A 288,358-nucleotide genomic window follows, 5' to 3' on the forward strand; every position below is an offset into this window, starting at 1 on the left:
GTCACAATGAAAGTGTGCTCCTGTGGGTCTTTCATCACCAAGAGAAGTTGGGAACCTTTTCAAAACGTGTGCTTCAGAGCTTCATGGCGACTGATTGTGAAAAGTATCTGACATAAAGTACACTGCATCGGGCTGAATGTCAATTTTGTTACATATGGAGAATAATTTCTCCTCAGAAAATCTACTTGGGGTAACCAACCTGGGCTCCATCACAGCTGGCCTCAAATCATGCATAGGTCCCTGTCTACTTTGACTACTACCACTGGCGCTTTGCATGTTTGGTGTTACTTTCACTTAATGCTCTAAAAACTAGCTTCTGGTTTAAATTGCTGAAACCTTTGACTGGACACAACAAGACAGTAATTCTATTAATTGTGGTGAACACCAATCTCCCCCAACTATTAACCCACTATGTCACAATGACAAATCTAGTCAAGCACAATCAATAGACAACTGTTGGCTCCTAATGCTTTGTGTCAGGAGAAATTCAAAATTTGCACCCAAGGAAGTTTCCTTGCAGACCGGATACTTTTGTTGCCTTCACATGGTGAAGATTTTTACCTTAGGATTGTTGTATAACCATTTTAGTGATGTCTCTGGGCATGTTAGTTTAGCAACTCGGCCTGCTGCTTGTGCCTTTTAGTCTAGCAACATTTTATTCTGCTTCATTCAATTATTTTAGAATCGGCCACATTTGTGGTGGTGTTTTATTTTCTTTATCTAGTTGTTCTTTCGCATAGGAAAGCATTATGGACCTCATTATGACCCTGGCGGTCGGTGTTAAAGCAGCAGTAAGACCGTGGCAGTAACCGCCAACACAGACAGCCACTTTAACACACAGACCGCCAGGGTGGTAATGGCCGCTGGGCTGGAGACTTCGGTCTCCAGGCCAGTGGCCGTCACAATCCCACCCTCGGGATTACGACCCGGCCTACTGCCATGTTTTTTGTGCCAATCTTACCGCTACCAAAACCATGGCAGTAGGCACTATCAGTGCAAGGGAATCCTGGCACTGATAGGGATCTCCTCCACCCTTTCCCCCTCCCCACAGTCATCAATCACCCACCCCCTCCCTCTCCTTCCCTTGCACATTTACACACCCACACGCGCACCCATATACACACATGCACACACGCATACCCACATCCACCCACGCATGCACACATACATCCCCACACACCTCAACACACACCTATATACTTTTTTGCACACACCCACTCACAACACACAACATACACGGACAATCACATTCAGTCATTCAAGCACTCATTCAATGCGACTCACACCTGCATGCACGTATACCAAACCATACACGCACACATACACCCCACCCAACACCCCCACACATGCACACAACACCCCGCTCCCCCTATCCTGTTGGAGAACCCGACTTACCTGTTGCAAGGGATCCCCCGGCTGGAGACAGGACGCAACGCTGCTGTCAGCAGAAGCATCTGCCAGCAAAACACCGCCATGCCGTATCATTGCTCATTATACAGTCGGCGATGTTTTGCTGGCGTGGCGGTGCTGCTGTCAGCAGCTCCACCTTACCACCATCCGCCGCCATGACCGTCGGCGGTATTCTGCCAGCCTTCTGGCAGAATATTGTCGACGGTCATACACAGAACCTGTACTGTTTTGGAAAGGATGCCCTGAGGTGCCACATACATGCCTGCACCTAGCCTCTGGTAGGGGATGACTCCTGCCCCCTTCTTGGCCGATAGGGAAAAAGTTCGAAGAGGTAACCCCTACCTACATTTGAAACAGTTCCTGTGTGTCCTAATGCCTAAAACTGTAATGGCAGAGCCTTTCTTCCTTTGTGCAGAGCTCCTGTGCCTATCCTAGTGGTATGTCCAAGGAAATGAGCATCCCTCCTCTGTGGTAACTCAAAACTGGTTCTGGGAGAAGCTCCTCTCCCACAAGAGGGCAAGAGAGTGGCAGGCCCAGGTATAAGTTGCTTCTGCCTGTGTTAGGGCAGGGACCTATGAAGGTCATTGGGAGCTAGTTCACATCAAGATTATATTTCTGGGTGAAAGTAAGAGGTCCTTGCAAGTTAGCTTTAGACGTTGAAAAAAGATGACTTTAAAAATAACTTTTTGTAAAATATTTAGCACAAATCCAACTTTAGCAACAGATTAGACTTTTGTATTATTTTAAAATGTCCAAGAATAAACATTTACCTGGCTCCTAGGTAGCGATACACTTATTTATTTTTAATATTAACTCCCAGTGCTTTCCTATACAACAGATAACTCTGTCATAGTGAAAATAGCTTCTGAGGCCTTTTCACTGTAAGGACATTTTTAACATTACATTTTTACATGTCCTTTTAAATATAAAGCACCCTACCATATGGTGCATTTAAAACCAACTCAGATTAGACTTGTTAATATTTAATGAAGGGTTTAGGCCTGTCAAATAGTTTATTATGACAGGTCCAGTTTGCAGTTTAAACCTGCACAGCCAGGCTATTGACGTGAGGCCGGCAGTCAAAGAATAGTTCTGGTATATCTTCTTTTGAGGGTGTTTTACTGATAATGTTCTCATCATGGGTCCAGGTAAGATCACATATTTTTTTCACCTTTTGAACTTGTATACTTACAATGTACAATCTACTATGTGTTGTGATAATATTAAGATAACATTTTTGTATGTAGATTAATATGTAAGTGGAGACAGCATTCAGAGCAAATTATATTAAAAAAGCCACAGCAACTATCAACATCTTGACAGCGGATTCTTCACATTCCTGATCAGTAAACAGAGGAATTTCATATGGGGATATGATCAATAAATATCTCATAATTGTAGAGAGGAACAGAAGATTTCCGATGGAAATCAACATTTGAGGAATAGATTAGGGCAATTAAGTTAAAGGGATACCCTTTTAAATCAAGCAAAGATGAGACTATGCCAAGTAGACAGAATTACCACTTTAACACAATGCCCCAAAAGGTCTTGTAGAAAGAGTGTGGCATTTGAGATTATTTACAATGTTGCACACAGTGCCCTCTATGAAATGTTCATGAAACACTGGCCACTGTTATTTGGGGTACCTGGACTTGAGAAGGTAGTTTTGGAAAGCCATGGGATTACTTACAAGAAGGGTTACACTATCAGGGACAAGGTTACCAAATATTATTTGCCTACTTTTAAAGTAAAAGAAAATTGGTTATTGGATTCCTTTGTTGCCCTCTCGCCATGGTTGATCCATTTGATTTAGATCAATGATGGATGGCCCTAGATTTGTATAAGTTGTAGATTGGATTGTGTTACTTTGTTTAATTTATAGTAGAGTCTTTGTTATAATGTACAAATAGTTTTACAGTAAGATGAGAATAATTGTAATATGTTTTATTTATACATAACACAATCTTTATCCCAAGATTGTGGATCTCTTTGGATCTTTTTTCCCTCAACCAATTCTTTAGAATCTGACCAGTAATGCATGAACTTGAATCAGTATAAGCAAACCCAAGTGCAAGATTGACACATTTCTGACAGTTAGAACAGTGAACATGGAGAAGCAGTTGCAAAGCAATGGTAAGCTATTATTTGTGATTGGATATGAGTTACTATTTGTGACTCATTTTAATTGTTGGTGGTAGTAGAAACCATGGTAACGGTGTGGTCTAGGAATATATATTGTATCAGGTGGGTATCTATTAGCAATCGAATAAGGAACAAGCTTTGACTTGCTGTTGAATATGTGTCACTATTTGCGGCTTCGTACAATGAATAAAAGTAGTAGCCCTGGTAATTATGTGGTTTATGAATAACTGATGTATTATGTGGATGTGCTCTAAGAAGAGATAGGTACTGTCTATTGTGATTGGTGTGCTAATAACTGACTGAAATTTGTTAGCCTTGTCCTCTGGTTGGGTCCCTTTTAGGAGAGGCCGGGGATAATAACCTCATGGGCAAATAAGCGCTCCACGCCATTGAGAATTAGGTGGGATGTGACACTCAAGATAATAGTCATGTTGGGTGTGTAACAGACCTGTCTTACATAATGTAACATATGTAATCGAACATAAGGGATGCCTCATTAGCAGCTTTTATCCTTTAGGATGTTAGATTTATTAAATGGATTCACAATTAATTTATATGACGTTGTGTCAGTTTTATCAAAGTAGTGAGTTAGATATTATGGAGGGGTGTGAGGATTGAAGAAGATGATGAGTGTTGATCAGGTGACTGCACCATTTTGTTCCATAATTTTTTAATTCATTTTAAATAATAAGCCATGGGCCTGCCTGTGCTTTGCAGCAAAGCACCACAAGAGAGTCATAAATTATGCACTATTGTGCTAACATGCGTCATGCAATGGTGACGTTAAGGGGGCGCAGGGTAACACAAGAACAGTGGCGCACCAGAGCTGATGTGCCACTTTCTTGTAAATATGCCCCAAAATCTCTTACAATCCTGTTTCAGGAGAAGAGTGTTTACACTGTACTACACTTAAAAGAAAACTGTATTGCTGGCATCATACTTCTGAATTTATTGTACTTGATGTAGGTAAAACTCTCTGTGTTATATGATCTTATTGACTATTTAAATGGGTTGACATTGACTATGATGAATTATCCTTGGGTGCTCGACTTTAATTAATACTATTTGTATGTACAATATGGGTATTTTCTTATTTAAGAATACTTGCCCATGGTGGTTGAATGCACATTGAACATCAGATTGTATTGTAATATGTATATTTATAATGTTTGGGGAGAAAATTGAGTAAAGATTTGAACAGTCCTTACTGCTGTTTTTTAATACCGTGTTGCTTATATAAGGTTTTTTCTATAGTGTATTTATTCATAAATACATTTTATGTGTCCTTTTTGCAGCCCTGATGAAGTCCTTGCTGCGCATTGGCTGGGCTTAGAATGTGCTAATGTGATGTTGCTCATGAAGAATGAAGACTAAAATCTGATTTTACAATGAACTGATCATCCGCGATATATTAGTAGACTGAATGTGGAACCTTTTGTGGCAATCTTGACTTATTAGACAGTAGATTAATATATACTGATGGAGGGCCAGAACGGATTCTTGAATGAAATGATTCTTTGAGTACTCCCCTCCTATTTTTGTTGATTATACTTGTGTCGGTTGTGGTGTTTTAGATAGGAGAACCTTGGGTGGTAAGCAACAATTTTCAATTTGTGCTGAAACAGGCCTGTGCCTTAGCTACAACTGTTACTATCTTTCTTTAGTGTTCAACCTGCAGTCATGTTTTGCCTGTCACTTTAGTGGTGGCACAATATGTGCTGCAGTCCAGTAGTGACATTTAACCTACAAGCCCTGGGCGCGATTTGTCCCACATATTATGGACTGCATTACCCTTTACCAAGCCATCCAGTGCTTTTATTGAGACATCCACAAAATTTGCAAATGTTTTTGTGACTCGTTTTGTGTGTGTGGAATCTCTTCTTACATTCTTCCGATGTGAGATTGAACTTCTGCGCTAATTCATCTTTTATGTGGGTGTATTCATCAGCTACCCCCTCTTCTAGGATCAGGTTTGTGTCTGTAGGGAAATGTCTCTTTTTGCATGATCAACCCTAAAGTACTGGATTGCTGCTGCTAGCTTTTCAACTCTAGGGGTGCTCTGAGATCTGCTATGCGGACCTCAGTGCCAGTGCTCTGACCTTTGAAAGTGTATGTTTAATAAGCTTGTACCCAATTGACATAAGTTAAAATACTTGTAAGTCCATAGTACATGGTACCAGGGTACCCAGGTCTTAGAAATGAAAGCCTCCCTCATGAACTGCAGCACATATTGTACAACTATGAGTGTGATAAAGTAAACATGTCTTCAAAACTGCCACTGCAGACCAGTAGAGATGTTTTAAAAATGCTAACTCAACTTTGCCTTTTAAACTAATGACAAAGTTCAAGCTTCATTTTTTTAATATATATATGTCAGCCCTTAAGTAGGCCTGCCGAGCCCTAAGGCAGGATTATGTATGTTAAAAGCAAGGAAAATGTTTTATATGTCCTAACAGTAAAACTGGGGGTGGGTGGTAAACTCCCCACTGGAGGAGTTTGCAGAGTTGTGCCCACACTAGTCTCTGCTTGGAGTGCAGATTTCGGCATGAACTCTGCCAGTGTCTGCAAGGCATAGTTTACCACCTACCCCGACACTCAAGATTCTCAAGTTTCTCAGGGAATAAACATTTTCTGGGGCAAGATTCACCCAGCAAAATCGTAGCATCTTCCTTCTGGTTCTTTGTTTACACCAACAGTGTTTACCTGACATAGTAGCCTCAGTCATCTCAGTTGAGCTCATATACAGCAGTGGCAAGCTATGGTTTTCTCAAAATGTAACTGTCAGCTTTGTGAGCTTAGGGATGAGTGTGATGTAGCCTTCTACTTCTTGTGAGAAGGTTGAAACCATTCTGCCATGGTTATTCAACAACACGCATGCCTCTTGATCTAATGTAAAGGGTCTGATTGTGAATGAACATCTAGTCATATTATTGCTGTTAGATCAACCTTAAATTTTAATAGTTTATTACTATAATAAACTGTGATCCTCACATCACTGTATTATTGTGGTATGATAGGGGTGCAACCAGACCTGAACTTTCGGGTGAGTTGGCAACTCAAAAAAAAATTGAGGCCGTGCTAACACTTCAAAGCAATTTGGTGTGTGAAGCAGTCCTCAGAGCCAGTATGAGCAAAGGGCATAACATTGTGTATTTTAAATACCCATATTTGACAAACTAAATAGAATTAGAACAAAAACATCATGTGGATTTGATACTTTTACAGATTTCAAATGATGTTTGAAAATAAGGATTTGATGGTGGCACTTGGACACAGCTATGGGTGGTCTAGTGTGTTGGAGGATTTGGACATGTGGTGCAGAAAGAAACTAATGGAACACCTCATGAGACTGACTCATTTCCAGCCAAGCCAGCCTCTTGTGAAATCAGAGTGCAGCGTAACCTCCCCCTGTATTGAGGTGTATTTTAAAATGCGCATACCAGATTGCAACATAACATGTACAGACTGCTGAGCTATAGTAAGGATTTGAGAGGTGCGTTCCCCAGCCATTGCATTTAAATTCATGCCAGGTCCAGGAATCTAGTTCTCGCAGTGTTAGCGAACCTTATCGTGCCACTTGGCTGTGAAGGATCATGTGTTTGATGCCTGTCCTTTGTATTTGCTAACAGACGGATGTGTCAGCTGTGGAGATTCTGCTAACCACTGTACTGATTCCTCTGTATATGTCTGAATGCAAAGAAGCAAGGAGGACAGAAGCTGCAGTTTATTACAGTACCATGTTGCCCACACTACAAATGCTATGTGTGCTCCCTGTCTTGGCCAAGCTTCCCTTCTAGCTTGTCTGTGACACAATCAAAGAGGAGGGACAGCCTGGTACAGCAGCAGTGGTCCCAACCTTGTGCAGAAAACGGCAGATGGGCGAAACATTGGCATCTTCCTGAACTTCCTACTTAAGCAAATACACCACAAGCTTCCCCTCTCTGGCACCGTCGAGTACGGAGAACGGGGCTTCCTGGCATCTGAATAGTAGATTTATTCTTTTTCTCATAGCGCATGTGTGTTTGGCCGGCTGTCTTGGGCCGGCCAAACACACATGCGCACAGGGCTCTCTCCAGCCCAGCAACATGGCTCCCAGTCTGTCTGGCCGAGCCAATCCTGACGCTGCTCTGAGCGGCGTCAGGATTGGTGCAGGGCAGGTCAGAGCCTGTGCCTGCAGCAGTAATGGGAGAGGAGCATGGCACAGGAGCAAAGCAGGTAAGCTTTTTAAAAATTATTAATGAATTATTTTTTTCCCGTGCTCTCCGATCCCTCCCCACCTCCGCCACGCCCAGCCCCAGCGACGCAAGCAGCTCCTGATTACCTCTTTCCACAAAGGGTGTGAGCCAAATGGCAAGCTTCAAAGGGAAAGCTGCCTTTGGAGGCAAATGGTGGACACATGTGAGAGAGGCTGCTCTTTTGTCATGGTAGACAGGTTGGCGTTGGGGACGTACAGGGGAAAACAGCTGCCAACTCAGTTTTCCTATGGGTTGTGTAGCCCTCAGGGAGCCACAACTCTAGGGTGGGCTACCAAGCACCATATACCAAGAGAAGAGTCCTGCCATCTTCAGAGTGGGCGGAACATAGCATTGTGGGGTATCTAAATGCCACATATTGCAGAAATTCATCATCAGGGAGGAGGGGACCTGGTAGGCATTTGGCTAGTAGTCACTGTATCCTCTGAGGGCAAATTGTGAGCATAAAAGTGGTGCCCAGACCTCAGATTACGCCTGCACTGGAGAAAGGACCAAATAAATAATGTTCAGCTGTTATCTTGACCTGGCAAAGAGAGGCTGCTCCAAAGACTGCACTGTACCTGCTGCTCCTGGGATAGCAAGAAGAGGACTGTGGTGGTGGTCTGTTCAAGAAAAATTCATCCCCTAGCTTCAGACAGAGGAGGTGAATTCTAAGAGTTAGTTGGGTGACTTCCCTCTACAGCTCCAGGGCTACAAAGGATGAAAAAGCAGCCTTGGCAAAATTGGTAGTCAGAGGTATTGCTCCAAAATTGGAGCAATACCACTGACCTGGTCAGTGAACTGCTCTGCCTCCTGTGGGTCCACATACTGAGTAGAACCCTCGTCCCTTGTTCCTCTGAACTCCTGACCCCTGTCAGGAGTTTGAGGCCCTCCTCCACCCGCAGGCTTCTGCCTGCGCCTTATCTCTGGTGTCTAGTGGGAGAGCTCTGCTTTCCTACTAGGTTGCATCTCTCCTCCTTTTTCTCTGCTTCTCTCTCTGTGTGCTCTCTCTCCCATGTCTGCCCCCTGTGTCCCTTCTGCAGTTCGCTCTCCTCAATGCCCTTTTTTGCTTTACTTTTGCTTTACTTTTGCTTTACTTTTGCTTAAATTCTGAATTACTTTTGCTACTTTTGATTTTCCCTCCACTCTCTCCCTCACTCTCGCCCTCCCGCCTCTCTCTCTCCCCTGCCGCTGCTGACCCTGTGGCCCACCCCCTCTGCTCCCTTGCGCTGCTCTCCCTCCGCTGCTGCCCCCACCCCCTTTTTTCGTGCCGTTTTCACCCCTGCTCCAGCCTCCCAGCTGTCCTCTTGACCTCCTCCCTACTTAATGGGAGCCGCTGCGTGGTAGGTTGAGCAATACCACTGACTTGGTCAGTGAACTGCTCTGCCTCCCATGGCTCCACCTGCTAACTAGAGCCCTTGTCCCTTGTTCCTCTGAACTCCTGACCCCTGTCAGGAGTTCGAGGCCCTCCTCCACCCGCAGGCTTCTGCCTGCGCTTCATCCGTGTTGTCTAGTGGGAGAGCTCTGCTTTACTACCAGGCTGCCTCTCTCCTCCTTTTTCTCTGCTTCTCTCTTCGTGTGCTCTCTCTTCCATGTCTGCCCGCCTGTGCCCCTTCTGCCGTTCACTCTCCTCTGTGCCCTTTTGACTTTGCTTTACTTTTGTTTTACTTTTGCTATACTTCAGCTTTACTTTTGCTATTTTTGCTTTCCTTTTAATTTTCCATCCACTCTCTCTCTACTACTCTCACCCTCCCGCGTCTCTCTCTACCCTGCCGCTGCTGCCACTGCGGCCCGTCCACCCCTCACGCTGCTCTCCCACCGCTGCTGCCCTACAGCCCGTCCCTTTTTTTCCACCATTTTCGCCTCCGCTCCCACCTCTCAGCTGTTCTTTTCTCCCCCCTCCCGACTCAATGGGGGCCACGAGCAACGGGTGCACCAAATGCAAGCCCATATGTGCCTGTCCACGCCTGGATCGCACCCAGCGCCGGAACCCCTGGCTCTCGCCCTCCCTCCACCGCCGCCATGCACTTCTTCATTACGACAACGCCACCCTCTGCGCCCTCCACACTGGCAGCTCCCCTGCCTGCCTTCAAGCCTCCCCCAGACCACCTGCGGACCCTTCTCCTGCCGGAACTGCACCTTCACCAGCCTCCACCCCAATGACCCACCCACCAAGGCAGGACGCAACCATTTCAGATGCATCCTTCTCAGCACCCGCTCCATCCACAAACACGCCGTCCAACTACGGAATCTACTCAACTCAGCTTCCCCAGACGTTGCCTTGCTGACCGAGACCTGGATGAACCTCTCCTCAGCGCCTGACATTGCCATAGCCATCCCAGACGGCTACAAGATCACCCGCAGGGACAGCTCCAACAAAAAAGGAGGAGGCATCGCCATCGTCCACAAGAACACCCTAAGGATCACGAACAGCACCGAAGACAGCTTCAGCACGCCAAACACCTGTACTTCCAGATCCACACCGACCCAAACACCACTCTCTGAAGGACCCTCGTCTAGAGACCCTCAGCCCCGACAGCAGTTCAGGAACTCCATCACCGACGTCATCAGCATGCTAGCTCTTGCATCCACTGACTACATACACCTTAGGGACTTAAACTTCCACCTCGAGAACACAATCGACTACAACACCACAACCCTGCTCAACAACTTCTCCAACCTCTGCCTCAAACAACTCGTCATGACACCCACCCACTCCGAAGGACACACACTCAACGCAATTTTCTCTGCAAGCAAACACATCTCCTTTAGCCACACCACCAAACTCCAGTGGACAGACCACCGCTGCATCCACTTCTCCTGCGAGAAACCCACAACACACCATCAATCGCAACAGATTCCACACCGCAGATGGAACAAGGTCACCGAAGACCAACTAATCACTACCCTCTCCCAAGACCCACCCATCGACACCACTGACACAGCTGCCGGCAACTTCAGGCAATGGATCCACAACTGTGCCAACACTCTCGTCCCAATCGATAATCCCTCCAACACACACACCGACAGAAAGGCCTTCTGGTTCACTGCCGACCTCCAAGAATCTAAGCAGACATGCCGAAGACTCGAAAAGAAGTGGCATCATAATCAGACACTGGAAAACCACACAGCCTTCAAAAACGCCATCCACAGACACCACCAACTCACCGAGCAGCCAAGGAGCTCTTCAATGTCCTGAAGGAACACTCCAACCCCAGCTCCAACGCCAACGACATCCCGCCATCACAAGACCTATGCGATTCCTTAGCCACCTACTTCCACGGCAAGATCACAGACATCCATGACAACTTCAGAACTCAGACCCCCCGCAACCACCAATGCCACAGACTCACCACCCACCAGCCTCCTGCTCTCCTGGACCCATGCCAATGACAACAAAACCATCAAAATCATGAACCCATCCACTCCGGCTCACCATCCGACCCCTGCCTTGACAACATCCTCAACAAAGCAAGCTCCGTCATCGCACCCCAACTCCGGAAGATCATCAACAGCTCCTTCGAGTCCGCCACCTTCCCATAGAGCTATAAACAAGCCGAGATCAACGCTCTCCTCAAAAAACCTAAAGCATAGCCAAAGGGCCTCACGATCTTCCCGGCCATCTCCCTGCTCCCCTTCCCGGCAAAAGTCAACGAGAAGGCTGTCAATAGATACCTGACCTGCTTCCTTGAGGCGAACAGCACTCAGGACCCTTCCCAATCTGGATTCCGCAGCAACCACAGCACCGAAACTGCTCTCATAGCAGCCACTGATGACATCAGAACCATACTGGACAACAGCGAAACCGCGGCCCTCATCCACCTGGACCACTCAGCCATGTTAAACACCGTCTGCCACCACACCCTACGCACACGTCTCAGCAATGCAGGAATCCACGACAGAGCCCTGGACTGGATCACCTACTTTCTCACTGACAGAACTACTCAGAGAGTCCGCCTCCCTCCCTTCCGCTATGAAGCCACCAAAATAATCTGCGGCGTACCCTAGGGCTCGCCCCTCAGCCCGACCCTCTTCAACATCTACATGGCTGCACTCGCTAACATCGCCTGAACTCACAACCTCAACATCATCTCATCTGCCGATGACACCCAGCTGATCCTCCCCCTTACCAAGGACAGTGCCAAAACCAACCTCCATGAAGGAATGAAGGCCATTGCCGAATGGATGAAGAACAGCTGCCTTAAACTGAATTCCGACAAGACTGAGGTCCTCATCTTTGGCTCTACCCCCTCCGCATGCTATGATTCCGTGTGGCCTGCCACACTGGGGACCACTCCGACACCCACCGACCACGCACGCAACCTAGAATTCATCCTGGACACCTCACTATCCATGACCCAGAAAGTCAACACCATCTCCTCCTCCTGCTTCAACACTCTCTGCATGCTCCGAAAGATCTACAAATGGATCCACACGGAAACCAGAAGAACAATCACCCAAGCCCTTATAAGCAGCAAACTGGACTATGGCATTCCCTCTAAGCAGGAACCATGACCAAAATCCAGAAAAGGCTGCAACACATCCAGAACGCCTCTGCATGCCTCATCCTGGACATCCCCCACTACTGCCACTTCACAGGCCACTTGAGAGACCTGCATTGGCTCCCCGTCAACAAGAGTATCACCTTCGAAATCCTCACCCACGCTCACAAGACACTGCACAGCACCGGACCAAAGTACCTCAACAGACGGCTCTCCTTCTACACCCTGACCCGGCAGCTTCACTCTGCTGACCTCACCCTCGCCACCCTCCCACGCATCCGCAGAACTACCAACAGCGGCAGATCATTCTCGCACCTTGAGCCAAGATGTGGAACACTTTTCCCATTCACCTGCAAACTCCTTACCTTCAGGAGACTTCTTAAGACTTGGCTGTTAAAGCAGAAGCAGCGCCCCCCCTCAGCGCCCAGAGACCCTCACGGGTGAGTAGTGCGCTTTACAAATTCCCTGGTTGATTGATTGATTGATAGATAATTGCTTGGACACCGCTGACTGCTGAAGGTCAGCCCATGAGACTGATCCCTGACACTCAAAAGTTGCACCCAAGTCTGTGTAACCCTAGAGAGTCATCAAAGTACAGTTTAGTCACCCAAGACAGACACTATCCTTTGGGAAAGGGAACCACTGACTTCATTGTGACCAGAGTGGTACCAGGTTTTTGGCTTGATTCCACCTGGACTTCAAGGGACATCACCCTCTGTGGACAAAGTCACCCCACCATGCTTGTTGGCCATGGGAGGCCACAGAAAGTGCCTCATTGACCCAATCAGCATCCTCAGCATCTTCACCGTTGGACTTTTTTGTTTATGCAGGGTCATCCCCAATCTTTTTGCCTCCTGCCTCCTATTTTTTCTGACTTGTTGCTGTTGGCTTTTGAACTCTGAACACTTTCCCACTGCTAACCAGTGCTAAAGTGCATATGCTTTCTGTGTAAATTGCATTGTTGATTGGTTTATCTATGATTGGCATATTTTATTTACTTGTAAGTCCCTAGTAGAGTCCACTAAAGGTGCCAGGGCCTGTAAATCAAATGCTACTAGTGGGCCTGCAGCACTGGTTGTGCCACCCACATGAGTAGCTCTGTTATCATGTCTCAGACCTGCCACTGCAGTCTGTGTGTGTGCAGTTTTAACTGTAAATTCGACTTGGCAAGTGTACCCCCTTGCCAAACCAAAACCTTCCCTTTTCTTATATGTAAGGCACCCCTAAGGTAGGCCCTAAGTAGCCCCAAGGGCAAAGTGTAGTGTATGGTTATGGTAGGACATATATTAATGTATTTTATATGTCCTGACAGTGAAAGACTGCTAACTTCATTTTTCACTGTTGCAAGGCCTGTCCCTCTCATAGGTTAATATGAGGGCTACCTTTAAATATGATTAAAGTGTAGATTTCCTTTGGGAGCGGATGGACATGTGGAGTTTGGAGTCTCTAAGCTCACAATCTAAAAAAACATCTTTTAGTAAAGTTGATTTTAAGATTGTGTGTTTGAAAATGCCACTTTTAGAAAGTGAGCATTTTCTTGCTTATACCATTTCTGTGACTCTGCCTGTTTGTGGATTCCCTGTCTGGGTCAGTTTGACAGTTGGGCTGGTTGCACCTCACACTAGACAGTGACACAAAGGGAGCTGGGGTGTAGTCTGCATTAGCTGATGGGCCATTTGTGCTAGGAGGGAGGGGAGGAGTGGTCACTCACACCTGAAATGGCTGTGCCTGCCCTCACACAATGCAGTCTCCGACCCCCTGGTGAGTGTCTGGGGCCTGGCCTGGGCAAGGCAAGATTTCACATTCAAAAGAGACTTTACTTTGAAGTAGACCTACTTCAAGGGAGAAATTGGGTATGAGAAGGGCTCCCCAAAACCACAGACTTTAGAAGATTTCTGGAAACAAGAAAAACCTCTGCCTGGAGAAGAGCTGAAGAGCTGAGGAAGAAGAGCTGCCCTACCAGTGACTGCGCTTTGTGGAGCTATTCTGCAGTTGCTACTTCTGCCAGAGTACTAGGGCAAAGACTGGACTTTGTGTGCCTTCCATCTTAAGAAGAACTCTCCAAGGGCTTGATTTAGAGCTTGTCTCCTGTTGTTTGAAGTCTCAGGGACAGCAAAGACTTCTCTCTGCCAGCGCTGCGTGGTTTTTGAATCATCATGCGGCTGGATTTCTGACACAAGTCCCGCCGGGCGTGTAAAAATAAAGCAAGGTCTGACCGGACCCGAGGGTGCTGACTGGATCAACACATCGCTCTCCTGCGGAGAGAAGAAACAACGCGCCCGACGAAAGGAGAAACGACGCAAGGTCCCGCTTGTAAGTGGAATCGACACATCACAAGCCCTTTTTGACACACACTCGCTTGTGCGGGGTTATTTTTGACACACCCAAGGTACATTTTCATGCTAACAGTGTTAGTGTGTGTTTAAAACTACTTAAAGACTCTTTTGGATTTTTAATTGATAACTTGACTTGTGTATTGTGGATTTTTGTCATTTTGGTCTTGTTTTGTTTAGATAAATATTTCCTATCTTTCTAAACCCGGGTTGTGTCATTTTGTAGTGTTTCTATTAAGTTACTATCTGTGTTGGCACAAATACTTTACACCTAGCACTCTGAAGTTAAGCCTAATGCTCTGCCAAGCTACCAAGGGGGTAAGCAGGGGTTAGCTGGGGTGATTCTCTTTTACCCTGACTAGAGTGAGAGTCCTTGCTTGAACAGGGGGTAACCTGACAGTCAACCAAAGACCCCATTTCTAACATTCACCATTTAGTATACCTTGCATCAAGGCAACTTCATTGATGTCTATGGGTGTTTGCCCATAGAGTCTTGAACTGGAGACTACTCTCACTACAAGGAAACTGTCCTGCTAAGCCTTATAGGTTCTGTAACTTGCTCCCTGCCAGAGTTGGTCTGCCAAAGTAGGCAGGAAAACCCAAACACAACTTTAGTTTTCAAACTAACCGCTGTAGTTGCCAATGCTTGTTTGAATTTTTGAGTGAAAAACAGTAATTTACAATTTGTTATATAATTTATATCTCCATAACCCTCTGGTGGATATTGTTAATTTGTATGTCTATTTTTATATCTATTTTTAATAAACTGATGTCAGATTTTCTTTGTGTTGTGTTTTGTTCTTATTAAATGTTGTGGTAATTAGAATTGGTTTCCACTTGCTCCTTTGTTAAAGACTGTCTGCTCAAAGCCACAGCTACAGAGAATCAAGCAAAACTTTCACAAACAAGCCTGAGTGGGCCCAAGACGGGCTTGTGAGTTTATAACAGAGCAAGGTTGAAAAACCACACCATACAATAAACCACATTTCCTCACAGTATTCCTTCCCCCTAACTCCCACAATAGGGCTCCCCGGTGCCTCTGGTCCACCCTGCACATTCCTAATGATATTTAATAAAAGGCAAATAATTTGTTAATGTTACCCACTCACTACAAACCTAGGTAGGTGAAAGGTGTGTGGCTGCCCTGTAGACTCCTCACCATTGCTGCATCCACTTTCCTGGACAGTAGGGCCTATATGGCCTTCTTCTTTTTTAAGGTCAATTTCTTCTCCTACAGTGCAATCTCCTTCTCCTGTAGGGCTAGGGCAGCCAACCTGGCTTAAAGGTCACTCTCTGCCCATGTGTCCTGTAACTCCCTGTAGTGGACTGCCAGTTGTGAGAGCCTCAGCATGTGTGCAACTTCATTAACCACCCTGGAAAGTGCACATGACAAACTTTTTTGAGATTGAACAACATCTGGCTCAACCGTTACTGGGGCTTCATCGGCCTCTTCAACATTCTTCTATAAGGTGACCTGCAGCTGTTGGACTTGGTCCCAGACCCTGAGGTTTTTCACAAAGTTTGTCCTCGTGGTATTCAGGCTCACTTTCAATTGTCTGTCTCTGCAGAGGGTTCTCAATTCCAAAACTGTGAGAGTTTCTAGGATAGCCAGATCCACTGCCATATACTGTTAGTCTCCAAAAAGGTGCAAAAACTTCAATCCAAAGTAATTTGGAAAAATGAAAAATGTATCAATGTATCAATCAAAGATCTGATGACAATTAAGTATCAGACAAAATCCTTGCTTTTTGTTCAATTTCAGTATTTCTCATTTCTAATAGCTGAGTGGTACTTCCAAACGCACATTTGTGATCCTATGGCTGCTGAACCAGTGTGAGAAACTGGATTATTAGTTGGGTAGATGGGAGTCCACCACAAGTAATAATGTCACTGTTCCTGTTAGATATAATAAAGGTTTCAATAATTTAAAGCTAAACTCAAACCAAGGCAGCTATGGCACAGAGCAAACAGGTTTAATTTAAGATTATAGCTAATGCATTAAAAAATATAAATACAGTTACAAAGTTAAAAAGCACAATAAACCCCCATCAAATTTGAAAAATAGAGAACATTTTCCTGACCAAAATGGCACCAAAATGATGAAACTACAATAAGGAGGATAGGAAACATGAATTTGCAAAGTTTGAAATAGAGATAGCACCAAAAAGTGTTAAACACCAACTGCGAGTATTTGGACTAGCACTTGACTAGCACCTTGGGATGAGTTAAGGTTGACCATGATCCAGCACAGTCCTGATACAGAGACCCAGTTCATCACAGTTGGAAGTCTCGGGGGGGGTAAGGCAACAGGCTGTGGCCAAGATGAGTTCCACAAGACTAGATAGCCATTAGTTGAAGTCCCAGCTTAGCTCTCGCATTTGGTCGCAAAACTAAAAGCAGGAAAAATCAAAAATTCTGCCTGATCTTCCATGTATCAGCACCTTTGGCCCAAACCCAGTTCACCAATAATTAAGGTTGGATGAAATTGGAGTCTTGACTAAAACTTGCTTTATCTTTGCATGCTTGTTGGGTGAGACTATTCTTGACTTTGCAGCCACCATTTGTAGATGAGGAGGCAAAACATTCCACAATAGTTATAAGTTACTTTGCGACTGTGACTGAAGGCAAACCCATCATGTATTTCATGTATTTTTGTTACATTCACAGGCTAATTTGATGAGGTACTTACAAGGAAGTTGTCGCATGTTTTCGGTGACGAAGATGGTAGGCTTCAGTTTGTGGTCAACGTAGCAGTTTTTTTTGTCTTGGACTAAAAGAATAAAAGAAAGCAAGTTCAGTCTTCATTTTATTAAAGTCACTTCATTTTTAAAAGTGTTGTTTGACCATAATCACAGCTGTAACCCACTCTCCGGAGACTTAACAATGTCAGGGATACTAGGGTTATATGGCATGATGGGCCAAATTACGAGATAGGGTTATTCAAAATTGGTGACAAAAAATTATACATTATTTGGCACATTCTCTGTCAGTAATATTTGTATCGATTTGAGATAACAACATTTTGCTGATTTCTTTTTTTCTTCTAGCTAATTGTTTTTGCTTAGTCCAGCACTGTGTTCTCAAACAACACATTCTTGATCACTCTGTGCTTCAGTCAAGGCAACAGTCTGGTACATTGCCGGTAAACGTGGTAGAAGTTTAGTCTCCAACATTCGTAGAAAATACACATCCTTACGTAGGGAGATTTTCATAGAACATCTGCTGTGTTAGTTATAAAAACACTTTCTAGTCCTAGTACACGTCAAGAGGGAGATTCCAGCCAAGGAACCACAACTGTATGCTGAATGGTCCATTGCAAATGCAGATTACAGGCCTTTGCTCAGGTATGAGGGTTGACGTCCACCCAGGGAACCTGAAAGGCAGGATTAGAGCTTAACATGCTGTGCTCGCAATATGATTTAGATAGGGGATAGTCCATTGAACCTTTAGGCACTATGATAGCATTATTCTTATGCTTCACTCTCATCGTCACTATTTTAATATTGATGTGTTGTGCAGTTCTGGTTATTGCAGCTCACACTTTGCTATCCAAAATGCAGTCATTTTATTAAACCAATCTTTAAAACTTCTACTGCTTCTATTGTCATTTATATATGAGACCGCACTGTGAATGAGAGAACCGGTTGTGACCTGAGTGACCACGACATCCCTGAGTAGTACCCATATGTCATGTGCTCGGCTGCCCAATCATCTTTACCGTTTGGGAGAGATGAGGCACTGCTAGTTAGCCGGAGCAAAGCCCGGATTTGGAGTTACAAGTGTCACCCACCGTGGGTCAGACTCAGTCTCCCACACTGTGGACGATCTTGCTGCTCGAAATCCAGTAGTTTCATTAGAATAATGAGAGCCTACTCGACCAGTACAAGGGAAATATTTTCTTCCTTTAATCTAACGCGGCAACAACAACTAATGGCTAAAAAGGAAGTGACTTATGTCATGTTTAACATCGAGAAACTAGAAAGGTTGCCTTTTACTGTGGCCGAAATACCATTGGCAGAGTGGTTAATAGACGGGGTTATTAATCTGCCTATTTCATCACTACAATTCACCTCCTGTTTGAAACACATTCCGGTAGGCAGATATGAAAAGCTGGGAGATAGTTACATCCATGAGGTGTGGGAGCTTCCCTTCTCGTACAAATATTTCAATGGCAAGAAAGAGGTCTTTCTTAGTGTTAGTGAATATGAGACTTCTGTCAGCCATTCGATGATTTGTAAACAGCTGTCCTTGCATGGGGCGTGTAACGCCTCGGCTGCAAACTTGGCCTGTTATGTTAAGGGAGTTTCAGTCCCCTTGATTAGGCCTACGTTCCAGGTGCTTTCAAATGGCAGCTACGTCCTTCTCAATAGTGAAGACTGTTGTGGCATGCGAGCCGGAATAGTTTACGCTGTTTCAGTCTCTAAGGTCGTTACATGCTGCGGGAACGTACTGTTTCCCCCCACTAAAATGAAGGAGGTAGCCAATATCTGGCCTCACATTGCTACTTGAAGCGTGAATTTTGACAAGTTAAGTAGACTCAAGGCTTTATTGTTTCAAAAGCACGTGGCCCTTACATCTGCACGCGAGACCTATGCACTTCAAGTGGCAAGGTCATCAGCAGAAATACGGTCCCTGTTAAATACGAACTTTCCGAGACACTTTGGTGAACTCGTGGGACAAATATTTAATGCGTCCAGCGTGGCTGGATTAGCAATTTTTTTTCAAAGCTGTTGGTTCTGGTTTTGTTCACACCTTCTCCTCCATATTCGTTTTGACACCTTCAGCTATCCACTCAATTTTCAGTAGTATTTTTGGGGGATTTCCGATAACTTTGGATTTATTAGCCGGCATCTTGCTATTGCTGTTGTTTATGCCCAATGGCTGTTCCGCCGCAACAAGGACTAATGACGGTGCTCCCATCAGCGCAGCTGTGTCGTGAACGTATGATGCAGCATTTTGGAGCAACATTCCTGGAACATTTGGAGTGTGACTGGTCCTTGTCATTCAGACCGGTTTTGTATTGTGTGCAGCCCTTGTTCTGGTGCCTCTGGTGCTCTTTTGAACATGCACTGGAAGTTTGTATTTCACTGCAGCACCCCCCAGCAATAGATGCTGATCTGTTGATGTTCCCGCTGAGGGTTCATCAACAGACATGCGCACTGCGGCTGCGTTTGCTACGTGAAGCTAATTATGAGTTACCCTTCCTGGAGGAAATTGCCATCAACTCATCAATGGGAACTGCACAGGATGCTGCCTTGGTAGATACTGGGGCTATGGAACACACCTGCTCCTCAATCATTTTTGGCGCGGACTTTCTGGTTTTGTCATTTGCCGAAGTGGAGGATCTCCTGCTTTCCATGACTCGTGCTTGATTTGGAACTTTTCTAAATTGAAATTTTAATTGAATTCGGTTCTAAGCCACATGCTCATGTTTTAAATTACCAAGTAGTGTGCTTGTTTGTCCTTTTAACTTGTGCAAATTGAGTAGGGTTTTATATATATCTTAGGTTGAGAAATTTTAGTTTTGGCTTGAACCACTTTCTACCGACAAGGGGAGGGTGTTGTGTAGCCATTTTAGTTATAGCTCCATGCACATTAGTTTAATACATTAGGCCACTGTGCACCTTGACCTAGATATATTTTATTCAGCTTTGCATTGTTATTTTTACAATAACCAGTTTTACGGTCTTGTTTTATTTTCTTCTATCTAACTGTTTTTGCTTAGTCCAGCACTGTGTTCTCAAACAACACATTCTTGATCACTGTGTGCTCCAGTCAAGGCTACAGTCTTGTACATTGCTGGTAAACGTAGTAGAAGTTTAGTCCCCAACATTCGTAGAAAATACACATCCTTACGTAGGGACATTTTCTTAGAGCATCAGTTGTGTTAATTATAAAAACACTTTCTAGTCCCATTACGCGTCAAGAGGGAGATTCCAGCCAGGGAACCACAACTGTATGCTGAATGCTGCACTACAGATGCTGACGCAGATTACAGGCCTTTGCTCAGGTATGAGGGTTGATGTCCTCCCAGGGGAACCTGAAAGGCAGGATTAGAGCTTAACATGCTGTGCTCGAAATATGATTAGATAGAAAATAGTCCATTGATTCAAGTGGCAGTATGATAGCATTATTCTTATGCTTCACTCTCATCGTCACCATTTTAATATTGTTGTGTTGGGTCGTTCTGGTTATTGCAGCTCATGCTTTGCTATCTAAAATGCAGACGTTTTATTAAACCAATCTTTAAAACTTATACTGCTCTTCTTGTCATATATATAAATGAGAACGAATTGTGAATGAGAGAACCGGATGCGACCTGAGTGGCCATGACTTCCCTGAGAAGTACGACATGTCATGCGCTCGGCTGCCCAATCATCTCTACCTTTTGGGAGAGATGAGGCACTGCTAGTTAGCCGGGACAAAGCCCGGATTTGGAGCAACAGGTGTTACCCACCGTGGGTCAGACTCAGTCTCTCACACTGTGGACGATCTTGCTGCTCAAAATCCAGTGGTCTCATTAGAATAATGAGAGCCTACGCGACACTAGATCTTTCTGGGCTGCCATTGGAAACATCAAACCAGTGGGAGTAAAACTGAATAATGATTTTACTACTATTAATCAGGAAGCTTGGGTTGAACACATTAAAAAAGCTTACAGTAATGCGGTTATGGAAGAGGATGTGCAATTTCCGCAATCTGTGGAATCTCTCTTGATGACATTATAGAGGGAAATCATGAAAGCCCTATTTGAAGGTCCCTGGTCCAGATAGGGTGCCAATGAACCTAAATGAATCTTCCCGGGCTTCTGTAACTGTTTTATTTCCCTCTGCAAAACAGGCCTTCGTCAATCTTGGTGCTCAGCCATAATCTTCCCTGTTTTTAAAAATGGAAACCCTCAGTCCCCAGAATGTTACCACACGATATCACTACTGGACTCTGCTGTCAAGTTGGTGGGCAGAATGGTACTCTTAAATTGGATAGAGGATACCAGCATCTTGTCAGGGGCGCAGTACAGATTCCGTGAAGGACTCAACACAATGGAGCAATGTATAAATTTACACCTGCTTATTAGTAAATACACCATCACTAAGCAGGGCTCCGAATGCCTGGCCTTCATGGATCTATCCTGTACACAGTGTGGTGAGGTCCAAACTATGGGAGATATGGGGGTTGATGGTGACCTGGTCCAGTTTTTGAGAGTTCTCCTCTTTGACCTCACAGCGTCGGTCCAGTTTGGCCCCTCAGGAGAGAGGACAGTTAGTTTTAAGATAGGGCATGGGCTACACTAGCGGTGAGTTTTAGCCCCCCATCTGTTCCTGCTGTACATAAATGACCTAGGTACTTCTCTCTCTGCCCTCTCTATTGGCAGCAACAAGGTTCCTTTGTTATCACACGCGAACAATGCCTTTTTGCTGTCTAGAACTCCTAATGGTTTGAAAATACTATTTCAAGAATTTGTTACCTTTATGCACTCACTGAGGTTAGCCACTAGTTGTTCCAAGACCTTTATAATGATGTACAATCTAAAGAAGACCTAGATTTTGGGTATCAAGTTGCAAGGTCACCCTGTGGTTTTTATCCAATAATTTCCCTATTTAGGAGTAGTTTTTGACACTAAGGGGAATTGGGGACTTTGTATCTCTGTTATCCATCAAAAACTTTCTAGCTCATCTAATATGTTTTCAACCAGGCCAGATGCCCCCTTATTGGAAGTAGATAGGCGAAAGTGCCTCCATGTTTAATGTATGCTGCTGGAATATGGGGGTACAGTAAACCCAAGCCACTTCAGGGCATGCACAACAGGGCATTGAGGAGACTTTTGGTTGTCCCGTCCACCTACTACACTTTTATCTCAAGTAGGAATTACAACGTATTAAATGTAATAAGGAATCCTCAATGTTATCCTATGAGAGTGGTAGGCCTCACAGTATTGGAAAACGAATGTGAGAGTTTTTCACTTACAGGATATATAAAACTAAAACGTGTATGTCCTGTCTTTTATTCACACAGCACCCTGCCCTATGGGCTACCTACAGCCTACCGTAGGCGAGCCATATGTAATAAAAGCGGAGTTTAAGGTTTGACAAGGGTTTTTAAATACCAACTCAAGATGGCAGTGGGGCACTGCATTCCGGCTACAATGGCTAGCCTGGGACATGTTTTATAGTGCTACTTAGGTGGGTAGCACATTAAATGCTGCTGGCCCACTGATACCATTTAATTTACAAGTCCTGGGTGCATGGAATACAACTCTACAACGGAATTAAAAGTACATTAAATATGGCAATTGGGTATAACCCTATTTGACTATGTTTTGGGGAGAGAGCAGAAGCACTTTAGCACTGGTTAGCAAGAGCCCTAAGGCTAACAAAAATGAATTCAGCAAAAAGAGGAGAGAAAAGGAATAGGGTCTGAGGTGGCTCTGCGGATAGGATCATTTCCAGCACATTGTGTTTCCTTTAATTATTAAATTGTTTATAAAACAATGGATGTTGGTGAAGACCAAAGGATGTATTCGATTTGTGACTACCTTGATACCTTCAAAATTATGTATTAAGAGATTTGCCACATTATTTGAGTAATTTGAAGATTTCACAAAAAAGTTGCACAAACGGATACAAAATAATACTACCAGAGAATGTGTGACAAAATTTGCGAGTGAAACTATCCTTTTCTAAATGGATTTGTGAGAGGAAATGCCTGCACATAATATTTCAGAAAAACGTCGCATGACTGACATTTTGTGAATTTACAATTAATTTTCCCATCAACGTGTTTAGAAAATCAAAGCTTTTACTCTCTACTCTGAAGGAGAAATGACAGACTGTCCTAACGCATCCGGATCTGCCACCGTACCCGGAAGCTGTATTTGTCTGCAGAAAGAAGTCACGTATTGTCTATGTGTCTTTCAGAACATTAAATTCCTGATAGAAAGAATTAATTCTCAAAAGACAAGCATTTCTGCAACAGAAGAAACAGCGTGCCTACTATACCTTATTCTAGTGTTGGTTATTTTATTCGTCATTGAATGGCTCATAAAACAACGTCTCAGACACATATATTTTGTTTTTTTTTAAATGTAGTGACGTTCTTTTAAATTTAACAGCTAAAACGTATCCTGCCACCTTTCTCCCTGTTTGCTATTCGTTGACACATTTCAAAAAGAAGAGGAAAAGAAATGTGCAGGAAGCTGAAGATGTTCATTGAAGAGCGTGAGAGGACATGGCGGATATACCCCACTAGAAAAAGAAGACACCAAAAAACGTGTTACAGACCGCTACGGAAACAGCGAAATCAGTTTAGAGCTGTTACTGAGATTAGTGTAGTCTCTAAACTTGGTGAGGGTGGAAGGGCTGAGCTTGTTAAGTACAGCAGATAGTTCTAAATATACCAACAAATCTCTTAGCTTAGTCTATAAATACACACCTGCCGGCCAGAACAGCCGTTCCGTTCGGCTTCAAAGCCAGCTTGATGCTGATTGAGTACGTCTCTGAACTCTAAGGCGCACATTTATACTTTTTTAGAGTCGCATTGCGCAAACTTACAAAATACAATTATATTTTGAAAGTTTGCACCGCTTTTGCGTCAAAAAATGACGCAAATGCGGCGCTAAAAAAGTATAAATATGGGCCTAAGAGTTTGAACAGCCAAATGCTGCACATGACTTTTCAGACCGTCCAGGTGTGGCTGGAACAGAGAGATAGGCCAGTAATTTAGAGCAGTACAGACATTTAGAAGTAGCCCATGCAAAGAACAAGAGATTATCACTCTTTTCTGTGGCTGATGGACGGTTTCTGAATACAAAAAGGGATTACGAGTATCGAAGAGTATTTGCGCAGAAAAGTACCGCAGTAAAAGGAAGCCTCTAAAAATGGAAATGGGGCAGGGAATGTGAAGAGTACCTCTTTGGATAAAACATTTATGTAGCTAAAACATTAGTGTCTAGGATTTATATGACTTGTCTGAAAAGAAACGCCCTTTTCAGAGGTCAATCAGATAGGAGAGTAGTTTTTCCACATGGAGAGAGGGAGAGAAATCACTCTCTGTTGGTGAGAATGGTGAATCTTAGAAACCTAGGGCTTCAAAAAATTCTCCAGAGATTGCAGTGATCTTAAGTTCATCAAGAGGTGGGCTATGGTAAGGACAGCCAATAGAAATAGTGAACTGAATTAGTAAGTGGTTTGTCAAGACCGACAGGAACTGGTGGTATCGGTCAGATTGGAAGAGCAAATGAGATCAACTGTTTGGTCAGCTGAATGAGTAGCCATAAAAAATGTGTTGAGAGCATCTGTACATTTCAACTTTTCAAGTTAAATTAAGTGATGGGTGAGAGTAATTAATCCTCTGTCCAAGTACCGAACGCAAAAACAGCCAAGGTAAGAGAAGTGATGAGGACAACTTGATTGATTAGGTCAAGATGTTTTCTTCAGGGCAGAAAGGTTGAACATATGTGAATACCAAGAAGAAAATAAAGGTGAGGCAGGGAGACAGAATAGTAGAAGAATGAAGTTCTAGAAACACAGCACCCTTGCCATTGTCATATACCAGCATGTAGTGTTCAGAGCAGTCAGGAGGTAGGAAGCCAGTACAAAGAAATGTACACTTAAACTTGGGTAAGTGACAGGCCAAAAGTGAAATCCGAGAAATTTAAGGGAGTGGCTAGCAACAGTCCTGTAGGAGACTTAGGTGCGATATCCACCTTCTGTGGGACTTTGTAAGCAAACTTTATGTTTCCTTTGTGTCTCAACAGTCCCAAGATGATAGGTAAGCCGGGCATAACTTAAGTGGCACTTATCTTCATTGTATATCCTTGGTACAGGGGGGTGCTGATGGCCTTGCTTTTCATGCAACATTGGCAAGGAAGTGCCTGTCTGCTAGCAAATATGCCAAACATAAGTGACATCAAGTATCTCAATATGCTAATTAGTGGGTCAAGTCTCATTAGGGCTAGGGGAACATAAACTAACGCTACTAGAGTCCTTAAGCAGGGACAAGTGTAGATATCTTCACTAACGGCTGTCTCTGAGGTCTGACAGCTGAAGGGGTGGGATTTTCCCCCCTTTTGATCAGATTGGGGTTTTGTTTTTAGGACTAGCTGTTTTTTGCACGATGTGGCTACTTCATTTTGGTTTCATTTGTGGGTGGGATTTCGGGGATGATGGGGGAGCGGGTTAAAATGAATTGGTATGATCTCATGTTTACACTTTATGATAAGATCAGTCTGGTGACTGAATTTTGTTGGAATGTGCTGCAGAGGAACTTTGATGATGGAAAACCCTTACTCTGTTTTAAATAAAGCTAATGTGTTAGAATGTTGCTGACCTCAACCGCCCTTGAAAACTCAGCTTGGTTAAAAAGGAAGTATCTGTTTATAAACTACAGAGTCTCTGTTTAACAGAGACCCACCTGGCATACAAAGATTGGGCATTATTAAGGCAGTTTGGTATGAAACTGCTGTTAGCACCAGCCAATGGATGTCTATGTCGCTATACTTTGTTGCCAACAATTCAAATATAAAGTTCTGACAACTGCTTCCTACTCAAAGGGCAGGTCGGTGATTGTGCAGATAATGTGCAGAAAGTATACCATATGCAACATTTATGCCCCAAATACTGATGACCCAGGCCTCTTTGATTTTGTTGAACTCAGAGCTTTTGGATTGGTCAGTAGACCTAATAATCATGGGTGATTTTAACTGCATTAAGAATTAGAAAATTAATACAACCAACCGAGCCGCCCTCCCTTGTATGGTCAGAACTAGAAAATCCATTTCAAGGTTGCACTGGTGTATGGTCTAGTTGATGTCTTGTGGACTTTGAACCCAAAGAGTCCTGGCTATACCTTCTTTTCCACATGGCATAGACATTATTCAAGAACTGATATGGTCGTCATTGTATATAGATCGATTCAACATTTAAACTTAGCGATTTGTCTTAAGACTACCTCAGAGCTTCACCCTTTAATGGTATTATTTAAGCTCCCCAACATTAGTAGGAAGAGGCATTGTTTTACCTTTCCAAGATCAGGTCTATAAAATTCTGACTATTGAGCCCAAATGTCTAGCTTATTGAGGGATTGTATAAAATTGAATTCTGGTTCCACACCACCACATGTGGTTTGGGACACATAAAAGGCTTATGTACGGAGCGCCACTATGCAGTATATCCTAGAAATGAATAAATATGAGAAAGACTGGATGCACAGCTTGCATTTAGAATTGCAGGAGCTGGAGCAACAACATGCCCAAGACGTCCTAGCTAAAAGTTCAGATAAGCCACTGATTTATCTAGATTTTTTGAAACATCACAATGTATCGGAACAAATGTATAGAGAAACAGTTGCAGCTACAATTAAGGTTATGGGGGAGCTTCAATATAAATATGAGGAGAGTAATGGGGGAGTATTAGCACATCAGATATCTGAAAGGAGAAATTCAATTAAATGTATTATGGTTAAGGGGGGCACCTGTCATCATGGTACACAAAGCTAAACTGAAACAATTCATTGATTTCTATAAAGATACTTACAGCCATCTGTTATTATTTAGGCAGATTGAGACAGATGATTAATTACAGAGAGTGAACTTATCTCTTCTGGGCCTGTCTCATGGCCGAGCCCTGGAGGGTGATATCACTATGCAGGGAGTTCAGAGAAGCAATCAGTTCCCTGCCGGAGGTAAAGGCAGCTGGGAAGTATACTCTTCCACTGGAATGCTATAAATTCTGAATGGAGGCACTTTTCCATGTATTATCTTGATCTGGTTGCTGGCATTGATGATCGCAGAGAAATCCTCACTTCATGGAATGACACTAATATAATTATTCTTTAAAAGAAAGAGAAGCTACTGGAGAAAAGAGAGCCTATTTCTCTGATAAATTCTGTAGTTAAAATGTTTGCCAAAGTATTAGTCTAAACGCATCAGTATGAATTTGCCCCATGCAGAGACACTACTAGTGATCCTTTTTATGGGTAGCAGTGTTAGAATGATTTTACTTGATGATGATAAGGCCTTTGATCAGGTTTCATGGATCTTTCACTGGTCGCATATGTTCGGCATGGGTATTCTTGGTAGATTTCTACATAGAATTTTGAGCCTCCAAAGAAACCCAATGGCTAGGTTGGTCTTGAAGAAGTACAGTTCCTCGTTATTTAGCATATTCAGTGGTACCGTAAAGGGATGTCTATCACCCCTACTGTTTGCTCTTGCCATCACCCAATCCTTAAGTGAGGCTGAGCAGTTTGGAGCTGCCTCTGGATATAAGTTGAACCTATCTAAAACACATATAGGGGGTTATTACAACTTTGGAGGAGGTGTTAATCCGTCCCAAAAGTGACGGTAAAGTGACGGCTATACTACCAGCCGTATTACGAGTCCATTATATCCTATGGAACTCGTAATACAGCTGGTGGTATATCCGTCACTTTACCGTCACTTTTGGGACGGATTAACACCTCCTCCAAAGTTGTAATAACCCTCATAATATTTAATTTTCAAACAGAAAATGTAATTCCCAGAACAGTCTCAGCTGCTACATATTTATGGGTCAAGATCTGTGCCATGATGGACCACAATTCTGCAATTGAATTATGAGATACTTTTATAGTTATCCATACCCAAGTTGTGGTCTTGAAATTGTCTCTCAAAAAGCATTTTAGTATGATGCAATACAATTAAAATGAATATTTGCTCCAGATTTCTTTATCTTTTCTGTGCAATCCCTTTATTGGTTCTTTTAAGGGATTAGAGGGGGCTATTGGTACCTTTGTCTATGAATATGGGAGAGCTAGACTGGCCATACAATTCATGAAACCTTTCAGCGGGGCATATTCCTACTTTCTACTTCTAGATTTTAAGATTTATGTCTCTGGAGCATTTGGTACTTGTATTAGAAATTTCCTAAATAATTATAATCTGTATTCTTATGCCCTGGAATATAAAATGGCTATGGGGGCCGACATAAAGCTTCTTCTTAGTAGACCTTCAGACCCAAACTATTTTAAATGGGTGCGTTTTAAGATCATCAAGAATAAGTTTTGAGTATGGGGTGCTCTGGGCTTTTACTGGCCGGTAAAAGCCAGCAGCGCCAACATTCCAATCTTCTTTGTTCACAGCAGCAGCTGTGAACAAAGCCTCGTGGAGCCTGAGGGGATTTTAATCCCCTCGGACTCTGTGAGGACTTTGTTTTATTTAGGAGAACATTCTGCCGTCTAATGGCAGAATGTTCTAATAGCCTTAGAACCCGCCGTAGCGGGCTCTACCGGCTATTAAGGGCCCTCTTCCTTCCTTCCTTCGGCTCGGCCGTTTAACACGGGAGCGGGCCTTTAATAGCCGGTAGAGCCCGCTATGGCGGGTTCTAAGGCTACTTTAAGTACTCTGTTCCTACAACCCATTTGTTTATACCACTATGGGGTAATCCTAACTTTCCCTCTGTTTTCCATGACTCAGTGACTAAGCCATGGTGTGATCCTAGTTTGAAAACCATTGGGCAGAAATAAGATAATAATGGGCTACATACTTTTTCTGCATTACAAACACCATATGATCTTCTGCAACAGTCCTTTTTAAATATCTTCAAAATTGTGACTTCTTACATAATCCCACATAGAATGTGGCTGGTAATGATCCATAAATATTGATGTATCTTTACACTACTGCAAAGAATCTAATTATTAGGGAAATATATAAGATTATGTGAGATCACAAAGATGATGATCTGGTCACTCTCACAACTAAAAGGACTCGTAGGCTGAAGCAGACCATCCAACCGGAAGACATCTCTGATGTCCTAGATATAATCAATTTTTCATTTTGTTTTTCATTCAGTCTTAAATTTAAGCAGTATAAAACTATTTGTATGTTATACCATATGCCGGAAAATGTCTGTAAGTAGGCTACAGATAACACCAATTATGAGTCCTGATGCCCGAAGTGTGGTCTGCAAGCTGCAGGTATTTGCATATGTTTGATGGATGCCCATTTCTGAATGCCAGTTGGTCTAGTGTACTTCAGCTTCTTTCTTTGCATCTGGGATTTTAGCTTAAGGTATTATATTGGCATATAAACTTGACATTAGCCCCAAGTTATCCACAATTGTTTCTATTGCACTCCTCTATCAGATATTTGAACTTGAGGCAACTATTCTTAGACTAAAAGTCAATTAGGGAGAGAAAAACCTTAAATATATCTGGGACACAATTTTTGATTGCCGATTTTAGACAGAGTATCTAGTTGGTCATCTGTGTTTTATTTTTTTATTCTGTTATGCACAAATATCTTGCTGTTCTTGCATCACCTCTAATTTATTGTTATTTGAGTATCTCAAACTAAATGTCTTCACAACGTATTATGAAATAACTCTAATATCTTTGTGTCATCATACTCAATTTAATTGAAAATAAAAAATGAGCTGGGGGACACCAGGTGAACTCAATATTCCAGTCTGGAGGTTGAAAGGACAGAACTGCAGTGGCAAAGAGAGTGGACTAAAGCAAAGGGAAGTGTGACATCAGGCAGTGTTTAATATGACGAACAGAGTACAGGACTAAATGCAAACAGGAACTGTTGGACCTGGCCCTTTTTACAGGATTACCCCAAACATTTTGCCTTCCTTGTCCTATTTGTCTGACCTTCTTTTTGTTGGCTTTAGGAGTCTGGACACATTACTACTGCTATCCAGTGCTAAAGTGCATGAGCTCTCTTCTTTAAACATTATAACATTAGTTCACTCATGTTTGGCATATTTAAGTCCCTTCTAAAGTGGTATACCCTATACCTAAGGTCTGTAAGTTAAATGCTAACAGGAGGGCTGCAGCATTGATTGTGCCAACCACAGAAGTAGCCCTTCAAATCTGTCTCAGGCCTGCCACTGCAGTGCCAGTGTGTGCAGTTTACTGCCACTTTAACCTGGCATTTAAAACTACTTGCCAAGCCTTAAATTCCATAGGGCAGAGTGTCATGTAAACAAAAGGCAGGACATGTACCTAAAGTTTTACATGACCTGGTGATGAAAATCGCTCAAAGTAGTTTTTCACACCGTGATGCCTGCTCCTCTCACAGGCAAGCATTGGGAACTTTTTAATATAGTTTTAAGCTACAATTCCTGATCAAAAACAAGTAGCTGAATCATGTTTCATATCATTGGAATGGTCATGGTAAATTCTCTGAACTAGTTATGTTGGATTTATTATTACTATTGTAGAATTTGGCATTTCTCTGCTTTCACTGATCTGTATGCCTGACAGCCTGTTTCCAATGCATGTCTGGTCTGGGCTGGGTGCTTTCTCTACAGACAGGTACAATACAGGCCTCTCAACTGCACCTGCATTCACCTGCATACTGATGGGTCTTCCTGAGCAGGGAGGATGGGAAGGGCTCATGCTTACACTTCCAAGTGTGGTGTCCTGAGCCCCATACAGAGGGCTGATTACCCCCACCTGATAGTCTGGAGCCAGAGATGGGGATAGAAGGAGGTCCTGTGCACTTCAGAGAGATTCTTTTAAGTCATCGTCCACATTAAAGGCACTTTTTGGTATTAATTCTTGGGCTCTGATCCTCTGAAATCAGACCACTACTGGACTTTGGAAGAACTCTGTTGAAGTAAAGACTGCTGTGCTGTAAGGATTGCCACTCTGCCTGGACTGACTGTTCCAAGGAACTTCTACTCTGCATTGCTGAGCTGCCCTGCTGCCTGCTGCCTGCTGATTTCTGCCCGGCTGAGGGCAAGGACTAGACTCATCCTGCTGAAACTGAGGGCCAGATTTACTAAAAAGTGGGGCAGGGTGGTGCTGTGCCAAAATGTGCAGGACAGCGCTTCATCACATTAGAAATGCAAGGATGTGCCGTATTTACTAAACTACAGCACACCCCTGTGTTTTCATCGACACCAACGCTAAATTTAGCTGCCAACATAGGTATCCTTGCACCATGGTGCAAGGGTGTCTGCATTGAGGAGATTGATTGTTTATTAACAATCTACAACAATGTTTTGGCACTTCTATGTGTCTGCACCATGCAGCACACATAGAAGTACCCAATCATGATTTTTGAATGATTGTTTATGTGCAGGAAGGGCCACCCGAAAAAAGCAAAAATGAGGAGGAATAAAAGTATTCCTTCTTGTTGCACAATGCTCATGCCACGCTCTGGAGCAATGTTAGGTTTTGGCTCTGCTACAGATTTACGTCTTCTTGTAAATTGCATGCCCCTCTGACGCAGAAAACTGCATTGGAGAAGCCCATATTTACAAGGTGGCTTTAAGCAGCAAAAGGTGGCTTAGTGCCACCTTGTAAATGTGGTGCACTGCACAGTGCCACAAAAAGTGATGATCCTGTGTTGCTAGGGCCTTGTAAATCTGACCCAGAGTGTATCCAAAGGCGTGCTGGCTTGCCCCCTGTTCTTCTGCAAAGACTGCTTTCAATTCTCCTGGTGCTGCTGGACTGTGCCATCTGTGAGTCTTGCTGTTGCCTGAGGTGCCCCTCTCCAGCCTTGCAGCTGATTCCTGTAAAAAGCGACACACCACCTCAAGTGTACTGGTAATCCCTGAGTATTTAAAAGAAGATAGGGTAATTCCAAATCCCTGTAGTTAATTGTGGTCCTAGTCTGCATGAAGCTAGATGAACAGCAGTGGAATAAGGGATTGAAATCAAGCAGTATTGAGGCATCCCATCCCCATCCTTTATTTACACCCTTTAAAAATGCATGGACCTGCTTTCATAAACCTTCTTTATACAGTGTATTTGAATTTATAATTTTTAGGATTTCTGCTTGACACCATGATTTAAAGCTGAACTGTATTTGTTATGTTTGTTGCAGACTCCATAAACCTCTGACCACAAATGAAATTCAGTGGAAAGAGTAGAAGCATTAGCTCAGCAAATCAGGTACATTATTAGTCTTTCTACCATTTTTATGGTTCCGAACTCATTAAGAATTATGATGATTACTTTCCTTTTATGTGTGCATCTATCATTTTGATATGTTGAGAACAAGAATTACATTTTTTGAATTGTTGAATAGGTGAATTGGCTATTTTGTTATTGAAATATATTGGCTAGTAATGCTCATTTCGTGTTAGTCTGCTTTGAATTTTCATAGTGTCATTGTATTTAGTACCAAGGGTGGTGGGTGCACTTTAGCGTGGCTGGAATGCATTAGTAGGATTGTGCAATTAGTAAGAGTTTAGCTAATCCTGGCATTCCACATATCCCTCCTTTTTGCCCACCATGTTTCATGGGCCTGCCACTGCCCCCTATCTACTCAGTGCTCTATTGAGCTGTCACTGCCCCTCCCACCTGCCTAGCTTCTTTAGCTGGTTGCACCTGTCCCTGCCGCCTCCACTCTTCCTGTCTGAGTTCAATGCCCCATTCCCTCCCTCCTGCCCTCCATGGCCCATTGTCAACTTCCCTCTGTTTTCAATATGCTGCCCACTATTCCCTCCCTCATGCCTTGTCTGATCAGTTATTGTGCCCCTGTCCTCTCCTTCCTACCCTTCATGGTCCGTTATGCTGCAACTGTCTCTCCTGTCTGTCGGGTGTGGTCACCTTGCTGCAATTGCCTCTTTCTCCTCTGCTCTCTGTTGTACATGTGCATTGCCCTACCTCCTCCCTATTGCTTTCCATGGTCCATTGTACTGCACTGCCGATCTGCTTCTCCTGTGTGGTGTATTGTGCTGTTGTAACCCCTGACACGTGCCCTGTATGGTCAGTTTAGTTCCCTTGCCCATCTCCTCCTGCCCTCTCTTATCCGAGCCCATGCCCCACCCTGCCCTGCCCTCCATGATCTAACGTACCATAGTTGCTAACATTTTTAACTAGGTAAGAGGGAAATTTTGAATACAAATCTGGAGAATTGATTTTCCCCACAGACTTACATTAAAAAAGAGTAGATTGTAGGCATGAGACTTAACAAAAAGCCCTTTTGGGTTTAAAAAATTGGGAGTCTCCTGCCTGAATCAGGTCTTGTGGCCCTTCTACTCTCAATGGTCTGTTTCCTCTTCCTCTCTTGCCTGTCATCCATGGTTGGTTTGTTGACCCTGACCCACTTTTCCCTGCTCAACATGGTTCATTGTGGTGCCACTCTCCCTCTCGCCTAGTCAGCGTGGTCAACCTTTTGCCTCTTTACCCTCCTCCCTCCCCTCAGTTATCTGAGCTTGTGGCCCTGACTACTGCCTTCCCACAGTATTCTAATGAACATCAAGATAACTAACATTCTATATTTATTACAAAAATGTGGCACATCTGACATCATCTTGATGTAATCAATCAATCAGTCAAATAAACTTTGATAGGTCTCATGAGTGACAATAAAGGCACAACATTCAAGACAAATAAAATCAATACATCTGGGTCATAAAACATTAAGTAGGAAATACAGCATTAAATTCACCAAACTCCCTTATAGCTCATGGAACATATTTCGCCCTCCATAAAAACACAACATTTACGCCCTCATTATGACATTGGCGGTAAGTGCCGCTTACCGCCATGCTACGCGTATTATGACACAAACATAGTAACCTGCCACTATACAGACACACACACAAGTCCACCAGCCCAAAGGTCAGTGATAAACTGGTGGTACCGAAACCCACACAGTTACACCAACAGAAATACGCCCACAGCATTATGACCCACGAATCACAGCAGCGGACATTCATCTGCGGAAAACCATTGGCGGTACATACCGCTGCCCTCAAAATACATGCAAACATGCAACACAACACCGCATTGGACAATTCAAAATACACACACCTGATACACATACACACACCACACCCACACACACAAACCACTATAAAACACCCACCCACATTACCCACAACCCTTTACCACTACAAACAATTTACAACTGAGAGAGACACGCCAGGAGCAACCAAGATAACCAGAACCACAGAACACCATCGCCCATACACCATCCATGCACCTCACAGCACACACCTTAACACATCACCCCACACACCCTCAAACACACCACTCACACTACATCCATGGCACCACAAAGACACCCTAGGTTCTCAGAGGAGGAGCTAAGGGTCATGGTGGAGGAAATCATCTAGGTAGAGCCACAGCTATTTGGATCACAGGTGCAGCAGACGTCCATTGCTAGGAAGATGGAACTATGGCGGAGAGTCGTAGACAGGGTCAACGCCGTGGGACAGCACCCCAGAACAAGGGATGACATCAGGAAGAGGTGGAACAACCTACGGGGGAAGGTACGTTCCGTGGTTGCAAGACCCCAGATAGCTGTACGGAGGACTGTAGGTGGACCCTCACCTCCTCCCCCACAACTAACAACATGGGAGGAACAAGTCTTGGCAATCATGCATCCTGAGGGCCTGGCAGGAGTAACAGGAGAACTGGAGGCTGGTAAGTCAAATCTTCAATACTTTCACCCCCCTACCTGCATGCCATCACATACCCTCACCCTACCCTCACCCCCATCACCCCACCACCTCACATATACCCCACCATCACAACCCACCCATCCCAGTAACCAGCACTGCATGCACCACCAATGCATGGACACCACTCACAGCCCTGCATTGACACCCATCACCACAGCATGCACACTAGTGACAATCACTTAGCCAACCAAATCACAACTCACACAAGCCAAAGCTGACTTGGTCATAACAACCATAGGGTGAAACATACCCGCGCACAAAATGTCACATGTAGTAACAATAACACTGCTTCCACATACCTATAGGACCCCCACACAACGTCACCGGAGAGGAGGTGCCAGCAACATCCAGTCCCCCCGAAGAGGCCCACATTGATAACAGCAGCTCTGCACGCCTGGATCTGCATGACTGTCAGACTTTCGAGCTGACGTAGTCATATACCTAGGCGCGGTATCGATCTAGCCTCTCCTAAAAACCCTTCTCGATTAGCCCGCTCCTGTCACGCACTTTGTTGCACCAAATCGCACTTTTCTCGTTATCCATGCGGTAAAATACATATTTCTAGCAGCAGTGCTCAATGGTGGCTTAATTGTACATATCCCCGCTGTTCTCTGATGTTGGGACTACAATTCCCAGCAATCTTCAGGAGAAGCCATGATTAAGGGTGTGGCTCCTCTATAAAATCCAACAACACCCAGGTTCCAGTGCTTACTATTTTGGAACCTTGCCTGGGTTTGGATCGTGGTTGGATTTCCTGTTGGGGATCTTGGCTTTCTAGTCGACCGTCCTTTGATTGAAGCCCTCCGGAGTCCTTCTTTGAGTGAGTGGCCGGACTCGCTGGGGTGAGACTTTTACGTCAGGATTTTTCTCCACTGATATTTATTTAGAATCAAAGAAATCCTTTGCTACTTTGTTGCCACTCCAGTGATCCTCGGAGCTTAGGAAATTATTTTGTTGCCATAGTTACCAGTTCGTTCTCAAGCTGGTTTTCTCTTTGAAGATTTCCTTGTTTATAAAACGAACTTTGTCAATATCGTATGACTACAAAGATGTTTATATTTTAAAAACGAAGACATTTACACGCGCGCGCATAATATTGAAAAGTGCATTTCTTACATTTGGTGTGTGGTTTTAAAAACGTTTGGATACTTGAAAAATTGTTGATGTTGATAACAAATTATTTTAGGATCATTTATAAATGAATGATACTTAGTATTTTGTTTTTTACAATAAAACAGCAGAAGATAAAGTTAGCTACTTTAATATTAATCATTAGTCAATGTCAAAGCTTTATTTTTCTTGAAGACTATTTTTTTCTAGGAATTTATATAATATTATATAAATAATGGAATATCATTGCTTGTAGTTTCTTAGTAGATATTTAAGGAGTGTTGGTATATTTTTGTATGTTTATCCCACATATTTACCCCATATGATTATTTCTACATAATTACAATAAATAATTGATTAGTGTTTAATGTCTTTATAGTTGTTCTCTTTGTATTTAACATCTTCCTTTTCCGATTGCCTTCCACGCTGTTCTTCTTTTACTTCTTTTTCCCCCATGCCTGGCCTCTCTAACCTTTAGTGATAATACGACATCTGAATTGGTATTGTCTGGAGGTGGGTAATTAACGAGCAGCACACAGATCCCAAGGAATTGGACTTTGACAGAATAGTAAGCCCACAAAATTTACTTTCCTCTCGGTCTGTGCTAGAGTTGCTAAAATGGCCACATTGGATACTGTAATGCAAGCCTTGACTCAGTTACAAAAAGAATTACAAGACTCAAAAAACGCCACAGCGGCTCTTGTCACAAAGGTGACACAACTACAAGCCAAGATGGATGGTACAACAACCATGCAACAAGGATCCACTTCCCAGTCACATGTTCCTCCTCTTCCTAGTAATATCTCAGTGCATGTTCCCACTCAAATTCCCCTTGCTGCTCCCGAAAGATTCTCAGGAGATTCCTCTAAGGTACAAATCTTCCTTACTCAAGTGGAGCTACATTTCACATGTCGTCCGGCTGCTTTCCCAGACCCACAGTCTAGAATAGCCTTCCTTATTTCGTATTTAACTGGTGATGCTGCTACATGGGCAGTTCGATTAGTACGCCAGGACAGTTGGTATTATATAACTGGCGTCTGTTCATAAACAAGTTTGAAAAAGTGTTTGACCGACGGTCTGTTACCTTGTCAGCCGACAAAGAACTTTTGGAGCTACGACAAGGCAATAAAGATCTCATCTCCTATCTCTCGTATTTTAATCGCTTGGTTGTGGAAACATCTTGGCCTGAGGAGAAAAGAGCCGCACTCTTCTAACAGGGGCTTATAGAAGAATTAAAAGAAATTTTAGCACAAATTGATCCTCAACCAAAGACTTGCAATGATTTGATAGATCTCACTTTGAGATTAGACCATAGGCTTACTGAAAGAAGAGGAGACAAAAAACGCCCTGAACGGGGCTATTGGCTTTCTGAGCGATATCGAAACACATTATCCTCCACATCCTCATCAGAAAATACCGGCGAACCCATGGAAATAGGAACTCTTCGCCAACCCCTAACCAAGGAAGAAAAGGAACTTCATCGCCGTAAGGGACAATGTCTATATTGTGGAAAAAAGGGACACTTTGTAAGGGACTGTCTATCTAAGCCAAAAAACAAATCGGATTCAAATACCAACCCAAAGAAACAAGTGGCCATGCTTGAAAATTCTGAGGAAAACTAGAAGGCCCAAGGAACAATGAAGGGGACCTCTTGGGTACTGTAATGATCCCTTCCGTACATTCCAAAACTAGTCATCATATTAAACATTTTCGGCTTTCCATACAAATCATGGTTCAAGGAAAATGGCAGATAGTCCAGGCTTTGATTGATTCAGGTGCACCTGGGAATTTCGTAGACTCTCAAACTGTTAAATCATTAAGACTCACGTGTGTAAGAAAACAAATACCCGAGATTGTGCAAGCTGTGAATGGAAGTGAATTATCCGGAGGCCCTGTTACCATGCGCACATTACCTATTAACACGACTTGTAAAAATGTCGACGGTCAAGAACACCAAGAGAGTCTCTCTTTTGATATTATCCAGGCACCTCAGTATGGTTTCATATTTGGAATGCCATGGCTAATACTTTATAATCCGACCATCAATTGGAAAAAACAAACTGTTAACTTTATCTCAGAATTTTGCCTAAAGAATTGTTTGCACACTGATCAAGAAGACTTTTCACAAGGTATAGCTACTGCAGCAGAAAAGGATATTACCTTACCTCATATATATATAATGAATATGTTGATGTCTTCAGCGAACAAGCCACAAGTACTCTACCACCACATAGGCCGTACTACTGTCAAATAGATCTCCTACCTGGTTCTGTAATACCTAACTGTAGAATTTATGCTTTATCTGAAAAGGAGAATCTTGTTTTACGCAAATACCTTGATCAGTGTTTAGAGAACAACTTGATTCGTCCCTCATGTTCTCCAGCTGCCTCTCCATTATTCTTTGTACTTAAGGCAAACGGTGAGTTAAGACCGTGCATAGACTACAGAGCCATGAACAAGATCACGGTGAAGAATAAATATCCATTGCCATTCATCCCAGTACTGTTAGACCAGGTTAAGAACGCAATAATTAATACTAAGCTTGATCTACGTGGTGCCTATCATTTAGTTCGCATACGTGAAGGTGACGAATGGAAAACAGCTTTTAAAACTCGTTATGGCCTGTTTGAGTACCAGGTAATGCCTTTCGGGTTGTGTAATGCTCCTGCTGCTTTTCAATACTTTCTCAATGATGTATTAAGAGAATATCTTGATATTTGTGTGATTGTCTATATCGATGATATCCTGATTTATTCCACCTCAGAGACATTACATAAATAACATGTAAAGAAAGTGTTGCATACACTATGGATTCATCATTTATTTTGTAAACTCAATAATTGTGAGTTTCATGTAACCACAGTGGAATTCTTGGGAGTTATTTTAACCCCTAAAGGAATGCAGATGACCGAACGAAAGATCCAAGCAGTAATTGAATGGCCTACGCCCAAATCTGTACGAGATGTGCAATGTTTCCTGAGCTTTGCAAATTTTTAGCGACGGTTCATAGATCATTTCTCCCACAAGGTGGCTCCTATCACTAGGCTATTACGTAAAAACATTCCCTTTTGTTGGTCTGAAGAAGCTAATGCAGCATTCATCATGTTAAAACAGGCATTCACAACTGCTCCTGTTCTAGCCCACCCAAGAGTTACATACCCTTTTATTGTAGAAGCCGATGCCTCAGATGTGGCAATAGGGGACATTTTATCACAACGTCATCCATACACCGGACAACTTCATCCAGTTGCTTTCATGTCCAGAAAATTAAATGTCGCTGAACAAAATTATACTATTGCAGAGAAAGTACTCTTAGCAATCAAAGACGCTTTCAAAGAATGGAGACACTATCTATCAGGATCAAAGCACAAGATCACAGTATATTCTGATCATCGAAATCTCAGGTTCATGAGCTCAGCTCGGATATTGACTCCTAGACAATTAAAGTGGATATTATTTTTCACAGAATTCGATTTTATTGTAACCTTCCGGCCAGGCACAGAAAATAGAAAAGCAGATGCTCTCACAAGACAAGACTCTTCTCTCTCCCATGAAGAAGAAAGACCACAATCTATTATCGATCCTACAAAGGTGCTCTGTTTAATAGCCACCAATGACTTCCTAGATCTTATTCGCTCTCATTTTAATATCACAGAATGGCAGAATTGGTTACAACAAAGTACTAAACATACCATTCAACACGGTTTACCATTATATGACTCTCGAGTCTACTTACAAACTAAAGATTTAAGACAAACAGCCTTCCAATGGTTACACACCCACCCTGTGGCAGGTCACCCAGGACCTCTAAAAACTATGGAGCTTTTGAAAAGATATTTCTGGTGGCCAACATTCTCTAAAGATGTCAAAAAATGTATACAATCCAGTGAAGTTTGTGCTCGCTGCAAGAGTACACATAGCAAACCAAAAGGATTACTAATTCCCCTGCCGACTCCAAACTATCCTTGGGAACACATCACAAAGAACTTCATCACTGGGCTCCCAGAAGTAAATCATACAAACACAATTCTGGTAGTCATTGACAGTCTTATAAAATACGCTCATTTCATAGCGTGCAAAGGACTCCCAACGTCTAGCACCTTAGCCAACCTTATACTTCAAAATATTGTCCGTCTTCATGGACTCCCTAATGCAATCCTTTCAGATAGAGGCACACAATTCTCAGCTCGCTTTTGGCAGGCTTGGTGTCGAGTTTTACAGATAGATTCCGCTCTATCCACCAGCTACCATCCACAAACTGATGGTCAAACCGAGAGATTGAATCAGACACTGAAGCAGTATTTACGTTGTTATGCCTCTGACACTCCTACGGTATGGCCAGATCTACTATGGCTTGCTGAGCTAGCATATAACAATTCTTATCACTCATCCATAAAAGAAACCCCTTTTTATTGTCTGTATGGTTGACACCCACAAGTACTGCCTGTCACTTTACCAGTTGCATCCCAAACTATGCCTGTGGTTCAAGATGTTCTATTCCGAATGCAAAAAGTGCATACACGATTACAAGCTAATCTACGCCAAGCTAAATACAATTATGAACTACAATACGACAAAAAAAATCTACTTGGTCCCACTTACAAATTAAGGGGGTGATTACAACCCTGGCGGCTGGCGGTTTTACCTAGGTTACCCCCATGGTCATCCGCCGGTTTTCTGTCCCGCCCGCCAGGGTGGAAACGACTGCCGGGCTGGAGACCTGGGTCTCCAGCCGGGCGGCCGTCAGTATACCGCCGGCGGTATTTGGACCCGGCTTACCGCCGTGGATTTCCAGCAGTTTGAACCACCATGAAATCCATGGCGGTAAGCAATATCAGTGCCAGGGAATTCCTTCCCTGGTACTGATAGGGGTCTCCCCCACCTCCCACCCCAACTCCCTCCCCTACACCCCCACCACCCCTGCCACCCCCCAAAGTTGGCAGGGCCCCCTCCCCACCCGACCCCCAACATAACATTACTGACACACACCCGACACTCATGCAGGCACCACCAACACAAACACGCACACACCCCGACATACATGCCCACAGCCACACACACTGTCAGGCACGCACACCCACATTCAAACATACACGCACACATCCATGCAGACATATCTACAGACATACATGCACTCATTCCCATACACACAACACCCCCACAAGCATACACGCACTCACAGACCCCCTCTACATACACACACGCACACCCCCATGCACGCACACAACACACAACACCCCCCACCTCCCTCCCCTAATGGACGATCGACTTACCTGTTCTGTCGATCCTCCGGGAGGGGACAGGAGACATGGGGGCAGCTCCGCCGACACCGCCATGCCAACAGAACACCGCCACAGCGAATCACAGGACGTGATCCGCTGGGCGGTGTTCTGTTGGCGTGGCGGTGGAGGTGGAGCAACCTCCACTTCCCCGCCGCCCGCAAGTATGGCTGTTGGCGGCTCTCCGTCAGAATAACGACGGAGAGCAGCCAACAGTCATAGGGGGTCATTACAACATTGGCGGTATAAGGCGCTTACCGCCGTGCATAAGACCACCAATACACCGCCGCGGCCGCGGTAGACCGCCACAGCTATTATGACACACATCACGGAATCCGCCCAAATTCAGACGGATGCCACACCAAAGGTCAGGGATAAACTGGCGGAAACACATCCTCCACCTCCACGCCAACAGAAACACGCCATGCCATTACGAACCACGAATCCATGTGGAGGTCTTTCAACCGCGGTATTCCATTGGCGGTACACACTGCTGCGCTCAAAATACACACACATCTACAAAACACAGCCACATTGGACAATTCAAAATACACACACCTGATACACATACAAACACCACTCCCACACACCCAATACTATATAAAACACACACCCATATCACCCACAAACCCCTACAACCACAATTCACGAACGAAGGCCAGAGAGATAGCACAGAACAGACAACCCCATCACACAGAGGCACACAACACCATCACCCACGCAACATCCAAGCACAAAACACCACATACCACTACACTCACCACACTCATCAACACATACACCACCCCACACATCACACACACCACCCCATGTCACGCCAAAGACACCCCCACTTCTCCGAGGAGGAGCTCATGGTCATGGTGGAGGAAATCATCCGGGTAGAGCCACAGCTATTTGGCGCACAGGTACAGCACACATCCATAGCCAGGAAGATGGCAAAGAATAGTGGACAGGGTCAACGCTGTGGGACAGCACCTAAGAAATAGGGAGGACATCAGGAAGAGGTGGAACGACCTACGGGGAAAGGTGCGTTCCATGGTATCCAGGCACCACATCGCGGTACAGCGGACTGGCGGCGGACCCCCACCTCCTCCCCCTCAACTAATAACATGGGAGGAGCAAGTCTTGTCCATCTTGCATTCTGAGGGCCTCGGAGGAGTCGTTCGGAGGAACGGACACTGGTAAGTCTAATCTTAACCATCATAACCTCCACCCTACCTGCATGATATCACACACCCCCACCATCACACCCTCCCCTATCACCCCAAATCCTCACCTATCTACCCATGACACCAACCACCCATCCCAACCCCAAGACCTGCATGACATAACTAAGCATGGACACCCATCACCAAAGCATGCCTACTGCACAGACCCACAACACCCCCCAACCATCAGGACACAAGCCCCCACACAGGAATGCCTGGACTGGGGTTCACGAACACCCAACCATTGCACACCATGAAACACACACATGCAATAATCATGTACTTATACCCCCGCAGGAACCCGAAGGAACGTCACCACACCAGAGGGTCCAGACAACACCACTCCATCCCCAGAAGCGGCCCACAGTGACGACAGCAGCTCTGCCCCACTGGATCTTGATGACCAGCCCGGACCATCATGGGCCTCAGGACAGTCGGTTCCCCTTGCCCAGCCACAGCCCAACACTGAGCTTACACCCTCTGGTAACACCAGCACAGCACCCACCCAGTGGGCCCAAACCTCCCTACCCAGGACAGGTCAATCAGCGGTGTGTCCACCACTACAGGGCACCCAGGCTAACCCACCACCCCAACAACAACAAGGACCTGGGGGCAGTGGTAGTGGGCACACGGTCCAGGGGACGGAGGCACAGGAACACAGGGGAACTGGGAGGGCTGCTGTGTGACAGAGGGAGGACAGGCCAAGGGAACCAACTCTCAACTAGGCCCTATCCTCCATCATGGGAGCATACCACCACTCCCAGGAGACGATGGCCACGGTCCTGGACAAGTTGCAGGAGACCCTGCGTCTGCAGGAGGAACAATATTTGGGGTTCAGGGAGGATCTCAGGACCATCAGCTCCGCCCTGGGCACCATCGTAGGGGTGCTGACGGACATTCAAAAGACCTTGAGGGACACCGTGGCACTCCAAGGGCCCCCTGACACTAGCCAGGACGATGAAATGCCCACCACCTCCGCCGGCACTAGTGGACAGGATGCCCCGCCACAGGACCAACACACCAGCACCCCATCCCCTGCAGACGGACAACCACCACGCAAGCGGGCCCTGAGATCCAGGAACAGGACAGAGCAAGATGGCAAGACCCCCGCCAGGAAATAAGACCACCCTGTTTGTCCCCCCACTGTCCCACTTTGTTACCCTGCCCAAATCGGAACTGACCTAGCTCCACTTCCAATGCCCAGATGTGCAATGTACCTGTGAGACTAATAGACTGGACTCTGCCATGGACATTCCTCCACCAACACCCATCACCATTTTGCAACCCCCCTTCATTTTTTTACACTTAAATAAACACCCTTGAAACACTAAACACAAATGGAGTCAGTCTATGATTTGTAAATCTGTATTATCAATTACAGTTTCATAATGGGTTACCCATTGGAAGGCTAACATACCTATGTCACACATCACAAGCCCTTCAAGGATGCAAACAGTTGACACGTAGGTTACCACATTTGTGAAACTGAAATGGAAGGGGACAACTCAGTTAACAAATAGTGAGTGAAATGGAGGTACAGGAGAGAGGTAGATGTGTGAAAGTTAATGTAATGGTAAAAATGAAAATGTTCTCACCTGTGTCTCACTGGAAATATTGCTGTATGACTGACTCCCTGTTGTCGTTTTCGTCTTCCTCAGCTTCATCCTCATCACTGTCCACAGGCTCCACAGCTGCTACAATACCGTCATCTGGATCATCCTTCTGCAGAAAAGGCACCTGGCGTCGCAATGCCAAGTTATCGAGCATGGAGCAGGCGATGATGATGTCGCACACCTTTTTCGGTGAGTAGAATAGGGATCCACCTGTCAAATGGAGGCACCGGAACCTGGCCTTCAGGAGGCCGAAGGTGCGCTCGATAACCCTCCTAGTCCGCCCATGGGCCTCATTATGGCGTTCCTCTGCCCTGGTCCTGGGATTCCTCACTGGGTTCAATAGCCAGGAAAGGTTGGGGTAAACAGAGTCCCCCAATAGCCATACACAGTGCCTCTGGAGTTCACCCATCATATCAGGGATGCTGCTATTCCGCAGGATGTAGGCGTCATGCACAGAGCCAGGGAACATTGCATTTACCTGCGAGATGTACTGGTCTGCCAAACAGACCATCTGGACATTCATTGAATGATAACTCTTCCTGTTCCTGTACACCTGTTCACTCCTGCGGGGGGGGGACCAGAGCTACATGGGTCCCATCAATGGCACCTATGACGTTGGGGATATGTTCAAGGGCATAGAAGTCACCTTTCACTGTAGGCAAATCCTCCACCTCAGGGAAAATGATGTATCTCCTTACGTGTTTCAGCAGGGCAGACAACACTCTGGACAACACGTTGGAAAACATAGACTGGGACATCCCTGATGCCATAGCCACTGTTGTTTGAAAAGGCCCACTTGCAAGGAAATGGAGCACTGACAGCACCTGCACGTCAGGGGGGATTCCATTCGGATAGCGGATTGGTGACATCAGCTCTGGCTCCAACTGGGTACATAGTTCCTGGTTTGTAGCACAGTCAAACCGGTAGGTCACGATTAAATGTCTCTCTTCCATTGTCAACAGGTCCACTAGCTGTCGGTACACCGGAGGATTGCGCCATCTTCTCATATGTCCCAGCTGACGGTGCCTGCGAAAGACAACAACGAAGAAACAGTCACTATTCCTGCAGGTATGTACCCACAGTTACACACAAGACTACACCAGACACAAAACCCTTCCTGTATGTGTGTTGAGTGTAGGCCTCAGTATGTGTGACGCAGTTGAAAATGAATCCATGTGGGCCCCTGAAATGGCGGCTGCCTGACCTCTAAACTGGGACAATGGGATTGTGGGGTAACAGCGCTGGCGTTGCACACCGTCGCGGTAGGCGGTCGTAGAGCGCGGTGCAATGCTGCATTGGTTAACATTGGACCCTATGGGTCCCAGGAGCCAATGAACAGGTACGCCGGCGGTGATGATGCGCCCCGCCGCGGACGTCACCGCCGCGGACATCACCACCATTTTCTATCTGTTCAATCACTAGATACCTGACCTTCGACAGGAGAGGACCTACACTGCTACTGCTGCTGTGACCTCGGTCTGGAAGCAACGATGGCTGCTGCGTCTGGGGAAAGGGCCCCTGCCTTCACTGCACAGGAGTTGGAGAAACTTGTGGATGGGGTCCTCCCCCAGTACATGCTACTCTACGGTCCTCCAGACCAACAGGTTAGTACACAGGGAGCACGTTGTAGGGGCTAGGCCTTGGTGGACAGGGCTGGGTGGAAGAGGGAAGGGGGCAGAAGTCATACTGCAGTAAAGCATGGGAATAAATGGGCCACATGGTCAGAGTATGGAGGGGGACACACACGTTGATGGTGTAATTGGTAATGACTGTTCCTCTTCCCTTGTGCATGTCATGTAGGTCAGCGCCCACCATAAGAGGGACATTTGGCGTGCCAACGCCAGGGAGGTCCGGACCCTGGGGGCCCACCAGAGACGGGGCACCCACTGCCGTAAGAGATGGGAGGACATTCGCCGCTGCAGCAAGAAGACGGCGGAGGCTCAGCTGGGGATGGCCTCCCAACGTGGGAGGGGTGCCCGTCATACCATGACCCCCCTGATGATCCGGATCCTAGCGGTGGCCTACCCGGAGTTGGATGGGCGCTTAAGGACATCACAGCAGACACAAGGGGGTGAGTACAACCTCATTCTGCGGACTTTGCGTGCAGTGGAGGTTTCTGGGTGGGGGAGGTGGGCTGTGGGTGTCCCTAGGTCAGGGTGAGTTAGGTAGGCAAGGCCCCTCCGTAATGTAGGCCATGTGGCACTCTACCCCACCTCAGTAAATTAGCAAGTTGAGGTATAGTTGCCCCTGTGGCATCCATGTGCGCAGATTTCCACCATTGCCGTGTAGGCCATATCCCAGAAATTGCATGTGCAAAGGGCAGGAGCGCGGCGTTGTGCATGGGGCTGCTGCGTCTGTCTTGTCCGCCGACGATAGCGGTATGCCATGCACTAAAACTCTCATTGTTCTGTCTCCGCCCCTTTTCCTGCTCTCCCTGTCATTTTGTACATCAGCATCAACAGGCGGAGGTACAGTGGCACCGGAGCACGAGGGAGCTGCATCCCACATGGCCATGGAGGGCCACACCACAGACTCTGAATACACCAGTGGGACGGAGGGCGAGGGGAGCTTCACGTCGGCCACCGGATCACCAACCAGCGACACAGACTCATCCGCAGATGTGAGCTCCCCTGTGGTGGTGGCACCATCTGTGCGCCTCACTTCTACAGGTACAGCCGCCACCACCCCTACCAGCACCGCCCTCCCAGCAGCCCCTCAGCATTCGCCCCGTGCCCGCTCACCCAGGAGGGTGGGCATCACCTTCGCCCCAGGCACCTCAGGCCCTGCCCCAGTCACCCCTGCTGCCCTCAGTGAGGAGGCTATTGACCTCCTCAGGTCACTCACTGTTGGGCAGTCTACCATTGTGAATGCCATCCAGGGTGTAGAAAGGGCGTTGCAACACGGTAATGCATTCCTGGGGGGCATTCATTCTGGTCAGGCTGTCCTTCAGCGAACCCAGCAATCTCTGGCCTCAGCACTGATGGTAGCAATTGTCCCTGTGTCCAGCCTCCCCCCTCCAACTTCCTACACCCAGACCCAATCCCCTGTACCCCAGCCTATCCCAAGCACACCTTCAGACCAGCATGCACCCAAATCAACACACAGAAGTGGCTCAGGCAAACACAAGCACCATCCAGATGCAGACACATCAACATCCACTGCTTCCACTGTGTCCCCCTCCTCCTCATCGTCCACCTCCCTCCCAGTAGCGTCTCCACTCACACCTGCATGCACTACATCCTCTCCCACTACCTCTATCACCATCACACCTATCACTACACACCCTTCACTGGCAGTCACCACCCCTACATCCATGCACACGTCCCCTGTGTCCTCTCCCACTGTGTCTGTGCCCCCTCCTCCCAAAGTACACAAACGCAAGCACAAAGACACCCAACACCCATACACCTCACAACAGCATCCAGCCCATGCACCTGCACCCAAACACAGCAGACAAACACCTGCGTCAACCACTCCCTCTTCCTCCACCTCCAAACCTTCACCCTCTTCCAGCCCCAGTGTCCCTAAAAGGCTTTTCCACTCCACCCTTGACCTATTCCCTGCCGCTCCCCCCATCCTTCATTTCAGGCCAGGGAGGGCAGAACCAAGGCAAGCACCTCAGCCACCCATTTCACGGCCACTGCAGTTTCTGCAGCTACTGCAGGTGTGAGAGGCTCCAAGGAGACACCTGTAAGCACTGCCAGTGTGCCTGCACCAGCTGCCAAGGGCAAGAAGGGTCCACCAGCTAGCAAGGGCAAGGAGGCACCACCAGCTACAAAGGGCAAGGAGGCACCACCAGCTAGCAAGGGCAAGGAGGCACCACCAGCTAGCAAGGGCAAGGAGGTACCACCAGCTAGCAAGGGGAAAAAGAAAGGGACTCCCCACGACCAAGCAGTGGCCAGACCACCCACTAGAGAGACTGTGGCTTTGCACTCCCCAGGACAAAGCAGTGGGCAGACCATCCACTTGAGAGACTGTGGCTTTGCACTCCCCAGGACCAAGCAGTGGACAGACCACCCACTAGAGAGACTGTGGCTTTGCGCCCTCCAGGACCAAGCAGTGGGCAAACCACCCACTTGACAGACTGTGGCTTTGCACTCCCCAGGACCAAGCAGTGGGCAAACCACCCACTAGAAAGACTGTGGCTTTGCACTTCCCAGGACCAAGCAGTGGGCAGACCACCCACTTGAGAGACTGGCTTTGCACTCCCCAGGACCAAGCAGTGGGCAAACCACCCACTAGAGAGACTGTGGTTTTGCACTTCCAGGACATTGCAGAGGGCATGTAGCCCCCTGCAGGATCAGTGGCTTTTTACCATCTTCTGGCTGAGGTGCCCCCGCTTCCCCTTCCCCCTGAGGTGCCTGTGTATCTTCGACCTGATGCCCCAGCAGTGTTCTCTCCGTATTGAGGCAGGAGTCAAGTGTGGCCTTTGCCTATGTGTTATGGCCCTGTGGGCCACAGACATTTTTGACTGGGCATTGTCCTCCCATTTGTACATATTGTAGATACTGTTTTGTGCTTTAAGGACATAGTTCTCGAAATGTATAATATTACACTGGCTTTATTCACACCCTTTTGTCCTTGTGTTACTCCTGAGGGTTACGGGGTGGATATGTGATGTTGTTGCATCTGTTTGTGTGTATGGTGTTGGGGTGAGGTTGGGGGTGTTGTGTGTTGCGTGTGTGTGTTTTACTCTCTTTTTCCTCCCCCCTCCCTTGTGTGCTAGGGGTGGTACTCACCGTGGTCGTCTTCGCCGGTGTTTGTGTTCCTGGTGTAGGAGGAGGTATACCAACATGTAGAAGATCTGCAGTTCGGGCTCCATTGCGTTGTGGTTCTTCCTTGAGTGCCGAGAGGTGATTTGTTTCCCTTCTGTGTACAGTTTCCATCGTGCTTTTGATGGTGTTGGTACCGCCCCGGAAAAGCTGGCGGATTGACATGTTGTAATACTGTGGACGGTACATTGTCTTCTGTCTGGCTGTTGGCGGTTACCACCGCAGTGCTTATTGCTACCGCCCTGGCGGTCGGTGTGTTAAAGTGGCTGTCTGTGTTGGCGGTTTCCACCGTGGTCGAAATTCCATTTATTTGCCACCGGCCTGTTGGCGGTATTACCGCCGCTTTATCACCGACCGCCAGGGTTGTAATGAGGGACTTAGGCCCTCATTCTGACCTTGGCGGTCTTTTCGCGAGACCGCCGAGTTACCGCCGCGGTGAAGACCGCCGACCGCAGCGGTATGCCGCTGTGCGCATTCCGACCGCTGGGAGCGTTCCGCTGGGAAACCGCCAGCAGCCACACTGGCGGTCGGCGGAAAAGTGGAGACTGGTCAACCTCCACCGCCACGCCAGCAGAACACCGCCCACAGAATTAAGACCCACATATCTGTGTGGCGGTCTTCTGTTGGCGGTGTTCTGTTGGCGGTCACCTCCCCATGGCTCACGTCGCCTCCCGGAGGACCAACGCACAAGGTAAGTTGACCGTCCGTGAGGGGAGGGGGAGGGGGGGTGTTGTGTGATGTGGGCGTGTATGGGGGTGTGCGTGTGAGTGTGTAGAGGGGGTGTGTGAGTGCGTGTATGCGGGCGGGGGGTGCTGCTGTGTCTATGGGTAATGTGTGCTGTTCGGCAGGTGCGCATGTCTGCATGTATGTGTGCGGGTATGTGTCCCCGTTGTGTATGTGTGTGTAGGGGGTGTGTATATGTGCATGTTGGGGGTGTGTGCATGTCGGGGTGCATGTATGTGCATGTCGGGGTGGGGGTGGGGAGGGGGTTCGTACCACCTCTGGGGGGAGGCAGGGGGGTGGAGGGTGTGGGGGGAGGACTCGGGTGGGTAGTGGGGGGTGGGGGAGACCCCTATCAGTGCCAGGGAAGGAATTCCCTGGCCCCGATAGTGCTTACCGCCATGGTTCGCATGGCGGTTCCCGACTGCCAGAAACCGCGGCGGTAGGCAGGGTCATGATACCGTTGGCGGTCTTGGGACGACCGCCGGTCCGGAGTGCGCAAACTCCAGCCCGGCGGTCATGACCGCCATGGCTGTCGGAGTGGGGAAGTGGCGGTCGATCGCGGCGGTGACCGCCGCGGTCAGAATGCCATTTTTCCGACCGCCGGTCTGTTCGCGGTCCGACCGCCGCCTCTCCGCCGACCGCCAAGGTCAGAATGAGGGCCTATGTCCCTTATAGAATGTGTTGCAAACTTGTGACCTACTGGTTGTAGTGGGTTGCTATGGAGAGTGTGCTAAAAGTGTATTGGGGAAGGGTGTTAAAGAAAGAGTTGTCTGCTTTTAAAACTTGGGTGTTAAGACTCATTCCTGTTTAAAAAAGGATTTAATTTCTTAGTGAGGGTTTTCCAAAAAAAGGGTACTGTACTCTTAATTCATAAGACTATCAAGCTACATATGTTTTTGGACACCTGTTTTTTTGTAAATTTATTTTGACAACCACGATTAAGACGAAAATATGTACAAAAAGTTCACCATATTGGGCTTCTTTATAAAAGTGCATGAAAGGGTTAACACATACTAAACATTCAGAAGTGGATTTACAAAACTAAAATATGAAATGTATGCTTTTATTAGCTACCTTCCACAGTGTCCGACATTGGAAGTTGAAAATGTTGCCATTTATTGTTGCTTTGCATGAGAGTGGTGTGTCATTCTTATGCTTAGTTTCCACAATTGCTGAGAGCATTCAATCTAATAATAGCAAAAAAACTATTGAACTTACATTTAATTCTAAGAAAAAAGGTTAAAAATGCATATGTCTATGTGACTTTTTAAAAGACAGTATCAAATATATAGAAAAGTAAAAGTATTGAAAGTAACTGGGAGAATCTTTGGATAGTAGTGTCAGTTATTTTATATATTTATTAATAGATGACTAAGATACAGTTTGTCTGAGCTGCAGACAAGGTGTGAAAAGTTGGTTCACAAACTGTTGCCAAGAAAGTGAATATTGTACACATGCTGCTTTACTGCATGTTCTAATTGCTAGCAAAGAAACCTGCGTGCCAAGGTTTGAACCTATACTCAACAATGTATCAGGAGATGTGAAAGTGTTACATGTCTATATATAATGTGCTTCTCACGAAGAATGTTTTTCTTTGTATTCTAGGGCTTGTAGTCCTACTTATTTAATTTTCAAAGTGTATCTTAAGATGCAGAATTGAAAGGAAAACATGATTAGTAGGTGTGTATGATGCACAAACCTATGAAAGTTGACAGTTATGTACTAGGTACCCTTCAGGATAGGTGCTGGTAAATTATAAGGCAGGTTTCTATGTGATTCGATGGTGAGGTACGTTGTTTAAAGTATTACTGAGTCAGATGTGTAGGACAGGACTAATAGGCATAGTAAAAAATGCAGAGCTTAAACATGGGCCAGGTCTACTAGTGCAGACTGTGGGGGTCATTACAACCCTGGCGGACGGCGGTGAAGCAGCGGTAAGACCGCCAACAGGCTGGCGGTCTAAAAAATGAGATTTTGACCATGGCGGTTACCGCCATGGCCAACCGCCGCTTCACCGTTCCGCCCGCCAGGGCGGAGACGACTGCCGGTCTGGAGACTTGGGTCTCCAGCCCGGCGGTCGTCACTATACCGCCGGCGGGATCACAACCCGCCTGACCCGGCTTACCGCCATGGATTTCATGCAGTTTGGGACCGCCATGAAATCCATGGTGGTAAGCTCTATCAGTGCCAGGGAATCCCTTCCCTGGCACTGAGAGGGGTCAACCCCACCCGACTCCCTTCCCTACCCCCCCACCACCCCTGCCACCCCCCAAAGGTGGCAGGACCCCCCCTCCCCACCCCGATCCCCAACATTTCTATACACATACATGCACTCATTCCCATACACACAACACCCCCGCATTCATGCACACACTCATTCCCATACACAAAACACCCCCGCATTCATGCACACACTCATTCCCATACACACAACACCCCTGCATTCATGCACACACTCATTCCCATACACACAACACCCCCACATTCATGCACACACTCACACGCCCCCTCAACATACACACACGCACACCCCCATGCATGCACACAACACACAGCACACCCCACCCCCTTCCCTAACGGACGATCACCTTACCTGTTCCGGTGATCCTCCAGGAGGGAACGGGACCCATGGGGGCAGCTCCGCCGACACCGCCACGTCAACAGAACACCGCCACAGCGAATCACAGGACGTGATTCGCAGGGCGGTGTTCTGTTGGCGTGGCGGTGGAGGTGGCGCTACCTCCACTTTCCCGCCTGCCGCCAGTATGGCTGTTGGCGGCTCTCCGTCCGTAAAAGGACGGAGCGCTGCCAACGGTCATAATGGCCCGTGCGGAAGACCGCCAGCACTGGCTGTCTTCCGTACGGCGGTCCCTCAGCAGTCTTCGGAAAAGACCGCCGAGGTCGTAATGACCACCTGTGTCTGTACACTCATACTGCCAGCTTCTCATACCACGAAAACATTTTTTTCTCAAGTGTCAAACAGGTTTCAGTAGACATTTCTCATCTCTGAGAAATGCTGTAGGTTTTCTAATGTACAGTGCTGTGTGCTTAAAACATGAGAGATGTCCTTTTCAATTGAATACCCATGCACTTGCAAACCCCTAAGCCCATCACTACATAGAGTATATCATTCATAAAGGAACTGACATACATGCTTCCAAAGCATACAACCCGTGTCTCACTCACTCACATAATGACACAGAGACTTTTACATTCACTCACATACTCAGAAAGTACTTGTGTATGCAGCAATATCAAATGCAATTGGAGACACAAGCAACATGCTCCTGTTTTCTCCAACACAGGCAGTGAAGTATTCATTCAGCTACTTACATCCTCATTTCAAAAGCCACAGAGGAACTAAAACAGAGAGCCACATATGGGCACATTTAATGAAACATCTCATGCCACTTCTATAGCTAGACTCCGACATTCAGTGAGAAATATAGACAACTAGTGACATAATCTTGCTACTTATTGCATACAAAAACTGCTTTAATCATGGTTGAGGCCCAGTTATGCAGAGCCTGTGTATGCACTTTCAGTGTCGACTCAAATTAGTCTCTAAAATCCCTTTGTCAAATCTTAAATCCACATTCAAGTAGGAATAACTCACCTCTGAGATATGCTGTAGGTGTGGCATCAAGCATGGTGCTTCGCGGTTAAGTGACTGAGAGATGTCCTTTTCAGTTTTAGAAACTTACTTGAGCAGTTGCAGACCCCTATGCCAAGCATTTCATAGAGTATACCACTCATAAAGAAACAGACATACAAGTTTCCAAAGCATTTATCCTCTGTGTCACCAAGTCGTAGATTAACATAGATACTTCAGCACATACTCACATGCTCAGAAAGTACCAATAAATGCAGCAATATCAAATGAAGTTGAAGACACAGCCACAAACTCCTGCAGTCTCTAACACAGGCAGTCAGGTATACATTCAGTTACGTACATACCCATTTAGAAAGCCATGAAGGTACTAAAACAGAGAGTCACATACGGGCACATTTACTGAAACATCTCATGTCACTTCTATAGCTGGACTATAGCTGGATAGTAGTGACATAGGGCCTAATTCTGACCTCAGCAGTCTTTTTACAAGACTGCTGAGGTACCGCTGTGCTGAAGACCGCCAGTGCAGGCGGTTTTCCGCACAGCGTATTATGATGCTGGCAGCCCTGTGCCCTTTTCCAGACAGAGAGCAGCCAGCAGCCATACTGGCAGTCGGCAGTGAAGTGAAGGCTGCTCCACCTCCACCGCCATGTCATCAGAACACTGTCCACTGAATCACGTCCCATGATTCGGTGTGGCGGTGTTCTGGTGATGGGTAGCTGATGGCGGTGCAGCCCCCATTGATCCCGTTCCCTCCCGGAGGATCATTGGACCAGGTAAGGTGATCGTCCGTTAGGGGAGGGGGGTGGGGGTTGTTGTGCGTTGTGTGTGTGCATGGGGGTGTGTGTGTAGAGGGGGTGTGTGAGTGCGTGTATGCATGCAGGGGGTCTGTTGTGTGTATGGAAAATGTCTGTGTGTATGTCTGTGTGTATGTGTGCGTGTATGTGTAGTTGTGTGGGTGTGCGTGTGGGAGGGTGTCAATGTTACGGGGGTGTGGGGAGGGGGTCTTGCCACCTTTGAGGGGGGTTGTGGGTTTGGGGGAAGGACTCTGGGGAGGGGTAGGGGGAGAGAAGACTCCTGTCAGTGCCAGGGAACGTATTCTCTGGCAGCGATAGTGCCTACCGCCATGGATTTTGTGTTGGTACAGAACCCCACGAAATCCAAGGCGGTATGCGGGGTCGTAATACCGCTGGCGGTGTAGTGACAGCCAATGGGCCGGAGACCAAAGTCTCCAGCCCAACGGTCTTTATCACCCTGGCGGTCGGAGTTGGGAAGTGGCGGTTTTGCATGCCGGTCATTGCCATGCTTGTAATTTTTTTTTTTTTACTGCCGGCCTGTTTGCGGTATTACCACCACTTTTCCACCGACCACCAGGGTTGTAATGAGGGCCTTAATCTTCTTATGTATCCAGACAAATACTGCTTTAATCATGGGTGAGATCTAGTAATGCAGAGCCTGTGTGTGCACTCTCACTGCCCAATAAAGTTGGTCTCAAAATCCCTTTCTAAAATGTTAAATCCACATTTTAGAAGTAATAACTCACCACTGAGATATGCTGTAGGTATTTCACCAATCACAGTTGTTCCTGGTTAAGTGATTGAGAGATGTATTCTTCAGTTTTAAAAACGTACTCATGCAGTTGCAGACCCCTGAGGAAGCACTACATAAACTATACCACTCATAAAGAAACAGACTATGAGGAAACTGGGCTGATTGCAGAAGCCCCATAACGTTTTGTTCCCATTTTCACTTTTTTCTGGTGTCTTCCTGACCCAGATGGTGCCCTGGGTACTGCTAACCAGTCCTGGGGCCTGTGCTCTGATTAGAATGAGTATGCAAATTAGACTAACTACAATTGGCAGTATCAACCTACCTATAAATCCCTAGTATATGGTAGGGCATCTAGATTTAGGGATTCCAGCATAGGTAGCACCCCAATAGGTGAACTTCTAAGGTGCCCAGGGTCATTTTAAAGGCAGGCCTGCCTTGCTGGCTGCTTTTAAATTACAGTTACATGCACATTTGACTTTGGAATTCAAAGTACTTCCAAAGTCTTAAACTACCTTATTTTTAGATATTAGTCACCCCTAAGGTGTGCCCTAGGTGCCCCCAGGGTTGGGTGCAGTGTAACTATAAGCAGGGACCATATAAAATATGTTTTCTAAGCCCTGGTGAGGAAAAATAGCCAAATTCGTTTTTCCCTCATTGTAGTGAATAAGCTCCATAAGCTACAATTTGAAGACTTTAATTTAGTTAATAAAATATCCAAAGGAGCTAGACCTGTCAAGAATGGTATCAAACCTAATGTTATAATAAATATACCAATTTGTCACTGTTAAATTTAATATAACTTTCATCTAGAAAGAGTTTTAGAGCTCTTCCCAAAAGTTATTAGTTTCATCTCTGTAGTGCCCTTCTTTCATTCGCCAGCCTCTGGCAGCCTGGCCAGGCTGCCTTGATGAGATGTGAAGTGTCCTGGGTTGAACACAAAGGAAGTAGTGCCTGGTTGAGGAGATCTGCCTCTTTTGATGGTGAAACATGATGAGACAGAGTAGCAAAACTGGTCTTCAAATGAGGGAAAGACATTTGGAGCAGCTCAGGACTTCTCCCATTTCCTGCAAACCCAGACAACCAGGTGTCCTCTTAATTAGGTTAGGAGAGGGCTCAGCCAGACCTAACCTCCAAAATTCAGTTTCTGCCATTTCTGATTTTTAAAGAATGTTACTCCCTGGGATTGATTTTTGCTAGACTTCTGAGGAAATGTTCATCCAAGAGGGTAGTGGGGTGCCTGTGATTGGACAGTTGCCCCCCCCCCTCTTTTCACCCAAGGAGCTAGGATAAAGTTGGCAGAGCTGCACACACACCTCAGATCCCTATAAGGAACAACAACAGAAGAAGGACTGGCCTGCTGGACCCCTGACTTGCACCTGGAGACTGTACTTTAAAGGACTGTACCTGCTGCACACTTGGCCTTGACCACTAAAAGGACTTTGCCTGTCTTAAGCTAGTTCAAGAAGGGACTCCCTGCTTGCTACAGGTAAAAAATAGCTAACCAGAGTCACCTGCATCAAAACCTGAAGGAACTGACCAGCTGACCATTGGCTAGTGGTCATTTTTGAATTTGAACCAGGTGCAGTCTGGGATTTGGAGTCGTAACCCTCAAGGAGCAACTCAGATCTTCTGGAACCTTGGGGTGAGCTGTGAACTCCTAAAGGACATTTGAAGACCTTCTGGAAAAAGATCGAAAAGTTTGGAGAAGTTTGAGAAGTTTTGGAAAAAGTCTCCAAATAGGGACTGACCCGCCGGTATGAGTCAAGCCGGCTTAACCCAACCACGACCTGGCCTCACTTGCAGATTAATCCGACAATACAGAAGTCCGCATCTTCGGCTCCACATGAGATGACTCCTGTTGGTCTGCCACTCTCGGAGCTGCTCCGACTCCACCGACCACACACGCAACCTAGGATTCATCTTGGATTCCTCATTAACCATGACCCAGCAAGTCAATGCCATCTCCTCCTCCTGCTTCAACACCTTCCACATGCTCCGAAAGATCTACAAATGGATCCCCACCGAAACCAGAAGAAAAGTCACCCAAGCCCTTGTAAGCAGCAAACAGGATGACAGCAATGCCCTCTACGCAGGAACCACGGCCAAACTCCAGAAGAGGCTGTAATGCATCCAGAACGCCTCTGCACGCCTCATCCTGGACATCCCCCACCACTGCCACATCACAGGCCATCTCAGATACCTGCACTGGCTCCCAGTCAACAAGACTTCAAACTCAAACTCCTCACCCACACTCACAAAGCAATGCACAACACTGGACTAGAATACCTCAACAGACGGCTCTCCTTTTACACCCTGACCCGGCATCTCCACCCCGCCGACCTCCGCAGAACTACAACCGGGTGCAGATCATTCTCGCACCCTGCCGCCAAGATGTGGAACACTCTTCCGAACCCACCTTTGTCAGACCAAAGACCTTCTTACCTTCAGGAAACTTCTCAAGACCTGGCTGTTCGAGCTGTAGCAGCACCTCCCAACCCACCTGAGCACCTTGAGACCCTCACAGGTGAGTAGTGCACTTTACAAATTCCTGATTGGTTGATTGATTGATTGCTAAAAGGCTCCAGAGCCCCAGACTTTTAGGATTTCACTGGGGGTTCCTGGAAAGACTACTGCTCTGGAGGGTCATCCGACTTTTGAGAGAAAAAGCTCCAAAAAAGTGACAAAGTCTGAACGTAAAATGTTTAGCAGACTTCCCTCACAGCATATCCGAGAAAGGCTCCAGAGATGTTGGATCAAGATTAAGCTTTGGCCCAGATGAAGATTTTCGATGTGAGAAACCATCCAAGTCCAAAGGTAGAATTCCTCACCGAGGTCTCCTGTGATGCGTTTTCCGAAGAGGGCTCCAGGGAGGTCAGATCGAATTGGTGGCTTCATCCCACTGAGGAATATATTTGAGAAAAAGACTAAGTCCGAAGGTAAACTTTTGACCTCAGCCACCTCCTTGCTATAGCCGAGGAGGGCTCTATCACAGTCTGCCACAAACTTTGATTTTGCCCCTTGTACTGCGACCATATGATCAGATTAGTGCTTTTAGTTTCTATGAACAAGAAAACATTAATCCTTTAAAAATTCATATCTCTGGTTCTCCTTATCCGATTTTAATTGTTTTGGTTAAAATGTCATTTTAAACATAAAAAAATTACCTTTTTTCTTAAATTAGTGCTGGATTTTTATTTTGTTTTGTGTTTTACTTATTTACTGTTTGGTGATTTTTAAATGCTTTACACACGTGTCTCCTAAATTACGCCTTGTTGCTCATTGCCAAGCTACCAGAGGTTAAGCAGGGATTAATTTTTTGAGACCTGACTTAACCTAGTGGGGGTTAGTCGCCTATTGCTAAATATAAGTACTTACCTGCCCTTACCAGTAATCCACTTTCCAACACAGACATACATGTTTACAAATGATAGATTCTCATCTACGTTCACTCACATACTCAGAAAGTACTTGTATGTGCAGCAGTATCAAATGCAATTGTGGACAACAACATACCACTCTATTCTCTAACACAGGCACTGAGTGTATTTGTTCAGCCACTTACACATTTAGAGAGCCATAGATGTAGTAAAATAGACAGTCACATACCTGCACTTTTACTAAAATATCTCATGGCACTACTATAGGTAGATTCTCACATTCACTCACATATATATAGGCAAGTAGTGACACAATTATGTCACGTATGAGAAACAATACTACTTTAATCATGGGTAAGGCCTACTATTGCAAAGCCTGAGTGAACTCTCACTGACCATTCAAGTAGACATCTAAAAACCCTCTGTGAAGTCTTAAACCCCCATTTTAGTTGAATAATTAACCTCTAAGATATGCTGTAGGTATGCCATTAAGCATGGCGGTTCATGGTTAAGTGATTACGAGAGATCATTTTCAGTTTTAGAAACATAAGTAAGCAGTTGCAGACCCCCAAGCCAAGCCCTACATAGAGGATACCACCCATAAAGAAACAGACACACATGTTTCCCAAGCATAGATCCTCTGTGCCACCCAGGCCCAGATTGGCACAGAGATGTCTACACACTCACATACTCAGAAAGTACTTGATTATGCAGCAGTATCAAACTAAATTGGAGACACAGCTCACATTCTCATGTATTCTCTAACACAGGCACTGAGGTATGTGTTCATTCACTTACATACCCATTTAAAAAGCTAAAGATGTGCTAAAAAAGAGAGTCACATACAGGTGCATTTACTGTACCATGGCATAGCTCTTCTGTAGGTGAATTCATACATTCAGTGAGAAGTAAAGACAAGTAGTGATTTAATGTTAATGTATACAGACAATTACTGCTTTAATCATGGGTGAGGCCTATTAGTGCAGAGCCTGTATGTACACCCTTACTGCCCACTCAAGTTGGCCTCTAAAACTCCCATGTCAATTGTTAAACCCAGTTTTTAATACAAATAAGTCACCTCTGAGGTATGGTGTAGGTATGCCATCAAGCATGGTGACTTTTGCTTAAGTAATAGAGGGTTGTGCTTTTCAGTTTTAGAAACTTACTCATGCAGTTGCAGACCCTTAAGCCAAGTACTACATAGAGTATACCATTCATAAAGGAACAGACATACATCTTTCTAAAGCATAGATCCTCAAGCTCTTCCAGTCACAGAGTGACACAGAGAGTTCAACATTCACACACATACTCAGAAACTATATGTGCAGCAGGTTCAAAGGCAATCACACACACACACCCACATACTCCTATAATCTCTAACAGAGGCACTGAGGTATTCGTTCAGCTACTTACATACCCATTTATAGAGCTATAGAGGTATTAAATAGATAGTCACATACTGGCATATGTACTTAACATCTCATGGAACTATAACTACACTCATACAGTCACTGAGATAAGTTGGAAAGTAGTGAAAAAATTCTATAATGTCTCCACACAAATACTGCTTTAATCATCAGTGATGATTACTAGTGCAGAGCTTGTGTGTGCACTATCACTTCACTGAACGTTATTTCTAAAATGCCTTTGCCATTTCTTCAACCCATGTTTAAGTAGAAATATCTCACCTCTGAGATATGCTGAAGGTATGCTATCAAGCATGCTGCTTGGTCCTTCAGTGATTGAGAGATGTCCTTTTCAGTTTTAGAAACCTAAATGTGCACTTGCAGATCTCTCAGGCAAGCACTACAAAGTGTATATCACTCATAGAGGAAGTAACATATATGTTTCCAAAGCGTAGATCCTGTGTCTCATCCAGTCTGAGAGAGACACACAGACTTCTACAGTCGCTCACATACTCAGTAAGTACTTTTTTATGCAACAGTATGAAAGGCATATGCAGACACACCCCATTATTCTGTAACACAGGCAGTAACGTATTACTTCAGTAACTTACATCAGCATTTAGAGAGTCATATAGTTAATACAACAGACAGTCATATATTGCTAGACTTATTTAAACAGCTGGAAACATAGATTCAGATATGCAGGCAATGTCTGACACACCCTATTTACCCATTCAGAGTAGTAGTCCTTTAAAATGTATAAATATAAATTATATATATATATATATATATATATATATATATATATATATATATATATATGTATATATACACATATGAACACTGATAAATATTGTAGTATAGCAGTGATAGAGTAACGCATATAGTGAAACAGAGAAAAACACAGAAATAGAAATATAAACTTGAAAAGAAATAGAATAATGTTACCAATATTTTAATAAGACAACTGTTTACATTGCTGGTTAACTAATTAAAATTTTAATGTGAAAGCATATAATTAAAACATAAAACTTCCTTTTTCGTTTCTTTTCAACTATAAGCTTTTATTTACCTGTACAGTCTTACAATGCCCTCAGAATCAGAGACAACAATACTATTTCCTCATAAATGAGAAACAAAAGGGGCGAATGCAGAAAAGGTACAGAAGGAGAAATTAGATTCTGGAAAGAGAACAAAAATATTATGTGGTTGAGAGAGTGTAGTTTAAAATATTACCTATTTAGATGTGAAATGTTCATACTACTGACGTTATATTAACAACATATTCATAGAAATCGTAATTAATACAGAAGTAAATGTATGCATAGACTAATGATGACATAAGAATAATTGTTTGAATTACGAATTTAAATGTTAACACATACGAAGCTTCCATTCATTAGAATTCATAAGCCTTAAGTTAGCGTGAGTCGAAAAACTGGCTGTGTAACTCTCATATTAAAGCATATTTTTCTGTTTCTTCAGTGTGCTGATTCGTAAAGGCCATGACCCAGCATTTGTTCCTTCTTCTCCGCTTAATGTATCATTGACTAAAGCATTCCCATTCGCATGTTAGTTGCTTTTGGTTTAAAATCTTAGGCTTGTAACAAGAGTACAGATACTTTCAAGGACGTTGAATCGCGGTAAAGAGAACTCTCGACCCGAAGAACGTGCCAGAAAATGAAGTAACCCCAGATGTGCCACCTACGAAAAACGTCCATTATGAAGACCAATCAAAGTTTAGAAGATTATTGTGAAATGACAAGTGCATTACTTAATGTATAAATTGATAGGTTACAGATAGTGGGGCGAAGTGATCATCCAATAGAATTTTGGGGGTATGGATTATGAAAAAGGGATAAAAACCCATGACACAGAAGACTTGAGAGACCTAGGTAGTGAATGATATCGATTGCATCCAGAAACTCTGTCACTCTGTTTGGTGACTTGAGACTTAGACAAAACCATCCTCACCCATAGTCCGTCCCATTACACTTTCCTCCTTATGAGGGAAGTGTCCCCTGCCCTTACATTAGATAGTCTGACGATGAACTAACTGATGTCCTGAAGACGAAGATTGATCCTGTATGCTGACCTGTCCTGAGGAGGGTAATTATTAGTTGCTATTGAAATGCACTTATTGCTTTTTCTTTCTAGGTACCAACTGCTGTGTAATTCGTCTAGAGATCTTAGTTAGATGTTTTCCAAATTGGTGTTCTAAATTGTTTTTGCATGAAGCCCAACATGCTGATGCTAATTAGTGGGTAGACAAGGTATTCATCTTGACATAACTAACGTGACTGACATTATACTATGCTGAACTAAAAACATATATGAGGGTTTATATATTAGAAATATCTAATCTTCATGTTTTATTCATGTGTATGAGATCTTTGCGTTAATACCATTGTTACTACTATGTTTTTTTTCATTTTGGTTTATGATGAATACGCTTTTATTAGATTGTAATCAATAGGGAATAAAATCACTAAACTTCAATCAAGGTGTGGTTATTTGTGACCGAAGAGGTCATGGTGGCGTCGAAGGCTTAATTAATGTTTAAGGAGAAATACATTGTGGTAATCTACATTGACAGTATTATTGATGTGTTAATTGACTTATTGATCCGCTATCTCGTCTTACGGTGTCTCACCACTGGGTCCAAAGATTCATCGGCCTAAAACGAGTCCTAATGTGTATAAATTAACATAAAGGGACGCGTTAACAGTTCTGGTAGCAGAGCGACGGTTTTGGCCCTTGGGGGCCCTAAGACGGAGGCTTTATTGTTTAATTTGTTTTTCTGTGAAAATGCAATTTAGAGAGATGATGGGTTGCTAAGTTCGCCATGGCTTTCCCGGGATCTCGGAGCCTGCCTATATGAGTTGGGAATGTTCTCGGCGCCATAGTATGTATGGTTAGGGATTTTTGCGCTTGCTTTAACTTATGCATTTTGCAAATGATTGTGGAAATTTGTGTGTACTTAGGTCAAATTAAGTGTTGTTTAGCAGGAGTGGGCGTACTCCATAGTATGAGAGTAGGGAAGTCGGCGTACTTCATGTGAATGTGGCGCTTGTTGCTCAAAATTATCCACGTGGTTGATTATTGCGTATAGACCTATTGAGGTCTGAGACTCCGGAGTATGATGATAAATGTGGTATATGTTGTAATCTGTGCGGTTTAATAGGTCAATCGGGCGTGGTTGACAAGTCGAGTTTGAGTTATAATGCATGTATGAAAACTTCGATGGAGATCTGACAAATTCTAAAGTGCACTAGAAGGAGTCATTGACAAGTCGAGAGTAGAATTTGCGGGTCGAATTCTGCTTGCGCATGCGGGGACTGATAAGAAGAAAGTAGCGGCCGAGGCTTCAAGTGAAATCTCTGTATAGTTCTAAAGCGAGTGTGTTACCCTTCCTGTAGTAAACCGACAGATTTGTATTGTTATTTTAAGATGCTTGCAATAATTTGCATTAGTTTGTGTGAATTGTAAGGATCGGTGAAGAACGGACAAGCCGCAAGACTTTGTCAGCTGCTGTGTGTGTGAGGGTGTGACGTCAGTGGTGCCGCGCTGAGATAGGTCAGATATCGAGAGGGGTCGCGCACGGATTGGCTGCCGTCCGTGAGAAGCAATAGGTTGAGAAAAGGGCAGGTGAAGAGTGTCCTGGGAACTAAGCCATTTCTGATTAAATACGAAATAAGAGAATCGCAAAAAAAAAAAGAATTTTATTAAAGCATTCAAGAGCGCTCTAAAGGGAGATGTATATATTGTAGCAACTGATGGGGAACCTACACCACCTGAGGGTACTCCAGCTTACACAGTAATGGAGGAAAAAGGTGTTGCGCCTTACTTATGGATGAAACAGTGGCGCAAATTGACTGAGAAAGAGGGATGTTTAGCGTTTCCAGAACATGGGACGTTCAATCCAAAAGTACTAGAGAATCTAAGGTGGATGTTAAGTACCCAACAACCACCTCCAAGACCGGCACAATACGAGGCTTTAGCGATTTGGGACCTAATGGCTCTTAAACATAGACAGGAAAGGTTTCAAAGAAGGCTGAAAAGGGCAGAAAAATCTTATGCAGAAGCTAGGTGGGACAATGAGATTAAAATATCGAGAAGGGGAATCGTAGATGGGTTGAAGTTATTCCCAGCAATAACCCAGGGAGAGGAGTCACAGGGAAAGAAAGCTTCTTGCAAAACCAATAAAGACACAGGAAACTCTAAGGAAAATAAAAGGTCCTGGGAAGAAGACGATGATTCAGACGACGAAGAGTTTATGGACAGATTGTTACACGAACGCCCGCCACCATATGCAATGAGCGATAGCACTCCAAGTACGAGTTTGGATCCTGGGAACCAAACACAGGAGAAGGGAGTTACTGATACGGTGCAGACTAGCGATACAGATTTGACACAAAACGGCGTCAGTATACTCACTGCACCTGAGACGCCGATACAGTTGCAGCCTCCTCCACAGATAAAAAGAATCTACCCTGATGTTCCCGTGCTTGAAACTACTACCAACTTGATAGTGCCGCCAGACCCGATATACACAAAGTTGAAGTTAATACAAATTGAATCGACTCCAAAATTAATGTCTCAACCCCCACAATTAATACCAGGGTACAATCCTGTAGCAGGACCACCACTAGAGCCTGTTCCGGGAACGTTGGAGCAGACCTATGGTGTTGCTGCTCCAAGAAGTCTAGGACCAGGTCAAACACCTGCTGCTATATCGTTGCCTATTACTGTTGGTCCCCCAGTGCCGCTGTATGCGCAGGATAAAACACGGATGTGTGATCAGGGGGTTATGACTCAGGAAGCGATAAGAGGAGGGCCTATGAGAATGCCGCAGATAATGGCCCCGGGAGAACAAGTAAACGAACAAACAAGACCCTTGATGGACTTTAGTCCAGTAGGGGCACCTCTTGAAGCGATGCGTCAAGCAGGACTAGGAGTTTTAACTCCTCAAACCATGAGTACAAATACTTCCCTCACCCCAATGACACATGCGGGGAATATCTCACTGCAAGGTTTCACTGTACAGCAGTTAAGTGAATGGTTAGAGAAAACGTATACTTCACCGAAGAGTACAGTGACCACCACAGTTGAACCTGAAAAAGAGAAACAAGATGAATACTTGAATCTTGTACGACTAGGGGCAGAAGCTGCCGAATTAATAGAAGGAACAATGGGAGTAAATAGATTGGAATCATACACAGAAGCAGAATTAAGATACTTATGTCCCAAAATCACTAAAGAGGTAGGCAAAATACATCAGAGATTAGCGAATTTGGCAGACAGATATAATATCGATATCGGAAATACTAAGCATTTGAAAAGAAGTTACAAATTAGATTTTGATTCCAAAGATTTTGAGCACATGAGGTCTGCAGGAATGAAGACACATTTGAAAGAACTGTTGCAGAGTGCAGAGATTTTGGGTGCGTTAGAAAAGTGGGAAGGCCGATGGGCAAAGAAGAGAGATAAAGGAAAGGGAAAGAGTCCAGTGTCTAATGAAATTAATACCTCACCTAATCTGGATTCAGTAAAGATCTTGCCTATGAGGGAAACAGCTGGTGGTGTATTGGTACATGTGCCATGGACTAGAGGAGATATTTTGTCCTTTACAAATGATTATCCTAGGCTAAGAGAGAAGCCGATCGAGTGGTATCAGCAAACGGATAGATTCGTAAAACTTGCATAGTGTCTCTGGGAAGACCTAAATACCTTGTTTGAGATTATTGTTCCGCCGGATTTGTGGCTTGAGTGCAAAAGAGGGGTAGATTGGCCGACAAAAGAGCCGGCAAGAGATAAGGTGACCGGAGCACCTTCAGAAGAGGTGATGAAATATTATCATAAGGTGATTGAGTTTTTGAAACAAAAGGTGTCGCCGAAGGTGACGGACTGGCAGAAAATCGACCGGACCTCGCAGGAGGTTAAAGAATCAATACATGCTTATTATGAGAGATTGTTGAAAGTGTTCAAACATTACAGTGGTACTGAAACTATCGAGCCGAAGGACATGAATCATCTTGTGTTCAGATTTGTTGAAGGGTTGAGACCAGAAGTTAGCCAGATGATTAAGAATCATTTAATTTGTTGGCAAGCTAAACCAATAGATGAAGTGTTGAGGTATGCGAAATAGTGTAGTGACGAGATAGAATTGAAGCAGAAAACGTTGAAGGAGAAGGTGATGGTGATGCAGATAAGGACTGCACAAGCTGGAATGCAGGGAAATGGGGTTCAGCAAATGATACAACAACAACCGCAAATGAATGGTGTGTTTCAGGCACAGCCGAGAGGCAGAGGTCGACGGATTGTGAACTGCGGATTGGATATGAATATTGTTGTCATACAGAATGATGGTCAAGGAGTGAAAAAGATGTCACCATGTCACGTGTGCGGAGGTGTAGGGCATTGGAAACGGGATTGTCCAAATATGGTGCAGGATGGTGCATTTCAGCAGAGCATTAATGTTGGTTCATTACCAAATTCACGAGGTTTAAAAATAAAACATCAGAACCCGAATTTTACAGAATAATTCAGCACAAATGCAAGGGGTACAGCCCGTGCAGCAGATGCAAATGCTGCGGTTTCAGTCAGTACAAATGCAACCAGTACAACAGCAGATTCCTATGGTGCCTAGACTGCAAATGCAATTACCAATGGCTACGATGGGACAGCAACAGGTGATGCTTCCTCAGCAGGTCACAGGCCAGGTAACCAGTCATAATAACACTGTGCAACAATTCCCTTTGCGAGGTGAAAGTGGCATGAATTAGGAATGGTCAGATGATAGTTCAGATAATGATGAGTGCAGGCTTGCAGCATCCTTAGAGGTGGATCAAAGAGGCCCATTAGTTGAGGGTAAAGTAATGGGCTATAAGGTTTCATTTTTGGTTGACACAGGAGCTACACGATCTACAGTTCCAAGTGTAGAAGTCCCGAGATTACCTCTCTCAGGGCGCACTATACGAGTAGTTGGGGTAGCAAACCAGTACCTAACTAATCCAATTACTGATCCGGTACAGGTTGAAATTGGCAACTTCCAAGACCTGCATAGATTCGTTGTAGGCGATTCAAGTCCAGTATCTTTACTAGGAAGGGACTTACTGTGCAAGACAAAATGTTCAATCACCTGTTCCAATGATGGAATAGAAGTACAGACAAACAGTGATGATGAGGGAGATGAGAGTCAATTTGCAGTGGATGAAGCAGAAACAAATGAAGATTACCCTTTAATTACCCTATTCCCAATGCATACTTTGATTGATATACCTATCGATCTACGAGGGACTGTGACAGAGAAAGTGTGGGATTTGACTGGAAAAGGGTTGATAAAAGGAGTGGAACCAGTCAAGGTACAAATAAAGCCAAATGCGGTGTTTCCACAAGTACCGCAGTACCACATGACCCAGGATGTCCTCATTGAGGTGTCACAAATAATTGCAGACTTTCTCAGACTGGGAGTCTTAAAAGAAGTTTTGAGCAGTCCATGCAATTCTCCCATAATGGGTTTAAAGAAACCCTGTGGAAAAGTCCGGATTGTACAAGATTTAAGAAAAATAAATGAAATTGTGATAAAATGTTGCCCAGTAGTGCCTAACCCAGCAGTGATAATGTTCCAAGTTCCTTGCGATGCTGAATGGTTTACTGTGGTAGACCTGTCACAGGCATTCTTTTCGATACCTCTTCATGAAGACAGCCAATTTTTGTTCAGTTTCAAATTCCTGGATAAGGTGTACAGTTGGTGCAGAATTCCCCAAGGGTTTTCTGAGTCACCATCCATCTTTAACCAGATCTTGAAAAAGGATTTGGAACCTCTTGTGCTGCCTTTTAATTCAACTCTTGTGCAGTACATTGATGACTTACTGATCGCATCCAAGACCAGAGACAGTTGTAAGTATGATACCATTGCATTGCTGAATCATCTGGGAAAGAATGGACATAAAGGGCCTGATTCTGATGTTGGCTGGCGGCGGGAGCCGCCCGCCAAGCTACGGCCGCTGAATGACCGCACCGCGGTCAAAAGACCGCGGCGGCCATTTAGACATTTCCTCTGGGCCGGCGGGCGCTCTCCAAAAGAGCGCCCGCCGGCCCAGAGGAAATGCCCCTGCAACGAGGACGCCGGCTCAGAATTGAGCCGGCGGAGTTGCAGGGGTGCGACGGGTGCAGTTTGCACCCGTCGCGTATTTCAGTGTCGGCTTAGCAGACACTGAAATACTTTGCGGGGCCCTCTTACGGGGGCCCCTGCCGTGCCCATGCCGTTGGCATGGGCACGGCAGGGGCCCCCAGGGGCCCCGCGGCACCCCCTACCGCCATCCTGTTCCTGGCGGGCGAACCGCCAGGAACAGGATGGCGGTAGGGGGTGTCAGAATCCCCCATGGCGGCGCAGCAAGCTGCGCCGCCATGGGGGATTCAAAGGGCAGCGGTAAACCGGCGGGAGACCGCCGGTTTGCCTCTTCTGACCGCGGCCGAAGCGCCGCGGTCAGAATGCCCTGCGGGGCACCGCCGGCCTGTCGGCGGTGCTCCCGCCGACCCTGGCCCCGGCGGTCTTAGACCGCCGGGGTCAGAATGACCCCCAAAGTGTCACCCAGAAAATTACAATACTGTCAAAAAGAAGTAAAATACCTAGGACATTTGCTTGAGAAAGGATCCCGGAGAATATCAAAGGAAAGAATAACAGCTGTCTTGCAGATGAACCCTCCCACAACAAAAAGGGACGTTAGGATGTTTTTGGGAATGGTGGGTTACTGTCGACAGTGGATACCCAACTTCTCAATCATCGCAAAGCCCTTAATAAAATTGACAGGAAAGGAAGTAAAAGACGAACCATACACAATAACATTGAAAAAGGATGAGCTTGAATCATTTGTGGAGCTGAAGGAATGTATGTGCAGGGCACCAGCCTTAGGAATGCCTGATTATGAGAAACCTTTTCTGTTGTTTTGTCATGAACGTGATGCTTGTTCTTTGTCTGTTTTGACACAGGTCCACAGAGATGCAAATCGCCCTGTAGCATATTTTTCAGCTACTTTGGACCCTATCGCAGCAGCCTTACCGGGTTGTTTGCGAGTAGTTGCCGCAGTTGGTCAAAGCCTTTCACAATGTGAAGGCATAGTCATGGGATACCCTCTGACAGTAATGGTTCCACATTCAGTCGAGATCCTGTTGACCAGAACTAAGACACAACACATGACAAATGCACGACTCACCAAATATGAAACAATTATACTGGGGTCACCAAATGTCACATTAAAGAGATGTACAGTACTGAACCCGGCAACCTTACTTCCCAATGAAAATGCTGAGATCAAAGATGGGGAAGAATTTGAGCATGACTGTCTTGAGGTGACTGAGCTCTGTACCAAACCTCGTCCAGATATACAGGATACCCAGCTAAAAGAAAATGATGGCATTATGTTCGTTGATGGATCCTGTTTAAGAGATTCAACGGGAACATTGAGAGCTGGTTACGCTGTATGTACTATAACTGGCATTGTCGAAGCCTCCTGGCTCGATAAAGTGTTTTCTGCTCAAGTGGCAGAATTAGTGGCTATTACAAAAGCATACCACACAGCTGTAAATCTGAGAGTTACTATCTATACTGATAGCAGGTACGGATTTGGAATTGTACATGATTTTGGCCAACTATGGTCACAGAGGGGTTTCATGACTTCCTCTGGTTCTCCTGTGAAAAATGGTGGACAAATAAGAGATTTGTTACATGCAATTCAGTTACCTCATGAAATTGCTGTGGTGAAATGCAGTGCACACCCCAGATCACAAGATTTTGTATCAATGGGAAATAGCTATGCTGATCAGGTCGTCAGATTTTGTGCATTGAACTGTATATCATTCAAGGAACAGTGGGAATTGTTACCACAACCTGAAAATGACATGAGTTTAAGTCTAGCATTGCGGGTGGTTGATACCTTAGACGAGCTGAAAACATTACAAGGACGTGCTAGCAAGGAAGAAAAACGCTCCTGGCAGAGAATGCAGTGTGTACAAAGAGCAGATGATATATGGGTTTCTGAAGAAGGGAAACTGGTCTTGCCAAATTGTCTCTTATCCCAATTTGCCCGATCATATCCTGGACAGGCACATCTGGGAAGAGATGCTATGATCAGATCTTTTAAGATTGATTGGTTTAATCCAAAATTCAGACATGGCGCAGAAATTACTTGCCACAGATGCGTCATCTGTCAACAGATGAACGCTGGAAAGGGAACTGTGGTAACTTTGAGCCACATTGGAAGAGCTGGAGGTCCATTCAACAGAATGCAAATGGATTTTATCGAAATGCCTGTGTGTGGAGGTTTGAAGTACGTATTGGTGATTGTGTGTGTTTTCAGTCATTGGATTGAGGCATATCCCACACGTAGAAATGACAGCCTTACAGTTGCGAAATTACTACTCAGGGAACTGATACCAAGATTCGGGTTTCCGGTTTCTATAGAATCAGACTCTGGAAGACACTTCGACAAAGAGGTGATTAAACTTCTGTGTGCCACACTCAACATTGAACAAAAGCTGCATTGTAGCTATCGCCCTGAAGCATCAGGACTAGTTGAACAGATGAATGGTACCTTAAAATCAAGAATAGCAAAGATGTGTGCTGCAACAAACATGAAGTGGCCAGATGCCTTGCCTCTAATACTGATGTCAATGAGAAACACCCCAAATAAGAAAACGGGACTATCGCCCCATGAAATCCTCATGGGCAGAGCAATGAGATTACCAGCAGTACCTGCAAATGCAATAGTGAATATTACAGATGATATGGTGTTGGATTACTGCAAAGGTTTGGCTGACGTGATTCGCTCTTTCTCTCACCAGGTGGAAGCTAACACATTGCCACCGATCGGCGAACCAGGTCACTCTCTGCAAGCTGGAGATTGGGTGGTTGTCAAGAAGCACGTGAGAAAATCGTGTCTTGAGCCACGTTGGAAAGGGCCATATCAAGTAATATTGATGACCACCACTGCTGTGAAGTGTGCCGGGGTTCCCAACTGGATACATGCCAGTCACACGAAAAAGGTAACATGTCCTGTTGAATAGGAACTTGAAGTTTCCGGTACAGCAACTTCAGGAAGAGAAATCACACAGTCAGAGATCAGTCAAAACGAGAGTGAGACTGCTGAAGAGCCCACTGAGAACAGCCTTGTCCCTCAAGCTGTCAATGAATTCGAGAGGGGTGACAGAGTGCCTATCTCAGTTGAAACAACAGGAGAACTAAGTCAAGGAGAAGTTCTCCCAGAAGTAGACGAGTACGGGTTAGAGTCTGAACTTAACATAGGACCAGAAGACGAAAGAGAAGGAGAATCCGTAGATACAAATAAAAGTGTGTTAGAATCTCCCAAACCAGCTGTAGGTCCGTCAAGTGAAAACACCATATCACAAGAGGAGGGTGCTGTCCAACGTCCTGAAGGAAATCGCAAAATAAGATCACATAGAGGCGACAATTGGCCAGACAAGTCACATCTTAAATTGAGAGAAGTATCAAATGACACAATAATAGAAGAAAGCGATACCTCACAGGCTGATCTGAGCGAAGGAGAGCAGCAAGGTGAGCGAAGGTTAAAGAGAAAAAGAATAGCAAACAGAAGATATACAGGTCCTGAATGGGCATATGCTACCACCTCTGAATGGCAACAAGAATTCTTAGCATCCTTCTTTGATCGAGAAGTACCAGGCCAGTATTACGGTACCTGAACAAAAACTTAAAGAAGATTTGGCTAAGTTGAAAATTTGTAAACCAAGGAAGAGACTATAAAACTACCGAAAGTGACGCTAAACTCGGATTTGACTTAAAAGAACCTAATATTGACAAGCTGCTAACCTGAATTGACTAGAAAGGTCCTGGAAGTGATTGAAGACGCTGTCAAATACACAAAAGTAATTTTTTCTCTCCTCTTCTTTTCTCTTTTCTCTCCTTAAGTCGATTGTTAAATCAACTGTTCTGATTCTATACAAACATGGCTTACAGTAGCAAAGGAAGTAAAGTGTGTGGTTGGTTAGGTCTGATAATAGGTGTTGTATGTGCAGTAATGATTGTAGGAGTGATTGTGGGAATGCCATGGAGAGAGAAAGAGACTATTAATACAACTGCAAAACCTGAAACTACCACTACTAATAAATTGTCACCTTGGGAGAAATTTGAGCAGGATGCAAGACATATGCATGAGGGAACTCATGCAAAAGGGGAACTTTCTACTAATGTCTTCTATCGCTTATTAAATGAATATGTGGAAACTATGGATGCAAAAGATTGTTATGTGTGCACTAAAATTCCTTCATCTGTGCAGGAGGGAGTTACTTATCATAGCCCCCCTCTTACTTATGGAATTAGTTGTAGTTTGCTATTAACAAGATTCTATAATCAAGAGCATGTGCAATACTTTTACTCAAATTTAGATGTTGTGTTTTCTTTTGTGCCTGTGATCGAATTCCTGAATAAACTAGCTAAGGTTTTTAATACAAAATAGTTAGAGGATTCTTTGAGCCTACGCTTACATTTGGAACTGCTTATGCATATCGCAATAATCTGACTTGCTTATTATCTCCTGTAGAGAAAAGCTTCTTAGGTCACACAGATGATAGACGCAAAGCACTGAAAGAAAGATTAGAAAAAGGACTAGAGAAGCGCACTTATGAAAATGATTATGCTTACACTGCAATCAAAACACAAGGTAAACTAGCTATAGATGCATTACATGTAGGAAGGCTCTGTATATATAGGCCAAAGTTTGATCAAGACAATTTGTATGTTGGTACGAGTGAATGTAGACATGTGTTTTTGTTTCAGAGTAAATGGACCTTTATGTTAAATGGACAAGACCCAGCGATTCCTGGAATCTATTACATTTGTGGGTTAAATGCATATTACCGTCTCCCTAAGGGATGGTATGGGACATGTTATTTGGAAATAGTATTCCGAAAGATATACCAGATTGATGACTTAAAACAAATACCGAAAATGTCTGAATTGCAACATCCTAGACAAAAACGAGAATCAGTGGCGGCTGTCATTGGTGATATATTTGGAGCTATAATCCCATCAGTAGGGGTTATCTTAAATTCTATGAAAATTCAAAAGTTGTCTACTATAATGGATAACATGTTGACAAATTTTACAGGAGTCATACTCCTAATGGATACTGAACTTGCTGCAGAAAGAGCCATGACTCTTCAAAATCGGCTTGCTTTAGACATTCTTTTAGCAAAGAGTGGAGGTGTCTGCAAAATGCTTAATGAACGCCATTGTTGCTCATTTATACCTGATAATAGTAAGAAGATTAGAAGTATGCTTACTAACCTTACTCGTGATAGTACAGACTTGAAAGATCTGAAAGAACCTGGTGTTTGGGAGAAATTTGGGAAAGGAATTGCCCGAGTGGGAAGCTGGTTCACCAACATTTGGAATGGGGTATTGGCAAAAATAATGATGGGTCTATTAATTGTTTTGATTTGTCTATTAGGATTTTGGGGGGCATGTAAAATTAATGTCAAAGTGAAAAGAAATTGGTCCAAAAGAACCAGAAGAAATGAAGAAAGTGAAAGAGAGAAAATGTTCAATGAAATATGGGAAAGCTCACATAAAGGGCAAGATGTTGAAATGCGCATTATGCGAAAGGTGAAGAATTAAAATAAAATTTGTGTGATGACTTGCGTCATCAGAGGAGGGACTGAGAGAGTGTAGTTTAAAATATTTCCTATTTAGATGTGAAATGTTCATACTACTGACGTTATATTAACAACATATTCATAGAAATCGTAATTAATACAGAAGTAAATGTATGCATAGACTAATGATGACATAAGAATAATTGTTTGAATTACGAATTTAAAATGTTAACACATACGAAGCTTCCATTCATTAGAATTCATAAGCATTAAGTTAGCGTGAGTCGAAAAACTGGCTGTGTAACTCTCATATTAAAGCATATTTTTCTGTTTCTTCAGTGTGCTGATTCGTAAAGGCCATGACCCAGCATTTGTTCCTTCTTCTCCGCTTAATGTATCATTGACTAAAGCATTCCCATTCGCATGTTAGTTGCTTTTGGTTTAAAATCTTAGGCTTGTAACAAGAGTACAGATACTTTCAAGGACATTGAATCGCGGTAAAGAGAACTCTTGACCCAAAGAACGTGTCAGAAAATGAAGTAACCCCGGATGTGACACCTATGAAAAACGTCAATTATGAAGACCAATCAAAGTTTAGAAGATTATCGTGAAATGACAAGTGCATTACTTAATGTATAATTTGATTGGTTACAGATAGTGGGGCGAAGTGATCATCCAATAGAATTTTGGGGGTATGGATTATGAAAAAGGGAGAAAAACCCATGACACAGAAGACTCGAGAGACCTAGGTAGGGAATGATATCGATTGCATCCAGAAACTCTGTCACTCTGTTTGGTGACTTGAGACTTAGACAAAACCATCCTCACCCATAGTCCGTCCCATTACACTTTCCTCCTTATGAGGGAAGTGTCCCCTGCCCTTACATTAGATAGTCTGACGATGAACTAACTGATGTCCTGAAGACGAAGACTGATCCTGTATGCTGACCTGTCCTGAGGAGGGTTTTTATTAGTTGCTATTGAAATGCACTTATTGCTTTTTCTTTCTAGGTACCAACTGCTGTGTAATTCGTCTAGAGACCTTAGTTAGATGTTTTCCAAATTGGTGTTCTAAATTGTTTTCACATGAAGCCCAACATGCTGATGCTAATTAGTGGGTAGACAAGGTATTCATCTTGACTGACATAACTGACGTGACTGACATTATACTATGCTGAACTAAAAACATATATGAGGGTTTATATATTAGAAATATCTAATCTTCATGTTTTATTCATGTGTATGAGATCTTTGCGTTAATACCATTGTTACTACTATGTTTTTTTTCATTTTGGTTTATGATGAATACGCTTTTATTAGATTGTAATCAATAGGGAATAAAATCACTAAACTTCAATCAAGGTGTGGTTATTTGTGACCGAAGAGGTCATGGTTGCGTTGAAGGCTTAATTAATGTTTAAGGAGAAATACATTGTGGTAATCTACATTGACAATATTATTGATGTGTTAATTGACTTATTGATCAGCTAATTCGTCTTATGGTGTCTCACCACTGGGTCCAAAGATTCATCGGCCTAAAACGAGTCCTAATGTGTATAAATTAACATAAAGGGACGCGTTATGATGGTCATCTTGAAAAACAGGAAAATGAAGTAAATAAAAAAGAAAGTTTGAGCTCAACTAAGAAAGGAGTAAAACTATGTGATACGAGAAGTAAAAACATCCTACAATGAAGCAGAGAGGTTAACCAGAAGGTAGTATCAGCTTAAGGAAATCAGAGTTAGAATGTTCTGTAGCAGAGTAATTGAGAATCTAATGAGAACCATGAAGAAGTATAAATAAGGAGGAAACTGTCACACAAAAGGAACATATTGAGAGTGTAGTCAATAAGGCCTTTACTCTGAAAAGGAAGCTACTTATTTTAATTGTAAACAGAATGAAAGCTCTAGATAAATTGGTGTACAGTATGAGATGAAAAGAGTCAATGAAAAAGAGAAATGGAGACATTCTTCGAGTACTATGCATTTCTTTAATAAAGAAAGCTATTAAAGAGAACACATTAGTGCATTCAGTGAATCAATCTGGAAAGTCTTTGAGATGAAAAACTGTTCTCCTATTGAAAAAAAGGTAATGGTACCTAGAAATGTACAGGAAGCCATAGCTGAAGAGGTACAGGAAAGGCGTAGAGAGGCCCCTGTATATAAGTGGAACTGTAGCAGTATTTGTAGTGTTCAACAGCAATCAATTGACATATTGAGACATTTTCTACGTTTATTCTGTGCACAAATCCTAAGCAGAAAATTTAAAATTTGCAAGGATTAGATCCATGCCAAGTAAGGAAATATACAAATCTACAGGGACATTCACTAGCAGGTTTTTAAAAGCAAGTGTGCCAAAACACTTTTCATCATTTTAGAATGTTAGTAGTACACCACTTTCAAATGCAAACGTTAGTGAGGAGGCTCTACCATGCAAAAACTCCAGTGCTATGTTTAGAAGACATGAATAGAGCTCTTTTGCATGGTACAATGGCAGAGGTAGAAAAGGGTTGTGATGATGTACAGTTTTGTTTCTTTGGACCTGAAGAGGAGTGTAGGGAAAATGAAGACTTGGTATTTGCAGGAGTGGCAGAACAGGATGCAGGTATTATTATTGATATCTTTCATGAAGAGATTATAAAGAGTAAAACATTCTGTTCAGACAAATAGGACTGTATTTGTATATGTTGTTGGTGCACTCTTAAAAGTCAAACTTGTTGTGTTATTATGTTTATGAAAACTGAAGAAGACAGTAGAGATACATGGCAAGAACATGAAGTTTATTTATTTGTAGAGGAACACTTTGATTGTTTCACATGTCAAATTATATGTAAGTATTGTTGTAATAAGTTAGATGATAATAACGTGCCAGCCAGAGCATAGCATAACAAGTTAGAACCAGTTTCAATTCCACAGGAACTTCAAGATTTGACTGTTTATAAATTCAAACAAATACAAACATACATCCATTTTAAGCTATAGTCCATATGGAGCCAAAGACTGGAATGTTACCTACAACTGAGCTCCAGAAGGTCTTAAAGGTAGGGTTCTGTACTTGCCATTAGCTTTCAAGCAGAATATTGAAACTGTTGTAATTCTAGTTAGTGGTGTCCCTACCAAGCGCAAAAAGATATGGCAAGAGTTAGTAGATGTCAGTAAGGTAAAAAAAGCAACATGAAATCTGGTACAAAATAATATTTACTATTAAAATGTAGATGATCTTCAAGGTATTATATATACGGATGATGACACATTGCCATCAAGAGGTCAAATTGAAAAGATAGATCGATCTAGATCAGAAGAAAATTATGAATACTACAGTATTCATCCTTTACATTCTAATGAGAATATTGGGTATGCTATTGGTCTCCTTCAGATGAAAGAAGCAAAAGGAGTCTCCTGATGTGTGTTAGAGAGATATCTGTTCCCTACTGGAATAGGTAATGGGTATGATGACTGGCCTGTAGAAATACCAGCAGAGGAGTACAGATCAACTAGAATTTACCTAGAGGTTCCTAGATATTGCCAGTGTATTTCCTATATATTTCATTTACAATTTGAGAGTGACTTGCCTGGCTTATTTTATGCAATAAATCACATTCTCAAAACAGGAGTCAATATGCAGAATCTGTCAGCAAGGGAGTTTGTTGAAATAGTTCATGGAAAAGATGAAAATCATGAATACAACTTGATTTATTTAATGGCATGTGAATGTGGTACCAATGATTATTGGTATTGTCATCATTTTGAGCTGAAATGCATGTTGAGAAACCTAGAAAGACCCACCTGATTTCTGACATGCAGTTATGCTGAGTATGCATGGGATGACCTGCTTGATTTCTGGCTAGAAGCAAATTCAAATATAAACAATATAAATCTGAAGACACAAGGAGGTCTCTACTCATTGGCCCCAGCAAACATTTACACATGTTTTAACCACAGATTTCAAGCAATGATGGCTTTCATCTGTAACAACACTTATGCTCCTCTTGGTGAAGTAACTGATTTATTTTGGTGCAAACAGTGCCCAGCTGGAAGTGCTCCACATACTCACATGATATTAGGGGTAAAAGATGCCCCGAAGTTTGGAACAGACACTAATGACTCTGTCTTGTCTTTCATAGAACAGTATGTAACGTGCGCTATCCAAAGAGAAACTGCTGACAAGGGATTGAGTCTACAAGTTCTACGATTTCAAAATCATACGTGTGGTAAATTCTGTGATCAAAAATATAGATCAAAAGCAACATTTAACACAAGATGTTGTTTTGGATTCCCACCACCTGTGATCTCAGAAGGAAGAGTGAACAACATTTTGTCAGCAGTCAGACACACCCTAACAAAGAAATATACATCCAACCTCAAAAGAACGGAAGCTTTGGATTATATAAATGACTAAAACTCTGTTATTTTGAAGATGTGGAATGCAAATATGGATGTATAATTTGTTGCAGGTAACTCCATGGCTGTTGCTTACTATATGACTTCAAATATGACAAAGTCAGAGACGACAGAGATGAAAAAGGTGTGGGTGGAGATTTCTGTAGAAAGGAGTCTTATCAAGAAAATGTACAGTTTCAGTTTAAAAATTCTTATTTACAGGAAAATTGGATCTCATGAATGCGCGGATAGGTTGAAGAATCATGTGGGTAAGTCTAGGCCTTGCAAACAGTTGGGATAGACTATTAAAGAAATATAGCACCTTGCAGAATTTGTTCCTGAGAGTACAGACATTCTAAAGATTGATATGTTGGATACACATTACCCAAGAAGGAGTCCCCAACTTAAAAAATGTGTGTCTGTATGATGTACTTCAGCATTATACATATAGAAGTAATGAAAACTGGAAACATAGAAAAAGGAAAATTTGCAGTGCTTGGATATGACTGTTGTTTGGTGAGACACAACAAAGAAAATCCAGTTAACCACAGAAAGCTTATTTGTCAAACTCCAGAGAGAAGAGAGTTTTTCTACTTGCTACTTTTGAAACTGTTCAAGCCATGGCGAGCTTAATCAGATATATTTAGACACTATGGGCCTGATTACAACTTTGGCGGAAGGGGTTAATCTGTCCCAAATTTGACGGATATCCCGCCCACCGTCTTGCTAGTTCCATAGGATATAATGGACTCGTAATATGGTGGACGAGATATCATCACATTTGGGACGAATTAACCCCCTCCACAAAAGTTGTAATCAGGCCCTCTGACTGTCATGTGGAATCATTCAACACTATTAAAGACAGTATTCAGTGGTCTGTGTTCCCAACATACTTGCAAATGTTGAAAGATGACATTCAACATAGAGAAACAATCACTGCCGAAATAGCCAGGGAGAGTTGACAAGGCAGCCAAAGTTATGCAGCAGCAAGTCAAGATCCTCTTGGAAAAATAGTAAGGAAGTAGCAATAGCTATGAAAGAGGTGGGGATTGCAACACCACAGACATGAGAGGAAACTGTGGATTTTGAATAATTAGTGGCACAACTGAACAATGAACAGAGGCATTTACAACAAAGCTAAAGATAAAATAGAGCATGGATGTCTCAATCAGAAGAAACAATGTGCATGTTCTTCCATTAAATCAATAATACTGTACATCAGTGGAAAAGCTGGCACTGGAAAACGCCTTCTAATTGAAGTTCTCACTGCTTCTTTACAGAAGGCTACAGATTCACATTTGTCATGTGTAGTAACAGCAAAAACAGGATTAGCTGCACATAACATGAAAAGAATCACTCTATATTGACTACTGTTGAACATGACTATAAATTGGAATATCAGAAACTATCTGTTGTTGCTTGACATGAGGTCTCAGGAGTATTAATAAAAGCTGAAGCTTCTAATCAATGATGAAGTGAAAATGGTATCTCTCATAATGCTTGCCTTCGTACACTAAAGAATGCAGAAGATTTTAAGAACAGACTGTGATGTACTCTTTGGAGGAAAGGATTTAATTGTATTTGATGACCTTCTCCAGCTTACCCATGAAAAGCCTGTTTTTAAAACACTTTTGTATAATGAAACAAGAAATTATCTGGGAAGAATTGGCTGCGTGAATATTTGGTTAAAAATTGAATACAACGAATTAGTGAAAAACATGTGACAAGCATCTGCTACAGAATATGGGGATACACTGAAAGACATTCGAGTGGGAGTGCTCACAAAAGAGGGAAAATGTGCTTTGCAAAGCTGCCTTATCAAGAGTCCATTCCCATCTAACATTACAAGACCAGAACTTATGTTTAATTTCATTGAAGAAGAGAAATCTATAGTTTGCTTAAAGCCAACACTTCAAGAGTGTTCCATCTTTAATGAAAAATTTCTACAACTGGAGAGAGAAAAGATTTTGGAAATTACAGCTCTTGATAAAATGGAAAATCAGGAATGGATCACATATCCCTGTATGTGCAAACATTTATAACTTCATTATATGTATATATCTAGATGTGTGTATTTCTTTATACAAATAGGTCCGTATGTATACGGTATGACCTAACTCTTAATATATTACTCTGTAATCATGTATCTCTATACTTATTACTTTAGTCCTACTCTCTCAAAAGCTTTACTCTGTCTCACCATCATCCTATAACAGGTCTATCTATCCTCTATCTCCATCCTCCAAAATAACCCTTCCTAGACTCTTCCCCCTGTACCCCTCCTAGCTCACCCCAAACCTCAGTTCAGTACTATGATTTCCCAAAAAACCCTACTAAATTCTCCCTCATTTATCTCTCCTCTAACTCATCTTAAACCCCACTATTATAATGTCCCCAATCCCTTTCTACAGAACCTTCTCTTTTCCATCACTCCTTTACCAAACCTTAACTTGCTACTATCATCTCCCAAAGAACACTTCTGGATTGTTCCCTCCTCTATATCTCCATTATTCTGTGCAATCCAGCTAACTGACTCAAGTCCTCCCCTCAAATTAAATCATGCCTCCCTATACTAATACTACACTCATATTACCCTATACTAATCCACAACTAAGCCTTTTGTGTTCTGGAGTAGCGTGCTACTTGCCAAAAAGCACTTTGATGCCTCATCAGGGGTAGTAAGCGATATATAAATACTGATGCATTTACAGTTACAGCTACAGTTACACAGTAATCAATTCTGAACAATATCTCTACTGGAGATTAACATTATCTGAATCTAAAATGGTGCCTTTTGACACATTGTACAGAAATGCTTATCAAAATATGACATGCCCAAACTGCATATCAGATGTTGTGTCTACATTGCTTCTTCTTAGAACTGGAAAATACCTTACAGTGATGCTGCAACGATGCAGAGTAGATTGTTCCGAATTGGGAACTGAGATTACAAATTTCAAAGCTGGACAAATAGCACTTTAAGGAGGAACTTTTACTTCTATGGCTATCATCTTTCACGAAGGAGTTAATACAACCTCTGGACACTACCCTGTATATTTAAGGAGAGAAACTGGATGGACAGAATGCAATGACATCAACCTTAAATACAAACTAAAACTTCCATTCAAACTACCAAACTCATATCTTTTCTTTCTTCAACCAAAGTCCTAAGGAAGAATTCTGGTAAAAAGGTGCTGTACGGTGTTTTCTCTACATAGTTCATCTCTTTTTTAGACATTATTCCACCTATGGAGGGTAATATTTTTAGAAATAACATATTAACTGCTCAATACAATACTATCTAATTAAAGTCCCAAACTGGATGGACATACTCCAATTACAGTAGTCTTAAGTTGAATTAAAAAATGCCCTCAAAACTAAAAAATTGTCTCATTTTGCTTCTCCGACCAAACTTCTATGTCCTAATTGAGGAAAATAACTAATATGGGGGATTTTGTTTACACAGATTACCAACAGTTTAGACATCATTTGTCCTACCAGGGATGCTGTTTTCAAAAGTATCTCTAATATTTAAGACTACCTTACATTTATTTCTGATATTTTACCAGATATAACCATATCAGATATATTTTAAATCTGCTTGTTTAGATGACTATAGTAACTCTAGAAAAAGCCACTAGTCATTGAATTGTAGTGAGAGCAATGCATAGTATCACTTATTTGGGGTGATCTACTGTGCGTTTTTCGACTTTGTTTTAAATGGCATTTATTGATTTTTCCCCACTGTTCTAAGATGATGTTTTATACAAACCATTGTTTACGATGAAGAAGTATAAAAATTGAAAACAGTAAAAAAGTGAATTATATTTTTACTACATTGTAATACAGTCTTACAGTAGAAGCAATGACTCATATTCTCATGTTTGTGTACCTTTGAAGAGTAAACACTAACATCTTTAACTTCTCTTTCTTCTTAAATAGCGACTGCAGTTAAGCGTTGTTACATGTCTCAAAACATTTCTTGAACCTTAGACATATTGCTTAGAGATATCCATTTAGAGAGCATAAAAACAAAAACTGCTCTTGCCATACTTTTCCACTATTTTTTTCTGACTGCTTCCTGCCTAAAGTTTCAGTTTAATGTAACCAATTTTCAAGTAGTCTCACAACAACTTACTGAATCATTTAAGCACTTGTTTATGCAACCTCTCACAGAAACAGTCACTCAGTGATAGAGCCACTAGAACTCACTCAAACATACAGACACTCACAAAAGCACTCACTCACCCATAGAGCCCATCATACATGCACTCCTTCTCTTATACAGGCACTTACACAACCTTTCACTCACTTATACAGCCACTCACACAACCATTGACTCTCCCACACAGGTACTAACACAACCTCTCTCTCCCATACAGCCACTCACTCAACCAAGCAGCTACTCATGCATTTTGTCATTCACTCACATAAACTCTCACTCAGTCACTCACATATACAGCCATTGAAACACCCACTGCCTCACCCATGCAGTTCTCACACAACCTCTCAGTCACTCATACAACCTCTGACACACTCACTAACTCACCCATAGAGCAACTCATAGTAGCACTCACTCACCTATAAAGTCCCTTCACACTGGCACTCAATTTTGCTCACAGCCTCTAACTTAACCAAACAGCCATTCACAGAGGCACTAACTCACCCATACAGCCAATCATGGAACCTACCGCTCACTCATACAAGGACTCACACAGTCACTCACTCAAACAGCCATTTACACATCCATTCACTTACCCAGCAAGTTACTCGCACTAGCACTCACTCACCCATACAGCCACTTACACTAGCAGTCACCCACAGAGCCAGTCAGACACACACTCATTCTCCCATTCAGGTACTTACACAACCATTCACTCAGACATGTAGCCACTCACAAAACGATTCACTCACTTACACAGCCACTTATACAACCACTTATTCTAACATACAGCCCCTCAGACAGCCACTCACTCTCCCTTGCAGCAATTCACACAGCCTCTCACTCAACCAAACAACCACTTACACAGGCACTAACTCACCCATACAGCCAATCATGCAACCGCTCACTGACTCATACAAGGACTCACACAGTCACTCACTCACTCAAACAGTCATTCATTAACCCGCAGAAGAAGGTTGGCTCTCCATATAGTATATGAAAATGATGTGCACTGTGTGGAGAATCTAAAGAACCCCACTTTGGAATCCAGAGGTAAAAAGCAAACCAACTGATGCTGTGTTTTTGTGGTAGTGTTGGCTTGCAGTTGGCTTATCTTGGAAATGTGCTGAGCATTTGTTGTACTCACAGTATCAATAAATGTGGACACGAACTTGAGACCAATTTACAAAAATACTGCAGGCTTCCATAAACTTTTTAAGATTAATATCATCAGAATCCGGAAAGCACTTTTTTAGGTATGATTTTTCAAAGTTTAGAAAATGTTCTGTTTTTGTGCGTAGTTATGCACTTTGGGAATTAATGGGAAAGATTTTAAAAATAGATATAAAATCAGGCAATGCTCTTACAAGTGTGACCTTCTACTTTTAGGTTGAGGTCATTGAGATGTCCTGTGGGCCAGCTGGAGAAGTTCGGGGGATTCCCGGTTCAAGTAGGAGCAGCAGCTGAAAGTCTGGTGCAGAACAGAGAAGGGGACCACCCGGAAATACACTGCACAGATGGACCTAAAGGTAAGCCAGGTGGGTCTTCTTGGAGGCTGGAGGTTGCAAGGGGTTAGGGACCCCTAGACCAGAGCTGGTTTGTCAATGTAGGAACCAGGGAGGCCGGGTGCAGTGCAGATGAGTCAGCCAGGAGTTGTGCGTCTTAGGGTACTTGGAGCCAGAATCAGGTCTATTGGAGGGCGGATTGCAGGTCAGCAGGACCACTCCGGGGAGTGGCTCTTGGGGGACCTAAGGTCCCTTGTCTGGTGCTTGCTTCTGAGACCATGAGTGTCCAGAGTGGACTTTGCTTCTGGGTGTTTGAAGTTGGGGGTCCAGTACCCCAGGCATTAGTATGTCTCAGGCCCTGAAAGTCCCAGTGCCACCACATTTAGCACACTGGTATGGTTTCTCCTTCAGGTCTGTTACGTGGATTTTGGAATGGCTGCTGGGTCCCATTCCTTGGTCAGCTGATGGTCAGTGAACTAGACTTCATTGGTTCCTTGCCTACATGATGCAGGAGAGTGATACCTTCACTCTGAGGGAGTTTCTTGGTGATTTTCAGAGGGCTGGAGGAGCACTGGGGATTTGTAGAGTCCTTCAGGTTTCCAGGTGACCCATCAGAGACAATGGTTGTGTCCTTGGAGCAACAGCCAGGGTTTGGCACAGCAGGACTTCTGATCTTGTGCCTCAGGTTTTCTTTGTTTCTGGTTTTCCTGTGCCCATAAAATCATAAAATCTGAACTTTGGTCTAGGGATGCCTACTAAATACTGCATTTAGGGGGCTTTAGGGGGAATCACCTGGAAGTGGCCAATGGGCCACCTACATTGGGGTGGCTACACCCACTAAGTGACTACTTCCTGTAGGAAGAGGTCACATCCCTAACTCTGATTGGCTATTTTCCTGCCATCCAAGATGGAGGAAAATGAAATGGAGTGGTCAGCTTGCCTGCCATACCTGAGGGGTTGCTCAGGCTGGGGATGGCCACTCCTCTTAGTCTTGCTAGTCTTCCTGCCGATTTTCACACCCAAAGTGGGGGCAAAACCATTGGACAGCCATCTGATGCAAGCAGCAGAGACAGTGGCCAGATTTCAAAGGTGGTAAAGCCTTTGAAGCATACCGCTGGTGCAGGGTGGCTGCCTGGGGGAGGAGGTATAACACCTCAACACAGGAAAGGCTTTGTGCACTGGTTCCTGAGAAAAAAGGGCTCTCATCTCAGGAGTCCAGAATCGTTTCTGGTGGTTAAGACCAGTCAACAACTATGCCAGGGCTGTTAGGTTTTGTAGGGGGCACCCCTAATATGCTCTCTGGGAACATTTTACAATAAAATCTAACACTGACATCAGTGTGGGCTTATTATTCTGGGTTGTTTGATACCAAACAGCCCAGGGTCAGAGAGGCCATCATGTGGCTGGGGAACTCGTAATGACCAGTGTCAAGCACATGCATTTTCTCTGGCTCCTCTGTACACTTACTATGGGCCTGATTACAACTTTGGAGGAGGTGTTAATCCGTCCCGAAAGTGACGGATATACCACCAGCCGTATTACGAGTTCCATAGGATATAATGGACTCGTAATACGGCTGGTGGTATATCCGTCACTTTACTGTCACTTTTGGGATGGATTAACACCTCCTCCAAAGTTGTAATCAGGCCCTATGTCTTAAGGTTTCGCAAAGACACAGTATTGGGCACATTTGCTCATTCACACATACTCCCTCACATGTATATTAGTGCACCCTGCCGTAGGGCTGCAATGTCTGCCAGAGGCCTGACTTATCCATACTGCATGCAGTGCTAGTGGGCATGGTACTTTGGGTGAGTGCCCCATAGAGCCTATCAAACACGTCCTCAGGTTCTTCTACAGGCACTCACACAACCATGCATTCATCTATACAGCCACTCACACAATCATTCACTCACCCACACAGCATCTTACACAACCACTCACTCTCTCTCACATCCATTCACGTACACACTCACTCAACAATGCAGTTCGCACACAACCCCTTACACACTCTCTTACTCGCTGATATGGCAACACACACTAGCACTCACTTGCCCAAACATCCACTCACACTAGCACTCTCGCTGTCATACAGCCTCTCGCAGAACCTCTCACTGAACCAAACAGCCACTCACACAGGCACTATTTCACCCATACAGCCACTCAGGCACTCACTCATACATGCACACACACAGTCACTCACTCAGTGATCCACTCAGTCACCAATACTGTTACTCACACTAGCACTCATTCACCCATAAACCCAGTCAGACATGCACTGACTCTCCTATACAGGCACTTACCCAACCATTCACTCACCCATACAGTCACTCACATAAGCATTCACTTGCCCACACAGCCACTTACGCAACCACTCACTCTCTCATCCAGCCACTCACACACCCACTCACTCAACTGAGCTGTTACTCAAGCATCCTCTCACTCACACACTCACACAGTCAGTTACTCATGCTGCCATTCACACTCCCACTAACTTACCCACTCAGTTTTCATACACCATTTCTCTTCACCCATACAACCCCTTTCACAGTCACTAACTCGCCCATACAGCAACTCACAGTAGCAGTCACTGGGTCATACAGCCACTCACACTAGCACGCACTATCCCATGCAGCCACTCACACAACCATTCACTCAACCAAACAGCCACTCACACGGGCACTAACTCATCCATACAGTCACTCATGCACTCTTACTCATTCAAACAAGCACTCACACAGTCACTCACTCACTCATACAGCCTTTCGCATACCCACTCACTCACCCATACAGTTACTCACACTAGGACGTACTCACTCAGGGAGCCAGTCAGACACACATTCACTCTCCCACACAGGCACATCCACAACCATTCACTCACCCATACAGCCATTCACACAAACATTTACTCATCCACATAGCTACTTTCACAACCACTCACTCTCGCATACAGCCAGTCACACAGCATATCACTCAAAGAAATAGCCACTCACACAGGTACTAACTCTCCCATACAACTACTCATGCAACCTCTCACTCACTCATACAAGCACTCACAGAGTCACGCACTCACTCAAACAGCCAGTCACACACTCAGTCACTCTACAAATACAGGCATTCACACATAGAATAATGCACACACTCATTCATGCATTTACTCACAAATACAGACTGCCACTCACATATACAGACACTTACACATTTAATCAGGCATCCATTCAGCTACTAACACTCTCATTTACACACTTAAACAACAACTAATCTAAAAATATACATAGACATAGAGTTTATCATTTTTAACCATAAAAAACGGTTCTGAGAAGAACCATTTTTTTCTCTGTTTTCTCAAACTGTACTTTGTATTTTTTACATTTTCTATCATTTACAGAGTTAAATAAATAAAATTGCCCTACACCTACTACGATGGCATCAAAGGACTGCTCACCAACTGTAAGTGTAGACTGCAGTCAAGGTAATATGTGCCAACATGCCATAACTACGTTGCAATTTGTGGGTGATGTGATTCCAATTCAGATGGCTCTCCAGGAACAGGTGAGCAGCTCTGGCTATCAATGACCTCTCTCCAGTTCTCCCACTCTGTGCCCTCTTTAAGTTATTCCTGTGGTAGATTTTCAAGTGATACAACATACTATTTGCACCATAGGAATATTTCTTTATTGTTCCTCCTGAGTGGAACTTCTTGCACAAGCTGCGATTCGTGAATTTTGCAACTGCCTTTGATTCTCGGGATGGGATTGTAAACACTTTGCCTCTTTACAGGTGATCCCTCATTCTCAGAATCCTCAAGATTTTCCTCCTGCACCTGCTCCTCTGGGTGCTGTGGCACCTCTTGCTACTCACTGCCTCCTGTTGCCATATTTTCTTGAAACAAATTACCAAAAAAAAAACCTGAACAAAATTCTGTACTACTAGCACAGGACAGATTCAAAGAATAATACAGAAATCAATTGGAAATTTTAAGAAAAATTATTTCCAGGACACATGATATTTTTAACTACCGGTGTCATCGCAATAACAGAAATCATTGAGAAGACAAGAAATTTAAAAGTGCTTCACAATACAAATTATCACAAAAATATGTTTTAGCAGTATATTAGTGAACAGCTGCTGTCAAACATTAAACCCTTCGCTGCCAGACCTTTTCCCCTCAGGTGCCTGGCCTTTTTTTTGGCTATTTATTGAAGTTCGCACTTAGGCCCTCATACGTTTTTGTCCAACTAAGCTACCCATGCCAAATTTGCATCCCTTTTTTCCAACATCGTATGGATTCTAGAGGTACCCAGAGTTTGACCAAGAAATTAGCCAAAATATAGCAAAGCTTTAATTTTTCTAAACAAAATTTAAAAAAGGGGTGCAGACGAATGCTTGTGTTTTTTTCCCTGAAAATGACATCAACAAATGATTCACGGTGCTAAAATTGCCATCTTCCCAGCTTTCAGGAACAGGCAGACTTGAATCAGGAAACCCCATTTTTCAACACAATTTTGGCATTTTACTGCCACATACCCCTTTTTTACTATTTTTTGTGCTTTCATCCTCCTTCCAGTTAGTGACAGAAATGGATGTGAAACAAATGCTGGATCACAGACAGCTAAACATTTCTAAAACTTAGACAGAATTCTGAATTTAGCAAGGGGTCATTTGTGTATATCCTTCAAAGTTTTCCTACAGAAAGTAACAGCTAAAATAAAAAATAAAAAGAATATAGTTGAAAAAGAGTCATTTCTGTCCACGTTTTCGTCTATAACTTTTTCCAGCAATGACAGATTTTTTAAAGCAATATACCGGTACGTCTGCTGGACTCTTCTAGTTGTCGTGATATATAGGGCTTGTAGGTTCACCAAGAACCCTAGGTATCCAGAGCCAACAAAGGAGCTGCACCTTGCAAAGGGTTTTCATTGTGTACTGGGTATACAGCAATTCATTTGGTGAAATATAAAGAGTGAAAAATATGTATCAAGGAAACCTTTGTATTTCCAAAATTGGCACGAGATAAGGTGTTGAGAAGCAGTGGTTATTTGCACATCTCTGAATTCCTGGGTCTCCATATTTGCATGTGAATTACGGACATTTCTCAAATAGACATCTTTTTTACACACTGTCTTACATTTGGAAGGAACAAATGTAGAGAAAGACAAGGAGCACTAACACTTGTTCTTCTATTTTGTGTTCCTCCAAGTCTCCCAATAAAAATGGTACCCCACTTGTGTGGGTAGGCCTAATACCCGCGACAGGAAACGCAACATGGACACATCACATTATTACATAGAAATATGACGTATTTTTTTAAGTGCCTAGCTGTGGATTTTGGCCTTTAGCTCAGCCAGCACCTATGGAAACCTATGCATTTGTGAGAACTCGACACCTAGGGGAGTTCAAAATATGGTGACTCTCCTCGTTCTGTTACCCAGAATCCTTTGCAACCCTAAAAATGTGCAAAAAATACAAATTTTTCCTCATATTTTGGTGATAGAAAGTTCTGGGTTCTGAGAGGAGCCACAAATTTCCTTCCATCCAACATTCCCCCAAGCCTCCCAATAAAAATAGTACCTCAATTGTGTTGCTAGGCCTAGTGCCCAAGACAGAAAACGCCCCAAAACACAACATGGATACATCAAATTTTTACATTGACTACTGATGTGTTTTTTGGAAAGTGCCTCGCTGTGGATTTTGGTCTCTACCTCAGCTGACACCAAGTAAAAGCTACCAAATCTGTCTATTTTTTAAAACTAGACACCTAGGGGAACCTAAGATGGGGTAAATGTGGCACTCTCACCAGGTTCTGTTACCCAGAATCCTATGCAAACCTCAAAATTTGGCCAAAACAAATTTTTCCTCACATTTCGGTGATAGAAAGTTCTGGAATCTGAGAGGAGCCACAAATGTCCTTCCACCCAGCATTCCCCCAAGTCTCCTGATAAAAATGGTGCCTCACTAGTGTGGGTAGGTATAGTTCCCGCGACAGGAAACGCCCCAAAATACAACATGGAGACACCACATTTTCCCAAAGAAAACTGAGCTGTTTTTTGCAAAGTGCCTAGCTGTGGATTATGGCCTCTAGCTCATTTGGCACCTAGGAAAATCTAGCAAACCTGGACATTTCTGAAAACTAGTCACCTAGGGGAGCCCAGGATGGGGTAACTTGTGGTGCTGTCACCAGGGTCTGTTACCCTCAAAGGCCTCAAAAGTTGGCAAAAAACACTTTTTCCTCACATTTTGGTGCTGCAAAGTTCAGGAATCTGAGGGAAGACACAAACTTCCTTCTACACAGTTTTTCCCCACATCTCCTGATAAAATGGTACCTCACTTGTGTGGGTAGGCCTAGTGCCCGTGACAGGAAATGACCCAAAACACTATGTGGACACATCAAAACTATCAAATACAAAACTACCTGTTTTTTCGGGGGGTCAAGCACCCTTTCACTGACAATTACAATGCACCATGTCACCCCTATGGCAGGCCCTCCAGCCCTGGGGGCACGGTGCAAAGTATCTAGCAGAGGTGCCCCTACAACCTCTAGGACCATTTTCCCAGACTTCATGAGTGCGGGGATGCCATTTCATGTATGTACTAGACATAGGTTACTACCTATGTCTTGCTACATAATGGTAACCCCGAACGTAGGCATGTTTGCTATCAAACATGTTGGAATCATACCCCAAGGCTTTTGCAAACATTGGGTGTATGATTCCGTGCACTATGGGGGCTCCTTAGAGGACCCCCAGTATTGCCATTACAGCCTTCTGAGGGTTTCCAGGCAGCCCAAGTTGCTGCCACCTTGCACACAGGTTTCAGCCCTCCTGTTGCATAAAAAGCTTGAGCCCAGGAAGGCAGAACAAAGGATTTCCTTTCGGAGAGGGGTGTTACACCCTCTCCCTTTGGAAATAGGTGTTAGAGGCTTGGGAGGGGTAGCCTCCCCAAGCCACTGGAAATGCTTTAAAGGCCACATTTGGTGCCCTCCTTGCATAATTCAGTCTACACTGGTTCAGGAACCCCCAGTCCCTGCTCTGGTGCGAAACCGAACAAAGGAAAGGTGAGTGGCAACTCCCCTGTCCACCCCCCCCCCAGGGGTGGTGCTCCTCCAGAGGGTCCCTGGGTTCTGTCATCTTGTTTCGAAGGTTGGCAGGGAACTCTGGGAGCATCTGAATGGCCAGTGCCAGGTGGTGACATCAGAGCCCTCTCCTGATGTGTGCTTACCTGGTTAGGTGACCAATCCCTTCACATGGCTATTTAGGATCTTTCCTTTGGGTGATTATTCAGATTTGGATTGCAAGACTCCGACAGAACTCCTCTGCATCCTCCACTTCGACTTCCCACTGAATAAACTGCATCTGGACCCTCCAGGAACTCTACAAGCTACAACAAAGAAGCAAGATGCCTTCTGCATCACTGTATTCCCAGCTCCTGCCAGCAACTGCAACTGTTACCCAGACGTGCATCCTCTGAGGACATCCCGTCTTCAGCCTGCTTCAGAAGAGCAAAGTAATCTCCCTTGGGGTGAAGGTATCATTCCTCCGCTTCTACAGGCACCATCTGCAATGACGGCCAGTGGCTTGGATCCTCTTTACTGCTGAGCTGCGTGGATCCTGCATCACGGGTAGTGGACTGAAGTGGTTCTGACGGTCCTCTCTTCCAGCTGGCCCACTTTGGTAGATGGAAGAGCTTGCCTCCCCACAAAGACAGTGTCCCCGTGTGCCGGGTGTTTTGCAGCTGCCAAACCTTGTTGGCGTTCTTCCATGAAGTTCCTTCATGCATCTTGCAGCTCCGGCCCCCAGCACTCTATCCTGTGACGCACAGCTTCCTGAGTTGTTCCCAGGCGGCATGGGAGCCTTTCACATACTGCTGCGTGGGCCTCCTTTTGCATCTTTTTTGTCCCTGTGCTGTGGGACTCATGTGCCCACTGCCTGGTCTTCTGTGGGCTCTCTGAGTTGCTGAAAGCCCCCTTCAACTCCCCCTCCTGGGTAGAGTCCACCTGGTCCTTCCTGGTCCCGGGCAGCGCCATTTTCCGCTAACCACAAGCTTTGCGTGTGCCAAGGCTTGTTGGCAGATTTCAGCGATGCAAACCAGACTGCAGTCTTCCTTCCAGCATGGGACATCACTTGCACCAACCACAAACCTGACTCCATCTTCTTGGGTGCAATCCTGACTGCTCTTCTTCACTGGTGGTTCTTCTTTTGCAACTTCATCTGGGTCAGCAGGGACTCATGTTCTTCCTGGACTCTTCTGTGCTTCTTGGACTTAGTCCCCTTCTTCCACAGGCCCTCGTGTCCAGGAATCCACTGTTGGTGTCTTGCAGTCTCTTCTGATTCTTGCATAATCCTTATTTTCATTTCTCTGTGTGTTCTGGGAAAGTCCCTGTGTTTTACTCCTGCTTTCCTGGTCACTGGGGTGGGTTCTAGTTCTTACCTTTGGGGTTTTCTAGGACTCTCAGCTCTTCTTTACACACTCTGCTTGCCTAGGTGGGGGACTGACATTCACAGTCCACTTTTTTAGTACATGGTTTGAGCTTCCCCTAGGCCATTTCTAACTATTGTGATTTTCACTAATGGCACTGTTTTCTTACTGTTTTCTTGCCTATTTCTGCATACTAGTGTATATTATTGGTGTATTACTTACCTCCTAAGGGAGTATAGTCTCTAAGGTATTTTTGGTATTTGTGTAACCAAAATATAGCACCTTTATTTTTGTAACATTGAGTATTTATTTCATATGTGTGAGTACTGTGTGACTGTAGTGATATTGCATGAGCTTTACATGTCTCCTAGTTAGGCCTTGGCTGCTCATCCACACTACCCCTAGAGAGCCTGGCCTATAGACCCTGTCAGCATTACACTAATAAGGGGTAACTGGACCTGGTATAAGGTGTAAGTACCATTGGTACCCACCACAAACGAGGCCAGCGGCATACAAGAAGCCATTCTGCTTCCATCCCTCCCCAGGGGAAGGCCCACAGGGGGAGCACTATTGCACCCCCGTGGGATGAGTGCAGGACGTAACGGTTACATCCTCCGCACCCGAGCGGTGCTGCGGAGGGCATAACCATTACATCCACAGCACCCAAGGGGTTAATTATAATATGTGTATATATCTATTTTACACTTTATAAAAACAAGGCTGTCTGCATGACTTTTCCACTAACCTGAAACATAAGTACCACAATTCTTTGCAACGTAGTCACGACAAACTGGCAAGAAATGTGTGACAATAATAAAATTAGAAAAAGAAGAAAATCATATTGAAAGTGGTCTTAACTCTGGACATTTTTGCCACACTTACTTTTCAGAACTTCTGTTTTAAATGCAACTTAGAAACATTTAGAAGGTCAGTACTGGAACCATTGTGATCCTGAAACTAATATCTTATGAATTAAACCTTAACAACAAGTAGTTTCAACTATAAAAAAGAGCAGGTTCCACAGGCAAACCTCTACTTTTGTACAATGGAAGCAATCCTAACTTATTCGGATTGTCAAACATATTTCCTCTAATGTTAAATATTAAAAATATTCTATAATGCTTAATAGAAGTGATTGCATCATAATATATTGTTAGATAATCTGACCGTTGATTAATGTGACGAATCATTTTTTAATGATGTTTCTTGTAAGAGTACAGTGCATCATTCACTCCTTTAAACATAGGACATATGTGAATCCCCAAAAACCATACCACCACTCACACACCCAATAACACACATATAGACCCACTACCACAGGCACCAATAGACCCATTGCAGTACTCATAGAAGGACTCATAGACACACAGAGCGTCTGACAGAAATAGTCACAGAACAAACACAGGCACTCACATGGCCAATCTCAGACCCACTCACACTCATACAACACTTTACACAGTCAGTGAGACACTCACTCTACTGCTCTCAGATAAACACATACACATTCATACACCCAGTAACAGACGCACTCAAATGTTCACATATCTACTGTGAAACTTTACAATTTACTCCTATGAAAAACATTTATAAAAACCTTTGACATTCACTGAAAAAAAAACAAAAGTTACCAGGACGTTATAGTTAGGCCAAGATTACACTTGTACAAAACCAATGAAATTCAATGTTTATAGTTATCTGAGCTAGCAATAACTTATGCCCTATAAAGCACTGCTTATGACCTCACATATTAAATCACGCATGACATGGTCAGTGACATCACTGAAGACATCACTAATCTTTGATGTGCAAAATAGGTACAAACTTTTGTAAAAAATGATGTGAAAATTCTAATCTTGATTCTGGAATGTTAAATCTACTTGATTATATAGGGAACTAAACATTTAAAAAAGGATGGCACATTAACCTGGATTCTCTACGTAAATTATTTGTAGAGTCAGTTTTTTTTGTTTGTGTGTTATACAAACTTAGATGATGAGTAATGGAATTGTTTGTTATGAGTTTACCCATGAACAAGGAAACTTGAAGTTTGAAATGCGATGAGTTTTGTTGCCAGACACAATGAATCTTCACTCTTTGCAAGACGTAAGTTGCCGGGACTATTTTCCTAACGTGTAGAATGTGTTGGAGAAAGGCAGTCCAGCCATTAGAGAATGTTTTTTTGGATTTGAGGGATTACAACCCCGCCTCAGCCTGCCACATTGTATATTGTGAATATATATATTTATATTCACTGAAAAAAAACAAATCCTACAGGGCATTATAGCTAGGTTCTGAATTTACTCGTACACACCCATAGAAATTTAACAGTTATAGTTCTTTTAAGTATCTATAACTCGCACCCTAGAGTTACTTTAACTTGTGCTCTTGCCACAATGACTCCCAGGCCCAATTGGTGGGAAGGGGAATCTCCTTTAAGTGAAATTAAAAAAACATAATTTAAGGTCACCTAGCATGGTCCCAGCTGCTGCAACCACAGTGCTCAGTGATGCCCTATTGGAGTACATGGTACCAAAAACCCATTAAGAATAATACAAAAAAATCTAGTTGTAGAGCAGCCCTGGTGGCCTACTGCCATTGTGCAGGCCATAGGTTGTAGGGGTTGGCTGCCTGCTGTGAATTGGGTGAAAGGCCAACCCAATGTTGTACCCGTCTGAAGGTTGTATACAGTGGAAGGCGTCGGCTGTGGGGGAGTTGGCTGCTCTCGGGAAGTTGGCAACAGGGCCACCCCAAAGGTCATGCACTGCGGGTGTTTTTCACCTGCAGGGGGCTGGGTGCATGGCACAGCCAGGGACCAGGTTCTGCAGAAAACTCCCTGATGTCCATGCCTGAAGACTGCGCAGCAGGGGCAGCTGTCTGTCTGGTGGGGAGTTGTGTGCATAACATGGCTAGAGGACAAGCACTAAAGCCAACCCCCGCCACTGTGCATGGCTGAAGGCTGTGCTCTGCGGTGGGCTGGCCTCCAACGGGGGAACTGTGGAGGACCTGGTCAGAGGTGAAGCCCTCCCTCCGCTCTCTTGCTGCACACATGTAATGGCATAGGCTATATAGACGGGTGTGCAGGGTATGCTAAGTTATTTAATACTGGAGTGGGGGAGGGACAACAACACCATCTCAAGGTTTTGCTTTTCGTGATCTATGACCCCTCCCACACTCAACAATGGTAATGAATACAATATTTCACTCTGCATATGTGCATACATAATATGCATAATGCAGAAACAGTCAGTAAATCCTTTTCTGAGTTTAGCATCTACGTACACACCCATCTGTGATTACTTCTCTGTTCTTTACATAGTGTGTATCCAACAATTGTTTCTGTTCAGCGGGCTGGTGAATCATTTTTACTGGCCCCAACTGTCAGAAAAAGTCAGGGAGTTTGCAGCTCCTGTGTCACTTGCCAGGCCAGTGGCAAGGCAGGGGGCAAATCAACGGCCCCCTTGATACCACTGACAGTGGTTGGGACTCCCTTTGAGAGGGTGGGGATTGACATTGTTGATTCCCTAAACCCACCAACTGCCTCAAGTAACAGGTACATTTTGGTGGTTGTGGACCATGCCCCCAGGTACCCTGAGGCAATACCCCTCAAGGCAGTCACTGCTCCCACAGTGGCTAGCCCCCTACTTGATATGTTCACCAGAGTGGGATTCCCAAAGGAGGTGGTCTCAGACAGGGGCAAAAATCTTATGTCTGCCTATCTGAAAGCAGTGTGGGATGAGTGTAGAGTTACTTATAAGTTCACCACCCCGATCATCCAAAGACCAATGCTCTGGTGGAAAGATTCAATAAGACCCTAAAGGGCATGAATATGGGTTTGTCTGACAAACTCAGGAGGAGATGGGATGTTCTCCTCCCATGCCTGCTGTTTGCCTACAGAGAGGTGCCACAGAAAGGGGTTGGATTCACCCCCTTTAAGGTGCTGTTGGGTACCTTGTAAGAGGCCCATTATGCTTGGTGAGAGAGTCTTTGGAAAAGCCTCTCAAAGAAACCAAGGAGAATGTGCTGGACTATGTGCTGGGCCTGCGTTCCCGCATGGCTGAGTACATGAAGAAGTCAAGCAGCAACCGGGAGGCCAGCCAGGAGCTCATGAAGCTCTGGCATGACCAGAAGGATACCATGCCTGAGTATCAAACAGGTCTGCTGGTGTGGGTTTTGAAGCCTCTGGCTCCTAGGGCACTTCAGGCCAAGTGGATTGGGCCCTATCAAATTGTGGAGATAAAAGGGTGAGGTCACCTACCTGGTGGACCTTGGCACCCCCAGGAATCCTCATAGGATCCTGCATGTCAACAGATTAAAACCCCACTAGGACAGGGTAGACATGACCATGCTGATGGTCACTGATGAAGGGAAGGAGGAGGAGAGTGAACCTGTGCCAGACCTCCTGTCCTCTAATGCACAAGATGGGTCAGTGGAGGGAGTGTTACTCTCCCCCAAGTTGACAAACCAGCAGCAATAGGACAGCAGAAAAGTTGTGGAACAGTTTGCTAGTCTGTTTTCCTAGACCCCGGGACTCACCAATGGTGTGTCCATGATATTGACACTGGTGACAGTTTACCTGTCAAAAACAAGCTGTACAGGCTGTCTGACCAGGTCAGGGCCAACATCAAAGCTGAAGTGGCTAAGATGTTGGAGCTCAATGTAATTGAGCCCTCTGACAGTCTTTGGTCCAGTCCAGTGGTACTGGTACCCAAACCTAATCCCTAGGGTGGGAAGAAGGAATTGAGATTCTGTGTGGACTACAGAGGTCTAAATGCAGTCACTAGGATCGATGCTCACCCCACCCCTAGAGCTGATGAGCTCATTGATAGGATAGGGGCTGCCAAATGCCTGCGCACATTTGATCTGACCTCAGGATACCAGCAGATTGCCTTAAGTCCAGGAGCTAAGGAGAGGTCAGCATTTTCCACACCAGAGGGCCACTTTCAGGTCAAAGTGATGCCCTTTGGCCTGCAAAATGCTCCTGACACCTTCCAAAGGTTGGTGAATAGAGTCCTGTCTGGGTTTCAATCTTTCACTGCAGCTTATCTGGATGATAGAGCTGTATTCAGTTCCGCCTGGGAGGACCACCGGGTCCACCTGAAGGAAGTGCTTCAGGCCCTGCTTGAAGCAGGCCTGAAAACAAGGCAAGCAAGTGCCAGATAAGGCAAAGTTCAGTTGTGTACCTGGGCCACCTTGTTGGCGGAGGCCATGTACAACCTCTTTAGCCCAAGATCCAGACTATCCTGGATTGGGAGGCTCCTAAAACCCAGGCTTAGGTCAGGGCCTTTCTTGGCCTGACTGGTACTACAGGAGGTTTGTTTAGAATTATAGGACCATAGTGGCCCCTCTGAATGAGCTTACCTCAAAGAAACAGCACAAGAAGGTAATTTGGACTCCAGAGTGCCAAAAAGCCTTTGACACACTTTGAAGCAGACTATGGGGGTCATTACAATCCTGGCGGACGGTGTTAAAGCGGCGGTAAGACGTCCAGATGCTTCAGAAGAAGGAATTGGGGCATTTTTAGCACAAGTTAATGAAAAGGGCTGAGATCAGCCAGTTGCCTTCATCAGCAGGCGACTACTCCCCAGAGATAAAAGATAAAGTGCCATTAGAAGGAGGCCTTTGCTATGGTCTGGTCCCTGAAGAAGTTGATGACATATCTATTTGGCACTCACTTCTGTGTACAAACTGACCACAGACACTCAGATGGCTGATGCAAATGAGGGAGGAAGAACCCAAAACTGTTAAGGTGGTCGATTTCCTGGCAGGGGATGGACTTCGTAGTGGAACATAGACCTGGGAGTGCCCATACCAACGCAGATGGCCTTTCCAGGTTTTTCCACTTACCTGATGAGGACTATCAGGGTGTAGGTTAGTACCCATCACCTTTTATCTGGGGGGCAGTGCTGGAAAGTCTTCCTATTTTGCCCTGGTCACCCCGAAACCTTTTGGACAGATACTGGTGGTTACTGGCTCTTGGCTGTCCCCTGAGTACTGCTTACTGGACAAGTGGATATGCAAATTAGGCTAATTAAAATTGGCAATATTACCCTACCTATAAGTCCCTATTATATGGTAGGGTAAGTAAGTTTAGGGACCCCAACATAGGTAGTGCACCCACAGGTGCACTGCTGAGGTGACCAGTGTATTTTTCAAGGCAGGCCTTAATGTTTCCTAGTAGTCTGTAATTGCCTCAAGGTACCGGTCTGCTCGAGTCAGATACACAGGTGTTAGAAATTGAGGGGCATATTTATACTCCGTTTGCGCCAAATTTGCGTCGTTTTTTTCGACGCAAATTAGACGCAAAACTAACTCCATATTTATACTTTGGCGTTAGACGCGTCTAGCGCCAAAGTTCATGGAGTTAGCGTCATTTTTTTGCGTGAACACCTTCCTTGCGTTAATGATATGCAAGGTAGGCGTTCCCGTCTTAAAAAATGACTCCGATGCATATGCGTCGTATTTATACTCCCGGGCAAAAATGACGCCCGGGAATGGGCGGGACTAAAAAACCTGCATTTGCGCCAGATTTTAGCGCCTGGGTCAGGGCAGGCGTTAAGGGGCCTGTGGGCTCAGAATGAGCCCAGAGGTGCCCTCCCCTGCCCCCAGGGACCCCCCTGCCACCCTTGCCCACCCCAGGAGGACACCCAAGGATGGAGGGACCCACCCCAGGGACATTAAGGTAAGTCCAGGTAAGTTTTTTTTACATTTTTTTTGTGGCATAGGGGGGCCTGATTTGTGCCCCCCCTACATGCCACTATGCCCAATGACCATGCCCAGGGGACAGAAGTCCCCTAGGCATGGCCATTGGGCAAGGGGGCATGACTCCTGTCTTTGCTAAGACAGGAGTCATTTCAATGGGGGATGGGCGTCATAAAAAAATGGCGCAAATTGGGTTGTGGCAATTTTTTTGCCTCAGCCTGACTTGCACCATTTCTGGACGCCCATACGCCATTTTCCCCCTACGCCGGCGCTGCCTGGTGTACGTCGTTTTTTTTAACGCACACCAGACAGCGCCGGCGGCTAACGCCGGCTAACGTCATTCAATAAATACGGCGCCCGCATGGTGCTTCAGAATGGCGTTAGCCGGCGCTAATTCTTTTGACGCAAAACTGCGTTGGCGCAGTTTTGCGTCAAAAAGTATAAATATGGGCCTGAGTCTCTACTTGGCAGAAGTATGTATCCTGTCCAAGTAGGGACCACAATCCTAGTCTGGGTAGGTCAGTTACACACCATAAATTAACCTATAGTCATGCTCTGGTAGCTGTGTCAGACAGCATGCAGGCTTACCTTAGGAGGCAATGTGCAAATTATTTGTGCAACATTTAAAATAGTAAAAACAATGAAAACACCACACAAAAATAATCCACATAAGGTTAGAAAAGTAGAGCTTAATTTAATGAAAATGAACAATATAAGACCAAAATGACAACAATCCAATCAGTAGAAGTTACAAAACGAATGTTGAAAGATTATCTTAAAATTAAACTACAAACTGGCGTTATCTGGTCATGCTAGACCGGGGTAAATCCAAAAGTTCAGGTCAACTACAGGGACCAACATTGATCCGCTGTAACAGTACATCGTGTGGAAGGTTACGTCAGCATTGAAGATCCAATGGAGGAGCAGAGGGGGCGATGAGAAGTTGATGTGTCTGTTCTGATCCATATCAAGATGCATTGATGCTGAGCCGTGGAATTGTCGATGTGATATTCTCGAGGAACAGTGCAGCATCAAATCCTTTGTGATGATGGCAATGCATCACTGTTGAACCACGCAGCCGGCGTTCCAGAAGGTGATGCCTCAGGGCTGAGGGCGATGCACTGGTTCTGAGCTATGCAGTTCATTTTGTGATGTCCTTGTCCTCAGCAGCAGTGACAATGCATCTTCGTCAAGGAGAGATGCAGAGGTTGTGAACAGCGAAGTGACAGTGATGCATGGAATTCTGTAGAGAACAGCTGCGTAACCCACTTCCAAAGGGCCGAGGACTGGATTAACACTACTTGGCAGGGTAAGTCTCACAGCTGGTCCAGAAGCTGCAGCAAAGCTGAGTGAAGTCTTTGAAGTCCCTGAGACATCAGAACAGGAGGCAAGCCTTTAGAGTCACTTTGGTTTTGGGGATGTAGAGTTGCAGGTTGTTGGAAAATGGATTATAGGTAAGGGCAGGTATGTACTTACACTTAGCAATAGGCCATTAACCCCCACTAGGTTCAGCTAGGTCTCAGGAAATTAACCCTAGCTCAACCCTTCTTAGCTTGGCAACGAGCAACAAGGCTTAACCTAGGTAAAAGTGTAAAACATTCAAGTTTCAAAAAACAGCAATTAAATAAAACAAAAGTAACAGTTTAAAAATCCAAAACCAACTTAGAAAAATAGAGAATATTTTTATCTTTAAAATGACAAAAACAAATAAAATCGGATAAGGGGACCCAGATATATGAATTTTTAAAGAATTAGTATTTTTTAGCGCCTAGAAACAAAAAGTACCAATCTGGTCATCTGGTCGTAACCTAGACTGGGGCAAAGTCAAAGTTTGAGGCTGACCACGATGGAGCCCTGTTCGGCTACAGCCTGCGGGAGGCCTCGGTCAAATGTTTGCCTTCAGACTTAGTCGTTTTCTTAAAGATTTTTTTCAGCTGGACCAAGCCGCCAGTCCATTCCGACCTCCTGGAACTCTTTCTCAGATACGCGCCATGGTAGCCCATGGTAGAGATTTTTACCTTCGAAGTTAGTCATTTTTTCAGGATGAAAATCCTTCGACCGGGGCAAGCCTGAAGTTGGATCTTACGTTCCTGGAGACCTCTTCGGATACACTGCTCGGGAGGTCTCGTCAACTTCCTACGTTCGGACTCAGTCACTTTTTCTGAGATTTCTTCACCGGGACGAACCTGCAAGTCAGGCACTGTTGCGGTAAAAAAAAAATGGCAAGAGTTGCCACGGTGGATCGGTCCCTTTATGGAGCCTTTTTCAAAAAGTTCTCCAAACTTCTCCAAACTTCTGGATTTTCTTCCAGAAGGTCTTTTAAGGTAATTTTGAAGTCTGCAGCTCATTCCAAGGTTCCAGAAGTTCTAAGTTGCTCCTTGAGGGTGCGGACTACAACACCCAGAATGCACCTTGGGCAAACTCCAAATGTGGCCACTGGACAGTGGTCAGCTGGTCAGTTTCTTCAGGAGTTGGTGCAGGGGATTCTGGTTAGCAGTTTTTCACCTGTAGCAACCAGGGAGTCCCTCCTTGAACCAGTTGAAGCCAGGCAAAGTCCTTCTTGTGGTGGAGCCCAAGTGTGCAGCTGGTGCACTCTTTCTAAGTGCAGGGTCCAGGTGCATCTCAGGTGTCCAGCAGGGCAGTCCTTCTTCTCCTGTAATTTGTCCTTGTATGGATCTGAGATGTGGGTGCAGCTCTCCCAGTTTCATCTTTGCTCCTGGGTGAAAAACAAGGGGGTCCTGGTTGTCCAATCAGAAGCAGGGTTCTTCCCCCTGTGATGACCACTTCCTGAGAAGTGTGGCAAATATCAGTCCTAGGGAGCCCTATTCTCCAAAAATCCATCATGGCTGAAACTGATTTTTGGAGGTTACATCTGGCTGAGCCCACCCACAGGTGTGGCTAAAAATCCTAAACACACCCCTCTCCTGCCCTCTCTTAATCTAAGCAAGGGGGCACCTAATTGCGGAGGATGTGAGGGAGGTGCTGGGGTGCTCCAAATATACTTCCCTGTCTTTGAAGACCAGTTTGGCAGCCCTCCCCATTCCTGCTTCTCCATCTGCTGAGGGAAGTTCTCCTCCCCCAGGCACATCTCTTTGTTTTCAGCCCAGGCTACTTCACACCTCATTAAGGCAGCCTGGCCAGACTGCCATAGGCTGGCCAATCAGAGCAAAGCACTACAGGGCTGAAGTTGCCAACTTTTCAGGTAAAGTTTAAAACTCTCTACCTAAACAAGTTATTTTAAATCCAACAACTGGACGTTGTGGGATTTATTATAACAATCATGTTGATACTAAACACATGTATCTGACATTTAAGGGGCCTTTGTAGATTAAAATAAAGTCTCCCCATTCTAGCCAATGGATGCCACTCACTATAATGAGGGAAAAAATAATTTGGCTGTTTTACCTCACCAGGGCTTATAAAACTAGTTATCAGAGGGGTAGCTGGAAGTAAATTGCCTTGAAGGAGTTCAAAAAAAGAGGGAGAGCAAATGAAAGGGCTTTTAACTTTGTTTTCATTTTGTACCATTTGCTGCATGCTCAAAGATAGAGATCAAATGTCACACAAATACTTCTGAAAAACTGCTGCTGACTTTTAAAATGGAGACGATGTTTATGGGACACAGAAAGAGTCAAAGGAGAGGACAACTGTATAGAAAATGCTTTCTAATAGATGATTAAAATGAAATAATAGTAACTGAATATGACACATATTTTAAAATACATCAACATGAGGCACATTGTTCTTCTTTACTTCTGGAATCAGACATAAACAAAAATTTTCAAAACCAGACTCTGGAGGAGAGCAGATTTAGCAGTAGACACCATATAACAAGCAAAAGCGATGCTCCATTAACACTAGCAAAGCATTAGTGAGAAATAAGAAGGTAGAAATATAAAAAAAATATATAAAAACAACAGTAACTCTGTTGTCCTGCCTCATTTTTAACACAGGAAAACACCAATTCAGATGTTTAATATAAGCAGAAATGGTTTACCTCCAAGTTTAGCACTGAGTTGCAAAAACATATCTTATTAGCCTATTTAAGTGCACAAGTGTATCGTACATGCTCACATGGCAGAATTTCTGAAGATAAAATCACATTCCTGAGTCAAAGAATCAGGATGGTGGAGTTCTACTTTATAAATCGAATTTGCTCACCCTGACATTGCAGCAGTATGGTGGTACTTGTATGTGAGCCGATCCGCTCATGGAAACATTTTGAGCAAACTCAACAGTTGGTGACGCCAATAGGTGGTCAACATCTACAAATACCAACAGTTGAGGCTATTAATGAACTGGCAAATAGACGCAACTTGAGAACCCAAGGTATGAAAAGCTTGTCGTCTTGAAAAGATTGACATTTAATACTGTTGGACCTGGCCCTTTTAAAGGGTCATTCCCCAGACTTTTTCTTTCTGACCTTTGTTGGCTGACGTTTTGACTCTGAGCACTTTTTCACTGCTAACCAGTGCTAAAGTGCCTGTGCTCTCACTTACAAAATTGGTATGATTGGATTATACCTAATTGGCATATTTAATTTACCTATAAGTTCCTTGTAAAGTGGTATCCCTATACCCAGGGCCTGTAAATTAAATGCTACTAGTGGGCCTGCAGCGCTGCTTGCACCACCCACTGAAGTAGCCTGTCAAACCTATCTAAGGCCTGCTAGCGCAGAGCCTGTGTGGCAGTTTCCTGCCACAGGGACCTGGCATCTAAATTTACTTGCCAGGCCCAGAACTCCCCTTTTACTACATGTAAGTCACCCCTAAGGTACGCCCTAGCTAGCCCTTTGGGCAGGGTGCCATGTATGTAGAAGGCAGGGCATGTGCCATGTTGCGTGCCCTGTCCTGGTAGTGACAAACAGCCTAACTTGGTGTCTCACTGCTGTGAGTGTTGCATCCTCATAGGATTGCATTGGAAATGCACTGCCTTATGTGTAAGGGGTATTGTCTGATTTATGAGGGGTAGCGTAGGCATGTGTGGTATGGTTGTGATAGTGGTGAGAAATACTGCTTACTGGTGTAGGTGTATTTTTAATTGATATCACAGAAATACCACTTCTAGAAAGTGCGCAGTTATCTGTGCTTATGACTTTGGTGTTTTGCAGCTTGCCTCCATTCCACGTCTGGGCAGACTGACAGCTGGGGCTTTGTGCACACTTCTCAGACAGCCTGAACACAGGGAGGGTGGAGGTGTCACAGAGGTGCATCCACATATTGTAAAGCCTTCCTGGGCTGAGAGAGGGGAGAGGCGGGGCACACCTGCATTTGTAAAGGCTGTGCCCTGGCCTCACACAATAGGGTCATTTACCCCGCACTGATGTTTGAAGCCTGTGCTGCAGGAGAGAAAGGGCACTCCTAGAACCATTTATAGTTGGTTGGAACCCCCTCTCCTGCCTATTGTAAAACACACTGTAAACCTAGTATGAGTACAGGAGAATTTCCCCCACAATTTAGACATCTTTTGGACATTCTGGGGACTCCAGGAACCTTCTCTGGAGCTGGACCCAGGACGCTGTTGAAATGACTCACCAGGACCACCTCGGACTGCTGCTGCTGTGCTTACGTCTCCTGGTTGTGCTGACCTGTTTCTGGGTTCTCCAGCCCTGCACCCCCTTCTTCATCTGTTGTCTCCAGAGGCAGGGTGTTGTGGCACCTGACCTCTGTAAACTCTCTGCAGCACGAGGAGTATGGTTCTGACTGACTGAAGTGCTGGGGAAGCGCTCCTGTGTGACCTGTTGGCCCTTTCTAAAAGCGCTCCCTGGATGCCATAATCACTGCTGCAACCCGGGGTCACCGTGGGACCCCCTTCGCGGTCTTCAAAAAGCACCCCCTGTGCCCACATCACCGCCGGGGCCGAAACACAAGGCATTTGCGCTTTCGAAAGTGCCCTTTTTAGGTCCCCAAAGTCACCGGTGCAGCCCGGGTGCCTGCTGTGCTCAAAGTGCGAGGATCGCGCTATTTTTGGTGCCCCCGGGGCACAAGAAGAAACAAAGCAGGGGCAAACGTGCTCCTTTCAGCACCCCCGGGGCACGGTCCACTCTTGGGAGTGCCCCTGGGGTACCAGCCGCCTCAGAACTCCCAAGAAATCACTGCGTTGGCCCGGGAACAACTTGCGACACTCGCACACCACGTCGGGTGCGGGCGAGTGCTGTCTCGGGCCCCCAGAGGGGTCGGAGCTCCAAAGCGCTGCATTGCAGGACGCGGGGAAGGCCCAGGGATCGCCCCCTTCCCCGGTCTCTGCGCTAGCAGCAGAACGCTCCTCTTGTTAAAAAGGGGCATTCTTTTGTCGGACTAAAACGGGGAAGGGAGACCTCAACGGAGGCCCCCTTCCTCTCGCCCCCCTATTTGCTTGTTGGGCCTCTTCCGGCTCCCACCCCAAGGCAGGCCCCATCCAAATCGTGGGCCCCCGGAGGGGTCCGTTTTACCCAGAGGAGAGGGTTCTGACCGCCTCTCTCCCCCAGGAGCACCAGGTGGCCCCGTTATGCGCACAGGAGCGCCGGGGGCCCCCTCATGCTCTGCTAGGCACTGGGAATGCTTCTCCATATCAATCAGGTACTGTGGGACACATATTTTGCTCTAGTAGCGTGGTAGGGACCCTAGGGGACTCATAAGTTACCTACCTGCTTGTATGACATAACATATATGTGCTGAAGTTCCTTTTGGCGGCATGTCTAGCAGATATGTACTTTTTATGACTTGTGATATATTTTCTAATGTTCCTTTTATGGTTATTTAGGAGTTATTCATGACAAGTGCATATAATTCTTATTGTAATTCCTGACTACTGCTTATGTTGCAGAATCCTGAGTACTTACGTGTTATAAAGTGACAACTGCGTATTCTTGCAGAGTATTAGTAACTTGTGTAACATTCTGACATCTACTAAGGTAGCAGGGTATTACTTCCGTTTAATGTTGGTCTAATTATGTTTTGTGCAATACAGATTATTTTTACATAGCTCAGTGTTGTGTTTACTTTGTGGTGTACATTTTGCGTCACATGTGTTGTGTGTGTTGTGCAAACGCTTTACACATTGCCTCTGGGATAGGCCTGACTGCTCATGCCAAGCTACCAAGGGGGTGAGCAGGGGTTATCTTAGATGTGTAACTCCCTTGCCCTGACTTGAGTGGGTAGGTTCGGCCTGGGTGAGGTGCATACGCTAGCCAACCAGAAACCCCATTTCTAACAAATACAAACTTCATGAAAGCAAATGTCACAATGATCGAAACGCGCTAAAAATATATAGTGCCTGATTTACAGTTTGAGAGACGGTTTACTCCATCACAAACATGATGGATATCCCATCCATTACATTTTCCATAGGATATAATGAGATAGTAATTGTGGACGGGATATCTGTCACATTTGTGATGGCATAACCCCATCTGCCATACTCTAAAACAGGCCAATAATCTCTTTTTATCCGCTTCAGTTGAAAACTATTGCAGTACTATCAACATTTCAAAGCAGTTGATGTCCACTTGCAAAGTGGAAAATATGCATAAAGGATAAGCTTCGAAATGTGAATGTCAGCTATAGGCATCAGAAAACAGACAGAGGTCCTGGGACTGCTGCATGCTATGTCTGATACCCTTTCATGTTTTGTTTTTTTCAATTCAGCCCCAGTCCCTTAAGTAGAAAGGTGAAGAACAATAGCTGTTTTGCAATACAAACGCCAGGAGGGAGGTATCTTGCAGACCTCGATCCCCGTGTTTTCAGCCATTCATAATGGTTCCAGACATACATTCTAATAAGTTTCAAAAAGTCCTTGGCAATGGCTTTTTGCAAAGGAAAACAAAGTTTTGTTCTCATCATAGACACTGTCCAAAATCAGAATCGTACATTTGCCTTGTTCCTTTGCACATTGCATTCTTACTCCTTTCAAGTGCAGGGATTAGTTTGTGGAAAGAACAATACTAACTTTCTTGGGATGTAGCATCCTGATTGGTTGCTCACAATCTGAACAATACATTGTGGAAGCCAACAGAGGAGTCAGGGGCACAGTCCCTGTGTCCTAAAAATGAATTAAAAATATACAAGGGGTGTAGATGAGGTCTAATGGGAACTCTTTCATTGGTTGGCCACATCATGGACTACATGACAGTCCGAAATCAGGCTGGAGACACCTGATTTTTTAAGCTCAAAGGGCCTTATTTTGGCTGTCCCCTGCCTATAATCTCCTGCACTTCAATGTAAGCCAATGCAAAAAAATAAATGACCCTGGGCCAGATGTATCAAGGAAGCCGTTTGTGAGTCAGAAATAGCGTTTTTCATGAAATCGCTATTTCTGATTTGCAAAATGCAACGTATCACATTTGCGAATCGGTAATAGCGATTTCTTAAAAATCGCAAATGCTATTACCGAATCGCAAATTACGATGCCAGCCCCATTTGCACCAATGGCCTGTACGCCCATATCTGCGAATTCTTTGCATATCCAAAATTGCGATTTCTTAACCAGAAATCGCAATTTTGGAGATGCAAAACCCCTTTCAACATGTAAGGTGCACACATGCCAAAATGGCATGTGTGCTTTACATGTAAATTTAAAAAATGCATCTTAAATGCATTTTTTAAATTTGCACATGGTTCAACCTGGTGGTAAATAGCGATTCTTAAGTGCCCAAATCGCATTGAGGAATTGCTTCTTACATGTGCTTAGAAATCGCAAATAAGGAACCCTTATTTACAATTTCTTATTTAGAGAGTCACAATTTGTGACTCTCTAAACAGGGACGCAATTTTAAGGAATCGCTATTTTAGAGATTCCTTAAAATTGCATTCAGAATGTCTTTCATACATTCTGAAATGGCTTTTTGCATTCGCAAATCGGCATTCGCACCGTTTGCGAATGCAAAAAGCTTTCATATATCTGGTCCCCGTTTTTTTTTTTCAAAATCTTCCTCATTTCTGTCTCATTTTGTTGACACATGTGCAGCTTACAGGACAAGGACAATGGGAGATGGTCCCCAGTGAAATGCACTGTAGTGAGAGACTGTTTTTGAGCTTCACAAAAAGGAACACGTATAAAGGGTGATAAAAGATTCAGTCACAATACAAACCATTTGTTGTATCATACTAATTTGAGGACTTATAGCTATTCAAAGCGGAGTTTACTTAGTGCAAAATACTGATCCTCTGCTAGGATTTGCTAAACCATGACCGAGAGAAAATTAGTTTCTCTCATGATTTTCTTATCAAGGGTATCAATGGTGCTTCTGATGCTAAAATGAGAGCATATTTTCAGTAAATTCACACTGTCTTCCTCAGTCATTTGGGAATAAAGTCTTAACTACTGAATAAAATGAAATGAAGAAATAAAGGAGTTTGATAACAACAAAGCCTCTTCCGATGGCCACCCCAGCAAAAAGAACCCAAGTGCAGCCCAGACATCACAACAACTCCCCCAAATGCAGCTCAAATATAGCCCAATAATAGAGGGGTGCGAAATGCTTTAGTAACTCATGCAACAAGTATTCAAGGGATCAATTGGAAACAAAATGTGAAAATAGGCAATCATTTAAAAGCTTTTTTGTTTCTGTTTGAGGTTTCAGAAAATGTATCCTCATTTTAGCTTTCCAGAGCATACATGCCAACATGTTAGAAGAGGAAAGTGTGAGATTGTAAAACATATTAGTCTAGAGAATGTATTTCTGACTTCATTTGAAGGCAATTGTAGGTGGCAGACAGGCAACATAAACCATTTCTTTCTTGAAAAAACAGGAGTCTCCCATCTGAATCCAGTCTATTGGCTTGTATGCTAGGGCATTTACTATGATTTCCATGAGAAAATTACTTGTTTTGTTCACTTCTAAAGGAAATTATTTGGCTCTTACAGTTTTGATCCCAACAAGTTGATATAAGGTGGGCCACACTTTTATCATGAATACTAAATGTTAAAACTAGTTCTTTTTCAGAATGCTATGGGGATGGAGATTTTTTTTTAAGCCTAGTCCTAGTTGCTTTAAAGTAGAGGGTCACCAACAATATCTCTTTTGCAATACAAGCACGAGGATGGAGGACTAATGTATCGTGAAGACCTGAATCCCAGTGTTTTCTGCCATTCACAATGATTACAGAGATGATCCTGCCTCATGCATACTAATAAGTTTTGGTTTCTACAAGTCTTTGCCATTGGCTTTTTTGCAACTCCAAAAAAAAGATTGGTTTCTTCAAAGACAATGTGCAAAAGCAGAATCTGACATGCACCTTGATCCTTTGCAAATCGTGTTCTCACTCCTGTCAGTTGTAGCAATAGATGTTCTTTCAAAATTTTGGATGGGGAAATAACAATACCAAAGTTCATGGTATGTAGAATCCTGATTGATTGGTCACAACCGGAACAATATATTATGGCAGCCAACAGAGGACTCAAAGGCAGAGTCCCTGTCTCCTTAAAATGAATTACAAATATACAAAGGGTGTGGATGACACACTCTGGCCCCAAATAGCCCAATGGGAACCCCTTGTTTGGCTGGCCATAACACAGATTACGTGACAGCAGACCCAAATCAGGCAGGAGACACATGATTTTTTAGTTTCAAATAAGCCTTATTTTAGCTATCTCCCACTGTCTCCTGCATCTCAATATATGTCAATGTGAAAAATAAATTCCCGTAATTGTTTTTTCAAAATATCCCTCGTTTCTGTTTCTGAATGTTGGCATGTGTGCAACTTACAGGACAAGGACAATGGGGATCAAATGCATTGCCAAGAAAGCGTGAGCTTCACAAAAAGGATCACATATAAAGGGTATGATAATAGATTTTATTCAAAATCTAAATTATTTGCTGATCGCACCATATTAATTTCAGAAATTGTGGACATTCTAAGGCATGGGTACTCGCAAACATTTTCCCAGGGGCCAAAAAGTTTGGTCTGTGATGTGCCTGGGGGCCGCATTGATGCCAGGGCGGTGGCGATCGGGTGAGGTGATCAAGGGGATTAGTGGCAAGGTAGGTGTAGGGGAAGCAAAGGATGTACATCTAGTGGCTGAAATAAACAATGGGAAACCAGAAAACCTGGAATTAATCCCGGCTTACCCAGTTTTCCAAATTTTGTGATCCTAGGCAATTGTTTAGTGTCACTTTCCCTCCTTTTTCTGAATTATTACATTTAAGATGACCTCGAAATACATGATCCATGGTGTGCGCTGCACAAAACCTGCTTCTATGTTTGATTTAATAAACTATAGTGTTGTTTATGTGTGATAAGAACCCAGGCCACCCATAAAGTGCACATACCAAGGGACTTGCCTATTTAATTTACTATTGGTGGTGTTCTCAGGTTAAGGGAAATAATTAATGTTTCCAAATTTATGTTTGAAAACTATCACTTTAAAATGAATACATCTCAATGCGCTGATAAAATAAATTCTACTAAGGCGAAAAGGTTCTGCATGTTAACTAAATACACTTAATTAATTTTGAAGAGACTGTCCTAGTTTTACACTTATGCTGCAAGATGTCTTTAGAAATGAAGGCGTTTCTAAAGTGCAGGAGTCCCTAGTTACTTCCTTTTTTTAACTCCAATTAAGTTTGAAATAAATGATTGTGAATGTATTTAATATTTTTGTTAGTGTGGAGTCGAGCAAACAGCTTCCCAGTGCTCCTGTTGCCCCAGGGGCCGCATGTAAAGGTCAGAGGGGCTGCATGAGGCCCGCGGGCCGTACTTTGAGTATCCCTGTTCTAAGGTGATTTTACTCAGTCCTGGGATTTGTTTAACCATGTCTGAGACAAAACTAGTTTGAAATACTGAATAAAATGAAATAAAGACATGTGGGAGCTTTACAACAAAAAAGTCTCTCAAGGTGGTCACCCCAGCAAAAAGAACCCAAATACAGCACAGACATCACAACAACTCCCCGCTCCAATTCATCCCAAATGTAGCCCAATGGTGTGCAAAATGCTTAAGTAATTTGTACAACAAGTAATCAAGTGACCAATTGGATTAAAAAAACACAAAATAGGCATTAATTTAAAAGCCATTTGTTGTTATTTGAGAACTCAGAGAATGTGTCCTCGTTTTAACTTTCGTTTAGAGCATACGTGACAGCATTTTAGAAGAGGAAAGTGTGAGATTTTAAAAAAATAACCCAGAGAATCTATTTCTCCCATTAGCTTCTATTGAGCAGAGGCAATTTCAGGTGGTAGATGACCAAAATTTAGTCATTGTTTGCCTGAAAAACTGGGAGTCTCCCACCTGAATCAGGTTGATTGGCATGTGTGCTAATTCATTTACTTTGATTTCTATGAGACAAATACTCATTTTGTTCACTTCTAAAGGAAATACTTTGGATTTTATAATTTTGTACCCATCAAGATGACATTAGGTGTGCCACACGTTTGTCATGAATACAGAATTTTAACACTCTAATTGTTCATTATAATACTATGGGGAAGAAGAGGGCAGAAGCAAGGCCTTAGTAGGGCAAAGGCATTAAGCTGGCCATGCCAGGCATGCAGGAGGGGCATTGGCAGCACAATGGACCAAGCAGAGCAGGTAGGAAGGGCAGTGCCAGCAAATCAGACTACAGAGGGGAGTGGAGAGTGGGCAAGGGCATCAAGCCAACCATTCAGGGCAGAAGAGAGTGGCTGTGGAATTTTAACAAACCATTTGAGGCAGAGGGAGGGGCAGTAGCAGCACAATGGACTATAGGGGATGCAGAAGATTTGGGGTAGGGGCACAGACATTGACAGTAGAGGGCAGGAAGGGGCAAACACTTAGGGCAGGTGACACGGTTAAAGGCAGCAAAATAAACTACATAGAGCAGGCTGCACACTGGATCATGGAGGGCATGCTAATTGAGGACAGAGGCTGGGGTCGTAGGGGCAGCAACTGGCCATGTAGGTCAAGTAGAAGGGGCAGTGACAGGACAAAAACACACAGAGAGCAGGAGCAAAGGGGAAGAGACATGCACATAGGCAATGAAACACATGGCAAAAGGAGGCAAGGACAGCAACTTTATAAAATGTGTCCCAGGCAGACTTCACAATGTTTGCTGGTGTCTGGCTTTTAAAGAGCCAGCCAAGGAGTTTCTGCCTGTTTGTGACTCTAATTGTTCATTAAAATACTATGGGGAAGAAGAGGGCAGTGGCAAGGCTCTGAACACTCCTTTGTGTCATCTTTTGATAGAGAGAAGATGTGGGATAATAGCCCGAGCTGCTGAGTTAGCAGCAGGAAAACCAGGTTTGTGTCATGGTTTCTGCTCAACATCCTCTGACACTTTGGGGCATAGTTACACAGAAGTGGTGCTGCTCGACTCTGCGCCAAAATTGGCAGCACCGTGCTGCATCATTTCTGAAATGCAAGGATGCACCATATTTACACAAATACAGAATACCCCTATTTTTCCCCTTGCACTGGTGCTAAATATAGCTGCCAACTCAGGCATCCTTGCACCATTGTGCAAGGGTGTCTGCATTGAAGGAAATTATTGCTTATGTGCAGGAAGGTGTCCCTTTCTACACATAAATAATCTACAATGGTGATTTGGCACTTCTATGTGTGCTGCAAAATGCAGCACACATATAAGTAGAAAATCACCATTACTGAATGATTGTTTATGTGTGGGAAGGAACACCTTCCTGTACATAAACAATCATTCATGGTGTCTTGCTTTTTCTAGGCAGCCCACATAGAAAAAGCAAAAATGAGGAGAAATAAAAGTACTCCTCATTGAGCCATGCTAACACCACCCCTGTTGTGGCGTTCGTTTTTGGCGCTGCCACAGATTTATGAATTCTTGTCAATCTGGGCAACGTCAAAAGCAAAGGGTGCTGCTGTGAAATGCCAACAGCAACACCCATTGCATGCCCCTCTGCCACAAAAACTGCGTCGGAAGGGCCCATATTTACAAGGCAGTGTTAAGTCACAAAAAGTGGCTTAGCGCCTCCTTTTAAGTATGGCCGAGTGCCACCGGAGCGTAACAAAAAGTGAGCCTTCGGTGGCGCTAGGAGCATGTAACTATCCCCCTTAATCTTCCTGTCCCTAAAAACAAAAATGAATGTGTCCTTGTGTAATGTAACTGTGCTCATGACAGCTTTCCAATGCCTTCTGGTCGTGCTTGTGCCACAAAAAAAAAAGGTATTTCATACTTGTAAGAGGGATACCTATTTCCCAGTTTTTGGGTATAACTTTTTTCTGGAAGATTGTGATTCAGGACCATACTCACTGATCATTATTTCTACCAAATAAGCAATGAAGAAGACTATTGACAACAATTATGATGCAAAAGAGTATTTCGACTTATCTAAATTATAGACTAGACCTTGGGTTAATCATAAAACGAAGTTCTATCTGGAACCTTATCACGAAAACTTTACAAAACCCCGTTCTCAGAAATGTAGGACAAGTTAAATGCTCCTCAGTTACTGATGCTGCATGGGCAGGTTTCTTGACAGATCAAAGGTCTTTCTGCAGCTGTTGAAACTGAAAATTCTTTTGACATGACAAATCTTTATACAGTTCTGGAGAGTACGTTTTTACACAGGTATTTTCAAGAACAAAATTTAGGCCAATATCAGACCTTGGAGTATCTATTTCAGAGAGCAGGGAGCAATATTTGTTCTGACCCTTCATGTTTTAGCATAACTTTACAGAGGAATAGGACAAACTAACTAAAGCAAAGCCAACTTCACTCATGAACTATGATGCTTCTAAACTAGGTTTTGTTGTGTGGTTGGTACTGAATAATTAAGACGTGTAAAATAATGTGCTCCTCTACAATCAGAATCTTTATCGCATCTTAAATGGTGAACTCTTGGTAAAATATTTTTAACTGCGTCTAAGACTGCTAACAACTTTGCATTAAGCAATTAGCATTAGGGCATAGTGAATTGTTATCAGTGAATGCCCATCTTTTCGGAAGCCCTAGACTATTTTGGGTAATGTTTGATGTTAATTAGAAGTTTACATTCATAAACATTGACGACCCAGTGTAGATAGTGATACAAACTAAACCCAGATCTCATAGAAGAATAAAAGAGCTCACATCTGACATGCCGACATCTTCAGTCTCCTTTAGTGTGCTTCTTCTCTCTATAAACCGCTTAGCTACCCAATACACCTTGGTTAATCCCAATTTTAAACAAGATTTCCTAAAGCATCCTAATGATGGTATTTTATGAGCATCATTCAACTTTAAACTATCTGGAATTACGTCCCCATTCCGATGAGTTATATGGTTAGACCAAATCAAAACCCATTACCAGATAGGGGTCAGACTAATTCTATCCGGTAAGTACCTAAGTTCTAACTGTTCATGACAACTAATTATTAGATTGAAGTGGACAAAATTGCCATGGACCAGAGGTGAATGGGAGAAAGCACCTATGACAAGCCAGGACTGGTGCTACTGTAAGAGAATATTGAACTTAAGTGCAAAAGAACATACTGCGTTGGACACATTGTTAAAACTCAATGAATAAATCCACTCCAGAGCTTTATTGAAGACATCACAAATTCTTAACCACTACTCAGTGTCTCATGCTAAGAGCAGCCACACAGTATAAAACGCATCCCTATGAAGTTTCCATTGTGCTGTTAATCCTTTTGCCTCAAATGCAAACATGAGTTTACTACCTTACAATGGGCTCAGTTGCTCAAAATATGCAGCAGGAAAGAAAAAAAAAGAAGTCTTTGTCGCTGTTTAATAGCTTGGCATTAACTTGATGAGAACTAGTTAATGCTCAACAATCGTTTGATTACGTTACACATGTATAATTTACCTCCCTGGAGCCTACATCACTGCAGGAGAGTTACAACTGAGCAAACGAATACGCGTTGTTCTTAAATCACCGGTGTCATAGAGTTAGATTATTTCTGTATTGAAAACAGATTTGACTCTCAGTCTAAGACTTGGTCTGGACTAGTGCAATGTGGAGATATTGAGAAGTGTATAAAACATAGCAAAATAGATACTTTCATCTTCTCACAATCAGACTTGTAATTTGATCTATCATCACTTTCTCCTGTTAACATTGGGATTCGGGGAATTAAAATCCCCTTTTCCAAATATCCAGCTATCTGCATACCCTTTATCCCTATCACCACTTATAATAATTATTATTATGTTAGCAATATATATTAACAAAAGTCTGAACAATTAAAAAATATACATATATTTCGGCAAACTTACTTCTCTAACAGAACATTAGTGGTAGTATGTTCACAATTTTCATTAATGTGCTAGTTAACTTGTGAAAGTTTCATAATTTACTCTAAGCTTTCTGCCAACAACTGAACGGTTACTCCTCGGTAATTTAATAATGTGATCTATGGTTCTATGGAATCTGAGGAATAGTTGGAATGTTCCATGTTATCAAGTTTGTTTTGTTCTTCTTCACGTTATAGTCAGAAAATAAGCCAAACTTTAGTGACAATAAATATACTTGTTCCGGTGCTTTGCCAAATACAAAGTATAAAGAACCTTGAAAATGGCTGATATATTTCTTGTATTTTGTATTCTGTGTTTTGCTGGCTTCTATACATATGTATTTGTTAGGTGGATGTAATGTTGCATTGTATTTCTTTCTTGTCTTTAGTTAATTCGTTTTATCGTTTGACATACCATCATTATACTTGGTTTAGTCCAGGCAACTGGTTGCTTTTTATAAATGGAAATATAAAAAAACCTGAAAATTATTTCACCTGATTTCTTCATTCTAGCTAAAATCAAATAAAGGCAACTTTTTTTTTCCCGAATAATGCAGATATTCTCCTTTACCAGGCCCTTTATATATGGGAATCAGAAAAGCAGACCCTATTCTTAAAACAAGCATTTACAATGTGACGGGTCTCGCGTTTGCTCATGTTAGAGCTGATCGCGTTGTAAACTCTTAACCCGACTTTTCACCTATCGGGAAAAAGTGTATTTATGTACACAACCCGAAAAAGTGAATTCAAGTATGTAAAGCGCTCGACTTCTGCCAAGCGAGATTGCGCTCTAAATTAGAGAAAAAAAAAGTCCACGAGCCCGATGGAAAACAGCGAGCCTCGCATGTTTTCTGTACTTGGTTGCTGTGCTGGAGGAGGGCTTGCCACCGGAAAAGGCATGACATATGGGTGCCTTCGACTAATGAAAGCAAGAAGATTTTATTAGGGAAGCCCACGAACCAATAAAAAGCACTGACGTGAAGTTGACAGGGATCCGAGCCCTTTTCTAAATCCAAAAGAATCTCCCTGCGTTACGCATGCGCGAGCGCATGCAACGCAGGCTTGACCCTAAAAAGGGCCATATTTACAAGGCCCGTGGCATAGAGCGGCTCAACAAGTGCCTTGCTGCTCCGCCCTGCACCACCTAAAAGGGCAGAAATGTGCAATATCTACAAGATAGGGAGCATTTCTGTCCTCTTCCCCTGTTCTGGTGCAGAAATTGAAGCCATGCACCAGCACAGGCACCCCTTACACCATCATGCAAGGGTCCCTGCGTAGTGGGGATGATTGTAGGGATGATTATTTTTGGGCAAGAAGGAACACCTTCCTGCAAAAATACAATTAATGGAGGTGTTTCCTCCTCCTATGTGTGCTGCATAATGCACCACACATAGAACGAAAAAAAACCGTTGTCAAAAACTCAGGTTGAAAAAAACAGATGGCAGTTAATGATAATCAACCAGGCTGATCTGAGATAGTTTACCTTTTTAATGGACTGGTCATTTCTACAAGTGTAGCAAAATCTCTTTCAAATCTGATGATTCCTCATATTTATTAAGTACAAATACAAGACCATTTCTTACCAGTCTTCTGCAGTAGGACTGTTGCAATAGTAAGGACTAATGTCATTGTCTTGGCCATGTTGGACTCCTTCATGGTTCCTGATGTACACTTTTATTTAGTACCACACTGGGGCTTTCAGCGTTGGCACATCAATCCATTGCTTACGATGCAACTTTTATGCTAGAAGAAAGCATATGGTCCGCAGAACATGTATCCTGGAGGTGGAGCATTGGACACTCCCACTTCCTGCTGCTGTTTTTTCTGAGCCATGTGATAGCTGGACATCCTTATGGAGAGCTGGATTCTCTGTTCAAAGTCTGGCCCAGGAGTAAGCTGTTCTGGCAAAAAAACGCATAATTATGCAATTGTTTTTTTGTATTTGCTTGGGCAATTGGATAGATCCACAACACAATGCTAAAGAAACAATTGAGTCAGCGTCCAGAAGCGAAAGACCCAGCATATAATTTCTGTATGTCAAGCACGTAGCTGAAACACAGGTGTCTAATTATCTATGATTGGTGAATTCATTCTTTCATTGAACTGGTGACCTCAATGGATGGATAATTCACATCAGAGCACCTCCAAAACAGAAACTGTACAACAAATAAGAACATGGAGTTCGCTGCCAGGTCAGAGCATTGACATCATGCACACCTTTTGCGCCACTAGCAGGGCAGAATATTCCAAGTACTAGTGAATTTTTTGAATCTGCAGAAGTCTACAGTTAAGTTCCAAAAGGAGTTGACACTGGATATGTAGAATTTTGTTCTCTTCCCCAACATGTTCCTTTCTTTAGTTATATCCATTCATTTTTTACATGAATCCAACTGGCCCTTCCACATAGCCATTGCAACTTAAAAACTTCAGATTCTGACGAACAGGGTCTTTTGACTGAAAGGTCCATGGGAATTTACACCTAAAAGCAAGTTTTAGAGGTTTCAGTGAGGGTCAGATTGAGCTACAAAATGTTGTCTTTTGTATTCAAGTAAATTAATGGGCTAGAACCTTAATACAGAACTGATTAATGTTTTCCAGATTATGGTCTAGAAACAGAATTATTTCCTGTACATCTTGTTAGGTCTTGGTGGATCTTCAAGAAGCAAAGAAACATTTGTTGATTTGTTAATGATACTTTGTTTTTTTTGTGTGCGTGCCTCTACCCCTCTGTTCTACAACCTGGCATGGTTATGCTCATGGTGTTCACAAAATAGGTTAGTAAATTTCAGAGGAGACAAGATTTGGAGTAAAAATGATTGTCCTAAATTATCAATGAATTACATCATTGTCTCTGTTAAGCTCCTCTTTCCCTGATTGACTGAGGATGACCTAATTTTGAGCTCTCTGCAAAAAATCAGGCACCTCGAATACATAAATCTAACTTATGATTTTTTTGTTAAAGCAACACATACTGCTAAGAAACACATAACGAACTGTCTGGGAAAACGGCCGAAGATTTGATTACGTCCCACCACAAAGCATACTTCATTGTGGCCGGTGATTTCAATTTGAACCTCAGTTGCAGTGTATGGGGCCGACTGGGGAACAGGGCAGAATGCCCTTTGTGACATTATTGAAAAGAACAGAGAGATATCCCTGATGATTGAGTTATTTGCAGCGCCTGGGCTTTTGTGAACTTTATCTCTGATCTCCACTGAGTTACACCAGTCTGTCAAAGCATCGTAATCCTGTCTCAGATGGTAGTTACTGCGGTCTTTGATTTTGGTATAGTCTCCAGACTAGAAAGTGACTCTTTTTTATGACTTTGTTAAATTGGAGTCCACTGAGTACCAATAGTCTGGAAAGTAGAAAACTAGGAAAAACAAGCATCGGCAAAGCCTCTGTTAGAGCTATTGGTTTCACCTATTTCAGCTGTGTTGTACAGAAGTGTTGTTTTTTCAGTATGCCTAAAATTTTAATAAAAAGTGCTATGATTCCGCGTGTAATGTTGCATCATTTATTAAAGTGGGAGGGAGGGTTTGAGTTAAGAAGTTTCATGGAAAATGGAAGGGAAGAAGTAATATGGACAGTGGCTGTCTGAAAAAATTAGTATGTATAGCCAGCACTGGCTATGTTTTGTTGTCGGATGGTGGTTGGGCAACATAGACAAAGGGTGTAATAGTGGGAGATATAAGCAACCAGGACAATTGGGAGGGTGATAGGAAATGCACCAAGTTCAGTGAAATATGCTGTGTAATTAGAGGAAGATTGGGAGGTAAGAATAAGAATGGAAAGCTATATGGTATTGACAAAAAAGAATCTATCTTGCCAGAATCCAAATTAGAAAATGTCACAGTACCCATCTAAAACATGATCTGAATAAGCCAGTTGCGATGTATTTGATATAGTATAGATCAAGACTAGAACAGATAGCAGAAATTCATGCTTCCCTCACGCACAGAATGGGTGCAACACATCCGTGGCATAACAGTACTTGAGGGGGCTCCCCTGCAAAGTAATGGGGGCCCCTCAAACTCCTGAAGCCAGTCAGAAGCTCTCAGGCCAGGTGTCCACCGCACGTGCACAGTGCTGGCTGTGCCGAGGGAGCACCCTGGAGCTCACCTCCCCCCACACCACAGTAGCTGCAGGGGCTGATGTTACTCCACTTAAACACATGTAGCAAGCTGTCCTCATGTACAGCATAAGAAGCAGTGCAGGTTTCCCTGGCAGAAACAACAGATAAAGTGTAGCTTAGTGCACAAGGTTCCCTCCCACATAAAACTTCACTAGCACAGACAGGTGCAACAACAGATTCCCTCTCACAACAGAACAAGACGAGCACAGGTTGCAGTAGGAAGGCAAGCATCTCTCATACACCTAGATCAAAGCACATTAGCACTGGGAGTAACACTGCAAGCTTTTCTAATACACAAACAGGCAAGCAGAGAATCTATTTAAGCTTAACTTTAATGAGCAATGTGGCAATGGAATGCTGTTGAAAGTGTTAAAATGCATCATATGTCATCATTAGTTCAAACCGAATTCCAAGTCAATTTTAAGTACAATATCCCAAAATGTGAACATTCAGGGCCTCATTACAACTTTGGCGTTTTTTTGGGAAGACCACCATGGTGACTGCCGCCAAAGGTAATCCATCCGCCACATTGAGTCACACTGCGAAGTCAGCCAAAAAACAGCTACATTTCTGAAACCGCCAGGACACTGGAGGACAGAAATGAGGCACCATTAACACTGCCAGCCCAACAAAATTCCACTCACCAAATTATGATCCACAAATTACCACAGCAGTTCTTCCATGGCATAAAGCCATTGGCAGTCCAAAAAGAAGTGGTCACAACTCACATCTGTCAGAACACAACACAAAATTGGATAGTTTGAATACCCACACCTGACAGACATCAACACACCAGACACACCTACTCACAGCACTATATAACACACCGTTACACAACCCACAATCCTTTGCATCCAGAACGCCATACACAAATACCGGGAATCCAACAAGAGTAGAATTTGAACTTGTACACAATAGGCACACATTCATATTTCGCTCAGCACACAACCCACATCAACACAACTATCACAGTACACACATCACTAGCACAGACAATCCGCTATGACCGTCTCCAACTCACATTGCATCACCTACACCTCACCAATTACCTAACACTGCACCCTCACACTCACAACACCCCAGTCTGCACAACCACAACTATGTCCCCAGAAAAACACCCTCATTTCATTCATGATGAGTTTAGGGTCGTGGTGGATGAAATTGTAAGGGTAGAGCCGCACCTGTTCGGAGCATAAGTCTAACAAACATCTATTGACAGGAAAATGGAGTTGTCGGAAAGGATAATTGACAGTGTCAATTCTGTAGGCAGCCATCCACGCACAAGGGAGGACATCGGGAAGAGGTGGAATGACCTATGGGGGAAGGTGTGTTCCATGGCATCCAGGCACCAGCTAGCAGTAGAGAAGAATGGCAGTAGGCCCCCACCTCCTCCCCCTACCTTCACATCATGGGAGGAGAAGGTCTTGGACATACTGAACCCTGGCCTCACAGGCATACTTGGGAGATTGGAGTTAGGTAAGTACCCACAATGTTAATGTCACTCAATTGCGTTGTCCTGCATGCTTCCTGACTAGCCAAACCCACCCTAATGAACTATTTAGCCAATATCACCAAATCACCTAATGCCCCTCTCTGGCATGTCACTTCTCTACTGAGCCCAACTGCCGTCACAGCCCTTGGAAATGTCATGTTACTACAGGCTAATCATATCACTATGACTCCCAGATTGTACTAACCCATCACTGTGAGAACCTGGAATGTGCACAACACATCACATGTAATGCATGTACAACTAAATTATTAGCTACACCATCTAGATTGTTCTAGTGAGGATAAGTACATGGTAATGACAGCAATGCAATGGCACACTCACAATAGAAGCCAAAGCAAAACACAACTACAGCTGATTGACCATTCCTAATGGTCATGGATCAAATATCCCAAGTCAGAAATAGACTGACCTGGGTTGTAAAGTAAGGTGGCTGAGTCGATGTACATGCACAACATCTGGATACCGGACAATTTCCCTTTCATACTCACATACTGTGTTCCCACTAGGACACCATTGTGCAGATCTAATGTGTGATATGTGTGCTATCTAGCAAGCCTGACTATTGAATAGGTAACAGAGGTGAGCAGTAATGTCAACAACCAGACAATATCAGATCCCATCTACAGTGCAATCTGTACCAACCTAGTATAACAACTCTCAACATGGAGTATGGAAATCAAGTCACAGAGTTGTATGTACAAAAAAGGTATGCTGTGCAGCAGCTGTCAATGTCATTGCAGGGATTCATGTTAAGCCACTATCTGCATCTCACACAAATGCAACTAAAAACACATATTATCCTGAACTCTGTGTCTCACCCGCTTCCACAGGTAACCTTGCCATTACCACCATGGAGAAGATACCTGTCAGTTCCCCTCATGATGGAGGCCCCAGTGATTACAACACTTTTTGATGTACAACCTGGTCCATCTAGGACACCTGCTCAGTCAATCACTCTTAGTCTCGCCCATATTAACTCCTACCAACTCTGTTGAATCAACATCACAGGCAACCATTTGCCCCAAAACCAGTGTCCCAGCGACTGTATCATCTACTGTGTGCCCCACAGTACAGGTACCTGAGTCTAACCTTGCCGCCCCTGTCAATGATGGACCTGCAACCACTGGGAATGGGCACACTGTCCAGGGGCACAGGCGTGTGGGGGTAGGGTGCGTGGGAGGGATGCTGTGGGCCAGATGATGGGCCCTCAATGGGGCACAACTGACCAGGAAACCATCTGACAAGTTCTGTGAGCATACCAAAGTTCCCAAGACAGGATGGGCCAAATCATGACAATGTTGGGGGAGAATCAAAGGCTGCAGAGGGACCACCCCCAGGAAGTCTTGCAACAGTGGCAGGCACAAAATGCCCACATGGCTACCATTGCAGGGGTGCTGAGGGGCATCAATACCACCCTGATTACTTTCTCTACACAACATCTGTCCCCTTCCACTAGCACTGTAACATCTGCCCGTTTAACATCTGCAGCTCCTAGCGGAATGGAGGCCTTGTAGGAAAGTACCCTCTTTCTTGGCATGTTTACACCCTTATTCTGCCTGATGTCAGTGTGTTTGAATGTGTTCACTGGGATCCTGATAACCAGGACCCCAGTGAATATGCTTTATCTCCCAAAACTCTGTATTTCTGCACACAATTGGCATACTGTTGCCCCATATAAGCCCCTACCATACAGTACTCAAGTACCCAGGGCATTGGGGTTCCAGGGAATCCCTATGTGCTGAAGCAGTTATTTTGCCACCCATAGCGAGCCCATGCAAAGGGTTCTGCATGCCTGCCATTGCAGTCTGCGTGAACCAGGTACATGCACCTATTTTCACTACAGGTCACTGTAAGTCACCCCTATGGTAGGCCCTCTCAGCCCAGAGGTCAGGGTGCAGGAACCTGTTTGTGAGGGCACCCCTGCACTAGCAGAGGTGCCTCCACGAATGACAACCACACTTTCCTGTACTTTGTACAGTGAGGGGACGCCATTTTACATGTATGCTGGACATAGGTCACTACCTATCTCCAGCTAAATTATGGTAACTACGAACCTAGGCATGTTTGGTATCAAACATGTTGGAATCATACACAAATACTTTAGCAAGTATTGGATGTATGACTCCATGCACTCTGGGGGCTCCTTAGAGGACCCCCGCATTGCTCCTACAGCCTTCTGAGGTTTTCCAGGCACTACAAGCTGCTGCCACCTCACAGACAGGATTCTAACCTCCTGTTGCTTGAGCAGCTCAAGCCCAAGAAGGCAGAACAAAGGATTACCTTTGGCAGAAGGGTGTTACACCCTCTCCCTTTGGAAATAGGTGTTACATGAATTGGGAGGGGTAGCTTCTTCAAGCCACTGGTATGCTTTGAAGGGCACATTTGGTGCCCTCCATGCATAAAACAGTCTACACTGGTTCTGCTCTGGTGCACTGGTGCACTGGTTCTGCTCTGATGTGAAACTGGACAATGGAAAGGGGAGTGACTACTCCCCTGTACATCACCACCTCAGGGGTGGTGCCCAGAGCTCCTCCAGAGGGTCCCTGGGTTTTGACATCTTGAATACAAGGTTGGCAGGGAACTCTGGGAGCATCTGAGTGGCCAGGTCTGGCAGGTGATGTCAGAGCCCCCTCCTTATAGATGGTCACCCAGTTAAGTGACCAATCCCCTTTCAGGGCTATTTAGGGTCTCTCTTTTGGGTGGTTCCTCAGATTTGGCTTGCAGGATTCCAGCAGGATTGCTCTGCAACCACCACTTTGACTTCTGACCGAAGAAACTGCATCTGGACTCTCCAGGACACTACATTCTGCAACAAAGATGAAGACTTCACCTGCAACATTGTTTCCACAGTTCCTTTCAGCTTCTGCAACATTTTCCCAGCCGTGCATCCTCTGAGGACAGCCCGTCTTCAGTCTACACAGGAAAGAAGAAGGAATCTTCTTTGGGGTGAAGGAGTCACTCCCCTGCATCTGCAGGCATCAACAGCAACGACGACCGGCTGAGTGAACCTCCTCTCCTGCTGAGCTTCGTGGATCCTGCAACAAGGGTGATAGTCGGAAGTGTTCCTGTTAGTCCTTTCTACTAGCTTTCCAACTTGTGTGGAGGTAAGCCCTTGGCTTCCCAAGCAGGACAATACCCCCATGCACTGCATGCTTTGCAGCTGCCAAGGCTTGCTGGCACTTCTTCCAAGGTCATCAGGCATCGTGTAGCTTCAGCCCCCAGCACTCCTTCCTGCGATGCACAGCTCCCTAAGTGACTGTCCTGCAGTGTGGGACTCCTTTTCATAGTACTACGTGGGCTCCTTTTGCAAATTCTGTGTCCCCGTCCTGTGGGACTCCTGTGCTTCTGTGAGCTCTCTGCAAAGAAGAGGGCCGCCTCTGACTCCCTATCGTGGGTTGAGCCCTCCTGTACCTTGCTGGTCCTCAGCAGCACCATTTTCCACCAACCATGGGTTTTTGCATGTGCCAAGGCTTGTTGGTGGAATCTGAACATGTACACCCAATTGCAATCTTCCTTCCGTCGTAGGACATCACCTGCATCCTACAGGAACTCGACTCCTTCTCCAGGGCTGCAGTGCTGACTCTTCTTTCTCACCGTCGACCAGCTCCTGCTATCCTCAGCTTGGTGGGTAGGGGCTCCTACCCCCACTGGACTCTGCTGTGTCTTCCAGACTTGGTCCCCACTTTCCGCAGGTCTTCCTTTCCAGGAAACCACCATTGGTTTCTTGCAGTCACCTCTGGGTTTTGCAATTCTCTTCTTTTCTTTTCAGTGGGTGTTCTGGGGAAATCCTGGTGTTTTACTCCTCCTTTCCTGGTCACTGGGAGGTGTTGTGGTACTTACCTTTGTGCTTTCCTGGTACCCTCAGCGCTCCGCTACACACTCCACTTAACTAGGTGGGGGTGACACTCTCGTATTCATTTTTTTTAGTATATGGTTTGTGCTCCCCCTAGGTCCATTATTCTCTATTGTGTTTTAAACTATTTGCACTGTTTTCTAACTATTCTTATGCCTATTTCTGACAACTAGTATATATCTCTTGTTTATTACATACCTCCTAAGGGAGTATTGCCTCTATAGTATTTTTGGTGCTGTGCTACCATAATAAAGTACCTTTATTTTTGTATCACTGAGGGCCATATTTATACTGTTTGACGCAAAACTGCGCAAACGCAGTTTTGCGTCAAAAAGATTAACGCCAGCTCATGCCATTTCTTTGTGCCACCTGGGCGTCAAATTTATACTTTGACGCTCCGTGGCGCAAACCACAGGTTAGAGTCATTTTTTTTTACTCTAACCATTGATCCCCATCGAAAAGAAAAATGACGTTGAAGTGGCAAAAACGACTTTAATCCAGTTTACGACGTCGCCAACCGGATACGCCTCATTTTCCCCCGCAATAGCGTCAAAATGCGGTGCAAACACAGCAACATGTGCAAAGGAGCCCCAAAATGAATCCCAGAAGCCATGAGAGACCCCAGGAAGACTCTAACCAACCAAGAACCAGCCAGGAGGACCCAGACAAGACCCCGGGGAGGGAGGAGAAGTAAAGTAAGAGTCAGTTCAGTGCAGAGGAGCAGGAAATACTGGTGAAAGAGGTGACGGAACAACAGCATCAACTTTTTGTCACCTCAGAATTGCCAATTGGGAGGAGAGGGGCAATTTGGCAACACATTGTGGACAAGATAAACAGCGTGGCAGAAATACGAAGAACAGTCACTGAGTGCAAGAAACACTGGCATGACTGCAAGTGCATGACCAAGGAAAAGATGGCAAGGAACAGGAAGGCAGCACTGCAGACTGGAGGTGGGAGTCCAGCACCGCAGGAGGCCCTGGACCACATGCAGGCGATGGTGGCAGCCGTTATCCCAGAGGAGATCGTCACAGGGACAGCGCAGACTACCAGGAAACAACACAGATGGAGGGTAAGTTGCATGGGGGACAAAACTGCCTAAATGTTAAGTGTAAACGGGGGGGACATACCTACTACACAATGCATGTCAGTCATGAAAATCAAGTAGTGGAAAGGGCAAAGGGGCACAGCACAGGTGCATGGGCTGTGCAGGGGAAATCAAGGGCACAGCACAACACTACACCAACAACCTTTGCATGGGGGTACTCTGCAATGGCAAGGATGTTGGAAAGGCAAAGCCAGTCCAGGAGGGTAGGGTACAGCGTAAAACTGGCCTGCTGTCACACGACAGCTGATATTGTCGCTACATGAACTACGGCTCAATTTCCAGTCTCAGGTCACATCCACAAGTATTATTTACCATTAACAACAGTTGCCACTACTATCTGTGCTGTGGGTGCAGGTCAAGTAGCTAATGGCAGTTACTACGGATGGATCAAACACACCCAAAATAGAGGGTTCAGGATGATGATGTTATCATTCCCCTGCAATTCCTAACAAAGTGCAAATCCTGTCAAATGCTCATGTCTATAGGTGCTATAAACATCAGGTATTGTTACATGCATTATGAAGTACACTACAGTAATGTCATACCCATGCTGCACATTTCAGCGTCTATCCCGTGCCTGTATTACAGTAATTGCAATGCCACCTTGCAACATCCCAACTTTCATACTGCTAAGACAACTGCATTGAGGGGGAGAACATATGAGTCTAGCCAGTTAAACACACCCGCACCATCATAAGAGTAAATGGAACACTGCCAGGACCATCAGTGCAATCCAATGTAGCACACATTCCCCAACATCAATATTACACACTACCAATGCTGACAACTGTATGGTGCCATGTCAATGCTATACATAGTATATGCTAGGTCTCAGCAACATATAGGTGTATGTGAAATATCCAAGACTGGGTCAGTTCCACATTGTTAAGTGTGGTGCAAGTGGCATCAGAACCCCTACAGCCATTGCAAAGCCTCACCATGCTAATGGAAGTAGACGGAGGGTTGGGTAGGACAAGAAGGTGACAACATACAATTTGGACAGACCCTACACCTAGAGAATGTGACACAGACAATTCCCCAAACTGCCCACACTACATGTGACATGCAGGTGGGGCATAGGCCTGGGAGAATGCTAATATTAATGACAGGAACAATGAACAGGACCTGAGATTACAATGTTCCACTATTGGGAAGTCAGTATCATCACATTACAACTGCCACAACACAGACACACTAATTGTACAATATCTCATTGCAGAGGACAATGACTCTTCTGGGGATATGCCTGTCCTGGACTTCCCTGATGACATGGATGACAAGCTGACAAACATTAGCCAGCAGACCTTCCAAGATGTCCTTGGAACCCTCCAGATCCCACCTTCAGTCACAAGGAGGAGTACAGATACAGCAGCCATCACAGAGGACCCACCCACCACCCCAATAGTATGACCAGCCAGCTCCAACCAAATTGAGGACTCCGAGGACACTGGTACTGCCTTTGAGAGGACAGTAGTGGGGGTACAGCGGGAGCTGGCCAAGGAGGTGCGGGTGGGGATGCAAAATATGGCAGCCAGCCTTGAGGGGATGCGCACGTCCATAATATAATCTGCAGAACAGGCAGCAGCCATGCAAGCGCTACCATCCCTCCTGTAAGGACTACACCAATGTGTAAGGGAATTCACCACAGCAGTTAGGCAACCCAAACCTTTCACTGTGTGCACAAATGCAATCATAAGCCCCTCAGGGCCAACCTGGGTGCCTTCCACAGTGATGGAGCTGCTATACTCAAGAACCAGCAGCTACTCCTTGCTGCAGTAATGCCCTTAATAGCCCCACAGTTGGCAGCTACTGGGAATTCTGACTCCACGTATTCAAACACTTAAGTGTGTGTTGCCCCTTCAAACCCACCACCACCAAGGGCAGAGGAGATGACACACATATCAGAAGATAAAGACGTGGAACAGATCACCTTCACCCATAGGAGTACCCGCTAGCACCAGTCCATGCCACATGGGCACTTATATCGTAGGTCCTGTGCTAGTTAACATTCCAGTCTTGCTACAGTTGGTCAAATGCACTATTCTCCAGCACACTGTCTACCTTGACACTATGCTCTGTAATTGTCTCTCACTACCTCATTAGCAATTCATGTTCCTCTGCGATGTATGACACTTCACCCCAGCATGTCCAATAACATGTCCCATTGCACTTGTGTTGCATCACAATAGAACACGTCACACTAATGAACTCACAATCCTGGACTATGTCAATATTGCACTACAGAACTTTAAAATAAATAGCACTTACACAACCACTTTGTCTCTGTGTAATGTGACACATCAACCGTGTATGAGATTAGTGATGTATTACACATGTCAATGGCCATAGAATGTCAATACAACAGTGTAGAAAGAATGTGGGCTGATAACTATGCACTGGAGTCTGGATTTTATCACCATCTGTGCTTCCTTAAGCTTATTTCTGAAATGAAATGAAAACAAACAGTATAATGCTGCGTAGGACAGAAAAAGTCAGCTTCAAGATATGTATAAGCTGAAACTCATTATGGCTAACATTACCTTCAAGACAATCTTTCTGTATGTGACATCTGACTATAAACTTTCATCACACACACACACCATACAGCAGGAATGGATGTGTACAAGTTTATGGACAAATATGTAACCTGGGAGTACAATGTAAGAAATGATAGGTGTGAATTAAGTATACAATATTACATAAGATTATAACATCACTCAGCTTATCAGGGTTCACATGAACATCAGGCTGCAGGCAGATGTCCCACAGTGCCCAAGATTCCAATTCAGGACTCAAACGATGACAGAGTTAAAAACACATCCAACGTTCACAACACATTGGGAACCATAGTAACCTTGAGTGGTGGGTGCATTGGATGGCAGATGTATAGAGAAGTAGCTTTGGTGTAGCTGCCAATGTGACAGCTCATTTGGAATTCCATTACATTACAATAACTGTCTTATCCAAGTGACTGATTAACACCTGTTCGGTATAAGTCAATGAGGACGCTCAATGAAGGACCACACGCCAATTATGAATACAATTTAGCTTTACTAGAATTTCAGGTAAATGCAGGCATTTAGCACATCAACAATAGTGGAATAAGAATAGCAATGAAATGCATCTATTCATATATAAGTACACTACAAAGAGCATCTATGTATACGTATGAGCAAAGAGTTCATTGACAGAATAAGAATAGCAATGAAAAAAAGCATCTATTTATATATAAGTACACTACAAAGAGCATCTATGTATACATCTGAGCAAAGAGTTCATTGACAGATATAAACTTGGAATACCTGCATACCAAAATGTGATACACTATGATGTTCAGGAAGCAGAATATAAACGAGTTGAATACTTCAGATAAGCTTTGATTTACTGCACACTAAAATGCATATTTCAATTACTGTAGCAGGCTCACACGACGATGTTCAGTAAGAAAAAAACTATAAACGAGCTGAATTCTTCAGATTATAAACACAGTGCAAGCATAATAATCAATCATAATAATAGAGCAGAGAAACAAAAGCCTTTCATCCCTGGGTGGAACTTAACTTAGTCCACAAAATGCTGGGAAGTCCTCTACCGCCCGCTTGGACCTCTCTCCCCCTCGAGCGTCACGGTCTTGGAACTGCACAACAGGGAGGCAGCTCTGGGTCTGAAGATGACAGTTTCACAACTCCATCTGCGAGCTTCAATTCCCTCGCCCACCTTTCAGTGTTTAAGTAACCTAAAGCTTGGAATCTATCCCCTTCCAGTATTTTCTAGCTATGTTATCAGTACATGTCTCTTGGCTGCCTTGCCATTCCCTGGCCATTGTTTTCATTCCATCTTTTACTGTGATCTCGTTCTCAAGGAGACTGAATCTCCTTTACAGCCTGTTTCTCACACATGCAGCTGCGAATAAGTTTATCTACGGAATGTCAAAAGAAAACAAGCCTGAAAGCGAACATCGTGAATTTCTTCCACGTTGCTCTGGCTTCGGCAGGCATCACGCTCATCTAAACTGTTCAAGCTAATTAACCCTTCGCGTCACACTGTCTTCCGCACCTTTCCCTATACTGATCAATAACCATGTCAATAATGGGATTCTGATGCAGGATTGAACAGAAATGCAAATACTAAATTGACCCTGTATGCCCATGCCAAGGCGCTGATCCCCAGGCATATGACACTTCCTGTAAAGGAGCACCAAAAACATTATTTCAAAGTCATAAAGGAAACTTAAATTAGGGGAAACACCTTAACTGACATAACCTATCCGAACTACACATTACCCACAACTGGCCCTAACTACCCTAAGCTAAACTTACTTATCAGATTTAACTAAACACTCTAAACATCAGCCCCCCTCCCCCTTTATATGATGGGATACATGCAGAACAACATATACTAAACTAAACACATGCTAACTTCTCCTAAACAAATATATATATTTTTTATAAGTTTTTACATTTTTTTGTATTGATTTTATATACACATAAACCCCAACATCATCCCCACCCAAACACACACACAAATGAAACATGTAATAATATAACCCCCTCCACCCCAACCCACTTATACTAACTAAAGTAACAGCATACTCTAACCTAACACTAAGCCCCCCAAACCCACTAAAGATAAGAACGAGGAAAAAGAAGGGGGGGGGGGAATCATGGGTGAGGATCCAAAAGTCACAAATTGGCCCTCCGCAGGAGTCACATAACAAATGCTGCAAGTACTCCACATGTGTCAGGCCACCTACTGACTATCTTCTAGATGACAATCAGGGCCCATAAGACCTGTGATTTGTAAATGGAACTGCCTGAACGGTATGCAGGTGCTAATCATGAGGGGGCATCGTAGGTTGGAACAAAATAATGTTTGAATTACACGTCAGTCTTCTACACTGGGATCCTCATGCCTAGGTACACTTTTTTTCTAACCCTAAGCCTGTGCCTCGGTGGGGATGGACATGCAATACATACTTTCAAACATCAAGGACAGCCAGGAAGCTTTGGACAGCTGTCCATGGGTTTAGTCAGTCCACCACAGGTAAGGAGGGCTGCCAACTAGGATTGAATCAAACATTGGACAATCACATTCACATTTATTTTTCTAATTGCAGACAATTGTCAACATCATTACATCTCACTGATACCTTTCCAAAAGCAAGCACATTGATGCAAGCACCCATCTGGCCTTAACCTGCATGCACGCCTATGACATTTAACTTAAGTGCCACATAAAAGGAGCACAACATGTGGAGCTAGATGCTACTGGGAAGTCAAACATACAGTCCTACATGTTCATTACTTAACAGGGATGCTCAAGTCTGTGGGTAAGACTTCGGCATCACTGGTCGGGGGGAATCAGGGTATGACTTGCTGACTAAATCATGAAACTGTTCACCTCCAAATTAATCATTGTCATACATGTAGCAAAAAATCACCTTGTTCACCTGCCCATGACTATAGCGCAGCACTCGACTCCCAATATATGACTCTCCACCACAGAATGCCCAACTCAAACATGGAACAAAATGTCAACCTCCAGTCAAGTCACATATCAGATCATGTGTCAGCACATCATACCTTGCAATGAGTCCAACACACAGGAGTCAATCACACAACATCTGCAAACATAACACAGGACAAACATGTTAACACTTACTGGATACGTCTGGGTCCGCAAATCGAGCCACTTCACCAATTGTATATGGGGTGGGTCCACCTGTAAAACATGTAAGGGTGAAATGTGCTCAATGTCTGCTCCCTGTACAAAACTTGGATCAACAAATTACTGTGTGACATTTTATATGATACAGAAGCACATCAGGCATGTAGACACCCCAACAGACATACTACTGCAAACATGCATTGACACTGTCACTCCAGTGAGTGATAGACACACATATACACACATGCACTGGCCCTAACAATCATGTAATGTCAAACATGATTACTCAGTTGTGTGCTGAATTATTTCTAGAGGGTACTCCATTTCATCATTTGTTATTATGAGAGGCATGCAAAGCCACATTCCTGGTGCACTGCAATACCAGTGACTCAGGTATTGTGGCTTGTGCACCAAGGGACAATTAGTTACTGTGTGATGCTCTGGTGGGTTGAGTTTTGTTCAGGAATTATTGTGCTTTCAATGGTCTATTATATGTGTGCCTGTGTTGTAAGTAGGTTACATATGCCACATTGGCAGTGTACCCAAAGCTGAATATGCCCCCTATGACACCATGATGACAGGGATCCTGTGTGTTACTTGATGACAATATTACGCTAAACATGTATTGGCCATTTATCTAAATCAAAACAACAAAATATATGCTGACAGTGTCTACCTTGATCATCTGTGACAGAATGCTCGGGCACAGGTGTAGTCATTGCGCCTGAAATGTGTTCCTCTTGGCACTGTGTACCTATATCAGGTATTGTAGATCTCAGTTTGCCACATTCATTAGCTTACATTTGCCAAAGTTGGGTGATCTGCGATTTTACAACCGAACTGACACTGTCCGCTAATTGAAACATGGTTTAGCCAATGTCCTACTTCTGCAATCTTGATGAGGTTGTTCTCTGTTTGTAAGCACCTTGGGAATGGCGGCACTCACAGGAATGCTGACCTGCTGATCTAAGCATACCACCATGCCTGTGATAGCCTTCATACTGAGAAGTTAACAATTGTACATATGCTGCACTAGATCAGCAGGGGTGTACCAAACGTAAACTAGCAAACTATTTTGTCACTTTAACTGTATGATGGAAGCAGTCAGTAGTCCCTTGCACAACATCATGCAAATAAATAAGTTGTGACCATGCATTCAAAAAGTTCAGGGATCCCATGATGACCCATCAACTTTATTAAATTGTTTGGCTATAAAGTGACACAAATGGCAAATGCAACAGCTCTGTACCAGCAATTGTGCCCAAGGCAAAAATGTTGTTGGGCCATGCTACTCAGTGATAGGATTTCTACGCCTACTCCGAAAAGCCACAAGATAAACCTGTTTAGCGCTACTGCAATCTGGTAGAATCCAGGCACAATTACGTTTGGCCATGTGAAAGATTATCTGTCCACACGTAAACACACAGAAGCAATGGACTTAGGGCCAGATGTTCTTTTTTTTATGTGTAGCATTTGCTTCATTTGTTTACGCTACAGCTATGGAAAGTAGCCCAAAATATTTTGATCTTATCTAGTCTGCATTACATTGGCATCCATAATTAATTTAAATGCAGTACAAACCAAGTCAAAATATCAGCCTAAGTTATTACCAGAGGTTAGGAAGATCTTTGTACCTATGGCCATGAATACTGTTCAGACATATATTAAAAAAATTGGGGACTACATTAGTTCTTTGCATTTGCATGTGAAATACATCTCATTCCAGGTACACTCACAGGCATTGAATAATACTTTTGTTTGTGGCGCATTACAATCATCTATTGATGTCAAAGCAGAACCAATTTACAAGATAATGTTGTCTTTTGTAAGTTTGTGCAGCTTTTGCGTCAGCAAATGACGGTAATGCGTAGCAAAAATTGTATAAATCAGGGCCACTGTTTGTTCAACTTGCATTCCACATGTCCACAAACATTGCATGCAACATGTGGTCGAGGTGGTCGAGCAGGTCCTGCTCTTGGGCCAGTTGGTGGTCGTTGTGCTGGCTGATGAACAGTCTTCTTAGGTGGAACAGCACCTTTGCCCACCTGAGCCTCCAAGCCTCCATGTCATACCCCTGTATCACCCAGCCTCCAACATCAGGGGGAGAAAGAGGCACACCAGCCACACAAAGGCCCCCAGCTCCTCCTCACCCATTCTCCCCAGATGTGGCTTACCCAACATCTTCAAAAAATAGGTTAGGAAAGGGCAAAGAGGGAAAAACGGAAAGAAGGTATGGAAAGGAAACTTAAAGAACCAACAAACAGCCCAACAATACCCACGAACACACTCCCAATAGTACAAAGACAAATCTAATCTAAAAAATGGCAAAAACACACTTGCACTGATCTACACAGACACTTACAAAAACAACAGATGACAATGGCAATAAAACACAGGAGACAAAAGCACAATATTGAAAGACACAACTCTATACATAGCCACACAGTCTAGAAGAATCACAGACTGTAAAGTGAAAGTGAAAGTATACCCACTGTACAATTGCTGTAAACAGGATCTCCTATTACATCACTTCCTGTCTCAAATGCGATGAGTTTTTATTATAATGCGTGAAATCTTATGACGCTTATGGGCTTTGCGTCAATATTTTTTGACGCATATGCTTAAAAATTCCCCTTCATTCAAGGATCAATGGATAACCAATTTCATAGGGTGCAGTGTTGGAATTAAGGCTTGGGACCAATCGATGTATTATGGGTGTTAGTGTCATATTTTTTAACGCATATGCGTCATCTTTTGATGCATATGCATTTTTTTTACGCTTTTGCATCAAAAATCTGTCTATAACTGTGTTTGTGTTATTTTTTTCTATTTTTTACATACATGAAGGCTATAACTATACAAAAATAGGATGTTATGACCTGCTGTGTGTGTTGAAGTGTTTGGGCACATGCGGCAGACCACACTACTGCGGACCATAATACTCATGTTGTTGTGCCGGATTAAGGGCCAGATGTAGCAAAGTATTTGCACATCGCAAACGGCGAAAATCGCCGTTTGCGAGGTGCAAATGCCTCTTTGCTATGCAGAAATGCATATTGCGAGTCGGTACGGACTCGCAATATGCATTTCCGAATCGCAAATAGGAAGGGGTGTTCTCTTCCTATTTGCGAGTCTGAGTGGTATGCAATACCATTTGCGACCGCGTACACGGTCGCAAATGGCATCGCAGTTACCATCCACCTCAAGTGGATGGTAACCCACTCGCAAATTGGAAGGGGTCCCCATGGGACCCCTTCCAGTTTGTGACTGGACCCACAAATATTTTTTCAGGGCAGGGAGTGACAAAAGCCCTGAAAAAATACCGAAACTAAAGGTTTCGTTTTTTTTTTAAGTGCAGCTCGTTTTCCTGTAAGGAAAACGGGCTACACTTAAAAAATAAATAAACTGCTTTATTTAAAAGCAGTCACGAACATGGAGGTCTGCTGATGACAGCAGGCCTCCATGTTCGCAAGTGCCTATACTCGCTATGGGGCCGCAATTTGCGACTCACCTCATGAATATTCATGAGGTGGGTCATTGCGACCCCATAGCGAGTTGCAGTCGGTGTCTGAGACACCGTACTGCATACCAATTTGCGAGATGCAAAGTGCGAGTCGCATGGACTCGCACTTTGCACCTCGCAAATTTTAAATTTGCTACATCTGGCCCTATATCGCTTAACGGATGCAACAGCAACACAAACTTTTGGAATAAAATTGGTATTTCCTAGTTTGAACAGGTGTTGCATCAATAGAGGATAGCAAGGCTACGCAACTAAACAAGTAGACTAATGGTCTGTGTATTTATATCTGTGAATTGGTTATTTAAATTGTTGTTGTGCCTCTGTGTGAACATCACAAGAAGTATTTTGCATAATGTGCATGTATGAATGTGTTGTAATTGTGTATAACCATCAGATTCCAGTCATTGAGGTACATCAGTCATGATATGTGTTTGTTCTATCTGTTGCATCTTATGCTGTGTGAACTTCCTCGACTTTGGGGACAAACATCTCTCATGACAAACAATACACAGGATAGATAGAGGATGGTTGATAATGACAATGTCAGAAATTTAACCCATCACATTTAATGAAATGTTGGATACCACTTCATGGTCACTTGTGTGTATACTACCCATGAGTCAGGCATTTGAACATGCTAGGTAGGTACAGTGTTTGTGACACAGAGTCTCAAATCCAATCCAAAAATGATTTTGTACACCACAGTTTGAGTCAGGTACATGACCTATGTTTCTCCTGTGGCTGTGGAGGACCAGCAGCCCATGCTGCACGTGTTTACATATTTCCAGTGGTTCATTGCACAAAGGTTTCCATTTCAAGTGTGTGGATATGTGTACCCTGTGTCAGTATTGGCCTCCATGTTGTCATAGTTACGTGCAGGTCATGAGTCTGTGGAGCCATTCCCTCAATTAACAGGGTATCCTGCAAAGCAGATTTGAACTAAAGCCAAAGATCAACTAACGACACACATGGTGATAGTCCTGCTATGGTACTTCAGAACTTTCATAAGGCTGACCGTGCTTTGCTCAAAAGCTTTATGGATGAGTAATAGGTAACAGGTAGCTTTCATCACAACATGTGTACACAGGGTGGTCTTGAAAGTTTCCACTGTAACAGGGAACATCTGTGCCTCTGTGCTAATTAATCTCACAGCTAGTCACCACGCAAGCACCATCAAAAGGTGGCAGCCGAAGTGAATCTGTGTCTGGACCGTCAGGGCACAAACATGTTTTGTCCTCACATACACATTTGCAAGCCTTGTTTGTTGTGCTGGAGGCACCGTACAAAATCCATGCATACAGCCATAGCACACTGTCACTGTTTGGCAATAATGAATACATGCAAAACCAGACAAGGGTTGGGGGCTGGATTTGGCCATTTGAATACATGTCCCAGAACTGATTACAATGAGTAAAATGATTAAACTATACTATCTAGGATTCATTGTAGACCTACCAGCCACAATACCCCATGAGGAAAGAGGGCATGGAAAGCAACTATGAGACAAATGAAGCCACAAGGAACCTCTATAGCTCAGGCAAAGACAGGGACCAGTCTGACTAACAGGATGTAGGCTCTGTCGGGAACAAACAAGAACAAGGCAAACACACAGTGAGCAGACTCTGACCGGGAAAGGCTGGTACAACACTGTGGAAACTAAAAAAGGTTTGTGCTGTGGTGGGCAACGTTACACAATCCCCCAAGGGCTCCGGTACACAAGTGATTTGTACTCCAATGCACAACAAGGAAATTCTGGAAATGGCAATTTCTAAGCAGTTCTAGGCAGTAGCAAATGCAGGGCAGGTTCAAATGGCTGGTCTGCATGGTAGTGCTCATAGCTGTGTGCAGCTTCAGTCTCTCACAAGTCCTGGAGTTGAGAATCAAGTTTGAAGTGCCAAGTGGACCTTTCACATAGGAAGAAATGGACAGCTGATTACAGGTCTTACTGACTACCAGGCAGTGCATTATTTGACCTGAAGTCCATGCAGACTGATGAACTATGACTATGGCATGCCTTATTGAAGTGGGAAGCACACAGGAGTCAGAATGGGAGTCTGGGTGTGTGTAGCTGAAAATTCTCAGGGTACAGATAGTCCATTTACAGGGTGCCCTAGAGAAGGGTGGGGAGAGACTTAAAACATGGCAGTGGCAGTACTTATTACCTGGGATGGACAGCGCAGGGCATGTCTTGTGAGCAATGCTTGTCATACCTGCGGCACTCGTGCTATCCATTTTCAGCTTAGATGGACTTCTTGTTCCACATGCTCGTTGCAGACATAGCTGATGTCCCACTTACTGCTGTCAAGGGTCTGGTCATACATTCCTGTTACCAATGCAATAGCACATCCACTGCCTCATGTATGATACACTTTTTTCCTTATGATTGATTGTGTCTTAATTGTGTGTCATTTGCTTCAATGGACCATGTTGGCAATATGGATGTGTCTCATAGCTGTGGTCCTCGGATATTGCCCTTCACATGTTAAATAGACTGGATATATGTCATTTACACTGTGTGTGATGTTGGCTGTACATTCATACCCATCAAATGTGATGTGGCTTTTTCAGTATCCTAATCTGTATTTCTGCAATGCTCCATGAGGCTAAACTCTGATTATGATTCCTAGGGATCATGTGATGCATAAAAAATTACCCAGAGCATGATTCAGTGATTAAGTTAGGTGTTTAATGACATTTGATAACAAAGTGGTGATGGTGACTATAGTTAGAAGAAGTTTAGTATGATGTGTTGTCTGTAACTCAATCCTACAGCAGTGTTTGGATGTTCCCCCTCATTTTCACAGACAGCATCCTCCTCTTCCTCCTCTTCAGGGATTTGTGGATCTGATTCATAGAGGGGAATGTTCTTCCTTATACAAATGTTGTGCAGGATGGCACAGGTCAAAATGATCTTGTAGACTATTTCAGGTGAATATAGGAGGCTGCCTCCGGTGATGTCCAGGCACTTAAATCTGGACTTCAGGATTCCAAAAGTCCTCTCAACTACGATGTGCCTCATTATAGGCACACTCTGCTGCTGTGCTTGGGTTGGCAAATGGGGTCATGATCCATGGCTGGATCCCTTAACCCTGATCAGCTGAAAGAGAAAATGAGGGTAAATATTTGGTTGTTGGTTGCACCTTGGTTATCACTTTGCATGGCAGTTGTTATTTTGTGTTGTCTGTGACTCATCTGTGTTTGTGGTATTGTGTGTGATCCTAGGCTTCTGTGATGTTCTTTCTGCATTGCGTTGTTTAACTATTAAAACTGTGTTTGGCTGATTGACCTGATATCAGTGGTATATTTTGAAACTTGCTGTTCAGTGTGTATCTCCCATGTGTTATGTAATATGAAAGAAGTGTCCGTGTGCCTTCACTGGAGGTGACACAATACTTCCACACACACAATCGATTCCACTGTGGTGGTAACACGGTTACACTATATGTGCTGAACATCCAATCCAATTAGACATATGTAATTGCATGTGAAATGCAACAGTGAGGCTCTATGGTTTGGCTAGGTGGCAATGTACAACACACCTCCATAAGTTGGCAGCACTGAAGTGTTCACAATTGGCAATGCACAATTATCCCATGTGTGGCAAGTTATAGGCAAACTTATTTTTGTGCCCTCACGAGTTGGCTCATGTTCAAACATGTACCTACACTACTGAACTTGCTCCCGGTAAACTGGCTAACTTAGTTGTGGGGGGTGAATGTTTTAGTGTCAGAAGGTCCATGTGCCTGTACGTCCGCTATGTATATGGGGAATTGTCTGAATCCGTATGTGTAGCAGTGTGAACTTTGCATTAGTGTCACACCCACATGTTTTCATAGCACAGTCCACTTCCTTATTGCTAGCGGGCAATGTCACCCCAGGAGTGATGTGAGATCTTGGTACTGCCTCAGTGATTCCATGTCACCTTCATTAGAGTCAGCATCATAATGCTATGGGTCTCATGGTGTTTGGCCTGCAGCAAAAAACATTACAAACCCCTTACAGAGTACATATTGCTTGGAAGGGTGTGTGATTGAGTGTTATTGATGTGATATTGGAAGATTCATCTTCCAGGTTGTACTGCCAGTTAAGGCCATGTCATTGTCACTGTGTGGTTTTAAATTGGTCCTGTGTGGCCCTGGAGTGGCATCTCTTGTTATTTTCATCTGTCATTTGTCCATAGGTGAGTATCCCACTGGGTCAGGATATCAAACATGACTACCAGTGTCACAACCTCAGTGTCTTCCTGGCCACGTGTCAATGTAGTGGTGTAAGTGTTGTGTATCCTACAGGGTTGCTGTGCTGTGTATAAATGACTAGGTTTCTGTTCTTACCGAAAAGTAGGCCATTGCCATATCGTCCATCCTGAAAGTGCTGATTGATGGTGCAGTGGTGGAAGATGAATGAATCATATACACTCCCAGGATACTTTGCCATGATGTTGGTGATCAATCCACGGTGATCCTCAATGGCCTGCACATTCATGGAGTGTGTGTGCTTCCTGTTGCGGTATAGATGCTCCATTGCAGCAGGTGGCACAATCCGTACATGTGTGCAGTCAATGGCACCAAGCACGTGTGGGAAGCCGTTGATTTGGTAGAACCCCTGTTTGGTCTCCTGTTGCTTCTGCTGTGTGTTGGGGAAGCTGATGTGGTGGGGTGTGAGGGAGATGATGGCATCAAGTACCTTGGGAAAGAAGGCAGAGAATGAGGGCTGTGAGATCCTGGCAAACAGGGCAACAGTGGTTTGAAAAGAGCCACTTGCCAACATGTGCAGGACAGCTAGCAGCTTGGTCTCCGGTGGAATTATGTGGAGTGTCTGCAAGCTGGGTGCCAACTGTGGCTCAATGTGGCTCAGCAGCTGCTGTATGGCTTGCCAGTTTAGTCTTTACCTCTGGATGATGTCATGTTCCCTGAGGCCCTGAAGGGTTGTCCTGGTCCTGAATATCCTCTCTTGTCTTCTGCGTTGCTTTTGGGGTCCCTGTTGGTGTGGTGGAAGCTGCTGCTGTTGCTCCTGTGCTCTGCGTCTTTGTGCATGCTGGATGAATATCACCTCCATGTCTTCCTTTTTGAGCTTTGATGTTGCTTCTGTGAGTTTTCCTGCAGTACTGGTGTGTTTGCCCCATTTTAACGCCTGCCCTGACCCAGGTGTTAAATGTTGGCGCAAATTGGGATTTATGTCAGTTTCCGGCTACGCCTCCCAGCCATGCGCCATTTTTGTGCGGTTGGATAAATATTTCGCACAGCTGTTTAAGTCATTTTTTAGACTGGAACACCTACCTTGCATCTCATTGATGCTAGGTGGTTTCATGCATCCAGAAAATGACGCACAGTGGGATATTTTGATGTTAGACGGGTCCACCGTCAAAGTATAAATATGGTGTTAGCTTTGCACCGAATTTGCGTAAAAAAAACCAGAGGATAAATATGGGCCTGTGTGTCTTCTCTTATGTGTGTAAGTGCTGAGTGACTACAGTGGTATTGCAATAGCTTTGCATGTCCCCTAAATAAGCCTTGGCTGCTCATCCACATCTACCTCTAGAGAACCTAGCTTCTAGACACTGCCTACACTACACTAATAGGGGAAACCTGGACCTGGTATAAGGTATAAGGGCCATAATTATACTTTTTGATGCAAAACTGCATCAACACAGTTTTGCGTCAAAAAGTTTAATGCCGGCTAATGCCATTTCTTTGTGCCACCCGGGTGTCAAATTTATATTTGGTGCTCTGTGGTGCAAACCACGGGTTAGAGTAATTTCTTTTTACTCTAACCCTTGTGCCACGTCGTAAAGAAAAACGATGTTAATGTGTCGAAAATGACTTTAATCTGGTTTACGACGTCGCAAACTGGATATGCACCATTTTTCCCTGCAATAGCGTCAAAAAGCGGCACAAAAACAGCAAAATGTGCAAAGGAGCCCCAAAATGGATCCCAGAATCCATGAGAGACCCCAGGAAGACTCCACCCGACAAGCAACCAGCCAGTAGGACCCAGACAAGACCCAGGAGAGGGAGAAGAAGAAAAAGAAGTGTTGGCTCGGTGCAGAGAAGCAGGAAATACTGGTGAAAGAGGTGACAGAACACCAGCATCAACTTTTTGTCACCTCAAAATTGCCAGTTAGGAGGAGAGCTGCTATTTGGCAACAAATTGTGGACAAGATAAACAGTGTGGCAGAAGTATAGAGAACAGTCACTGAGTGCAAGAAATGCTGGCATGACTGCAAGCACAGGACCAAAGAAAAGATTGCAAGGAACAGGAAGGCAGCACTGCAGACTGGAGGTGGGAGTCCAGCACTGCAGGAGGCCCTGGACCAGATGGAGGAGATGGTGGCAGATGTCATCCCAGTGGAGATCGTCACAGCGATTCAAGGACAGGACAGCGCAGACTACCAGGAAAAAACACAGATGCAGGGTAAGTTGCATGGGAGACAAAAATGCCTAAATGTTAACTGTAAACACGGGGGGCAACCTACTACACAATGCATGTCAGCTATGAAAATCAGGTAGTAGAAAGGGCAACGGGGCACAGCACGGGTGCATGAGCTGTACAGGGTAAACCAGGGGCACAGCACAACACTACAATACACCAACAACCTTTGCATGGGGGCACTGCCAAGGATGTCGGAAAGGCAAAGCCAGTCCAGGAGGGTAGGGTACAACGTAAAACTGGCCTGCTGTCACACGACAGCTGATATTGTCGCTACATGAACTAGGGCTCAATTTCCAGTCTCAGGCCATATACGCAAGTGGCATTTACCATTGACAACAGTTGCCACTACCACCTTTGCTGTGTGTGCAGGTCAAGTAGCTAATGGCAGTTACGTGCCCATGGGTCAAACACACCCAAAATAGAGGGTCCAGGATGACGATGTTATCAATTCCCTGAAATTCCTAACGAAGTGCAAATCCTGTCAAATGCTCATGTTTATAGGTGCTATAAACAACAGGTATTGTTGCTTACACTATGAAGTATACAGCAGTAATGTCATACCCATGCTGCAAATTTCAGGGTCTACCCCATGCCTGTTTTACAATAGCTTCAATGCCACCTTGCAACATCCCAACTATCATACTGCTAAGACAACAGCATTGAGTGGGAGGACATATGTGTCTAGCTAGTTAAACACACCTGCACTGTCATAAGAGGAATTGGAACACTGCCAGGACCATCAGTGCAATCCAATGTAGCACACATTCCCCAACATCAACATTACACACTACCAATGCTGACACCTATATGGTGCCATGCCAATGCTATACATAGTATATGCTAGGTTTCAGCAACATATAGGTGTATGTGAAATATCCGAGACTGGGTCAGTTCCATATTGTTAAGTGTGGTGCAAGTGGCATCAGAACACCCACAGCCATTGCGAGGCCTCACCATGCTAATGTAAGTAGATACAATTTGGGCAGAACCTACACCTAGAGGATGTGACGCAGACAAATCCTCAAACTGCCCACACTACATGTGACATGGAGGTGGGGCATAGGCCTGGGAGAATGCTAATATTAATGACAGGAGCAATAAACAGGAACAGAGATTACAATGTTCCACTAATAGGACGTCAGTAACATCACATTACAACTGCCACAACACATACACACTAATTGTACAATATCTCATTGCAGAGGACGATGGCTCTCCTGGGGATATGCCTGTCCTGGACTTCCCTGATGACATGGATGACAAGCTGACAAACATTAGCCAGCAGCCACTCCTAGATGTCCTTGGAACCCTCTAGACCCCACCTTCAGTCGTAAGGAGGAGTACAGATACAGCAGCCATCACAGAGGAGCCACCCACCACCCCAATAGTACGACCTGCCTGCTCCAATCCAGCAGAGGACTCTGAGGACACTGGCACCACCTTTGAGAGGACAGTAGTGGGAGTACAGTGGGAGCTGGCCAAGGAGGTGCGGGTTGGGATGCAAAATATGGTGGGCAAGCTTGAGGGGATGTGCACGTGCATTATGTCATCTGCAGAACAGGCAGCAGCCATGCTAGCGCTACCATCCCTCCTGCAAGGACTACAACAATGTGTAAGGGAATTCACCACAGCAGTTAGGGAGTTGCCACAACACCTGGCATCCCAAACCTTTCACTGCGTGCACGAATGCAATTATGACCCCCTCAGGGCCGACCTGGCTGCCCACCACAGTGATGTGGCTGCTATACTCAAGAACCAGCAGCTACTCCTTGCTGCAGCAATGCCCTTAATAGCCCCACAGTTGGCAGCTACAGGGAATTCTGACTCCACGTCTTCAAACACTGAAGTGTGTGTAGCCCCTTCAAACCCACCACCACCAAGGGCAGAGGAGGCAACACACATATCAGAAGATGAAGACGTGGAACAGATCACCTTCACCCGTAGGTGTACCCGCTAGCACCAGTCCATGCCGCATGGGCCCTGATATCCTAGGTCCTGTGCTTGTTAACATGCTAGTCTTGCTACAGTTGGTCACATACACTATTCTCCAGCACACTGTTTACCTTGACACTATGCTCTTAATTGTCTCTCCCTACCTCATTGGCAATTCATGTTCCTCTGCACTGTATGACACTTCACCCCAGCATGCCCAATGACATGTCTCATTGCACTTGTGTTGCATCACAATAGAAGGCGTCACACTAATGGACTCACAATCCTGGACTGTGTACATATTGCACCACAGCACTTTAAAATAAATACCACTTACACAACCACTTTGTCTCTGTGTAATGTGAAACATGAACTGTGTAGGAGATAAGTGATGTATGTCACATGTCAATGGCCATAGAATGTCAATACAACAGTGTAGAAAGAATGTTTCCATTTCAGGACTCAAACGATGACAGATATAAAAATACATCCAACCCTCATAGCAGATTGGGAACCATAGTAACCTTGAGTTGTGGGTGCAATGGATGGCAGATGCATAGAGAAGTAGCTTTGGTGTAGCTGCCAATGTGACAGCTTATTTGGAATTGAGAATAACCATGTCAATAATGGGATTTGGATGCAGGATGGAACAGAAATGCAAATACTAAATTGACACTGTACACCCATGCCAAGGCCCTGAGTCCCAAGCATATGACACATACTGTAAAGGAGTACCTAAAACTTTATTTCACAGTAATAAAGGAAACTTAAATTAGGAGAAACACCTTGACTGACCTAACCTATCCTAACTACACACTACCTACAACTGGCCCTAACGACTCTATGCTAAACTTACTTATCACATTTAACTAAACACTCTAAACATCAACCCCTCACCCCCTTATATGACGGGACACATGTAGGACAACATATACTAACCTAAAAACATACTAACTTATCCTAAACAAATATATATTTTTGGGGTATTTCTTTTATGATTGTTTGAATTTGTTGGTATTGTTTTTATATACACATAAAACCCAACATCATCCCCCACCCAACCGCCCACCCACAAAAAACATGTAATAATAGAATCCTCTCCACTCCCCAGCCCACTTATACTAACTAAACTAACATCCTACTCTAACCTAACACTAAGCCCCCTAAACCCACTAATGATAAGAACGAGGAAAGAGGAGGGAGGATAGGGAATCATGGGTGAGGATCCAAAAGCCCCAAATTGGCCCTCCGCAGGAGCTTCTTAATACCCCGCAGTCTCCTGCTATTGCGGGACACCTCCTGCTGCAGCCTGACCATCCTGGGCAACATCAGTTGCATGTCACGTCTCAGTGTCTGAAATTCCACATTGTCTATCATAGCAGCTGGGGTTGTTTGTGTTCCACTTGTTGATGCCATTACTGGTGTCGGTGCCATGGTTGGAGGGGGAGGTGCAGGAGGTCCTGCTTGTGGGCCTGGAGCAGATGAGGTTGAGGGACCTGATACAGTGGCTGTCATCCTTTGGGCAACTGTGGTCTGAGCTGTAGTGTGGTGTTGGCTGTTGTGGGCAAGGCTGGCCCCCGTTGGGCAAATGCCCTCAGACCCCTGTGTCTCTCTCATGGTGATAACGGCGTGCCATATTGCGGAACCCGTCCTCCACATCTAGTATGTGGCGGTAACTCATTGCCCGCCTCTGGAATTCCCTGATCTCATGGGCATTCATGTTGGCAGCTGTCAAAATAGAAAAAGCAAAACATTAGTGACATCATTGTGTGATACATCTACAGATGATATTCTAACACTTCCTCAAAAATAGCACATACAGTCCCAATCACAGTACAGATTATAGAATGTCCCTGAGGAATGACATGCCAACGCAGCCTACACATCTACTATCTAACAGCACAGCAATGCACAACACAGTGTGTACCTAAATAAATGATCTGTGTATCTTTGTACTGCTTAGTCACATAACAAATGCTGCAAGTACTCCACGTGTGTTAAGCCAACTAATGACTATCTTCTGGATGACAATCAAGGCCCACAAGACCTGTGATTTGTAAATGAAACTGCCTGGACAGTATGCAGTTGCTAATCATGAGGGGGCATCGTAGGTTGGAACAAATTAATGTTTGAATTACATGTCAGTCTTCCACACTGGGATCCTCACACTTAGGTACACATATTTCCTAACCTTAACCCTATGCTTCAGGGGGGATGGACATGCAACACATACTTTCAAACATCAAGGACAGCCAGGAAGCTTTGGACAGCTGTCCATGGGTTTAGTCACTCCACCACAGGTAAGGAGAGCTGCCAACTAGGATTGACTCAAACATTGGACAATCACATCCACATTTATTTTTCTAATTGCAGACAATTGTCAACATCATTAGATCTCACTGATACCTTTCCTAAAACAAGCACATTGATGCAAGCACCCATCTGGCCTTAACCTGCATGCACGCCTATGACATTTAACTCAAGTGCCACTTAAACGGAGCACAACATGTGGAGCTAGATGCTGCTAGGAAGTCAAACATACAGTCCTACATGTTCATTACTTAACAGGGATGCTCAAGTCTGTGAGTAAGACTTCGGCATCACTGGTTAGGTTGAATCAGGGTATGACTTGCTGACTAAATCATGAAACTGGCCACCTCCAAATTAATCATTGGCATACATGTAGCAGAAAATCACTATGTTCACCTGCCCATGCCTATAGCGCAGCACTCGACTCCCAATATAACTCTCCGCCACAGAATGTCAAACTCAAACATGGATCAAAATGTCAACCTCCAGTCAAGTCACATATCAGATCATGCGCCAGCACATGAGTCCAACACACAGGAGTCAATCACACAACAGCTGCAAACACAACACAGGACAAACATGTTAACACTTACTGGATACGTCTGGGTCCGCAAATCGAGCCACTTCACCAATTGTATATAGGGCGGGTCCACCTGTAAAACATGGAAGGGTGAAAGGTGCTCAATGTCTGCTCCCTGTACAAAACTTGGATCAACAAATTACTGTGTGTGACATTTTATATGATAGAGAAGCACATCAGGCATGTAGACACCCTAACAGACATACTACTGCAAACATGCATTGACACTGTCACTGCACTGAGTGATAGACACACATATGCACACATGCACTGGCCCTAACAATCATGTGGTGCCAAACATGATTACTCAATTTTGTGCTGAATTATTTCTGGAGGGTACTCCATTTCATCATTTGTTATTATGAGAGGAGACATGCAAAGCCACATTCCTGGTGCACTGCAATACCAGTGACTCAGGTATTGTGGCTTGTGCATTAAGGGACAATGTTTTACTGTGTGATGCTCATGTGGGTTGAGTTTTGTTCAGGAATTATTGTGCTTTCAATGGTCCATTATATGTGTGCCTGTGTTGTATGTAGGTTACATATGCCACATTGCCAGTGTATCCAGAGCCGTATATGCCCCCAGGACACCATGATGGCAAGGATCCTGTGTGTTACTAGATGACAATATTATGCTAAACATGTATTGGCCATTTATCTAAATCAAAACAACAACAAAAATATGCTGACAGTGTCTAATTTGATCATCCGTGACAGAATGCATGGGCACAGTTGTAGTCATTGCACCTGAAATGTGTTCCTCTGGGCCCTGTGTACCTATATCAAGTATTTTAGATCTCAGTTTGCCACATTCATTAGCTTAGATTTTCCAGGTTGGGTGATCCGTGGTTATGCAACCGAACTGACACTGTCCGCTAATTGAAACATGGTTTAGCAAATGTCCTACTTCTGTAATCTTGATGAGGCAGGTCTCTATTTGTAAGCACCTTGGGAATGGCGGCACTCACAGGAATGCTGACCTGCTGATCTTTGCATATCACCATGTCTGTGATAGCCTTCATACTGAGAACATAACAATTCTACATATGCTGCACTAGATCAGCAGGGGTGTGCGAAATGTAAACTAGCAAACTATTTTCTCACTTTAAATGTATGATGGAAGCATTCAGTGGCCCCTTGCACAATATCATGCAAATAAATAATTTGTGACCATGCATTCACAAAGTTCAGGGATCCCATGATGACCCATTAACTTTGTAAAATTGTTTGGCTATAAAGTGACACAGATGGCAAATGCACCAGCTCTGTACCAGCAATAGTGCCCAAGGTAAAAATGTTGTTGGGCTATGCTACTCAATGATAGGATTTCTATGCCCACTCCGAAAAGCCACAAGATGAACCTGTTTAGTGCTACTTCAATCTGGTAGAATCAAGGCACAATTAAGTTTGGCCATGTGAAAGATTACCTGTCCACACCTAAACACACAGAAACAACATACATAGGGCCAGATGTTCTTTTTTTTATGCGTAGCATTTGCTTCATTTGTTTACGCTACAGCTATGGAAAGTAGCATAAAATATTTCGATATTCTTAAATGTGCATTACATTGGCATCCATAATTAATTTAAATGCTGCACAAACCAAGTCAAAATATCAGCCAAAGGTATTACCAGAGGTGAGGAGGGTCTTTGTACTTGTGGCCATGAATACTGTTCAGACATATATTAAAAAATTTGGGGACTACATTGGTTCCTTGCATTAGCATGTGAAATACATCTCATTCATGGTGCACTCACATTACCTGAATAATACTTTTGTTTGTGGCGCATTACCATCATCTATTGACATCAAAGCAGCACTAATGTACAAGATAAGGTTGTCTTTTGTAAGTTTGTGCAGCTTTTGCGTCAACAAATGATGGTAATGTGTAGCATAAATAGTATAAATCAGAGCCATTGTTTGTTCAACTTGCATTCCACATGTTCACAAACATTGCATGCAGCATGTCACAAAATCTGCTACTGTCACTACAGAGCATTTTACTGTACACATTAGTCTAATTTGTACTCACCAAAAGGGCCACCAGTCACCACATAGGTGGTCCAGCAGGTCCTGTTCTTAGGCCACCAGGTCAGTCCAGCGATTTAATCAGTTGGTGGTTGTTGCGCTGGCCACTGAACAGTCTTCTCAACAGCACCTTTGCCCACCTGAGCCTCCTACCCTCCGTGTGATACCCCTGTATCACTCTGCCACCAGCCTCCAACATCAGGGGAAGGAAGTGGCACACCAGCCACACAAAGGCCCCCAGCTCCTCCTCACCCATTCTCTCCAGACGTGGCCTCCCCAACATCTCCAAAAGAATAGGTTAGGAAAGGGTAAAGAGGGAGAAACAACAAGCAACAAACGGAGGTATGGAAAGGAAAACCTACGGAACCTACAAACAGCCCAACAATTACCCAACTAACAATACCCACTAACACACTCCCAACAGTACAAATACAAATCTAATCTAAAAAAATGACAAAAACACACTTACACTGATTTACACAGACACTTACAAAAACAATAGATGACAATGGTAATAGCACTCAGGAGACAAAAGCACAATATTCACAGACACCACTCTATACACAGCCACACAGTCTAGAAGAATCACAGACTGCAAAGTGATAGTGAAAGTAAACCCACTGTACAATTTTTGTAAACAGGATTACATCACTTCCTGTCTCAAATGTGGTGCGTTTTTATTATAATGTGTGAAATTTTATGACATTTACAGACTTTGCGTCAATATGTTTTTGACGCATATGCTTACAATTTCCCTGCATTCAGGGATCAATACATATTTAATGGATAACCGATTTCATGGGGTGCAGTGTTGGAATTAACGCTAGGGACTAATCGATGTATTATGGGTGTGAGCGTCAATTTTTAACACATATGCATCATCTTTTGATGCATATGCGTCTTTTTGGAGTCAAAAAATTTGTCTATAACTGTGTTTGTGTAATTTTTCTTTTTTTAACACACATGAAGGCTATAACTATACAAAGATAGGATGTTATGACCTGCTGTGTGTGTTGTAGTGTTTGTCCCCATGTGACCGCACTACTGCAGACCATACTACTCAAGTTGTTGTGCCAGATTAGCTCTCTTAACTGACTCAACAGCAACACAAACTTTTGGAATAAAATTGGTATTTCCTAGTTTGAGCAGGTGTTGCATCAGTAGAGGATAGCAAGGCTACGCAACTAAACAAATAGACTCATGGCCTGTGTGTTTATGTCTGTGAATTGGCTATTTCAATTGTTGTTGTGCCTCTGTGTGAACGTCACAAGAAGTGTTTTGCATAATGTGCATGTATGAATGTGTTGTAACTGTGTATAACCATAAGATTCCAGTCATTGAGGTACAGCACTCATGATAAGTGCTTGTTCTATCTGTTGCATCTTATGCTGTGTGAACTTCCCTGACTTTGGGGACAAAACATCTCCCATGACAAACTATACGCAGGATAGATAGTGGACTGTTGCTAATGGCAATGTCAGAAATGTAACCCATCACATTTAATGAAATGTTGGGAACCACTTCATGAGTCAGGCATTTAAACATGCTAGGTAGGTACAGTGTTTGTGACACAGAGTCTCAAATCCAATCACATTTTTTTTTGTACACCATAGTTTGAGTCAGGTACATGACCTATGCTTCTCCTGTGGCTGTGGAGGACCAGCAGACCATGCTGCATGTGTTCACATAGTTCCAGTGGTTCATTCCACAAAGGTGTCCAGTTCAAGTGTGTGGCCATGTGTACCCTGTGTCAGTATTTGCCTCCATGTTGTAACAGTTACGTGCAGGTCTAGTCCTGAGTCTGTGGAGCCATTCCCTCAATTAACAGAGTATTCTTCAAAGCAGATTTGACATAAAGGCAAAGATCAACTAACGACACACATGATGATAGTGCTGCTATGGCACTGCAGAACTTTTATAAGGCTGACTATAGGGCAACCTTGCTTTGCTCAAAAACTTTATGGATGAGTAATAGGTAACATGCAGCTTTCATCACAACATGTGTACACAGGGTGGTCTTGAAAATTCCCACTGCAACAGGGAACATCTGTGTCTCTGTGCTAATTAATCTCACAGCTAGTCACCACGCAAGCACCATTGAAAAGGTGGCAGCAGAAGTGAATCTGTGTCTGGACCGTCAGGGCACAAACATGTTTTGTCCTCACATACACATTTTCAAGCCTTGTTTGTTGTGCTGGAGGCACTGTATTAAATCCATGCATACAGCGATAGCACACTGCCACTGTTTGGCAATAATGAATAAATGCAAAACCAGACAAGGAATGGAGGCTGGATTAGGCAATTTGAATACATTTCCCAGAACTGATTACTATGAGTAAAATGATTAAACTATATATCTATTTGAGGATTCATTGTAGGAAAGAGAGGGCATTGAAAGCACTTATGAGACAAATGTAGCCACAGGGAACCTCTATGGTTCACGCAAAGACAGGAACCAGTCTGGCTAACAAGATGCACGCTCTGTCAGGAACAAACATGAACAAGGCAAACACACAGTGAGCAGACTCTGACTGGGAAAAGCTGGTACAACACTGTGGGAACGAAAAAAGTTTGTGCTGTGATCTGCAACGTTACACAGTCCCCCAAGTGCTCTGTTACACAAGTGATTTGTACACCAATGCACAACACAGAGATTCAGAAAATGGCAGCTTCTAAGCAGTTCCAGGCAGGAGCAATGGCAGGGCAGGTTCAAATGGCTGGTGTGCATGGAAGTGATCACAGGTGTGTGCAGCTTCAGTCTCTCACAAGTCCTGGAGTTGAGAATCAAGTTCAAAGGGCCAAGTGGACCTTTCACATGGGAAGCAATGGACAGGTGATTACAGGTCTTACCGACTACCAGGCAGTGCATTATTTAACCTGAAGTCCATGCAGACTGATGAACTATAACTATGGCATGCCATACTGAAGTGGGAAGCACACAGGAGTCAGTAAGGGAGTCTGGGTGTGTGTAGGTGAAGATTTTCAGAGTACAGATAGTCCATTTACAGGGCGCCCTAGAGAAGGGCGGGGAGAGACTTAAAACATGGCAGTGGCAGTACTCATTACCTGGGATGGACTGTGCAGGGCATGTCTTGTGAGCAATGCTTGTCATACCTGCGGCACTCGTGCTATCCATTTTCAGCTTAGATGGACTTCTTGTTACACATGCTCGTTGCAGACATAGCTGATGTCCCACTTACTGCTGTCAAGGGTCTGGTCATACATTCCTGTTACCAATGCAATAGCACATCCACTGCCTCATGTATACACTTTTTTTTCCTTATCATTGATTGTGTCTTAATTGTGTGTAATTTGCTGCAATGGACCATGTTGGCAAAATGGATGTGTCTCATAGCTGTGGTCCTCTGAAATTGCCCTTCACATGTGAAATAGACTGGATATATGTTGATTACACTGTGTGTGATGTTGGCTCTACATTCATACCCATCAAATGTGATGTGGCTTTTTTAGTATCCTAATCTGTATTTCTGCAATGCTCAATGAGGCTAAACTCTGATTCTGATTCCTAGGGATCATGTGATGCACACAAAATTACCCAGAGCATGATTGAGTGATGAAGTTAGGCGTTTAATGACATTTGATAACAAAGTGGTGATGGTGACTATAGTTAGAAGAAGTTCAGTATGATGTGTTGTCTGCGACGCAATCCTGCAGCAGTGTTTGGATGTTCCCTCTCATTTTCACGGACAGTATTCTCCTCTTCCTCCTCTTCAGTCATTTGTGGATCTGATTCATAAAGGGGAATGTTGCTCCTTACACACATGTTGTGCAGGATGGCACAGGTCAAAATGATCTTGCAGGCCATTTCAGGTGAATATAGGAGGCTGCCTCCGGTGGTGTCCAGGCACCTGAATTGGGACCTCAGGATGCCAAAAGTCCTCTGAACTATGGTGTGGGTCCTTCGATGTGCCTCATTATAGGCACACTCTGCTGCTGTGCTTGGGTTTGCAAATGGGGTCATGATCCATAGCTGGATCCCATAACCTTGATCACCTGAAAGAGAAAATAAGGGTAAGTATTTGGTTGTTGGTTGCACCTTGATTGTCACTTTACGTGGCAGTTGTTATCTTGTGTTGACTGTGACTCATCTGTGTTTGTGGTATTGTGTGGGATCCCAGCCTTCTGTGATGTTCTTTCTGCATTGCGTTGTTTAACTATCAAAACTGGTGTTTGGCTGATTGACCTGATATGAGTGTTATATTTCGAAACTTGCTGTTCAGTTTGTATCTCCCATGCGTTATGTAATGTGAAAGAAGTGTCCGTGTGCCTTCACTGCAGGTGACAGAATACTTCCACACACAGAATCGATTCCACTGTGGTGGTAACACGGTTGCACTATATGGGCTGAACATCCCATCCAATTAGACATATGTAATTGCATGTGAAATGCCACTGTGAAGCTCTATGATTTGGCTAGGTGACAATGTACATAATATCTCCATAAGTTGGCAGCACTGAAGTGTTCACAATTGGCAATGTACAATTATCCCATGTGTGACAAGTTCTAGGCAAACCAATTTTTGTGCCCTCACCGAGTTGGCTCATGTGCAAACATGTACCTACACTATTGAACTTGCTCCATGTAAGCTGGCTAACTTGGTTGTGGGAGTGAAGGTTTTAGTGTCAGAAGGTCCATGTGCCTGTACATCCGCTATGTATATGGGGAATTGTCTGAATCAGTATGTGTAGCAGTGAGCACTTTGCATTGGTGTCACATCCACATGTTTTCATAGCACAGTCCACTTCCTGATTGCTAGCGGGCAATGTCACCCCAGGAGTGATGTGAGATCTTGGTACTGCCTCAATGATTCCATGTCACCTTCATTAGAGTCAGCATCATCATGCTATGTGTCTCATGGTGTTTGACCTGCAGCAAATACATTACACACCCCTTACAGAGTACGTATTGCTTGGAAGGGGGTGTGACTGAGTGTTATTGATGTGATATTGGAAGATTCATCTTTCAAGTTGTACAGCCATTTAAGGCCATGTCATTGTCACTGTGTGGTTTTAAATTGGTCCTGTGTGGCTCTGGAATGGCATCTCTTGTTATTTGCATCTGTCATTTGTCCATAGGTGTGTTTCCCATTGGGTCAGGATATCAAACATGACTTCCAGCGTCACAACCTCAGTCTCTTCCTGGCCACTTGTTAATGTAGTGGTGTATGTGTTGTGTGTCCTACAGGGTTGCTGTGCTGTGTGTAAATGACTAGGTTTCTGTACTTACCGTCAAGTAGGTGCTGATTGATGGTTCAGTGGCGGAAGATGAATGAATCATGTTCATTCCCAGGATACTTTGCCATGATGTTGGTGATCCATCCACGGTGATCCACAATGGCCTGCACATTGATAGAGTGTGTGTGCTTCCTGTTGCGATATAGATGCTCCATTGCAGCAGGTGGCACAATTCATACATGTGTGCAGTCAATGGCACCAAGCACATGCGGGAAGCCATTGATTTGATAGAACCCCTGTTTGGTCTCCTGTTGCTTCTGTTGTGTGTTGGGGAAGCTGATGTGCCGGGGTGTGAGGGAGATGATGGCATCAAGTACCTTGGGAAGGAAGGCAGAGAATGAGGGCTGTGAGATCCCGGCAACTAGGGCACCAATGGTTTGAAAAGAGCCACTTGCCAACATGTGCAGGACAGCTAACAGTCTTGCCAGTTTAGTCTGTACCTTTGGATGATGTAATGTTCCCTGAGGCCTTGAAGGGTTGTCCTGGTCCTGAGTATCCTCTCCTGCCTTCGGTGTTGCCTTTAGGGCCTCTGTTGGTGTGGTGGAAGCTGCTTCTGGTGCTCCTGTGCTCTGCGTCTTCGTGCATGCTGGATGAATAGCACCTCCATGTCTTCCATTTTGAGCTCTGATGTTGCTTCTGTGAGTTTTCCTTAAGTATTGGTGTGTTTGCCCAATTTTAATGCCTGCCCTGACCCATGTGTTAGATTTTGGCGCAAATCGGGATTTGCATCATTTTCCGGCTCCACCTCCCAGCCGTGTGCCATTTTTGTGTGATTGGATAAACATGGCGCACAGGTGTATAAGTCATTTTTTATACGGGAACGCCTACCTTGCATCTCATTGACGCACGGCGGTTTCACGCATCCAGAAAATGACGCACACTAGGACATTTTGACGTTAGACAGGTCTAGCGTGAAAGTATAAATCTGGTGATAGCTTTGCGCTGAATTTGTGTTAAAAAATATGATGCAAATGCGGTGCAAACAGAGTATAAATATGGGCCTAAGTACCTTAGGTACCCACCACAAACCAGGCCGGCTTCCGACAGGCCTTGCCAGGGAAAGGTCATGCCTCAGACACCCCTCCTTCTGTAGCTGAAGAGACTCCCTGGAACCGTGGGCGTCCACCCAGACATCCAGCAGAAGCAGATGACAAGAATAAACTCACTGCCAGGAAGTGGATCTCTCCTGTTTAGTCCCCCTTGTGAGCCAAACATATATCCTTTTGACTGTTCTGAAACCAAACTTCATTTTCCCATGGTACAAGTACAATGGATCATCCACCATGACTTCACCCATCACTACTATGTTCATTTATATTAGTATAACGGTTACAGTTTCACATTTGTTTATGAACAATAAATCACACTTAAACACAGGTACTATGTATGTGCCTTTATAATCCACGTACAATAGTTATTCAGGCCAATTGTAGTGTGGTCATGTCATGCATTCAACAGCCATTGTAATGGACATCAGTAGGAGACTCCATCAGTAGGAGACTCATTACAACAGAAATGTTAAAGGACAGATGCCAAACAGGTTGAAATCCAGGTCAACACAAACTTATAGTCAGTATTGCAATCAGCACATAGAGCATGATTGAAAGATCCATCAGGATGTATGCAATGGTGTCATACAATGCAAATACACAGGATACAGAAGTCAGGCTCATGGTAATCTACCTACAAAGCAAGGGCACACTGACAGGTCCTCTGTATCACCTTGTATAGGCTCTTCACAAAACCGTACCATAGCTTCTAGATCACATAAGTCATGGAACATAAAACTATTTTAACAGAGGTACCCAGTACTGAAACCATACACCAACATTGGTCCCATACCTTTAGGATTGTCACTCACCTACGTTGGTCTACAGTGACATGCACCTTGGACTGCAAAGTAAGAACCAAATGACAGCTCGGTCCAATGGTGATTACAAAGTACTCCACCCACTTTGAAGAGAGAAGCTATGATCCAATTTTTACACATGTGCCAGAAACTTCTCCAGATACATAATACACCATTTGACAATGTCTTCTACCCCACAGGTGAAAGAAAAGAATAAACCTTTTACCACCCCCCTTTTATGATGGTTAAACAACCAAAGTTACACCCCACTTTAAACTAAACTGATATTACCAGGTATCTGTCATGTACACCACTCATGTCTGTCAGCAATTCCCATCTGCTTCTGACACAGTATTCCTCAAGCTAAGGTTGCAGAGCCAAACAGGATCTAGGCAAATCTGTGAGCGAAAGGGAAAGAGGATAGGAGATTGCACAAACATACCTCACATCTGAGAAGTCAATACCAGAAGTTTAAGTTAGCATCTGCTGTAACAACACATGAGAATGCAAAACAATCTGTCCTGCCCTCACAGATGAAGCAAGTAAGGAGGTGTGATGCCATCCAGCTATATCTGGTTGTACACTTACATCAGAACAATATGTCTACTTCACATACCTGTGTGTCATATGAAGTACTGATCGATGAGATCTGCCATAGAGTCAAGGTCTTCATCATTCTATGGCTCTTCATTACCTGGCATATCGGCATTCCAGCCACAGGTTCAGCTGCCTCCTCCTCATCTATCAATGGTATGTGACATCCCAGGGCTAGATTGTGGAGCATGCAGCAGTCAACTATTATCTGAATACCTTGAGGGGCAAGAAGAGGAGGGCTTGTCCAGATAAGTCCAGGCACCGAAATCTTGCTTTCAGGAGACCAAAATCTGCTCAACTACACACCGTGTCCTCTTGTGGGCCTCATTGTAGCGCACATGCTCTGGCGTGGTTGGGTACCTCACTGATGTCAGTAGCCAAGAGCGGTTTGGGTAGCCAGAGTCACCTGTGAACACATTGTGAAAACAACACAAACATGCATGTGTGACATACTATATTGTAATGGCTGAAGACATAAATCACAAACACAGAGTTCAGTGGTAACTTATCAACCAGCAAGGCCTTCTCTGTGTAGAGTCATGTCATTAGCAGTGGGACATTGCTGTTTCACATGATGAAGGAATCATGCACAGATCCTGGATACTTGGCTGTGACTTGTAAGATGTACTGGTCTGCCAGACACACCACCTGAACATTGATTGAGTGGTAGTTTTTCCTGTTCCTATACACCTGCTTGTTTGCTCTGAGAGGGACCAAGGCTACAGGGTGCCATCAATGGCTCCTTCCATATGTGGAATGTGCCCCATCTCATAAAAGTCTGCCTTCACTTAGGCCAAATCCGCTGAGTGGGTAAACCTGATGTAGCTGTCCAGTTGATTTGACAGTTCACACAGTACATCCTTCAATACCAGACTGAACATGGGCTGAGACATCCCTGCTGTTAGAACCACTGTATTCTGAAAGGACCCTGTGGCTAGGAAGTGTAGCACTGACAAGACTTAAACAATGGGGGTATGCTATAGAGATTGCGAATGGCAGGCATCAGATCTTGCTCCAAATGATAACAAAGATCCATAATGGTATGACAATTCGACGATATGGCTTCATGATATGCCTTTCTTCCATGGTGTGCAGGTCTACCACTGCATGGTACACTGGTAATTGTCTTACTCTCCTCATGGCAGGACAACTATGTGAAAAAGTAAACATATTAAGAAATGCAGAATGCACACATCATGTACAGCTATTTACATTCCTCACACCTAACAGCTGTTGAGGACGGCTAAGACATCTAACATGTACAGTACAGCACATAGCTTTGTATCCAATTACACCCTCCTTGGTGCACATTGCCAACTATAACAATGGGATAGAACTTATGTAACTACTACAACTGACATCAGTTTTACATAATTCTCACATATTGTTGGACTTAATCGACATTTTCTTACAAATAGGAACCTCTTAGTAGCTGCACATATCTATCACCACATGTCCTCACACATCACAGCTTTTACATCACATTTATGCAATATGTCACCCAAAAATGAGGGCAATAGGTACAGATGTGAAGCACAAAAAAGGGTTAAGCATCTAACGCAGATTAGGAAACACTTCCATACATGAAATGTGTTCAAAATGGGAAGCGCCTGACCTACTGTACTGGACAGGTGGAAGTGACCTCAGTCCGCCAGCGGAAGTCATCATGGCGATAGGCAGTCACAACAGCGGTGTAACTTGCCATTGGAAGACATTGCTGCCTTTGGCCCACTACCCCTGTCTAACCCTGTATGGACAGCTATATGGTGCACCAGAGGAGCAGGTGAGTCCAATTTCATAGCAATATGTGATAGGTGTTGTGTTTGACGGTGTACCTTTGATGTAAACTTGTGAAGGTGTTAATGCATGTAGATGGTGCATTGTGAAGGCATGTGAGCAGAGAGGATCAGTATATGTGTCAACTTGCTACGACTGATCTGTACGGCCCACAGGAATGCCTGGCCGGGACATTGACGGTGGCTCCACATGGAGCCACCTCCAATGCCTCTGTGCGGCGGGTGCAGCTGCACCCATTGCGCAGATCACTGCCCAAAAATCGATCAGTGACCTGTGCAATGGGGCACTGCACAGAGGCCCCTGCACTGCCCATGGAATATCAAATTGTGATGGTCACTGTTTGGGATTGCCACATACTGAGTATTCATCAGAGAAGGTTGCTATTGTGTCAGTTATGTAGAGAAGAATCAGCTAGGCATGAGATTAAAAGGCTAGGTTCTGTGTCGTATGTGATGAGAGATGACTTGACTTTCCTTGCAAAGAACATGACTTTTGCTGATGGACTGGACAGGTGTGGAGTCAAAGTAGTCATGATATGGTGTTATCTGTCAACTGCATTTCCTTAGACTGATAAGATGATAGACAGTGATGAGCTTTATGGGGATGAAAGAGCTGCTTTTTCCAGACCATGATGAGTATACTGCTTTAGAGTTACAGCTGATTTGATGGGATGGTCAAATAGTGCTCAAATACCTGGCTTATGAAGTTGGTGACACAGATGACAAAGTGGGTAGTTGGAAGTATAATATTTTGAAATGTTGTAGGATCTGTGGGGTTTTCCCTGGTAGGAGATGTATACCTACAGTGGAGCATGTTGTAATGTGTGTATATGAAGAATGTGATGACCCTCTCTCTCCCTCTCTCTCCCTCCCCCTCTCTCTGTTTGTGTGCATCAGTATCAGCAAGCAAAGAAGAACAGGCAAGTGCAGATGCTGCCAGCCACGGGACCCAGAGTGAAAGTGAGGGAGCCAGTGTCCCGGAGGGCAGTCGGAGTGCCACGGTAGAGACAGGATCTACATCAGACTCAGAGTCCTCCTCCAGTGGACACTCCCTGGTTGTGGCATACGCATCTGGGACCACTCTAGCACCATCATTGTCCGCCACTCCCCTTTCTACCACCACCCTCCCTGTAGCTCCCCACTCAGTTGTCTTTGCCTGCTCACCCCAAGAGGATGGGTGTCTCCTTTGCACAGGTACCTCTCCCCCAGCCCCTGTTAGCCCTGCTGCCATCGGTGAGAAGGCTATTGACCTCCTGGGATCAGTCTCTGTGGGTCAGTCTACCACTGTGAATACCATTAAGGGACATGAAACTCAAGTGCAACAGAGAAATGCGCTTCTGGAAGGGATTCACACTGCACTGGCTGGCCTACAGAGATCCATTCAGGCTCCGGCCTCCACACTGATCAGCATGCATTTACCTCAACACGCAAGAGCAGTAAAACACAAGCACCACAAAACACACCACCGGCTTCCACAAATGCAACATACACCTGCAGACACATCAACAGTCAACAGTCACCACATCCGCAGACACCACAATCAGAGACATGCCGACATGCAGTACATTCATCATTCCTGCAGTCACCACTTCCTCTTCCCAAAACACATCAACGTCCACAGTCACCCACCCAACAGACACCTACCACCCACAAGCATACCTTGCACACACATGCACCCAAGACATTCCCAACTACACCTTAGACAACCACTCACACTCCCTCACCCTCCACACCCAAATCCTTTTGCCATGACCGTCCCTGTGTGTCAAAGAAAGCTTTCCTCTTGTAGTTTTCCCTTTTTTCTTTTCTTTACTCCTCTCCCACCCCGTGATACCCCTAAACATTCTGTGTCCCTCCCCAAGTCCGGCCCTTCCACCTCCAAAACCTCCCCTGCCCTCTGCTACTATCCATGGCCCTCCCCGCCAAGAAGTCAACACTTCCCAAAAGTCCAAAACCCTCGGTTTTTGCTGTTTTTGGTACTCTGAGCTCTTTACCACTGCTGACCAGTGCTAAAGTGCAAGTGCTCTCTGTGTAAATTGTATGTGTAGTTGGCTTATCCCTGATTGGAATTTTTGATTTATTATTTATAAGTCCCTAGCACAGTGCAATAGATGTGCCCAGGGCCTCTAAATCAAATGCTACTAGTGGGCCTGCAGCACTGGTTGTGCCACCCACATAAGTAGCTCTGCAATCATGTCTCAGACCTGCCACTGCAGTGTCTGTGTGTGCAGTTTTAAACTGTAAATTCAACTTGGCATGTGTATCCACTTCCCAGGCTTAAACCTTCCCTTTTCTTTTTCTTTTCTAAGGCACCCTTAAGGTAGGCCCTAGGTAGCCCCAAGGGCAGGGTGCAGTGTATGGTTAAGGTAGGACATATAGTAATGTGTTTTATATGTCCTGACAGTGCAATGTTGCTAAATTCGTGTTTCACTGTTGCAAGGCCTGTCCCTCTCATAGGTTAACATGGGGGCTACCTTTAAATCTGATTAAGTGTAGATTCCCTTTGGGAGTGGATTGACATGTGGAGTTTGGGGTCTCCGAGCTCACAAATTAAAAATCCATGTTAGTAAAGTTGATTTTAAGAGATTAGGTTTGAAAATGCCACTTTTAGAAAGTGAGCATTTTCCTACTTATACCATTTCTGTGACTATGCCTGTTTGTGGATTCGCTGTCTGGGTCAGTTTGACAGTTGGGCTGGTTGCACCTCACACTAGACAGTGGCACAAAGGGAGCTGGGGTGTAGTCTGCATTTCATCTGTGGGGAGGAGTGGTCACTCACACCTGAAAGGGCTGTGCCTGCCCTTGCACAATGCAGTGTGCAACCCCCTGGTGTGTGTCTGGGGCCTGGCCTGAGCGAGGCAGGATCTCACAAACTTTGCCTTGACGTAGACCTACTTCAAAGAAGAAAATGGGTATAAGAAGGGCACCCAAAACCACAGACTTTAGAACACTTCTGAAAACCAAGAGGAACCTCTGCCTGGAGAAGAGCTGAAGTGCTGAGGAAGAAGTGCTGCCCTGCCTGTGACTATGCTTTGTGGAGCTATCCTGCAGTTGCTGCTTCTGCCAGAGTAAGAGGGCAAAGACTGGTCTTTGTGTGCCTTCCATTTTGTGAAGATCTCCAAGGGCTTGATTTAGAGCTTGCCTACTGTTGTTTGAAGTCTCAGGGACAGCAAAGACGTCTCTCCAAGTGGTGCCCATCCAGTTCCAGGGACCCTGAAAGGAGAAGCTGGGCGCCTAAGAGGAAGAAATCCACACACAGAACGCTGTGCGGGAAAAAGATCGACTCAACTCCAGTTTGCTGTTGAAAAATCATAGTGCTGCCGGCTTCGTGGCTGAAAATCGACGCTCGCCTGCAACGCGACCCAAAGATCGATACCCGGGTCTGGAGAAACAACGCACAGCATTGCTGACGAAGGCCGGTGAGATCACAATCCATGCTGTGTGATTTTCAGATCATTGTGCGGCTGGATTTTCGACGCAAACACCGCTGGGTGTGTAAAAACAATGCAAGTCCTGCCCAGGCCCGAGAGTGCTGACCAGATCGACGCATTGCTCTCCTGCAGAGAGAAGAAACAACGCGCCCCAACCTGACAAAAGAAGAAACAACACAAGGTCTTGCTTGTGAGTGAAATCAGCGCATTGCCAGCCCTTTTTGACGCACACTCGCCCGAGTAGGGTTATTTTTGACACGCCCAAGGTACATTTTCTCGCCAACAGTGTTAGTGTGTGTTTAAAATTACATGAAGACTCTTTTTGCATTTTTTGTGATAACTTGACTTGTGTATTGTGGATTTTTGTCATTTTGGTCTTGTTTTGTTTAGATAAATATTTTCTATTTTTCTAGACCAGTGTTGTGTCATTTTGTAGTGTCTTCATTAGGTTACTGTGTGTGGGTACAAATACTTTACACCTAGCACTATGAAGTTAAGCCTACTGCTCGTGTCAAGCTACCAAGGCGGTAAGCAGGGATTAGCGGAGGGAGATTCTCTTTTACCCTGACTAGAGTGAGGGTACTTGCTTGTGCAGGGGTAACCTGACTGCCAACCAAAGACCCCATTTCTAACATTTATTCTCCCCCCTCCACTCCTTATCGGTCAAATATAGGTGCAGACTACAGTTCCAAGTTTAGGGGAGTGGTAGGACAAGGATACCTGACGTATAACTAATGGTTATACACTATCAGCAGATTTAAAAAACACACTGTGCTAAAATTCAGCACTGCAAAGTAAAACACCCCAAAAATGTTTTGAGGAACAATTAACATAAATAAATATTTATTTACCCTGACAAAAATAATATAAACCCACCCCTTCCTCCTGCAACTGGCCCACCTATCTCCTCGAACAAATCTCTCTGTCCCCAACCAACGTTAAAAAAAACTCTACTGTCTGAATAAAAGAAAACAAAGTCCGATAGTCCCAGACCCACTCCCAAAAACCCATTCCTACCGAAGACCCAACCACCAAAACAAATGTTAAAAAAGGTTCAGAAAAGGGCACTAATGGTGGTCCAGGAGATGGTTGAGGAGCCCCTCCACGGGTGTCTGCCTGGCTTCTATTCATGCCAGCCTTCAAAGCGCATGGCATTGAAAAGCGGTATCTGGGGGGGCAGCAGTGATGGAATGGTGTCGGGCAGCTGCCAGCAAACTGCAGCACTGGTGTTGAGAGTGAGAAACTTGAGGCGCTGGGGGATGGCTGGGGTGCTGGGCATTGGCAGGGCCTGCTACTACCATCTCCTTCTCCAGGACCACCAGCCGCCAATTCAGCCCTGATGGCCTCCAGCTTCTGCTGCCACAGCTAGGCTGCTATTTCCTGCCATGATAGTGGACAAGCAGGAATAGTTATATCAAGAAAGAAAAAAGAGTAATTGTAAATAATGCTCTATGCAAAACACTTGCTTAAAATCATGTAGTGACACAGTAGCAGTACATTTGCTTGTCACTTCAGGTCATTCAATATTGATGTGATTAGAGTCACAGCCATTATGCACTTCGGAGTACAAGTATTTTTCTCTCTCCTGTTGTGCCAAATTAAAGGAAGCATGCTAGCTCAGCTGGTGCCTGCGGCCCTAGTCATACATGTCACTGTCTGCAGCTGGGGTAGCTGCAATATAGAATTATATTATTCCTATGGCCCTTCTCCTCTCTAGAATGCCTTTCAATTTTACCCCTTACTACAAGACACATAAATACTAAGAATGATACACACCACTTACTATAATACAATCAATCATGCAGACATCCTGTATGCTGTAAGTAGACGGTGGGAAATGTGATGTACTGCAGTACAGGGAAAGGAATCCGATTAAGGAAAAGTATATATAGATTGTATTTGGCACAATCATCTCAGACTATCCCATCCACAAAAGTAAAGTCAGTTACTTAGACCTATTATACTCCCTGTCCTCATCACCCTCCTCCACATTGCAATAATAATTATTTCCAACAAAATACATTTGCTTGGCATTGAGGAAAGGAATCTTAACTTACTCTACCGCAGAGTAAGCTAGAGAGCATTAGGCTGGGCAGGTAGAGTAGATACTTTACTGATCAATTCATCATCATCATGTTCCTAAGGTTTGGCTAGTAGTGTGAGTCACTGTGGGTGGCAAATGTTGAAAGGGAAACATTTGAACAGATGGAAATTCGGTATGGAAGCCATAATGAAACATATCACAGTCAGGAAAATGAGGCACAAGCAAAGAATGGATTTTTCAAATTTTTCAGAAAGCTGGGACAGAACCTAAGAAAGATTAAAGGAGTGAAATACTACTAGGTGAGTGAGTAAGTTGGCAATGGAAGGGAAGGGTAACACACCTTTGATTTGTATTGCCATGCATTGAAAACTTTGAACATGAAGGACACATTAAATTGACTTAAGCAGATGCACATTGCATAGCCAACATTGCAGTGTCGATTCTGCTGAATTGAACCATGCAGCTGTTAGGTCATCATGAGTGGCACTGGTGAAATGCCAGAGGTAGGGAAAGTGGTGATAATTAATGATGATGGAATCCTTTTTATCTGCCTCACTTGAAAAATACTGTGAATCAAGGGAATGGTCAGCAACACCATCACAACCCTTTGAATCAAAGCTTTGATAAAACCATTCCAAGTAAGTAAAGAGCTCCCTTGTTTCTTCATTCCAAGCATTTATCCATTAATCATTGCATTGTTCGTCTAGCAGTCTTATTATTCACCCTTAAATATGATACACACCATTTAAGCTTTATAGTCTCTCACCTAGTTTTCACCATTCAAACCCATCCAAATTCCAAACATGGCTCTCAACATACCTTTTACCAACATCCATTTACCCAAAGCCCACCCAAAAATCCTTTCACCCATTCAAGATCCAACCCACCCGAGGGTGCCTTTCACCCATCCAGGCAGGCATCCTTTTACCCATACCCTTTTACCCACCTGAGCAGGCATTCTTTCACCCATATACTCTTTCATCCATCTTTCACATCCACCCATCCACCTATATGATTATTATGCACCCTTTTACCCACACATTCTTACATTCATATTATAGTTCACCATTCCTTTCTGCTTCCATCCTATTTTTAAGTTTCCATAAACCCATCCTAGTTAAAGTTCATTATGAACCTTACTCTGCTGAGTTGTAGATAGAACCTATTAATACTTAACTCCCACTGTATCTGTTAAAGAAGGGTGTTGAAAAGCTAATCAACAACAATACTAGTACACCCGTGCAGTGAGTATGTTAATAATTGTCAATAAACTAGCAATATGACTTACCACTGCCACCGCTGAGATTCCCCTTGCAACCGCTGCTGCATCTGTGCTGACGCTGTTGCTGCTGGCCCTGGCACTGGTGGTCAGTGTGGCTAGAAAAAAACATTAGACGTTTTAGATGCGCAATATGGCTCCCCTTATTGTTTTTTTTAATAGCAAACTACAACAACAATACATCACTACAGTTTGGTAACAGACATATCTTATGTCAAACTATCAGGTGGGCATTTTGTTGGTTGGCAATTTTCAAAAAGCCAGGTAGTCCAGCCAAACAAAAACTTTTTGTAAGAAGGGGTAGAGCTGTTGAAGAATCTGAGTTTTTGAAGAGAAATAAGAGGGTGCAAGATTTGGTCAATGAAAGACATATGGGGCCTCATTACAACATTGGCTTCCGCCCGCCAAATTGTAATCGCTGTGCGGCCACCAATACGGCTGCACTCCCGCCATGCCCATTCTGACATCCCCGCTGGCTCCAAATGGAGCCGGTGGTGTTCTGGCTGTGCGACTGGTGCTGCTGCACACGTTGCGCTTTTCACTGTCTGCTGTGCTGTGCAGACAGTGAAAAGCATTGTGGGGCTGTGTCTGGGAGCCCCTGCACTGCCTATGCCAAGTGCATGGGCAGTGCAGGGTCCCCTAGGTGCCCCGCGACTCCCCTTCCCACCAGCCTTTCCATGGCGGTAGGCTGGCGGGAAGGGGACTCGTAATCCCCTGGGCAGCGCTGCCCTGGCGGATTAAACCCACTGGGACAACCATGGCGGTAAACCGCCGAGACAACCATGGCGGTAAACCGCCGAGACAACCATGGCGGTAAACTGGCGGTGCGACCGCAGCGGAACGCCAGCCTGTTGGTGGTACAACCTCCAAAACAGACCTGGCGGTCTTTGACCACCAGGGTTGCAATGAGGGCCATGGTCTTGATTGGCAAATACAATGGGGCCGTCCTCATATTTCCAACCATGGTGCACGGTCATTAACTGTGGTTTACTATATTCATATGATACATTCACAACACTGGAGGGTCTAGTTACCTGACCATGCCCAAACACTCTACTTTTACTGATTGAGCTGGAGCAAGAAAAAGAAAGCCTTCTCAACAAACATGCTTAGAATACCTTACTTGTGCATGCAATCTTCACAGTAGAGTACGTGGGTTCTCTGTGCCTTAAAGCACCACAAGTCCACAAGATATATGAGGGGAGAAGGAAAGTTTACTGACAAAGCTGAAGAAAGGAAGCTAGTGCAAACAGGCAGCTGGAAGTAAAATACAGAAATCTGAAATATAGAAAATAAGTATATAGGATAATACAAGTATAAGAAGTATTTAGGAAACGGATAAATTAAAGAGGTGTTGGAAATAAATTAGGGGACAGGGACAGTAAAAAGGTGTAAAATAATTCTAAATGTGGAGTGGTAAAAGTTAGGCAAACAAATAATAATATTAACAACAGGAGGACTTAGTGGGACCAGCTGAGCCATCTGACCAGGCACTTCTGGAGGGGGCACCTCCAGGTCCCTCACCCTCCTGACCAGCCCTCTTTCTTCCCTTGGATACAGAATGATGTAAGAAAGACGGAAAAAATATAAAAAAAATAGTGGTACAATTAATAATCACCAATCCAAAAACATTTTGTTTGAAAGGAAAAGGCAAGCGCAGAAACATTTAACTTTTCTAAATCAGAGCGCCTGTATAATACTGTATCATGGGCCATCCTTTTCCAAACTTCCTAACCCTATTCCAAATGATTTTTTTTTTGCTTCTCATCTCATTCTTAGGCCCTCATTATGAACTTGATGGTGTGGGCCGCCATGCCGGCGGTGGTGCGAAATCCCGGCATGGCGGCCCACCCGCCACATAATTAAGACTGGGAGGGTCCCCACTGCCAGGTTGCCTCTGACAGGCAGTCTGGCAGTGGACGGCATCATTATGCGACAGGGCAGCGCTGCGGTTAGAAACCGCTGTGACCATAATGACCCCCTTAATCTCTAAACACCCTTTGAAGGGCCAACTCAGTCTGCATTTTTAATGCATAGATGGATGCATGCATGCATAACTACCTATCACTGGGAAATTTCTTGCCACTATATGAGCTACAAACAATAAAGTTACAGAGAAGTGAGAGAACGTGCTACTGCTAACTCACTAATACTAATAACTATCACTATCCCATGACACAGTAGGATTCTCTGCATTACTTCTTAAATAATCAGCCCAAGTAATTGTCAACAAGAAGTACAATTAGGTAGCACCAACCACCTGTCTAGATCACAACACATAATATCTGTAACGTAAAGTTAACTTACATGTATTTGGGAAAACAATATTAGCCTAGAACACAACTAGTAATTAATTATTACTCACAGAGCCCCGCAACATCCATGCCTAGCAGGTCCAGCATGTCCTTCTCCCCATCCAGGATGCTGGCCTGCCATTGCATAAGCTGTTACTGGGTGTGTTGGACCCCAGAGCTGTGGCACAGAGGCCGGCGCACCGTCTCCCAGTGCTGCTTGTGCTCCCTGAGGCCGTACCCACTCCCGGGCCTGCTGCCTACTGCCAGGGTGGAGGGGAGGTGGTGCTGAACTTAAAAACCTAAAGCTGCCACCGCCACCTCTGAAAAAATGGCCCAGGCTGAACCCGTTTGAGGTGCTCCACTCGGAAGGAAGGAGGCTCCTAGTGCTGGTTTGGGGGTCCTGGCACTGCCGCTCTCCTGCTCTGTCATGGCGCTGGGCACTTGGGAGGAAGATAGAAAAAAGGAGAAAGAAAGGAAGGAAAAAAATAAGAAAGTAAAGCAAAAAAACTAAAAAGTACAAAAGACATGAAAAGAAACCAAAAAAATTGAAAAAACTAAATAAGAAACACGAGAAAAGTTACAATAATAAATTAAAATTAGGGGGAAATAAATTCTAAAAGTGTAGAATTGAAGAGATTGAAAAGGGATAAAAGTAGGTCACCGCACCAAAACAAAGCAAAAATCAAGATGGCTGCACCCATGCGAACTGTGTGGTGCCATATGTGTGTGAGAATTCCGGTGCAAGAACACACTGTGTGTTACCAGTGACACAAATGGGCATGGAAAGAAACTCTACCTGCTCACATAACTCCACGTAGCTAAGCAGAGTTTTTTTTCCACTTCTTGTAGCTCCACGGAGCACGACCAGTAGCACTCTGCCCACGCACAATATGAACCTGTTTAAGAACACAGAATGTGGCTAAGGGGCACTCTTAAAGGCCAGTAGTTAAAGATAGAGAAACAAATAGCTCCCACAAGAGAAGCAGTGGAAGGACACAAGTACTTGGACCATGCTCAACGGAAGGGTTCAGTAGATCAATTCCTCATACGTTGGCTACATACAAGCAGCCGTATATGAGTGACAATGAAGCCAACCTGTGATACGTAATGGGCGTGCTGTAAGCCCACTGACAGTAAACAAAATGTCTCTAAGAGACAGCACATGCGCCGTCTAGGAGAAACCTAGTGACAGGTTTAGAAAGGATAAAATTAAGTGGGTTCCTCCTGCTAAAGTCAAATTTACTCCTGGAAGTCCTCTATAAGGCTTTGGACGGAATCAGACCCTGACTTTCAGCTTATTCCCTCAGTACTTGCCACTCAATGAGCTAGGCTATGTGACTGCTTCACTGGAGTACTGCTTCTAAATGAAAAACAACCTAATGTAAATAAACTAATGCCACCATGAAAAAAAAATGGCAAACTACTGCCTCACACGAATTAAACAAAGCCTTTAACAGTGAGAATCAGAGGTTTAACATTGAGTCCAAGGGACCTTCTCAAACAATATAAAAATGCTGGGTGGGAAGCAAAATGAGCCCATCAAGACAAATAATAGCTAATGCTGGAACAAAGATGTAAATTTAAGTCCGCCAACAAGTTTTATGTGCACATCATCAATTTAGAGGGAACATCCTGCAAATTAATCTGTAATACTGTAACTAGTCAAGATGGGCCGTAGGTTGTGGTCTGAAGCTGACCTAGACAAAGAGTAACTGTCAGTGGTTGTCTTCCTCAGCCACACTTTGACACTTGGGCTTCGGACGTGTAGTTAGAAAGAATTCTAAAACAAATTCTAAGACCAGCCATACCGAAACTGAACTAAGTTAGCTACTTTATAACTTTGGTCTCTGACTCCGAGAAAGTTTTTTACATCATTGTTTAATATCAGCAAAGCAAAACTGTTACCAACTGACGTTCTTCAGTTTGGAACAAAAGACAACAACATTGATGATGGCTTTGAAGATATAAGTGCAAAAGTAGAACACTAATCACTTCAATTAACAGAATTGGTGTATCAACAAGTCATAATGACATAGTACAAAGTAGGACATTTTTAAAAGCTCTTACTGTAAAATCTTGTGAATCTGACAGCATGCCAATTCCAAATCACATTGCCAGAAAAGTATTTACATTTGCTGCTCTTAATAATTTTGATTTTTGAGACAGCTCTTCTTTGTCTGGAACATAGAGTACACATGATACTTTTGGTGCCATGGTGCTTTTAGCTGCTGTAAAACAAGCTGTCAGCGGAAGGGATAAACAAATGAAGATGCAAACTTATGATCCAACTGGCTTCACAACGTGTGCAAAATTACTACAAGCCATCAACACGTCCCAGTCTACCACAAAGTTTCAAAGTGGATGAGGACATGGAGCTTCTTCTACCTGATGCTGAGGTCCGCAAAGCATATTTAACTGAATTTATATTTTCACTTAGTTGGTGCAGACTGAATGATGAAGAAAAGCCAGATCCTCTGTGGGCTGGAATTCGTGCTCTGAGCTCCCAGAATACCATCCAACTGAAGAAGGTTAGGTTTTTATCATTAATACCATCTCCAGCCACAAACTATGCAACAGTATACACAGCTCTAAAAAATTCCAAAATGTGTGTGCTCAGCTTGAAGACCAGCCTATACTGCTAATTAGTGTTATTATGGTGTTTTTTGCATCATAGCTGACATTTTTATGAGCAATCCAGTAAAATCTGATGATCTTTATTCAATAATGGTCGTTTTCCACATGGCAAAAGTTGTGTTGCAGTGCGCAGGAAGGTATCTCAGTGAATGTATCACAGACAATGCACTTATTGAGGCTGAAACCTTTGGAAGCAAAACTGTCCAGTTAGTATTGAGTGGAACTCATTATGTTAGTTTGTTTCAAAGTATGCTCATTATATTTGAGGCTATGAGAACAATGCATTGAAATGCCTTCTGAAATAAGAATGGCAAATTAGGCTTTGTATATCTCAACTCCGAAGTGAACAAGGCACAGGGTACACTTCATTCAAAAAAACATAATTCAAAGCCAGTCAATGTTCAATATACTCAGTTCAAAATTAAGAAAACCTGAAACCCAAGGGGGAGACTTAAGAGCCTCATGTGCCATATATCGCCACATTAGCACCATTTTACCTGATTTTGATTTGTGTGTATAGTTTGTGTATTTTACTTACCTCCTAAGGAGGATATCCTCTAAGATATTTTTGGCACATTATCACTAAAATAAAGTACCTTTATTTTTAGTAACTCTCAGTATTGTCTTACTTATGATATAGTACCTATATGATATAAGTGGTATAGTAGGAGCTTTGTATGTCTCCTAGTTCAGCCTCAACTGCTCTACTATAGCTACCTCTATCAGCCTAAGCTGCTAGAACACCACTAATCTACTAATAAGGGATAACTGGACCTGGCACACGGTGCAAGTACCATCAGGTACCCACTATAAGCCAGGCCAGTCTCCTACACCAAGCAGTGAGCAAACCACCCACTAGATAGACTGTGGCTTTTCACTCCTCATGACCAAGCAGTGGGCAAACCACCGACTGGAGAGGCTGTGGCTTTGCATGCCCCAGGACCAAGCAGTGAGCAGACCACCCACTAGAGAGACTGTGGCCTGGCACTCCCCAGGACCAAGGGTAGGAAAGTACCATCTTGCCTGGCACGTTACCCCCATTTTTACATGTTTGTCTGTTTGTTTTTGCCTGTCTCACTGGGATCCTGCTAGCCAGGACCCCAGTGCTCATAGTTTGTGGCCTGAATGTGTGTATCTGTGTAGAGACTAACTGTGTCACTGAGGCTCTGCTAATCAGAACCTCAGTGCTTATGCTGTCTCTGCCTTTAAATTTGTCAATATAGGCTAGTGACCACTTTTATCAATTTCAATTGGCACATTGGAACACCCTTATAATTCTCTAGTATATGGTATCTAGGTACCCAGGGTATTGGGGTTCCAGGAGATCCCTATGGGCTGCAGCATTTCTTTTGCCACCCATAGGGAGCTCAGGCAAACCTTTACACAAGACTGCCATTCCAGGCTTAGTGAAATAACCCATGTTATTTCACAGCCATTTTCACTGCACTTAAGTAACTTATAAGTCACCTATATGTCTAACCTTCACTTGCTGAAGGTTAGGTGCAAAGTTACTAAGTGTGAGGGTACCTTTCCACTAGCAAAGGTGCCCCCACATAGTTCAGGGCCATTTCCCCGGACTTTGTGAATGCGGGGACACCATTACACGCGTGCACTACATAAAGGTCAGTACCTATGTGTAGCTTCACAATGGTAACTCCAAATATGGCCATGTAACATGTCTAAGATCATGGAATTGTCCCCCCATGCCAAATGTGGTATTGGGGTGCCAATCCTGTGCATCCCCGGGGCTCCACTATGGATCCCGGGTACTGTCAAACCAGCTCTCTGGGGTTTTCTCTGCAGCTACCACTGCTGCCACCCCACAGACAGGCTTCTGCCATCCTGGGGTCTGTGCAGCCCAGTCCCAGGAAGGCAGAACAAAGAATTTCCTCTGTGAGAGGGTGTTAGATCCTCTCCCCTAGGAAATAGGTGTTAAATGGTGGGGAGGGGTAGCCTCTCCAAGCCTCTGGAAATGCTTTGAAGTGCCCAGATTGTGCCCTCCTTGCATAAGCCAGTCTAAACTGGTTTAGGGAACGCCCAGTCCCTGCTCTGGCATGAAACTGGACAAAGGAAAGGTGAGTGGCCACTCCCCTGTCCATCACCACCTCAGGCGAGATACCCAGAGTTCCTCCAGTTTGTCCCAGACCTCTGCCATCTTGGATCCAGAGGTGTAAGGGCACTCTGGAGGCCACTGAGTGGCCAGTGCCAGCAGGTGATGTCAGAGACCCCACCTAATAGGTGCTTACCTGACTAGGTGGCCAATCCTCCTCTGAGGGCTATTTAGGGTCTCTCCAGTGGGCTTTTCCTCAGATAACGACTTGCAAAAATTCACCAGAGTTACTCTGCACTTCTCTCTTCGACTTCTGCTAAGGATCAACCACTGACTGCACCAGGATACCTGCAAAACTGCAACAAAGTAGCAAGAAGATTACCAGCGACATTGTAGCACCTAATCCTGACGGCTTTCTCAACTGTTTCCTGGTGGTGCATGCTCTGGGTGCTGCCTGCCTTCACCCTGCACTGGAAGCCATGAAGAAATCTCCCTTGGGTCGACGGAATCTTCCCCCTACTTCAGCAGGCACCAAACTTCAGCGTCACCGGTACTCTGGGTCCCCTCTGATCCTGGTAAGCATGGCCCCTACAACACAGGTGGTGGACCCAAGTGACCTAGACTGTCCAGTGGTCCCACTACTGTTGGCGGACACAACACACAGGGAGCAGCCCTCGCCACTACGCCATGAACTAACAGTTCCTAGAAATTTCAGCTGACCATGGGGTACGAGGCCTAAGACCAATTGCTGGACACCCGGAAGTCTATGACTAAGTGTAGATGGCTCTTACCACTGGTGGGGTTGTGGTGCCACATAGCCTGCCTCAAAAGGGACCTTGCCTACCAACTTCACCCTGGCTTAGGGGAACCTACTGCCCACCTCCCCCAACCAGACACCTTGTTATGCACGCAGAGTCAGCTGAATGAGAGTGTACTCACCCCGTTGTGGCTGCTGTGATGCCCTCAAGCGACCATCCAACTGTGGATAGGCCACCGCCAGGATCTGGAACATCAGGGGGGGTCATAGTGCGACAGGCACCCCTCCCATGTTGGGAGGCCATCCCCAGCTGGGCCTCCACTGTCTTCTTGCTCCAGCGGTGCAGGTCTTCCCATCTTTTACGACAGTGGGTGATCCGTCTGTGGTAGACCCCCAGGGTCCGGACGTCCTTGGCGATGGCACGCCAAATACCCTTCTTCTGGTGGGCGCTGACCTAGAGGAATGGTACAGGGGGAGAGGAAATTACTTATCCGTCTGGACAGTCATTCTCATTGCCCCCCAGTTCCCACCCTTGCCCTGACGCAGATGCAGGCCTCAGCCCCCCATGTATCTTCAATCCACACCACTCCAAACAGGCATTGCCCATGCAGCATGCTCACAGTGTACTCACCTGTTTGTCTGGAGGACCATACAGTTGCGTGTACTGGGGGAGGACCCCATCCACAAGTTTCTCCAACTCCTCTGAAGTGAAGGCAGGGGCCCTTTCCCCAGACACATGAGCCATCGTCGCTTCCAGACTGAGGTCACAGCAGCACTTGCAGTGTAGGTCCTCTCCTGTTGAAGGTCAGGTATCAAGTGAGTGAACAGAGAGAAAATGGCGATTCCGTCCGCGGCGGTGCGTACCGTCACCGCCGGTGTACATCGTCATTGGCTCCTGGCACCCATAGGGCCCAATGTTATCCAATGCAGAATTGCGCTGCGGTCTTCGACCGCCCACCGCAACGGTGTACAACGCCAGCGCAGTTACCTAATAGCCCCTTGTCCCACCTTGCAGGTCAGGCAGCAGCCATTTAAGGAGGCCACATGGGATGGATGCTAACTGCATCACACCTATCTAGGCCGGGAATATAGACAGATACCGGCACATTGCAGATTAATAACGTTTCTGAAAATAAGACATCGTGGTACCACAGTGTTGGATGACTCTCTGCTCGCTGTTCTCCTCCATAGGGCACGTCCGCTGCGGCAGGTGATGAGATGGCGGCATCCTCCAGTGTACAGATCCCTGGTGGACCAATCGACAATGGAAGAGAGACACATCCTAGTCACATACAGACTTGATCGTGCAACAATCCAGGAACTGTGTGCCTAGTTGGAGCTGGACCTCATGTCAGCTATCCCCCATCAGTCAGAAATCTCCCCTCTAGTTCAGGTCCTTTCTATACACAATTTCCTGGCCAGTGGGTCTTTTCAAACAACAGTGGCCATGGCATCAGCGATGTCCCAGCCAATGTTCTCTAACGTGTTGTCCAGAGTGTTGTCTGCCCTGCTGAAACACATGCACAGCTACATTGTTTTCCCTCAGGTGGAGGATTTGCCCACAGTGAAAGGTGACTTCTATTGGATGGTCCAGATGGCAGTGTTATTGCAGCTGTGCAGCCTGTGGACAGTAAAGACGAGGAAGCAGAAGAAGATGACATCGACAACAGGAACTCGGTGATCCTGCAATATTTCCAGTGAGACACAGGAAAGAATACAAATCTGCCTACTACATGTACTTTAACACTACTACCTCTCTACTGTCTGTCGTTTTCACCCAGTGTATGGTCACTGAGTTGTCACTTTCCCTTACGATTTCACAGATGTGTGTCCCACAGTGTGACATCTGCTTTGTTTCCTCATGGACTAGAGCTGTGTGACATGGGTATATTGACATTACATTTGATATAGCATTTTGCCACTTTTATTGCTAATACACTATTTCGAAATCACAGACTGACTCCAGATTGTTTTGTGCTTCAAGGGTGTTTATTTAAGTGCTCAATATTGGAGGGGGTTGTAAAATGGTGAGGGGTGATGGTGGAGGAATGTCCATGGCAGAGTCCAGTCTATTAGTCTCACAGGTGCATTGCCCAAATGGGAATAGGAAGTTGAGCTGGGGCAGTTTGAGGATGGACAGGGTGAAAAGTGGGACAGACGGATGACAATCAGGGTGGTTTCATTTCTTGGTGGGGGTCTTGGCATCGTTCTCTGTCTTTGTCCTGGATCTCAGGGACCGTTTGCGGGGTGGTTCTCCCTCTACAGGGGGTGGGGTGCTGGTGTGGTGGTCTTGTGGCGGTGCCTCCTGTCCACTAGCACCGGCGGAGGTGGTGGGCAGTTCATCGTCCAGGCTAGAGTTAGGGGCCCCTTGTTGTGCCACAGTGTCCCTCCTGGTGTTGAGGACTTCCTTCAGCACCCCTACGATGGTGCCCAGGGTGGAAATGATGGATCTGAGTTCCTCCCTGAAGCCCAAATACTGTTCCTCCTGCAGCTGCTGGGTCTCCTGAAACTTGGCCAGTACCGTTGCCATCGTCTCCTGGGAATGAATGTATGCTCCCATGATGTTGGAGAGGGCCTCGTGGAGAGTGGGTTCCCTGGGCCTGTCCTCCCCCTGTCGCACAACAGCCCTCTCAGTTCCCCTGTGTTCCTGGGCTTCCGTCCCCTGGACCGTGTGCCCACTACCACTGCCCCCAGGTCCCTGTTGTTGTTGGGGTGGTGGGTTAGCCTGGGTTCCCTGTAGTGATGGACACACTGCTGATTGACGTGTCCTCGGGACAGAGGTATGGGCCCGCTAGGTGGCTGCTGTGCTGGTGTTTCCAGATGGGGGAAGCTCTGTAGTGGCCTGTGACTGTGTCAGGGGAACCCACTGTCCCGAGGTCCCAGATGGGTAGGGCTGGTCATCTAGATCCAGTTGGACAGAGCTGCTGTCATCACTGTGGGCCTCTTCTGTTGGTGGTGTGGACATGTGTGGACCCTCCTGTCCGGTGACGTTGGGTAGGGGTCCTGCAGGGGCATAAAAGGATGTTTATTACATCTGTGTGTGCCATGGTGTGCAATAGGTGGGTGACCGTGTACCCCAATGCTTGCATTGCTGTGTGGGACTTTGTGTGATGGTGGTTTAGGGGGGTGTATGGGTATGTGCAGTGGCCATGCTTTGGTGATGGGTGTCCATGCTTTGTTGTTGCATGCAGGGCATGGTGTTAGGATGTGTGGTTTGTGATGTTGGGACATTTGTGAGTAGGTGGAGTGATGGGGTGAGTGTGGGGGTATATGATGGCATGCAGGTAGGGTGGGGGATGTAATAGTTAAGATTTGACTTACCAGAGTCCATTCCTCCATCTACTCCTGCGAGGCCCTCAGGATGCAGAATTGCCAAGACCTGCTCCTCCCATGTTGTTAGTTGTGGGGGGAGGAGGTGGGGGTCCGCCGCCAGTCTGCTGAACCGCAAGGTGGTGCCTTGAGACCACGGAACGCACCTTCCCCCGTAGGTCGTTCCACCTCTTCCTGATTTCATCCCGATTTCTTGGGTGCTGTCCCACTGCATTAACCCTGTCCACTATTCTGCGCCATAGCTCCATCTTCCTAGCTATGGAGGGGTGCTGCACCTGTGATCCGAATAGCTGTGGTTCTACCCGGACCATTTCGTCCACCCTGACCCTGAGCTCCTCCTCAGAGAACCTGGGGTGTCTTTGCCATGCCATGGGGTGGTGTGGGTGATGTGTGAGGTGGTGTGTGTAGTGATAAGTGGGGTGATATTTAGTGGTGTGTTGTGTGAGGTGCGTGGAAGTTATGTGGTGCCTGTGGAAGCTTGGTAGTTGTTTGTGGTGTCTCTCTGGCCTTGTCTTGGTAATTGTGGTCGTCGGGGTTTGTGGGTGATGTGGGTGTGTGTTTTATATTGTAATGGGTGTGTGGGAGTGGTGTGTGTATGTGTATCAGGTGTGTGTATTTTGAATTGTCCAACGTGGCTGTGTTTTGTAAATGTGTGTGTATTTTGAGCGCGGCGGTGTGTACCGCCAATGGAATATCGCGGTTGAAAGACCGCCGTGTGGATTCGTGTGTCATGATAGTGTGGGCGTATTTATGTTGGCGTGATGGTGGAGGTTTTGTTTTTGCCAGTTTATCACTGACCTTTGGTGTGGCAGACTTCTGTGGGTGTCTGAATTTTGGCGGATTCCGAGCTGTGGGTTATAATAGCTGTGGTGGATTTCCGCGGCCGCGGCGGTGTGTTGGCGGTCTTCTGCACGGCGGTAAGCGGCTTTTACCGCCAATGTTGTAATGATGGCCATAGTCTCTTAGGAGGTAAGTAAAATACACAAAATATACACACAAACCAAATCAGGTAAGTAAACACAGTCAGAAAGTAGTGCAAACACTGTAGAATACAATAGGATGCAATGGGCCAAGGGGCAACACAAACCATTTACTAAGAAAGTGGAATGCGAACCACGAATGGACCCATAGGCTAGTGCAGCGTGTAGAGGGTCCCTGGGAGTGTAAGAAAACACTAAGGGTGTCCAAGATATCCCACCCCAAGACCCTGGAAAGTAGGGGTAAAGTACTACTATTTCCCCAGAAACACACTAAAGTTGTGATAAAGGATTTTGCAAAGGCCACAACAGAGTGCAAAGCACTGAAGACAGATTCCTGGACCTGAGGACCTGCAAAGGAAGAAGACCAAGTCCAAGAGTCACGAAAGTGTCCAGAGGGGCAGGAGCCCACTAAACCCCAGTTGAAGGTGGAAAAATGGCAGCCTCCGGTTGGAAGAAGCTGAAGATTCTGCAACAACGAAAAAAGGTAGGAAGTTCTTCATGCAGAGGATGCCGCACAGTGTGCTGGAGGATGCAGAAGTGTTTCCTTTGCAAAATACCACAAACAAGCCTTGCTAGCTGCAAGAGTCATGGTTGGATTAAAATGGTGCTGCCCGGGCCCAGGAAGGACCAGGATGTTGCTCCTTGGGAGGGGACACTGGGGGTGGCCCTCAGCAACTTAGAGAGCCCATGCACAAGCAAGAGCTCCCACAGAAGTCCTTGGACATGGGTTCAAGAGGACTGAAAACAGCAGTCACCTCAACACTGCAAAAGGAGGTCCCACTACACTGGAGATCAACTCAGGGAGCTGAGCATCACAGGACAGAGTGTTGGGGACCTAGGCTCAGCTGTGCATGCAGGATTTCTTGGAAATACACACAGAAGCCCTCCTAGCTGCAGTTTATGCATTGCACAGGATTACTGTCTGGAAAGGAGAGGCAAGGACTTAGCTCCTCCAAATTTGGACAGTTGGACCACTGAACAGTCTGTGTGACTTGGGTCAATGACCTGTGTTCCAGGGGCAATGCTCGCCAAGATGAGTGGGGTCCCAGAGCACCGGTGAAGCTGAAGTTTGGTGCCTGCTGAAGCAGGGGAAGATTCCATCGACCCACAGGAGATTTCTTCATGCCTTCCAGTGCAGGGTGAAGGCAGGCAGCCCCCAGAGCATTTACCACCAGGAAACAGTTGAGAAAGCCGGCAGGGTTTGGCGCTACAATGTCGCTGGTAGTCTTCTGGCTACTTTGTTGCAGTTTTGCAGGCGTCCTGGAGCAGTCAGCGGCCGATCCTTGGCAGAAGTCGAAGAAAGAAGTGGAGAGGCGTCCTTCTGGATTCTTTCAAGTCATTATCTGAGGAAAAGCCCAATGGAGAGACCCTAAATGGCCCTCAGAGGAGGATTGGCCACCCCATCCTGGATTCCCCTAGGTGTCTAGCTTTCAAAAATACACAGGTTTGGTAGGTTCTCATAGGTGCCAGCTGAGCTAGAGGCCAACATCCAAAGCTTGGCACTTTGCATAAAACAGCTCTGTTTTCTTTGGGAAAATGTGATGTTTCCACATAGTGTTTTGGGGCATTTCCTTTCGTGGGCACTAGGCCTCCCCAAACAAGTGAGGTACCATTTTGATCGGGAGACTTGGGGGAACGCTGGGTGGAAGGAAATTTGTGGCTCCTCTCAGATTCCAGAACTTCTATCACAGAAATGTGAGGAAAAAGTATTTTTTGTGCCAAATTTTGAGGTTTGCAATGGATTTTGGGTAACAGAGGTGAGAGCCCCACAAGTCACCCCATCCTGGATTCCCCTAGGTGTCTTGTTTTAAGAAATGCACAGGTTTGGATGGTTCTCCTAGGTGATGGCTGAGCTAGAGGCCAAAATTCACAGCTTGGCACTTTGCAAAAAACAGCTCTGTTTTCTTTGGGAAAATGTGATGTGTCCACATTGTGTTTTGGGGCATTTCTTTTCGCGAGCATTAGGCATACCCAAACAAGTGAGGTACCATTTGTATCGGGAGACTTGGGAGAATGCTGGGTGTAAGGAAATTTCTGGCTCTTCTCAGATTCCAGAACTTTCTGTCACTGAAATGTGAGGAAAATTATTAATTGGCCAAATTCTGAGGTTTGCAACTGATTCTGGGTAACAGAACCTGATGAGAGCCACAACAAGTCACCCCATCCTGGATTCCCCTGGGTGTCTAGCTTTCAAAAATGCACAGGTTTGGTAGGTTCTCCTTAGTGCCGGCTGAGCTAGAGGACAAAATTCACAGCTTGGCACTTTGCAAAAAACAGCTCTGTTTTCTTTGGGAAAATGTGATGTGTCCACATAGTGTTTTGGGGCATTTCCTTTCGCAGGAACTAGGTAGGCCTCCCCAAACAAGTGAGGTACCATTTTGATCGGGAGACTTGGGGGAATGCTGGGTGGAAGGAAATTTCTGGCTCCTCTCAGATTCCAGAACTTTCTGTCACCAAAATGTGAGGAAAAATTATTAATTGGCCACATTTTTAGTTTTGCAAAGGATTCTGGGTAACAGAACCTGTTGAGATCCCCATCCTGGATTCCCCTAGATGTCTAGTTTTAAAAAATGGACAGGTTTGGTAGGTTTCCCTAGGTGCCGGCTGAGCTAGAGGCTAAAACCCACTGCTTGGCACTCTGCAAAAAACAGCTCTGTTTTCTTTGGGAAAATGTGCTGTGTTAACATAGTATTTTGGGGCATTTTGGGGAGATATGCTACCTGCAAATGCAGAGGCTTCAGGCAGGTAGTGTTGTGGAAGTTTCGATTAATTGGAGTGCAGCCAGCCATTTGGATACCTATTGCAATTGGGATGGCAGGTAATAATGCTCCAAGTTGGGCACTGCGACTCCACCTCAGTCTGTTGGTTGGTAAAGTTTCAAGAGCGCCACTTGGCAGCAGGAACTGTTCCAAATGAATTCTCTTATAGTGGACTCAAAAGATCAAAAGAAGGTGGTGGGAACATACAAGGGAAGGTTAGCAAAATAATATGAAAGGCAGGGAAGCCTAACTATCTTAAGTGAGGCTATTCACCTCTCTACCAACAGTGGCAATGCCCTCCAAAATGCCATCTGAGTTCTCAGTGAAGTGACATAATTTGTTTAATTACTGTCAAATTGATCTGCTGGGGAATGGATCACCTGAAGGCCTAAGTAACTAAACTTGGAGGGTTGCCAGGTGAGGGTAGTATCTACAAGGATGAGACCAGGGTAAGCTGTGGTGGGGTTCAACGAAACAAGGCAGGATTTGGTCCAACTGACCTTCAAGCCTGAAAGGTCCAGGTATTGGTTGAGGGTCTGGGCAATTGTGGCAGGGATCAAATGAATTCCCCTGGGGTAAATGAGCAGGTTGTCTTCATAGAGGGAGACTGAGTGAATAACATCTCCTAGGCATATCCCCCAGTCGCATCCTTGTACATGTAGGGCAGCCACTACAGGCTGTATTGCTAAAAAGAAGAGCAGAGGGCAATGGGGGCAGCCCTGATGAGTGGCTCCACAAATTTGGATTGGGTCAGATATGAGGGAGCCCATCTTAACCTAGCTGGACAGAAAGATGTGTAAAAAATGTACCAGCCTAGCGAAGCAGTCTCTAGTCCCATATTGCTGCAGCACCATAAATATAAAGGGCCACTCCAAAGAATCAAAAGTTCAACACTAAGCAGCCCCCTCTCGGATCCATGGAATCGGGCATATTCGAGGGTCTGGAAAAGTCACCTTCAGATAAGTGAGGTGATGAGCGCCAGTCATACCTGTTCCGGTTCATGTGCCCCAATGCTGGGACTTGGGGTGCCAATCGGTCTGTAGGGATTTGTGCCGAGATTTTGAAATCAATGTTAAGGAGAAGCAGTAGCCTATATGAGCCCAGGGCTTCAGGGTCTCTATCCCGCTTAGGAGCAAGTTAAGGAGTGCCTTGTGAAGAGGTCTGGAAGGCAAATAGTTATTGTAGGCAAGGGGCCGGAACTGGGGCATAGGCTTCATAAAATTCTGAAACATCCCATCAGGTCCTGGGGTAGTGCTTGTTGTGAGAGCTTGTATTGCTTCCTGTATTTCAAAGGGTGTAATGAGGTTATCTAATTCTGCTCTTTGATCTTATGTGATACAGGGAAGGGGCACAGTGGTCAGAAAGGAGACTATATCCATGGGGATGGAATGGGATATTGATTGATATAATGAGGTGTGGTGGTGTAGTACTTCACTGTGAATCTCACTGTGTATAAAGGAGGGTGCCGGTAGCAGAACGCAGTTTCATGACAGGGTGGCTGGGTTGGCCTTAACGTATTAACCATGGAAGGAGAGAACTGGCTCCGTCAGCTGTGGCATGGGTCTTAACAGAGTGGGTAGCGAAATTCAGTCAATGCAATCTTTCTAAGAGTATCACTTGTTTGTGCTGCGCATCATCTAGGTGGGGTCCTCTACTGGGGTCATGCACAACCTGAGTTTCAATTTGCAATAGTATGTACTTGATGCGGAATATGTCACTGTCTATTTGCCGGTGCTTATTTAAATATTCTTTGTCAATGGCCTCGGAGTGTGACTTTGAGCACATCCCATTCAGTCGACCTTGTGGCCACAGTCTTGCCATGATCAAAATAGTTTTTAATGGCAGAGCTTAGAGAAGATTGAAATGGGCAATCCTCCAGTGCTGTGCCAGATAGGGATGAGGGGGGTTCTGTGTCCCATGTGAATTGAAGGTATTGGGGGTTGTGATCCAAATGGTAGCCGCAATGAAGATGACAGATGGAACAAGGTTAAATACGCTTACCAGTCTGTCAATCCTGACATGTAGGAGATGTGGTGCTGCGTAAAAGGAATACACGCAGGCGGTGGCTTTACGAAGTCGCCATATGTAGGTGAGGTGCTAGTATTGCAGCCAAGCATTGAGGCCCATATTTACTTGCACCGTATGTGTCATTTTTGTTGATGCAATGGCGCAGACTGCTGAGCCATATCTACAATGCCACGCAAAGTCACTTTGCATGGCTTTATGTGACCTTGTAGATATGTAGTGAGGAAACGCAGCACAAGCGTTGCCTTACTTTGCATCAGGGAGGCATTTCCATGGGTGTTCCCATGCAAGATCCAAGGATTTTGACACACTCCTAGATTTACAAGGTTTTGTAAACCTGGGAATGCGTAAAAAACCTACGCCACCCCAGGAGTGACGTAAGACTGATATAACAGGGAAAAGTTTATTTATTTCTCCCCATTTTTCCTTGTCTCTTTTGCTTTCTATGTGCAGTACACATAGAAAGAGGAAACCACCTCCATTGATGTCCCTTCCTGCAGAAAAACAATCAACCCTGCAATGTAGGCACCCTTGCACCAAGGTGCAAGGCCACCTATGTTAGCACTAGGCATTAATTTCTGCATCAGCGCAGGGGAAGAGAATGGAAATGTGCTGTATCTTATAGACACAGAGCATTTCTGCCCATACCCGGTGGCACAGTTGTGTCTGAGCATTAGGAGTTGCAGCTGTGCAGGGCAGTGGGGGAATGATTGGTCCAAGTCTGTATCAAGCATGCTGTTTGAATGCCCCCCAGTAGACATGGGAGCCCACTCTAAAGGGATATGATCCCATTTAGTGTGCTTAAGAATGTTGCCTGATCAGTGCTTAGGGCGTATATGTTGCCCAACATCATATGCTAATCATCTAAGTGGCCATTAATGAAGATGTAACCGCCCGCTGTATCTGTCACTATATCATCCACCACAAAATGGACCCCTAATCGGATCAAGATCAGCACACCTTGGGCATAGGAGGAGAAGTCAGTTGCGAAGACTAGACTGCCGCTGTTGCAGCTTAGCTGCTTCTAGAAACATCAGATGTGATACTTGGAGCAGCACAAGATGTGTGGATTGGCATTTGTGTAAGAAATAATAGTGTAGAGATGTGCAGAGGTACAGATACCATGCACAATCCAGGTTATCAATTTATTGTATGCCATACTGCCAGTGGTGATGGCAGCGGTAGTTTGCTGCACTTAGTGGGGCAGGGTGCCCACTTTCATGTGGAATTGATGTAGCATAGGCGGAGGTGATACACCAGGGGCCCATAGTACATATAAACTGAAGTAATGGACACATTGCTAAGAAACATTAAATTCCACAAGAGCAGTGCACAAAACGTGTCCGCTCAAACCATAAAACATCATTCACCAAGAAGACTAAGGTGTTCATGAGAGGGGTGGGAGGTACAGTGACCAATTGTAAGGTAACCTCCATCTGTACAAGAAGGTTAATGCCAGCACAATGTTTTAAACATATGTGGCGGTGTCATCAATGAATGAGGGCTCTGATGTGTGTGTAAAGCCCATGCGTGTCATTGAGAAGTTATTATGGTGTAAATACAGAAAGACACAAGTGAAGAAAATGGGGCATAGATATGCAATAGTGACCAAACACAGCAGTAACACTATCATTAGGCCATAGAGCTTATGTAATGTGAGTTAGACAATGTTGTCTGCTGTTTGCGGGGTCAGTTTTGGCAGGATCACTTGGATCAAGCCTGGAAGGCCAAGTGGCAGTGGAGATTTCATCACTGGAGGATCGGTTTGATTCTTACTCAGGACTGGAATGTAGGATGGTTTCGTTGAGTGCAGCAACATTCTGTAAGGCCTGTCATCACTCAATTATTATCTGCTCCCGGGTAGGGGTGGACTTAGGAGTCGAAGAGTAGTACTGTTTAGATTTGTGTTTACGGTGTGACTTCCATGTGGGGTGTGAGTGGTCCTATCATTCGGTTCAGTTGCATTGGTTGGGAAGTCTGAGTGCCAGTGGCCTCCAGCCAGTCCCACGTGTCCCCGGAAAGTCAAAGAAATGAGTGTTTCCCTCTGCAACTACGTGCAGGTGCGCTTGAAACAGGAGCGAGTAATGTAGATCCAGCTCACAAAGACGGTCGCTTCACCGAGGGAAAGGAGTTCTGCTGGCATTGTAGCACAACTGTGTAGTCCGGGAAGAACATGATGTAGACGTTGTCCACCTTGACCTCAGTAAGTCGTGATAGTGAAGCAAACAAAGCACCAATGGCCTTGGGTTGGAGCCATGTGGGGGGTTTTGTGTTGGAACACAATGTGCCCTCTTGATGGCGAAGTTCTGTGACAAGGTTGCTGGGGGGTAAGTCACACAGCCAGCTCTCTACATAGATGACTGCATCTCACTCCTCTGTGCCCTCCAAAAGGCAAACAATGTGAATATTATTCTGCTTAGATCACCCCTCCGAATCTTCTGCCCTGTGCTCCAAGGCCTGTACTTGTTCTGATAATGTCTGCAAGGAGGATTCCATCTGTTGGGACATCGGCTGAGGTCTGCAACAGTTTGCGATATGCATGGAGCAATGTAAGGTCTGTGGCCACCTTGTCTATCTTGGCCTCTAGAGAGGTCCTAGTGTTTTCAATAGTCTCCATTATGGTGTCCAGATTGTTTCCAAGTGATGAGAACTGATCAGTGGGGTCCAAGAGGCTCAAGTTCTTGGTTGCCACCTCAGTTGTCATCGATGGGTGGGAGGGTGTATTTTGGGCAGCTGACCGTAGGTGCCCCATGTCGATGTGATTCACACAGTTGTCTCTGGGTATGATTGTTCTGTCGCCACTCCTTTGGGTACGCTTTCAGGTGTCTAGCCGATTCTGGGACACCACAGCACAAGCAGTCCAGTATGTCAAGAGGTATGCTTACAGCTAGACACTGTCAGGGAGGCGAGAGGTAAAAAGAGAATGAACAACAGAATTTGCAGTCTAACGAAGAGAGTAGTGGTGAGGTTGCCACTTGCCAGTCCCTTATGCCCTTTGCCAGTTACCGGAGACACCCAGAATGGGGAGAGAGAAGAGCCCTCTCCCGTAGGTCAGCACAATTCATCACAAAGGTGGAAATTTTGGCATAAGGAGCCCCAGTCTGATGATGTTACATGTAGTTAAGGAGGGGCAAAACAAGCATGGCAGAGGCAGCACACTGGACTCCCAGTCGAGGGCAGTCTGAGGCTGATGCAGTGTAGTTAGTCCTGCAGCAGGGGGCTCGTGGTGGCCTATTCCAAATAAGGGACTTTTTCTCCGTTCAACCCTCAGGACTGGTCAGTGCCGTGAAAGGGTCCCACATGGTAGACCAACTTGATATCCTGTCTTCTGTGCCTACTTCACAGCAGTGTATGAGCCACCCCAGGGATAGTAATCTGTGGCCCCCAAGTGCAAGGAGCACAACCTCAAAGGGCTGCTATGTGCCAGAGCAGATCAGCATGTCAGGAACAGGTTTCCACCAGTTGCCAGCCTAGATCCAATCAGACTTCTGGGCCTCCTCAGCCTCCACAAGGCAGTTCAAAGGCAACACACTGACATGACGGCCCCCCAGCACAGAACACCACCCCAGGTAATTTCAATCACCCATCCAGCATTGCGAGCATCCCCAGTGCGCCCCCGCCACAGTCACTCACCGGGGATATGCCTAGTCACTCTCACAGTGCACAGGTGATCCACTGCCACAGCACAGCGGCCCCTCTACAAATACAGGCTGCCTCTAGTCCAGGAACATCTTCACTTGCCAGCTAAAATCTTTCTATGTCCTATGTGCACGTCATCTCCCTAGAGTGGCTGGGCTGGGCAGGGTAATTGAGACCCCTCGAGGTCCACCCACATCACCTAGTCAACTCCCACTTCCACACAGTGGTAGGCTAGGACCAAGACAGCACCTTTGTTTTATTCTCGAGACCTCAGTTGTTGCTTGAGGCAGCCCAGCCGGCACAGGGCAATGTAAGAAATAAGATGGGGCAGGCTTAGATAGTAGATGGCTAGCAAATTAAGAGGATTACTGATGGATTACAGGGTTATGGATGCAGAGCCTCTTTAGGGTTAATCCACCATCTTGGCTCTGCAAGCCGCACCCCATGATTGGTTCACCTCATGTGGCTGGTCACACTCTGAACTTCCCACTTTGCTTCACTAAAATGATATCAGACAAAGCAGGCCATTGTGCAAAACACACCTTGAAGATAAGCACAAAGAAATTAAAGCCATGGTCTGTGACAATCATGTCTGGGCACACCACTGTGAGGGAACAATAGGATAATGTATAATAGGGAGTATTGAGAGTTAAAAGGCATTTTGCGAATCTACAACTTTGCTAAATGCTGATTATATGTTGTTGTCAGACACATTGTTTAACATAGTTTGTGCACTAAATATTGTTTTAAAAAAATTGTTCCATTAGATGAATATATTTGAATATTTACTCTAATGAGACAATACGTTTACAAATTATATTAGGAAGAAGATATTTATGTCATAAAATATTATGATAATGATACACTAGTACCTTACCCTCAATGCTGTCTCTTGGTTGTAAGCCAAAAATGGATGTTGATTCTTTCTCCTAATTATTAAGATAAATCTAAAGCTGGAAGCTAGGCATAGTTGGAGCTGAGATCTGGAGTTTGGACAAAAAATCAGACAGAATCTGTGCCCATAAGAGAAAATTCTTAAAGACTTTATTCCAATTGCAAAGATTTCCTACTAATGTACTGAAGTTCGATATAACTTTAGCTACACTCAGGATACATGCAGATTGGTGTCCATAAAATGTTTTATCAATTATTCTGCATCATACATAAATAGAATGACAGGATACCTGGAGAGGACTCAGAAATGAGCACACAATTAAAGTATATGTGCATTTGGAAACCAAAAGCAAACCAGATACGCCTTGAAATCAATTTCTCATGGCAGATCTTGAGAGTGTTTTCAACAAAACAATGAATCATGTAGTAAGGAAGAAAATGCAGACTTAAAAAAGATATCATGTGATGGAATTAGGAGGTGTTTTTAATGTTTCACAGACCTCACAACCCTGCCTGTTGTGGATAATAAACCCACGAGGGAAGAGACTACCTGCACTATCTATGCAGGTCAGGGTTCAGAGTTTTGGACCTGCTGAAACCTAGTGCTGTCCTCTAGCCCCTGTACTGGTTACTGGAGAGATAAATATCACCAGACACAACTACTGGGAAGAAACAGGAATAGGAAGTAAGTGAGAACTCCAGGACTGAAGCTTATGTTCCTAGACTTTATCTATTTCTAGGGATGGTACAACTTTCTCTTGATGGTCTGATTCATTGATAGACATAACCAGCTGTACGGATTAGTACAGAAGGTCAATATTGACATCAACTGAATGTGACATGTAGGAATTGAAACAAAGTTTATCAGTTCCAGCAACAGCTGATGCTATGACAAGCGTGGAGCTGGGCAAGAACCCGGCGAGGGCTGCAGGACACTGTAGGAGACACACATTTAGGACTCACTCAGACAATAAATAAAAGTTAACAGACAGAGAACCTGGAGGACAATAGTGAGGAGGGGACTAATAAATGTACTGAGGGAACCAAAGTAAAAACAACAAACAGTGAGGGATGTTAGAACATGTCAAACTATAGTGAGGATCAGAAAAGCCACTGCAACCACACAAATCATTGCCCGACACTAAGCAAATATCTCAAGGAGTCTATATGGGGCTCTAGTCTTCCCCCTCCACCTTAACCAAATAAGTGAGACAGCATGCCTACCAAAGAAGTTAGTGATCTATTGCTACCCATCTAACCTTCAACAGCCCCATAATCCAGCTCTTCCAGTTCCTCCTTCTCTTCACAAAGACTCACTTCTATTTAGCACTATGGGGGTCATTCCGACCCTGGCGGACCGCGGAAGCACCGCCAACAGGCTGGCGGTGCTTCCTGGGCCATTCTGACCGCGGCGGTAAAGCCGCAGTCAGAAAAGGGCAACCGGCGGTTTCCCGCCGGTTTACCTCTGGCCCAGGGAATCCTCCATGGCGGCGCTGCTTGCAGCACCGCCATGGGGATTCCGACCCCCTTCCCGCCATCCTGTTCCTGGCAGTTTTTACCGGCAGGAACAGGACGGAGGGGAACGGGTGTCGTGGGGCCCCTGGGGGCACCTGCACTGCCCATGGCATGGGCAGTGCAGGGGCCCCCTAACAGGGCCCCATAAAGATTTTCAGTGTCTGCTTTGCAGACACTGAAAATCGCGACGGGTGCCACTGCACCCGTCGCACCCCTTCAACTCCGCCGGCTCCGTTCGTAGCCGGCTTCATTGTTGAAGGGGGTTTCCCGCTGGGCCGGCGGGCGGCCTTCTGGCGGTCGCCCGCCGTCCCAGCGGGAAAGCCAGAATGGCCGCTGCGGTCTTTTGACCGTGGTGCGGTCATTTGGCGGTTCCCTCCAGGCGGGCGGCTCCCGCCGCCCGCCGGGGTCAGAATGACCCCCTATGTTTGGAATGAAAGTTAGCATTCACTGCCATTTCCAAATCACACTTTGGTTTGAGCTGTCCACTTATTTAGAAGTTAGGGACTGCCGATAGGAAGGTTACTTGCTCATGAGGGTGTTGAATTATGTGACACTTATGATGAAACCAGATAGACAGAACTATATCAAGCACCGATAAAAGATAAATGTACTCGAGGACCAATGGTGGACATAAAATGGGAGCAGGTCTTGGTCCACACCAGAGAAATGAACTGTTTGGTGACTAGTTTTAATCCTCCATGATGGCTGCTCTATAGAAAATCAGATGGTAGTCCCCTAGGAGTAATTTTGAGAACTAGAAAAGAGAAGTATGTGCAAAGTGAAGAGAAATTTTAATATCTACTTTCTTTAATGTTTAAAGATTCCAAGATATGTGAAGTTGGTAAATATGTAGGAAATATGATAAGAAAGGATTAGGAAAAAACTTTGTGTTAGATCAGAGAACAGCACAAACACTAACCTTATGGCTCCACCCATAGTAGAACCTATTAGAGTGATGTGGATTCTCCGTGCCCTTGTCTCACTTCTTGTACCATTGTGAGTGGTAATGAATGAAGAGGGCACTGGAATGGGAAAGGAGAGGGAACATAGGAGATCTGGACCCACTGGGTGTCAAGGTCTTGACTTCTGGTTTGGTTTCTTACACTACTTCTCGGCCTCAACGGCCTGATCTTCACAGTCTTAGAGCCTGATTTAGATCTTGATGGTAATATCGCTGTCCTGCAGCCGTCCAAAGTACTCCACCAAGCTGACAGTGTTCCGACCACCATATATAGAACTATGGCTGTTCAACCTCCATGCTTGTCCACAGAGTATGCGCTAGCTGCATCCTGCAGCCGACGTGGCAGACTCCAGTTCTGGTGAGTATCACTCCTTCACCGTCAGGATGGCACCATTGCACCAACCATATTTAGATGACATAGTTTTGCTGGGGGTGTACCAGAAGTGGTCCATTGATCGTAGTAGTCTGTCACAGGACCCGTTCATCATTGCACTATGGCTGTGGCTATTGGATGGATGTTAGCAGCCCACACCTGATGTATATTGGACAGTTTTGAACACCTGCAAAACACTCCATAAACACACTCCATTTCAGAACATGATCCTTTGTCAATCCACTGCTGATCACCAATCTGAGGATGACTTTGCCACTGAACAGCCAGGTTATTTTCTTTTTTTCAATTCTCACTCTGTTTTTTTTTTTCACTTTTAAATTTTTTCATTATTTTTCAAATCACTTTAGGGACACTAGCATATTTCTTTTTTTCGTTATGGCAGGGAGGAGAAACCCATGTTTTACAGAGGGAAGTATGACCGTTATGGTGGATGAAAGTATTAGATTAGAGCCACTATTGTTTGGAGAACAAGTACAAAAGATTAGTATATCTCAGAAAAGGCAAATGTCAGACAGAATGTCAACTGAATCATGTAGCTAACAATCTGCACACACACAAGGAAATGAGGAAAAGGTAGAACACCCTGCGGGCAAGAGTCCATTCCCTGGCCTCCAAAAGTCACCTGGAGGCCCAGAGGACTGGTGGTGGTTCTCTCAACCCCCCCATTACTATTCTTTCCCTGGAAGGAGAAGGTCTTGCAGATCCTACATCTTGAAGGCTTGACAGGAATTCCTGGTGGAAAGGAGACTGGTAAGTTACACCTATGTATGTCGTACTAATCACAAATGGAGTCCTTGCCCTTAACTTGGCTGTTCACAATGTTTCTAGCCATATATCAAAACATGTATATTTAAACTAACTTCAGTTTCAAAAATATCTTGTGTTATCTAAATTTGTAGCATCATGGTTTCTTCTCTCTATTTAACAATGAACAATATGTATTGTCAGAAAGTGTGTTGTTCTCTATTGATCACCCCTTACATTTGCCAGTCCCTTGCTTAATCTCAGTGTAGGTTGTTGTACTTCACAAAACAGGTTCCAAATTCTATCCAGGTGTTACTCACTTTTGAGGTACAATGCAGATGTTTAATGTTGTTTTTTTGTAATTAATGTTACTTCACCATCTGCAACCAAAGATACCCCCACTCCACGCCAGGATCAAGCCTTTATTGAGGATACCAGTCCTGCAAGTCTGGACGATGAGAGGATGCCTTTTCCATCTGGTCTGTCTAGGCAGACAGTCCCAGTAAGTCGCACTTAGCCTACACCTACACCTCCCACCCCAGTTGCAACAACAACTGAGCCAATGGATACATCTACTTCCTGTGTCCAGAGGAACACAAAACCCATCTTGTGCTCACCAGTTCTCCCTACTGTTGAGTAACTGTCACCGCCACCTCCAGTTTGTGCCAGGGCCTAGTGATATAGGCCATACTGCCTCAAGTTCACAGTGTAGTAAAGGCAGGGGTCAGGTGAGGGAATCAGTGGGCCAACAAAGTGAGGCCACTGGCATTATTGTCACCCAGACCACCATTGACCGGGTCTAGGGAGTACCACAACAGCCCCAAAACATCATGGGCCAGGTCTTAATTGAGTTCTGGGATATAAAGTAGGTGCACAGGGAGCACATTGTAGAGCTGGAGAATCACAACTCCAACTTGTGCTCCTTGACTGAAGTGATGTTTGACATTTATCCTCAGAAATCACCACCTCCCCCCCCCATGAGGGGACATTTGTCTGGACCACCAAGAGAGGATGGCAAGACCTTCATCACCTCCTCCAAGTGATGTAGAATTTACTTTACTCCAGTGTGTCTACCATTCACTCTGTGCTCGATTTACAATTTGCGATTTGTTTGTGAATCGTAAATTGCGAGTCGCACAACAAAATGTATATAGTATGAACCATACTATTTGTGATTCCCAAAAGGGTCACAATGGACCTCTCTCAATAATATTCACTAAGCAGGTAGCAATTTGTGACCCATTTGGGAATGGCCCCATTCATAGGAATGGTGGCCTGCTGGGGTCAGCAGACCACCATGTCTCTAGCTGCTTTTTCAATAAAGCAGTTTTTAAAAGAGAATGCAGAAAATACATTTCGGATTCTATTCACATACGGGAAGGGGTCCCATGGTGACCCCTTCCCATGTTGTGATTGGGTTAACAGCAACTTGAAATTGGTGTTTACTGCAATTGTCTTGCGACCACATTCATGGCCACAAAACAATCATACATCCCCCTGCCCTCAGGACGCCCCTTCTTAATTGTGAGTCACAATCCCTATTTTGGGAGTCAGTAACTGGATACTGACTTGCTAAATAGGGATGGTACATTGTACAAGGCCAGTTTGAGGTCGCAAACAGTGATTTTCACCTTTTGGGGCAGCGAAATTGCATCGTACATCTGGCCGTAAATAGGCAAACTATTATGACTCATGACCTCACTTGGAACCAGACATCCTGCCCTCACAATAGGAATTATACATCAATATACCAATTGTCTACACCATGGCAGTAACAAATATTAAGGCCACATGATCATTTTAGGGCACTGTGGCAGTATCTGCTGCAATGTCACAGCTGCGATTCAGTGATGTGCTACAAAAAGTTCTTTCAACTATGAGGATGTAGTGTAGCCATTTTTAATATAGCTTCATGCACGTTAGTTTAACATACTAGGCCGCTGTGCACTTTGCCCTAGATATATTTTATTCAGCTTTCCACTGTTATTTTACAATAACCAGTTTTACGGTCTTGTTTTAATTTCTTCTATCACACTGTTTAGCTTAGTTCAGCATTGTGTTCTCAGATAATGCATTCTTGATCGCCCTGTGCTTCAGTCAAGGCTACAGTCTGGTACATTGCCGGTAAACTTGGTCGAAGTTTAGTCTTCAGTATTCGTAGAAAATACACATCCTTACGTAGGGACATTTTCTTAGAACATCTGCGTGTTAGTTATAAAAACACGTCCAAGTCCTAGTATACGTCAAGAGGGAGATTCCAGCCAGCGACCGACAACTAGATGCTGAATGTCCGTTGCAGATGCTGATGCAGATTACAGGCCTTTGCTCAGGTATGAGGGTTGATGTCCTCCCGGGGAACCTAAAAGGCAGGCTTAGAGCTTCACATGCTGTGCTCGAAATATAACTTAGAGAGAAAATAATCTAGCGGCACTATGATAGCCTTATTCTTGTGCTTCACTCTCATCGTTACTATTTTTATTTTACTGTGTTGTATAATTCTGGTTATTGCAGCTCACGCTTTGCTATCTAAAATGCAGTCGTTTTATTAAACCAATCTTTAAAACTTAAACTGCCTTTGTCATTTATCCTTTGTCTTATATATGAGACCGTACTGGGTATGAGATAAACGGTTGTGACCTGAGTGACCACGACTTAACTGAGAAGTACTAAGATGTCATGTGCTCGGCTGTCCACTTGTCTCTTTCATTCGGGAGAGATGAGGCACTGCTAGTTAGCCAGAGCAAAACCCGGATTTAGAGTGACAAGTGTCATCCGCCATGGGTTAGACTTAGTCCCCCACACTGTGAACAATCTTGCTGCTCAAAATCCAATAGTCTCATTAGAATAATGAGAGCCTACGCGACAAGGAGACACATCAACAGCTTCCTACACTGAACACAAATTGAAGATTTAACCAATGTGAATGGTGACGGGTATGCTATGACTCGATATATACATGTGATTAGAGCAAGTTAAGCAGCACATATCGCCTTGGCGGCAACATCTAAAATAAAACAGATCTGATACATTCTCAAGAACTTTCATTCACTCACAGTGCAAGTTGTCTCTGTACAGGATCTGTCAATCAAAAGTGAGTGTCTGTCCCAGGATCAACCCATGTTCACTTTGTATGTTCCAATAGCAACATTTCACTGCAAATGTCAAAACTTTGAAATGTCCAAATGAAAATGCCATGGTAAAGGATCCTAAAATGGAATAACAAGGAAACATTAATGATTTCACATAAGATATTTGACTCAAATGATAAGCAAAGAGTACACATACACTTAGCACAAGCAAAGCTAATCTGTGTCAATAAATACAGTAGTCAATTTAGGGAAGCTTTGAGCTACAATCATCTTTGCCTTGGACCTTCCTGAACTGACTATTCCTACTAAATTACCATCACAAACTGATATGTTCAGTATATAACAAGTTGTTCTGACTTTGGATGTTACAATATGTAAGGGTAAATGTACACTCATGTGAGGAAATGGTCAGTAATGTCTTGATGTAGGTCAGGTCCTTCCCCATCCCCACTGTCATCTTCATTGGGCATTTCAACATTCTCACCCGGTAGCTATTAAGGATCTCCATCCTCTGTGATCATTGGAATGTTCCACCTCAGGGAGAAGTTGTGTAGCATGCAGCAGACAACTGTGATTTGGCACACCCTATTGGGTGAGTAGAGGGGGTCTCCACTGGTCTTGTACAGAGAGCGAAATCTGTCCCTCAGGAGCCCAAAAGCCCGCTAAACTGTCCTGCGTGTTCTTCCATGGGCCTCATTGAAGAGGACTTCCCCTAGCATTGTTGGATTCCTCAGCAGTGCCAACAATCATGGTAGGTTACAGTACACTGAGGGGCATATTTATACTCCGTCTGCGCCGATTTTGACGCACAATCAGCGCAAACGTTGCCCGTATATAAACTTTGATGCCCGAGGCCGCGGACGACAAAATTCCGCCGTGTGCGTCATTTTTTGGATGCGGCAACCCGCCTTGCAATAATTATATGCAAGGTAGGCGTTCCCGTAAAAAAAATGGCTTAAACGGTTGTGCGTCGTATTTATGCTTTCTGGCAAAAATGACGCACGGCCGGGAGGCGGAGCCAGAACATGACGCACAGCCCGATTTGCGTCAAAAATTAACGCCTGGGTCAGGGCAGGTGTTAAAATAGGGCAAACACACCTGTATTTAATCAGAACACACAGAACAAACAGCAGAGCAGCAGAGCAGCAACAGGGAGCCATTGAGGTGATTCTAATCCAGCATGCACGCAGACGCAGAGCCCAGCAACAGCAACAGCAGCTACAATAACACCAGCAGGGACCCTAAAGGCAGCGCAGAAGGCAGGAGAGGATATTCTGCCCAAGAACAACCCTTCAGGGCCTCAGGGAACACAACATCAAACAGAGGTACCGGTTGAACTGGCAGGCCATTCAGCAGCTTCTGCGAAACTATGAACAGCAGTTGGCCCCCACTTTGGTGACACCCCACACCATCCCAACAGAAACAAAGCTGCTTGCCGTACTTCATATGCTGGCAAGTGGCTCTTTTCAAACAACTGGTGCCCTGGTTGGCGGAATATCACAACCATCATTCTCTGCCTTTTTGCCCAAAGTACTGGACGCCATCATTCGACTGCCACCCTGCCACATCTGCTTCCCTAACACACTGCAGAAGCAGCAGGAAACTAAACAGGGGTTCTACGCAATCAGTGGCTTCCCACACGTCCTTGGTGCAATCGACTGCACACATGTACGCCTTGTGCCACCTGCTGCAACTGAACACCTCTACTGCAACAGGAAGCACACACATTCCATCAACGTGCAGGCCATTGTCGATCACCAAGGATTGATCACCAACATCGTGGCTAAATATCCTGGGAGTGTACATGACTCATACATCTTCCGTCACTGCACCATCAATGAACACTTCCAGGATGGACAGTATGGCAATGGAATACTTGTTGGTAAGTACAAAAACCTACATATATATACACTGCACAGCAACCCTCTAGGACACACAACACATACATGTCGACAGGAACACACTGAGGTTGTGACATCGCTAGCCATGTTTCTTTGGTCACCATTGAACCTGTCACACATCGGAATTTACTGTACAGCCTAATGTGAAGACGTCAATGAGTGTGCTTGCCTAAATGTCACCTTGCAAATTGTAAGTGTCCCAAAGACCTTTACATTAATACATTGCATAAGTGTCAAGGTATGGGATGTCCAGGGTACTTTGATATGAACGTGTTACCAACACTTTCAATTTTAACTCTGCATGGAACTATCATCTCACCCCCAGTGAAGACACACGTACACCTGCATCACAATTCACAATGCTAGGGAGGGCACACTGTACTGAAAATCCCAAAACATACTGTTGACAAACGGTTAGCAGACAAACACGTGTTCAGCCAAGGAAACAACACAATGCAGATGGTATAGCATACAAGCATAGGATGTCACATTAGTACACAAAAGAGTCACAGACAACACAAGACAACTACTGCCATTAAAGGTCTTTTCAATAGTGCTAGCTACATCAACATGATCCCATTCATTTTCTCTTGCAGCTGATCAGGGGTATGGCATCCAGCCATGGATTATGACACCATTTGCAACCCGAGTACAGCTGCAGAGCGTGCATACAACGAGGCCCATAGGAGGACACGCAGCATTGTCGAGCGGACCTTCGGCATCCTCAAGTCAAGGTTCCGCTGCCTCGACATCACTGGTGGTAGCCTCCTATATTCCCCCGAGATGGTCTGTAGGATCATCCTCACATGTGCAATATTGCACAACATTTGTGTCAGAAGAAACATTCCCCTCCTGGAACCAGAGCCACACATGCCTGAAGAGGAGGAAGAGGAGGATGATGGCCTGCAACAGGAGGGGGAACTACAGAACACAGCTGCTGGTATACGCAGGCGGCAACAGATTGAAAATAATTTCTTCTGAATATGATCACCTTCACCACTTTAATTAACTAATTTATATAAACACCTATTATAATCACCATATCATGGTCTGTCTATTCCTTTTTACACACCTTCATCTCAGAATAAGAGTGTTGCCTCATGGAGCATTGCTGAGATACTGAGTAGGACAAGGAACATCCCAGAGCTTATGTGATGCCTAACATACAATGGTCACATACACACACACACTCTTAATGACATATATCATGTACATATCTCCTTTGAAGGCCTATAGCAGAGGGTCACAACTATTTCACACACACATGTTGAAAGCAAGGTCCAACGCAGCATATGGCACACAACCATGACACCATCACTCAATGAGGGGAATACAAGCCTCATACATGAGGCAGTCAATGTGCTTTGGCATCACTAACAGGAATGTCTGACAAGACCCTTGACAGCAGTTAGTCCAACTGCATCCAATATTTGCAAGGAATATCTGTGACTAGAGTTCCATAGAAGCAGAACATAGACAGCACAAGTGCCACACATATGACATGCATTGCGCACATGACATTCCATGTACATGTCAGCCCATTTCCAAACTCATCACACACCCATGCACTTGGTCACAAACCACCTGTTGGAAGAGGTCCCTGGAATACTAAGATGTGTACCCTGATAATACCTCCTCTACAAACACAGACCAACATTAGCAAACCAATGTGCTACACCCTTTCCTAAGGTATGCCATTGTCAAAGAACATCTGACTGCATGGACGTCAGGTCAATTTATACACTGTCTTCTAGTTTCAAAGCCCTGTTAGCACATGTAGATTGCTTCCCCTTGTGAAAATGTCTGTTGGCCCTTAGAATGCAAGTCTCACCTACAGAACTGGTGAGAAACAGATGCAGCCCACACCTGTGAATACCTCCATGCACACCACCCATTACAAAAAGCACTGCCCCTGATGATGCCTGGAACAGCATAGTAGTAGCCATTATGTCAAATACATCGTCAACCATTGATAGTAATTAAGCCGTGTAACACAGCCCTTGAGTTCATTTGTCACCTTCAAAAACACAGGACATACACAGATGGACATGTCAACTATCTAGTTTGTCCTACAAACAGTCTCAGTCAGACCACTGATTATTTAACTTGTCCAGTAGCTGGCTCCTGAATCATCTTGCATTCTGTCACCCTGACTGTCAACTGTCTGTGCGTCACACTAAAGTATCCCATATGTACCACACTTGCGTTGTCAAACCTGCTATTCATCAGGGGGCATTGGGCATGGGCTTCTACCATGCATCCACAAATACATTGTATAGCATCATCTGCCTTTTAACTGTACCATTTGAGTTCAGTCCTCTTGGAAATGCAAAATTAATGGCCCATCCCTTTTCTGGGTTGCATTTATGCATGAATGACAAAGTGTGACAGTGTCCCAGGGTCATAGGCAGGGCTTGGGTATGGGGCTTTCAGCACAACCAGCAACCTCTGATAATGTACATGACTAATACACAAATGTCAGGACCATGACAGTTCACACACAGCATCACAGTGCGCACAACATAGTGATGGGCCGTGTGTGCTGAATAGCTGCTAGACTAAACAGCACAGAGGCTATGATGTTCCCAGATGCAGTGGGAAGTGCAGAGGCCAACCTGTGTACAAATGTTGTAATGACACCTGCCGGAACATGACAATTGAGACATTATCTCACTCAGCACACCAAGGTTGCCCTGTTGACTGTCTCATTACACGTCTTTAGTGACCGGGTGGGACCATCCACATGTTGGTTCACATGTCCACATCTACTCTACTCACATTGATCAACAAAGTATACTCAGTAGTTGCAGGAATAGCTGGCACTGACACATGATGAGTCCTGGTCCAAACTGTGACAAATTACATCCCAAAAAATCAACAGGATCATCATTGGACCACACACATGAACAAGACACCTATGTGCAATTGATCACTGGGAATATGTGGACACGTGCTGTCTTGTATGCTGGTCCACCACAGCCACTTGATAGTTGGGGCTTACTTCTATGGCCTCAACTGTGGTGTCATCATACATATGAGATTGACCCTTGTCTGTCTGTGCAAACAACATAGTACCCACTTCCTCAATGCATGTGTATGACTCACTGTGGGATTCATCAACTAGTGCCTAGGAAGCTCTTACCAATACTCTAGGACATAAGATGTAGAAATTGTGGCCCTTTGACATGAACATATGTCTGCCATCCATCTGGTGCCTGCTATGTCACATGCGGTGTCTACGTGACCCTAAAACTTGGAAGTATACTTTGCGGGGGTTGTTACATGTATGACTAACACATGCCCTTGCTCATTCCAAATTTGACTTGCATCTTAGGGTTGGACACATGGACGTCACATTCATACAACCAAATGTACAATAATGCTTCATGTGATGTACACACACACCTGGTCAACCAACAAATTAGTTGTCAAAGCACACACTTTGAGCCAAAGGCAATTAGGTATTGTACATATGTGCGTCACATTGCTATCCTCTCCTTATGGCAAACATGCACAATTTGTGCCATACATATATGTGGGCCACACATATGACCATCTATGACGTCAGCCAACTGTAAACATACTGTGAAGGGTGTAGTGGATGATGTTCCGCTGCAGTATGATGTCACACATGTGAACATACACCATCAACACCATACTGTCTTCAATTAGCCAATCTCTGATGTGTTCCAAATGTAAAATAACCAAAAAACATGTAAAAATGCCCCAAACCAGTTAATGCACTGTAATTTAGACGTCCCTAGCAGTGTGCGTCATTTTTTGTTGCACAAAACTGTATTTGCGTCGGTTTTTTTGACGCACAGGAGTGAAATATAGCCCACATCCAGATATTTGTACAGTCCGTGTATCATTATGTGGATGCGGTTTAATATTCACGTCTGTGCGTCAAAAAAAAATGACGCAAATACAGTTTTGTGCAACAAAAAAAGTTGCATAACGCGAAAAAGGCAGGACTTTTCATTCGGGAAGTGATGTAATAGGATATCCTGTTTACAGATCATGTACAGTAGGTGTACTTTCACTTTCACTTTGCAGTCTATGATCCTTCTAGACTGTGTGGCTGTGTAGAGAGTGTTGTCCAGAGATTTCGTGCTGTATTTGTCCTTTTGTGAAATACATTTTGTTTGTGTATACTGTAGTACTGTGTTTTGTCTACATTTGTCCATTTATCTTGTGTATTTCTTGTTTGTGGGAGTCTGTTGTGGGTAGTGTTAATTTGGGGATAGTTGGGCTCTTTTAGTGTTTAGGTTTACATTTTTTCTGTCTTTTTACCCCTACTTTCACCCATTTCCCCTTTCTTTTTCTTTTACCCCTATTCCTTATCTTCTTCTATAAGTATGTCTGGTAGGCCACATCTTGGTAGGATGGGGGAAAAGGAGTTGGGGGGATTCATCTGGCTGGTGACACATTTCTTGCCGCTCATGATCCAGGCAGGGGGCAGGGTCATACAGGGCTACCCGACAGAGGTGCGCAGAATCCAGTGGGGAAAGGTGCTGCATCACCTGCAGCATGTGTATGCCAGCCAGAGGAGTGACCACCAGCTGAAGCACCGGTGGGCTGACCTCATCACCAGGGAGCAGGATCTCTTGGACCACCTGGGAATCATGATTGGTGGCACTGTTGGTGAGTACGACTATTGTTATTCTGCACAAATGAATGCTCTGTTGTGACATCAGTGGATTAGTGCAATGTCTGCCCCCTAACTTGATGACTGTGTGTAATTTTGGGGACATATGAGGGGATCATCGATGCACTATGGCAAGGATCACAATTGCTAGCTGTCAGGTAGCACGCGCTCAGCAAACTTACAGGTAACTTTACCATGAAGGAAATTGGTGTGGCCTTTCTGGCAGCACAGCTAACAAAATAGGAGCCAATCATGTCTACATAGGGTATTATTGACAGAGAAGTACAGATGTACCAACATTTAGGCCAACTATGTTGACGCAATTGCTAGACTGACCTTAGAATCACTACATGATGCTGAAAATGAGTGCTGCCTTCACAACAATTTATAATAGCAAAGTGGCTCTAACACTGGTTTCATGTGAGTCTGGTGAGTGTGGAAGGAAAGCGTTCACAGAAGTACTATGAATGTGTGGGATTATTGTGTTTCTTAATCTTTTAGGATAAATGTCAGTTCATGATTTTAATACATCGTGTAAAGGTGTAAGGTGCCCTCAGCTAACATCGTAAGATGTTTGTTGGAATTGGTTGAGCCACAATCCAAATATGGATGGCAGACCAAGTGTATGCACATGGCTTTACATCTCCATGGTTGTTGCAAATCACCATAGCTGGGCCACATCAATTGACTATACTGTAACAACAGGATGGCTTACAGGAGTCCCTGCCCCTCCCTCTGTACATTGGGCCTATGTGCACTAAAGGTGTCATGGCCACAAGGCATGTTTGACTGGTAATGCAGTCCTCAAGTAACCAGGCGTTGGATGTTTCTCTTGGATGCACATGATGAGACGATTACACTCCATATTTTTTCGTGCTCACCAATTATGGGTCAAGTTTGCAACCACATGATAGTTAGGGCCAATGTATGTGTGCAGATATGTGTGTAACTGTCACAGGAGACCCATGCTATGTACAAGTTGGCTGTGATATATCAGATGCAGTACCATCATGTCTGAATGGCTGCCATTTCCTTATTCAGCCTACACATTGTAAATGTTAATGAAATTGTTGCACTGTGCACAGATTTTGAGCACATTTCTTCCTTCCATACCTTACAGGTGGACCTGCGCCCTACACTGTGGGAGAGGTGGCGACATTTGAGGACCCCGACCACTACAGTAAGTGTTGATATGTCTGTTATGTCTGTTATGTGTTGTGTTTGCTGGTTATGGACTCGTGTGAGTTGAACGCATAGCAAGGTGTGATGCTGTGGGCAAGTTTTTCACTTGTTCCATGAGTGGGAATGCAGTTTTCACATGTTTTGAGTTAGCCAATGCGTATCCAATGGTATCATGTAGGGATTGTAGGACATCCCTGTAGGCTCCACTGTGAGTACAGGGGATAGTCATGTCTCTGACACTTGTATCACCAAGAGTCGCAATGGAAGTCAGCCCCTATTTAGTCAGCCTGTCAGACCCACATTCTCTAAGATTGGTGGAGCTAATAGCTTCCCAATAGACATCTGCTTCACTATTTACCTACGTAATTTTGAAACAGTAGGTAGAACCTCCTAGCATCATGTACTTCCACATGTAGTGCATCAAGTCTGTGGAACCTGAGTGTAATGGCCTAGGTGTGCATGCAATTCATGCTCATGGGTGTTCTAGCAACTCTGTGTCTGATGTAAGACAGGCCTCAATGGAAGTATCTGTTGTGTACTAAGTTCTGATTTTCCTGACATGTCCGACCCTATGAGTGCTCTAGGGTTTGCTGACTCCAAAATATAGATAGATCTTACCTGTGGTGTGTCTGTAGAGACAAACCTGTGTGGATTAGCCTATACACTCCTCGGTGTACATGTTGTTGGCAAATTATAGTTGTATATCCACCGCCCCCCCTCAAACACGGCCATGGGTTTGTGAATGGGGTACCTAGTATTGATGCTACCAGTATGTTACACATACCTGTGAAGAAGTGACGGTTTGGTTGCATAGTAGTATGCACACTCAGGTTTGGCACTTGGTACCATACTGGAAATTCCAGTTACAACTTGCAGACCATGTGGCTTTAGTTTTGCTTTTTGTAGCCCAGCTCTTGGTGGAGGATATGCAGCATGATTCTTAGATGTTAACTGTCAGAAGATTGCAAGTCAAGGCCAGTTGTTACCCATCTTGTGGGTTATGAATGTGCTTTGTGTGATGTGACCTTTGTTGTCTGGCCTGCCATGTACTTCCTCAGGGACATTCGATGCTCTGTATCGTGATATGAGCTGTTAGAAGTACAGTAGATGTATTGTTTGATTAACTTGCTGTGTTGTTTCACACAATGCAGTTACTAATGTGGCATATCTGCTTTTGTCTTCACAGCAGCTAACATGACTCCAGACCAGGTCCGTGAATTTCAGCGCTGGGCCATGCGATACCAGCACATCCTTCTGGTGGAGTCAGGATTCCGGAGGATGGCCCGGCGATATCGCCATGAACGTGCCTCGGGGCATGGTGAACCTTCCCACAGGGTGGGCCTACTGTGCCCACCACAGCCACCACAGAAACAACCACCAATGAGAGCCAGGTGGCCCCACCCACAGCTGCCAACATCTGCAGGACTTCCTGGCCCCAGCATTGTCACCGGTGCAGGGCAGCCCACACAGACCTCCTCCACCGGTACCCAGACTGCCACTTCTCCAGCTGTTGACCATGCCGCCTTCAATAGACTTGAAAACAAGATGGACAATGTGCTGCGCAAGGTGAGCCACCTGAGCCGGGATGTGCAGCACATTAAACAGCGGGTCAAGGATATAAAGAGGACCCTCCGGAGGGCCAACCTCTAGACAGTTGTATAGATGGACATGATACCCTCCCCTCCCTCCTCTTTCCTTGTTCTTATAGTAAGTGAGCTTAGGGGGCTTAGTGTTAGGTTAGTATAGGCTGTTAGTTTAGTCAGTGTTAGTGGGTGGGGGGTAGGGGGTCCTGTTAGTTTCTTTTTTTACTTATTACATGTGTGGGTGGGTGGGTGGATGGGGGGCTGTGTTGGGGTTCTTGTGTGTAAAAAAAAAAAAATATATAAAAAAAAAAAGAAACATAAAAAAACTATTTACCAAAAATATATATATTTGTTTAAGATAGTATAGCATGTGTTTAGGTTAGTATGTGTTGTCCTCAATGTGTCCCGTCTCATAAGGGGGTTATGGGGTAGATGTTTAGAACGTTTCGTTACATGTGATAAGTAAGTGTAGCTTAGGTTAGTCAGGGACAGTTGTGGGTAATGAGTAGTCAGGGTAGATTAGGGTAGGTAAGATTTTTCCCTCAGTTTCCTCATCTATGGTTAGCTTTTAATAAATATTTGGTTACCCCTCAATAGTATGTGTTGAATGGTACTTGATCGTGGGTTTGGATTCCGTGTACATCTCTTTTGTACTATAACATCTGTGTGCTATGCTACAAACAAATCCCAACTGAGCTGTACAATTGGCAGCTAACCCAGAGCTACCTTGCAAAGTGTCTACCCTTTGTTGCAACCACCAATCACAGTTAATATAGATGACAATGTGTTTCTGTTGATAAGTGTGTTTTCAAAGTCACTAACAGTGCTTCCAGACTTGATATTGGGGAAACAGTTTTAAGTCTGACTGCAGTGTGATGATCATGCACACCCTTATGAGATGAGTTCTCATTGTCAATCTTGTATTCTTGTCTTCATGACCCTCATACATCATTTGTGACACAGTTCGGCATGATTACCTATTTGTACGTTAACTCAGACACCTTCATTTGTGCAGTTTTTTTAGTGTTTACTTAGATTAGTGTGGCATGTTTATTGTGTTATTTTTGCACGTTGACAACGTTTAGCGGGCACTATTTGATGACTTAGTTATCCCCTGAGGAAGCATTCTTCTGTCCAACACAGCATGGTGGTATATGGTTTCTCACTTCATCAGATTATTCCATCAGATGGGCAGAGTATGATGCAATCATGGTCACTATGCAGATTTCTCTAACTACATAATATCTGGACAGTTGTATTGAGATGCTACGTTATTTGACAGTAGGGACATTTCAATTATCTACTGCGCAGTTGATATGTCACATTACCCAGAGACAGATTTGTTGTGTAAGTGCTATTCATTGAAGAGTGCTGTAGTGCTATATGTACATTGTCTATTGTCCATGATTGGATCATGTTGTGTATCATTATAATTATATCTTCCATTGTGATCCAACACAAGGGTTTACCAAAATGCTTTTGTCATGCTGGGGTTGCTGTTTCAGACAGTGCAGAGGGACAGGATTTGGCAATGAGTAGGAGAGAGACAATCACTGGGCTGGGTGACAAGATATACAGTGGTTTGCAGAACAGTGCTTGAGTACAGTTGTTGCAAGACTGGCAAGTTACAAAGCGCAGGAACTTGGTAAATGTCGGCCATGTGGCAGGGACTAGTGCTTCCGGGTCATTTTCCTTGTGAATGTGATCTGTTCCATGTCTTCTTCTTCTCATGTGTGTGTTGCCTCCTCTGTCCTTGTTGTTGTTGGTTGTGAAGGGGCAACACACACCTCAGTGTTAGAAGACGTGGAGTCAGACATCCCGGTCGCAGCTACCTGTGAAGGTCTTAAGGGCAGTGGTGCAGCAAGGAGGATCTGCTGGTTCTTGAGAATAGCAGCCACATCACGATGGTAGGCAGCCAGGTCGGCCCTGAGGGGTTCAATGTTGCATTCGTGCACGCGTTGACAAGATTGCTGTTGTAGGTGTTTGGTCAGTTGTATTACAGCTGTGCTGATTTCCTTCTAGTTTTTTTGCAGTTCATGCTAGATAGATGTTAGGGCTTGCATAGCTGCTGCCTGATCTGCAAATGACATCATGCACGAACGCACCCCCTCAAGGCTGGCTGACATATTTTGCATCCCCACCCGCACCTCCTTGGCCAGCTCCCGCTGTACTCCAACTACAGTTCTCTCAAAGCTGGTGCCAGTGTCTTCTGAGTCCTCAGCTGTATTGGAGCTGGCAGGTCTTACAATTGGTGTGGTGGGTGGTTCCTCTGCGATGGCTGCTTGTTCTGTGCTCCTCCTTGTGACTGAAGGTGGGGTCTGGAGGGTTTCAAGCACCTTTTGGATAGTCTCCTGGGGAATGTTTATCGGCTCGTCATCAGGGAAATCTGGGACAGGCATATCGGCATGAGATCCATCTTCCTCTGCAATGAAACAGGGTACAATTAGTGTGTCTGTGTTGTGACAATTTTGACGTGACGTGCCTGCCTTTTGATGAATTCACTTTGTGATCTTTTTTTGTATTAATATCTGCAGTCCTTCAGATGGGCATTGTTTCAGGCCTATGGCCCACCTGTGTGTCACATATATGTTATTGAGTTATCAGACTTGTCAGCCTCATTGCCTCCAGGTGTTGCTTTATGCCAAATTGAGAACTGCCACCTTCTTGTCCTACTCGACCCTCCGTGTATATCCATTCTCATGGTGAGACCTTTCATTGGCTGTGGGTCTTCTGATGCCCCTGGCAGCACACTTTACTATCAGGACCTGCCCCAATCCCTGATCGTTCACATCGACTTAATTGTAATTGACATGTTGCATATCCTATGCATGGCAATGTTATGATCTGATATGGATGTTGACATTGTTAATGTGTCCTGCTGATGTTGGGTAATGTGTGTTACATTGGACTGCCCTGATAGTCGTATCAGTGTCCTATTTCATCCTCTGACTGTGCAGGTGTATTTCAGTGAACAGTTACATGTGACCCCTCCTCAATGCTGTTGTCTGAGCAGTATGACATTTGTGATGTTTCCTTGTTACCCAGGCACAGGATGGACCCTGACATATGTAGCATGGGTGTGTCCTTAGTGCTGTGTCGCTCCTATTGTTGTTTACACTGGCTGATGTTTGCGACAACTATGGACATTGACATTTGAGTATACTGGGGCCTTTGTCTTGTTTCAGGAGATTGTTGCAGATGTCATCCTCACCCCCTAATTTAGGTATGTATGTTCCATGGGGAGGTTACTGCCATTGGCTACTTGAGCTGCACACAGATCAGAGGTGGTAGTGGCAACTGTTGTTGCAGTTACATTGCAGCTGTCGGTTTGGCTAGAGGATTGCTAATAGGGCCCTAGTTAATGTAGGAGGTATGTTGGCTGACAAGTGGCAGGATGTCAGTTTGACGTAGTGGCCTTCCCTCCGGTCGTGGCTTTCCCTTTGCTCCATCGTTGGCATGATAGCATGCCCCCATGGGACTGTTGTTGGTGTAGTGTAATGGTGTGCCCCAGCTTTTGTTTCTGCAAGCCATGCCCCCATGCGGTGCCCCTTTACCCATGCCACTCCATATATATGATGACTTACATGCAATGTGTAGTAGGTATTCCCCCCCCCCCGGTTGCAGTTGACATTATTGCATTTTAATTCCCCATGCGACTAATCCTGCATGTGTGTTGTCTCCTGGTAGTCTGTGCTGTCCTGTCCTTGAATCCCTGTGACGATCTCCTCAGGGATCACGGTTGCGACCATCTCCTCCATGTGGTCCAGGGCCTCCGGGTGTGCTGGACTCCCCCCTCCAGGTTGCAGTGCTGCCTTCCTGTTCCTGGCCATATTTTCCTTGGTCCTGCGTTTGCAGTCATGCCAGTGTTTCTTGCACTCAATGACAGTTCTGCGTACTTCAGCCACACTGTTAATCTTGTTGACAATTTGTTGCGATATAGCCTCTCTCCTACTAATTGGCAACTTTGATGTGACAAACAGTTGGTGCTGGTGTTCTGTCACCTCTTTAACCAGGATTTCCTGCTCCTCTGCACTGAGGCGACACTTTCTTTTCATCTTAAAAGTGTCCTGGTTCTTGTGTGGGTCCTCCTGGCTGGTTCCTGGTCTGCTGTCATCTTCCTGGGGTCTGTAGTGGCATCTGGGATCCATTTTGGCTCTCCTCTGGTGAACTGGCAGTGCTCGCGGGTTTTTTTGACGCTATTGCGTCCAAAAAACGGCGCATATCCGGTTTGCGGTGTCGTAAATCGACACACAGGCATTTCCGCTGCATTAACGTTGTTTTCCTTTACGACTTGACACCGCGGTGTGCGTCAAAAATAATGACTCCCACCTGTTGTTTGCGCCGCTGTGCGTCAAAGTATAAATATGACGCCCACACGGCGCACCAAAATGGCGTTAGCCGGCGGTAATATTTTTGACGCAAAACTGCGCCAGCGCAGTTTTGCGTCAAAAAGTATAAATATGGGCCTGAGTCTCCTACATTGAAAATCATAGCAAACCATTGTACATTCCTAAACTAGTCCTTAAACAAATGATCCTCAAGTCATATTGCACTTCTCAACAAACCAGGCCCTCTAGGGTACAAGTTGTGACACTTGCAGGGGTATGGTGATGTTCTGTAGTACAAATTAGTCATATGTTGACCCTGGAAAGTGGGCACATACATGCTTGAGGTGTACAGATCCGGTGTTAGAAATTGGGTTTTTGGTTGGCAGTCAGGTTACCCTCTGTCCAAGCAAGAACCCTCACTCTAGTCAGGGTAAGTCACACACAATCCAAACTATCCTGTGCCCACCCTCTGGTAGCTTGGCACGAGCAGTCAGGCTTAACTTAGAAGGCAATGTGTAAAGCATTTGTGCAATAAATCATACAATAACATAATATAGCACCACAAAAATACACCACACAGTGTGTAGAAAAATATATAATATTTATCTGGGTATTTGCAGGTCAAAACGATCAAAGATGCAATATGAATTTGTAAAGATATCACTAAAAAGTGATATGAAGTGTCTTAAGTCTTTAAAAAGTAAACAAAGTCTCTTTCAAGCATAAAGTACCTGGTTTGGAGTGGAAAATCTCCGCAGAGGGCCGCAGAAGAGGGGCTGCGTGGAAAAATGGTGTGTGCATTGGTTACGCCCCTTCGCACACAGACTTGCATCGTTATTTTTCACGCGGGGAGACGTGCGTCGTTCTACGGGAAGAAAAATGGTGCATGTGTCGGTTGCTCCCCTTCACACACGGACTTGCGTCATTATTTTTCACTCGGGGAAGACGTGCATCGTTTTCCGGGAAGTGAACCGTGTCCTTCTATGGATCGCGGGATTACCAGATGTCCCAGGGTCTGTGCGTGGATTCTTCGGCTTGTTATCCGGCTGCGCGTCGTTCCGGGAGGCTGTGCGTGTAATTTTCTTTCTCACAGCAGGCGTTGCGTCGATTTCCCCTCTGGAAGTCGGGCAGTGTTGTCCATGTGAGGCTGTGCGTCGAAGTTCCGGTGACACCGCAGGCGGTGTGTCGAACGGCGTCTTTCTGGATCGGCGTGCAGTGAATTTTTCACTGCGGAACAAGCTGTGCGTCGAAAATTTTGGCGCACCAAGAGTACAAATGAAAAAGAGAAGTCTTTTTTGTCCTGAGACTTCAGGGAACAGGAGGCAAGCTCTATCCAAACCCTTGGAGAGCACGTTTACAGCCAGACAAGAGTTCAGCAAGGCAGCAAGCCAACAGCAAGGCAGCAGTCCTTTGTAGAAAGCAGACAGGTGAGTTCTTTGAGCAGCCAGAGTGTTCTTCTTAGCAGGATGCAGGTTCTGGTTCAGGTTTCTTCTCCAGCAAGTGTCTGATGAGGTAGGGCAGAGGCCCTGTTTTATACTAAATTGTGCCTTTGAAGTGGGGGTGCCTTCAAAGAGTGGCTAAGAAATGCACCAGGTCCCCATTCAGTTCAATCCTGTCTGCCAGGGTCCCAGTAGGGGGTATGGCAGTCCTTTGTGTGAGGGCAGGCCCTCCACCCTCCCAGTAAAGGAAGACCCATTCAAAAGTCAGATGTATGCAAGTGAGGCTGAGTACCCTGTGTTTGGGGTGTGTCTGAGTGAATGCACAAGGGGCTGTCAACTAAACCTAGCCAGATGTGGATTGTAAGGCACAGAAAGATTTAAGTGCAAAGAAATGCTCACTTTTTAAAAGTGGCATTTCTAGAATAGTAATATTAAATCCAACTTCACCAGTCAGCAGGATTTTGTATTACCATTCTGGCCATACTAAATATGTCCTTCCTGCTCCTTTCAGATCAGCAGCTGCCACTTCAACAATGTATGAGGGCAGCCCCAATGTTAGCCTATGAAGGGAGCAGGCCTCACAGTAGTGTAAAAACAAATGTAGGAGTTTTACACTACCAGGGCATATAAACTACACAGGTACATGCCCTGCCTTTTACCCACACAGCACCCAGCTCTAGGGGTTACCTAGGGCACACATTAGGGGTGACTTATATGTAGAAAAAGGGGAGTTTTAGGCTTGGCAAGTACTTTTAAATGCCAAGTCGAAGTGGCAGTGAAACTGCACACACAGGCCTGGCAATGGCAGGTCTGAGACAAGGTTGAGGGGCTACTGAAGTGGGTGGCACAACCAGTGCTGCAGGCCCACTAGTAGCATTTAATCTACAGGCCCTAGGCACATATAATGCACTCTACTAGGGTCTTACAAGTAAATTAAATAGCCAATCATGGATAAACCAATCAACAGTACAATTTACACAGAGAGCATATGCACTTTAGCACTGGTTAGCAGTGGTAAAGTGCCCAGAGTTCAAAAGCCAACAACAACAGGTCAGAAAAAATGGTAGGAAGGAGGCAAAAAGTTTGGGGATGACCCTGTCAAAAAGCCAGGTCCAACATCCGGTAAGTAGACAACTTGCACATTGGTGGAATGTGAGTTCTTCCAATTCTGGTAGACCTGCTCCCTGGTGTGTGGTGGTACCAAGGCAATATGTTTGCCTTCAATTGCTCCAACCACATGTGCTAATCCATTCAAAATATAAAAGTCTCCTTTCACATTGACCAACTCATGATGTCTTGAAAACTGGATGAATCTGTTGATGTGTCTCACTATTGGGGCAAAGACTTCTTATAGTACACCACTGAAAGTTGGCTGCGACATGCCTCCAGATGCTGCCACAGTGTATTAAAAAGATCCAGTTGTTACAAAATGTAGTACTGCCATGAGTTTTACAACTGGTGTTATTGCTGTTGTAGTCCTAGTGTGAGACAGATCAGGCTCCAGCAGGTGCATACATCCATTATAGTTTGCCTATTTAATAAGAATTTCTTTATTGTGTCTCCTTCCACCATGGTGGTAAGGTCTAGAAATGGTGTGAAGACTTGAGGATGTCTTCTTTTACCCATCCCTACCTTCATGTGTCTGCATGTAAGGAAAACAAACTATCACTTTAAATGGTCACACAATACTTTCACAACCAACACACATCTTATGCCTTGTTTAGATTAGTTATCGTATTGTGTCATATATTTACGCATAATTTCAACAACTATTTTGCATCTTTCAATCTAATTTTTTTCACATCTGACATTTTTTCTTATATTTTCTTTTTACAATTATTGTTAACAGAAGTATAACATACATTGTGGCACTATGGATGTCAAACACAATAATGATTTGCTTATTATTGTGTCATAGTTTGGCAAAAACAGTGTTGCACGTATCTAACATTAGCATACAAAGTAGCCATCATTTTGAGTGCTGGTGACGCACAACAATTTAAAAATACACAGCTTCACATTCTAAAATGGCGGGTGCCTGATCTTGCTGTCAAGACATTGACTATCTGACAGACATGAACGGAAGTGGGCAGCATAATAGGTGTAACACTCCACAACGGACATTGTCATAGGCTGACGTGTTTGACGGCTAGACACGAAAGCCAATGGGTGTGTCCGTCTCCATCACATACGCTATCTACTTGTATGCGGCAACCAGAAAAAAGCTCACTTGCCTCCTAACACTGCAGCCAACAACACCTCCTCAACTTTGCTGCTTTACTAACCTCTGGGATCCAGGATCACAGGCAAAGCACATGACAGGGTCCCTGCCTTCTTCCCTGAGGAATTGGAACTTCTCACTAGGGAGGTCCGACCCTGTACAGCCAGCTCTATGGGAACCCAGAGGAACAAGTACATGTTTGAGTGAGAAACATTTTTCTTCCTTTGTACACAGGCTAATTTGTCCCATTTTGCTGATGAGTGAAGTGTTGTTATTGGAGTGTAGTGAACTAAATGATTTAGCTGGGCACAAAATATTGTTTGACAATGTTAGAAATGTTTTTACATTGAAATAATGTCAGCTGAAAGAATGAGCTGAATTTTCAGTTCATGTTACTCACAATTCCATATTTCATTGAACAAACTGCAGTCCCCTTACTTCTAGTGGCCAGTAGACACTGTACCAATAGTATAAGTAAAAACATACCGCCCATGTCGAAACAAGTGAAATTTAAAGTACAAAAAGATTATTTCAAGTTAAGAGTTGTTTAGATGCTGTTCTGTCAAGAGAAATTACATCCCATGTTTTGAAATAAGAGTATATGTATATTTCAAACATGTAATGGTGCCACAAATGGGGAAACATATTTCTTGTGCTGCAAGTCTAAATGACACAGGCTCTCAATCATCAATATAAGTATGTCCCATTACTATTCACACTTGTTTATACATCCTCAAAAACCATGCTCTCACTGACATATTGCGGCCCTCCCATACTGCTCTTAGTCACTGTATATGGTAAAAGATATAGGCCCTCATTACAACCCTGCCGGTCGGTGTTAAAACAGCGGTAATACAAAAAAAATTGAATCACGACCATGGTGGAAACCACCAACATAGACAGCCACTTTAACACTCTGACTGCCACGGCGGTAGAAACAAACACAGCGGCGGTCACCTTTTCCGGGGCGGTACCAACGCGATCAAAAGCACTGCGGAAACAGTACACAGAAGGGAAAACACTCACCTCTCGCCACTCAAAGAGGAACCAGGACGCCACGGAGCCCCAGTTACACGTACTGCCTATGCTGGTGAATATTCTCATCTACCAGGAGTATGAACGGTGGCGGCGACGACCACGGTGAGTACTGCACCGACAACACTGGGGAGGGGGGAAGAGAGTGACACACACACGCAACACCCCCACCCCCACCCTCACCCACAACAACATACACACAAATACATGCAGCAACATTACATATAAACCCATCCACCCCCTGGAAGAACACAAGGACAAAAGGAAATGATTGTAACCAGTGTAATCATGAGAAATCAGATAGTCAAAATGCAAAATTCAGTATATACAAATATGTACACACACTACACAAGTCCAGATAGTGTACCAATCATTGTCCATGGACCACTGGGCCCAAAATGCATGGCCAAAGCCCACACATGATACCTGACTCAAAACGGAGAGAACACAGCTGGGGCATCACACTGAAAATATACAGGCACCTCGGGGGGGCACCTCAGCCAGATGAAATCACAACGCCACTGCTGCACGAGGGGGCTCCATGCCCATTGATGTATCCTGGGGAGTGCAAAGCCATAGTCTCTCAAGTCTTTCCAGTGGGTGGTTTGCCCACTGCTTTATCCTGGGGAGTGCAAAGCCACAGTCTCTCAAGTCTTTCCAGTGGGTGGTTTGCCCACTGCTTTATCCTGGGGAGTGCAAAGCCACAGTCTCTCAAGTCTTTCCAGTGGGTGGTTTGCCCACTGCTTTATCCTCGGGAGTACAAAGCCACAGTCTTTCAAGTGGATAACAGTCTCCACTGGTTCTGGAGGGAGCTTTGTCCCCAGAGTGCTTCATCCTGCCAAGGACTGGGGTAGTGGATGTGAATCTCCACTGGTTCTGGAGGGGGCTTTGTGCCCAGAGTGCTTCATCCTGCCAAGGACGGAGGTAGTGGATGTGAATCTCCACTGGTTCTCAAGGGAGCTTTGTGCCCAGAGTGCTTCATCCTGCCAAGGACTGAGGTAGTGGATGTGAATCTCCACTCGTTCTCGAGGGAGCTTTGTGCCCAGAGTGCTTCTTCCTGCCAAGTTCTGAGGTAGTGGATGTATCTCTCCACTGGTTCAGGAGGGGGCTTTGTGCCCAGAGTGCTCGACGTGCAGTTTGGTCGCTACAATTCCCTTACCTGGGTGTGTGTGCCACGAGATTGCCGAAGTGCAGGTAGCATGATACACCATAGAGGCAGAGACATACCACACACTGCTGCGGCTTCGCCTTCCACCTGCAGGTGCAAACAGTGATGGAGGTCATGCCTCATGGAAGCTGCCCAGAGTCCAGGAACTCACCTCCAGCCTCGGACGACTGACCAATGGGGATGGTAGCCATGTCAGCGGTGGTGCCACTGTCCAAGCATGTTGCAGGGCTGGTGCCTGTGCTTGCGGCGGTGTCTGTGGTGGCAGTGCTTGCGGAGGGGTCTGTGGCGGCGGTGCTTGCGGCGGTGTCTGTGGCGGCAGTTCTGGCGGCGGTGTATGGGTCAGCACCTGCTGAGGGACACAGCAGGACGTCTCCTGTAGCCTCAGATAGCTGCCCATTGGGGAAGAGGCTGGGGACTGTCGCTGAGGCTGTAGACATGCCGGTGGCGTTGCAGGTGGTGGTTGTGGTAGCGGGGCAGCTAGCTGTGTTCACCGCCGTACAGGTTGGTGTGGTTGTGGACAGAAGTTGTGACTTTGGTCCCTGAGTCGGTGCCACCATGCCCTCTCCTGACCTGCTCTTCTGCTTTTGGCCCTTCCCCACCTTTGATGGTGCCGCAGTTGTCTTGCCACCCCTTTTATTTTTGTTGAGGTCTTGGTGGCTGGTTGTTTTGGCTTCTCCCTCTGGGATGTGGGCACCTTCTTCACCTTGGCAGGTGGCGGAATGTCCTTACCCTCACTACATGGCACACTGGCAGCCCTGATGGGTGGCGCACTCGATGACCCCGCAGTTCCTGACACCACTGGACCTGGGGATTTGGTGACTGAGGTGCTGGGCTGGGACCTGGAAACCCTAGCGCTAAGGGAAGGACAGTGGGGGGGAGGTGAAGGGAAGAGCTCAATGTTTGTAAGGAAAAGTTTTTTAGACACACTTGGATGGGAAGATGGAGGGGGTTTGGGAGTGGAAGAAGAGGTAGTGGTTGTAGGAGGTGTACGTCTGCTGAATTTGGGTGAAGGTACATGGGCCAGAGGCTGTTGTGAGGTGGATGGCTGTTGGGTGGGTGTGTGCCTGCGTTTGTGTACCTTGGGAAGAGGGCTCACAGACACACTGGGAGAGGACAATGGGGATGTGTGAATGGTATTGGGGGTGGTGATTGCACATGAGCGGTGTGTCGTGATGGGCGTGCTGCTGATGGAGGTAGTGGCTGAGGATAAAGTGCATGCAGGTGTGAGTGGAGACAAGACAGGGAGGGAGGAGGAGGACGTGGAGGGGGGCACATTGGAGACAGTGGATGTCGGTGTGTCTGCATGGGGATGGTGCTTGTGTGAGTGCCTGTGGGATGTGTGGTGCTTATGTTTGCCGGAGCCACTCTTGTGTGTTGATGTGTGTGCATGCTGGTCTGATGGTGTGCTTGGTATATGCTGAGGTACAGGGGACTGGGTCTGGGTGGGGGAAGTTTGAGGGGGGAGGCTGGACACAGGGACAATAGCTGCCATCAGTGCTGGGGCCAGAGCCTGAAATGCTCCCTGTTGGGCTGCCTGCCCAGAATGAATGCACCCCAGGTATGCATTTGTTTGTTGCAAATGCCTCTCAACACCCTGGGTGGCATTCAAAATGGTAGATTGTGAGGGATCTCAGGAGGTCAATTGCCTCCTCACTGAGGGCAGCAGGGCTGACTGGGGCAGGGCCTGAGGTGCCTGGGGCAAAGGAGATGCCCACCCTCCTGCGTGAGCGGCCACGGGACACACGCTGAGGGGCTGCTGGGAGGGCGGTGCTGGTAGGGGGGGTGGCGGCCGTGCCTGTTGTTTCAGTGGGCACAGAGGTTCCCGCCACAGCAAGGGAGCTCCCATCAGAGGAGGAGTCGCTGTCACTAGTGTATGCTCCTGTCCCTGCCCTGCAGCTCCCCTCGCCCTCTGGTGGCTTCAGACTCCGTTGCTTCACCCTCCAGGGACAAGTGGGTTGCAGCTCCCTCCTGCTCCAGTGCCAATGTTCCTCCACCTGTTAATGCTATTGCACACAAGAAAAGAGAGGCCACAAAAAGGGGGGGAAAGACAGAAGAAAAACATGTTCAGTGCATGCAACACCACTACTGCCGGTGGACACAACACACATGGAGCAGCCCTCTGCACTACTCTAAGCACTAACAGTTCCTAGAAATTTGACATGCCCATGGGGTACGAGGACTAAGCCCAATTGCTGCACACCTGGAAGACACAGGAGCCTGACTAGTGGGGTTGGGCTGCCACATAGCCTGCCTCACAAGGGACCTTGCCTACCAAGTTCGCCCTGGCCTAGGGAAACCCACTGCCCACTGCCCACCTCCCCCACTCAGACACCTCATTTTGCACACAGAGTCAGCTGAAGGAGAGTGTACTCACCCCCTTGGGGGTGCTGTGATGCCCTCAAGCGCCCATCCAACTCCGGATTTGCCACTGCCATGATCTGGGACATCAGGGGGGTCATGGTGCGACAGGCACCCCTTCCACGTTGGGAGGCCATCCCCAGCTGGGCCTCCGCCGTCTTCTTGCTCCAGCGGCGCAGGTCCTCCCATCTTTTGCGGCAGTGGGTGCTCTGTCTGTGGTAGACCCCGAGGGTCCGGACGTCCTTGGTGATGGCACGCCAAATAACCTTCTTCTGGTGGGCGCTGACCTAGAGGAATGGTACAGGGGGAAAGGAAATTACTCAGCCATCCGGACCATCATAGTTATTGCGCACCAGTTCCCACCCATGCCCTGACGCACATACACTCAGCATCCGCACATGCAGGCCTCAGCTCCCCCCATTTTTCTTCCATCCACACCACTCAAAGCAGGCATTGCCCATGCAGCATGATCACAGTGTACTCACCTGTTTGTCTGGAGGACCGTATAGTACTGGGGGAGGACCCCATCCACTCGTTTCTCCAACTCCTCCGAAGTTAAGGCAGGGGCCCTTTCCCCAGACACTGTAGCCATCTTCGCTTCCAGACACAGGCCACAGTAGCACTTGCAGTGTAGGTCCTCTCCTGTTGAAGGTCAGGTATCAAGTGAGTGAACAGAGAGAAAATGCCGGTCACGTCCGCGGCGGTGCATACCGTCAACGTCAGCGTACATCGTCATTGGCTTCTAAAACCCATAGGGCCCAATGTTAACCAATAAAGAATTGTGCTGCGAACTTCGACCACCCACCGCGACGGGGTACTACGCCAGCACAGTTACCTCATATCCCCTTGTCCCACCTTACAGGACAGGCAGCTGCCATTTCATGGGGCCACATGGCATGGAAATAAACTGTGTCACACCTATCTAGGCCGGGAATACAGACAGATACCGGCACATAACGGATTACTAACGTTTCTGCAAATAACTCAGTGTTGGGTGACTCTCTGCTCGCTGTTCTCCTCCATAGAGCACGTCTGCTGGGTCAGGTGATGAGCTGGCAGCATTCTCTAGTGTACAGACCCCTGGTAGACTTGTCGACAATGGAAGAGAGACACATAATTATCACATACAGACTTGATCGTGCAACAATCCAGGAACTGTGTGCCTAGCTGGATCCAGACCTGATGTCAGTTATCCGCCATCCCACAGGGATACCCCCTCTAGTGCAGGTCCTGTCTGTACTCCATTTCTTGGACAGTGGGTCTTTTCAAACAACAGTGGCCATGGCATCAGGGATGTCCCAGCCTGTGTTCTCTAACGTGTTGTCCAGAGTGTTATCTGCCCTTCTGAAACACATGTGCAGCTACATTGTTTTCCCTCAGGTGGAGGATTTGCCCACAGTGAAAGGTGACTTCCATGCCCTGGGACATATCCCCAGCATCACTGGTGCCATTGATGGTACACATGTGGCATTTGTTCCCCCGCAGGAATGAACAGGTGTACAGAAACCGGAAGAGCTACCATTCAATGAATGTGAAAATGGTGTGTTTGGCAGACCAGTACATCTCCCATGTCAATGCCAAGTATCCTGGCTCTGTGCATGACGCTTACATTTTGAGGAATAGCAGCATCCCTTATGTGATAGGGCAACTCCTGAGGCACTGTGTGTGGCTAATAGGTGAGGCCAAGACACCAATACAGTTGACATAGGTGTCTGGGTCTGGGGTTGTCCCTAAGGGTTAGTGTGTGTCTAACAGTTGTCCCTTGACATTTGCAGGTGACTCTGGTTACCCCAACCTGTTATGGCTACTGACCCCAGTGAGGAATCCCAGTACAAGGGCAGAGGTACACCACAATGAGGCACATGGGTGAACTAGGAGGATAATCGAACGCACCTTCGGCCTCCTGAAGGCCAGATTCCGATGCCTCCATCTGACAGGTGGTTCTCTATACTACTCACCGAAGAAGGTGTGCCAGATAATTGTGGCCTGCTGTATGCTGCCCAACCTGGCTTTGCAACGCCAGGTGCCTTTTCTGCAGGAGGATGGGCCAGATAGTGGTCTTGCGGCAGCTGTGAAGCCTGTGGACAGTGAAGAAAAGGAGGCAGAAGAAGGGGATATCGACAACCGAAACAACATCATCATGCAATACTTCCAGTGAGAAACAGGTAAGAAGATGGTTCTGCTTCCCACATCTCATACTATTGTTGGAGCTAGCATAAGTCTATAATTTTCACTCAGTGTATGGACACTGACTTGTCACTTTGACGTTCCATTTCACAGATCTGTGTCCCACTTTGTGCCCTCTGCTATGTTTACTTTTGGCCTACAGCTGTGTTACATTGGTATGTGAACAAGTAAATTGACATTGTTATGTTCCATTGATATTGCAATTACACATTTGTGAAATCACAGACTGACTCCAGATTGTTTTGCGATTGAAGTGTGTTTATTCCTGTGCAAATAAGTGGAGAGGGTTGTAAAATGGGGTGATGGTGGAGGTATGTCCATTGCAGAGTCCAGTCTATTTGTTTCACAGGTGCATTGTCCAAAGGGGCACAGGAAGTTGAGCTAAGGCAGTTTAAGGATGGACAGGGTGATATAGTGGGTCAGAAGGGTGACATTCAGGAGAGTCTTATTTACTGGAGAGGGTCTTGGCAATGTTCTCTGTCTTGTACCTGGAACTCAGGGACCGTTTGCGGGGTGGTTCTACATCTGCAGGGGGTGGGGTGCTGGTGTCCTGTTGTTCCTGTGACGGTGCCTCCTGTCCACTAGAGCCGGCAGAGGTGGAGGGCTGTTCATCATCCAGGCTAGTGTCAGGGGCCCGTTGGTATGCTGACCCCCCTTGAAATAATGTAAACAAAAAAGTATCCAGAAGGGATAAATATAAACTTAACAAACAAAGTGAAAAGCTCAATTATTCACTAGAAGCTGATTTCTTTTATTTCCAATTAAACAATTAAACTATAGTGTCCACCGGTACCTGTGCACCGAGGGAGATCTTATATACAAGTAGGAAAAATATACAATATATACATATTATACATCACAAAAATCATCAAACAAAAATTCCATTGAAGCACCGTGAGAAAGTATGATCTGCAAAGCCAATCAATGACCAGCAGTCACAAAAGAAGGAGATGACGGTTATCCATGGAGCGTATCTTGCCTCAGTGGGAAAGAGCAATCACCGAGAAAAAGTCCGATACAATCTGTAATTTCTTAGCTCATAGTTCATAAATTCCAAGAGTCACTCCTCGAAAAATACAGTCGACGCGTTTCAGCCTTAACAAATCCGGCCTCCTCAGGACAATAAAGACAGTGCCTGGATGGCGAAGGAAACGGAATAAATCATGAAATACCACAAGCCAACTAATAATCTTTAGTTAAACAACAAAGCCGAGTCTGGCGTTTTCCAATGTCACGGCTGATAGACCCCCCTTGAAATGGCATTCGCTTGTCCTGTTTGGAGGGACAGGTGGAAATGAGGTAATTCCTCTGACGTTGTGCACCATTGCGGGAGGAGGTCGAGTACCGCTGTGCAACACCTCATTGGTTGTCTATGGGCCCTATGGGTTACAGTGGGCAATGGTGATGTACGCCGGTGGTGACGGTACGCACCGCCGCAGATGTGGCTGCCATTTTCTATCTGTTCACTCACTTGCTACCTGACCTTCAACAGGAGAGGACTTACACTGCAAGTGCTACTGGGACCTGTGTCTGGAATCGACCACGGCTCGTGTCACTGCGGAAAGGGCCCCTGCCTTCACCGCTGTGGAGTTGGAGAGATTGCCAGGATGACGCACACTGGGCACAATGCCCCCTTCAAAACCAGTGGAAGAAGCCATCCACTCACCCACTCCTTGCCAGGATGAAGCACACAGGGCACAAGGCCCCCTCCAGAATCAGTGGAGAAGCCTTCCGCTCACCCCCTTCTTGCCAGGATGAAGCACACTGGGCACAATACCCTCCCCCAGAAGCAGCGGAAGAAGCCATCCACTCACCCCCTCCTTGCCAGGATGAAGCACACTCGGCACAAGGCCCCCTCTAAAACCAGTGAAGAAGCCATCCACTAGAGAGACTGTGGCCTTGCACTCCCGGGACCAAGCCGTGATCAAACCACCCACTAGAGAGAATGTGGCTTTGCACTCCCAAGGACCAAGCAGTGGGCAAACCACCCACTTGAGAGACTGTGGCCTTGCACTCCCCAGGAGCAAGCAGTGGGCAAACCACTCACTTGAGAGACTGTGACCTTGGACTCCCCAGGACATTGCACAGGGTATGTAGACCCCTCCAAGACCAGTGGTGTTGTACCTTGTTGTTGCAGGATTCATGTTGGGCCTTGGCCTATGTGATTTGGCCCTGTGGCCCACGGACATTGAGAACTAGGCAGTGTCCCTCCATCTGCATATATGTATATATTGTTTTGATTTTGAATCACACATTTCTAGTATTTTATCTTCTTACACTCACTGTAATCAATAACGTTTGTCCTTGCATTATTCCTGAGGGGTATGGGGTGTACATGTAGTGTTACTGCATCTGTTTGTGTGTATGGTGTTGGGGGTGGGGGTGTTACGTGTGTGTGTCATTCTATTTTTCCTCCCCTTCCCTTGTGTGCTAGGTGGCGGTACTCACCGTGGTCATCTTCGCCGACGTTAATGTTCGTAGTGAATGAGGAGATATACAGTCATGGGAAATATGTGCAACTCGGGCTCCATGGTGTCCTGGTTCTTCCTTGAGTCTCCAGAGTTGAGTCCTTTGCCTTCTGAGTTCTGTTTCCACCGTGCTTTTGATGTCATTGGTACCACCCTGGAAAAGGTGGCGGATAGGCCTGTTGTAATACAGTGCGCGGTACATTGTCTTCCGCCTGGCTGTTGGCTGTTACCGCCGCGGTGCTTGTTGGTACAGCCGTGGCGGTCGGTGTGTTAAAGTGGCTGTTTGTGTGGGCGGTTTCCCCCGTGGTCATAATTCAATTTATTTTACCATTGGCCTGTTGACGGTATTACCTCCACTTTATCACCGACCGCCAGGGTTGTTATGAGGGCTTTTATATCACTTTTACATTGATATCTCAACATATACTTATTGCATTTTAATCATTTTAACCTGCATCTTATCAGATAAATATTATATATTTTTCTAAACACAGTGTGGTGTATTTTTGTGGTGCTATACTGTGTAATTGCATGATTTACTGCACAAATACTTTACACATTGCCTTCTAAGTTAAGCCTGACTGCTCAGTGCCAAGCTACCAGAGGGTGGGCACAGGATCAGTTAGATTGTGTGTGACTTACCCTAACTAGAGCAAGTGTTCTTGCTTGGACAGTGGGTAACCTGACTGCCAACCAAATACCCCATTTCTAACAGTGCTCAACAGATCACTCCAAATAAGTACTTCCTATGAACATTTAGATGCTTGCAAATAATGTGTACTGACTCTTTTGGGAATGCATGTGAGAGATGCACCAACATTGTGTCACACCACATCAAACAAACAAAATCACTCCAAACCTCTTTTGTTGTTATTTTTTATTATGCATACAGGTCAATGAGCATCAAAAGCACAACATCTAGAAGGTCATGTCATGGCCAAGAAGGTGCATAACCTAGGGGTCCATAAGCCTGCATTGCAGAAAAAGGTGGGAGGAGGTTTGACGCTGGACCAGAAAGTTAGTTGAAGTGCATCTCTGCCAGTCATCCCAATACGGCAAGTGCGTGCACCACACCCTGATTCCCCTAAAGGCCCACATCCTTGCAATGGCCTATCCGGAGCTTGATGGGCAGTTTAGGGCCTAACTGAAGCACCAAGGGGGTGAGTTATTGCTTGCCTCTATTCTTATTGTTTAATCTTTTTTATTTACAGCAATGTTGTATGGCATCTACATGATGGTTGACACACATTCAATGCACGCACGGCTTTCTGGAGGAGTAATTTTATCAGATGGTGTTTGATGCTGTATTTGGAGTATTGATTTGTGCTAAAGGTTGCCACTAGATCCGTCATCACAAGCCAAGTCTTGTTGTGAGCAGACAAATGGCTACATACGAACGAAGAGGGACCAACCTTTTTTCTGTGTTATAAGGAACAGTTGTATCAAACATGCTGCATTTCTGGATTAGGTCAGATGTGGTGCTCCATCACAAACGTGAATAAGTAATGTATACCCTTTTACTGGTGACATGGCATACTAAGCACTTATGATACAGTTGATGTTTCATACTTTACATAGCTAAGTTGGTACAATGACAAATTGATAATGAGCATCTGGTCCAAAAGGACTAGAAAAGTGTACAATGGCATCATTCCTTATCTGAAACATGTTAAAATATGTTTTCACAGCAAGATTCAAGCCAGTTTATGTTAACAGTAGCATGCTGGCATGAAGCCTTAGTCCTTCACAAATGGGCATATAAGCCAGTCTGTGTCAGCCAATATGAATTATTAAGCCAAACTGTATTGTTTGAAACAGACAGGAATGTGTCCACATTGGTGACAGAGTTACACATACCCCTAACAACATTTTAGTGTCCTTATTTATGATGAGATGAGAAGTCAATGAAGGTGAGAAATGTGATACTTAAAGAGACATTTGCAGATGTAATGTTACATCACACAGATGTTGGACTATCCCATCCTGTAAAGTCCATATCTGGGCCAAAATATGACTTTTTTGGAAATGTAAATATGTTTTTTGCTCTGTACTGAAGTGGGTTAGTAGTATATCAAGGTCTATGCATTTCCTCATGCTGTTGAAGCCATTTGACAATCCACCATAAAAATACTTCAACAGCATAGGTATGTAAATAGTGCGCAACACATTGCTAAGCTAGTTCAGTACAGATTCCACATGATTTGTGGTACAAATGAAATACGTTTTAGTTACCTGAAGTAAGTGTTAAAATTGTGAATTCATCAGTCAAAGGAAACAGGGTTTAATTTCACAGACATTTTGGTACAACTTTGCAGTATTTGTGGACACATTCACACTTATGTAACTTTCTGTAATTGTACGTGGTGCATAATATTTGACCTTGTAAGCTCACTGTACGGATGAATTTATGGATACTTTGAGTTTTAGAGAGATAGGTTTAGTATTCTAAACAACAAATCCTTAGCAAGCAGATGCAAGAAACAGTTCATGCAGAGAATTAAAAGTGGATAGGAGACAAGGGCATAAATGATATAGGAGCTAGCATGGGGAATTTCTAGACTAAGAGCAAATGGTTTGTGGAATTCTTCCCTACATGCATGAGATACTTATAATAAAGAAGCCAAACTTGGGAGCCTTGTAGCTTGTAAATATGATCAAAGTTCATGTTCTAGTCCAGTGGTTATCAACCTATCGACATCTGTGAACCCCCACTTTACCATTACTGGTACCCAGGGACCACCACTGAGCCATTATTGGAACCCTGGGACCCCCCAATGAGTCATTACTGGAAGCCAGGGACCCAGGCCCAAACATTGTCCTGGTATTGAACTGCAAAACAATACACACAAAAAAATTCAGGAACAAGCATTTCAACAAACACATAAAAAGATGATAACACGTTATTTAATTTGCAAACAATAAAATAAAAAAATAAAAATTATTTGGAAGGTTGGAGCTTTTCTAAATTCAATTGAAGCCACATACAATCCATACTATAGTCTGTCTGATGCACCTGCACTGCTCCCACAAACTAAATCTGTTAATATTAGTTAATTTTCTAAGCAGTCACAGACCCCTTCAGGGGTCTCTGGACCACATGGTTTGGAAACACTGTTCTAGTCTATTTACACAGATACACTCACACTGTTGTATCTGTGTGTTCAGCATCATCTGGGCAAGACAAAGGTGACATTTATAGAAAATGTCCTGTTTAGAAAATGTCCTGTTTTTGTGTGTAGTTACACACCGTAGGAATCAATGGGAACCATGCAGAAACAATAACGCTGCATTACATCCCCACAGGTATACCAGCCAATGTCAACGGAGAAAAGGTGCCAGCAATTTCCAGTCCCCCCACAGAAGAGGTCCACAGTGATGACAGCAGCCCTGGTTGCCTGGATCTGGATGACAAACCTGGGCCAGTAGGGACCTCTGAACAGTCGGTTACCCAGGCACAGTCACACACCACCACAGAGCCTCCCCTTCAGGAAACACCACCACAGCACCCACCCAGCGCACCCACACCTCCGTCCCCAGGACATGCCACTCAGCAGTGTGTCCACCACTACACGGATCCCAGGGCACACCTCATACCCAAGACAATCAGGTACCTGGGGTCAGTGGCAGTGGGCACACGGTTCAGGGGACAGAGGCACAGGACAACAGGGAAACTGGGAGGACAGCTGTGAGCCAGGGGAGGACAGGCCCAGGGAACAGACTCTCCAGGAGGCACTCACTTAGATCCTGGGAGCATACCAACATTCCCAGGATACGCTGGGCCAGATCCTGGACAATGTGCAGGAGAACAGGCAGCTGCAGGAGGGACAGTGCCAGGGGATCAGGGAGGACTTGAAGGCCATTATCTCCACCCTGGTCTCCATTGCAGGGGTGCTGGCAGACATGGCATACATTATGAGGGAGGCAGCCTCAAAACAGCGGCCCCCTGCCACTAGCCAGACATCTGAGCTGCCGCTAGTGGAAAGAAGGCCCCGCTACAGGGCCAACAGGCCAACAGCACCCCTCCCCCGGCAGAAGGAGAACCACCCTGCAAAATTTCCCTGCGCTCCAGGCAGAAGCCAGAGACGATTGCCAAGACTCCCACCAGGAAATACGACTCTCCTGATTGTCACCATTATGTCCCACTCAGTCACCCTGTCCACCTTGAACTGCCATTGCTCCCCTTCCTATGCCCCCTTGGACAATGAACCTGTGCTACAAATAGACTAGAACAATACCCTGGACTTTCCTCCATCATCACCCCAGCCAATTCCACTTTCCCATTTTCTTCTTAGCATTGCAGTAAACACACATTGAAAAATACAAGTATGGAGTATGTGAAATGATTTAAGTATGTAATCGTTTAACAAGGTTCAAACATTGCAAATCAATTGTTCAGTAATGCGCACATAGGATATACCTGTAGATGGCTGCAGTGAGCACAGCAGGAGCAATAGTGGGGCCCCAACATCTGCAAAAAGAGTTGGCAAAGGGTAAAGTAAGTGGTGTAGAAGGCTGGCCTGGCTTATAGTGGGTACTAAATGGTACTTGCACCCTGTGCCAGGTCCAGTTATCCCTTATTAGTAGAATAGAGGTGTTTCTAGCAGCTTAGGCTGATAGAAGGTAGCTAAGGCAAAGCAGCTTAGGCTGAACTAGGAGACATGTAAAGGTCCTACTGTACCACATATATCATACAGCACAATATCATAAGAAAACACAATACTCAGAGTTACTAAAAATAAAGGTACTTTATTTTTATGACAATATGCCACAAGTATCTCAGTGAGTACCCTCATTAAGAAGGTAAGTAATATACACAAGTTATATGTACACAAACCCAAAACAGGTAAGTAATAGTAAGAAAAGTAATGCAAACAGTGTAGGATTACAATAGGATGCAATAGGTGAACATAGGTCTAGGGGCAACACAAACCATATACTCCAAAAGTGGAATGCGAATCACGTATGGACCCCAGACCTATGGGAGCTTGTAGAGGGTCACTGGGACTGTAAGAAAACAGTCAGGGTGTCCAAGATACCCCACACCAAGACTCTGAAAAGTAGGAGTAAAGTACCCCTACTACCCCAATAGGACACAATAGTCGTGATAGGGGGATTCTGCAAGAACTACAAACACCAGCAAAGCACTGAAGACGGATTCCTGGACCTGAGGACCTGCAAGGCTAGGGGACCACGTCCAAGAGTTGCGATAGTGTCCGGGGGGGCAGGAGCCCAGGAAAACCCCGGATGAAGGTACAAGGAAGCTGCCTCCGGATGGAAGAAGCTTAGGATTCTGCAACAATGAAGAGAGCTAGGAACTACTCCTACTTGGATGGAAGATGTCCCACGGCGTGCTGAAGGTTGCAGAAGTGTTCCCACGCAGAAATACCGCAAACAAGCCTTGCTAGCTGCAAGGGTCGCAGTAGAGTTTTTTGGGTGCTGCTGCGGACCAGGAAGGACCAGGATGTCGCACCTTGGAGGAGGAGACAGAGGGGGTGCTCAGTAACTCAGAAAGCCCCCACAGAAGCAGGCAGCACCCGAAGAAGTACCAGAGCAGGCACTTAGAAGATTTGTGAACCAGAGCTGCCTCAGAGTCACAAAGGAGGGTTCCACGATGTCAGAGTCCAACTCAGAGGGTTGAGCACTGCAGGGCGGAGTGCTGGGGAACCAGGCTAGGCTGTGCACAAAGGAATCCTTGGAGAAGTGCACAGAAGCTGGAGCAGCTGCAAATCACGCAGCACACAGGTTTGCAGACTAGCGTGGGGAGACAAGGACTTACCTCCACCAAACTTGGACTGAAGGATCACTGGACTGTGGGAGTCACTTGGATAGAGTTCCTGTGTTCCAGGGACCACGCTCGTCAGGATGAGAGGGGACCCAGAAGACCGGTGATGCAGTCTTTTGATGTCTGCGTTAGCAGGGGGAAGATTCCGTCAACCCACAGGAGATTTCTTCTTGGCTTCCAGTGCAGGGTGAAGGCAGACAGCCCCCAGAGCATGCACCACCAGGAAACAGTTGAGAAAGCCGGCAGGATGAGGCGCTACAATGTTGCCGGTAGTCGTCTTGCTACTTTGTTGCGGTTTTGCAGGCATCCTGGAGCAGTCAGCGGTCGATCCTTGGCAGAAGTCGAAGAGGGAAGTGCAGAGGAACTCTGGTGAGCTCTTGCATTCATTATCTGAAGAATACCCCAGAGGAGAGACCCTAAATAGCCAGACAAGGAGGTTTGGCTACCAAGAAAGGAGGATTGGCTACCAAAAAAGGTAAGGGCCTATCAGAGGGGGTCTCTGATGTCACCTGCTAGCACTGGCCACTCAGACCAGTCCAGTGTGCCCCCAACACCTCTGTTTCCAAGATGCAAGAGGTCTGGGACACACTGGAGGAGCTCTGGGCACCTCCCCTGGGAGGTACTGGTCAGGGGAGTGGTCACTCCCCTTTCCTTTGTCCAGTTTCACATCATAGCAGGGCTGGGAGATCCCTGAACCGGTGTAGACTGGTTTGTGCAGAGATGGGCACCATCTGTGACCATCAAAGCATTTCCAGAGGCTGGGGGAGGCTACTCCTCCCAGCCCTTCACACCTCTTTCCAAAGGGAGAGGGTGTAACACCCTCTGTCAGAGGAAATACTTTGTTCTGCTTTCCTGGGCTGGGGCTGCCCAGACCCCAGGAGGGCAGAATCCTGTCTGAGGGGTTGGCAGCAGCAGCGGCTGCAGTGGAAACGCCGGAAAGGCAGTTTGGCAGTACCTGGGTTCTGTGCTAGAGACCCGGGGGATCATGGAATTGTCACCCCAATACCAGAATGGTATTGGGATGACAATTCCATGATCTTAGACATGTTACATGGCCATGTTCAGAGTTACCATTGTGACGCTGTACACAGGTAGTGACCTATGTATAGTGCACGCGTATAATAGTGTCCCCGCACTCACAAAGTCTGGGGAATTTGCCTTGAATGATGTGGGGGCACCTTGGCTAGTGCCAGGGTGCCCACAAACTAAGTAACTTGGCACCCAACCTTCACCAAGTGAGGGTTAGACATATAGGTGACTTATAAGTTACTTATGTGCAGTGAAAAATGGCTGTGAAATAACGTGGGCGTTATTTCACTCAGGCTGCAGTGGCAGGCCTGTGTAAGAATTGCCTGAGCTCCCTGTGGGTGGCAAAAGAAATGCTGCAGCCCATAGGGATCTCCTGAAACCCCAATACCCTGGGTACCTAAGTGCCATATACAAAGGAATTATATGGGTGTACCAGTGTGCCAATGAGAATTGGTAAATTTAGTCACTAGCCTGCAGTGACAAATTTAGAAAGCAGAGAGAGCATAAACACTGAGGTTCTGGCTAGCAGGATCCCAGTGAGACAGTGAAAACACACTGACATATACTCACAAAAAGGCCAAAAGTGGGGGTAACAAGGCTAGAAAGAGGCTACCTTCCTACACAACCCTCCCCCAAACAAAGGACAATAAGGCTAACCTTGGCCAGTTGAGTCTTTATTGTCTAAGTGGTGATAAGTAGACAGTAGCTCTGCAATAGCTTGGTTACTCCCTTTATCATCCACTATATGCTTACTTCCTTGTGGGGATGTAAACCACCCTGTTTGAAGATTAGCCAACAATGTGAAGTCATATTTTCAGAGTTACTATTAGTATGTTTAAGTTTAGATCAGTGGGAATTGCCCACTGGATCTATATCAAATGATGAGAATGCCAGACAGGGGTGCTGTCTCAGTAAAGCCATAGCTGGGCAAAAACTTTGTCCATATGGCTGTAAGAGAGAACAGGGATGCTGTTTCTCTTGAGTTGGAGCAGGGCAGGGAAGCTGTCCTATGTACTCCACACTAGGGCAGGGCTGCTGTCCTAAGTGTTGTGAGGCAGTGCAGGGTTGCTGCACTAAAGTTTCTCTGGGAGGGTTGGAGGGATGCTCCATGTTAACTAAAATGGTGCACTTTTTCTCACCAATGTTAGTTATCCCACAGAGAGGTACTTCTATCTCAGGGAATACAGCTGTGTTAGCTGATGCTTTCCTTGGTACAGGTGCCACCCCAGGAGAGGTTTCTCCTACCACAGGAATGGCATCCTAAATGGCAGGATGGGTAGGGGATACTGTGATGCCATTTTTACCTGTTGTTGGAGAAGGATCCTGAGTTTTCAGGCCTTTTTCTCTCCTTTGCTTTTTCATTTCAGCTGAAATGAGAGAAAGCAATTCCTCAGGGATACCCACCATGGCTGCATGGGTATTACATTCTACCTCAGCCCAACCTGAGGCCTATAGGTCATTACCTAACAGACTGTCTACAGGTAAGCTAGGTGATACTACCACCTGCTTAGGGCCAGTAACTCCACCCCAACTAAACTGGATTATAGCTAAGGGAAGAAACTTAGTGGAGTTATGGACATCAATAATCTTGTACTGTTGTCCAATGGTGTGCTGTTCAGGAGGCACTAGGTTTTCAGTCACCAAAGTGATACTGGCACCTGTGTCCCTGTAGGCCTGAGCCTCAACACCATTTATTGAAACTGTCTGCCTGTACTTATCCATTATAAGGGGACAAGCAGCCAGTGTGGCAAGGCCAATGCCACCAGGTGTGACAGAAACTGTCTTGGGACTGACTACCCTGGTTTCTATGATGGACCCATAAGTGAACCAAACTACACCCTTATTTTGACTGTTGCCAGCAGTCCCACCACTATTACCACTACTGCTAGGGGCACTAGAGTGTGATGTAATAGTGGTGGTAGGCTCAGGGGGTTTACCTGGACAGGACTTATCCCCTGGCCTATGGCCTTTATTTTTACACACAAAGCACCAAGGCTTTTTGATGTGTGTGGGTTGTGAAGAAGAGGAAGAATTTGATTTATCCCCACCCCCTGAAGAGTGTTTAGGATTTGAAGAAGGATCTTTGGTTTTACCCTTATCCCCATGCTTATCCTGAGATTTCTCACCATCTTTCTTCTTGCCATCCTTGTCACCCCCTGTATGAACTTTTCTGTTCACTCTTGTTCTGACCCATTTGTCTGCCTTCTTTCCCAATACTTGGGGAGAGGTCAGATCTGAGTCTATCAAGTACTGGTGTAACAAATCAGACACACAATTGTTAAGAATATGCTCTCTCAGAATAAGACTGTACAGGCTTTCATAGTTAGAAACTTTACTGCCATGCAATCACCCTTCCAAGGCCGTTACTGAACAGTCCACAAAATCTGTCCAGTCTTGAGAAGACTCTTTTCTGGTGTCTCTGAACTTAATCCTGTATTGTTCAGTGGTTAAGCCAAATCCATCCAAGAGTGCATCTTTCAAAACTTTGTAGTTATTGGCTTCACTTTCTCTAACAGTAAGGAGCCTATCCCTACTCTTTCCAGTGAAAGATAGCCACAAAATAGCAGACCACTGCCTTTGAGGGACCAACTGTACCATACAGGCCCTCTCAAGTGCAGCAAACCACTTATTAATGTCATCCCCCACCTTGTAAGTGGGGACTATCTTGTGCAGATTCCTGGAATCTTGCTATCTAACAGGATTGCTATCAGGAATACTGCTGCTGCCACCATGGGGAAGTAACCCCAACCTCTGTCTTTCCCTCTCTATGTCTAGGGATTCCCTATCTAAGGCCAGCTGCTGCTGTTTAAGCTTCAGTCTGGTCTCTTCAACCCTCAACTTTTTGAGTTCCCTTTCTAACAAGTTATCCTCAGGGTGGGTGGGTTGGGAATGTTTTGACACAGAGGAAATGTGGAAAGTTTCAGAGGGGGACCTGTCCCTAACTGTATGGACCCTAGTAACCTGACCTCTAGGGGTAAAGGATGCCCTACTGTTATGGGATCTTCTATCACTACCAGCATCACTAGGTGCCCTGCTAGTGGGCAGGCCCTGATAAGAACCCTCCCCAACTTTCTCAAGGAACTCTCCTGAGTCAGACTGGGAAGCTTCCCCATTTTCTAACCTCTCATTTGATGGTCCAGACTGGTTCTGGTAATAAGAAAAGAAACCACGGCACATCACAGGTGTGTGAAGATTTCACTTTATCCCTCTATGTTGTCTTGGAAAAACAGATCCCTTGTTTCAGTAAGGCAGAAGTAAGTTTGATGTCAAAGAGCCAATATATTCGGAAAACAACAGCCAACACATGTTTTGTCAAACCTGACTTTTTCAAGGCTGTGGACATATACAGATGGAGTATATGAATTACAAATATTCCTGATGTCAAAAAAAAGTTGCCAAGTGAGATCTAAGGTAGAGACAAGGATTAGTGAAGAAAGAGAGAGACCCAGTATCTTATTTGTGCTACCAATAAAAGTAAAGCCCTTCTGTGACCCCTGTGAAATTAGAAACATACCTATAGCTGGTATGTGGATCAATATTCCTAAAGAAATGCCGCTAGCAATATAAGAAATGTGTATTAGCAGATGGTAAGACAATGACCAGGACCAAGAACCAAGAACCAGAATGTAGGAAGAGAAACAAGACAAAGGAAACCCGTAAAAAAAAACAGAGTTCATTCCTTACGTTTTAAATTTCAACCAGATTCCATGTGCAATTAACATAGTAAAAAGAAAAAATATATCTAAAGGGATGTGAGGGGAGGGGACATAGATACACGGAAAGAAGAGAGGCAGACATACCTCCAACTTTTCAAATTATCAGATTGCGTAGTAAATATCCAAGGTCAATGAGGTTTGCAAGATAGCATGGCATGAGTTAAATAGCTTGACCAAGGACCATGATAAGTCTGAACTGCAAACGGGAATGAAAAGCATGTGAAAAAGAGAAGAAAATTGGAGGGAAATAAGAATAAAAATATAGTAATGCCCAGGCCCTAAAAATAAAGATCACAGATTTGAGCACAATTATATGGCCTCAAAAATGTATTATTAAAGTAGTAAAATGATTCGATTTGAGGAAAGGGGATAGAATTTCCATTCCCCTACTTACAGGTTTAATGACTGTTCAAATTTTGGCCACATATCCAAGATAGGAATGGAATTATATGTATATCCAATAATTAATCTCTCATTTCTTAAAGACAGCAATAGACATATAGGTGGTCATTACAACCCTGGCGGACGGTGTTAAAGCGGCGGTAAGACCGCCAACAGGCCGGCGGTAAAAAAATAGCAATTACGACTGTGGCGGAAACCGCCAACAAAGACAGCCACTTTAACACTCAGACCGCCACGGTGGTACAAACAAAGAGCGCGGCGGCCACCGCAAACAGACAGGCGGGAGACAATGTACCGCCCACACTATTATGACAGGCCAATCCGCCACCTTTTACGGGGCAGATTCACCGCGGATAAAAACATGGCGGAAACAGGAATTTTGAAGGGAAAACGCTCACCTCTACACACCCCACGAGGAACGAGGACACCATGGAACCAGAACTCCAAATTCTACCTGAGATAGTCTTCCTGCTCCTCTACCAGGAGCATGAACGCCGGGGGCGAAGACCACGTTGAGTACTGCACCTACGACACAGGGGAGGGGGGAGGGAAAAAAGAGTGACACACACATGCAACACCCCCACCCCCACCCTCACCCACTACAACACACACACTAACACATGTTGATACATTACAGTTACACACCCCAAGCCCCCTGGAAGAATGCAAAGACAAAAGGAAATGATTGTAACAATTGTAATCCATTAAAATCCAGTACTCCAAAATACATATACACTATAAACAAATATATACACCAATAATACAAGTCCAGGTATTGCACCATTTATAGTCCGTGGACCACTGGGCCCAAAATGCATGGGCGAGGCCCACACTCGATACCCAATCAAAACAGAGAGAACACTGCAGGATCATCAGAGAGAAATACAACAGGCACCTCAGGGGCAGAGAAGACCGCTATCATCCCCGCTGTCCAGGAGGGCCCCGCCAGCCCAGCTGCCCAGGAGGGCCCCGCCAGCCCCAGCCCCGCTGATCTATGAAGGACTGCCAGCACAAGCCCCGCTGGGCCATGAAGGACCGCCAGCACAAGCCCCGCTGGGCCATGAAGGACCGCCAGAACAAGCCCCTCTGGGCCATGAAGGACCGCCAGCACAAGCCCCACTGGGCCATGAAGGACCGCCAGCACAAGCCCCGCTGGGCCATAAAGGACCGCCAGCACAAGTCCCGCTGGGCCATGAAGTACCGCCAACTCAAGCCTGGCTGGGCCGGGGGGCACCTCAGCCGGATGAGTGCACGACGCCAGATCCACGAGGGGGCTCAATGCCCACTGTTCAATCCTAGGGAGTGCAAAGCCATGGTTCTCAGGTCTCTACAGTGGATGGGTTGCCCACTGTTCAATCCCGGGGAGTGCAAAGCCACAGTCTCTCAAGTCTCTACAGTTGGTGGCTTGCCCACTGTTCAATCCTGGGGAGTGCAAAGCCACAGTCTCTCAAGTCTCTACAGTGGATGGATTGCCCACTGTTACATCCTGGGGAGTGCAAAGCCACAGTCTCTCAAGTGGATAACAGTCTCCACTGGCTTCATCCTGTGAAGGGCAGAGGTAGTGGATGGATCTCTCCACTGGTTCTGGAGGGGGACTGGTGCCCAGAGTGCTTCATCCTGTGAAGGACAGAGGTAGTGGATGGATGTCTCCACTGGTTCTGGAGGGGGACTGGTGCCCAGAGTGCTTCATCTTGTGAAGGACAGAGGTAGTGGATGGATCTCTCCACTGGTTCTGGAGGGGGGACTGGTGCCCAGAGTGCTTCATCCTGTGAAGGGCAGAGGTAGTGGATGGATATCTCCACTGGTTCTGGAGGGGGACTGGTGCCCAGCGTGCATCACTCACCCCGTGACGGACCCAGTTGCATCAGTGTCCCTGCCGCTCATGGGCTAGCAGTGCTTGAGTTGGCGGTGCTCTGTTCAGCGGTGCTTGAGTTGGCGGTGCCCTGTTCAGCGGTGCTTGAATTGGCGGTGCACAGCCCAGCGGTACTTGAGTTGGCGGTGCCATGTTCAGCGGTGCTTGAGTTGGCAGTGCCCGGCCGAGCGGGGCTTGAGTTGGCGGTACTTCATGGCCCAGCGGGACTTGTGCTGGCGGTCCTTTATGGCCCAGCGGGGCTTGTGCTGGCGGTCCTTCATGGCCCAGCAGGGCTTGTGCTGGCAGTCCTTCATGGCCCAGAGGGGCTTGTTCTGGCGGTCCTTCATGGCCCAGCGGGGCTTGTGCTGGCGGTCCTTCATGGCCCAGCAGGGCTTGTGCTGGCAGTCCTTCATAGATCAGCGGGGCTGGGGCTGGCGGGGCTCTCCTGGGCAGCTGGGCTGGCGGGGCCCTCCTGGACAGCGGGGATTATAGCGGTCTTCTCTGCCGTGCAGCTCTTCCCAGACTTGCCGGGTTTCTTGTGGCCCTTCCCCACCTTGGGAGGTGTCACAGCTGACTCCACACTCCCACCGGGACCCCTGGGAGCAGCTTTGGTGGCTGGAGTCTTCCCCCCTCTCCCGCCGGGCACTGGCCAACTTCTGATGCTTCACAGGTTGGGGACTGGCTGTGCTGTGGTTCCGTGCCACACTGGCTGTCCTGGTGGCCGGTGCACTCCACATACCCGTGACTACAGGCACCACTGGTCCCAGAGATGTTGTGGCTATGGTGCTAGTTCGGGACCTATGAGATGGACGGGGTGGGGGAGGTGGGGGAAAAAGGTCAAGGCTGGACATGAAATATTTTTTGGACACAATGGGACGGGTAGCTTGAGGGGATTTGGGAGTGGAGGAAGAGGTGGTGGTAGTAGGAGGTGTACGTTTGGTGACTTTGGGTGCAGGTGCATGCGCTGGAGGCTGTCGTGATGGGGATGGCTGTTGGGTGGGTGTGTGGCTGCGTATGTGTATCTTGGGAGGTGGTGTCACAGACACACTGGGAGAGGACACAGGGGACGTGTGAATGGTAGTGGGGGTGGTGAGTGCACGTGAGCGGGGTGTACTGGTGGGTGTGCTGGTGAGGGACGTAGTGGCTGTAGAGGTAGTGCACGCAGGTGTGAGTGTAGACGAGACTGGGAGGGAGGAGGGAGATGACGAGGAGGGGGACACAGGGGAGGCAGTGGATGTTCATGTGTCTGCATGTGTGTGTTGCTTGCGTGAGTGCCTGTGGGATGTGTGGTGCTTATGTTTGCCTGAGCTTCCCTTGTGTGTTGACGTGTGTGCATGCTGGTCTGTAGGTGTGCTTGGGATAGGCAGAGGTACAGGGGATTGTGTCTGGGTGGAGGAAGTTGGAGAGGGGAGGCTAGAGACGAGGACAATGGCTGCCATCAGTGCTGAGGCCAGAGTTTGAAAAGCTCGGTGAAGGGCCGTATGACCAGAATGAATGCCCTCCAGGAATGCATTAGTTTGTTGCAACTGCCTTTCTACACCCTGGATGGCATTCAAAATGGTAGACTGCCCAACAGTGAGGGACCTGAGGAGGTCAATGGCCTCGTCACTAAGGGCAGCAGGGGTGACTGGGGCATGGCCTGAGGTGCCTGGGGCAAAGGTGATGCCCACCCTCCTGGGTGAGCGGGCACGGGGCAAAGGCAGAGGGGCTGCTGGGATGGCGGTGCTGGTAGGGGGGGGTGGCGGCTGCACCTGTAGATGTGGGGGGCTCAGATGTTGCCGCCACCACAAGGGAGCTCCCATTAGAGGACATGTCCGTGTCGCTGGTGTCAGCTCCTGTCCCCGTCGTGAAGATCCCCTAGCCCTCCGTACCACTGGTGAATTCCTAGTCCGTAGTCTCGCCCTCCAGGGCCATGTGGGATGCAGCTCCCTCGTGCTCCGGTGCCACTGCTCCTCCACCTGATGATGCTAATGCACACAAGAACAGGGAGACCACAAAAAGGGGGGGGACATAAGAAAGACATGTTGAGTGCATGGATTACCACTACCGCTTCCGCTGGCGGACAAGACAGACACAGAAGCCCCCTGCGCTACGCCGCGCTCTTGGGCTTCAATGTTCAATTCCTGGGAAATGGCCTACAAGGCTATGGACGACATCTGCACACATAGATGACACAGGGGCATGAACAGCTGTACTTGGCACTCTACAGAGGTGGGCTGGGCTGCCACATGGCCTGCCTTACAGAGGGGCCTTGTCTACGGAACTCGCCTTGCCTAGGCAAATCCACAGCCCTCTTCCCACACCCAGACAACTCCACTGCATGCAAAGTCAGCAGAATGAGAGTGTACTCACCCCTTTGTGTCTGCTGTGATGCCCTCAAGCGCCCATCCAACTCCGGGTAGGCCACCACCAGGATCCTGAACATCAGGGGGGTCATGGTGCGACGGGCACCCCTCCCACGTTGGGAGGCCATCCCCAGCTGATTCTCCGCCGTCTTCTTGCTCCAGTGGCGAATGTCCTCCCATATTATCGGGCAGTGGATGCTCCGTCTGTGGTAGACCCCCAGGGTCCGGATATCCTTGGCGATGGCACGCCAAATATCTTTCTTCTGGTGGGCGCTGACCTACATGAAATGTACAGGGGAAGAAGAGAAGTCATTACCAACTGCACCGTCAAAGTGATTGGCCCCCATCCCTACCCTTGGCATGTGGCACATGCATTCAACGTCTTTCTTGCACACAGTACTCTGCCCCCTTCCTTCTTACATCCAGCCCTCTCCACACAGGCATAGCCCATACAACATGCTCCCTGTGTACTTACCTGTTTGTCTGGAGGACCGTAGAGTAGCGTGTACTGGTGGAGGACCCCATTCACGAGCTTCTCCAACTCCTCCGATGTGAAGGCAAGGGCCCTTTCCCCAGACACTCGAGCGATTGTCTTTTCCAGACCGAGGTCACAGCAGCACTTGCAGTGTAGGTCCTCTTCTGTCGAAGATCAGGTATTGAGTGATTGAACAGATAGAAAATGGCGGTCAAGTCTGCGGTGGTCACGACCGCGGCGGTGCGTACCGTCACTGCCAGCGTACATCGTCATTGGCTCCTGGGATCCATAGGGTTCAATGTTAACCAATGCAGCATTGCGCCGCGGTCTTCGACTGCCTACCGCAACGGTGTACAACGCCAGCGCAGTTACCTCACATCCCATTCTCCCACTTTACAGGTCAGGCAGCCACCATTTCAGGGGCCCACATGACTTCATTTCCAACTGCGTCACACATACCTAGGCCTAGTCTCAACACACATACAGGCCACCTTTTGTGTATGATTGGTGTTCTGTGTAAACTGTGGGTACGTACATCTGAGTTGTTTGACTCTGTGCTTGCTGTTGTCCTTCATAGGCACCGTCTGCTGGGACATGTGAGGAGATGGCGGCATCCTCCGATGTACCGACCGTTGGTGGACCTGTCGACAATGGAGGAGCGTCATTTGATAATCACCTACAGGCTTGACCGTGCCACAATCCAGGAACTGTGTACCCAGTTGGAGCCAGACCTGATGTCAGCAATCCGCCATCCCACAGGAATCCCCCCTCATGTGCAGGTGCTGTCAGTTCTCCATTTCCTTGCAAGTGGCTCTTTTCAAACAACTGTGGCCATGGCATCAGGGATGTCCCAGCCTATGTTTTCCAATGTATTGTCCAGAGTGTTGTCTGCCCTTCTGAAACACATGCAGAGCTACATCGTTTTCCCTCAGGTGGAGGATTTGCCTGAAGTGAAAGGTGATTTCTATGCCCAGGGACATATCCCCAACATCATAGGTGCCATTGATGAGACCCATGTGGCTTTGGTCCCCCCCACAGGAGTGTACAGGTGTACAGAAAAAGGAAGAGTTATCATTCTATGAATGTACAGATGGTATGTTTGGCAGACCACTACATCTCCCATGCGAATGCCATGTTGCCTGGCTCAGTGCATGACGCCTACATCCTGCGGAATAGCAGCATCCCTTATGTGATGGGTCAATTCCAGAGGCACTGTCTGTGGCTATTAGGTGAGCACCTGGAAGCAAGTCAGTGGGAATGGTTGTCTGGGTCTGGGGTTATCCCTCCAGGTTAGTGTGTGTCTAACAGTTGCCCCTCACCATTTGCAGGTGACTCTGGTTACCCCAACCTGTCATGGCTACTGACCCCAGTGAGGAGTCCCAGGACCAGGGCAGAGGAACGCTACAATGAGGCCCATGGGTGAACTAGGAGGGTGATCGAGCGGACCTTCGGCCTCCTGAAGGCCAGGTTCAGGTGCCTCCATATGACAAGTGGATCCCTATTCTACTTACCAAAGAAGGTGTGCCAGATCATCGTGGCCTGCTGTATGCTTCACAACTTGGCTTTGTGACGCCAGGTGCCTTTTCTGCAGGAGGATGGTCCAGATGGCAGTGTTGTGGCAGCTGTGGAGCCTGTGGACAGTGATGAGGAGGAAGCAGAGGAAGAAGACATGCACAACAGGGACTCAGTGATCCAGCAATATTTCCAGTGAAACACAGGTAAGAATACAATCCTGCCTACTGCATGTATTTTACTCTACTACCTCTCTCCTGTCTGTCGTTTTCACTCAGTGTATGGTCACTGAGTTGTCACGTTTCACAGATGTGGGTCCTACTGTGTGACATCTGCTTAGATTCCTCATGGACTAGAGCTGTGTGACATAGGTATGTTGACATTACTATTTAAAAAACTTTTTGTCACTGTAATTGCTAATACACTATTTCGAAATCACAGACAGACTCCAGATCATTTTGTGCTTTAGGTGTGTTTATTTAAATGCAAATATTGGAGGGGGTAGTGAAATGGCGAGGGGTGATGGCGGAGGAGTGTCCATGGCAGAGTCCAGTCTATTAGTCTCACAGGTGCATTGCCCATATGGGCATAGGAAGTGGAGCTGGGGCAGTTTAATTATGGACAGGGTGACAAAGTGGGACAGTAGGATGACAATCAGGGTGGTCTCATTTCTTGGCGGGGGTCTTGGCATTGTTCTCTGTCTTATTCCTGGATCTCAGGGACCGTGTGCGGGGTGGTTCTCCCTCTACAGGGGGTGGGGTGCTGGTGTGGTGGTCCTGTGGCAGGGCGTCCTGTCGACTAGCGCTGGTGGAGGTGGAGGGCAGTTCATCATCCATGCTAGTGTCAGGGGCCCCTTGTAGTGCCACAGTGTCTCTCCTGGTGTTGAGTACTTCCTTCAGCACCCCTACGATGGTGCCAAGGGTGGAGCTGATGGTTCTGAGTTCCTCCCTGAAACCCATATACTGTTCCTCCTGCATGCGCTGGGTCTCCTGACACTTGGCCAGTACCGTTGCCATCGTCTCCTGGGAGTGGTGGTATGCTCCCATAATGGAGGAGAGGGCCTCGTGGAGAGTGGGTTCCCTTGGCCTGTCCGCCCCCTGTCGCACGGCAGCCCTCCCAGTTCCCCTGTGTTCCAGTGCCTCCGTCCCCTGGACCATGTGCCCACTGCCACGGCCCCCAGGTCCCTGTTGTTGTTGGGGTGGTGGGTTATCCTGGGTTCCCTGTATTGGTGGACACACAGCTGATTGACGTGTCCTGGGGATGGAGGTATAGGCCTGCTGGGTGGGTGCTGGTGTTTCCAGAGGGGGGAAGGTCTGTGGTGGCCTGTGCCTGTGTGAGGGGAACCGACTGTCCAGAGGTCCCCAATGGTCCGGGCTGGTCATCTATATCCAGTTGGGCAGAGGTGCTGTCATCACTGTGGGCCTCTTCTGTTGGTGGTGTGGACATGTGTGGACCCTCCTGTCCGGTGACGTTGGGTAGGGGTCCTGCAGGAGTATAAAAGGAAGTTTGTTAAATCTGTGTGTGTAATGGTGTGCAATGGGTGGGTGAGCGTGTACCCCATTGCTAGCATTCCTGTGTGGGAGCTTGTGTGATGGTGGCTTAGGGGGGTGTTTGGGTATGGGCAGTTGGCATGCTTTAGTGATGGATGTCCACGCTTTGTTGTTGCATGCAGGGCTTGGTGTTAGGATGTGTGGTTTGTGATGTTGGGACAATTGTGAGGAGTTAAAGTGATGGGGTGAGGGTGAGGGTGGGGGTATGTGCTGGCATGCAGGTAGGGTGGGGATGTAATAGTTAAGATTTCACTTACCAGAGTCCATTCCTCCACCTACTGCTGCGAGGCCCTCAGGATGCAGAATCGCCAAGAACTGTTCCTCCCATGTTGTTAGTTGTGGGGGAGGAAGTGGGGGTCCGCCGCCAGTCCGCTGAACCGCCAGGTGGTGTCTTGAGACCACGGAACGCACCTTCCCCCATAGGTCGTTCCATCTTTTCCTGATGTCCTCCCGATTTCTTGGGTGTTGTCCCACTGCGTTGACCCTGTCCACTATTCTTCGCCATAGCTCCATCTTCCTTACAATTGAGGTGTGCTGCACCTGTGATCCGAATAGCTGTGGCTCTACCCGGACGATTTCCTCCACCATGACCCTGAGCTCCTCCTCCGAGAACCTGGGGTGTCTTTGCCTTGCCATGGGGTGGTGTAGGTGATGTGTGGGGTGGAGTGTGTGGTGATAAGTGTGGTGATATGTAGTGGTGTGTTGTGTGAGGTGCGTGGAAGTTGTGTGGGTGATGGTGTTGTGTGCCTGTGGATGCTGTTGTTCTTGCTGGTGGTGTCTCTCTCTGGCCTTCTTTCTGAATTTTTTGTCATGGGGTTTTGTGGGTGATGTGGGTGTGTGTTTTATATTGTAATGGGTGTGTGCGAGTGGTGTGTGTATGTGTCTCAGGTGTGTGTATTTTGAATTGTCCAATGTGGGGATGTTTTGTAAGAGTGAGTGCATTTTGAGCGCGGCGGTGTGTACCGCCAATGGAATACCGAGGATGAAAGACCGCCGCGTGGATTAGTGTCTCGTGATAGTGTGGGCGTATTTCTGTTGGCGTAATGGTGGAGGATTTGTTATCGCCAGTTTATCTTTGGTGTGGCAGACTTGTGTGGGTGTCTGAATTTTGGCGGATTCAGAGATGTGGGTCATAATAGCTGTGGCGGAATTCCGCGGCCGCGGCGGTGTGTTGGCAGTCTTCTGCGCGGCGGTAAGCGGCTTTTACCGCCAATGTTGTAATGACCACCATAGTGTCTGTAAGAGCGGCCGTTGAGGTGCCCCAAATTGCTTCATAATGCGGTGCTGGTATAGACTAAAAAAAGTTGAGCACATGGCCGCTTGCTGGCATGTGTGTCATGCCGGTGCACCCCGAGAGACCGCTGTACTAATACTGCGTGTCTCCCGGATAGTTAGCTTTACAAAGTCTAAGAGAAGCGACTTCGGTGAGCGGCGGAAAAGTAAGGGGACAGGACTCATATTGCGATGAAACTGAGAGCCAGGGCACACGGTCGCAAATGAGCGTGTGTGCCGTGCGCATAACGTCTGAGCGAGATTGTTGCATTGGTGCAGCGTGTCTCTAGGGGTTTGAAAAAAGGAAGAGGGATAGAATTATCTTACCTCGGTAGCAAGTCAAGTGGATGTTAACGTGCTGCTGACGGTATCGCTTCTGAAAAGAGGCGCACCAGTTTGCAACCACTATTTATGTTATGTTGGAGGTAGTCATAGAAAGAGGATTGGAGGTCGGACGATTATAGTGTCGGCCATTTTGTAAAGGAAACTTTAAGTATAAAAATATAAAAGAAACATAGGGCCAGATGTATCATAAAACCAATTTGCGATTCTCAAATAGCGATTTTTAAGAAATCGCTATTTCAGAAATGCAAAAAGGTATGTATGATTTTTGCGATTCGGTAATAGCGATTTCTTAAAAATCGCAAATGCTATTACCGAATCGCAAATAGAGAATCTGTCCCCATTCACACCTATGGGCCTGTTGGCCCATATCTGCGAATGTTTTGCATTTCCAAAATTGCGATTTCTTAAAATCACAATTTTGGAAATGCAAAACCCCAGGCTGCTAGGGGCCTAAGACCCCCTCCGCTGCACCCCAAAACATTTTGGGGGTACATGTAAGGTGCACACATGCCAAAAGGGCATGTGTGCTTTACATGTACATTTTAAAAATGCATTTTAAATGCATTTTTAAATTTTGCACATGGTTACCACCAGGTTCAACCTAGTGGTAAACAGCGATTCCTAAATGCCCAAATCGCATATAGGAATGGCTTCATACATGTGCTAAGAAATCACAAACAAGGAATCCTTATTTGCGATTTCTTATTTAGAGAGTCGCAATTTGCGACTCTCTAAACAGGGTCGCAATTTTAAGGAATCGCTATTTTTGCGATTTCTTAAAATTGCATTCAGAATGTCTTTCATACATTCTTAACTGGCTTTTTGCATTCGCAAACGGGCATTCGCACCGTTTGCGAATGCAAAAACCCTTGATATATCTGGCCCATAGTTCCTATATAAACAAGTGAGGAGACAGTGTGTTTCAGTTAGAAGTTAAGACCAAGACATCCCATCTTGTTGCCACAAATGTGAGTGTGCCCATACATGGATGCAAAACATTTTCATGAACTATTTTGAAGAAGAGACAAAAATGGTCACATATATTGAATAGGACATATTTGACAACAATATTACTATTGAGTAAGACATCAAGACAACATTATTGGAAGGTCACAGAGACACAAAGTACAATATACCAAGTTGTAACAGAGCAAACCTTGTAAAGGTAATGAAGAAAAAGTTTTTACAATAATAATGGCAATTCAGAGTGGGGTAATGTACCTACAGAAAAACGTGTAGGTCTTTGTCTGAATTAAGACCTTCCTCAACTGCATGTCATTTTATAATCCATCTACTTTCAAGTTGTCTGAGCCGGAGAGTCTTGTTGCCCCCCTTGTGCAGCTGCCCACAATGGTGATGCCATGTGTGTGTATGTCTACTCTTTCTTGTAGCTGATGTTCCAAGTTATAATGTACTGCAAAGGGGTAGTCAGTGTCATTGTTTCTAATTGCCCTGATGTGCTCCTGTATTCATTCTTTGAAAGGTCTGATGGTACTACCAACATACATTTTATTATAGGTACATATAATGCAATATACTATGAACTTGGTATTACAGTTCATGAAATGTTTGATGGTATGCGTCTTATCGGTATTGTAGCAGAAATCTTTTGTTTTATCCCAAGCAAAATCACATATATTGCAGTGACCGCATTTGTGAAAGCCCAAGGGTAGTGAGGGTAACCAACTTTTGTGTGTTACTGTAGGCAAAAAACTGTGGCACAACTGGTCCCTCAAAGTACGTCCCCTGCGATGAATCATGTTTGGTTTGTCTCTGAGACTTTTCCTAAGGGTCCCGTCTGATAATAGTATGTGCCAGTTGTTCTTAAGGATCTTAAACACATGTGAGCTGGCACAACTATAGGTTGTGATGAATGGTAGAAATTTCTTTTTTTCATTCTGTTTATGTACTTTTTTAACAAATAAAGATACTCTCTTCGTTTTTGTTATTCTTTCATGTGTTATGCTCAACAACTTCCTGGAGTAGCCCCTGTTAAGAAAACGTTGCTCTAGTAATTCTAGCTGCTTCAAGAATTCTTGATCTTCTTGGCAGTTACGTCTGATCCAGACCACTTCCCCAAAGGGGATGGCTTTGATTTGTGAATATGGATGTGCGCTACTGGCTTGTAAGATCGAGTTTGAAGCTGTTGGCTTTCTGTATAGCTTAGAATAAATGTGGTTCCCTTTGGTGTACAATGTTAGGTCTAAAAAGTCTACACTCTTTGTGCTGTAGTTGCTGGTAAACTGTATGTTGTAGCAGTTGCCATTCAACTATTGAATAAATATCTCTAATGTAGTAGAGTCACCGGACCAAAAAAAGGAGAACATCATTTATATACCGGCCCCAATATAGAATATACTGTGTAAGTCCTGGAGGGCCTTTGTTCCACATGTGATGATGTTCGTAATATCCCATAAGAATGTTAGCAAAAGAAGGTGAAAATTTGCCCCCCCATGGCAACTCCTTGTTTTTGTCTGTACCAAGACCCTTCATGTAGGAAGACATTGTTATCCATAACCAGATTAATCAGATCAGTAAGCATATTTGAATGTTGTAGGAATTTAGCTTCTCTCTTGTCTAAAAAGTATTGTATAGCAGCCATACCTTCTTTTTTGGGTATGCAGGTATAGAGAGAGGTAACATCAAGTGTGGCTAGGATGTGTCCTTCAGTCCATTCATAGTTAGCAATGATACTGAGGAGATGAGTAGTGTCTTTGATGTATGAAGGTAGGTTGCAGACAAAAGGTTGTAAATGGAGATCTATGAATTCAGAAAGTTTTTCGGTGGGAGAATTAATGCCAAAAATCATAGGTCTGCCAGGTGGAAAAACTGCCGGTTTATGTATTTTACGGAAAGTGTAGACACACGGAAAACTGGGCGTAAGATTGTAGAGATATTTAAATTCCAGGGCGTGGCCGGGCCACGAAACAAGATGGCCGCTTAGAGCGAGAGCTCCGAGGCGGTCCCGGAGGGGCGACGGGGGCGAGAAGACAGCCGGACAACACACCGGGTTCGGTGCCCCTCCACCCCTACAACAGCGGCGACACGGAACCATGTCCGGGGACCCCGTTGGAGCGGGACGCAAGGCAGGAAACTCGCGATTCGCCCCAGGCCGATAAGGCCTGGAAAAACGGGCGGAGTCGCGTCTTCGGAAGACCGGGGACGGCGTGCCCGTAGCGGCAAGGAGCAAGCTGAACAGGCCGCAGGGACTGCGGGAGCCGTGATGACCCGCATCCATCTCCCTACAATGCCAACAAACACCCGTGGACCTTCCCCCCCCCACAGGGAGACGGGAAGACGCAGCAAAGGGGTGCGGCCCCTTCGACAGCCGGGAGAGAAACCCAAAGAGAGGTAGGATCGAATCTCTTCAAAATAAGAACGGCATCGCCGGAGGCAGAGGCACGACTTCTCCCCTCTTTTCCATCACAGAGGGACAACAAAAACCCTCCCGCTGAGATAATAAACTTTCTCCCCCCCCCTCCAGACAACTAATACCGAGGAGGGCAGAGGGGCACGACGGGAGGCACGTGGAGGCGAGGGGACGAGAGGGGTGAGTGACTGGAGGGGCACCGGAGATGAGGAGAGCCAGAGGGAGCCAAGAGAACAGCGATACAGGAGAAGGGAGTGGACTGACACCAGTGTAAGCCACCGAACATCTATATCCTTATCGGAATCTACGGAGGGAATCTCGGGCCCCACGTGGTCAGACTCTGTAGACAATTGAGGCGATGCCCGGCAACAAACCGAACCATAAACCTGTCAGCAAACCTGCACGACAACTATTATTCTCAGAAGCGCTACAACACAAACGCCTAACCCCCACGAAGATAAACCCTCAAACATCGCCACCTTTAAACGAGTCCACCACGATGCCTGATAAAGATCAATCCACGACTATGGACAGGATACTACAAGAGATCACCACCGTCAGCCGCCGCATAGAGGGGATGGACGCCTCTATAACTTCATTGACACTAGAAACCAAATCCATGCGATCTGACATTGCCGGCTTTCAATCTAGAGTGACAGGGCTAGAACAACGCATGGGATCACTAGAGACGCAGATCAACACGTCTCAGGTGCGAGAACAAGACTTCATCTACCTCAGGAGCAAACTAACGGACATGGAGGACAGGAGCCGGAGAGACAATATCCGCAGACTTGGGATCCCGGAAAACGAAGAAGGCTCGGATATACAGACTTTTCTGACCTCCACTCTTCCAAAAATGATTTCATTGGACTTTGACCCGCCGCTAGAATTCCAACGGGCACACAGGATAGGCCCAAAACGCTCTGACAACTCCTCAAGGCCCCGCCCAATCATCGCATGCTTGCTGCGGCATAATCAAACCCGACAAATACACCAAGTAGCACGCAACCACGGCCCTTTCCGAATAGACCAGCACGAGATCCGAATAACCGCCGATTACTCCAAGGAAACCAACGAACGTAGAAAGGCTTTCCTAGCCCTACGACCCCGGCTTCGCAAACTAGAGATGAAATACAGTCTCTTTGACCCTGCAAGAATGTGGGTTACAAAAAATGGAGTATCCAAGGACTTTTATAACCCCGACGAATTGAGACTCTTCCTTGACTCTTTCCAATCCCAGCCTATGGACTCTTACAACACAGACAGTGAGCATGACATTGTAGGAGGCAGTGATAGGGCCGAAACCCCCCACTCGGGAATAGAAAAGGTGAAGACGGCTCTACACGACACCGGAGCCAGTCATAGAGGTAGAGACATGGAGAGACTAACTAGATCATATGATGACAGGGGTCAGATTTTACACGCAGTAGTAACCCACACCCAATTATCGGAAAGAGACAAATCCCGCTCCCCTTTAAAGCCTACAACTGGGTCTTCTTGAGAAGGTAACGCAACAAGACGACTTATGGGACTATCGCCAGAGAGTCGAAAATAACAACTATAGACTCTGCGGAAGGATGAGTACCTTTCCAGATCATATGTGTATTACTATTGTAATTGTCTAAGACTGCTAGTATCAATGTTAAAACCAGATACATGAAAAATCTATGCTCCTTATGACTAGAGCCGAGGCCCTATAATGGAAAACTACCAGTAAATCGTTATTTGCCCTCAGTACACAACAGATGATGATTACTAGAACAGGGATCAGACCCCACCAACTCACTGTATGTTGAATAAGGGCCCGGTCCCGACCCTATAACCCTATAACAAGGTAACAAGGTAACAGGGGCATTAAACAGATAACAAAAAATAAACACTAATTAACTATCATGGAACTTACCTTATATTCCACACACTACAAAATATCTCATGGTAGTAAACAACAAAGTATGTGAAACTTTCCTAATAAACACCACACTCGACCAGCGCCGACATTAGAACCGTTTAGCCCCCATTATCACCCCAAGGGATGGGACTAGACCACGTAAAGATAAATTAATTCCAATACAGGGACACACAATACGATATAACCTGAAACATATCAAAGCTCCCACTACTTGACTTTACCTTATTCTACAATAAGAAACTGGGGAAAAAAAATAAATAAAAAAATAGAACACGAGGACATAATACAACATAATACCGCATAACAAAGCGAAATATTATGACATTCTACACTGCCCGTCCACACCACATTATAACATCACAATGTAAATTATAAACTATTAGCTATTCTTTTCCCCAGATGTTCGTACCTACCCCCATCCTAATCATTATTACTATCTTAAACTATCATCAACAACAGAACGACTATGATGGTGGCACATACCAAGTAAGACCTTAGTAGGTCAGTATTATGATGTAATAATACACGGCAAGGAGTTAGTAATAGGATGAGATACGCACTATCCTCGCGTAACCCGGGGCTCAGCTACACTCATTACCTATCCTACGGTTAATAGAGAGACGTTTGGCATAATGGCTCCTAACATGATAATGTGATAAGATGCCAGGATATGTTATGTTGATCAACCTAATATGTCATTGAACAGTTGTAAGGCGAGACAAGACGAGGCAGTGTTATAGTTGAAAAGAAATGCCCAGGAAGTATTATATTATACTGTATATTGGTATCTTTATGTACCCATGCATACGCGAGAACTATAATACTCTGTTTGAGCTCTCTCCCCCCCTCCTCTGCCCTGCCCCCCCCTCCCCTCGCCAGCCGGTCTCGGTCTTTCTGTCTGCCCAGTCCCTACTTTAATTTACGACCCTATCTTATGAACCCCTAAACACCCTACGATACCATACAACATCAAGTACTAGGCACAACATCCTAAACACCATACCCCATCAACACCCGACACCCTCCCCCTCCTCTCCAGCGCCGCTCAGGTACTATAGTTATTAACCGATCATTACTTCTGCCAATATACACTTTAGTTATATAACTAATACACTAGCCACTAACCACCGATGAACAGACCCACTTCCCGATACATAAACATAAGCACTGCTGTGTGCCCCCCCCACCCCTCCTTATCACCGACATATCGATAACTGGCTGTCTGCTGTTTCCCCCCTTCGCCCCCCCGATCGAGACCGCCCGACGGCACGAGAGCTCCGAGAGAAATCGGTCCCGCCGTTTACAGACCTAACGAACGAAGGAGGTTGGACTCCTAACCTCCCTCATCCCTACCCTTCTCCACTTCTTCCCCCAAATTGCACGCTCTCTTGCTATACCCTCAATCTCAACTTCAGCACACGCATCCATCCCTTCCCCCCCTTCTCCCTCTTTTCTTCTCCCTCTCATTTCTCCTTGCCTTCTTTTTCCCTCATATTTCCCCTCCATCTGGCTCTCGTCCTACTTATATTACCTCTCTTCCTTCACCCTCTCCTCTCTCTTCTCTTTCTTCTCCAGAGGATTCTCTTGGCCTCCACCAGCTACTAACCCCGTATAAAATAAAATAAAATAAAACACTGTATCATATCGAAACACAACTCCCACTCTAACTACTAAGTCAATATCTCCCACCCTCCCTCCCCCCACCAACACCAACCCCGGATCGAGGGTGCTTACTTACTCACAATTATCCAATATGTCGAAGCCCCACCCTCAAGCGACGCGACCATTACGCATACTCTCTTGGAATGTACACGGCATGACGAGCTATGTTAAGCGGAAAAAGATACTGTCCTATCTTCAATCCAAAAAAACAGATATAGCTCTGATTCAAGAGACTCACCTTGACACTCTGGAATCCAGTAAACTTAAACGGGATTGGGTAGGGAGGGTTGCCTTCAGCTGCCGTCCAACGAGTCAGGAATCTGGAAGTAATGGACCCCGCAAATGTGGAGTGGCGATACTAGTGCGTAAATCCCTCCCGGTCACTATCATTAAAACCTGGAATGATACGGAAGGAAGGTATATATTTGCTAAATTAAAACTAGGGGACACTGTTTTATGCGTGGGATCCGTTTACGCACCAACCGGCCCAAAACGCCCATTCCTTCTACAGCTAAATCGCCGCCTGACAGAAATCGGAACTACTCGATACATAATCGGGGGAGACTGGAATCTCGTCCAAGACGCCATAATGGATAGGACAGGCCCTGTCGATGTATGTAACAATCACGACAGAGCGCTTCTGACAGACCTGACCACTGACGTCGGTCTGGTGGACTGCTGGAGAATACAACACCCGAAAGATAAGGAATATACTTTCTTATCCACCGTCCATGGCACCCAATCGCGTCTGGATTATTTCTTAGTATCACACACTGTAATCCCTCATATACAAGACACCTGTATCCTAGACAGCGGGCTCTCAGATCACTCCCTAATACTAATCCGGATCCAGGTGGGACTCTCCTTCTCTGGTCGTAAACCATGGCGATTGGCTGTACACAGATATCGCTCTCCACAAGGGAAGGAACAATTAAAAGCTCATGTAACCACATACATGGCCGAGAATTCAGGCACTGTTTCCTCAAAAAGGATCCTATGGGCGGCAGCAAAAGCAACCCTAAGAGGGAATATGATGCGAGATACAGCACTGGCCAACAAAGACAGAATAGCCCGCCAAACCACCTTAGAGACCACGATACAGGACCTCACTAAACAATATACCGCCCAACCATCCCCTAGGCTGCGACACGCCTTAGAACAGGCCCGCATGGTACACAATGAACTCTATACATCTCAGGCGGAATACGCACTGCAAAAATTGCAAGGCCGCCATTACGAACAAGGGGAAAAAGCAGGTCGCCTCCTAGCGGCGCAGCTCCGACAAAGAGAGGCAGCCTCTGCCATTGCGGCCATAACATCTTCTTCAGGAGCAGTGCTAACTCGCCCACAAGACATTGTAAACGAGTTCGCCAAGTACTACCGACATTTGTACACTCCTGAAACAACGACAGATCAAACACAAATGGAGACATTCCTTGCCGCGGCCAATCTACCCCGTCTGTCTGAGGCAGTTCAGGGCCCTCTTGGACGGTAACATAAGCAAAGAAGAGATAACCCAAGTTATAACAAGCCTCCCCTACCATAAATCACCAGGAGAGGACGGATTCCCTGCGGAATTCTATAAATGGGCTGGGGAGGAGGCAATAACCGCAGTACATGAAGCACTGACGGAAGCATGTCAAGAAGGCTCCCTGGGCGCTCTATCCAATAAAGCCACGATTGTCATCTTGCCTAAGCCAGGGAGAGACCCCCTTCTTTGCGGCAGTTACCGTCCTATCTCCCTTTTGAATGGGGATGTCAAACTCCTAGCCAGTGTTCTAGCAGCGCGGCTCCGCAAGGTGATACCATCATTGATTCACAATACCCAAGTAGGATTTGTACCAGGCCCTACCTCCAGAAATCATATGCAAACTCTTTGCCATACACTGTTAGAATCCATACAATTACCTGACAAAGCCCTAGCCCTGTCCCAAGACGCGGAGAAAGCATTCGACCGCATTGAGTGGCCCTACCTATTCACAACCATGAAGCATTTTGACCTGGGGGAACAATTTATCTCTAAAGTACGTTTATTATATGACCACCCCACAGCACAGGTTAACTGTGGGGGCATCATGTCAGACCCATTCCCTATCGGAAGGGGCACACACCAGGGATGCCCCTTGTCGCCACTTCTATTTTTATTGGCCATGGAACCCCTAGCTGCCACCATACGAAATTCTCACCAAATAAAAGGGATCCATATCACCGGGGGCATATCCAAAATATATCTCTACGCAGACGACATTCTGTTAACAATGTCCGATCTAGAAACCTCGCTCCCAGCACTACTTTCCACTATAGAAGACTTTGCATCCCTATCCGGATATCGGGTAAACTGGGATAAAAGTGAGGCACTACCATTATCCCGCATAACGACGAGGGCAGCGATACATGGCCTTCAATTCAAATGGACCCCGACCCGCCTTAAATATTTAGGAACGTTTATTAACAGAGGTCTAGAACATATGGTCAGGGACAACATAGACCCCCTTATATCTAAAATGAAACAAGACTTTGCCAAATGGTCCCTACTAGGCCTGTCCATGTGGGGCAGGACACAGGCGGTCAGAATGGTCACCTTACCACGCTTCACATACTTGTTAGGCATGCATCCCCTACAGATACCTCTTTCCTCACTCCGATTAATAGACGCATCCATAAGGGCCTTCGTCTGGGGCTCCTCACGCCCAAGACTGAAACCTGCAATAATACTGGCACGACGGCTCTACGGAGGATTAGGACTACCCTCGGTAAAACAATACTCTCTGGCCCTATAACTCTCACAGCTAATATATACGCTTCCGGATATAGCCGATCCACCGCAATGGGTGATCACAGAGAAACTCCTATATGGACAGTATACGGAGATGGGAGGAACATACGCCGACCACGTTCCCTTAACTAACCCCATCCTCAAGGCTACAAACACAGCGTGGTGCAGAGCCCATCGACTACTAGGAGTACACCCCTCCCTGCATACTCAGGCTCCCATAGCAGGGAATAAAAGCATTAAAATAGGAGGGACTATTCTCAGATGGCCCCAATGGTCCGAGGCAGGTATCCACAATATATCTCACATAATAGATGGACATAGCTTCCTCACATTCGCCTCCCTCCAGGAAGAATTCGGTATCCAAAGTAACCAGGAGTGGCGATATCTACAGCTCAAACACTGTATGCGGAGAACATTAGGAACCCCCCCGTGGCTGCTCAAAACCTCACCCATCGTCACCTATCTTCAGAAATGGGGCCGACAAAAAGGCGTCTTGGCTGGCCTCTATGCCGAATTAACTAACCACCTTTACTCTCAGCCTTTACTTGAACGACTACGCTTAAAGTGGCAGGAAATACTAGAGATAACCTACACGGACGAAGAAGGGCCAGACATACTAGAAGCCCTCGACAGGGGCGTACGTGAAGCACGCCTGGAATTTTGCCTATTTAAAATCCTTCAGGGATGGTACTGGACCCCCGTTAAACTCTTCAGGGCAGGGTTGATACCTCACGCGAACTGTTGGAGATGCACAGAGCCATATTGCGACCAACTTCATATTTTATGCCACTGCCCCACGGTACAGTCACTATGGGACGCGGTACGCCTCGCCTTATCGGACTTCATACAGATACCAAAACCGACCCCACCAGCGTTTATGATTCTACATGACATTCGCCCGTATCCCTCCCTATCGCGGGCACATAAACGATTAATCCACATGGCGCTAGCCACGGCCAAAATATGCATACTCCGGCACTGGAGATCTAGCATTGCCCCCACACCCATGGAATGGATGACGGCCATGTATCAAACGGCTACCCATGAACGAGTGATCTATAAACTACAGGACCAAGCAGAACAATTTGAGGAGGTCTGGCGCCCATTCTTGAAGAGACCATGAAGCGGCTGGTGGATGACCAACCGATGATCAATGTTCAATGATCAATGATTAGGGAATATTAATTACCAATCACCCTCTGAGAATCCTAGACTCCGGAAACACATTTAGGGGGTCATTTTGACCCCGGCGGGCGGCGGGCGGCGGTCGCTGCCCGCCTGGAGGGAACCGCCATATGGCCGCTCCGCGGTCGAAAGACCGCGGAGGCCATTCTGGCTTTCCCGCTGGGCTGGCGGGCGACCGCCAGAAGGCCGCCCGCCAGCCCAGCGGGAAACCCCTCCCCACGAGGAAGCCGGCTCCGAATGGAGCCGGCGGAGTGGGCATGTGCGACGGGTGCAGTTTGCACCCGTCGCGTATTTCAGTGTCTGCTAGGCAGACACTGAAATACACAGTAGGGCCCTCTTACGGGGGCCCCTGCCGAACCGCCAGGAACAGGATGGCGGTAGGGGGTGTCAGAATCCCAAGGGCAGCGGTAAACCGGCGGGAGACCGCCGGTTTACCCTTTCTGGCTGCGGCAGAACCGCCGCGGTCAGAATGCCCTTTGGAGCACCGCCGGTCTGTCGGCGGTGCTCCCGTGGCCGGTGACCCTGGCGGTCACCGGCCGCCAGGGTCTGAATCAGGCCCTTAATCTCCTACTGCCCCCTCTCTCTCTCCCTAGCTACGCTATCCTCTCTTCTCTCTCTCTTTTTTCTCTCTCTCTATCAATCCACAGGCCTCTAATTTTGTCACATGCCCGAGACCCTGAACTACCCAACATAGTAATACAAGTCGCTTCCTAACACAAACAAGGACTGAGAAATCAACTCATATAAGACGTAGACACTCTCTAACCGACCTTACCATATCTATCATACATATTATCTACCCCTAGATAATAACTTGCTACAGACGGAGAAGTACAGAACGATCTACTCTTAGGCCTGAACAAGCTAGTCTCAGGATACAAAGACCCCCTGCCTACCTCGAGTCTCTTCATTCTACATTCCCCCGCGATTACCCTTCCTCTTTCTCCCTCTTTCTTTCCCTTCTCTCCCCCTCCCCATTTCATATGACTATTTTGTCTCTCCCCTATACCAAGACCAACCCCTCCTACACAACCCTATCCTCGCTCCCCCTCCCCTTACCACCCCCCCACCTGTTTTCCACTCTTCTTCAAAATAAGGGTACACAACTCAACTATGCAACTGGGAATTTTTACTTACCTGACAGTACATGTATATATGCTTACAATGGAAATAATTGTGGTAAACGAACAAAAACAATGTTTTGAAATCTAAACAGTTTGTTTATATGCTGCATGTACCGCCTTATATATTCTTAATAAAACTATTAAAACTTAAAAAAATAAAATAAAAATAAATTCCAGATCTGTTAAGAGACCCCTGTCTCTCCAAAAAACATAGGGGGTTATTCTAACTTTGGAGGAGTGTTAATTTGTCCCAAATGTGACGGTAAAGTGACGGATATACCACCAGCCGTATTACGAGTTCCATAGGATATAATGGACTCGTAATACGGCTGGTGGTAAATCCGTCACTTTTCCGTCACTTTTGGGACGGATTAACACCTCCTCCAAAGTTAGATTAACCCCCTATGGCCCTCATTCTGACCTTGGCGGTCTTTTCGCAAGACCGCTGAGTTACCGCCGCGGTGAAGACCGCCGACCGCGGCGGTGTGCCGCTGTGCGCATTCTGACCGCTGGGAGCGTTCCGCCGGAAAACCGCCAGCAGCCACACTGGCGGTCGGCGGGAAAGTGGAGACTGGTCAACCTCCACCGCCACGCCAGCAGAACACCGCCCACAGAATTACGACCCACATTTCCGTGTGGCGGTCTTCTGTTGGCGGTCTTCTGTTGGCGGTCACGTCCCTATGGCTCCCGTCGCCTCCCGGAGGACCAACGCACAAGGTAAGTTGATCGTCCGTGAGGGGAGGGGGTGGGGGGGTGTTGTGTGATGTGGGCGTGCATGGGGGTGTGCGTGTGAGTGTGTAGAGGGGGTGTGTGAGTGCGTGTATGCGGGCGGGGGGTGCTGCTGTGTCTATGGGTAATGTGTGCTGTTCGGCAGGTGTGCATGTCGGCATGTATGTGTGCGGGTATGTGTCCCCGTTGTGTATGTGTGTGTAGGGGGTGTGTATATGTGCATGTTGGGGGTGTGTGCATGTCGGGGTACATGTATGTGCATGTCGGGGTGGGGGTGGGGAGGGGGTTCGTACCACCTCTGGGGGGTGGCAGGGGGGTGGAGGGGGTGGGGGGAGGACTCGGGTGGGTAGTGGGGGGTGGGGGAGACCCCTATCAGTGCCAGGGAAGGAATTCCCTGGCCCCGATAGTGCTTACCGCCATGGTTCGCACGGCGGTTCCCGCCGCAAGAAACCGCGGCGGTAGGCAGGGTCATAATACCCTTGGCGGTCTTGGGACGACCGCCGGGCCTGAGTGCGCAAACTCCAGCCCCGCGGTCATGACCGCCGTGGCGGTCGGAGTGGAGAAGTAGCGGTCGGTCACGGCGGGGACCGCCGCGGTCAGAATGCCATTTTTAATACCGCCGGTCTGTTCGCGGTCCGACCGCCGTCTCTCCGCCGACCGCCAGGGTCAGAATGAGGGCCTATGTCTTTAGTGATCCTATCAATGGGGCTGCTATAGAGTTTACAGTAGGCCGCTTGATCTAGAAGTTGCCTATCTATCTCCCCACTGTAATCCTTGCGGTTCATGATGACGATATTGTCACCTTTGTCAGCTTCTTTTATTACCAAGGGGGTCATTCTGACCGCGGCGGACGGCGCTCTCCGCCCGCCACGCGGTTCCCGCCGAAAGACCGCTCCGCGGTCAAAAGACCGCGGCGGTCATTCTGGCTTTCCCACTGGGCTGGCGGGCGACCGCCGAAAGTCCGCCCGCCAGCCCAGCGGGAAACACCCTTCCCACGAGGACGCCGGCTCAGAATTGAGCCGGCGGTGTGGGAAGGTGCGGCGGGTGCAGTTGCACCCGTCGCGAATTTCAGTGTCTGCTAGGCAGACACTGAAATTCTTTTTGGGGCCCTCTTACGGGGGCCCCGCTGCACCCCCTACCGCCATCCTGTTCCCGGCGGGAGAACCGCCAGGAACTGGATGGCGGTTGGGGGTGTCAGAATCCCCATGGCGGCGGAGCACGCTCCGCCGCCATGGAGGATTCTCAAGGGCAGCGGAAAGTCGGCGGGACACCGCCGACTTTCCGTTTCTGGCCGCGGCTGAACCGCCGCGGTCAGAATGCCCAGCGGTGCACCGCCAGCCTGTTGGCGGTGCTACCGCCGACCTCCGCCATGGCGGTAATTACCGCCAGGGTCAGAAGGACCCCCCAAGTCTTTATTTAGGTCAAGGGAACACAAAGCTTCGTGCTCCTGTGGACTCAAATTATGTGACCATGTTTTGCGCCCAAAGGAATATTGATTTTCCAATTGGTAAAGATCTTCACCAACTAATTTATACTTTGTTAGCGCCGCATTTGCGCCTCTTTTTGACGCAAAAACGGCGCAAACTTGCAAAATCCAATTGTATTTTGCAAGTTTGCGCCGTTTTTGCGTCAAAAAGCGACGTAAATGCGGCACTAAAAATGTATAAATATGGGCCTTAGTCACTAATTTGTAAAATACATCAATTGAATTATCAGATGGAAGAATTGGTGTGTACCTAGAGCGCGGTTTAAAACCACTATTACAGATTGCTGGGGTAGTAATCCCCAAATCTACTAGAATGTCATCGCAAGTTGGTACAACATCATCCTTATCTGTGTCATCTAGGGAAAGTAAAGTCTGAATGCCTCTTACGTCGCCAATAGACAGATCGCATGAACCTGCATCATGCCTATTGGCCTGATTGAGTGGTTGCTAATGTTTAAAATGTTTCAGTAGTTTACATTTGCGTACAAATTTGAACAGATCAATGTGCATCTCAGTGAAGTCCGGAAAAGACACTGGTACAAAGCCTAAGCCCTTCTTAAGGACATTTATTTGTCCGTCTTCAAGTGCTGTGTCTGATAAGTTCATGACGCATAGGTCGTCCCTATGCGAGGTGTGATTCTCTAGTTCTTCATATTGCATGCAACTGATCTTGTGGTTACTCCAGTTTTGTTTATTGCTGATTCTGGCACCTTTTCTCTTCCCCCTTCTGGTTCTCTTGGGTATGTAGTCAGTGCGACTCTGTTGTATTTTTTGCCTCTTCGGAACCTTTCCATTTCCAACAAAAAAGTAGATTTGTTGTTAATGGTGGTTCTTTGTTCTTGTAAAGAGCTGCTGGCTTCCTCGCTAGTGATGCTCGAGCAGCTGGATAGATCAGTATCGCTGGTACTGATATTGGATACAATAGGTGCCACTTGTTGTAATGTTCTATTATGCTGTCTATCCATGTTCATGTTGTCAAATTTGTGGGCATAAGTAAAAACCCGGCCTGTGACGTAGCCATTGGCATCACGTCTTAAATTACACATTTTCTTTTCTTTTATGCATATATGTTTCTGGAGTATATCTTTTAAGATGTTATAGTTTTTGGCTATTGCTTCCTTGAGATTGGTGTCTTTGATCTCTTTTTCTAAAGCCTCAATATCTACAAGTAGTCATTCCCTCTTTTCTCTACCATCCCTGATTATTATGTCCATAATTCCAAAAGAGGATGTTATCAACAGCTGTTCCCATTCTTGTAACAATGTGGCGTTGAGATCCCAAAATGATGGGAAGAGTATAACTCGAAGTCCCCTCGGAAATTGTTTGATCTGCAGGTATCTTTCTAGGATGGTGAAATCCCACCATCTTGAGAGCTCTTGTTTTTTCATCCGTTCCAGTCTTACAAATTTCATTTTCAACCCCTCTTTTTTGATACTGGTGTCTTTATCAAGTATAGCTACATTTGGACTGGTGCTAATTAATTCCTCTAGTAGGGCCTTTCTATTATTATTAAAAGTTTACATTTTAGAACTTCATATACATGTGTAAATCATCAACACAAAGAAACATATAACCAGATTTGCAGACACTGTGCAGCAAATATCCTGAAGCTTGGAGTGCGTCACCGTACAGAAAGTATAAACATACAAATAACAACAAACAGTGTAAAGATGGTGCGCACTTCCTAGGTTTTAAGCTAGCATGTAAATAGAAAGTCCATGGTGATAAAGTCTCTCTTGAAGGACGGAGTGCCCGAGTGGTTTGTCACCCAGCCACAGGGTGCGAAGCTTGTCGCCTGAAAAGGCCACAGTCCGTGTATAAGAAGAAAAGAAACCACAGCACATCACAGGTGTGTGAAAATGTCACTTTCTTCCTCTATGTCATCTCGGAAAAACAGATCCCTTGTTTCAGTAAGGCAGAAGTCAGTTTGATGTCAAAGAGCCAATATATTCAGAAAACAACAGCCGACACGTGTTTCTTCAAACCTGACTTTTTCAAGGCTGTGGACATATACAGATGGAGTACATGAATTACAAATATTCCTGATGTCAACAAAAAAGAAAAAGATATATATGAAGTTGCCAAGTGTGATCTAAGGTAGAGACAAGGATTAGTGAAGAAAGAGAGAGACCCAGTATCTTATTTGTGTTACCAATAAAATTAAAGCCCTTCGGTGACCCGTGTGAAATTAGAAACATACCTAGAGCTGGTATGTGGATAAATATGCCTAAAGAAATGCCGCTAGCAATATAAGAAATGTGCATTAGCAGATAGTAAGACAATGAAGTAATCAAGAACCAGAATGTAGGAAGAGAAACAAGACAAAAGAAACCAGTAAAAAAAACAGAGTTCATTCCTTACGTTTTAAATTTCAACCAGATTCCATGTGCAATTAATATAGTAAAAAGGAAAATTATATCTAAAGGGATGTGAGGGGAGGGGACATAGATACATGCAAAGAAGAGATGCAGACATACCTCCAACTTTTCAAATTATCAGATTGCGTAGTGAATATCCGAGGTCAATGAGGTTTGCAAGATAGCATGGCATGAGTTAAATAGATTTCTGCTACAATACCAATTAGACGCATACCATCAAACATTTCATGAACTGTAATACCAATTTCATAATATATTGCATTATATGTACCTGTAATAAAATTTATGTTGGTAGTACCATCAGACCTTTCAAAGAAAGAATACAGGAGCACATCAGGCCAATTAGAAACAACAACACTGACTACCCCTTTGCAGTACATTATAACTTGGAACATCAGCTACAAGAAAGACTAGACATACACACACATGGCATCGCCACTGTGGGCAGCTGCACAAGGTGGGGCAACAAGACTCTCCGGCTCAGACAACTTGGAAGTAGATGGATTATCAAATTAAGTGCAGTTGAGGAAAGTCTTAATTCAGACAAAGACCTACACGTTTTTCTGTAGGTACATTACCCCACTCTGAATTGCCATCATTATTGTAAAAACTTTTTCTTCATTACCTTTACAAGGTTTGATCTGTTACAACTTGGTATATTGTACTTTGTGTCTCTGTGACCTTCCAATAATGTTGTCTTGATGTCTTACTCAATAGTAATATTGTTGTCAAATATGTCCTATTCAATATATGTGACCGTTTTTGTCTTTTCTTCAAAATAGTTCATGAAAATGTTTTGTATCCATATATGGGCACACTCACATTTTTGGTAACAAGATGGGATGTCTTAGGGGGTCATTCTGACCTCGGCGGTAAAAGGCTCTTACCGCCGGTCAGAAGACCGCCATCATACCGCCGCGGCCGCGGTTTACCGCCACGGTCATTCTGACCCACAACTGCCAAACCGCCAAAAACCCGACATCCACTGAAGGCCGCCTCATCAGCGGTCAGCGATAAACTGGAGATGACCAAACCTCCACCGTCACGCCAACACAAACACGCCCATGCCATTATGACCCACGAATCCACGCAGTGGTCTTTTAACCGCGGTATTCCATTGGCGGTACACACCGCCGAGGTCAAAATACACACACATTTCCAAAACACAACCACATTGGACAATTCTAAATACACACACCTGATACACATACAAACAACACTCCCACACACCCATCACTATATAAAACACACACCCACAACACCCACAACCCCCCACAAATCGAAATTCAGAGACAAGGCGCAATACACAGAGAGAGAGCACAGGGAATGCAAAGCACAACACACACAGGAACCCAACATCATCACCCACACCACATCTACGCACAAAACACCACACACCACCACACTCATCACCACAAACACCACCCCACACCTCATCCACACCACCCCATGGCACCCCAAAGACACCCCAGGTTCTCGGACCAAGAACTCAGGGTCATGGTGGAGGAAATAATGAGGGTAGAGCCCCAGCTCTTCGGCACACAGGTGCAGCACACCACAATAGCCAGGAAGGCGGAGCTATGGCAAAGGATCGTCGACAGGGTCAACGCTGTGGGACAGCATCCCAGAAATCGGGAAGACATCCGAAAGCGCTGGAACGACCTACGGGGGAAGGTGCGCTCGATGGTGTCAAGACACAACATTGCTGTGCAGAAGACTGGCGGCGGACCCCCACCCACTCCACCCGAATTCACAGCATGGGAGCAAGAGGTCTTGAACATCCTGCATCCTGAGGGCCTCGCTGGAGTAGGCGGAGGAATGGACTCTGGTAAGTCTAATCTCAACTACTTCACCCCCCCCAACCACCAGCATGCCAAACCACACCCCCACCCTCGCCCCCAACCCCCCAGCACACATCCTCCCTGTTAATGTCTCACCAGCACAACCCACCCAACCCAACACCAACCCCTGAATGCCAACACAAACCATGGACACCCATCACCTAAGCATGACCACTGCACATACCCATCCCCCCCCAAACCACCCTCACAACTCCTCCCACAAGGAACTGCCAGCACTGGGGGACAAGGGCACCCACAAATCGCACGCCATGGCACACACAATAGCAATAACCATACTCTTTTACCCCTGCAGGGCCCGAACGCCAACACACCGACCAGGAGGGTCCAGATTTGTCCATCCCACCCCCAGAACAGGCCCCCAGTGATGACAGCAGCTCTGTCGACCTAGAACCTGATGACCAGCCCGGACCATCGGGGACCTCTGGACAGTCTGTTACCCTCAGTCAGCCACAGGCCACAGCAGACCTACCCCCCTCTGGAAACACCAGCACAGCACCCACCCAGCGGGCCCATGCTTCTGTCTCCAGGACAGGTCAAGCAGCGGTGTGTCTACCAGTACAGGGCACCCAGGATAACCCACAACCTCAACAACAACAGGGACCTGGGGGCAGTGGTAGTGGGCACACCGGCCAGGGGACAGAGGCCCAGGAACAAAGGGGAACTGGGAGGGCTGCTGTGCGACAGAGGGAGGACAGGCCTAGGGAACCCACTGTCCAAGAGGCCCTCACCACCATCATGGGAGCGTACCACCACTCCCAAGAGACGATGGCGACGGTCCTAGCCAGGTTGCAGGAGATCCTGCTTCTGCATGAGCAACAGAATATGGGGTTCCGGGAAGAACTGCGCAGCATCAGTTCCGCAATGGGTACAATGGTGGTGGCACTTAACCAGATTGTCACAACTTTGCGGGACCATGTGGCCCCCCAAAGGGCCCCTGCCACTAGCATGGAGGAAGAACAGCCCACCACCTCCGCCGGCGCTAGTGGTCAGGATGCCCCGACACAACAGCAACGGCCCACCCGGACCCCACCCCCTGCAGAACAAGAACCACCCCGCAAGAAAGGCCTGAGATCTAGGAAGAAGACAGAGTAGGATGTCCAGCCCCCCGCCATGCACGGAATCCCCCGGATGTCATCGTACTGTCCCACTTGTTCACCCTGTCCAACCTTGAACTGCCCCTGCTCCACCTTCCACAGGCATATGGACAATGGACCTGTAGGAACGACAGTCTGGACACTGCCATGGACATGCCTCCACCATCACCCATCACCCTTTTTGAACTATACACATATTTTTCTACTTCAATAAACACAATTATTGCACAAAAACCAACTGGATTCTGCTATCTATTTATTTAAACCAAATGTATTCGAGATAACCAACAAAACATTTCTATTAACATTGTGATGACAACATACCAGTGTCACACAGCGGTAGTCGATGGGGAAAAAAACCAGAGGGCACTCGGTGGGGATCAGATCACTGAAATAGGAAGTGAAATACACAACTAAGTTAACATACATTGGGGTGAAAGGTCAGACAGTAGAGAGCCTCTACAGTTACAGATATAATACAATGCAGGAGTAGATTCTTACCTGTGTGTCACTGGAAATACTGCAGTATGACTCTGTCCCTGTTGTCTGTGTCGTCCTCTTCGTCTTCCTCCTCTTCACTCTCCGCAGGCTCCACAGCGGCCACAACACCACCATCTGGACCATCCTCCTGCAGGAAAGGCACCTGGCGTCGCAAAGCCAGGTTGTGAAGCATGCAGCAGGCCACGATGATATGACACACCTTCTTTGGTGAGTAAATTAGGGATCCACCAGTCATATGCAGGCACCTAAACCTGGCCTTCAGGAGGCCGAAGGTCCGCTCAATCACCCTCCTAGTACGCCCATGGGCCTCATTGTACCATTCCTCTGCCCTGGTCCGGGGATTCCTCACTGGGGTCAATAGCCAAGGCAGGTTGGAGTAACCTGAGTCACCAATTAGCCACACATGCTGTCTCTGTAGCTGTTCCATCACATAAGGGATGCTGCTATTTCGCATGATGTACGCGTCATGCACTGACCCTGGGAACTTGGCATTTAAATGGGAGATGTACTGGTCAGCCAAACAGACCACCTGGACATTCATCGAATTATAATTTTTTCTGTTCCTGTACACCTGTTCATTGTCTTTTGGGGGAACCAAAGCCACATGGGTCCCATCAATGGCACCAATGATATTGGGAATGTGTCCAAGGGCATAGAAATCACCCTTCACTGTAGGCAAGTCACCCACCTCAGGGAAAATGATGTAGCTCCGCATGTATTTCATCAGGGCAGACAACACTCTGGACAACACCTTTGAAAACATAGGCTGAGACATCCCTGATGAAATGGCCACTGTAGTTTGAAATGATCCACTGGCAAAAAAATGCAGTACTGACAGCACCTGCACTAGAGGCGGAATCCCTGTGGGTTGGCGGATGGGTGACATCAGGTCTGGCTCCAGCTGGGCACACAGTTCCTCTATAGTGGCACGGTTGAGTCTGTAGGTGAGTATGACGTGTCTTTCTTCCATTGTCGACAGGTCCACCAGCGGTCTGTACATGGGAAGATTCCTCCGTCTCCTCGCAAGTCCCACCGGACGGTGCCTAGGAAGGACAACATGGAGCACAGAGTCAAGCAACCCACAGGTAAGTGCCCACAGCATGCACAGTACACAAATCTCTCGGGATTGAATGGCCAGTATGAATGTCGGTGCAAGGCCTAGCCATGTGTGACGCAGTAGGAATTAAGCCATGTGGGCCCTTGAAATGGCGGCTGCCTGACCTGTGAAGTGTGACAATGTGAAGTGAGGTCATTGCGCTGGCGTGGCACACCGTGGCGGTAGGCGGTCGCAGTCCGCGGCGCAGAGCCGCATTGGCAACATTGAACCCTATGGGTTTCATGAGCCAATGGTGGTGAGCGCCGGCGGTCGCGGTACGCACCGCCGCGGTACGCACCGCCGCGGCCGTAACCGCCATTTTCTCTATGCTTAATCACACGAGACCTGAGCATCCACAGGAGAGGACCTATACTGCAAGTGCTGCTGTGACCTCGGTCTGGAAGTGACAATGGCTGCTGCGACTGGGGAAAGGGCCCCCGCCTTCAGTTCCGAGGAGTTGGAGAAGCTCGTGGACGGGGTCCTCCCCCAGTATGCGCTACTCTATGGTCCTCCAGACCAACAGGTGAGTACACGGGGGACAATGCATATTGCCCAATGCCTGGGTTGAGTGGGGAGGATGTACGATGGAGGGGAGGGCAGCGAATGACGAATGCATGGCACGACAGATGAGAGCATGTGCCACATGGCAAGGTTGGGGAGGGGGGGCCACTCACATCGAGCATGCAGAAAAGTGATGATGTTTCTCTTCCCCCCTTGTACATGTCACATAGGTCAGCGCCGATCCGAAGATCGACATTTGGCGTGCCATCGCCAAGGACGTCCGGGCCCTGGGGGTCCACAACAGAAGGGGCATCCACTGCCGCAAGAGGTGGGCGGACATCCGCCGCGGGAGCAGGAAGACCGCCGAGGCTCTGCTGGGGATGGCCTCCCAACCTAGGAGGGGTGCCAGTCGGACCTTGACCCCCCTGATGTCCCGGATCCTGGTGGTGGCCTACCCCGATTTAGATGGGCGCTTGAGGACATCACAGCAGACACAAGGGGGTGAGTACAAGCACATTCAGCTATTTTGCGCGCAGTGGAGTTGCCTGGGTGGGGGAGGAGTGCTGTGGGTATCTCTAGGCCAAGGCGATTTCTGTAGGATAGGCCCATCCGTGAGCTATGGTCCTGTGCCCTCGCCCCCCACCTCTGTAGGGTGCCTAGTGACGCGATTCATGGACCAGTGTATACTGTGTGGGCAGTTGTCGCCCATAGGCTTTTAGGGCATGTCCCAGTGAATGAGTAGTGTACCCCAAGTGCGCAGCGTAGTGCAGGGGGCTTCTGTGTCTGTCCTCTCCGCCAACGGTGTTCCCAATGCATGCACTCAACCTGTCTTTATGTTTTCCACCCCCCCAATTTCTTAGTTTTTCTGTGAATGTGTGCATTGGCATCATCAGGCGGAGGAGAAGTGGCATCGGCGCAAGAGGGAGCTGCATCTCACATGGCCCCAGAGGGCCATGCAACAGACTCCGACATGACCAGTGAGACGGAGGGCGAGGGGGGCTCCACGACGGGGACCCGTGGAGACGTCAGCGACACCGACACGTCCTCAGAAGGGAGCTCCCTTGCTGTGGCGGCCACATCCGTGCCCACCGATCCTACAGGTACAGCCGCCACCCAGCGCACCAGCTCCGCCCTCCCAGCAGCCCCTCGGCCTTCGGCCCGTTCCCGCAAGGCCAGGAAGCCGGCCATCTCCTTCGCCCCAGGCACCTCAGGCCCTGCCCCAGTCACCCCTGCTGCCCTCAGTGAGGAGGTCATTGACCTCCTGAGGACCATCATTGTTGGGCAGTCTACCCTTCTGAATGCCATCCAGGGTGTGGAGAGGGAGGTGCATCAAAGCAATGCATACCTGGAGGGCCTTCATTCGGGTCAGGCTGCCCATCAACGATCGTTCAACGCTCTGGCCTCAGCACTGACGGCAGCCATTGTCCCTGTCTCCAGCCTCCCTCTTCTGACTTCCTCCACCCAGTCCCACTCCCCTGTTCCTCTGCCTAGCCCATCCACACCTGCAGACCAGCCTGCACACACCTCAACACCCAAGGGCAGCTCATCCAAACATAAGCACCACAGAACACACAAGCATTCACCCAAGCAACATCCAGATGCAGACATGCCAACAGTCACTACCTCCTCTGTGTCCCCCACCTCCTCGTCTCCCTCCTCCCTCCCTGTGACGTCTCCACACACACCTGCAAGCACACCACCATCAGCCATTGCACCCATCACCAGCAGACCCTCCAGACCAGTCCGCACACGTGCAGTCACCACCCCCACTGTGTCCTCTCCCACTGTGTCTGTCACCCCCGCTTCCCAACCACACAAACGCAGGCAGGCACCCAAACAACAGCCATCCACCTCACGTCAGCCTCCAGCCCAAGCACCTGCACCCAATGACAGCACACTTGACTCTCCGACAACCACATCCTCTTCCTCCACTCCCATACCCACTCCAGCTACCCTTTCCATGGCTCCAAAGAAATTTTTCCTCTCTAAACTTGACCTCTTTTCCTCACCTGACCCACCCCCTCCGTCCCGTAAGAGTTCCACAAACACCTCAGCCACCACCAGCCCAGCAACTCCCAAGCACGTCGTGCCTGGTTTTTGGAGTCCGCCCTTTCATTGGTCTGGGACATCGACCAGCAGCAAAGGCACAGCCAGCCCCCCCCCTGGGAAGAGGAGCAAAAAACTCAAGGGCAGGCGCGACAGGCCTGATACGCCTGCCCTCAAGGAGGGTAGCCTTGCACCGTCACCTGCCACATCGGGTAAGGGAGCCAAGGGCCACGGACAGTCTGCCAAGGAGGGCAAGGGTAGCAAGGAGCAAAAGGCAGGGAGCAGCCGACCTGGCCATGAGGGCCCCACCAGCCCCATTCCAGGGGTATCGGAGGAGACCCAGGGCCACAGGGCTCCATCAGAGGAGGGCCCCGCAACGGAAAGGTCTGATGCAGACTGAGCGGCAAGTATTGGCCAGGTGTGGTTCACTGGAAACACAAGACAGGCACCGCTGAACAGGGCCCCGCCGTGAGGAGCACCGCTGAACAGGGCACCGCCAAGACAGGCACCGCTGAACAGGGCCCCGCCAAGACAGGCACCGCTGAACAGGGCCCCGCCGTGAGGAGCACCGCTGAACAGGGCACCGCCAAGACAGGCACCGCTGAACAGGGCCCCGCCGTGAGAAGCACCGCTGAACAGGGCCCCGCCAAGACAGGCACCGCTGAACAGGGCCCCGCCGTGAGGAGCACCGCTGAACAGGGCACCGCCAAGACAGGCACCGCTGAACAGGGCCCCGCCAAGACAGGCACCGCTGAACAGGGCCCCGCCGTGAGAAGCACCGCTGAACAGGGCCCCGCCAAGACAGGCACCGCTGAACAGGGCCCGCCGTGAGGAGCACCGCTGAACAGGGCCCCCGCCAAGACAGGCACCGCTGAACAGGGCCCCGCCAAGACAGGCACCGCTGAACATGGCCCGCCGTCTCAAGCACCACTGAACTGGGCCCTTCCTGTCAAGCACCGCTCCGCTGGGCCCTTCCTGTCAAGCACCGCTCCCCTGGGCCCTTCCTGTCAAGCACTGCTGAACTGGGCCCTTCCTGTCAAGCACCGCTCCGATGGGCCCTTCCTGTCAAGCACCGCTGAACTTGGCACCGCCGTCTCAAGCACCGCTCCGCTGGGCCCTTCCTGTCAAGCACCGCTGAACTGGGCACCGCCGTCTCAAGCACCGCTCCGCTGGGCCCTTCCTGTCAAGCACCGCTGAACTGGGCACCGCTGTCTCAAGCACCGCTCCGCTGGGCCTTTCCTGTCAAGCACCGCTCCGCTGGGCCCTTCCTGTCAAGCACCGCTGAACTGGGCACCGCCGTCTCAAGCACCGCTCCGCTGGGCCCTTCCTGTCAAGCACCGCTGAACTGGGCACCGCCGTCTCAAGCACCGCTCCGCTGGGCCTTTCCTGTCAAGCACCGGTCCGCTGGGCCCTTCCTGTCAAGCACCACTCCGCTGGGCCCTTCATCTCAAGCACCGCTGGCCCATTGGCAGTCCCGGTTCTGTGTCGGGCAGGCCTTCACGATGCACTCTGCCCACCATGCCTCCTCCATGACCAGTGGTCTCTGTAATCCACCTGATGGACTGTGGCTTTGCACTCCCCAGGATGTTACAGTGGGCAAGCCACCCACTGTAGAGACTTGTGAGACTGTGGCTTTGCACTCCCCAGGATGGCACAGTGGGCAACCCACCCACTGTAGAGACTTGTGAGACTGTGGCTTTGCACTCCCCAGGATGGCACAGTGGGCATGGAGGCCCTTCGTGGATCTGGTGTTGTGGACTCATGTGGCTGAGGTGACCCCCCTTCCCTTCCCCCTGAGGTGCCTGTTTTTACTTTTTGTGATGCCCCAGCAGTGTTCTCTCCAATGGACTCGATCTCGTTTGTGGGCTTTGCCCATGTGTTGCTGCACATTGGCCCACGGACATTTGGACTTGGAAAGACTGGGCCGGACTTTTGCCACTTGTATGGATATAGTTCTAGATGTGTATTGGTTCTTCATATATTGCTAAGATCGCTATACTTTATTGTTGCAATAATATAGTTCTACTTTTATATTCATTGCCTTTTGTCTTTGCTTTGGGGGGGGTTTGGGGATGTCACTCTGACTTTTTTATCTGCATAGGTGTGTAGGTATTTCGGTGGGGGTGAGGGTGGGGGTGTGTGTGTGGCGTATGTGTGTGCCCGTAACCTTTCCTCCTCCCCCCTCCCCTGTGTCGTAGGTGCAGTACTCACCGTTGTCGTCTGCGGCGAGGTTCGTGATCCTGGAAGAAGAGCAGGAAGGCAATGGCTGGGAGGATGTGGAGTTCGGGTTCCATGCTGTTCCGATTCCGCGTGGAGTGTGTCGAGGTAAGCGTTTTCCATTGGAGATGTCTGTTTCCGCCGTGTTTTTATCGGCGGGGCTCCCGCCCCGGAAAAGGTGGCGGATTGGTGAGTCGTGATAGTGTGGGCGGTAAATTGTCTGCCGCCTGCCTGTTGGCGGGGACCGCCGCGCTGTTTGTTTGTACCACCGTGGTGGTCGGAGTGTTAATGCGGCGGCCTGTGTTGGCGGTTCCCGCCAGGGTCAGAATTCACTTTTTTTGACCGCCAGCCTGTTGGCGGGTTGGCCGCCGCTTTAACACTGACCGCCAGGGTCAGAATGACCCCCTTAGTCTTAACTTCTAACTGAAACACACTGTCTCCTCACTTGTTAATACAGGAACTATGGGCCAGATGTAGGAAACACTTTGCCAGTCGCAAACGGCGAAATCTGCCGTTTGCGACTCGCAAATGCGTGTTTCCTATGCAGAAATGCATTTTGCGAGTCGTTACCGACTCGCAAAATGCATTTCCGAATCACAAATAGGAAGGGATGTTCCCTTCCTATTTGCGAGTCGCAGTGGTAAGCAACTCCATTTGCGACCGCGTACGCGGTCGCAAATGGAGTCGCAGTTACCATCCACTTCAAGTGGATGGTAACCCACTCGCAAATTGGAAGGGGTCCCCATGGGACCCCTTCCAGTTTGAGACTGGACCCCAAAATATTTTTTCAGGGCAGGGAGTGGTCCAAGGGACCACTCCCTGCCCTGAAAAAAACGAAACAAAAGGTTTCGGATTTTTTTGAAATGCAGCTCGTTTTCCCTTAGGGAAAACGGGCTACATTTAAAAAAAAAAAAAATGCTTTATTGAAAAGGCAGGTCGCTAACATGGAGGCCTGCTGACGTCAGCAGGCCTCCATGTTAGCGAGTGCCTATACTCGCAATGGGGCCGCAATTTGCGACCCACCTCATGAATATTCATGAGGTGGGTCATTGCGACCCCATTGCGAGTTGCAGACGGTGTCTGAGACACCGTACTGCATAGCAATTTGCGACTTGCAAATTGCGAGTCGCAAGGACTCGCAATTTGCTAGTCGCAAATAGCTTTTTTGCTACATCTGGCCCTATGTTTCTTTTATATTTTTACACTTAAAGTTTCCTTTCCAAAATGGCCGACACTATAATCGGCCGACCTCCAATCCTCTTTCTATGACTACCTCCAACATAACATAAATAGTGGTTGCATAACAGTGCGCCTCTTTTCAGAAGCGACACCGTCAGCAGCACGTTAACATCCACTTGACTTGCTACCGAGGTAAGATAATTCTATCCCTCTTCCTTTTTTCAAACCTCTAGAGACACACTGCACCAATGCAACGATCTCGCTCAGATGTTGTGCGCACGGCACACACGCTCATTTGCAACTGTGTGCCCTGGCTCTCAGTTTGATCGCAATATGAGTCCTTGCCCCTTTCTTTCCCTCCGCTCACCTAAGTCGCTTCTCTTAGAGTTTGTAAAGCTAACTATCCGGGAGAAACGCAGTATTAGTACAGCGGTCTCTTGGGGTGCACCGCATGACACACGTGCCAGAAAGCGGCCATGTGCTCAACTTTTTTTAGTCTATACCAGCACCGCATTATGAAGCAATTTTGGGCACCTTAGCGGCCGCTCTTACGGACACCATATGTCTATTTCTGTCTTTAAGCAATGAGAGATTAATTATTGGATATACATATAATTCCGTTCCTATCTTGGATATGTGGCCAAAATTTGAACAGTCATTAAACCTCTAAATAGGGGGATGGAAATTCTATCCCCTTTCCTCAAATCAAATCATTTTACTACTTTAATAATACGTTTTTGAGGCCATCAAATCTGTGATCTTTATTTTTAGAGCCTGGCCATTACTATATTTTTATTCTTATTTCCCTCTAATTTTCTTCTCTTTTTCACATGCTTTTCTTTCCCGTTTGCAGTTCAGAGTTATCATGGTCCTCGGCCAAGCTATTTAACTCATGCCATGCTATCTTGCAAACCTCATTGACCTCAGATATTTACTACGCAATCTGATAATTTGAAAAGTTTGAGGTATGTCTGCCTCTCTTCTTTGCATGTATCTATGCCCCTCACATCCCTTTAGATATAATTTTTGTTTTAGCTATGTTAATTGCACATGGAATCTGGTTGAAATTTAGAACGTAAGGAATGCACTCTGGTTTTTTTTACGGGTTTCCTTTGTCTTGTTTCTCTTCCTAAATTCTGGTTCTTGATTACTTCATTGTCTTACCATCTGCTAATGCACATTTCTATATTGCTAGCAGCATTTCTTTAGGCATACTTATCCAGATACCAGCTATAGGTATGTTTCTAATTTCACAGCGGTCACAGAAGGGCTTTACTTTTATTGGTAGCACAAATAAGATACTGGGCACCTGTCTTTCTTCACTAATCCTTGACTCTACCTTAGATCACACTTGGCAACTTTATATATATCTTTTTTTTTCTTTTTTTTACATCAGGAATATTTGTAATTCATATATTCCATCTGTATATGTCCACAGCCTTGAAAAAGTCAGGTTTGACGAAACACGTGTCGGCTGTTGTTTTCTGAATATATTGGCTCTTTGACATCAAACTTACTTCTGCCTTACTGAAACAAAGGATCTGTTTTTCCGAGACGACATAGAGGAATAAAGTGAAATCTTCACACACCTGTGATGTGCTGTGGTTTCTTTTCTTCTTATACACGGACTGTGGCCTTTTCAGGTGACAACCTTCGCACCCTGTGGCTGGGTGACAAACCACTCGGGTACTCCGTCCTTCAACAGAGACTTTACCGCCATGGACTTTCTATTTACATGCTAGCCTAAATCTCTGGAAGTGTGCACCATCTTTACACAGCCACTCTGTTTGTTGTTATTTGTGGTTCTGTTGAAGTAAGCCTCAGCAAGGCCTACTAGTGCAAGGGGTTCACCTTTCTCTGCACAAAGTCCTCAGACCATGTAGGAAGAAGTTGGCACAGAAACCTCATGAGGTGGTGCTACAGTTCAAAAAGCACCCTTCGGTAATGTTTGAGGTAGCACACTGAACTGAGAGAGCATGGTCCTTTAATACCCATGCAGGGGCTAAAAGGAGGTGGTACAAATATAGAAGCAAGACTTGCATACATGTAAGGTCATGTGGAAATGCACAGTCGACAGGTAGGAGGAGCTAACAGTTTTCAAGGACTAACAGCTGCAGACCTTACTGAGCATGTGCGAAAGTGGGAGATGCTAAATATAACTTGTCACTAGGCAGAATTTCAAGAGTAGTTAACAGAAAGGTAGGACAGAGCACATGGTGAGCACATGGCAGCATGTGTCAGAGACAATGGCTGCCATGAATACAAAATGGATTCCGCAAAATGTTCACAATAGTTACTAAATACAAGATGTCTTCTGCTAATGCTTAATCTAATCGCTGCTAAACTACAACAATTCTGGTAATCTACAACAAGCATCTTGAAGAGAAACTCTTTTGTGGGGTTCTTTCCTATACTCAAACCTCTATCCAGGCAGAGACCCCTTAAACTTGAATAGTTTAAACTCTCATATGTTGCATTAACAGTTTGGGGAGTGGGCTCTACAACAGACATGATAGTACAGGTTTAAGGATAGTGAGAAAGAAAAAAGTTTTAGAACTTTCGAAAGCACAGAAAAAAAACGTTTTCAAACTTTGAGAAAACTTTAGAAGTTTTAAGAAACTTTTCAGAACTTTGTAAAAAGTTTTAGAATAGAAAAGTAAACTTTTTTGGTTAAGTGTACATATACTGAACTATTTTTTATATGATTCTCTTATGAAAAGTACAAAATGACAAAGTAGTAAAGCAGTTGCAAATACTTATCCCACTGCTGCACCACCAATGTAGGAGGCTGGCCTGGCTTATAGTGGGTACCATGTGGTACTTACACTCTGTGCCAGGTCCAGTTATCCCTTATTAGTAGAATAGAGGTGTTTCTAGCAGCTTAGGCTGATAGAAGGTAGCTATGGCAAAGCAGCTTAGGCTGAACTAGGAGACATGCAAAGCTCCTACTATAACACTTATATCATACAGCACAATATCATAAGAAAACACAATACTCAGAGTTACTAAAAATAAAGGTACTTTATTTTTATGACAATATGACACAAGTATCTCAGTGAGTACCCTCAGTAAGAAGGTAAGTAATATACACAAGTTATATGTAAACAAACACAAAACAGGTAAGTAATAGTAAGAAAAGTAATGCAAACAGTAGGATAGGATGCAGTAGGTGAACATAGGTCTAGGGGCAACACAAACCATATACTCCAAAAGTGGAGTGGGAATCACAAATGGACCCCAGACCTATGGGAGCTTGTAGAGGGTCGCTGGGACTGTAAGAAAACAGTCAGGGTGTCCAAGACACCCCACCCCAAGCCCCTGAAAAGTAGGAGTAAAGTACCCCGACTACCCCAATAGGACACAATAGTCGTGATATGGGGATTCTGCAAGAACCACAAATACCAGCAAAGCACTGAAGTTGGATTCCTGGACCTGAGGACCTGCATGGCAAGGGGACCAAGTCCAAGAGTCGCGATAGTGTTTAGCGGGGGCAGGAGCCCTGGAAACCCCGGATGAAGGTGCAAGGAAGCTGCCTCCGGATGGAAGAAGCTTAGGATTCTGCAACAAAGAAGAGAGTTAGGAACTTCTCCTTTGGATGGAAGATGTCCCACGGCGTGCTGAACGTGGCAGAAGTGTTACCACGCAGAAATACTGCAAACAAGCCTTGCTAGCTTCAAGGGTTGTGGTAAAGGTTTTTGGGTGCTGCTGGGGACCAGGAAGGACCAGGATGTCTCCCCTTAGAGGAGGACACAGAGGGGGCACTCAGCAACTCAGAGAGCCCCCAGAGAAGAAGGCAGCACCCGCAGAAGTACCAGAGCAGGCACATAGAAGATTTGTGAACCTGAGCTGGCTCAGAGTCAGAAAGGAGGGTCCCACAATGTCGGAGTCCAACTCAGAGGGTTGAGCACTGCAGGACAGAGTGTTGGGGACCCAAGCTAGGCTGTGCACAAAGGAATCCTTGGAGAAGTGCACAGAAGCCGGAGCAGCTGCAAATCATGCAGTACACAGGTTTGCAGTCTAGCGTGGGGAAGCAAGGACTTACCTCCACCAAACTTGGACTGAAGGATCACTGGACTGTGGGAGCCACTTGGATAGAGTTCCTTTGTTCCAGGGACCACACTCGTCAGGATGAGAGGGGACCCAGAGGACCGGTGATGCAGTCTTTTCGTGCCTGCATTAGCAGGGGGAAGATTCCGTCGACCCACAGGAGATTTCTTCTTGGCTTCCAGTGGAGCGTGAAGGCAGACAGCCCCCAGAGAATGCACCACCAGGAAACAGTCTAGAAAGCCGGTAGGATGAGGCGCTACAATGTTGCTTGTAGTCGTCTTGCTGGTTTGTTGCGGTTTTTCAGGCGTCCTGGAGCAGTCAGCGGTCGATCCTTGGCAGAAGTCGAAGAGGGAAGTGCAGAGGAACTCTGGTGAGCTCTTGCATTCGTTATCTAAAGTATGCCCCAGAGGAGAGACCCTAAATAGCCAGAAAAGGAGGTTTGGCTACCAAGAAAGGAGGATTGGCTATCAAGAAAGGTAAGAGTCTATCAGAGGGGGTCTCTGATGTCACCTGCTGGCACTGGCCACTCAGAGCAGTCCAGTGTGCCCCCAACACCTCTGTTTCCAAGATGGCAGAGATCTGGAACACACTGGAGGAGCTCTGGGCACCTCCCCTGGGAGGTACTGGTCAGGGGAGCGGTCACTCCCCTTTCCTTTGTCCAGTTTCACGCCAGAGCAGGGCTGGGGGATCCCTGAACCGGTGTAGACTGGCTTATGCAGAGATGGGCATCATCTGTGCCCATCAAAGCATTTCCAGAGGCTGGGGGAGGCTACTCCTCCCAGCCCTTTGCACCTATTTCCAAAGGGAGAGGGTGTAACGCCCTCTCTCAGAGGAAATCCTTTGTTCTGCCTTCCTGAGCTGGGGCTGCCCAGACCCCAGGAGGGCAGAATCCTGTCTGAGGGTCTGGCAGCAGCAGCAGCTGCAGTGGAAACCCCGGAAAGGCAGTTTGGCAGTAACCGGGTTCTGTGCTAGAGACCCGGGGGATCATGTAATTTTCCCCTGAATACCAGAATGGTATTGGGGTGACAATTCCATGATCTTAGACATGTTACATGGCCATGTATGGAGTTACCATTGTGACGCTGTACACAGGTAGTGACCTATGTATAGTGCACACGTATAATAGTGTCCCCGCACTCACAAGGTCCGGGGAATTTGCCCTGAATGATGTGGGGGCACCTTGGCTAGTGCCAGGGTGCCCACACACTGAGTAACTTGGCACTCAACCTTCACCAAGTGAGTGTTAGACATATAGGTGACTTATAAGTTATTTATGTGCAGTGAAAAATGGCTGTGAAATAACGTGGGCGTTATTTCACTCAGGCTGCAGTGGCAGGCCTGTGTAAGAATTGCCTGAGCTCCCTATGGGTGGCAAAAGAAATGCTGCAGCCCAAAGTGATCTCCTGGAACCCCAATACCCTGGGTACCTAAGTACCATATACAAGGGAATTATATGGGTGTACCAGTGTGCCAATGAGAATTGGTAAATTTAGTCACTAGCCTGCAGTGACAAATTTAGAAAGCAGAGAGAGCATAAACACTGAGGTTCTGGTTAGCAGAGCCTCAGTGATACAGTTAGGCACCACACAGGGAACACATATAGGTCACAAACGTATGAGCACTGTTGTCCTGGCTAGTAGGATCCCAGTGACACATTACAAACACACTGACAACCTAGGGTTTTCACTATGAGCAATGGGCCCTGGCTAGCAGGATCCCAGTGAGACAGTGAAAACACCCTGCATATACTCACAAACAGGCCAAAAGTGGGGGTAACAAGGCTAGAAAGAGGCTACCTTCCTACAAGTGGGCATAGAAGTGGGAAATCACAGCCTGCCAGTGACAATGTGAAACAAGAAAATGACAATGGAATGTGAAGTTACACTGTCTTACCTGTGTGCCATTCGAAGTATTGTCTAATCACTACAGTTCTGTTGTCCTCATCCTCATCCTCTGCCTACTCATCTTCACTGTCCACGTGGTCCACTTCTGCCACACAGCCATCTCCAGCCTCCTCCTGCAGAAAAGGCACATGGCGTCTCAAGGCAAGGTTACACAACATGCAGCATGGCACGATTATCTGACAGATCGTCTTGGGTGAGTAGCACAGGGATCCACCTGTTAGATGGAGGCACCGAAACCTGCCTTCAGGAGGCCAAAGGTGCGTTCAATTATCCTTCTTGTTTGCCCATGTGCCTCAATGTAATGTTCCTTTACCCTTGTCCTTGGATTCCTCACAGGGGTCTTTAGCCATGATAGGTTGGGGTATCCAGAGACACCTGCAAATAATGAGGGACAAGATTTAGCCACACACTATCCCTTATGGCCCACACCATAACCATACAGCAACATCCACTGGATGGGAACCAGGGCTCACCTATTATCCACACCCTGTGACTCTCTAGTTGCGCCATTACATCTGGGATGCAGCGATTCCTCAGGATAAAGGCATCATGCACAGACCCAGGATACTAAGCATTGATGTTGGAGATGTATTGGTCCACCAGTCACACCATCTGGACATCCATTGAGTGAAAACTCTTTCGATTTCTGAACACCTGTTCATTTTACCGGGGAGCGGGGACAAATGCAATATGTGTACCATCAATCGCCCCAGTGATGTTGGGGATATGTCCCATTGCATAGAAGTCAGCCTTCACAGTGGTGAAATCCTCCACCTGGGGGAAAACAATGTAGCTGCACATGTGTTTAATCAGGGAAGACAACACTCTGGTCAACACAAATGAGAACATTGGCTGTGATTCCTGCTGCCAATCCCACTGTCACTTGGAAAGAACCAGTTGCCAAGAAATGGAGCACAGATAGCACTTGCACAAGAGGGGGGATCCCAGTGGGGTGACGGATAGCAGATGTCAGGTCAGGCACCAGTTGGGCACACAGCTCCGTGATTGTGGCCCTGTCAAGTCTGTAGGTGAGGATAATGTGCCCGTCCTCCATTGTTTACCAAGTCTACCAGGGGTCTGTACACGGGGGTATGTCTGCGTCTCCTATTCATCCGCAGCGGTTGTAGTCTATGAGGCAAAAGAGTGAGGAGCCAGTCATAAACTGTATATTGTAGTCACAACAGTATAATGCATGATGTTAATTTGAAATGTATAAGTGGCATTTGTCCTGTATGTACAATTGTTAACTGTGACGCAGCTATAATCCAGGGCCTGCCCCCCCTGAAATAGTGTCCGCCTGTCCTGTGTGGAGGGACAGATGGAAGTGAGGTAATTTTGCTGTCATTGTGCGCCATTGCGGGAGGCGGTCGGGAACCACTGTGCAACGCATCATTGGATAATTTTGGCCCCTATGGGGTACACTGGCCAATGCTGATGTATGGTGACGGTATGCACGGCTGCGGACGTCACCATCATTTTCTATTTGTTCACTCACTTGCTGCCTTACCTTCAACAGGAGAGGACCTACACTGCATGTGCTGCTGTGACCTGTGTCTGGAACCTACCATGGTCCATGTGACTGGGGAAAGGGCCCCTGCCTTCACCTTAGCGGAGTTGGAGTGACTACTGGATGGGGTCCTACCCTAGTACGGACTGCTGTATGGGCCTCCAGACCAACAAGTGAGTATATTGTAAGCACGATGCATGAGGAACCCAGGAGCGTGGGCATCTCCTTTGCTCCATACACCTCAGGCCCTGCCCCAGATAGCCCTGCTGCCCTGAGTGAGGAGGCTATTGATCTCCTGCAATCCATTCCTGTTGGGCAGTCAAACATTGTGAATGCCACCCAGGAGCTGGCAGCCCAGATGCAACAGACCAATGTATTTCTGAAGGCATTCACACTCGCCATCCACCTCACATCAGCATCCAGCCCAGGCACCTGCATCTGCACACAGCAGACAGACATCACCTACAACCACCCCCTCTATATCCCCTCCCAAACCTTCTCCCTCTCTTTGCCCCAATGTCCCTGAGAAGTGTTTCCTCTCCACCATTGACCTCTTCCCTACCCCTCCTCCCCGTCCTTCATGTCTGGCCAGGGTGGGTAAAACCCAGGCAAGCACCTCAACCACCCAGTCCACAGGCCCAGTTGTGTCCACAGCAACTCGTGGTGGGGAAGGATCCAGGGCACTAGGCAGCCTCACAGAAAGGGTGCCCGCCCCAAGTGCTGGCTGGAAGAGCAAGGAGCCCTCCCCAGCTGCTGCCAGGAAGGGCAAGGAGCCATCCCCATCTGCTGCGAGGAAGGGCAAGGAGCCATCCCCAGCTGCTGCCAGGAAAGGCATGGAGCCATCCCCAGCTGCTGCCTGGAAGGGCAAGGAGCCTGCCCCAGCTGCTGCCTGGAAGGGCAAGGAGCCATCCCCAGCTGCTGCCAGGAAGGGCAGCGGGCCTGCACCAGCAGGCAGGAAGGTGAAGGGGCCTAGTGCTGGCACTCAGTCACAACCCCCACCACCAACCATGGTGGTGCAGCTGTCCGAAACTGCTGGGGATGGGCTTCCCCCCACAACCACCACCAGCAGCTGCAGCAGCACCACCACCACGTCCAGTGGGCAGCCATCCAAGGCTGCAGGGGATGGGCCGGAGTCTCCCCCCAACACTACCAGCAGCAGCACCACCACTGCCACCACTGAGCAGCCGTCCGTGGCTGCAGGGGATGGGCTGGAGCCTCCCCCACCACTATCAGCAAGAGCAGCAGCACCACAACTGCCACCACTGAACAGCCTCCAAGGCTGCAGGGAATGGGATGGAGTCTCCCCCCACCACTACCAGCAGCAGCAGTACCACTGCCACCACTGAGCAGCCAACACCACCGGCAGACATTCTTTAGACTTGCCTCCATGGGCTGTTGTGCGGCCTGCACCCTACAAATCCTGTGGGAATGACACCCACCTGGGAGACTGTGACCTTGCACTTCCCAAGATCTGCATCACGGGGCACAATGTCCCCTCCAGAACCATTGGGGAAAACACCCACTCACCCTATACCCCCCCGGATGAAGATCACAGGGCATGATGCCCCCTCCAGAACCAGAGGGGAAGACACCTATTTGAGAGACTGTGGCCTTGCAATCCCCAGGATCAGAAGAAAACTGAGATCATCATCTTCGGTTCCAGCAAAGCAGCATGGGACGACTCCTGGTGGCCTGCCACCCACGCAACGCAACCTCAGCTTCATACTGGACTCGTCGCTCACTATGACCCAGCAAGTCAATGCCATCTCATCCTCATGCTTTAACACCCTTCACATGCTTCGCAAGACCTTCAGATGGATTTCCACTTGAAACCAGAAGAACGGTCACCCACGCCCTCGTCAGCAGCAGACTGGACTACGGTAAAGCACTCTACATGGGAACAACGTGGGAACAACCACCAAGCTCCAGAAAAAACGTCAGCATATCCAGAACACCTCAACCTCCCTCGCCACGAACATATCTCACCCACCTCTGAGACCTGCACTGGCTACATGTCAACAAAAGGATCACCTTCAAACACCTGATCCACACCCACAAAGCTCTCCACAACACCGGACCTGCCTACCTCAACGAGCGCCTCAACTTCCACACCCGGACATCCCAGCTCCTCTCTGCCAACCTCGCCCTTGCCACCGTTCCCCGTGTCCACTGTACCACAGCTGGCGGCAGATCCTTCTTCCACCTTGCCGCCAAGACCTGGAACTCCCTCCCAGTCAATCTACGTCTGACCCAGGATCTCCTGACCTTCAGGAAGCACCTTAAGACTTGGCTTCGAGCAGTAACACTCCCCCCAGCACCTTGAGATCCTATCGGGTGAGTAGCACGCTTAACAAATTACTAATTGATTGATTGATTGATTGAAGCACATGGCTTGTTTCCCCCTCTAGAGCTTGTGGGCAAGTCACCCACTTGAGAGACTGTGTCCTTGCATTCCCCAGGAACAGGCACAGGACATGTTGGCCCCTCCAGAGCATGTGGGCAAGTCACCCACTTGAGACACTGTGGCCTTGCACTCCCCAGGACCAAGCACAGGGCATGCTGCCCCCTCCAGAACATGTGGGCAAGTCACCCACTTGAGACACTGTTGCCATGCACTCCCCAGGACCAAGCACAGGGCATGTTACCCCCTCCAGGACCAGTGGTGTTGTTCCATCTGCCGGCTGTTGTTCCATCTGCCGGCATCTGCTGTTCCAGGTGCCTGCCTATTTTCAAACTGCAGTTTTCTCTCCATGTTGTTGCAACAGACAAGTGGGGCCTTGGACTTTGTCATGTGGCCCACGCACATTGAGGACTGGGCAGTGTCCCTTGATTTTTACATATGTATATACTTTTAGAGTGGATGTACGCATTTTTACTGTATTCATATTATTGCAGTCACTTTCTTCTATTTGTGTTGCCCTTGCATCATCCCTGAGGGGTACGGGCTATATATATTTTCTTACTGCGTCTGATTGTGTGTATGGTGCTGGGGGTGGGGTGTGTGTGTGTTGCGTGTGTGTGTCACTCTCTTTTCCTCCCTCCCTCCCCTGTGTACTAGGTGGCTGTACTCACCGTGGTTGTTTTTGCCGTTGTTGGTGTTCGTGGTGGAGCAGGACGTAGAAGATCATCAGAAATATTTGCAGCTCAGGCTCCATGGCGGCTTGGTTCGTCCCTGTATCTCCAATGGTGAGTCCTTTTCCTTCTGTGCAGTGTTTCCACCAGGCTTTTGATGTCGTTGGTACTGCCCCAGAAAAGGTGGAAGATTGGATTGTCATAATACAGTGGGCGGAATAATGACTTCCTCCTGTCTGTAGGCGGCTACCGCTGTGGTGCCTGTTGTTTCTGCCCTGGGGGTCGGTGTGGTAAAGTGGCTGTCTATCTGAGCTCTTTCCTTCATGGTCATAATCTGGTGGTATTTACCGCCAGCCTGTTGGCGGTATTATTGCACTTCATCACCGACCGCCAGGGTTGTAATGAGGGCCTTTATTATTAAAACAATTAAATGTATTTAAGAGAGGGGTTATGTAGAGATGAGGGGCACTCCAAGGAGATCATTTGTGGGAGCGCGCCAAAAAACATTGCCGCACCAGGTGTCACGAGCACTAAAGTCACCCCTGGTCTGACCCCAGGTAAGGGGCAGTTGGGAGCAAGGAGGCTACATCATGATGTGCTAGTACCATACTGGCCATAGACACACTCTCCCTCTCAGTATAATTCTCTGTGGCTCTTGTGCTGCTGTAGGAGACATGAGTTACATGCATGTTCCCAAGAGCTCCATCTCCATCAATGATCCTTAGGTTAGGGACAGGCAAGGGGGTGCACATTACAGGAGTCATATTGTGACCCTGCAGCACCTGTGCCTTATAAAATTGTGAATGTGTTGCTGATAACAAGGATCAAACACGTTTTACACAGGAAAAATTTGCTACGCAATACTTTTTAAATGGTTGAGTGATGGTGCAATTTTCTAGTGCTGCCACCCTACACAAGTGCTAGTCCCAAGAAATATCTGGTAACTGTCAGCTTTCATATCGACACTACATGGCACAGGCCGTCCCCAAAGAGGGCATCAAGGGCCGGCAGGATAACAGCTGTGGGAGCCCTGGGAATTATCGGATTAAGCTGATTTAGCGGTAAACCAACAAGGGGAGGTGCATCCCGCTCCCCCTTCAATGAGAAGAAAATCGCTCCAAGGATGGCGCAAAGACACCGGGCCAATGAGGACCTGGAAAAGCCAGTTGGGTTTTAAACCCCCCCTATGGGTGAACCATGTTCGGGGGCACTGGGGGGTTGGGGTTTAAAAGGTCTAGGCTGCCCCTGCCGAAAGTACATTTGTGGGGCAGGGGCAGCATACAGGAAATGCAAGAGAAGATGGTGCACCTGTGGTTGGCCATTTCCCATCTTCTTGCTTTCCGAGGATGCTGAGTGGTCTCGCCATACGACAGGTGGCACTGCCTCATCATCGTTCCTAAGTTTTATTCTGGCATTGCTGTTGCTGGGCAAATGGAGTGCTCCAAGAGAGGGGCAGAGCCAGGCAGCAACCCTGGACCGATGATAAAATTACCATGCAATAGGCTGGGAAATGCTGCATGGATTTTTGCATGTTTTGCAATATGTTGCTCAGTGGAGCCCTGTCTAGCTACTGGGAGAGATGTATGGGCACAATCAGCCATGGGAACAAAGCTGTGCCTCAACCACTCATTCCACTAAGCCTATGCAACATTTATGATGACTCCAGCCCTGCAGAGCCCTTGTATTGCTCAATCCTTCCATAGGCATGACGGTATTCTACTAGACCCCTCACTAGCACCTTTCTACAGTCAGGATTCACTTCCTCTCTCAAGGCAGAAAATAGTCACATTTGCAGGGCTCCCTCTGTTTTCTGAAAGCAGCATCAAATAAAGCCTCCAATTGTCACCAGACCTGGAGTAACGCAGGCTCCATTGCAGTGCCCAGAGTTCTTCAAACACAGGTCACATTCTCTAGGTGGTCAGGCCCACTGCTCCTTCTAGAATGGCAGTGGTCATCATCAGGAGTCCACAAGCTCTCCTGGCAAGTATCATCAATAAAGCAGGTCTTTCTTCTTTCTTTCCAAACATCGTGTCCATCCTCTGACTCCTTCTAAGCACCTTCGAGAAGAGATTTAACAATTTTAGGTATTCCTCAGCCTACTATTCTTCACTGGCTGAGGTTAGTCCTTCGACTGTTCTAGCTCTACACAGCATTTTAGGAGATTTGGAAGATGACAAAACTCCATGTAACAGGTTTAGATCACATATGTTCCCATCTACCCTCTTGTAGAAATGGGGTCTTTGGTAGGCAGTCATGTTACCCCCTGTCCAGGCAAGGACCCCCATTCAAGCCAGGACAAAGGAGAAATACACCTGGTTAACCCCCACTCACCCCCTTGGTAGCTTGGCATGAGCAGGCAGGCTTAATTCAGAAGCAATGTGTAAAGTATGTGCACCAACACACACAGTAATACAGTGAAACACTACAAAATGGATGCCACAATAGTTTAAAAAATAGGTAATATTTATCTAAATCAAACAAGATCAAAATGACAAAAGTCCAACACACACAAGTTAAAATATGAATTATCAAAAGAATAAGGTCCTCATTTCAACTTTGCCAGTCAGACGAGGCCGACCACCAAGGCTGAACCACCAGCCGCATTGGAAATCCCCACTGGGCTGGCAGGCAGAAACAGAGTTTCTGCCCCCCGGCCCAGCAGGGATGTCGGCCGTAACATTGCCGTGGGCTCCTAATGGATCCGGCCGCAATGTGGTGGTGCGGCGGGGCAAGGCAGACAGTGAAAATTGCGATGGGGCTGTGGCTGGGGGCCCCTGCAATGCCCATGCCAAGTTGTCTACCGCCATGGACAGACGGTGGTCCCGGCGGTGTGACTGTGGCGCTACCGCCACGGTCATAATATGGCGATTCGTACTGCCAACCTGTTGGCGGTACGAACGCCACTTCAACCCTGGCGGTCGGTGACCGCCAGGGTTGTAATTAGGGCCTAAGAGTCTACTTCATAGAAAACAGTGTAAATGATGATTTTCCACAAGGTACCTGGTTTGCACAAAAAATAAAGCCGCAGGGGTGAGCTTACATCAGAAAAAGTCAGTGATTTGTTGATTCCTTCCTTGCAGGGGAGGCCGTGCGTCGTTTCTGCTCCGGTCGGCGATGCATCATTTTTCTCTCTTGCAAGAGAGCAATGTGTCGATTTCCGGACGGGACACCTCAGATCTGTGCAAAGCCGGGATGACTTTGAGACCCAGGGATGATGCGTAGAAAATCCGGTCGCCCGGTGTAGGGGGCTGGCCTGGCTTATAGTGGGTACCTGATGGTACTTACGCCTTGTTCCAGATCCATTTATCCCTTATTAGTAGATTAGTAGTGTTCTAGCAGCTTAGGCTGATAGAGGTAGCTATAGCAGAGCAGCTTAGGCTAAACTAGGAGACATGCAAAGCTCCTACTATACCACTTATATCATATAGGTACTGTATCATAAGAAAGACAATAGTCAGAGTTACTAAAAATAAAGGTACTTTATTTTATTGACAATGTGCCAATCTTCCTTCACAGGACGATTGGCCACCTAATCAGGTAAGCACCTATCAGGAAGGGTCTCTGACATCACCTGGCGGCACTGGCCACATAGAGGCCTCCAGAGTGCCCTCACACCTCTGGATCCAGGATGACAGAGGTCTGGGACACACTGGAGGAGCTCTGGGCACCACGCCTGGGGTGGTGATGGACAGGGGAGTGGTTACTCCCCTTTACTTTGTCCAGTTTTGCGCCAGAGCAGGGACTCGGGGTTCCTTAAACCGGTGTAGATTGGCTTATGGAGGGCATCATCTGTGCCCTTCAAAACATTTCCAGAGTCTGGGAGAGGCTACCTCTCCCCAGCCTTTAACACCTATTTCCAAAGGGAGAGGGTGTAACACCCTCTCTCAGAAGAAATTCTTTGTTCTGCCTTCCTGGGACTGGGCTACCCAGACACCAGGAGGGCAGAACCCTGTCTATGGGGTGGCAGCAGCGGTAGCTGCAGAGAAAACCCCAGAGAGCTGGTTTGGCAGTACCAGTGGCCCATAGGGGAGCACAGGGGATGCATGAGTTTGGGACCCCAATACCAGATTTGGCATGGGGGGACAATTCCATGATCTTAGACATGTTACATGGCCATATTCGGAGTTACCATTGTGAAGCTACATATAGGTATTGACTTATATGTAGTGCACACGTGTAATGGTGTCCCCGCACTCACAAAGTCCAGGGAAATGGCCCTGAACTATGTGGGGGCACCTTTGCTAGAGCAAGGATGCGCTCACACTTAGTAACTTTTCACCTAACCTTCAGCAAGTGAAGGTTAGACATATGGGTGACTTATAAGTTACTTAAGTGCACTGAAAATGGCTGTGAAATAATGTGTGTGTTATTTCTCTCAGGCTGCAGTGGCAGTCCTGTGTAAAGCTTTATCTGAGCTCCCTATGGGATCCCTAATGCTGCAGCCCATAGGGATCTTCTGGAACCCAAATACCCTAGGTACCTAGGTACCATATACTAGGGAATTATAAGGGTATTCCAGTGTACCAATTGAAATTGGTAAAAGCGGTCACTAGCCTAGAGTGACAAATTTAAAGGCCGAGAGATCATAAGCACTGAGGTTCTGATTAGCAGAGCCTCAGTGACACAGTTAGTCACTACACAGGTACACCTATTCAGGCCACAAACTATGAGCATTGGGGTCCTGGCTAGCAGGATCCCAGTGAGACAGGCAAAAAAAACTTACATCCATGTAAAAATGGGGGCAAAATGGTACTTTTGTACACACAGTGTTAGAAAACCGCGCTGCGTGGGGTTTGCGTTGTTATCATCAACCGCATCTATTTCAGCCGCAAAGCCGGTGGCGTGTCATTTATCAGCTGCATTGCAGATGGTGCGTCAAAAGTTTACCTGCACGACCTTCTTTGCATGGATTTTCAGGTGTAATTGTGCCAACTTCACCTTTCAAGGGCCCAGGGAATGGATAGGGCACCACTTGGCAGGGCAGGAGTCTCATCAGAGAATCCGGATTCTGGCAGAGGAAGTCTTTGATGGATGACTTGAAAACAGGAGGCAAGCTCAGTTCAAGCCCTTGGAGATTCTTCTCAAGTAGAAATGCACAACAAAGTCCAGTCTTTGTCCCCTTTCACAGGCAGAAGCAGCAACTACAGGATAGCCCAACAAAGCACAGTCAAAGGCAGGGGCAGCCCTGATCTTGAAGAAATTTTGAAGTATGCAGTTTTGGGTCCACAACTTATAGCCCTTTTGCCCTTTCTGCCTTTGAAGTATGCACACTTCAAAGGAAAGTCCCCGCTGTTCACAAGATCCTGCCTTGCCCAGGCCAGGCCCCAGACACACACCAGAGGGTTGGAGACTGCATTGTAAGAGGGCAGGACCAGCCCATTCAGGTTTAAGTGGCCACTCCTCCCTCCATTCTAGCACACATGACCCATCAGGATATGCAGGCTACACCCCAGTACCCTTTGTCTCACTGTCTGGAGGGGATGCACAAACAGTCCAACTGTCAAACTGACACAGACAGGGAGTCACAGAATGGTTAAAACAAGAAAATACCCACTTTCTAAAGGTGGCATTTTTAATCTAATAAACAAAAAACAACTCTACTAAAAGGTTTCTTTTTTCAAAATGTGAGTTAAGAGACACCAAACTCCAAATTTCTATCTGGTCCCATAGAGAGTCTAAACTTTAAAGTTATTTAAAAGTAGCCCCCATGTTAATCTATGGGAGAGATAAGCTTTGCAACAGTGAAAACTTAATTTAGCACTATTTCACTGGTAGGGCATGTAAAGCACATCAGTGCATGTCCCACCTTTAACATACACTTCCCCCTTCCCGTGAAGCTACCAAGGGCCTACCTTAGGGATACCTTACATGTAGAAAAAGGAAAGGTTTAGGCCTGGCAAGTGGGTGCACTTGCCAAGTCAGTTGGCAGTGCAGGATTGTACAGACAGACACTGATGTGGCAGGTCTGAGACAGATTTACAGGGCTAGTCACATGGGTGGCACAACCAGTGCTGCAGGCCAACTATTAGCATTTGATTTAGAGGCCCTAGGCACCTCTAGTGCACCTTCCTAGAGACTTACTAGTAAATAAAATATGCCATTCAGGGATAAACCAATCATCAATACAATTTACACAGATAGCATATTCACTTTAGCACTGGGTAGCAGTGGTAAAGTGTCCAGAGTCTTAAAGCCAACATAAACTGGTCAGAAAAAATTGGTGGAAGGAGGCAAAACGATTGGGGATGTCCATGCAAAAAGGACCAGGTCCAACATAACCCCCTGCCAGCCTAAAGCCAGGGGAAACCAATCAATACCTTGATTGACTTCCTTGATTGGGGCAAAAGAACATGGACCCAGCCCTACAACAGCAGGGGCATGTTCCAGTTCTACACCTTCCTGACTCTAGTGGGATCCCTCTGTAGATACTCTCAGGGCCCACTAAGCTAACACATGAAAAGCCACTCTCCTCACCTGCAGATACCATTTGTGCAGCACCTAACCTTACTTTGCTCACAAATATATCCCAGGGGGCAGAATGTACTACCATGGTCAACACAGTGGTGAGGCCTACTCTACCCCCAGGGTGTGACTCCTGCCCCCTCCAGGGGCAACTCTGTCCACCAGGACAGCAAGCCACATTGGCCACTGACAGCTGTCAGGGCTGAAAGCCAGGCCCCAGGCCTTTCAAGGCTCTCCAACCATGTGACTATGGAGAGTGGGGGGCAGTAGCCCTAGATGCCTAGCACCCATTGACCCTCTCCCTTCCACCAGGTCAGGGATGACAGCATGATACTGGTCCACCCCTCTAGGAGCAGTATCCCAGAGTCCAGAATTGTCAGGCTGCTTGTGGAAGCAGTCCTGTACACTTCTCCCACCAGTGCAGGGGTGTTAACCTGCAACTGATCTTCCAACCTGGGGTCTGTACCCTCAGATTTGACTGCGGTCAGGGGTGAGGCTTCCCTCTCCCTACCCTTCCTTCTGGGGTCCTGCACCCCTCCCCCACTTGGAGTGACCCTCCCCTCAGAATCCAACATAATATGGGCACTGTTAGCAATAGCTCCTCCCTCCAGGTCAGTGGGGACACCCTGAACCTAGCCCTTCAACCCAGGGTCTGTACCCTTAGATTGAACAGGGGTCAGAAGTGAGTCTCTCCCTCCTCTGTTCCTACTTCCGGGGTTCAGCACCCCCCAACATAGAGAGTACCCGTCACACTGAGGGGGGGTTGGGCAAACCACCTCCCCCATCAGGCCAGGGTTTACTCTCTGCATCTGACCCTCCAGCCTAGGGTCTGTACCCTCAAACTGAACCATTGCCTTGGAATTCAGGACTTCCTGGGGAGCAGACCTATACCCCATCAGGTCGGAGCTTACCCCCTGAACCTGACCATCCGACTCAGAATCACCACCCTCAAGCTGGACCACTGCCTGGCAATCCAGGATGTCCTGGGGGGACACCTACCTCCAGCCAGGGAAATATACTCCCTAAGGGCTACACAAGAGTCTGTCTGGCACTGGTCCCCTGACTGCTGCCCACCTGGCAGTGCCTGGTTCCTTTCCCAGAAATGGTATCACCACGGTTAGTCCTGGAGGCCTCTGATCTCCGAGCTAACCCATGACCCTCCAGGTTCTCAACTGGGGCCTGCAACCCCCTCTCAACCCTCTATATGGACTTCTGCACCCCACACTATGAGTGGTACTGCCAGACACCAGAACTGGTGGGACACTGGCTACAGCCGCACCCCCAAGTTCTCTTGACACTATAGGTCTCCCTCAGCAGATGGCCCTACGGTACAGGCTAGGCTCCCCTCCTAGTGTTCACTCATGGAACCCTCAAGGATCTGTGACTGGATCTCAGTCACTATGGAACCCAGCTCATCCCCATTTCCTCTCCTCTGAGACTCAACAGGGCATTCCTTACCCATTCCACTACACTGGGACCTACTTGGAACACTGAAATCCTTTCCCACCTCACCTGGCTATGAAATACCTAGACCACTCCCATCAGGGGCATCCCCAAATGCCTCTTCAGACCATCTGGTACTCACCCAGAGGTCTGCCTCCATGCAAAAAGGACCAGGTCCAACATAACCCCCTGCCAGCCTAAAGCCAGGGGAAACCAATCAATACCTTGATTGACTTCCTTGATTGGGGCAAAAGAACATGGACCCAGCCCTACAACAGCAGGGGCATGTTCCAGTTCTACACCTTCCTGACTCTAGTGGGATCCCTCTGTAGATACTCTCAGGGCCCACTAAGCTAACACATGAAAAGCCACTCTCCTCACCTGCAGATACCATTTGTGCAGCACCTAACCTTACTTTGCTCACAAATATATCCCAGGGGGCAGAATGTACTACCATGGTCAACACAGTGGTGAGGCCTACTCTACCCCCAGGGTGTGACTCCTGCCCCCTCCAGGGGCAACTCTGTCCACCAGGACAGCAAGCCACATTGGCCACTGACAGCTGTCAGGGCTGAAAGCCAGGCCCCAGGCCTTTCAAGGCTCTCCAACCATGTGACTATGGAGAGTGGGGGGCAGTAGCCCTAGATGCCTAGCACCCATTGACCCTCTCCCTTCCACCAGGTCAGGGATGACAGCATGATACTGGTCCACCCCTCTAGGAGCAGTATCCCAGAGTCCAGAATTGTCAGGCTGCTTGTGGAAGCAGTCCTGTACACTTCTCCCACCAGTGCAGGGGTGTTAACCTGCAACTGATCTTCCAACCTGGGGTCTGTACCCTCAGATTTGACTGCGGTCAGGGGTGAGGCTTCCCTCTCCCTACCCTTCCTTCTGGGGTCCTGCACCCCTCCCCCACTTGGAGTGACCCTCCCCTCAGAATCCAACATAATATGGGCACTGTTAGCAATAGCTCCTCCCTCCAGGTCAGTGGGGACACCCTGAACCTAGCCCTTCAACCCAGGGTCTGTACCCTTAGATTGAACAGGGGTCAGAAGTGAGTCTCTCCCTCCTCTGTTCCTACTTCCGGGGTTCAGCACCCCCCAACATAGAGAGTACCCGTCACACTGAGGGGGGGGTTGGGCAAACCACCTCCCCCATCAGGCCAGGGTTTACTCTCTGCATCTGACCCTCCAGCCTAGGGTCTGTACCCTCAAACTGAACCATTGCCTTGGAATTCAGGACTTCCTGGGGAGCAGACCTATACCCCATCAGGTCGGAGCTTACCCCCTGAACCTGACCATCCGACTCAGAATAACCACCCTCAAGCTGGACCACTGCCTGGCAATCCAGGATGTCCTGGGGGGACACCTACCTCCAGCCAGGGAAATATACTCCCTAAGGGCTACACAAGAGTCTGTCTGGCACTGGTCCCCTGACTGCTGCCCACCTGGCAGTGCCTGGTTCCTTTCCCAGAAATGGTATCACCAAGGTTAGTCCTGGAGGCCTCTGATCTCCGAGCTAACCCATGACCCTCCAGGTTCTCAACTGGGGCCTGCAACCCCCTCTCAACCCTCTATATGGACTTCTGCACCCCACACTATGAGTGGTACTGCCAGACACCAGAACTGGTGGGACACTGGCTACAGCCGCACCCCCAAGTTCTCTTGACACTATAGGTCTCCCTCAGCAGATGGCCCTACGGTACAGGCTAGGCTCCCCTCCTAGTGTTCACTCATGGAACCCTCAAGGATCTGTGACTGGATCTCAGTCACTATGGAACCCAGCTCATCCCCATTTCCTCTCCTCTGAGACTCAACAGGGCATTCCTTACCCATTCCACTACACTGGGACCTACTTGGAACACTGAAATCCTTTCCCACCTCACCTGGCTATGAAATACCTAGACCACTCCCATCAGGGGCATCCCCAAATGCCTCTTCAGACCATCTGGTACTCACCCAGAGGTCTGCCTCCAGTGCAAGTTCCCTGGGGTCAGAGAACTCACAGTCTACCTGGTGTTGGCGTAGCTCTGGAAAACAAGGACTGTACATATGATCTCCCCAGACCTGCCATTGCAATGTCTATGGGTGCAGTTTTAACTGTAAATTCGACTTGGCACGTTTATCCACTTGCCAGGCCTAAACCTTCCCTTTTCTTACTTGTCAGACACCCCTAAGGTAGGCCCTAGGTAGTCCCAAGGTCAAGGTGCAGTGTATGGTTAAGGTAAGACATGTAGGGGGTCATTCTAACTTTGGCGGGCGGCGGAGGCCGCCCCCCAAAGTTCCCCCGCCAGAACACCGCTGCGCGGTCAAAAGACCGCCGCAGTGATTCTGAGTTTCCCGCTGGGCGGGCGACCGCCAGAAGGCCGCCCGCCCGCCCAGCGGGAAACCCCCTTCCACTAGGATGCCAGCTCCGAATGGAGCCGGCGTAGTGGAAAGGGTGCGACGGGTGCAGTTGCACCCGTCGCGATTTTCAGTGTCTGCTTGGCAGACACTGAAAATCTTTGTGGGCCCCCAGGGGCCCCACAACACCCATTACCGCCAGAACCAGGCTGGCGGTAAGGGGGTCGGAATCCCCATGGAGCGCCGCCGTGGAGGATTCCCTAGGGCAGCGGAAAACCGCCGGGACACCGCCGGTTTTCCGTTTCTGACCGCGGCTGTACCGCCGCGGTCAGAATGCCCATGGATGCACCGCCAGCCTGTTGGCGCATCCGCGGTCCCCGACCCTGGCGGTCCATGACCGCCAGGGTCGGAATGACCCCCATAGTAATGTAATATAGTTTTATATGTCCTGACAGTGAAATATTGCTAAATTCGTTTTTCACTGTTGCAAGGCCTGTCCCTCTCAAAGGTTAACATGGGGGCTAACTTTAAATCTGATTAAAGAGGGATTTCTGAGCACACAATTTAAAAATACATCTTTTAGTGAAGTTGATTTTAAGATTGTGTGTTTGAAAATGCCACCTTTAGAAAGTGAGCATTTTCTTGCTTAAACCATTTCTGTGACTCTGCCTGTTTGTAGATTAATTGCCTGGGTCAGTTTGACAGTTGGGCTGGTTGCACTTCTCTCTAGACAGTGACACAAAGGGAGCTGGGGTGTAGTCTGAATTTCCTGATGAGCCATCTATCCTTGGAGGGAGGGGAAGAGTGGACACTCACACCTGGAAGGGCTGTGCCTGCCCTAACACAATGCAGTCTCCAGCCCCCTGGTGTGTGTCTGGGGCCTGGCCTGGGCAAGGAAGAATTTCACATTAAAGAGATACTTTTCTTTGAAGCAGGCCTACTTCAAAGGAGAAATTAGGTTTAAGAAGGGCACTCAAACCAACAGACTTTAGAGCACTTGTGGAAACAAGAGGAACCTCTGCCTGGAGAAGAGCTGAGGAAGAAGAGCTGCCCTGGCTGTGACTGTGTTTTGTGAAGCTATCCTGCAGTTGCTGTTTCTGCCAGAGTAAGACTGAATTTTGTGTGCCTTCCATCTTGTGAAGATCTCCAAGGGCTTGATTTAGAGCTTGCCTCCTGTTGTTTGAAGTCTCAGGAAAAGCAAATACTTCTCTCTGCCAGAACCTGGAGTCTCTGGAGAGGCTCCTACTCTGCCAAGTGGTGCCCATCCAGTTCATGAGACCCTGAAAGGAGAAGCTGGCAGCGTAACTGGAAAATTGACACGCCCCCGTAGCTGAAAATCGACGCTCGCCTGCAATGCGACCGAAGAATTGACACACAGAGCTGGAGAAATGACGCTCAGCATTGCTGACGGAGGCTGGTGAGATTGCAACACGCACTATGTGGTTTTCGGATCATCGTGCGGCTGGATTTCCGAAGCAAACACCGATGAGCGTGTAAAAACAATACAAGGCCTGCCCAGGCCTGAGAGTGCTGACCGGATTGACTCATCACTCTCCTGTGGAGAGAAGAAATGACACGCCCTGATGAAAGCAGAAACGACGCAAGGTCTCGCTCAAGAGTGAAATCAACAAATCGCAAGCCCGATTTGACG

This window comes from Pleurodeles waltl, chromosome 3_1 (genome assembly GCF_031143425.1).
Source record: "Pleurodeles waltl isolate 20211129_DDA chromosome 3_1, aPleWal1.hap1.20221129, whole genome shotgun sequence".
In the NCBI taxonomy this organism is placed as follows: domain Eukaryota; kingdom Metazoa; phylum Chordata; class Amphibia; order Caudata; family Salamandridae; genus Pleurodeles; species Pleurodeles waltl.